Source organism: Tachypleus tridentatus, chromosome 10 (genome assembly GCF_004210375.1).
Source record: "Tachypleus tridentatus isolate NWPU-2018 chromosome 10, ASM421037v1, whole genome shotgun sequence".
Taxonomy (NCBI): Eukaryota; Metazoa; Arthropoda; class Merostomata; order Xiphosura; family Limulidae; genus Tachypleus; species Tachypleus tridentatus.
In genome coordinates, this window is record NC_134834.1 from 144076574 (window position 1) to 144297987 (window position 221414).

Below are 221414 nucleotides of genomic sequence, written 5' to 3' on the forward strand. Positions count from 1 at the left end.
GAGTTGATAAATAAATGTGTCTTCAGTAGAATGTTCTACATTTCTTTGGTCACTTGTTACTAGGCCTGTATTTATAAGAGAGGGCGTTTTAAAAATCGAAAAATCAGAATACGATGACAGCTGTGGATCAACCAACATCTTAATTTGCTTACAAAACGATAAGTCATGAAAAGTAACTGTGTTCAAGAAAAGTGATTGTAAAGTCATGTACGACACTTGATAGGTATGATGAAATGCAAGACCATATGGTGGACTATTTTTTGTCAATAATAATGTTAGATAACTATTTACTACATTAAATTAAAAATATGTAAATTTGGGAGGCTTAATACTTGATTAGTTTGTTTTGAATTTCGCTCAAAGCTACACGAGAACTATTTGTGTTAGCTGTCCCTAATTTAGCAGTATAAAATTGTAGGGAAGGTAGCTAGTCGTCACCGCCAACTCTTGGGCTACTCTTTTATCAACGAATAGTGGGATTGACCGTCACTTATAACGCTCCCACGGTTGAAAGTGTGATCATGTTTGGTGTGATAGGGATTCAAACCTGCGAACCTCCGATTATGAGTCCAGTGCCTTAACCACTTGGCCATGCGAACTTCTCCGTCTTTAGAAAGTAGTCAAAAATATAATCTCATCCAAACGACTAGAAATTATTTTCTAAGCAAATTTTGCAGTTATATAATACAAAAATATTATTTCCACACCGAATAAATTTAATACTATTATGTTTTCAATACACTTTTTACTAGAAATTAACATAATTCCAGCAGAGACACAACAGAAAGTCCTATTTCGAATATATTGATTGGTATGATTTATACTTTTATCTTCCAGGTCATATTTTACCTTGCTATGGCTATATTCTTAACGTTTTTAATCATTACTTGAAGAGTTCAAATGAAAATGAATAAAAGATATTAAAAATAGAACGAAAATAATTCATACTTCTTACGGAAATATACCCCCTCCCCCATTTTTAATCTTCAAACCAAAGTACGTTCAAAACCTTACAAAGCTGTCATAAATTTAGTGTTACTTTAGTTTCTAAAAGTAATTTTATTTTTGGCGTTACACTTTTAGTTTTCATTTCGTTTTGCGTATTTAACACTAGTTTTAGTTTTAGTGTTTACATATTTTTGGTTTCTGTTTCGTTTTGTTTGTTAGTAATAGTTTTATTTTTAGCGTTACACTTTTATTTTTAATTTAGTTTTGCTTATTTAATAATAGTTTCTGTTTTAGTTTTTAGTATTTGAAGTTAATTTCAGCTTTTTTGTTTGAGTTTTAAATCAAAATCACTTGTTTATAGAGTAATTATTGTAAGTGTATAATTACTATTAATTACTCTCACAATTTATATCTTGTGATGTGAACCACATATGAATTAAATTAAAAAGTAAGAGGAATATAATTGTAGTTGTTAGTCGCTTTCTTTCATGAAACAAAAACTTGCACGTGTACCACTTAGCTATATTCCAGAGACCAGACAATAGTCACAACACTGATTACAGTGCCTAGTGACCAGACAACAGAGGAAAATATTTAAACTTACAAAATGATTCTGAAAAACAACTTATTTATAGTAATTAGTGTCCATTGTCATTGTATGTGACTAAAAGCTTTACTCCGTGCTGATAGCTACGACTAATTACCTCAGTAACATTCACAGCCTTACTTACCCATACTGCTCTTTCCAATAACGTAAGAACATTTTAAAGATTTGCCTTTGAGGGAAAATTAGTTGAAAACTGAAACATTTCCAAATGAGCAACTTCTTTCCAGCTACTGTTGCCATTCTGAGATTTTTTTTTTCGTGATCGTTTTGAAGAATCGTTTTGTTAGTTGGTTGGTAAGCACAAATCTACACAATGGGCTATCTGTGCTCTGCCCACCACCGGTATAGAAACCCAGTTTCTAGCGTTATAGGTCCGTAGGCATACCAGTGTGCCACTGAGGGGCCATTTTGAAGAAATATTTAGTTTTCAGTTTTAGTTTTCGTTGACAAAAAATTTCAATATTTTTTGTTTTCATCAACAAATCTATCGCAGCGTGAATAGAGGACATCTCATTATAAAATGAATGTAATAAAACTTGTAAATTTACCCACAAGGTATTTGTGGTTTCCACCTTCCTTTAGTGTACAAGTTCCGCTGAATGAAAGGAGGTTCGACAAGATAAAAAATAAATCACACTTGTACTTAGGGAACACGATGGTCAGCCGCTTTTATTGGAAACCTCTGTAATTTCAAGTCAAGAAGAGATTATATATATATACTGCGAGGCATTAAAAGCACAACAACGTACGTACATACAGTTAAACAATTTTAATACGCTAGGTTAAACATAAGTTTTGAATGTACATATCATGAAATCGTCATGTCTTTGCACTACACAATATTCAAATGGCCAAGCGTGTTAAGGCGTGCGACTCGTAATCTGAGGGTCGCAGGTTCGCATCCCCGTCGCGCCAAACATGCTTGCCCTTTCAGCCGTAGGGGCGTTATAATGTGACGGTAAATCCCACTATTCGTTGGTAAAAGAGTAGCCCAAGAATTGGCGGTGGGTGGCGATGACTAGCTGCCTTCCCTCTAATCTTACACTGCTAAATTAGAGACGGCTAGCACAGATAACCCTCGAGTAGCTTTGTGCGAAATTCAAAAACAAACAAAAAACAATCAACGTCCAGAACACTAATAACTGGTATGTCATCCATTCGTCACGAGAAAAGCCTGGATTCTGCGTGACATAGATGTCACCAGATTGTCAATCTGCCTGTGGGGGATGATGTCTCTCTCGGTCAGAAGTGCTGCACGTAGTTCAGCGAGAGAATGCTGGGGGCAGGATCCCGATGGCGGATGCGCTGATCCAGAATGTCCTAGAGATGCTCAATGGGATTCATATCGGGCGAATATGAAGGCCAGTCTAGAACATTCACATTGTTCTCATTCAAACAATTTGTACACACCCTTGTCGTGCGCGGACGTGCATGAAGGTGCACCCAAAGTGTGCTGCGATCCTAGTGGTGCCATCCCTGTCATTAGCATCCCGACCCCCTGATCTCTGCTTTCTTACGTCAGCCGTGGCATTTTTCTATGTGGTGAAATTAAACTTTTAAAACCCTGCATTTTATAGACTGAAGGAACAGTTTGTACTGCATACAAAAGTTTTTCTATACTCTCACATTATGCACAACAGCAAGGGATGGGTAAGTTTTGACTGGTTTAAATACTGACACGTGATCACGCTGATTAAAATGATCTGAACTACTGAATTCTTTTCAGAGAATACTCATGATTAAAGTCCAGGTGTGTTTGCACCGTTATTGTTCAACCTGTATGAAACAACTCATTTTATTACTTGAAGCGTTTTTAATGCCACTGACTATATATACATATATTCCACTTTAAACAAAATTACCTTCTGTGCTTAAAACCGAACATTACACTTACCAGTTGCGAGTACACTACTCACATAACTGGTCATTCCCATTAGAGATGTTATAATCTTGAGATGTTACATGACTGCCCAATCGAGAAAATTGGTGTCAACTTTTACACGTAATATAAAACTTTACAAGCTGTCTTATCTTTCCTACTTATAGCTAAGTACAAAGATTTGTAAAAAATATTGAAAATATATATGAATGAAAATATATTCATATATTAAGCTATACAGAGATTTTGTATTTCAGAAAACATTAGTTTTCTTTTATACTTTTCATAATGACACGAATTTGTGTTTGTTGAATTTTACACAAACATAATATATAAGGAAGGCAGCTGGTCCATATCACCCACTGCTAACTTTTGGGCTACTCTTTGCTAACGAATAGTAGGGGTGATCATAACATTGGAATGGTCCCATAGTTGATTGTTTATTTGTTTTGAATTTCGCACAAAGCTGCACGAGGGCTATCCTGCACTCGCTGTCTCTAATTTACCAGTGGAAGACTAGAGAGAAGGCAGCTAGTCACCACCATCCACCCCCAACTCTTGGACTACTTTTTACCAACGAATAGTGAGATTGACTATCACATTATAACGCTCCCATAGCTAAAAGAGCGAGGATATTTGGTATGATGAGCTTCGGACCCGCGACCCTCAGATTGCGCCCTAATCATCTGGCTATACTAAGCCCTCCCACAGTTGAAAGAATAACTATATTTTGTAACAGGATTCGATCCTGCTACCCGCCACTTCTGTTCGAGCGCTGAACTACCAGACAATGTCAAGCTCAAGCAAAGAGTTATTTGTGTTATGTTTATCAGATGATATCGAACCCCGGACTCGAGCGCTGTAAGTCTGGAAACTTACTGCTAACCCACCTCGAGAAGTGGCATGGGAAACACTGTTCTCAGAATTCAACTCAGAACATTACTGAAATCGTGTAGAGAGGAAAATTACTCAAGCAACCGTTTGGACGACCAAAACAAACTAATGGTGGACAGGCCGTAAAAGGGCGCGAAAAATGAGAATTATTCTCCGGAGCTTACTGCCCATTAGTAACACCATAAGAGCGGCAAAAAACAAAATTTGTACGGCATATATCAAATTAGTTCAGGACTTTTAATAAAACACTAGAGGCGCTGTAATCACTTATGCTGTACGTGACATTATTTAAAAAAACTATTCGAGGGGTGGAAGGTGGCATATGCTTGCTCTCAGCGCTCCTGGTGATGGAAAATGACGTCATTCTTGATTCATGCAGCATGTCGGCGTACTTATAAAGCTAGAAACTGGGTTTCATTAGCTGTGGTAGGTAGAGCACAGATAGCCCATTGCGTAGCTTTGTGCTTAACTTCAAACAAAGTTAGTTTAACAAAACAAACCCATTCCGAGGTTTAATGTATTGTAGCCAATTGGTTTTCACCAGCCTTGAAGTTATACTCCACAAAGATTTCAAACCTGACTGTTTCAGCCTGAACGTACTCATGTTATACGGATCACAATTTAACAATAAGGTCGATTGTTTGTCACTGAGAAGAAAGTTATGTAATGGGTTATCTGTGTTGTCTCCATTACGAGTATTGAAACCCGACTTTTAGCGTTTTAAGCTTCCAGGCTAACTGCTGACTACAAGTGACTAAAACATAAGATCGCTCCTTCAGTTGTCTTTGTTTTTTTTGTTGTTTTTTTCATTTTTAAGAGGTTTATCTTCTAGGGGTCTAATAGCAGACATGTTATTATATTTACCCTCGAACCGACTTTCGAGTAGACTGACCAATCGCTACCCACTCCTGGTTAATGTGTGTGTGTGTGTGTGTGTGTGCGTGTGTTTTTTGTTTTTTTTTAACAAAGCTACACTGGGCTACCTGCTGCGTCTACCGAGAGGAATCCAACCTCTGATTTTAACGTTGTAAATCCGTAGACTCTCTGCTGCACAAGCGGGGTACACTGGTTAAATTAATGTAATATTACGCATTCGACCAAAACTAGTTGTACAGTAAATGTTTTGGGGAAGTTATTATGATAAATAAAAGCTAAAATTAATAAGAAAAACGAAGAGAACTTTTGTTTTTATTTATTTATGTTTAGTTTGAGTAACACGAGAATATCGCTTGAAAACCGTAACAAATGTGAAAATTTACAGAAGGAACTGTTAATTCGTAGAAGTAACCACAGTGCACACAAATAAAAGTAAAAAATATTCGCTTTAAATATAAGGGAAATACGAGCGCTAGTTGATTACTTTTAGAAAGCTCGGCTCGTGCCAGCAACTTATGCGTGTGGAGCGTTCTTTATAAACACAGTAAGTCACCTAGGAAACGCTTTCTTTTTTTTCAGCTTTCTTCAAGTTTCAAAGCTGTTAACTCTTTGAGTCGTTTCCAGGGCTTTCAGCTGTACGGTAGGTGGTTGCTTTTCTCCACGTGTGCACGTGGAGGTAGATATCGAGATGTTGAATATTGAAAGTACAAAGCAGCACGGAAAAAAGTGTCGAAATGCATGTATGCAGAAACACTGGTACTGTTCAAATTCCGTCTACGTCACAACTCTCCAGGATATCTCCATTTGAGTACTGTGAACACGAAATAAATACACAAACTCTGTTTTTGTTTTATTTTAATCGTATCTCTAAAACTAACTAAGTTATACATTTCGAAGCTACAAATAAATGGTTGAAAGTTGTTATAAGAGGAAAAGCAGTCACCCACTGTCTTCGTTCTAAGTTACAGCTATGTTTAACGATTCTTTTATTTCAAGAATTCATCTACAGTGGTTGTATCTATTCTTACTCGATTAATGTGTGAGTTATATATTTTAAAACGTCAGAGCAGGCGATCTCTACATCACTTAAGCTTCGACATAATTATTAATACATACTAGATGGGTTTGTAGAAAGAGTTAGAGGGTTAGAGTCGTCTTGAGATACATTTTTTACTTTGAGTGGGTTTCTCGTCATCACGAGGGTTAGAATTAGTTAAGAACCAATGAGGAATAAATAGGTCAAGGACGGAAAGAGCGGGAAAAAAAGGAGTGTTCTTATAGTAAAACACAAAAGAACAGGAAGAGAAAAAGAAATTAAGCTGGGATACCCATGGCAGATATCTCTGTTTATTAAGGACGTGGGAAAGTGTATAATGTATGACGAACTTCGCGTCTTGTTGTAAAACAAAGTTTATCAGCTCAAAATGAGGGGCAGCCCGGCATGGCCAGGTGGGTTAAGGCATGCGACTCGTAATCTGAGGGTCGCGGGTTCGCGTCTCCGTCGCACCAAACATGCTCGCCCTTTCAGCCGTGAGAGCGGTATAATGTGACGGTAAATCCCACTATTCGTTGGTAAAAGAGTCGCCCAAGAGTTGGCTGTGGTTGGTGATGATTAGCTGCCTTCCCGGGCCTAAGTACTATATCGTCAACTGGTTTATAAACATGAGTAGTTTGTTTTGAATTTCGCGCACACTCCACGAAAGTTATCGATGCTAGCCGCTCCTAATCAAGCTGTGAATCACTAAATGGAAGGCAGCTAATCATCGCCACCCACCGCCCACTCATGGGCTACTTTATAAAAAAACAAATAGTGGGACTGGCCATCACTTGTAACACCCTTATGGCTGAAAGGGTGAGCACGTTTGTTAGGATTAGGATTCGAACCTGTGACCATCAGATTAGGATTCAAGCGCTCTCTAACCAGCTGGCCGTTGCGGGCCATAGCATATAAATAAATTATATAAGAGCGTTTCTGAAACTTTAGTAGCCAGAAGACTTCCTTTTAATTTAAAATATTTTGTCGACCCATAAACCTCTCAATGCTTTTTGTTTTGAAAAAAAAAAAACTTTTGTGTACATGAAAAGCTGTGTTTTAAAATCAAATGTTTTAATTTATATATTACTTTACACAAATGAAATTTCGGATATGACTTTCAGAAATATGATATTAAATTAATGGGTGTAAATCGCCACTCACCGTAGACAAGAATGGATTTACTGGCTCCCACGGCTGAAAATGTTTAGCCTTCAGACTATGAGGCAACCGATGTAATCTTCAATCTGAAAACACACACACGATCCCCCGCTGGTACAGTGGTAAGTCTACGGATTTACAACGCGAAAATCAGGGGTTCGATTCCCCAGTGGACTCAGCAGATTGTGGTTTTGTTATAATTGTTCTGTTATCATTTTTATTTTAATTGCAGGTTATTAACACAAAAAAACTGACTGGAATATGAAAGGAAGGGGTGTAAAGTAGACAAGAATGAGGGTGGCCTATAGCAACCGAAATCTTCAAATAATTCTTTCATTTCAAATCTCAGGCGCTCAGTAAGGGCAGTGCGGTAGATCTGAAACGAGGCATGAAAGTAGGAGATAATCACAGTAAGATGTCACACGCCAGGTGTCAGCACTATATGCTATGTGAGTTGAAACCTTGCTTGCGCTAACTTTTGATGAACACTCATTTTTTTGTCGTTGTTGTTTAGATAGAGTGAGCAATTTTTCATATATATTTACTATTAATATACTTTATACTGTTTATATCTGTATATAAGATAAAATGTTTATAGACATTTATATTCTTTTTGCACAGAGTATTGCCGACGTATCAGGGTAACGTCTGTGCACAACTACATAGAACGTTGCTAATTTACTACACGATGCTATTACTGTTCTATTGGAAATATATTCCTGCTTCTGTAAATCGGTTGTTGGTTGCGGTTGAAGAAATAAAGTATTTCGGCACCGTCGGCAATATTTATGGAGAGTAGTTTTGTGTACTAGTCAAGAAACGCACTAAAACTGTGGGACTAACCGTTTATAAGAACCCAAAAGCATTATCGACATACGCAGTGTACACAGCTCTCTTGTAACGTCTAGTTATCAATTTAATCTGTGTGTAGATTTTAAGCCTTATAGATTAGAAGAAGAATATTTAAATGTGTTAAGTTGCCACCCATGCTAGGGTTTATATGTGACTACTCACAACTAACTTGGATGACATTCCTTGCCGTGTAGTGAGCTATTTTGAGAAAGATGGCGTTGAGACCCACAGAACATAAAATTTACACCATTATTGATGGCCATACCTTGGTGCAAAGACATTTGAAGTTCTTTCTTGTGCATTCCATAACGCAGCATTGATTCATTTACGTGAGGGATGCTCAAGGGCATATGTTGTCTTTGACAGATACAGGAAGGACTAAACCAAATCAAGAATCCGAGATAAATTGGCAGTTTTTTTTTTTTTTAGTATTAACGGTAGATATGTTCCTTAACCTGTCAATTGGGAACAATTCATCGACCTCTAAGATAACAAATCTAACCTGGCTCAATTCCTAAGTGAACAAATTATGATAAAAGGGAAGGACACTTTGCAAAATGTGAGATAATTACATCTGGAGGATTTTTTGATGGAACTACTGTAGAATTGACCGATGAATCAGATGTTTATTTACTCATGGGTTAATTTGAATGTGTCATCAACTGGTATAGAGACACAGGTTGGTGGAACTTTTGGTTCACTTTGCACCTAAAGTGAGGTAATAAATAAGGATAAGAACAGGAGTGTTATACACTTTGTTGCTCTCCATGAGATCCACTTAACTCCAACTTGAAGAATGAACTTACCAGCACAGTTAGTCGGCCGAGTGGATTGACTAAGAAGTCAATCTGGATGAAATTCCAGAAGCATCCATCTCTGTTGAATAATCTTAAACGTGGAACTCTTTCTGAAGCCATAGAAAAACAAGTAGAAAAGTTTATTTACGGATCGTATTCACCTAATACAACCACCATTGACGTTCATCACAGGCTTTTTCTGTGAGATACCAATGATCGACAAAAGCTTCATCCAGTCAGAGTTGACTTACCTAACTCATCACTCATGCCCACTACCAGAGCGATGTTTGGCGAATAACCTTTTCCTGACCACGTTTCACCTATCGACAATGGATGGCACAAGAATCCAACAAGTGGTAAATTGTACCCGCAGATCTGAACCTATCGACAGTGGCTGGCACAAGGATCCAACAAAAGGTAAATTGCATCCACATCTGATGATAGATGATCCCATACCACAGGAATTCACATTAGTAGTGTGCTGCCAATGTGACAACTTTGCAGCTAGAAGATGCGCCTGCAGAACAATACGATTAATATCAATGACATATATTCTATCCCATTTAGTACAATAAATAATGATAAAAAATCGGACTAATTACCAGTGTGACGTGTCTTTAAGTGTTCATCTATCAATTACACCTCCACCAAGCCGGGATTGCCCCTCCTTGTGGGCTAAATTGTTGTCATGCAGGACTGGAACTGTGTATTTTTTGTGCCAGTAAAAGTAATTCCCGTCCTAATAAAACATGACTAAGTGAAATTTTTGCTATTTTCTGCAATGGAACATTGCATATTCTCCGCCCCTTCCTGGATATCAGGAAGGCGATAACTGATTGGTGCTTAAGATTAAAATATGTTCTAATATCAATTCTCAATGATATGCAATCATGTTTTAACATCAACGTTTAATTGGGGTTTAACTGGTATACAAAAGCAGGCTTTTGTGCCTAATAACAAACAACAATGTATTCTTAACCTTGTAACAACAAATGTTACAGGGGAAAAAAGAAACATAAACCAGACATAGAAACATGTCGATTATACCTCCGTTGTTATTTGTTGTAACTGGTTTAATTTTTTTTTTTTTCATTTTGTTTGTGATTCCACTAAATAATGAAATTGAAATTTTATCATATACTTGCTTGGTTTGCAGGGTGTGCTACACAGTCAAATCCCGTTTATTGACTTTACCCAATGATTTAATGACATCGTATTTGCTATCATAAACACCACTTTTCTTTATCACGTTTGTGATGTCACTAGTTGGCATAATGCCAAAATAACGATTACCATAGCTCTGAAACAGTTATGGTACCTCCCTTAGTGCTTTATTATAATTATTAACAATAGGACCCACTATGAACATACCTTAATTAAAAACTCAGTGAAAAGAAGTAATATAGTTCAGCTTAATAATTAATTTTGAAGTGCATATCAAAAACGTAACCATTTCGTGAAAAGAAGACGACGTGAATATGCAGTTACTTTTTGTAACAGACTTTAGTTACCATAGATAAATAAAACAAAATAAAGAACGAATTTCTAAAAAACAGTGTCTAACTTCATCAAAATTTTCTGGATAACATGTAATGTAACTGGTAGTTTGTTGCTTACAAATATGGTGGTTTTTCAATAGAATTCGAATAAATTTGTATTTTAAACATATTAAGAAATCAATATCATATTTATTTCTACCCCAGAGGAAAGTGATTGACGTTCATTTTTCTACTTTTACTGATATAGTTTCTACTAACCGCTATGCAAAATAAACAACTTACAAGTGATAACATTTAATTGATGATAAAAATTTAACAACAAGAAGATAAAACTAATTTAAAATAATAACATTCGAAACTAAAATCCTTAAAGTTCAACAGGCATCAAACGGTTATTTCTCTTTCACAGACAGGCCTTTCGACACCGTTTTTTCCGATAACCGTTCTCAGAAATGTCCATCCGCTTGAAACTTGCACTCAGTGTAAATTAAGTTCAAATTAATTATTGATTTCTAAAAATAATTTCAATAACTCGAGGCACAAACATCAACAACGAGCGGCCCGTCAAAGCCGAACCTAGCGATTTATTGTACCAGCAAAGCCGTCTTGTCATTCGCCATGATCATAACATAGAAGCCTCAGTGACTCACTACTTAACAGTATTATGAATGGCTACAGGTCACCGTGGCATGCCAACTTTACATCTAGTCTTAGTATGGTAGAAATCAAACAATATAAATCACTATTCTTACATAAACGTTTGACATGATCCATAAACTAGACCACTGTTGGATTTCTGTACAGATTGGACGATAACACAGACCGAAAATTAATGGATTGGTGCATTTCTATAGATTTCTATGCAAATGTATAGAAACACAGTTTAAAAAAAAACTGATGTATAACATGTTGGACAGGACAATACTCACAAAGAAAGGTCGATGCCTCTGCTGCCGTAACCGTCTTTATTTTTTTTCTTACACTCTCACGGGAGTGAATAATGTTTGTTTGTTTTTTGAATTTCGCACAAAACTACTCGAGGGCTGTCCCTAATTCAGCAGTGTTAGAATAGAGGGAAGGCAGCTAGTCATCACCACCCACCGCCAACTCTTGGGCTACTCTTTTACCAACGAATAGTGGGATTGAGAGTAACATTATGACGCCCCCACGGCTGAAAGGGCGAGCATGTTTGGCGCGACGAGGATGCGAACCCGCAACCTTCAGATTACGAGTCGCACGCCTTAACAAGCTTGGCCACGGTGTAAATAAGAAAACCTTTCAGCTGATGTCTAATATTTTAGTTAACTCTGATAATTCCTTAAATTCTGAATGTTTTTATTTAAAAAAATTAATCTTTGGATAATAATAAGTCGCGTCTTCATTTACTCTTTTCTTCTTTTGTTATTGAGACTTCTTGACTGATCGTTACACGTCAAAGCATTTTAAATATTAGGCGTAGAACGCGCTCGGTGAGACTTCTGTTATTCTTATTGATACATGTAAAAAAAACAAGAAAAAAATCAATAACATAGAGACAGACCTTCGTTTTTAAATATATCAATATTTATATATTGAGAAAAAACTGCATCATGTGACTGAGGAGTGTTCATCTTGAAATACAATATATATATAAGTACTGGAATAAAGAAAACTGAACAAAGCAAATAAAAAGCCAATTGCGTTATTTGGAAGTTTCATGTTGTCAAACTAGAAACATAAAAAATAAAAAGTGATAAATGTAAAACAGTATTTAGATATTCTTGTTGTTTAGGTTACAATATTTTGTGAACCATGTGAAATATCTTTAGTATTAATTTAAAGATAACAGTTTAATGTTTTCACTCTCAAGAATAAACCACAACTATTCTTAGAAATAGGAATTATGTCTTCTTTCTTATTAAAATGACTGTGCTAGATGGATGATTTTTGTTTGTTTTGGAATTTCGCATAAAGCTACTCGAAGGCTATCTGTGCTAGCCGTCCCTAATTTAGCAGTGTAAGACTAGAGGGAAGGCAGCTAGTCATCACCACCCACCGCCAACTGTTGGGCTACTCTTTTACCAACGAATAGTGGGATTGACCGTCACATTATACGCCCCCACGACTGGGAGGGCGAGCATGTTTAGCGCGACGCGGGCGCGAACCCGCGCCCCTCGGATTACGAGTCGAACGCCTTACGCGCTTGGCCATGCCAGGCCTTAGATGGATGATCTTTTGTGTGTACTTTCACATTTTTAGGCATGTCTTCCTTATCAGCACAAGACATCATTAACTTTCGTCTGACAATAAGACAAACTGGTCAGAGTTCCAGATATCTCTGGAATTACAGTTACTCCCGTCTTAGTTGTTTCAAGATTGTTTTTCGTTTCGGATATTCGTGTAAGTGGTGTCTGCGCTAACCATTCCTTCCTTTTAACTGATAGACTAGAGGGAAGGCAGCTACTCAAAAACACCAGTCGTCAACTGTGAGACCACTCTAATGAAATAGAAGGAGAGTTAACCATCACTTTTATAACGTGCCTACGTGTGGAGAAGAATATTGAAGTAACGGGACGCTGAATATAAACTATCTGATTGACAGTCTGGGACATTAACCTTTAGGCCAAGCATCGTGAACGACGTGAGACAATTTGAGCTTTAAAAATGGTATTCTAATAATTAAACAGATAAGAATATATTCGAAAACACATTAATATACCGGTCATGAAAATGAGTGTTATTGTTACGTCATTGTTAAAAGTTTCAAACCGGTGAAATAAACATAAAACGTGAGTTGCGTTTCCTTAACATATATACTACATATATTTAAATGTCTTCCATGGATCCCATTTATTTATAACAGGGGTACTCATACTTTCTTTGCTGGATCTCTTTTGAAAATATTTCAGGCTGTGACGACCCCTCTTACACATACATACAAACGTATAGCGAATTACTGTACCTTACTTTAAAATTTATGTTATTGGAAAATATTTTATGACTCACGACCCCCTTTTGAGTCATAACCTTGTCTGGGAAACGGTGGTTTATTTTGTTTGTTTAGAATGAAGCACAAAGCTACACAATAGACTATCTGTGCTTTGCCAACTACGGGTATCTAAGTCCAGTTTTTAGCGGGTTGAGGGGGCTTGCTGGTTTATAGCATCCAAGGTACAGTTCATTTACCGCTACTATTCGATACATCTCATAGATTTTGCAAACATTTGGAGCGTACCTGAAAAATTAAATTTGTTTAAACAAAAAAATTAAGGCGAAATGGTTTGGTTTGTTTTGATTTTCGCGCAAAGCTACACGAGGGCTATCTGCACTAGCCGTCCCTACTTTAGCAGTGTAAGACTAGAGGGAAGGCAGCTAGTCATCACCACCCATCGCCAACTCTTGGGCTACTCTTTTACAAACGAATAGTGGGATTGATCGTAAATTATAACGCCCCCACGGCTGAAAGGGCGAGCACGTTTGGTGTGATGAGGATTCGAACCCGTGACCTTCGGATTACGAGTCGAGTGCCTTAATCACCTGGTCGTGCTGGGCCGAAGCGAAACGAACAGCAACTTACTAGTTTGGAATGACATCTGTAAGAAAGTTTTGGAGAAGTAAGTTATAATTCTAGCAGAAATATAAAGGATGACGTTTCGAAACGTTGTCCTTTATACTTAAGCTACTTTTGTAGCTTAATGCTTCAAATATTTTCTGTTGAAACGTCTCTTTAATAAAGGTATACGTTGCCCATTCATTCATTTATTCATTATGAATTAATACTCTAAACATATATAAAATATAAACTAGTTTTAAATTTTAATCAATTCATTCTACTCTTTGAATAAAGAATGACGTTTCATAGTCGCCAAGAAACGTATCATCTTTCTGTACTGGTTCTTGGATAATAGTTGAGGTTACAAGGAAGACGAAATTGGCCACATGGGGTCATTTTACGATCGGTATGATTGAAGGCTAGGACGCTACGACATTGGTTTTTGTCAGTGTCTGCTAAGCAGCTGCATTCAACATTTAATCTCCATGACACATCCTAGCATTTCTCATGAAATGTTGCCCGATCGTAAAATTTTTACGACTTTCCTACCGAAGAGTAAAGAGCTATATGTTCTGAGAAACTATAGCAGTTCCTGTCTTCCCTTTGCTACTTGCTGGCGTCGCTTAGCTCAGAATTCTGTTTAACAAACTGTATAGTCCCCAATACATTCCTTTCTCTGCAAAATGTTATGTGTGATTGCACTCAACAAAAACTTGTTTTTATATTTACTAAGTATTTTCTTTTATAATCGGACTTTAAACTATTTTGTGTATTTTGAGCGTTAGGCCTATTTATTGTTTGGTTATTTAAATTTCCATACAGACAAAACAATGTCACATTAATCTGATAGACAACTACAGTTATTATTATTATTCTTACTGCATCACTTAATGATAAAATAAAGGTCATTCTATGGTGGCGTTGTTTATTTAATTTAACTTGGCTAGTCGCCCGCCACCCACGTGACTCAGTGTGTACCCAAAACGATAAGTGGCAGGGGTGTGTACAGTCTCAGAACAGCAAACAGACATCTATAAACAGGGCGGAGCGTCTGACTATATTTTGGGGAAATTGGGTTCAATTCAAAAATATGACTGAACAAAAATATATTATTTTTGCAAGTTATTTGAAAATAACTACGACAATATGAATATAACTTAAACAAATAAATTCTTTAATTTTTTATTTTTGCTGAGTAGCTGGGAGCTACAACAACGTTTGGAAGTGCCAAACGTCTGTTCGGGCTTCGCGATTCCGCCTATTAAGAGTAGACATTGTCACACAGCGGTAGGAAGCGGGAAGGACGAGGACAGCAAGCGGTATGATTGAAGTTTGTCCGAACTTTTCGCAAATATATCTTTGTAGTTGAACGTGATGGAACAGTCATCAGTTGAAGTGTATACGCCACACCTGAAGAAGGTTTTAAAGAGTTACCAGGCGGCAGCAGCGGCAAGTTTACACGGACCGAATAATTTTATGGCTGCAACTACAACGCAAGAAGCTACGTCGCCAACGGAGAAGATGGGAATTGTTACGGCAACTGGCAAGGACAAATCGGGGCCTTCGACAACCACGTCCATACCCACGCCAGAGAAAAAAACATCTTCGTCCGATTATAAGTCAGCATCAGATTACGACCCGTTTCTTGCTCCCCCTCCTTTTCCGATTCAGCAACCCCCAATTATTATACCACCAGATCAAAGTCGATGTGAACGTTCGGAAACTCTTTTGGAAGGCGAAACCATTTCATGTTTTGTTGTTGGAGGAGAGAAACGTCTATGTTTCCCACAGGTTCTGAATCCGGTACTTCGTGATTTCAGCTTACCACAGATATACAGCGTTTTTTCTGAACTTAATATCCACTTTTCAAGTTGCAACCAAGAACAGCTCGAAATTCTTAAAGTAACAGGAGTATTGCCACTCACAGCCCCAAGCTGTGGCTTAATTACAAAGTCTGACGCAGAGAGACTGTGTGCTGCACTTTTTCATAATCAGGAAGCTATTCCGAAATCAGAAACGCGGTCCTGCGATAAACTTTTATTTAACTTTAAGGTTTATCACGAATGTTTTGGTAAATGTACTGGGATTTTAACACCAGAATTATATACAACACCGTATTCGAGATGCATTGAATGCGTGGAATGCCATGGAATGTTAAGTACACAAAAGTTTGTAACTCACGTTCATCGATTCAGCGAGAATCGCACGTGCCATTGGGGAGTTGACTCTGAAAACTGGCGGGCGTATCTTATACTCTCTGAAAATCAGGACAATATTGCACAACTGAATGAACTTTTGGAAGATGTCAAAAATAGATTTAACTTCTCTCAAAAACACAAAAGGAAACAGGTATGCCTATTGTTATTAAATTGTAATACTAAGTATTATAGAGTTTTTAGGTCATGTTTTTAGTTTATTGAATTATAGTATTTATCATTATTAAACGTTCGTGCTTGAATTTTTTTAAAATTAAAATAATAAATATTATTTCACTGTGTATTGTGTCATTCGAGGGCAAAGAATTGCGATGAACTTTACCTCATAGTCGTAATTTGGAACTTAAGATTTTTTTTAATATTTAAAAAATCGTGAGTTTAATTTCCAAGTTTCATAAATTAAAGTACAGTCGTTGCAGACGTTAAATTATAGTGAGATGTTTTTTTTTTTTTAAAAGCGCTCCATCTTAAAGTTACACACGTGACTTGTTTGATATCAAAAATTTTATTTTAATAAATATGTAAATGTTAAATATTAAACATTATTGATATAGGGGCGTCGATTTCGTAAGATTGGTCGATTTTATTTGTCATTACGAGTCCGTATTTATTGGTAAAGGTTAGTTTAAAATTTTAATGATAACAAACACAAACCATACAAAAGATAAATTACACATGATAAATCAAACTAATATGTATACGTGAATTTTTTTTTTTTTTCAAGTTAGCGAAGCATGATTGTTATTAATTTACCTGTCATTAGTCATTATTATCATTAGTATTAGGGTTGGCAAAAATGTTGTTTTAATATTAGTATACACACTTCTAATACTTGAACATCCGTAATAGAATGTAGCGTTAAAATAATTGGCCTAATGTTAATTACGAGTAAATTAATAATAATACATATAAAGTAAGACACAAACTGATCAATATAAACCCTGAAACGATCTATATGTAAACCATGTGAATAACTGTGCTTACATTTAAGTTGTATAAAACTTTACAAAGTACAAGTTTAACCAGGATAGATAGATAGAGAAAAAGAATGATAGAATTTGTGGCGGGTTACTTGTTTGAAGGCAACCAACCACTTGAACTTGGATAGTTGCAAAACTTTTAAACAATGGGATGTACCAAAAATCATCTTAATTAAAAAGATAGCAACCTAAACATGGAATCAGGAACATATGATCCAACATTAAAAGTAAAAAAAAAAACAAAAAAAACGCACCATTCTGCTGTCTGGAGAGGTCGAAATGTTTACCTAAAAATCCGATACAGTGCACATCTGCTGTGGAACACTGGCGTTAACTATTATCTCTGGCTCTGGTAGGTTATGGTATCACTAATGTATTTGCATGCATTACGTAACAGAGTCGTTTTTTTATTTATTGTTATCGTACCTGTATTTTTATCGTTTAGTACAAGTTCAGTCTTTCTTAAATAAAAGTTTGTTATAAAGCGCAGAAAAGAAATGTATAAAGATCAAATCGTAACTTTCGTCATTACGTGATATTTGATCTTAACAGTTAAAAAGAATTGAAGATTTTGTTTTATTTATAACTTTAGCCTTTATTAATTACTACAAGAAAGTTCACGCACAATAAGTGTATCTCTCTAAGGTTTATTGAATTTCCGTTTAATTCTTAGAACAGTTTTGCACTGTATAGTTTATTCAAATTATTTCACAGAAATTCATATAGGAGGATTTAACGTTGTTTTCACAAATATTTTAATAATATATATATTTGAATACCTGGATTTTGATAATGAAATATCAACATAGATCTAATGAATTTTTTTCAATAATTAACAAAAGAAATCTGAACTTGCAATGTATGTATATACAGTCGAAGAACCTAAAAAAAGTATTTTATTCTGCTCTCAAATCTAAGCCATACTGTAGAGTTACACGTATAATAGTGATAATAATTACTCTAGAAATGTTTGAGTGGAATGCCACGTAAAAATTGGCTCGGCACGGCCAGGTGGTTAAGACACTCGACTCGTCATCTGAGAGTCGCGAGTTCTAATCCCCGTTACATCAAAATTGGTCCTCCTTTCAGCTGTGGGGTGATTATAATGGGACGATCAATCCCACTATTTGTTGATAAAAGATTAGCCCAAGAGTTGGCGGTGGGTGGTATTGATAAGCTACCTTCCCTCTACTCTCACACTGCAAGATTAGGGACGGGCTAGCGCAGATAGCCCTCGTACAGCTTTGAGCGAAATTCAAGACAAACCAAGCACATAAACATTAACATAATTTTAATATAGAAAATAAGTAATTCATAAGATAGGCAGTATAGTAAGGAATGGTGAGTCAGACATTCAGTTATGGTTTGGTGGTTGCTCTTCAATGTTAAAGCTTTTCTTTAGCATACATAAGCAAATAACGTTCCAGATAAAGTTTTCTCTCATTGTTCATCTCCGTAGAAAACTTTTACACCTACTTCTCAGTGGTCCAGCGGCAGGTCTGAAAGCTTGTAATGGTAAAAATCGGGTTTACATTACTCTTGGTGGGTACAGCGCAGATAGCCCATTGTGTAGCTTTTATGGTTGAAAACAAGCAAACGCTCATCCCACATGAGATTTTAAATCGGTAATACCAAGTGCTGGTAATGTACATATTAATTGGTATGTGAAAAAAACAAAACAAAATTGTATTATAACGTGATTTTTATCATATACATTACTAAAAGGCCTGCTGGTTAATTATTTTGTATTTTTGATATTTGTTCGTTATAAAAATGTATTAGATATTATAAATATGGTCAGTCGATACCGTGAAGGGGAATATCGTATTCGCGTGTGGCTTAGTGGATTGTTTGTTTGTTCTTAGATTTCGCGCGTAGCTGCACAAGAGTTATCTGCGTTAGCCATCCCTAATTTAGCAGTGTAAGGCTAGAGGGAAGGCAGCTAGTCATCACTACCCACCGCCAACTCTTGGACTACTCTTTTACCAACGAATAGTGGAATTGATCGTAACTTATAGCACTTTCACGGCTGAAAGGGCGAGCATGTTTGGTGTGACGGGGATTCGAACCTGCGACCCTCGGATTACGAGTCGAGTGCCTTAACCACTTAGCCATGCCGGGCCGGGCTTCAGTAGCAATGGCCTAAAAGATAGATTAATAACTAAATCACAGTGTAATTAAACCTTTTTAGGCCTTACTTTACACAAATTTTATTTTTAAAGATTCACATGAAAAAAATTGTAAAATTAAATGATGACTGTGCGAAATTCAAATATTTATTTCTTGTTACTACGCAGAACATTAGGTTGAAATTATTTTTCAACACAGTTAATATAAGTTATAATTTTAATGGCGAAATGTTCCTATGAAGTCACTGAGATTCCAGTAAATTACTAGGTAAATAAAGAATAACATTTAAAATGATATTGTTGGTCGATTTTTAGCCACAACCGGTAAATTAATTTATGGCTTATATAAGATTCTATTAGGACTCGGAGCATGATCACTTGGAGTGTTTTAACCAACTGATAATTTTAATAACCTCTCGACTCCTATTTTATTGTTTCCAGTCGGCATGGCCAGGTGATTAGGGCTCTCGACTCGCAATCTGCGGGTTGTGGGTTCGAATCCCCGTTGCACTAAATATGCTCCCTCTTTTGCCCCAAGAATAGCTCAAGAGTTGGCGGTGAGTGGAGATAACTAGCTGCCTTCCCTCTAGTCGTACAGTGCCGAATTAGGGACTACTAGCTCAAATAGCTCTCGTGTAGCTTTGCGTGAAATTTAAAAACAGATTTAGTCGGCGTGATGAACCCTAGTAAAGTCTAAAGGCCTTGTTGCTGGATCTAACAGTGCGGTTGACATATTGTTACAGATGCCTTTGCTTTCACTCATTTTCTTCTTATAGCACATTGTGTAATTTTTTGCTGAAAAACATTTATTTATAAACCAAAATGTAGCTTAAAAATGAGAAAGCACCAAATTATCGGTAAGTGATATTTGTTCAGAAGCCAGTTAAGACAATTAACGTTGGATTTACGACAAGGAAAAGTACAAAACAAATAACTTTTTACGTCCAGTCGACAATAAATGTACCGGTTAAATTCATTACGTGATTTCTAACAGTAGAGCTAGGAGTTGCTGATCAGGTTTATTGATCTTGGTTCATATCCGTGTTATCTTTCGTTATCACATACAACAGCTAATTTTAGTGATCCTCAGAATATAATTGATTAAATATTTGCATAAAACATTTATTTATTAGTGCTATGAAAATGTATTCGATAGCCACTTTTTTGGAAACTTTAGGCAGTGAATGTTATGAAACTTTAGGGTAAAGGTAAGTTGTCTTTGTGAAATTAGTGGTAAATATTTATTTTTATCCTAAACATTATCAACACGATGATTACTAAAGTTTGTCTAACATTGTGATTTTAGCTTTACTTATACATTTCATAACACATTGACACCCAGGCCTATTTTGCCGATACTTTCCATGGTCCCACTAGTATAGGTTGCTATTTTGTCCCAGCCAACAAGTGGCCCTTTAAAAACAAAATAAAGCACGACTCACTGGTGGGTCGTGTGGATCTTACTGGAAGACTGTCGCGACTCACCGGTGGGTCGTGTGAGAGCCAACTTGTAACTTGTTTCTTTGAAGTATTTCAATTAGTCTGTACAAGATTCGTGGTTTGTTATTGTTTCGGAAACTTGAGACGAAATTCCAGAACATACAATGACCAAGAGTAACAACAAAACAGCCTAATTACTTAACCCCGTCAGCCATATTTTTTTCTGTTCTTGGGTTAACTCATAAATGTTTAGATTAGTTAAGTATAAGACATGAACAGTTAGATTTGACGTCAGTTTCTATTTTGTAATTCTGGATATACCAGTTTTTGTCGTGCTTTAACGAAAGACCGTTTTTCCATATCCTGGATATAAGTGCTGTCTCCGTATATATGTTGGGTTTGTGACTGCCTAACATCTGAAGAATTTCCAGTTTATTATTATTATAATAATAGAATCATTACGAAATTTGATAGAATAATTTGTAAGGAGTTTCAATTGACTTTCAGACAATTTTATTTACTAGCCCTGAAGTAGCGGTAAAGGTGAAACGTTGGTTAAAATAAAGTTCTTATATAATTTATCTGGAGTGCAAAGGTCGTTTTTTTTCTGACTTTATTATCAAAATAATGTTCAGTAGAACGTGATACTGAGTGGGCTGTGTTGAGAGACTGAATGTGAAGTGTTTGTGGAGAAAATAGTAACATTAAATAGCGAAGTTATTTATATTTTATCCATCGACTGAAGAATAATGCTCTCACATGGAACGTGGTTTTATTCAATTTAAAGGTACTTTTACTGTCAGCCGTTTTAAATAATTAAAATATTTATGCCGAACATTTCTGATCAGTGTTTCTTCCGCTACGTGTTGTTGTCATTCCAGTTCGATGGAGAACCGTGTGGTTTGACCTATTTCCAAAGTAGGTTGTTGTAATTTTCACCGGTTCCTCACGTATTGTGAGGCCTCAATGGGGTGATATAGCAATTGCTCCTTACGAGGGTTATCGTCTGTGACACTGTTTTCAGCGGGTAAAAGAAGGGGGCTGTGTTTAAAACTTGAAGGTGAACGACTATTTGCGCATATTGATTGACTTCTACAATTCTTAATTGATCAGGATTGACTTGTTGACCATTGAGTTTCGCACGGATTGTCTTTCGATGTAACATAGTTACAGTGACAGAAATCAGTAGCAATGTGTTTTACTGAATAAACTAAACTCTATGACTGTCTTATATCTATTAGAACAAACTAAGGCTGCTAACAAAGTTTGGAGAGTAACATAATTTAAACTTTTAAGCAACACACACACACACACACACACACACACACACACACACACACACACTGAAAAGTAAACATACAGATAACAATGTTTATTTTTAGATGAATCATTGTTACTTAAAATGCGTTTATTATTACTGTGGTTCAAATGTTCGTATCCGAAATCTCAAAATACTGCGATAAGATTTCGAAGTTCACATCATTACGTGTAAATGAAGTTGACAGACATTAAAGCAAAGAGATAATTGTGCCTTTTTGATAAGAAGAGAAACATGGGTGGATTATTTTTAATGTTTCTATATTCATCTTGGGTTGTGTAAAAACAACCCGACCCACGCTTTATTAAGGATTTATAATGTTACGTACATACGTTTTTGTTTTGTTTTTTGTCTGCTCTGTTTAAACTTTTCAAAAGATCGGACCACATGTATTGGAACATCATGAAAGGTATTGGTAACGTTAGCTAGAACGTTTATACAGTAGACAGGTTGTGATGTCTCGAGTAATTCAGTCAGTCATCCATACTGACTCGGAACAAATCACTGATTTTTACGCCATGGGAAAATTTCTGGGTGAGCAACTTGAAACAACAGAAGTCTGTCGAGTTAAGACTTTTTTTCATCTCAGCACTAGGTGTACGAGTGACTTCAGCGTGTCTGTTAGTCGTAATATATCGAGAAGTTGACCCTCTCTTCCAGGGTCGTAACTTTTAAAGAAGTTTTTACCTCATACCATGTGCTAATTGGCGGAAACTCTTTTCATTGAAATTTGATTTTTGTTTGTGAGAATACTGTAATAGTGTTATCACATTTTGAACCAACCGTTAATTGTTTGCAGACTATTATATGAAACGCAGAAAATAGTCGCGCTTAATTTATTGTACATGTACTGAAATTATTAATATTATTGTTATTTTTTATATAGAAATGGCTGTTTTTTTTCACCCTTTCTCCCTCGTCCTTTATGTTTTTAAGTAAGACATGAATTTGAATTATTGAAAATAAAAGTCGTGATAGAGGAAAGAAGTGAAAAATCACTTGTGGGTCACGTTGTGATAGAGGAAGGTGGTGCGAGATCACTTGTGGGTCACGTCAAATATAATTGGTATATTTTATTAGATTCTTAATTGGAAATGCAGAAACAGTGTAAGAAGGTTATCGGTGAGGGCAGTTTGTCTTTATCACGACTACGTATGTAGTTTTCATTCTCGCAAACTTTTAAATCATTTGACTGAACTGCTACAACGAAAGTGGCTTATTCTCCAGACTTCTCTGATTTTTTAAGTTTAGTTTGACCTTGTTGTAGTAACGAAGCTACATCGGTTTCGATCATTTTAGAATTTCACCTAGTTTGTTTGTATGTTTGTCATTTAAACAAAAATAAGTTTCTACTAATTTTGGTTGTATCAATGAGAATAAATTATTGTTTTTATATACAGAATGCTTCTGAGGACTAGCGCATACACGGACATTGCTGTGCAGGTCATTTTATATACCACTTTGTCTCTTGTTTTTTTAGACCAAAACGTAACGAGTCTCCCGCCAACAATTAAATCGTGTCTCCAGGCTTGAAAATAGTAAAAAAAAAACAACCAAAAACCTCGTCTATTACTTCCATGCGGTGATAGCTGTACTAAGTGTAACTGTTATATTCCTTCATCTCCATTTATATATTGAAAAGGGATGGTATTATTACATAACATAGCACAAGATAGTATGGTTGATAAATCTGGCATAGTGCCAACTCTTGGAGTTGTAAACTTTTTTTTTTTTTTATAGTTAATTAAATTGTTATTTTCTCAATGGAAATCTTTTACGTGATTGTCATTACATGCAAGTGATAGAACATTTTTTTATGCAATGTTTCAGATAACTGTTTTCTAGGACCTGGAATGGCCGGGTGGGTTAAGACGTTCGACATTTTGTAGCCTTATGCTTAATTGCAAACAAACAGTTTTTTTATACACGTTATTCGATGTATTTGTGAAATCAAATGAGTTGTTCTCAAACAATATTTTTTTACATCAACCATATCATGAACCATAACATACAACATGGCCAGATAGTTAGTGCGCTCGAGTCGCGATCTGAGGATTGTGGGTTAGAATCTGTCACACCAAATATACTTGCCCTTTCAGTCGTGCAGGCGTTATAATGTCACGGTCAATCCCACTATTCGTTGGTAAAAGAGTAGCCCAAGAGTTTGCGGTGGGTGGTAATGACTAGCTGTCTTCCCTCTAGTCTTACACTGCTAAATTAGGGACGGCTAGCGCAGATAGCTCTCGAGTAGCTTTGCGCGAAATTAAAAAAACACACAACAAACAAACTGTTTCCTATGTTGGTTTCAATATTCAATGTCTACTTGAAAAATTACCAAGAGATTGCAAAATTGAAAAACTCCATTGCATGTTCTAGATATTGTAATTAGTAAATTGTTGAGCTATCCATCACTTATTGATAGAAGTAACAATTTTAAAAATCGAACAATTTATAGGAAGGTTTGTTTACGGGGATTTAACCGAGTAGAGGGCGCAAGTACATAAGTTAATTACTAGACTTATGGTAGCGTATACGTTTTAGAACTTACGAGAATTAATGCTTAATGTCAAACAACAGAGCTGTAAAGTGAAGGTATTTTAGAAATCCTGTAATATGTATATTTAAGGTTAATTTACAGAAACTAAGTAAGTATAGAGTTTTAAGGTTCTGTTAGGAGGGGGGTGTCGTGGAACCCTACGAGTTTGAACTTGCACATTGTATTTGAATATAGAAAAACATTTTGGTTTTTAGACGAATGTAGATGCATAATATATTTTAAGATTAAAAAATGTGTGTTATTTTAAAGGCTCATAATTGTGTTACAATGTGGAATTATACAATGGTGGACAAGATCTGTTTTGAATCCCCCACCCCTAAATATAAATCCTTTTGTTTCCTCTGAATTTGTTACCAACTTACCAGTATGAATAATTTTCGCGTCAAGTTAATTTTTTTGGCGTGTGTGATTATACACAGGCAAAATATGTTTTAACGGATTTATTATGAACTGTAACTGTTGTTTGTATATTAAAATATATTTGTTTTAAGAAAGGAAATTATGTGTATCAACATTTAATTAACTTCTAAATTTGAATTATAATTTAGCTTAGTTTTAAACTACTTTAAATCGTAATATGTAACATAATCAATTGGAGGCTCGTCCGAGATCGATTATAAAACGTAACAAAATTACAAAAAAATAATTCTAAACCATGACAAATATAACATTATTAAAAGTAAAACAATCTTATTTCTAGTAATGTTTGTATAATGTTTTTTCACTTCTTTGTGTGTTCGATATTGATCGCCCCCCGCTAGTACAGCGGTATGCCTACGGATTTACAACGCTAAAATTAGGGGTTCGATTCCCCTCGGTGGGCTCAGCAGATAGCCCCATGTGGCTTTGCTATAAGAAAACACGCGCGCGCACACACACACACACACACACACACACACACACACACACACTAGATATTGATATTTGTTCAAAACGTTATTTTCAAAATGCATTTTATTGCTAACTACGCTATGTAAAAAAAAAAAAAAAAAGCCTGATATATCAGAGAAACTTTGTGGTGAGTCAGAGATTACTTATAATAAACGTTTTTTTTTTTTTTTTTTCTACGAAAGAAACTTATACGTGATAATCCACATGCCGAAATTCGTTTGTGGAAACATTTTTTTCACCACTTTGTCCTGCATGTTTTTCCCGATACGCTTTAGGGCTCGTAACGCTAAAATTCGGAGTTTGAACCACGCCGCAGATGCAAGAAACGCGATCATCCAATCCCGTACCTTTGCACTAAAATAATAAAATTTTCTACATAGGATTAGGAGGTATGTGCATTTTTATTTTTAGCATTTCGATTTAATCTAAATTTAACTTTTTTTTTTTTAAACCTCTACCATTAATAGAGAAAAATAGAACTTAACCATGACATGCTTGTAATAATTTCGAAGCTAAATTAAAGAACGGTATTTAATGCGCTTTACATCGAACAGTCTTTTTTTTTTTATGCTTACGGTTATGAGACTTTGTGAAATTAAAGAAAGATTGGGATTGCTGGTTCATTGTTTTATGTGCACGCTATGAATAAATATTACTACTTCCACTTCAAACGTTTGTGAATCGCTGTCGGTGAACATTGGTTTTATAAATTTTACAATAGCCTTATTTTGAATTCATTGCACGTGCAGTTTGTCGTATTGACAGTGAGTAACTTGGTAAGGCCTAACTGAGAACTAAGCTTCACTTGGCGATCGTACTCGAAAGGGTGGTTTTTCATCTATCTCGCTTGCTGTCCATGACGGTACGGTTTTTGTCTGTCTCGACCTCCGGCATGTATAATACTGTGCCACTCAGGAAGCCGCTGCTCAGACGAATAAATTAGTGTGTTTCTAAGCGTCTCACAGTAAGCCCTTTTGTGTACGGCGTTCGAATCTGGAACTCACGCACAATTCGAGGCGCGGAAATGACCCCTTTTTTTGCCTTGTCTATGCGAATCACTAAAGGCTTGCTCACAGACACCTGGTTCTCGTGCAGCATGCTCGAGTCACGTGAGAACTCCACCTGCGCTTCGATGGACTATAATCTTAAGGTTCTTTGTATGATGTGCATGTAGGCGTGTGAACATTTCCAACATACGGAGATCGTGCACGATTTGTGGACGAGGTTCTAATGACTTTTTGTACGCGTAAAAAAAAATAGGTGGTGATTTTTTCCACAAGTGCTAAGTTGTGTCTTACGATTCCAAAAACATTTCTTAGACACTGTTGTAGACAGGGGAAGGGAAGGTTAATGGCGTCTTATTTTGTTATTGTTTGCGGTTCACCGGGCTATCTGAATAATTGAAGATGCTAGGTTCATGCTTGACTAATCCAGTCTAATGTTCATTCATACCCCTCCCCCCCAGTATTTCATTTTGATCAAACAATACCCCATTGTTCCTACCTCTAGTATTTCAGTTAGAATTAAACATTGCCCCCATTGTTCCTACCTCCAGTATTTGTACTGGAACATCAACACCTGTAACGGTATTTCACTTTGAACTAGCCCGAGACTTCCATTGCCAGCTGCACCATTTACGTTTCTGTATTGTACAAGGTTAAACGGCTAGAAAAGTAAAGCGATTCGCCGAAAGGCAAGTAGAAAACGCGGAATTGTTTCAAAAGCTCGTTTCATAGTAAGGAAATTGAACCACTTTTTCATATGAAACCAGACGTATCCACCGTTTGTGGGTCACACGATGTTTTCTGAACTCCAGTTCGATGAATCTCGGCCTCCGTTTTCGGTTTCTACTTAAGTATAACGTGTTTCTATCTGTATCAGTAATTCGTGCAAGAGAAACAAAACATCGAATCATTGTGAATGTTTCATTAGAATATACCAGTTCACTCAAAAGTTGTAGAAAATGTTTACGGTACAAACAAATTTAAAATTTAATTAACGTATGTTTAGGTGAGAATCGTATAAACGTTTGTTCGAGCTTTAACGTTGATATTCAGACCATTACACATTCTTCGGTCACGTGACACTCAGACAAGGCTTTATGTGCAATATCACGCTTTGTTCGAGCACGTGATGTTCAGACCAGGTTTCTTGTTCAACTGTTGCTTAGTGTTCAGTAACATAATATTCAGACCAGGTTTCTTGCTCGTGCTGTTTCTCTTATTCAGGGTCATTACTAAGTACCAAAGAAATGTCATGGAAGCAACCCCGGATTAAGGCTCGCGGTTGGGGGGGGGGGCTTTTAAGTTGAAAAGCTCCGGGCCAATAAAACCCTTAATCCGGCCTTGCATGTGGTGACGGGTACATGTAAATATTTTTCCATATTTGCTCTGTTTCTTTGTTTTATTTAAACTTAGATTAGAGCTTTTGAAACTTAAATGCGTTCTTTTTATCACGTAAATTTCCTTATCTGAAATAAAACATTTCAGTTTTTACAGAACGAAGATGGTTCTTTAGAGACTTCGACATTAATTCCTTTCTGTTTTTAATCACTCTCGTATTTCAAATTTTATTACGTTTCTTTGGTTTTTAAGTTCGACCTTCTTTTTGCTTGTTTTCTGTTATTTCTTTTAAGAAACCGTAATGTTTGTGTTTTAATATTTTCCCATAAACCATGGCCGTTTGTTACAAGAACGTGTGATTTGTTGAGCTGTCTGAGTAGCCGTTTTTCATGAATGACAATTAGTCACAATGTAAGCTGTAACGACGAGCACATGTCATTGCAGTAAGGTTGAGTTATGGGTCAATTTCAGTCGTCTTTATCAGGAACCACGCCTCCCCTTCCTCTCTCATGGAAGGGATGTGGGATTTTACTGTTGGTATGTACAGAAACTACGCCATCTATGGATCCTTCTAAGAAGTGACTCCCTGCAGCTGGCCACTTCCCGGAACGCTAATCATCCCAACAGTGTGACTATCAGATTGTCGGTCTCCCTTAACTTCCTTGTGAATTGCTGCACACGTATAGTGACATAGTTATATCGTTTCGCATGTGTTTTTATCCATATGGACCACATGAATACAAACAGTGTACTTTTAAAGTTGTTTTGTAATTTCCGTTGTCCATTTTTTTTTTTTTCCTTTTAAGGTTTTATTTTTAAAGAAATGTGTGTGTGATAACAGTTTAATTCGTACGGTTCGTGATGAAACCAGATGTGTTAACAGTCCACTGGCAACTGTATATTGAACAACAATCAGTACATTACCACTGTATACATTTAAACTGGTCGTGGCTTCGTAGTGAGTGTGCCTGAACTGTGAATCTAAGGGTTCAAGGTTTGTATCTCGATGCCGTAAAAACGCGCCCCGCTCTTTGGATCCCTGAGTATGCTATGAGTGTTATGCTCAAGCCATACTGTTCAATCAGACTAGTGTAACGTAAGGATTGACGGTGGGCGAATTGGCTAGCTGCCTCCCCTCTAGTCTTAATTCAAAATTAGCGACGGCCATACCCCATATAACTTTGGACGATATTCTAAAGAAACAAGACCATATACCACTTGTATACTTAAATGAAACAAAAACTTTGTTGTGATTTTAAGCTAAGTTCAGTATGTTTCTTACCATAGGCATGGAGAAGTTCCCTTAAACTCGTAATCCGAGGGTCGCTGGTTCGAATCCCCGTCACACCAAACATGCTCGCCCTTTCAGCCGTGGGGGCGTCATAAAGTTACGATCAATCCCACTATTCGTTGGTAAAAGAATAGCCCAAGAGTTGGCGGTGGGTGGTGATAACTAGCTGCCTTCCCTCTAGTCTTACACTGCTGAATTAAGAACGACTAGCTCAGATAGTTCTCGTGTAGCTTTGTGAGAAATTCAAAACAAACCATAAACCAAGCCTTGAACTCAATGCCCCCTATATATATATATATACACACACTAATAAATTAACTAGATACCAGAACTGCTTTATTGAATGTAATATAATTAAGAGTAAAGTTAGATTTGTTTTTAATTTCTCACAAAGCTACGCGAGGGCTATCTCCGCTAGCCTTCTCTAGTTTAGCAGTGTAAGACTAGAGAGAAGGCAGCTAATCATCACCACCTACTGTCTACTCTTGGACAAATCTCTGTCCAACGAATAGTGAGATTGACTACACATGGTAATGCCCTCACGGCTGAAAGGGTGTGAGGTGGGGATTCTAACCCACGAACCTCAGATTGGAAGTCGAGCGCCCTAACTACTTGACCAAGCCGTGAAGGTAGATTAGTCATAAACTAAACTAAACTAAACTAACGTGGCAGGGGTTCAGTTTAGAGAGAGAGAAATCCGAAGAGTTCTCTCTCCAACTGGGGTGTTCAGGAACTTTGTAGTTCCTTTTCGTCCCCTTTCGTGGATTGTTATTAGGATTAAGTGGTGGGTTTTTTTTTTTTATTATTATTATTTTAATAAATTAATTATTGTTATTATTCTTGACTTTTTGGGTGGGGAATGTCTCACTAAATGGTCTTTTGGGTGGAGGCAAAGGTAGCAGTGGAAAGAAGGAAAGGTCGGGACCTGTCTCGAAAAGAAAAAGTTGGGTAGATGTGAACATGAATGTAATTCATTCAAGTTCAGATCAAATCAAACGGCCCGATTCTGGGTCTGGCAAAAAGGTTGCCTGGGCTGGGATCTAGAAATCCAATGCCTGAAGATTTTGATGTGGGGGGAAACGGGAGTACCCCGAGAAAACCCACTTTCACACGACAGGCGCCGAAAGTTTTGCCTGTCGCGTGCCCTGTACCTGAAAAAAAAGGAATTCATGTTAATAACATAGTTTTTATGTATTTAGACTCTTTGTTGAGTGGATTGTGATTCTTGAAATATGTTGTATGGTGATATGTATTTTGTTGGTGCACTTGATAATTTGTGTAGTGATGCCGTTAGTTTGTTTCTGTTTTCTGCTTTTCGATAATATTTCATAGAAAGTTCTGTTATTCTATCTCTTATAGTTGGTAAATTACTAATTTGGTGTAGATAATTTGTTGGTGTAAAAGATGGTAAACTGAATGCGGATTTTAATATTTTGTTTTGTTGCACTTGGATTTTTTGGAGTGTGTTGTTTGACATGTTGTATGTTACTTGACATCCGTACTCTATTAGTGGACGGATGTAAGCCTTGTATATTTGTATAATGGTGTTCGGTGCGCATTTTGATTGTTTACCAGTTATAGTCTTTAGATATGAAATCCTTTTCTTATTGATGAGTGTATATTGTTTATGTGTTTTTTCCATGTTAGTTTTGTGTCGAAAGTGACGCCAAGGAATGTGATGTTTTTGCTCATGTTGATGGTTGTGTTTCCAAGTGATAGATTTATTTTTTCTAGATTTTTTCTTTGCTTCTTTAGTTTTCTATAGAAGGTGATTGCTTGTGTTTTTGTCGGATTTAACACGACCCTCCACTTGTTGCTCCATGTTGAGACGTTGTTTAGTGATTCTTGTACGCGAGACATGGCCATTACTGGGTTTCTGGAGGTGCTCCAGATTGAGATTAGTCATAAAGAAGTTAACACGTTTTTATAGTTACTTGCTTTCATCATTGTGCGCAATTTTGCTACTTTTTTTCTTTCTTTGTCTTTTGGTGAGAGGTTGATCTGGAACACTAGGTTTAGTTCTTCTTCGGACTTTGGTCTCAACCTTTTATAGGGGGATAGAGATAGATTTGACCTCTTGCACCCGGAACCACCATGATAAAGTTATATCTTTTTGGCATTGAAATCCCGCGCCACAGTCATCAAATAAAATACCCCCACACACACACACACACGTATGTTATTTTAACATTCAAGAAAGATGTCCACTTGTTCGAACCCATGCAATACGAGAAAAGTGGTCAAGTTGAATTGCATAAAGTATATTTAAATTCAATCTGAAAACTCTCAAAGAGGATGGTTTTAGATGTGTCTTTTAGAGACAAGCTTTCGTTTCTTAGTTGATAATGTTTCAAGTGAAATACAGTATCCTTGAGTCTGCATACTAACAGTATCCTTGAGTCTCCATACTAGCCAGTACTAAGGTCTACCTGCTGGGAGTAGATTCAATACATATCAATAAAGCTACATTCTCAGCATCATTAACTAATCAGTTGTCGACCTTTTATACTTCTGCTTTCAATGAGATACGAACATTTGACCTGTCATTCTGTAGGGAACATCAAAGCATCACGATAGTCAGGCGTAGGATGAGCAGACAGCAACACTTTAAAAGTAAGTACAGGCATAATACTGTACAGAGCTTGCTGCACGACACCTACCAAAGTGGTTGGTTCTAAACGGTTCCTAAATACCTCTACGTGTCATTTGGACACTTCTGTACTTATTGTGCTTTGCCGTTAAGCTCGTGATGCGCTGACGTATTTCAGTGACCTTACCCCTTCAAATCACTTCGTAGCCCCGAAATAAAAGCAGTTATCTTTTATTAGATATTCAATTAGCATTTTTTATTTCATTTTTAAATGTCGTATGATTAAAGATAAATGGGTTATTTCACAGGTCATAAATAAAAGTTCGAGACGTACAATGTAGTCAGACCCGTGCGCAGAATGTTTGAGAGGGTGGGTATTCTAATTTGCGAGATCAAAAGTCAACATATTCTATGTGAAGTACAATCAGTATAAAAAGCGTACTAATGCTGTGGGGGAGGATCTGGGCAGTGTCTCTGAGAAAATTTGGAAAGAAATACATGATATGAAATCAAATATGGAAGTAATTTTGCATGAAATAGAGCTTGAATAATTGCATGACTGTATACATAAAATCCATAAACATCCAAAACGTTATAAAACACCATAAGTAGCTGCGCTATTACCATATAAATTGACTATAGGTGGTTACATTTATTACTTATTTTGTGTGGCTCGGCATGGCTAGGTGGTAAAAGCACTCGACTCGTTGTCTGAGAGCCGCGGGTTCGAATCTCCGTCACATCAAACAGGCTCGCCCTTTCAGCCGTGGGGGCGTTATAAAGTAATGGTCAATCCAATTATTCGTTGGTAAAAGAGTAGCCCAAGAGTTGGCGATGGATAGTGATGACCAGTTGCCTTCCCTCTAGTCTTACACTGCTAAATTAAGCACGGCTAGCGCAGATAGCCTTCGTGTAGCATTACACGAAATTCAAAAACAAAGTTTGTGTAAAGCTAAATCAGTTTGATCAATTATATTTTGTTTGCCACGTATCTGTTTATGTTCGTTAGAAACGCGCGTTTCTACTGCCCCAACAACGTAGTTTGAAACATGTCTTGGGACTGTCCCATCAGCGTAGAAGTTACTTGAATGCAAAAAACTAACAGGTGACTTTTTTTTAATTGTGCATGACTGTTGCGTGATGTGTAACCGCTTTCATGCGTGGTGTGTTATTCTTACAATTTTCTCTACGGTCAGCCAACGCGAGTAAGTCGCTGGGTGGCTTTCTAGCGTTGATTAATAGTTGTCTGCAACTCGGGTGAGTTTAAAGTCCATGGGGAGCAATCTACCAAACAACAACAACAAAAACATCACGTGCTCGAAGCCTGTTATACAATAACAACATCTCAATTCTTCAGTGTAAAGTGACTCTTCATGTGTGTAGATTAAATCACGCAACACTGGCGTATGTATACAGTTTGTATAACTTTCAGTAAAAATTCGCACCAACACTTCATTTATCATGTCACAGAACCATACAGTTTCCCAGAAACATTTCATTATTCTCATAGGGATTCATGCTCGCGCAGCTAATTGGAGTGTTACGACGTTCGTAGTCTTCCACGGTGATCGAGCCGAGACAGTTTCTTTTATATATTCTACGTCAAATAACGTCGAGCACAGGAAACTGCTTCATGGTTTTGATTATTTGTATTTTAATGGCACATTCAGTGTTGTAATTGTGAATGTTTTATTCTTTTAATACTAATATTTAATTATATATGTTCTTAACCCTATCGTATACGATGGGTAATTAGTGACGTATTCAACAGTGTATAAAGTAATATATTCTCACCATGGACTGTGACTTGCATTAATGCCAATGTGATTGAATTGAACCTACTATACAAACACCTGTAATCACGCCCTCTTGTGTGCTACTTTTCTTCAAGGAATCTATTCTTTACGTGCATAAATGTTCAGATTTTATAAAAGCCTGAAAGATAACCACACACAAGTATTACACTAAGACGTATCAATAAGTAACCAATTAATCATTACAAGTAGCCAAGGGAAAAAATAGGGAATCGCTTGGCTACAGCTTTAGGATGGTAACCTAGAAACTTATCGGGATGTGGCAAGTAGCCAAGAGACAGATAACAATAATAAATAACTAGCAGGCGACCAAAAGATGAATAATATATACATACATACACACATTGTGTTTTTATTTTAGCGCTTAGACGTCATAACTTTAAATTTGAAAATATATAGGACCAACGACTTAAATGTGATACGTATTAGCGTAATTGCTGTACTCGGTACTTGTAAAACATATTTTAACATGTGGGTAAAGTGCTCTTGTATGTTATCAACTCTTTTGATATTATTGATACACAATCATTCAAGAACAAAAAATAATTGTATAAAATCAATCACGCGTTGAATTATTAGATTGGAAACTTTCGCGGAGTAGTAATGACGTTACGAGAGGCGTGACAGTAGTTTGTGAGCGGTGAAGATTATTGACAACTTTATATCTGCTTTGCAGACGACACGGAGTGGTTAATTTGAGGATGACGCTGCGGGTGAGAACTTTAGAACCTTGTGGTTATAATCATTTTATTCTTTTCTTTTTTCTGGTACCTGTGCATTTGTTTGTTGAATTTTGCAAAGCTACTCGAGAGCTATCTGAGCTAGATTTTATTTTTTCATTTTAAATGCTTTTTAGTTTAGACAGTACCTGATGTAGATATGATATACTTCAGATCTTTGGGTACTGTTTACCAAGGAAAAGCGGGATTGGGAGTTACATCATAACGTCCCACAGCTGGAAGGGTAAGCTGGTTCAGTGAAGGGATTAGATCCCACAGGTTACGAGCACCTACGTCGAAAATTCGTAGTTTCTTAAAAGGTGAAATAAAATTTTAGAGCATTATTAGCATTCTAAAATATCAAAGACGTTAGCAACACTACGCTATGGTTTCTTTTTCTTCTAATCAGTGGTCTAAAGATTAATTTTATTTTAAGCACGGGAATTTGAAGGGTTGTACACCGTCCCATTAAGTTATAATTTCGATAAAAAAGTTAATATTGATGTAGAGTGGGGTTCAAATTCGCGGTGCTACTACTGTAGATTTACCAAAATAATTTTGAACTTTTGTTTTGGTAATTTCGATTATATTTATTCCTGATAATTAAGGCATGGTGTTTTCACTCGTATTTGCTCGGAAGGCAACAAGTAAAGGCGCCATTTGTAAAATAACTGAATTATTTTATTATTTCTCATTGTATTTAAAAGGCCCGGCATGGCCAGGTAGGTTAAGGTGTTCGACTCGTAATCTGAGGGTCGCGGGTTTGAATCCCCGTCGCACCAAACATGCTCTCCCTTTCAGCTGTGGGAGCGTTATAATATGACGGTCAATTCCACTGTTCGTTGGTAAAAGAGTAGCCCAAGAGTTGGCAGTGGGTGGTGGTGACTAGCTGCCTTCTCTCTAGTCTTACGCTGCTAAATTAGGGATGACTAGCGCAGATAGCCCTCGTGTAGCTTTGCGCGAAATGAAAAACAAACAAAAACAAACATTGTATTTAAAAGTATTCACATACATACTTTAAAGCAGAGCTAGGTCCAGCACGATTAATCGAACCCCGTATTTTATTATTGTAAGGTTGTAGACTTACCGCTGTCCAACTGAGGGACATCTAAAGCAATAATTTTTTTAGCGCTTTCATAATGCAGGCCCGTAAGAAGCATTCTGAAAGTGAAACGGATGCACTGTGTGTCCCAGCGTCATTATAATTACACCCATTTTAATGTTAATACGCCGTACTCTTAAACAAAACACTGTACTTCTACTATATTTATACTAAATAAGAAAAAAAAACATATTTAGGTATCTAATTGAACCTTTTAGTACCATTTGGGCCTAGGGAACTTGTGCTCGCTTGTAGCTTTGCCATGAGACCAGCACATTGCAAATTATATACCAATCAAGTTTTTAACTTTGTTTTCTACATTAGAAACATTAATGGGGTAAAAGTGGTACACATATGACTGTACCAGCCTTACCGTTTCCTGTGACCCTGAAATGAACAGACGTTACATCCATATATTTAATTTACGTAATTGTACGATTGTTGCTACCTTTTTCTTATAGACGGAGACATTTTAAATCATAAGTTTGATTGAATAATGTTTATGGTTTAATATCTTTTTGTCGTGATGAGTTTTCTAAGACTCCCGGTCACGATGAACCGACCCCTCTAGGCGTCACACCGAAATATAAAAAATTAACTAACAGAAATAAACTTCTTGACTCTACTACTTAGAACCTGTTTTCAGATTTGAAATCCATGAAGTATGAAAAAAGATATACCTAGATGTAGTAGTAATGGTTTTAGAGGTTTCAGCGTTCTCATCTTCTCCATAATCAATATCATAACCTTGCTTTTCTCTCTAATCTGATTCAGTTTTGACCTGTTAGGGTACTTGTTCTTTTCATTACTTTCCTTTATCTGCTTTTAGCATCATTTCTTAGTTTCCAGTTAGTGTGAATCCAAAGGTGTAAGCATCATATACAAACACCACATGCAAAGCAGTCATCTTTCTTTCTTTCTCTGTTTGTGTTCCTGTCAAGACATTTTACACATTTCACTTATGAATGTATTTTTTCACTCTGGAGAAAAAGATTTTCCAGACTGTATTATTGGATTTTTGGTTACGTAATCGGGCGCCTCCAATCTGTTTTTCGGCTCTGACGTTTTACCCCTAAATTTGGGTCGGTTTTTCACGACCGGGGATTCATTAAAATTGATTTTACCATGTGTTAGTTTTTATTTTGGAATAATTAATTGTATATCTTTAATGGAACAAATTGTGTTTAATGATGATAATCGTAATTTATATATGTCAGCTACTGTAGTACTTAGTATTGATTATTATAGAATAAAATGGCAGTCATAAAAATCGCCTGTTTTAAAGCCACCTTTAAAATATCAGAAAAAAAACAACTATTTCACAGTATTTGCTGAGGAGAACTAATGTTTACTGTATTTATGAAGCCGCCTAAATCGCTATAAATGTGTTTTTATGGATTGAATAAAAAAATTAACTATTTCAACAGATTTTCACTTAAGTGATTTTTCCAGATAAATGTATAGAAAAAATTACGAAACTTGAAGCCAATGTGGTCTTACTAATCATCGCGCAGGACCAACTAGGCCTAATGGGATCGTGTATGAAGTATGTTAATTATGTATTAATTTAAAATAATTACGCATTAGCATTACGAAAACAAAAAGATCGCAAAGAATATCGTTATTGTAAATCAACCTATTTGGACTTCATCTTCCCAAAATGTTTTTATATATATTAGCGCAAAGCTACATAAGGTATACTTGCTTTAGTTATCTTTAATTTTGAGCAGGTAGAGTAGAGGGAGGGTGTAGCTAGGCAGTCAACAGCGCCTATCAACACCACCTCGGTTACTATCTAATCGAATAGTGGTATTTAATTGTTTCTCTTATTACGCACCCACAGCCTCAAAGTGCGAAGCGCGATTTATATTTCCGCTGGTACGGTAAGTGAACTGTGGACAATTAGATCCATAATCTGACACCCAAACCATTAAACCACGCCCATCCCAGTCCTGGGTGCATAGGAAAGTTCATTGGACTAGTTGAGACATGGTAAACTCTGTTCAACTGAATTAAGAATAATTTCATTCAAACATCCTGCTATCGATGATAGTCTGTAAGGTAAAAAGAATGATGTAATTCGTCATCCCAAGAATTTTACTGTACAAGTCAGTGTTGGGCGTATAATCATCTTCAGTAAATACCGCATGTGTACGCAACAATATAACGTATATAGTAGAGTTGTTCAAGACTTTTTTTTACAAGAGATCTTTCCCGCTAGCAACGACTCAGTTGCTATGACAACTTTAGGATTCTGAATAAAATTTAACCGCCCACGAGTGGAACGAATCGAGAGCTCTTGAAGATTGTTTCATCCAAGTAAGGTTTGAAAAGTAGAGTTCATCTGTGCTTGTTGTACGCCCGGAGTTAACAACTGACAATTTATTCAGGCGTAGAACTGCACTGCAGTATTCCACAAAATAGCCTCAAAGCTTGCGTAGCAGGAATAGATCGATAATTAACACCATCGTATACTGTTGTTATCCAGAACCTGGCTACGTATTTTTTGTTGTGTTATGGCCAGTATTTAGAGGCTTTCATTTTTAATATGCAAGTATGAATGACTGATGACTGATCAAATGGCATAAACATCCAAGAAAACTTGATTGTTCAGTCATAAATTAATAATGCAACGAAAGTTAGAAGATTAATTCTTTAAAAAAATCTATTTGATGGAGTAACGTATAGTGATGAAGTTATGAAAACGTTTGGTTTTAACTGACATATTTATTTAAATTTTGGGTGGTTCTAATAAGACTGCAACATAAGATCGTGCCCCACCCCCCCTTCTTCCACCCTAGGGCTCTCTCTGTGGTATCATAACTAAGCCTCTTTGTATAGGTTGCCACTAACCTGCCCATGGGAATGTATGAAAGGATTAACTTCTGCTGTATCTACGTTAACCAGGAGCTATAAATAACAGTGTAATAAAAAAGGAAGATAGGTAAGTGCAATGTAAGCAATCATATGTGCCATACAGTCAGCAGTTTGCTTATTTGTATATCGTTAATAATTCAGGGCTCCGAACCCACATTGATACGATCGAAGAGCCCTCTAATACACTAGCTAAATATACTTAGTATCTCAACTTGTAAAAAAACAAAAAACAAAACAACACTTAAACACTGAAGAACGAATTTTCAAGTATTGAAACTTCAGTTTAGGAATACTCTCTTAATACTGCTTGGATTCTTTACAACGTGCTAGGAACATTCTCTTAATAGATCTAGCTTACTTCGTGACGTTCTAGGAATATCTTCTTATAATTGAGTTTGCTACACACACACACGTCGAAAATTCGGATCTCTGAAACGACTGTACCGATGATCACAAATCATAACTGGGTAATATTTGAGCAATAAATAAAACAATTGAAACTTCTACAAGAATGATATGTTTCAGATTTAACCAATTACAAAAAAGAGCAAGTTCTAAATAAAAAAAAATCAAAAACAAATTTTAAATAATTGTTTTTCTTTACTGAAAATATCATGAGTGTTACAACAGAAAAACAAGACAGTTTCACTGATAAGTGTTTAGAAAGATATACTTCAATAAAATGTATTACATAATGTGATATTAACTTATTTTTAAACTAAAATTTCAGTAAACATTGGATGGCGAACATTATTGAATGTCAAGTACATTGTTGTAGAACAGTCAGACAATTCCAACAAGGCCTCGGGTCTGATAATTTTCCGCACGAACTAATAATTATATCTGTCCGACGTTAGGGTATTTTTATTAGTTTTGTTAATAGTTTTCGTGACATTCTAGGAACATTCGCTTAATTCTGTTAAGATTCTTCGCAATGTTCTATAATAATGATACTCAGTTTTGTTTTGAATGGAAGATTTTATAAATGATGTAAGTGGTTGACACTATAATAGTATATTAATTGACGTATTTAATACGTCATTTTAGGGTTAATAAATAACCAGACGCCAGAAGCTAAGATATTAGTGTTAGGGTTTTAAATTTGAGAATGTCAACGTTAATTGGTATATAGCAGTTCGTACAATTAAGGGACTGCTCATAAAATGTACTCACGACAAAACTTTATTTAATGCGTGAATTGTTTGCTCTCAGTACTATATTGTTTGTGTTACGCGTTTTCTGGATATTGCTTATAGGGTTACGGATCAATCATAGATTATAAAACTAAACATGGCGTATTATATCTAGCCCTGTTTGCGTCACGTAGAGCATTATAAACTTCAGCGCATGCTTGGAACGTTGTACCGGAAGATTCATCGCACAGGCCGCATTATCACGACAAGTACAACCTTATACACACACTATTTGTTTCCTTGAGCTGCCAGTTTGTACCCCGTTTATATGGGGATTCGATATCATTATTTTTTGTTTGAAACTGACGTTAGTATTGATGTCACGCGCGGTAGTAAGAATTCGCACACATATTCTGTACAATACTTCGCGTTGCGACGAGCGCCACAAACCGATATTTTCCTAATTTTAATTCGTTTGTTATACGTTTTTGCTGGTGTTGTGTTACATAAATTTTTACATGTTTCTGTGCCACAGTTATTAATTCCTAGTCTATCTCCTGTAACTAGTAAACAAGTTAGAAAGTTACATTCATAATAATTTTATGTAACTTCTCACCAGTAGATGCCGCTGCTCGAAGTTATTTTGTGGGGGATTTTTAAAAACTAAAATATTAAATATAAATCATTACAGCTATAGCAAGTTTTTCTTCTCAATTAGAAACAAATTTAGTAAAGGTACATTGAGTTTCTTTAATAGAGGTCGTTGATTAGTTCGTGTATATTGTTGTGTGTAGCATACAGGGTCGAGATATTTTAGTTACTGGTAGGTGAAGTGAATCCCAGGACAATGTCTCATCTCCATGGTTACTGACTCTCGCTTGAAAGTTAACTTTTGATGTTGAATTCCTATTCATAAATACAGATTATTTCAAAATTTGGAGCTACTTTGATAAAGTATAAGATGAATACTTCGTGAAAGAAAAATAAGACTTGAATGCGGTAATTAAATAAAGTCGACCACCAAAATTTCTCTAATTTTTATAAATATTCAAAAGTTTTTGAACAATGTTTTTTCAGTTGTTGTGTACAATTGCTCTAAGTTTTTCTTTACATGAGTTGTATCGTCATATATGCTTTGTTTTATATTCAGGCAAAATTGTTTTGTTCGTATGTCTTGGATTTTTTCCAATCATTTTATGAAAATTTTTAGCCTCATATTCGACTGAAAAATGTGTTTGACAATTGTTTTATTTAAATAGAACCACTTCTTTCTAATGAAACGCCAATTTTGTGCAACAAAGTGCCGAATGTTTCGCACCAATGTGTAACTTCTTATCTATAATTACCAAATTACCTATCTAATTGTTTCAACGCAAGAATTTAAAGATGTATTCGAGAAAACCTAATACAAAATTAACTACAGATTATATAAACAATATTTGGGTAAGACATTGTATATCAGGTGTGTACAAGTTGAAAAACGTTCAACGTTTTTGGTTTAACATCTGTACGTGTAGTAGTGTGTGTGGGTTTACTAGAATGGTGAATTTCAATTCATATAAACGCCGTCATTGTTATACATTGTACACTCCTTTATTTTGTTCATTCAAAAGTCCGTTGTTTTCAACGTGTTTGTGTACGTACAAAATTTTAAACCTATTATTGTTTCGTTTTATTATTTTAAGGCCAATTAATACACAATTTATTTTAGTTTACGATATAAAGCATTTATTGTTAAGGGTCAAATGTGATTTAGTGGTCATATCTTATTATTTGATTAGAGTAGCTCAAGAGTCGGCGGTAGATGCTATTGCCTAGCTACTCTAGTTTTTTAGTTCAAAGCTGGGGACAGCTAACGCAGATAGCGTTTTTAAATCTTTACTTGAATATCTGAAAAAAATATCGTTAAACTGTACATCAAAGAAACAAAAACAACAAAACAAAAACAGGTAGATATTTTCCCTGAAAACCATACCCCCTCCCCACAAGGTCAGCAGGAAGTGTACAGACTTAGTGGAAAATCCGAAGTTTAATTTCGCGGTGAACAAACCGCGTGTAGTCCCTTGTGTAGCTTTGCTCTAAAAACAGCCACAGCAATTTAATAAGAAAAACAGGGGAAAGCCAAAGTTACATAAGCAGAAAAATAAATTACTGAGGGAACAAAGTGCGTAAGGAAAGATTGACTCGCAATATCGTAACGCTCCCTCATTCCTACCCTTGTGACGTGTAAGGAATGACAAACTTTACATAATTATAGGCGGCTTATTTATATGTATAATATATTTCATGGTAATATGGCAAAATTATTGTTTTAATGTTTAACATACTCTAATAAAGGTGCTGATAGTATTAAATACATTTCTGTAACCCTTTTTAGAATTATATTAATATGAGTTTATCAAGTTCTAACATCCACAAGTCATTGGAAAGGTTTCCTTGGGACTGTGCGAGTGCATCATCACGTGATCTACCTCGAATTAGAAGAGAGGAAATACATGATGTTTTATAATTGCGAGTATATTTAAATATAAGTACATTTTTTTCGTTTTAATCGTTATTTTTTTCTTCTGCCTTATATGATATTCACTGTCCCCATTTTCTTTTTTTGGCACACATATCGCTTCATTATTCTTTTAAATTATGGAGATATATTTATACTGTCCTTGCAATAGCAAGTTCCTTTGGCTCACTGCTAGAGGTGAACGCCCAAATTGTTGGCGGGATTGCAAAGACCTAAGTGCCGCACGTTAACTGTGACGCTCTTCTGTCTGTATGCTAGTCTCCTTGAAAGGTCACGCCGTGTATAGGTGTTCAATTTATCATGCGAGTTCCAGAATCTCCAGGTTATGAAAATTTAAAAGTTGAACCTCAAGTTATCTATCACACTAGTGGACTTGACTTAACCTTTTTTTTTTGTGTGTGTGTGTGTGCGCGTGTGTAATGTATATGTACGTGCTGTAAGGGTAAAGTTGGCTCAGGGCCCAACAGAATAAGCGTTTACGTAGAATTATCATTATCCCGTTAAGACACTACATTTCTCAAACCGAATGACTCCTACTGTTAATAACACGAATTTCAGTGAAGTTTCTAAATGAAAAAAGATTGCTGGAGAGAACTTTTTGAAACAGTCCTGTGTAATGCAGCAACCTCGCTGAACAATAGAGTAACACTGAGCTGGAAGTAATAATGGTATGGATAAACATGCCCTAAGTACAATTTAAAATAATTTTATGTTTGTGATTTGTGAAAAAATTGTCTAAGTCAGTTATATTAAATTAATTTTGCTCGGTTTACTTTTCTTTAAACAATCTCGTTTTCTTGAAGTAATGATCAACTGTTTAACATCTTGAACGATTTGGTGAAGAAAGTCCACCAAAAAAAACCAAAAAAACTTGCGTCTTGTCATAATCTTCCCATCAGCCCTTGACAACAGTGTACTTTTCGCTATGATCATGACGTCGGATCTACAACTGCTTTGAAGGCTAGTTTCAATGCACGCAATTTTCACACCTTTACAAATGTGCAAGTGAAAAAGTTTAAGACGTTTTAATACGTTCTCCAAGCGCATTCACTTATTTTAAGGATCTGGACTATTTTGGAAACTTTCTTTCAATGTTTTATTTGTATATCAGTGTTTCGAATGCCGCTCAACAAAACAAAGTTGTATAATATTAAATAAAATTGACATTTTTTGTGGCCGTCCCTTTCCATTGCTGGATGTTTAATTTCGGAGTTCGTCTGAGTATTGTATTAACGTATTTTTCAGTGATACGAACGTAATTTTAGTCAAACCTTTTATAACATTTCTTTGCATGAAATTAATTTTTTCTCTCTCGATCTGCATTTTCGTGTTAGTTTATAATTTCAGTGGAGGGACTAAGAATTGGTTATGTTTTACAACGCTAAATCTCGGGATCGATTCGCTGCAGTAGACAAACCGGATACTCCAATGTAGCTGTGCTGTAAGACAATGAAAGAAAAAGAGGAACGGCAAGTAGTTGCCTCCCGGTGAGACAACGGTAAGACTTGTAACGCTAAAATCCGGGGTTCGATTCCATGCGATAGTCCAATGTATCTTTGCTGTAAGACAGAGAGAGAGAAAGGAACAGTTAGTACCACACATTGTCTACTGTTTCCGAACCATTCTCAGTCACATTAACTCTTGAACTATAACTAAATCTATTTCGTGTTGCAGTGAGATAGAACATAGTGTTAATACTTTCAAACACCGCATTATGTACGCGACATTTCTGTTTTAAGGATAATATAACAGGTCAGGTTACACCGAGAGTGTAAACTCGCTATTTTCATCTCTGTAAGGGTTCAACTCCGATGCAGCTAAACTTTATCGGTTACCAACGCTTAGTTTCTGCTTCAGTTTTATTTGCCTGCCCAACGTGTATGATGTCTGACGTTCGTTTATAATTAGTTTTTTAAAAAAACAAGTAAAAGATAACACAATAATGTATTTTTCCGAGTTCCAACAAATAAAAAAATGTAACAGATCTAATCAAAGTAGACAGTATTGTTAGCTTTTTTTTTTAATTCAGTGACTATATATATGTACATATATGGCATGCGTAACCACGTAGAATGTGACTTTGACCTAATTTAAAGATTGGAGTGTACGGTCTATTAAACATTGACACGCTGTTTTTAAAAGTGTTTTTCTCATATATCGTTTATTTGAAAATTGTCATTGAAATTCAGGCACCGTATTTTAATAGCGTGAGTTTATTTTATTACAGAATATACTTCGTCTTGTCTGTAAAATTCCTTTGTGCAGAAAACATCGCTCTAAACAAACACTTACTTGATATATCTGACGTTGGTGGTAGGTGTTTGGTACGTATTCTGCAAAGTAAACAACGGGAACCGTATGTATCTGGATGTATTGAAAATACGCCCTGAGTAGCTTTATCGGTAGATATGAGTAAAGGAAACGACACACGCAGGTAACCATAGCAACTTTGGTAAAGCAGCAATTTAATTTTCCCAGGTGTTTGTTTTCCACATTTGAACTCGTTTCTCTCGGGCATTTGTAAAGCTTTATCTGGTGGTGTCTTCATAAAACTAAAGATGTTGATGGTCGCATCCGTTTCACGGCACCGATTTGATGCTAACGTTCAACGAGATTTAACATCAGTATATATGTGTTTCTGTTTGGAAATCAGATGTACTGGTGTTGTGCTATTTCAGCCATATCTCTGTATCGTAAAGCTGCGTTCAGAAGTCCCTGTTTATGGCAGAAGGGGCTTAAAACAATGTTACAAATCTTTCAACATAGCTGAATTGACTATGACGACATTTGTTAAGAAAACTGAGAAGGAAGGGGTGTGTGTGATATAGTGCTTGTTTTATAGTGATGAGCGCAAGGAACAAACGATTTAACGTGCAGGATATTCTATGAAGCCCATATGCCTGATAAAGTAAATTATGTTTGAGGGAACAAACTACGTTTCGACAGAACACTGGTCTGTCTTTTTTCAGAAGAAAACGGGCCAGTGTTCTGTTTGTTTTGAATTTCGCGCAAAGCTACACGAGGGCTATCTGCACTAGCCGTCCCTAATTTAGCAGTATAAGACAAGAGAGAAGACATCTAGTCTTCACCACCCACCGTCAACTGTTGGGCTACTCTTTACCAACGAATAGTGTGATTGACCATAACATTATAACACCCTTACGGCTGATAGGGCGAGGATGTTTGGTGTAACGGGGATTTGAACCTGCGATCCATGGATTACCAGTCAAAACATCTATGCCCCCTCAAAGAAAAAAAAAACTTCATTATACTTTTAAATCGTTGTTTGCCAACTTACTAATCATAATGTCAGTTATCTGGGCTTTAAGTTTCTCTGATCAAACAATATATTTTTTATTAATTTTACAACAAAGCAACGCTGTGTTTCAAGTAAAATTTATATTTTAGATGCACAGTGTTTGGCAGTGTGATTTCTAGTCTCAAGTGTGTATTGGATGACTTCCTCCTCCAACAGAAAGCAACACAATCATACTTGATACACGTAAACTAACTACCGTAGTCCTAAGCGTTGACATATTAACCATTCTGTCGAAGAGTTACTGGCAAATCTGATGTCTGATTTTTCGCTCTCGTAAATACGTATTTATTGAGAACCTTAAATAATGCTGGATCCTTAATATAATTACATTTTTTTTTTTAGATGCTGCAGTTTAAAGTGCCCTTTTATGTGTTGAAGATTTCAAATTATAACAAGACTTGTTTCAGTAATATTTCTATGAACTTTGATCGTGTGGTTGCTATTTTTTGCAATTACCTAGTTTTGCATAGGTGACATTATCGGCTAAGCCTTTTCACTTTTTTCATCATTTTATTTAGGTAATATTTGGTTAAAGGGAAGGTATTTTTATTTTTTAAGTCAGTATTGTTTCATCTTTTGAGTGTTAGGCATATGCAAGATGGGAAAAAACTTCAATGTCTTTTCCTTCCTTACGTTTTCCTTTTCCGGACATTCCCACCCTGTTGTTTTTCCCCTGAATATCGTCATATACAGAATGAAATATTGAAAGTTCCTTCGACAATAATTATAATTAATTTACATCGTGATAAAACATAATAATCACTTTTCACTGAATAACCATTAATTATGTTTAATTAGAAATTAATTGCTTTTACCAATGCATAAATAAACTGTTGTCATGGTTACTAACGTATATAACCAGAAACTTGCGTCACTTTGGACAACTGGCAACAGAAGGATATTTTCACATTTACTAACAACTTGCCAGAAAATATTACCATGGCCATACCAAATAAGTGAGGCGATCATATTTTAAAGTTGTCAGCACGTGACGCCTTAACAAGTGGTGTTTAGTTGACTCTCACTAACAACATGGTTATAAAAGTGGCTTTGTTATTTCTTGTGTTGTTGCAGGTCGTAGGATTCAACCTGCACTTTTAGGTGTTGTTAAAGTTAATATCACCTCGGACGTCTGTGTACGTGTTGAAAAAAGAAAAGAAATCCTTGTATTAAGGTACGAGAGATTCTCGGAATAGTTTGTAAATTATTTGAATCTAGAAACTTTCGTAACCTCTGAACGAGCATAGATTTTGCGCCAAGATGCAGGGGGCTAGGTGTAATAGTCTTTTTAATTACGAACTGATTGAATGTAGGGGAGGAATCTAGTCAACAGCACTCATCGTCGACTCTTGGGCGACTTTTAATCTCACCAGACACTGGTATTCGACTGTCTTTCTTTTAGCGGATCCACGGCTCCAAAATGAGGAACATGTTTTTGCGGAAACAATACGTGAACCACAAATCCTGTAGATTGGAAGTTTAGTCATAATTAAATTAAGCGCTTCTATTTGAAAAGCGTTGCGTAGAAAAACGATTTTGGTTTGAATTTCGCACAAAGCTACACGAGGGCTATCTGCGCTAGCCGCCTCTAATTTAGCAGTGTACGGCGAGAGGGAAGGCAGCTAGTCATCACCACCCACCGCCAACTCTTGGGTTACTCTTTTAGCAATGAATTGTAGGATTGACTGTCACATTATAACGCCCTCACGGCTTAAAGGGCAAGCATGTTTGGTGCGACAAGGATTCGAACCCGCGACCCTCAGATTACGAGTCGAGCCGAGCGTCTTAACCACCTGGCCATGCCGTACCAGAAAAAAGTGCATATTATGAAATATCTAAGAACAACGCCCAGTGTTGTGTTGTACCTTCATAAATAGGGTAGGTGAATTACTGTGTTATGTCCCGACAGAAAAATTGTTTAGATACCCGCCCTTTTAAAGTGTTTCCTTACAACCTTAGACACAGTGATGTTGAATCAGCTGTTAAAATAATTCGGTTCAGCTTTAAATATAATCTGCTATTGGCCTACTAATTGCTGCGTGCCTTAACAACTATGAATTAAAAATCTAACCGTTCGCGACCCGTTGCCTCGATAACGCTCTTCACCATTTGGGTTGTAAGAGAGCGTGCTAACGAGTATTCATTCCGAAAAGAGAAACCCAAGTGTTAATAATGAGTGCTATTGACTTGTTGGTGTCTTCCCTCTAGTCGTAACACAGGATTTTGGAATAGGGTAAATCTTATTATTATAAAACACCCGGCGTTTTTCACGTATTTTATACTCTTGATTCCAAGCCCACAAAAGTTAAAAAAAAAAAGAAAAGGGCATCGCAGACAAGCTATTCACTGAATGCTAATAGCTAGAAAGTTACAAATGTCTTAAAATATGAAAGTGTAATGTGCTATATTAATTTTTTGGCTCCCCGCTAGTACAGCGGTATGTCTTCGGATTTACACCGCTAAAATCAGGGGTTCGATTCCCCTCGGTGAGCTCAGCAGATAGCCCGATGTGGCTTTGCTATAAGAAAATACACACAATTAATTTTGTGTGTATGTGTATATTTTCATGTTTTATGTGTTATATTAATCCGTCGAATGATTTTTGCTTGCTGGTTATGTTCATTGTTATTCATCCAGAAATTTTTTTTATCCTTATTTTTGAGTAGTGATGATAAAAGTTAGTTTTTTGTCTCCAGCACTCCTTCCCCGAGTCTCGTCACAGAAGGTTAATTCTCCACTTGAGTGATCCATGAAGGTTTGGTGTCATAATTTATGCGTTTTGAGAAATTGTGTAATATGTAAAATCAGTTGTCGATACCATTATCAAATCCCACAAAATACCGGTGGATTTAAATACCAACGATAATACATAAGCATAACGTTCTCTAATGGACAAAAATAGTATATGATAGGAGTCAAATCGTACGCATGATATACAATATATGGCGCTAAATATTGAGTAGCTCGACATCATTGAGCATTTCAAGTTTTTTGTGTTTTTCTTAGAGAACAATTTTGATAACGGTCAATCGAGAGACTACTAGTAGTGTGTTTTTCAGAGAAAATTTGTAGTGTATAAATTCTAAAGTTCTTTAATATACCTTATTTCGGTTGTATAAAGAGATCAAATAAAACTACAACGAAGGACAAATAATGTTGCTGAAATTGAACTTTTTTAACATCAAATGAAATCTTATAAAAAATGTTTCCCAAATTATCTTAGTTTCAGGCTTCTTTGATGTGCATATAAAAGTTTGAGGTCACCCAACTTATAACTTTAGTATAATAATTGAAAAATAGTACCATCCATAGTAAAAACAGGAACATTTGTTTTCGACATACTGTATCATTTAATTAATTCCAACATAATTTATGTCGGTTAATTGTTTATTTGGAATTATAATTAATTGAGCATTTTTGGCGGTTCTCCAGAAAAAGCTTCACAGTCCCTAGGGAAGCCACGGGTCTCACTGTGAAAAACATTACCCTAAAAGATCGCCGTATAAGCTGAAATATCTGTACAGATGGTACGAAGATTTCTCAACCTTTACTGTTCATAAACAGGCATGACTAGTGATTTAACTGAAACTTGACACTTGACGGTTTGTCGTGATGAGGAAAATTGTTCTTTGCGTAAGAGTGGCCTCGTCTGAAAACTGACTTTCCGACCTTGTTTTGTGTGTTAAACATTTATCACAAAATTGTTACTCTTGGTTTTTGTGTGATTATTCAGAAACGTGCCCCCCCCCCCCATTGAGTTAGTCTTTGTTTGAATATTGTTGAGATTTTTAAATGATTGTCAAGGCTTATCTTAAAGCTGCCCCCTCCATAAACAAAACAAACAAAAAAAACAAACCGGTGTTGAACGAGATGGTCTTGTTGAGTTGTCGTTAGCACGTGATAAGTCAGTGGGAGTCGTTTGTAAGACGATGAAGGACCTGCCCAACTGTTATGTGTGGGGAAACCCTGCCCATAACTCTCCGGAAATATCGACCCGACCGTCTGGTGCAGCCTGTCAACCGTCTGGTGCTCTATCAGAACTGTCTCGCCCTCAACTCTGTTAATAGTTACATAAAACAGTTGGGGGAGAAAGTTGGAAGAAATGTTTGACTCGTTGATATATTGGCATTCCCGTAACAGGCTTCACTGTTGTTGTTTTTATATAGTTTGGCCTATTTTTCCTCTCTGATTTTGTGATCGTTTTTTTTTTTCTTTGGTTATTTTATTTACCCTCCTGCCTTTCATGTTTTCCAACACGGTCTTTATGTGGCGATATATCATTTTGGCGACGCCGGGATACATAGAGCTAATCGGTAACTGTAGTAAGGGGAATTCCGGTTTGTTCCGTCATAACAGTAACGGAAGCTGTTTTAAGATTGAGATATGTTTTATACGACTTTTAAAACATAGTTATCTTTATGTTGCTTGTTAGTTCCTCTCTGTGTCTATATACAATTTTTTCTTCCTTTGTTTGCCAACTTTTTATCATTGTTTCATATGGTTAATATTTTTATTCAACTTTTTGATCCTCGATATTTTTTAATGTATATTCCAACGCTAAAGATGTTCCACGCTGATACAGCAGTAAGCCCAAGGATTTACAACGCTAAAATCAGGGATTCGATTTCCCTCGGTGGACTCGGCAGATAGTCGGATGTGGCTTTGCTATACGAAAACATACATACACACTGACGTAATTGCAATGTGTCGGCACTGCAACTGATCAAACGACTGTCTGATAGGATAACAATGGAAACATATAATAGAAGATAGCGTAATATGTTGATTAAGCACTAGAGAAGTGTTGGACTCAAGAATGAATGCAAGTGGACACAGTCCACCCTTTTTTATTTTTTGGTAAACTGTTTTCTGCACTATTGTGGCAACTAATTCATATATCTGTCTGCACTGCTATTTGTCTGGAATAGTATCTGGGGGCTTATGACGCCAAAATTCGCGGTTCGATTTCTTCCATGAACACAGCACAGATAACTCAATGATTTAACCGCCTGAGTCTATAACTGTAATTGGATTTTAAGTCGGTCGGGAGATGACGGAGCTGTGAGATAAAAGTTTGTACTTGTAAAAACAAACAAACTCAGAGCTGTTTTTTAATTCAATACAGACATGATCCTGATAACAGGGAAGACTGAACAAGTTGGCCTACTATAGATGAAGGATGAGTACCATGTGTTTAAGAGGTTGAAACCGACAAAGAAAAACTACTAATTTAGTTAAAAATGTAAATTAGTGAAGTGACAAAGATTTATAAGAAACAGCTGTTGAGGATTATCTCTTTTATTTTAATGCTTTTTCATATACACTGCTGGCCAAAATCTTAAGGCAAATGAATATAAAGAAAAAATATGCATTTTGCATTGTTAGACTCGACCACTTATTTGAGTAGAGCTTCAAAAGATGAAAATAAGAAAGGGAAAATAAAAGTAAAAAACTTTTTTTAGCATTTAATAGGGGAAATGTGAACACTATGAAATTAGCCTAAATACTAAATACTTTGGTACCTGAAAATTTATATATATATGTGTGTGTTTATGTTTTTTTTCGGACCTTGACCTCCCACCACTATATTTGTCGTATCCCGGCTGGCAAAGTTTGGTGTTTACAGAAAGGTTTCGCTTGCATTGGATTCAGAAGATCTGGAGTAGTTGACGTATTGTAACACATTGTATTTTGCTTTCAATCATGGGCGCTTAGAATTGTATGTTGACAATACTTTCAAATCGATATGCTCCTGAGGCCTAAAAAAAATTGTTGTATTAAGATAATTTGGCAAATGTCACATCATATGACTGACCGTTTGGGGGCCCCCCAGTGGCTCAGCGGTATTTATACGGACTTACAACGCTAAAATCCGGGTTTCGATACCCGTGGTGGGCAGAGCACAGATAGCCCCCTGTGTAGCTTTGTGCTTAATTCAAAACAGCAAAGAGCAACAGCTGACCGTTTAGGAGGAGATTCGTCAGTAAATGTGCGTGTGAAAATACTTTGTTTCATATCTCACACTTTATCAAACACTAAGTTTATTGCGAAAGTGAATAAACCTCTAGATATTAGTGCAAACAAAAATGCTCATGCTTAATTAGTATGAATATAACTATAGTAGTTGTTGTGCCATCTAGTGGAATGCAACTGTAGTATTGTGTCATGTACACCACAGCACGAAATTAAACAAAAAATTAAAAATATTTACCATCTAAACTATATATTACCATGTAACACATTCCGTAAAATAAAAATACTTACGATTATTATTAAAAACTGGCAAAAAATGGTAAAATTTCTGTGTTTTCTACTTACATCTGTATATATATATATATATATATATATGTGTGTGTGGATAAAATACAATCTTTTTAAATAATATATGGTTTTAAAAGTTTAATGTGTATCCTATTTTCTGTGAAATAAGTCTAATGTAGAACATATCATTCATACAGCTACAAATTTTAAGACAATAATAGAATGGTATGTGATTTATAGAATATAGTTTTTATTATCAGTATTGGTGTTCACCAAATTATCGTACTATAAAAAGAATAGTTTTACATATTATTTTTACAATATTTTGAAGATACCTGCCTAGATTTGAAAATTTGAACTGGTAAAGTAAAAGGACTAATTTTTTGTGCATATTTGCTGTGTTATGAAAATATTCAACACTCAGTAAGTTTCTTATTATGTCAGTTCTTGTTTATATGCAAATGATATTAAACTGTTGTTTTTGTAAACTTTATTTATACAGGAAAAATTGGTGGTTTGAACTATACCTTTCACCCCATAATGCTAGAACTGAAACAAAGAAAGGAAAGTAGTTAGGTATAGCTTTCATATGTTTTCAACAGAAACGGGTTTTATGAGGGTATAATTCTGTTTTGTTTTATTTTGTAACAGAAAAGGCATCTTTCAATGCCAGGCTTAAAAAGTAATACTACAACTGGTGGGCCATCCCTTTCCACAGTCTGTTTGTTTAATGCAAAGGTGCCCATGTCACATGTGGCATTAAACATCATTTATGTTTGACAATACTTTCATATATTCATTGATAACATTAACATGATGAGATTTTAAGATCTCTGCCAAAATCAAACCATCTGTTGGATGGCTTATCCACTTAAGTTCAATTTTTGTGCATGCAGTTTCCCAGTGGCACAGTGGTATGTCTGCAGACTTGCACTGCTAGAAACTGAGTTTTGGTACCTGTGGTGGGCACTGCACAGACAGCTCTTTGTGTAGCTTTGTGCTTAATATAAAACAAAACAACAAACAACAGATGGTGTGGATGGCCCTCAAGCAGCTTTGCATGAAATTTAATTCTAAACAAACAAACAAGCAAACAAATTCTTCTGAGTTCCTATACCACATCTCATCAAAATTTGTGCAGCCAGTTCTCACAAAAGTTTGATTACTAGACAGATGGCTGTTAAGGGGATCCATCCTTTACTTGTATTTGGTGTAAAAAGCCGTAAGGGATTAATTACTACTACTACTTACAACTCCTTATCCTGGAGTATATCATCTAACTTTATTTGGAAGGAGTGTTTTTCTTTTATGAATTTGGTTACTTTGACATTATTATTTGACTCAAAGAAGAAATATATGTAAAAGGATTGTGAAAATCTCAGGATTGGTAATCTGCAAAATGTATAAAGTGAACAAAGATAATTTTTTGTGTGATCTGTAACTTTTTCATGGATTTGTGATTTATCTGTATTTTTTATCACTTTTCACTGCACAAAAGTAATTAAAAAAATATGCAGCTCTATTTACTTGGATATCATGCCAAAGTTATTTATTCCTTCTTTTATTAGAGTGTAGCTGAAGAAAGTGACGTCTCAAAACGGCTGCACCTGGAAGAGCAACCTTTCTTCTATCCTTACTCTTCAGTAACTTGGGATCCAGCTCTAGCTTACTGGTATCACATTACAGCTTTTCCATGGTCAAGAATGCCTGCATTTAGACCATGGGCAGCTGTGCCCACTGAGAGTGGAAAATCTCATTTTGTTTCCTCTTCTCTGTCTTCTCATTTACCATACCTTAGAGATGGGTAAGTACATTATATCTAGAATTTGATGTACATAGTTAAATATGATGGTGTGAAATAGAATTTATTTCAAACAAATATTAAGAGTTTGTTTGTTTGTTTTTTTGAATTTCGCACAAAGCTACTCGAGGGCTATCTGTGCTAGCCGTCCCTAATTTAGCAGTGTAAGACTAGAGGGAAGGCAGCTAGTCATCACCACTCACTGCCAACTCTTGGGCTACTCTTTTACCAACAAATAGTGGGATTGACCGTGACATTATAACATACCCACGGCTGAAAGTGCGAGCATGTTTGGTGCAACGGGGATGCAAACCCGCGACCCTCAGATTACGAATCGCACGCCTTAACACGCTTGACCATGCTGGGCCTCTCATATTGGTGCGACAGCTGGGAACCGAACCCAGAAATGTTGAGAGATTATTAAAAATTAAACAATATCCAGAGATTTGAGGTTTCTTTTTATCATCATGAAGTAGTCTTCTGAAAAGTATTAACATACAAACTTATCTTCAATTATTCTGGTATCATCAGGGTAGGTCTTGAAACTAAGCTGATGCATCAGTAATTATGAAACTTTTAGGTGTTGATTTGTACAAGAAAGCACCATTTTTACTTTTGTATAATTGCAAAAAGCCATAACTACTTGATTTATATAATATAACCCCAAAAAATACTATCCTAAACCTGCACTTGTTACAGAAGTTAACATTTTCTAACACTGACAATGTATTTTAAAATTTCTAAGAGCACGCCAGTCTCTTGTACTCCTTCATTTTTTGCACCACTGCAGAAATATGTGCTGATCATGACTAACCTCCACCAATCATAATGCACTTCCTATACAAGCATAGCATTGCAGCACAATCTTCACTTTCTCAATTTGCACTTCAGTATTCAGACATGTGTTTACTTTGTTATTCACGTGACTCCAACTACTTGTTTGTGGTTACTTAACAGTTTTATATTAATATTTTGCAGTTAGAATTTGCTTTCTCTTGTTTTTGACAGCTGCTTATTTTTTATGGTGAATTTGAAATTATGAATTTGAATTTTTACCTTTGTGGATGACAGAGCTCCTGCCAATATTGAATACAGTCATGTTACTAGTTCCCAGGAAGTTCAAGCTTCAATTCACTTTTGCTAGTTCTTCAGTTCATTCATAAACATGTTTCTTAGGAAGATTTTAATCAGGGTGAAGACAGTTTAGATTCTGTTTTTCCCACCACATTTTGTTTTGTCAGTCACATAATGCTGACAGTCAGGAGACTTTATCAACCTTACCTTTTCTCCACCTTATCGATTATGTATGTAAAAAGTGCACATGTTTTTTGTTTAGTTTTTGATCTCTTTTTTCCTTTTGGGTAAAGAGCCTTGTTCTGATTATGTTTTTCTCTCTCACCTAATATTCTTGTTCATTTTCATTGTTTTGTTGATAAGTTGTCAGGTGTGGGTATGTTCCCACCCCCTCAGCTGTTAGACCAGTGTTCTGTTGCTTACCAATGTGCATTAAATCCGTGTTTGAATTCCCAACACCTAGAGCTTCTCTTTCCTTTTGTGAGGCTCAAATCCTGAAGCTTTGATGCATTTTAATTAGTCCTAATTTTCTAGGATTCAGCTTGCTTTGACCACCCTTTCAGGTATTAATTCATCCTTACAATTGTTATTTTAAGCCATCTGCCACTTACCTGATCAATTTTATACTGAGCTCAGGATCCTTCTGTGATTTTTTTCCATGGCCCATTTGTTGGCTTTGGCACTGTCTCAACATTTGGTTGTTATGTTGTTGGGATTTGCTGCATCTCCCCCTTTTCTTTTTGAGAAATTTTTATCAAGTCCTGTTTCTTCATGAAACAGTTGTTGTAGGTCGTTTTGAGTCTTTGGAGTCGAGGACTACATTTCTCTTTATCATCCCTGGCTTTTCATTTGTCTCACCCTACTATTACTGCATAATTTTCTTCTGTCCAAGTCCCCATACCCCTTCTTCCTCTGCATGTTCTTTACCTTACTTCAGGCATTCCAATTCTTACCCTCTTTCTTCCCTGGTGACAGGATGTAAAACTTTCAATAGCAGGTGGGAGCCAGGTTTCAATGGCTTTTAACCATTTGTAAACCATTTTTGACAGATCTATAAGTTTTTCATGTTCTTTTGGAAGGTCTTTGTCCTTCCTATGCCCTCTTCCTTATCCTCTTTTTTGGTTTCCTTACCTTCACCTTCAGATTGTGCCTCATTCAGTTGTCTCACAGGGTTGGTTAGAGACCATTTACACAAAGGAGCCATTAACCAGGTAGTGCCTACTTCTCCAGGATTTTGATACCATCTGTTTGTTGTCCCTGAAAAGACTCATAATTGATATGTTATCTTCATCCATTGAGTCTTTGAACTCATCATTACATAGATGACTGGCTCCTGTTTGCTTATTCCCAGGCATGGTCTTTCACTCATACTTTCTTACTTCTTTAGAAGTCTGCTAGGATGGGGTTTCTCATCTAATTGGAGAAATATTTCCTAACCCTCACATAATAATGAATAATCCAGTTTGGAATTTTTCAATTACCATTTCAGTCAGGCCTAGTTTTTCCACTTTGGCTCAAGAATATGGAGTGGGAAGTTGCAATGGACTTTTCTCTTTTTTGCTATTTGGCAAGTTCTATCCATTTTGGAAATGTGACTTGCCTTGATAGCTTTTGTTCCCTTGGGTTGAGCTTGCATGTGTTTCCTATAGTGAACACTTCTTGATTAATGGAATTTCTCCCATGATTCCTTGAATCTTCCTATCACCTTTCTTCAGAGATCAAGGCTAACCTTGTTTTATGGCTTGAAAGGAAATTAACCACAGTGGGAATTCCCATTTGTCTGCCTTGTTCCAAATCTCATCTTTTCAAAGATGCTTTCTTGGTAAGTTGGGGCTTCCCTTGACTTTGAAGATTTAAATCAGTGGTCATTCAAGAAGGCTACTTTCCATATCAACTTCCTTGAAGTTTTGATTGTTATTCAGGCTCTAAATCACTTCCTCTCATTCCTATGGGAGCAGATTGTTATGGTTCATTCTGACAATTTTACTGTAATCAACTATATCATCAAAAAAGGGGGGAACCAGGCCCAGGTCTCCATGTTTTAAAATGCTAGACTTCCTGCACAGGGCCCATGTCTGTGATGTAAATATCTTAGTGTGTAATGTTCCCAGGATTATGAATCTGGTGGCAGACTGCCTGTCTCAACCCATCCAAATTCTTCCTGCAGAGTGGTTCCTTTATCCTCAGTTATTTCAGTGGATGTTTTTTACCTGAGAACATATAGATACATTTGCCTTCCACTGGAATATCAAACTTTCCTTTAGTCTCCTGTACACCACTTCTTCAATCTTCACTGACCAATTCCACCCCAGAGCTGAGTTTCTCTCATTCACACCACTCCTTGTCGTGTTCTGCTGCTTGTTCCATTATTGATCATCAGCTCAGATGTGTTTCTCTCTGCTCTGGCCCTTAGTGGAGCAATAGCCCTTGCTTTTGCCTCTGTCTAAGCCATTCCTTCAACAACCACAATCTGATGTGTTTCATCCCAACATCCATCTTCATGCACGGCTTTTTTCCTGTTCATCACCTCAGCTCAGGGACTCGCCCCTAGTGTAGTGTCTTTACTTACTTATACTCTTTGGTCTTCTTCTTTGTTTATGTACCAGGGGCATTTGTCTTCTTTTTTTCTGATTATTACACTCTTTTTCTATATTGGGATCTCATGCAGTTCTGTATGACCCATGTGGTCCCTCATGCCCTGTGTGTTCTTCCATTTGGATCCATTGCTATGTGTTCTTTGTACTTTCATCTTTCTTTTAAGACCTATTTCCTTCTCCTTCAGGCTTATAGTTATTGTAATTTTGATATTTTTCTGTTAATGTTTCCCTGCACTCTTTGCCATTCCTGTTGTATTCTCCTTTATCCAGATCTTGCCTTCCTTCCTAAGTCATATACAATATCATACTGTTTTCAAGGCACTTCCTCTGGATGTTTTCTGTCCAGATGGACCACACTTGACATGCTCAATAAAATCACAGGGTGTTTCTCACAGATGTTTTTGTTTGGGTGGATCACACTTGCTGATCTTTAAATAACTTGTGTACAAGATATGAAACAATCAGTTTTGTGCAAGATGCTTCCACTGTATTTTTTCTGCCCAGATGGACCTCACTTGTCTACTATATCATATCACAAGGCACTTTTCCATGGGTGTTTTTTTTTCATGGGTAGACCACACTTGTTGGTCTCCTAATTATATTACTGATCAGTCTTGACCAAGGTGCTTCCACTGGATGTTTTCTACCCAAATGCACTGCATTTGACATACCCCATAATATTCCCTGGATTTTAATTGCCCAGACTGACCACACTTGTTGATCACACAATATGTTATATACAAAATATGAAACAAAAAGTGCTATGCAAGGTTCTTCCACCAGGTGTTTTATGCCTGGATGGACCCTGCTTGATATAATCTGATGTATACAAAGGTGCTCCATTGGATGTATTGGGTAGGCTGACCACACTTAGCTATTATATCATATCCAATGTGTTTTAACTTGGAATTTTTTGCCTGGGTAGACCACACTTGTTACTCTTACACACTTGTGCTAGTTTTTTCACTGTTGTATTTTTCCAGATGGGCCACACTTGGCATAATGTGTCGTATTCAAAGGAGCTTCCCTGGATGTGTTTTGCTTGCTTTATTCTTGTATATTTGATGATCCTTTAGCATTTAGATGCTTTTACTTCTCTCTGATTCTCAAGTAGCTTCTTCAGTTCCAGCTATTGTTGTGTTACATGCTCACTCTTGGTATGTAAGGTGGATGACTTTGGGATCCTCTGTTGTTCACAGGTGGAATCTGTTTTACATGACATGATTCCTGGCTATTATGTGCTACCATATATATCTCCCACTATTTATTACTGGATGAAAAGCATACCTGTTCCAGAAGTAGTAGTACATTTCTCAAGTGTGTCTCTTTTTCTAATTATGATGCACCATTTCTTCCATGGTGGTTGTTATCCACCTGCTTGACTACTGTTGAGTCTTTGTTGGTTTCTCCACCTTTGCAATTTGGGGTTCTAGCTTTTGGTGAGAGGAAGTAGTGCCATTTTAGAAGTTAACATTTTCTAACACTGAAAATGTATTTCCATAGGGACTTACCTTCTTTTACCCACTTCCCACCCTTCCTCCCCACTGATATGCTGGTGTTTCTAGTTAGTATCTGCCAATTAACAAAAATGAGGATTGTGCTGCACTAGTGTAGGTGGTGCAGTATGATTGGTGGGCAGGTAGTCACATAATCAGTACATGTTGCTGCAGTGGTGTGAAAATGAAGGAGTATAATAGACTGGTATGTTGTTAGAAATTTTAACAGTGCTTAAAGGGCAAATTAAGGTTGAGATAAAAGCTATCTCAACCCAAAGCAGATTAGGTGAGATAAGTACCTGTTGGAAATACATTGTTAGTGTTAGAAAATGTTAACTTCTGTAACAACTAGCATAATTATGTCACAAACTGATATCTTCATTGTTGATTGGTTAGTCACCCTGTAAGCAAGCATGGTGGGTAGGATTTTGGTTGTTATATTAATTGGACACATTTCACTGAAGAACACACCATTCATTTGTAAATTCAAAAAAGACTGATCATGATAAGTCAGGTCATTGCCCGGTGTTAGTCATGTCATTGTTAATCTGCAAGACAGTGGTGAAAAGCAAGGATATTTTCCCTTTTTAAGGGATATAACCTCTGGACATATCTAGTATTTGAAATAGAACTTACAGATTGGGTTGTTCAGTAGACAACCTTCAGTTCAGTTAGTTATCCATGTTTGAATGAACAAGTTATTTGACTAATTTTGACTAATAAAAAGTTTGAATTTGATGCTACATTCTTGTGAATCAAATGTTACACTAAAAAGTTCGTTAGTTGATAGAAAATTGTGATTTTATCAAAATACTTCATGTGCAGAACACTATCCCCATTCTCTTCACCATACTTCAGTGATAGATGGATACTTTTCTAGGACCTTTAAAATGTCCTTTTATATTCATGTTTAGCATCTGTTTTCAAAGACTTCATGCCTACTTTGTCATGATTCCTTGTCTTTGATACAAAATTAAAGCAAAAAAGGGAAGTTAGCTTTGTTATTTTTAGATTCACAACGTAAGTAGAAAAGTGGTATCTGAGTCTAATGTTCCAAAATACACAAAATATAAGTAGTGAAAATGTACATGATGTCATCAAAATCCAGGGAGTGGTGATCTGTTATTGATCATAGAGTGTGACAGGTTTGCAAGACATTATAATGAATACTTTTATTGGAAAAATAGTGTATAGTCTTTTTTTTTTTTATCATGTCCCTGCAGAAATAGAAACACTGTGCACGTATACCTACTGCTCATAATTTATACAGTAATCTAAATCTGTTAATATGGGTTAAATGCCTAGATTGTCAAGGGATTAGGCTATGTTGTGGTTATCCTAAAGACAACATAGTAATGCATTTAAGTTGTTTGGCAATAAGTTTGGTTGCCTCAGACAAGTTAAAGCCACTTATTTCAAACACTGATGGTAGTGAGTGCCTGTTTAGCCATGTACAAGGTACATTGTTATTAAAAACTATTTTTTTTAACCAACTGTGCAGATATGTTCTATGTTACACTCTAATATTAGTGACAAATGGTAGTGAATACACCTCTTACTATAAAAAATCTGTGGCTGATAGTCACTGTTAATAGATGGAAAAAAAAAAAAAAATTAGACAAGTCTATGAAGTGCAATGATTGTCAATTTCAGCCAAAATGAAATGATAAGTATCTTTGTCAATGGTTGAAATATTGTTATCTCCAATTATATTATGCAACAGACACTACAACATTTTCATACAGCATTATCAGGTCAAGTTTACCCAGTACTTAATGTTTCTAACATTATCAGGTAGAGGTTCACTAGGACCTAATGTTTCAGACATTATCAGGTAGAGCCCAACCAGGACCTAATGTTACTGACATTGTTTCTGATGTTCTCAGGTATAGAGCTTAGTCACATTTTTTTATTATACAAGATTTTATAGGGGGAAAACTTAACTATGTGAAAATGTTACTAATTTATTGGGCAGATTGTTAAGTAGGTCTTAACAATAGGCTTTTTTTTAATGTTATTGAAAAGAAGGAGTCACTGCTGATTGTAAATAGATGTATAATTTTTTTAGCATGGCAGCCAGCTTACCATCATTTCTAGCCCAGAGTCCTGAAAGAATTGTACAGGCTTCAATACCATACAGGTAAAACAAGTTATAAGATCACTTAATTTTGATGCAATACAATTTTTGATTATGGTATTTTGAGGAATATTAACTACACATATTTCAGTGTTTTCAACTTGTATATATAAACACCTTAACAATTAACTGGAATTCAAAACTTGAAACTTTTCTTTTTCATGGCAGCATAGTTCAGAAAAAGAAAAGTGATAAAATTTGAAAGAGAACAGTGCTATTTTTATACAGTTAAACTAATTTCCTTTGTCTTAAAATCTTCACAAGTAATATGAACAAATCACAAAAATTTTAGCAACTTCTTAAATTTTAATTTATGTTAAACTTTTTGAAGCTTATTGTAATAATATTGTAAGTTAACATTAATATTTCATTAAGGAATATTACATATCATCACATTATATTTCACACAAAAATCCTTGATTCCATATCTTCACTTCTGCTATTAACCCTAAGCAAAGATATCAGTTTCTGAAAGTTTTTTCTACACGTATATTAAGTTCAAAGTAATTCCTTATTTCATTATCAGACTTCAAAATCACCATGTGTCCAGTATGATAACAAACTTCTTGTCAAGCCAAGAAGACATTAAAACAGAGTCTAAGGACAAAAAAGTTAAGGAGGAAGATGTAGAGGATGCTTGTGATCTGTCTGTATTCAATTCACCTGAAAGAAAATCTGCAGAGACTCCTCAAGCAATTCAGAAAGAAAAGGAACAGTTAACAGAAACTGAAGAAACAGTGTCACAGAGTAGTTCAAGTACATTATCAGGTAGAATACTGTAACTTTAACAGATGAACTTGATAGTATTGCAGAGTAGTTCATATACAGTACCTGGTAGAAAACTGTAGGCTTTATATGTTAAAGGTGATAGTTGTTTTCATTGTGTGTATGAAAGTTAATTGGTGTTTTTATTTCTTTTGAATCAATTGTAACAGATATTAATTTTAATTTCATTGGTGTTGTTAATTTCACTAGTCATGGTAGAAGTTATTTCTTAGATTAGAAGAACCAGAAACTCAAGATTGATTTAAAAAGGCATATTTATTTATACAGACACTACAATATTTGCAGACTACAAGCTAATAGGCATGAGTTGAGTCAAACCAAACTACCAGAAAATTCCAAATTCTGTGACTTCTTGAAGGGTCCAGGGGATCCTGGCCCTTGGTCTGCAATCTGAATATAGTTTCTATTCTTAGAACTCTAGTGTGAATTTGGACTTGTGTTTAAGTAATGGAGAAATTGCTATGTAATTCAATTATCAGGAAAATAACCGAGTTCAATTTTGTGGCACTTGGCATAGCTAGATCTAGAGCTGCATACACATAATCATTGTGTCTATATGAATAATGGTTATTTCTAAATGGTCTTTACATTTTTAAAATGACCAAGGAAAACATGAAGCGTATAAGTTAATAATCTGATTACAGTAAATCATTATATCAGATATGTCAGAGTGTACTTAAGAAGGTTTGTAGTTGTCGATTTCCTGTAATGTAAAACACAGTAATTGTTAAATTTCCACATAAAGGCACTTACACTGTGTAGGGAAGGTTTTTTAGAGTTTTGAATGACCATGGGAAGCTGTGAAACTGCCTATACAGATGTTTACTGTTATGTATTACATTGAAACTTAGTAAATTTCTTAGAATCAATTTCAACTTTAAATACATGAAGTTTGTCAACAAATGTGACCTGTCACTTCTTTGATATAGAATGTTATGAGCTCCAGGGTGGGCTGTGGATAGGAAGTTCCAAGGTTTGAGACAATATGCTGTTAAACATGTTCCACACATTCAGCTGTGAAGATATTATTAGTGTATCAGTTAATCTGTGTTCACTTCAGAGCAGCTGTATAGGCAATAAATTTTGTTGATTTGGTTTGTTCAGCAGTTCTAAATTAAGAATAGCTATATCTGAACTCTAGGGATATCTGACCAGAATATTTAGTTTGTGTCACTTCAGGTGCCATTCAGCTTAAAATATAACATTACTGATGTTATAAGTGAATTTGAAGAATTTTTTTTTTTTTCTGATGAGTTGAACATTTTGTGATGATTGTATTAGTCCAGTGTTATTTGTTGACTAATTACAAATTAAGATAGAAAGTGTACAAATTGAATATGATGGAAACTACGAATAAACTTGTCACTTGAGGAACTAAATTAGGTATTTGAATGCTTATGGTATGTTTAGGTATACAGTAGAGGATGGAATAATTTTTATATCCTTTAGTGATAGGGTATGTTTTGTTTTTTAGCAGACACTGATATAACGGGAACATCACCAGGGGTTGAACATGAGGCTAAAGAGTGTACTGAAGTTTTGAAAGACTTGGAGAAACTTTCTGCCCTGTTGCAAAGTCACAGAATTACAGAAAGTGTGTCATCAAAAATCATGGAAGAAGTAGAAGCCATGCTTTCTTCATACTGGAGGCAACTGGTGGAGTCTGCCAATCAGTGCAAGGCTCTGCAGAAGGTATGGCTAATCCAAGCTAGAGATCCACTACTAATCAACAGTTGGTTTCTGATATAGTTACTGGAAAACATTTAATGACAATTCTATGCTGTTGTGTGCAAAGTTTGGTAGTGTGAGTACAGAAGTTGTGTCACTGTAAATGAGTTTTTGTTTAAGCAATTTTTCCATTTACAGCAATCTAGAAGGGAAATTTTGAGTAATTTTTAGGAAGGTAAATTAAAAGTGACTACATGGCTTTTTAAAAGCTGATTTTTTTATTTCTTATTATTCTTTTTTGAAATTGCAGTTTACATTTGTAAATTGTTTTTAATTTTACAGGAACTAGACCATACATTCACAAGCAAGAGGCAGAAACTATGTCAAGTTTACAATGACAATAAAGCTCTCGAAAGAGAGCTGAAAGAGTTGAAACTTCATCAAAATGGATGTAAGATGTCAACCTTTGAAGTGACTAAAAATAAGGATGGAACTTACTTAGCACTTCTCACTGAAAACAGAGCATTAAAGCAGCAGATTTATTTGTTGCAAGAGGAAATTGCACAGTTAAAAGATAGTTCTGTGCCAAAACAGCCCCACATTTGAAGAAAACTTTAGAGAAAGATTTGATATCTTTGAAATTTGATTTCCTGTCTGAGAATGCAGCAGGGAAAGAACACCAATTATGGAAAATAAGAAAGTGCAATTGTTTGGAATTTCACCACCACCCCTCTTTCTTTTCACCTAGATTGGGTGTCAGTGAACAGATGCACATGTTGTAGTTCTTGGTTTAAATTCTTGTATTGAAGTTTTCATTGAAATAAAATTTAGCACGATTTGAACAAGCTAGCTGAACTGAAAATATCTGTACAGGGTAAAATGTATGAGGTAATTTCTTCCTGCCTCACAGTAAGTGGTCCTAAGTTCAAATTTTTATTAACTTTATTCAATTTGTTATATAATAACATTTTTTCAGTACTATTATCTAAACATATTTTGTATAATATAATAGTTGTTTTGATGAGGGCTTTTGTAAAAAATTGAATTTTTTGTTGGCAGCTGAAGTTATGTTAAACAAGATGGTGTAAAAACTAAGGATAGTAAAACTTAAAGATTTTAAAGTTATAGGGTGTGTGATGAAAACATCACATTGTGTATTTGATGGCACTTTATTCTTGAGAGACCTGTTATGGGTAACTACAAAATTGTACAATTACTATTACTAGGTCTTTTGTATGCTGCAAAACATTGCTGACAAGGCCTACATTGGACCTGTTATTAGTTGTTTAGTGAAACATCAACAAACTGTGTGATGTTTCTTCACACTGTATTAGACATGTTTGTTTTGTATAATAGCAGACATTTTTCTTATAACCCTGTTGATGATGTGTATCATTTAATTCATCTGTATAAGCCACCAAGTTTTCATACTTTTGTTCTTTTGATTCATGGAACTTGTGATGTGAATAACTCGTTGTGGCTTTTAAAATGTCTGTGCTAGAGTGAGAAACCGAAACTATTAGCATATATGTTTTATTCTCTAATGCGTTATTTATTATTGAGTAATCAGGCTTAATAGTTGTGAATTACTAAATGTTTACAGATTTAATTGCAATAGTTGTGTACATATGAAATTATTTTAGAAAAACATTAATTTAAGTAAAACACTTACTTAAAATAAGCTTTAGAAAAAATTGTTGTTGCTCATTTTCTCTGTGTTAATTAAGAGAGATTCTAGAAGAAACTGTTCATAAAGACAGGTCCTAAGAGATACTTTATGTTAACCAATAACACTTGATTACAGCAGATTAGTTTATAATTATTCATTTATCATCCATTACAATAATAAACATACTTAGAATTTTTTTTTCTTTGTATTTGTTAATAAACATATAGAAGTAAGGCTTTACTGAGACTGCCAATTCTTTATGAATATTAATAGTATATGTAGGAGAGAAGCTTCTTTTGGGTTGCCATTTCTTGTTTTTTTAATAAAGTACTTAAAGATGAGAACCCTCAATTGAGTTGCCCTTTCTGTTTATTAATAAACAGAAAGAAATGGCAGCTCAACTGAAGGTCCTCATCTTTATATACTTTATAAAGTATATCAAAAGGAAGACCTTTGGCTGGACTACCATTTCTGAAAGTATATAAAGGGGAGTACCTTCAGTTGAACTGCAATTTCTTTGTACTCGTTAGAGAAACAATTCTAAGTGAAACTTTTTTTTTTTTTAAATTAATATTTCACTTTCTGTTTACTAAAACCTCATCTCGGTTACCTGTGTTTTTTTTCCCTTCCTTTATTTTGTGTGAGCTTATGGTTTATGTATTTAATTTCATTGTTTTATTATAGTCTTGAGTTTAGAATAATTTTTCAAAGTACTCAGTCCAAATTATTTTATAAGATGGTATTATTAATCAGATAAAATCTGATTGTCTAAAAACTACAAATAAGCACCCATATATTGTTTGTATGCTGTGAAAGCTATGTTATTATAATAATAGTGCAATTGCATTTTCTCTGCAAATGGTTGGTTATGTTATGTATTAACAAAAATGCATTATAATGTATGAACGTTTGGTGCAAGTTATACATTTTGCTTATTTCTAAATATTTATTGGTGAAATATGGAGTTTATTCATGTCAGGTTAACTTTCTTCTAATCCAAGATGGATACTTAAGTTAGTTTTGCTTTCTGTTGTGTTTTCATTGTACAAATTGTAAGCCGAATTAAAGGATTAAACGCACAGACATATTATTCAAGCATAGTAATAGATGTTTTGTTTAAATAGGGTTATTATATTTTTAAAAATATATTTTTGTCTCTGGTTTTCTCAGAGCATCAGGTACTTTTTTAGCTAGTGCCATAAATATATATATTGCTTTGTACTATTGTATCAATTTTAAAATGTAAGGTATTTTGTTGGAGAAGTTATGTTTGATTTTGAAAGCTGAAGTAATAACAATGTTGCCTGAATGACTTTATACAAATACTTGATTGGTTTTAATTCTTATCCAGGAATAGGAAGCTTGAAATTAGTTTGAAGTAATTGTTATTTTTTCTAATTTGAAGGTAGACAGTGCTAATGTCATAGTTGCAGGTGATAATCTCTGCTACTGAGAGAAATACTTTACTTATAGGAGCCTCTACATCTTAATATAGTGTGCTGAACAAAAACACACTGTAATAGTATTTCAACTAACATTATGATAGTGTCAAGGTTTTCAAATGTTGTACCATGCTATTTTGTCATTACAGTTTCTAGTTTGAAATCCATTAATTTACTGAATATTTCACCCACTTTACTATTGCTTGTCCAGTTGAAATCTATAACTATAATAATTCCTTAAACAAAAAATTACTGATGCTTTGTATATTGTTCTATCAATGTTTGATGATGGTTGTAATGTTTATTTGACAAAATAGCATCATTTCTAACAAAAATTTGAAACAAAAATAAACTAGTTATCATCATAAGTTGATTGTATATCTAAATGATAAAACAAGAGTTTTTTTTGTTTTTATAGTATCAGAGACTGCTCAAAAGTAAACATTTTATGTCAGCACGTACAACACCATGTTAGGTTAGTTTTAAACTATTTTAGCACGATTCCTTATGCTTAAAACTTGAATTCGAGAGAAATGGGGAGGGGGTTGAGAGTTGGAGAAATAAAGTACACGTATTTCTATATATGGTCTGCTTCCTATCTAGTGGATCAGCTGGTGTTCAATTCCTCACAGTAGATAGGATGCAGATAGCCTAATGTGTGGCTTTACTGTAAAACAAATAACTTTATCTACTTATTGCTGGTTTATTTATTTATAGCTGTCCCTCTGATATTGTGAATGTTGTTAAGTAACCTTGTGGCATTTCTACTATACTGTAATATTCAGAATAAGTTTAATAGTTGCTCAAGTATTTTTTCGAATATTCAAAAGAATACACACATTGACTGTTTGTACATTCCACTGATTTCTACTGTATGTATGCAGATTTTGTAGATTGTGTTTGTAAATTTGCACAATCAGTATGAATAAATTATATTTCAATTGAACATTTATAACTTTAACCCAATTTACTCATAAAATAGATAAAACTTTTTGCTTCTTGGGCCTTGGGCAGTTGTGAAATTTAGTTTCCTTATTTAACATTTCATTTACTTATTTAAAGTAACATAAAACATTTACATATTACATGAACTGAAGGTATCAAGTGAGAATTGAAAATTTTTCTTTCTTTTTATGGATATCAGTTGTGTATTAGCTGCATATAAACAAGAATGATGGTGGCAATTTTAAAGTTGGTTACTGCATGCAAGACATAAAAGCCTAACTTTTCATTAAGTAGAGTGTCATTTTTAGGTATTGAAGAAAGGTACCTTTACAAGGTCTTGTAAATAGACCACAAGGACTGTATCAGCATCTGTTACCTTCTTTTTTTTTTTTAAAAAAAAAATTAAATAAAAATTGTACTAAGATGTAGATTCCAAATCAACTTTTAAAGTTCAATAATCCTTTAAATATATTAAAATATGGCATTATCATTTATAATTGCTTTTATTAGGAAGCCACTAGTTGAATGATTACTGCTTTTATGTAATTCTAAAAGTGGCTTTCTTCAGTTGATACACAATAATAAGTAAACTACATATGTTGTATGTAATTTTTTTGCCACTTTGCTGTAGCCAGAATAAGGTTAAACTGGCTATAAACAACAAATGTGTGTCATGTTAAAACTTTTAACATTCTTTACTATTATGAGTGGATATGTAACAATGAAAATATACAAGTATTCCAAATGAATCATTTGTAAATCTTTGTATACACCTCTATAATTATACATTAAAATATAACAAACTAACATATGTATAATCTCTCTGGATTGAATTGTTGAGAACATAAGTTTACAGTGGATAGCATGTGATGTCAATCCACATTAAACTAACGTCCCTAGTCCCTGTCAATACCCACTTCACTCTTCCATTTCCAGATTATCAGTGCCTCTTTATATTGTATTTAAAAATAATTTCTTACCTATTTATTGTGTATTATGACTTTCCTCACTGTCATTTCAAAGTTCACCTAAGCTTCTAAATATTTTCTCTTCCATATGTTTTACATTTTAGGAATATCTAGGAAAGTGTAGCATCTACTTTAGCCATTGTTAAGTGACTTAACTGTGTGTTTTTCTCTTGTTAGGGTTACTTAACTGTTGTTTTCAAATGGCTCTCATACTACAAGTGCAAAAACGTGTGTAAGTCGTGTTAAAGAGTGAAATAAAAACTGCCATTTTTATACTAACCAAGAGAGAGATTTGTATCTAATTGATGCAAACCTTAGCTCTAAGAAAAAATAATAGCATTGACTGATATTATTCAGGTTAAGTTTCCAAACTGTTTTTTGCCACTTTTAATACTTTGGGGTGTTGTTGTCTATGTTAGGGGACCTCCATGAAAGCTTTTTCTATTACAGATGACTTTTGTAAGTTAGAGAGAAAACAAAACCCTCAATAAATATATATTTTGTCACACACTATACACAAGTTGTTAGAAATGGTAACTCTAAGAAAGAAACAGCACTTATTAAACATTTTATATAACTGGATCTTTAAGAATATTGATACAAATAGTTTTTTTATTTTTAAGTAATATATCGTATATATGATCAAACATATTTTTCTTCTCCCCCAAATGTTTAATCTGATTTCAAAGGATCATAATATCCTTTTCTGGGGGGGGTCTTGCTCTGTTTTTTTTTATAGACTTCAATCATTTTTACTACTTAAAAGGTTTAGAATCCTTTAATTCTTGTTTTGTTTTACCTGCTTTTGATATCAGTCCACTGCCATTTTTACTTACTATAAGTATGTGTGAGGAAATCCAAGCTCATCTTCTAGTGTTAGGAAACTGTTTCTTTCACTGGATTGTGTGTTCAGGCTTAAATATAAAGTATTATTAGCTGCCATTAATCTAAATATTATTTAAGTTGATACAAACTCAGATTAAATAGGTTACAGTTGTACTCATTGTATTGAAGTCTCCACTTACGGAATGACAACATCACTTATAAACGTTAAAATTATGTTGTGTCACTGTCTGACTGTAAATAGCCGATACAGAAAGTAGCGACTGCTGTCTTGAAATCTGTGTGAACTTGTATATTGTTAGGTTTTGTTTTTAACCTTGTTCTATTTAACTTCATGATATTCTGTACAGTAAGACTAGAAAATCCCCCCCTTTTTTTTTTGCAACAAAATAGTCCTGAACTTTTGGTTGAAATTGATCTGGAAAGTTGGATCACTGTATGTGTGATGGACTTTTTTACTTACAAACCGGTGACTTTTAAAAGAAGCTTTATATATGTATAATATTTTTTTTAGCTTTGGTGTTCTTTCTTTAAATGGCGTCTTTGTATTCCATTGTGGAATTTTTGGGGCCACCTTCTTTTCAGCATATGCCTGAGACTGGTGCTGATATTGCCTTAACACTGTGTACAATAATTTATTGCTTGTTTTTGAGATAATTTTTTCATGAAAATTTGAATTTCTCTTCAGTTAAGCAACATTTAAACTTGCATGAACTTTAAAGTTAAAAGTGATTTCTTATTTGAATGTTGTGAAACTTCTGTATTTTGAATAACTTAGAATTTAAAATTGAAGTACCATCCACTTTTAACTTGAAGTGTCTCAGCTTAACTTTCTAACGTTTATCTTATGTGTTTTGAATATACCTATTTTGAGCTTTGTGATTGTATGTTAAAATCTTGTTTGGAGCTGTTTTAATAATGATAGAGAAATTGAATGTAACATTTATGTGTAAATTCTAGATGAAGAGATAAAGGTACATTCGCTTGAAGACGTGAAAAAAAGTGTAAAAGTTTTGAATTTCATCCGTCACTATGTAGTTTTAGACATGTAATTATTGTATCCCACCTTGACCAGCTTCTAGTTAAGAAGTCTGTTGACTTTTACAAAGAACATTGTTGAACTAACAGTTCTTATAACAATGTTTTTCAATCTCAATTACAAGTGTCGGTGTAGTGTCATGTGTATATAAGCCAAATAAAGGTGACGACATATATATATTACATATTTGTACAGCTATAATTGCCCTCATTTAGACAAAAAATATTTTGTAAAAGTTGTCAATGATTAAGCTGAGTTCAGAAAGTGGTAAGCTCATTTGAATGTATACTTGTTTGTTTTCTGATCTGATGTAACATCTTCACATTAATGTAATAACTGTTTCGCTATCTAAAGTACAAATAAAAACCCTTTTTGGCTTCAGTGTTTCATGGGTTGTTATAGACTGGTTAAAGTTCATTTTAACGAACATGACCTAGAATGCAACACGTGTTGTCCCTTAATTCACCCATGGATATCCACAAATTTTCGTCACCTGTTCTGAACATGCAGAAATAAGGAGACATGAATCACGTTTCTGAAAGGTCTTATTGAGGAATGTTAGGGTAAAGAGATATTTATTAAATTTGGGGAAGTTTATCAGCAGTTACTAAATATTGTATAGTAGGTAAATCAAGCTTGTAAGGCAGTTTGTAAAACTCGCATGGTACTAATTCAGAATTGATCGATTAAGCAATAATTTGTTCATAAACAGCGTCTTTAATTTTGTTAAATGATACCCAACTCGATTGATTTTCGACGACCCACATGAGAACAAAACTTTCAAAAACGTGGCGAATGCCACCTGCTGCCCTCTTCCGTCAGGAGGTTAAAATTCAATTCTTGACGTGTACAGTGCGTACAATATATTTGTTTTGTATTTAAGCCTAAAGCCATAGAAAGAACTCTCTGTGCTCTACCCATCACTGGTATCGAAACCCGATTTTTAACAATATAAGTCCCCAGACATCCCGCTGGGGCACTGGGGGTCGTACAATAAATATATATATATATATATAGGATATGAGTACGTTGTATTAAAACGATTTTGAATATGTAAATCAGCAAGTCGTCAAAATCACAGCTGATAATAATACACACACGTATAAAATTGCGGTGGGTAAACATGTATCACAACTGCATTTTGTCGTTATTTAAAGATAGTGTGATGTCACTGAATATTCCCATCGGTGGGCTCAGCAGATAGCCCGATGTGACTTTGCTGTAAGAAAACACCCACTCACTGAATATTGATGGCTTTTAGAAAAACTATGTAACAGCCTTTCCCTCCACAAAATATTAATATACACTCTGATCATAAAGATGTGTTTTGATCGGGGATTTTGAATTTCTAAGTCGAGGATATTCATTGATCTTAATAGCATTTGAAAACAATAGAATATGGATCAACTTAGGGCTTCATGACTATTTAAAAAAAGGGGCTACAATTGTACCCAAACCGTGGTATGTGACAAATGAGAATTCATAAATACAAAGGTCAATGGCTTAAGGCGAAAGGAAGCAACATAATATAGAAAGATCGCCGTCTGGAAAGCAAAACGAGTTATACACAAGCTGCATCGCCGACATATGTGTTCAACCATGTCATTTATCAAGCAACTGGAAAATTAAACGTGTGTGATGGAGTGTGTACTCCATCATAAAAAGGCATTCTAATCGTATCGCCTATAGATTTCTTTGCAACGAGGTTGTTGAAACTCGCTTTTAGAAGTTTTCGTCCTTGTGTGCAAGATGGTTGATGGAAAGGTGTACTTTGGACGTGACAGTTTAATAACTGTGACGTAACCTTTTGTAATGGGAAGTATGACGAATATCCTTTGTCAGGGAGAGCGTAACCGAACGTAACAATTTGGTGTGGTGAACGAAAATTGTTGAAATACAATATGTACACAAAATGTATATTTCTCATGTTTGGCTTTTATTTTTAAGAAGCCAGTTAGTTATTACAAATAATTTTAGTAATTCAGCCGTCTAACAGATAAGGAATAAAAATAGAACAGTAAGTAAGTAGCTAACACTAATGTGAACATATAATGATGTTAATACGTTACTATTCTTGGAATTTTGCTCAAAATTTCGCAAAGTTTGCCTGTGCTGTCGGTAAACTATGTTTACGTGTTCACATAGAAGCCTAAGATAATTTTAGCTAACAAGGAATACATAGAAACATGAATACAAGAGAAGTTCATTTCGTGCGAGAAAATTAGCGAGTGGCATTCAGTTTGTGTTGTAAATCAAAGCATGTTATGGCTGAATTTGCAAAGACGTGTGATTAATTCGTTAAAATGCTGAATTTTATTTTCTAGATGTTTAATTATAGTGCTATTCTGTGTGTTGTAATTAGAGGGAACATGTCTGTTCACACATCTATGCATGAATTATGCTAAAGATAGGCAGCTTAATGAGTGTGTGTGGTATGAAATTGAGGTTATATTCTTTTGTTTCGAGTTCTGAGAAACAGTTTTCAGGGGTTTCATCAGATTGCTTTAGGTCATTAGTGCTAACAAAGAACAACTAAAACCACTTACTACTCAGAAACCTGAAAATATCACATGCACCACAACCATAAATAACACAAGTGAACTCGTATACTGCATCAGTCAAAAAAACATTATGCAGTCAGGAAAAGCCACCAATAACAAGTGAAGATTTACCCCAAACAACTGAAAACGCACACAAGACTACACCAGCGAACATTGAAAATACACTGATTGATACCATTACATATACTTTTCCTGAAATAATGGCCGAATAAACAAAACCTAATAATGTAAACAATCTAATAGAAATAGTCATTAAAGTATTCATGAAAAACATCGAAAAATACCTAACACAGTTCGTAACACACATCATGAACACAATCCATATTGCTAAATTTACAATATATAAAAAACATGAGATTGAAGATATAACCAACACCATAAAACCAGATGCCTTTGTGATTAGTGAAACAGGCCTCTATAATTACCATAGATTTAAAATAAAATGATATTCTATTATCAGACAAGATAGAAAGGGTAAGTCAGGTTTTAATAGAGGTATTTTATTATTATATAAAACTGAACTTAGAGTTCAGTAAGTAAGAATACCTTCCTCAAATGAATCGGTAGCAAAACATGTAAGAAGCCAAAACAACACCGAAGTTACAATGACTGGCATTTACTGCTCGCCTAGCAAAGTATTAGATGTCAATCAATTAAACAGGATATATAATCACAACCCCAATATCGTAATTACAGGAGATCTAAATATTAAACATATCACCTTCAACTGTATATATACAAACTCTAATGGTAAAATACTGTATATATTTCTAACCAAAACCAATATGATTCTGTTAAATGATGCAACACCCACGTGACACATCACTTACGCACACGACACCCTGGACTTATTTCTGTGCTCGTATTTGTCACAAATTTCTAAACTTCTCAGTTGGTCACAAAATGGATAACGACCACCTTCCAATCTGGTGTATCTTTAATCTCACCCCCCACTTAAACAAACTTAATATGCAGCAGAGGCATCAGATTTAAATGCATGTGGTTATATGATCTCCGAGTGCAGCTAACATGCTAACACGCAGCTGACAGTACAATACCAAAACAAACATACTCCACATCAACACACACATGGCAACTACATCAATATTAATACACCTAATAAAAGAAAAGAAGAAAAATACGCAGACAGTACTTACTAAATTGAAATCCGACACTAAAAACACAAATTAATACAATAAGAAATAAAATCCGACAACAAAAACAAGATAGTTGGGACACCTTCTGCTCACAATTAAATCATAAAAACGATCCAAATAAATTCTAGACACACTTAAAAAGATACACCAACACAGGAAAAACCTCTAGAATTACATGGCAAAACAGCTTACACTAACCTAGGAAAAGCAGATATATTTAAAGAGCACCTGAAAAACACGTTCCAAACATGAACAGATATTACTATAATAAAGTCAAAAACGTCATAGAACACAATAAAATCATGTACATACCAAAATTCCCAGCAAACACAATAAACACATCAACAAAACCAGATAAAACAATAGACTGGAGCACTTATGAACCGATAACAGAAATAACAGTGACGAAAGTATCAATAGCCATCAAAAACACACAAAAAAAAAAACAAAGCAAAGATGGAATACAAGTCATCCTCCTAAAATACGGTACTAAGAAATTGTATGAACACCTAACAGCTGGATATATTCCTGTTTCTTGGAAGCAAGTTGTAATTATTATGTTCCAGAAAGAAGGAAAGCCAGCAAATAAATCACACATCTACCGCCCGATTCGTCTAACCAGCTGCATAGGAAAAATATTAGAAAGAATAATTAGTAACCAACTCTCAAATTATTTAGAAGCAAACACAAAATTAACTGAAATTCTTAATGACTTTAAGAAATTTAAACAAACTACAGACCACCTAATCAGATTAACGGAAACAATTACCGATAGTTTTAACAAGAACGAATGCAATGTCGCTTGCTTTCTCGACATTGAGAAAGCATTCGACACTGTCTGGCATCACGAATTACGATACCGCTTAACGGAAATGGATATACTCCTGGAATTATTCGTTGGCTATCTAACTTTCTAGACAATAGAACATATAAAGTTGATGTTAATGGGGCCTGCTTGAGTCTTTTTTACCTGAGACAGGTGTCCCACAATGAGTAGTAGTTAGCTCTATCTTATTTATCTCATAAACTTGGTTTTGCGTCACCATTTGCTGAAGATGTAACGGTCTGGAAAAGTGTTCCCACTCCTTCAACAGCAGCAACAAACCTCCAACTAGTGCTGCAGAACGAAGAAGAATACTGTCAGAAATGTGAAATAAAAATAATCATACCAAAAAAACTAAGTAATACTATTCACCAGATTAAATAAACTAAAAAAAAACATCAACTAAAGTTATACATGAACGGATCATTTTTATAGACTGCTACCTCCGCAAAATTTTTAGGTTTAACCTACGATACTAAATTAACGTGAATAGAGCGTATTAACAATATATTGACTAGATTAGGAAAAAGAGCAAATTATGCAAGAAGCCTATCGGGTAAAAATCAAGCCACTTCTCCAGATAATATAATAAACATCTACAAAACACACTTTAGACCCATTAGAGAATACACTTGTCCAGCCTGGTTAAGCGTATCACAAAAAAATTACACAAACAACTGATAATACAAAATTAATTCATCGCCCCAACATATACAAGTACCGCGTAGTACTTTATCAACATTCATACACATGTACGCAAACTTCGAAACATTATCCGATAGACTCTTGCATAATACACTAAATTATTTTACTAGAAATTGGCATAAAAATGATTTATTGTGTGAGCTCGATAGACACCACGTACATGATGAAGATAGTTATCAGTACCTCTCTCCTATGAATATATATTTAAGAAATAGAAATTAAGCAGGCCACCAAACACTAGACCTTTATACTTACTTTTATATACATATTTTATAAATATTTTTATATAATTACATTTAAAAAAACAAAAGGATTGTAGACAATATATGGATATTGCCCTGAAAGGGACCGGATTAAGTGTGGGTTACTCTGGCCCTCAAGCACTACAACTTCATCATAGTAGTAACTGTGAATTGAACTTAGAGATGGAGGAAGAGGTCTTGTTTCACCTGACCTTCCTGGTCAACATACACTAATATCCATAAAGAAGAAGCGAAGCGAACTAAAGGCAATACTTGAATACCTAGTATTTTTACTTTCAAGAGACTCATGACAACAGCAATTAGTTTGTTAACAGAAGGATAATGTTGTATAAAAAATACAGCGTTATGCCTGTGGACTTACACTGCTACAAACCGTATTTCAATACCCGTGGTGAGCAGAGTATAGGTAGCCCATTGTGTAGCTTTGTGTTTAATTTCGACACAAACGAACAATAAAAATACCCGTTTGTTCGCAAGTTTCACACGAAAGTTGCATTATTCATGGCATAGTTTGCAAGATTCAGATATGCAGTAAATTCTATCGTGTTTTCATTTACCAATCTGTACGCTTTCTAAATTCCAATTATCCACACGTCATGTTATGTTGTGAAACACCCAATAGTGAGGACAACTTCCAAATTTTCACTTGTTTGTGTATTCTTGCTGTTCACATTAGTCCATCATCTTTAAAAAAATTATCCATTTTTCTTTATCAGGTAGGACTGAAGAATTGCATCTATAAAACTAGTGTCAATCAACATAGTGCAATGTTTTACCACCAACAGACCTCTTGACTTGTGAACTGATTTTTAATAAAACACTTTATAATATCTACTGGACAGATGAAATATTCTCATCTCCTTGGTTCATTATCAATGATGTAATATCTATGTTTTCCCCATTTACAGCAGATTCCTTCTCCATTTATCCTTTGAGACTAATTACTATCTATGTGCTTTCAAGTTACAGTTGAAGCACCTTTTATCCAGTTATTTAATTACTCCAGTAACTTAATGAGGTTAATTATATGTAGCTGGAGTATTCCAGGAAGCTTCTATAGTCAGGGATTACACAACAGGTCCCTCTTTCTGCTTATTTTTCTTTCCTCTGTTTCATTATCTCCAGTGAAATTTTGATCTCATTTCAATATGCGTCATCATCTTACCTTCGAGTTTATTCCAGATTCCACTTTATTTCACGAAAATAATCCCAGTCGTAAAACAAATGTCGCAACATTTTCTGCCATCGGTAAGTTTCTAATTATGTGGGACAAATAATGCAAAGTCCAGTCCACTTATTTGTAGTTTGTTCTTTATATCTTCTACAAAGTTCTACAAGCTACAATTATTGGTAGGCTTAATTCACAAATGAAAGTTAACAGTTTGTTAAATTTCTTATCGTGTCTATGGCACAAACTAAGAAAACTAAACGACAACAACAAAAAACAATACAGCCCTAAACTGACGAATTGAGTGTTTGGATACTTGCTGATTAACTAACCAACACACTCATGTTTTCATATTACTTTTCAATTCTGTCAAAAAGTTGACACATCAAATCAAATTTAGATATTCAAGAAATTTCGAGGCGTCACATAACATCCTTACGTCTTGCAACATTTCCATCCATCAAACAATACAAAACGTCTGAATTAATATATTACAAACGCAGCTTAAGACAGTATTATTCAAAATTACTGTACAGTTCTTCTCCAGCACAAAAAAAAAAGTTATTATCAAACGTGAAATTCTATTATAATATTATTATAAAATGCTTGCTCTAAAAATAAAAATAGTTAGTTGGGAGAAGAAATCTGAGAGAGCATTAAATATGTTTTTATTTAAATGACTATAGAAATATCTCGCCGAACCAACCTGAATAACTTTGGGGCAATATTAATTTAAAAAATGTTTTGATAAACAAATTCAAATGATCTATGATCAGTGATATAGATGAACAATATTTGTGACCTTGAAAATACTAATATAAAATTCTTAACTACAACATCATTCAAGTATAAATGGGTAAAGTTACAAGTAATTTACATGGATATTCACATAAAAGATATAAAATGCTATTATTGTTTACATTGTTACAATATAATATTTTGTTTTGTTGTTACTGTTAAATTTTATGTGAAGGTATACGATGGCTCTACTATCCATCTAGTACAGGAAATTACTATGTGCGTGTTACCAAGCTGTAAGTTTTTCAAATTATATTTTTGGGAGTTTTCATTTTGAGCATCGATATTTGCTCAAATAACTCGTTAAGTTTTCCTGATCAGAGAAGATACCAGGATACTAACTAATTAGCAAGTAGCTACCTTTCTTGCATGAAAGATAACATATTACACCTAGAAAGAGAAATTTATTTCCCTTGTCAACGAAATAGATACCAGTCAGCCATGACCAGTAACTTAACTTTCTGTAGACATAGTTCTTGAACACGAGATGCGAGTTATGTGATAACTTTGCTTTAGTTTTGTATTTTGTTTTGGTATTTAAGGCCAGGTAAGACTGAAAGTTAGAGTTTTTCCAAGTATTCTACTTTGCAATTATAACACAAACCTTTAGCTTTAACTTCCAGTAGCGTTAGTAACTTTTGTGGCTTTTCACTTGCCTTTTGTTTTGAACTGTTGTGGCCTTTAAAAATAATTTTATTTGGAGTTTGATCAATATGGGTAGCATTTAAAATGTGAGTTAACTTTTTTTCAGTTGAGTTTTTGGTTTACACTATTTCTAATTAAGTTAAACTTTAGAAGTTCTTTCATTTGAGTTGCGAAATGAACTAGTTTTGTGTTAAAGTAACATTGAATTGTAAATTCAGTTCTAGTTAATTATTTTTTGGTTTTATTTAGGTTTAACTTACAGTAGTGAGAGGCAAACGACCTGATTAAAACATTATAATCTCACTCTTACCACTTTAACATACATTAGTAACCACTTTCCATTGTCTGACGAGAAAACAAACTTGTAGAGAAAAATATATATGTAAAAACGGTTGATTAGCCACGGCAAAATATGGGATTAGGTTTACCATGTGAATCACCATTAGTCGATGATATTCTGTAGTGTTCCATATATCGTATATAGTGTTCTTAATACTCTGTTATAAAATTTTATTTCCCTTTTAGAATTACTAATGTAGCATTCTTCCATCGACACTGTGGTCGTTTTACCAACTCGTGGAATAATAAAATCAGTTTGCAGGTTTGCCAGTTCTGTTGAATGATAAAGAGTTGTTTAGAGTCAAAATAAGTGATAATAACATTGTTATTAATTTTTTACCCACATTCTGATTTGTAACTGACCCATACAAAAATTAATAGATACTATATTTCATCAACTATAGTTTGTTCCACAAGTTTTTAGTTCTTGTAATTTGATAATATGAATAGAGTTTCAACTATTACGTATTTTTTTGTTCTAGTCAACCTAACGAACCTTGATATTGGGCGAAATATCTTGTTGGCATTGGATACGAAACATGTAGTGTGGTTGACATACTTGTTCTTAAAAGGAACTGTAAAAGGTGAGACAAGATTAAACTATAACTGGCTGTTAATTTTCACCCTTTATATAGGATCTATAAGGATTCTGCTCTAAAGATTACACGACATATATATGTCGTTCAAGTTACTTTTCAACATACTTAGTGATTTAATACATTATTCAAAAGGATAATTGGACTGAATTCTCCGTCATTGTACAGTGTCAAATCAGGATTTGTGTTTGTGATGTCCATTCCTCATTATATACTGACTACTTCTACAGATGCATTTATTTAATCACCAAATATATAACTTATGAAATGTGTAAATCAACCGTTTTTATTCGAGAACTGGATTAGTCTAGGTCATTAAATTAAGCAGTATCACAGTATATAAACATATCGTTTACGTGGCAGGGTTTCAACAGTGTCATCTTGTCGTAACCTACATTTTTTTAGAATAAGTATATTTAATCACAGGGACACTTGTTGCTAGATCCTTTGTAGTTGCCCTGGCATGACCAGGTGGTTAAGGCACTCGACTCGTAATCCGAGGGTCGCAGGTCTGAATCCCCGTCATACCAAACACGCTCGCCCTTTTAGACGTGTGGGCGTTATAATATGACGTTCAATCCCACTACTCATTGGTAAGAGAGTAGCTCAAGAGTTGGCGGTGGGTGGTGATTACTAGGTACCTTCCCTCTAGTCTTACACTGCTAAATTAGGAACGGCTAGCGCAGATAGCCCTCGTGTAGCTTTGCGCGAAATTCACAAGTAATCATTTCAACGGTTGTGCGTGTTCATGCGTTTTGTGGTTAACGTTAGTGCAAAAATCCTTTCATGGAAAACTTGTCACAACACTTTGCGAAGTACAAAATCAGATGAACTGTTTTTAAATCACGGATTAAATCAATGACAAATTGCATTGAAGAATGCATATTTCTCATGAACATTTACAGATCTGTTATCTATATGTGATATGGTTAATGATTCAATGGAAGAATCGGGTAAGAATAGACAAATCCTTGCATTTATAATGGAGTCTGTTCTCCTCTGTGAATGGCAAAGTTATGTCCTTTAGAGACAAAGAAAGAGAATAAATTTTTAGCCGTAAGGGCGTTATAATGTGGCATCAATCCCACTATTTGTTGGTAAAAGAGTAGCCCAAGAGTTGGCAGCGGGTGGTGATGACTAGCTGTCTTCTCTCTAGTCTTATACTGCAAAATTAGGGACGGCTAGCGCAGATAGCCCTCGTGTAGCTTTGCGCAAAATTCAAACCAAACCTTTGTAATTACTTCATGGTTGATGCACGTTAGTGAGGCCAAAAACACATACTTTCCTCACAGTGTAGTGTAAAACCTGTTTCATTCAAGCATAACATCTTGAGTACCATATTAGTAGTTCCCTCTAACATCTGAAATTCAGGAAAAACAAGCTTCTGTGACCACTTTTAACCTTTCTGTACACGTTTTCATACCATCTGGACCATACAGTATTACTAGGTTAATGAAACGATTGTAACAGAAACTGGGAATACATAAATGTCTAGTCTGGTGATCATCGTTAACATTTACAATATATTTTTCCAGGGAATAGCAAGTGTTCATTTAACTGTGAGACCATCAATATGCTGGATATCACAACCAGAGATAACAATGATTCTTCGCATTACAATGGTGGAAAAGGTAGATCACAAAACACTAATCATACATAATACAAAAATGTTTCAAACCTGATATTAAAACTGATGTAAGGCTATTCTCAAAGATATTACCAGGGATTTACCCTGAAGTTTGAGGAGTTTACTGTTCCCCTTTCTCTACAGACTTAAAAATTTAAACCCACCTAAGTGGTGTAGAGAGACACATGTAAGACTGCCTTCACAGTTGAAACAATTATTAATCCCTCCAGTCTTACAGAATGCTGACTTCATCAGGGAATTATTTGTATATACTGATGCTAATGATAGAGGTATATCAACTTCAATTCAAGATAATAAGAATGTGTTAGTCCATCCTGAAATATATCACTGCTGAAACAGTTTTGTAATATTCTTATGTTTTAAATTTCCTTTAATGGTACATACCACTGTGTAGATGCTTTTAATGTTCCAATTTTTACTTTTCATCATGTGGAGAAAACCACTTTATACAGGGTGTTCGGAAAGTCACTGTGCACTTATATATTTATTAACAGACAAAACTGCACAGTGACTTTCCGAACACCCTGTATAAGTTCAATTGTGAATTTATTTCTATTGGTGGATTTTAAAATTGAACATTTCTTTTTTCCTTATATTTATTTTTTTTTTCTGTTGCTTATTTCATGTCTCTGTGTAGAAAAAAAAAAGCATATCATTTCTCCTGCAAGTGTCAAATTTCAACACTCAAAACTAGGAAAAGAAATTTTTCTAGGGGTCAATACCAGTTATAGGTGTTACTAGTGAAAAACTGTTGGGTCAATACCAGTTGTAAGTGTTATTAGTGAAAATACCATTTGTAGATGTTACTGGTGAAAAAACTGTTGGGTCAGTATTAGTTGTAGGTGTTATTGGTGAAGAAATTGTTGGCTCAATACTAGTTGTAGGTATTGTTAGAACCATGACTTCACAAAAGTTCTCTGTTCAGACTGGTGATTGAAGGATATTAGCCATGTTAAGTCAGTATGGGTTGAATCATCTTGTTTTAAACCACAGTGAAAACTTTCATATTCTTTACTGTAACTATGTGGTTATAGGAAAAAGCTTCACCACTATCTGGGCTGCTCTAAACTATATTGCTAGCTATATGGCACCTGATTCACAGTAAAACCATGTAGTAAATCTCCTAGCTGGCTATTGAGAAAGCAAAGTAAAACTCCAATGTTTTCTTTGATGGAGCCTTGCAGTTAAGCCCTATCAAATCAATCACTCAACCAAGACATGGAACTGCTAATGGGAATGCTGATACATCATCATAGATGAATTAAATACAAGTCTATTAATATATTTGGGGTCATTATAATACTTAATGACAATTATTTTCTGGTGTAGTTTATGTTTCACTCAATTACGGAATTTTTCAACACAAAGAGAAGCCATAGAGGGAATCAGAATCTAATTGAATGTCTTTCAGTATCAATATGTTCTCTTCATTTGTCTGCCAATTATTTTCACACTGCCTCAGATATCCTAATACTTGGTGAGCTTTCTTAATTTTGTCACACTGTCTACCTACTTTTCTTTCTTTGGCTAAGTGATATTTTCGTTCTTGCACTGGTCTCCTGCTAGTACAGCAGTAAGTCTATGGGTTTATAACACAAAAATTAGGGGTTCGATTCCCCTCTGTTGACACAACAGATAGCCCAATGTGGCTTTGCTATAAAAAAAATACACACATTCTTGTACTGTTTCTGAACTATCTTAATATTATTCATAATTTTGTTTTATAATTTATTTCATAGATGGTATTAACGGCATTATATTGAAATGAAAAACTTAAGGGGTTTGATGTTGTTAACATACCATCCTTTAATTCAGATGTTAACTAATATTTTACATCCCTGATTTAATGTATGACAATACTGAAAGAGTTGCTATAAATATGATCATTTATAAAATAAACATACAATTTTGCCTTGATTGGAACTTGAATATGAGATTTTTAGATGAATGTCAAACCCTGTGACCAGTGAGGCATTTTGACATCCAGTCTCAGAAATCCATCATTCAAAAATATTAACTTAAAATGTGCTGGTGTTCATGTTTTTACAAATATTGAAAAAGTTTGCCCTAAACTTGAACACTTATCAGTGAAAAAAAATCTTATATTAAAAAAAACCTAATGTATTTGTATCTGAACATGAGATTTCAATTTGAGGTTCAGGCACTCTAACCACTGAGGTGATTTCAGCATTACCAATAGCAACTTTTATTTACAGATTAATTTCTCTCTCTTATGGGAAAAAAACAGTTAACAGATTGATTCAAGATTAATGTAGTCTGTTTTATTTTTCATTTATTATACTGTAGGACTGTATTGTAATTGTTATAGATCCAAGTAATTTAGCTTACCAATACTATGTATTTGATCAATGCATACATTTCACAAGTATAATTTACTTATCAAAATTATGGTATTTGATCCAGTCTTTCTAAAATTAACCACAATGATGCATTTGTATTAGAAACACAGGTTTTAGCCCATGTATCTCAGAATGGCTGGTACAGGTATTAACACTTTTACTAATAAAGCAGAGAACAATGTTATCTTCAGGTTAAGAAGGTTGAAATGTTATCCTCTGCTTTATTAGTAAAAGTGTTAATACCCATACCAGCTGTTCTTAGATACATTTATACTTCAAGTGGGTTTTTCATCATCAAGTTTTAGACCATGCAGCATGAGGGAAACATGTGACAGTGAATATCCAAAACAAGTAGTGAAGCCAATCTGAGATGTTTGCTGTCACAATCACTAATACCCTATAATATATATAACACTCACAATAAATTAGTGTGAAGAAAAATTCACAATTACTACATCATTTTATCTGCAAAGCTGAAGTTACAGGCATGCCAATGACATTTATGAAAAAAAGAGGAAAAGGTATATAGCCTGGCGCCACAGCGTGGAGCAGCCGCGCCTGACTAGGATGGTCCGGGGGCATGCCCCCCGGGAAATTTTAATAAAATGGATGTTATTTGTTGTGATTTGGTGCAATCTGGGACATAATTTCTTTATGTTTTTTGACACTGCAATGTTGGAAAAGTACACAATATATATCATATAAAATAACAAAAGGAAATTAAAAGACTAAATCAAACTAATAAAAACTAACTTTCATTTACAGTTTTTAGCAGATTGATTTATTCTTTTAATTTGCATTCATTTTTTAGAAGATATATCAAAATATCTAAAATTAACAAATAAAATAAAAAGTAAATAAATGAAATTTAAGATTATTTGCTATTTATTCAGTTTAATTTTTTTCTAAATCAAAATATATTAGTAATATGAGTTAATAAAGACAAAATAACTCAGTAAATATTTCAAATACAAATCATTTCGTTATTATCCTTTTTGTCATCAATAACATCATCATCATCAACTACTGGTATGCTGCCAATTAAATGTTTTACAGTCATTGCCAATAACTACTTCTCTGCTGCATATATTCCAAACAATTTTCAAATCACATAAAATTACTCTTTTGACTAATCATGACTACCTACAGTTCAAATTGTTCATCTATGCAATCTTGTCATTATACTACTGGTACCTTAATGTCAGTGAATTTTCCATTCTTTCACAAATTGACAATACAAACTAAAACAGCATATGAAGGAAAGCTATGACATTGCTTAAAAATTCAACTACTGATATGGTTCAATATTAAACTACTGATATCAGTGATATGCCTCAGAAATTAAATTTTGTACAGTCACTGACATCGACAACTACTGCTCTGCTACATGTATTCCATTAAAATTTCAAATTACTTAAAATTACTCTACATGACTACCTACAGTAAAACTTGTTCACCTATACAATCTTGTCAGTAAATTACTGGTACCTCAATATCAGTATATTTTTCATTCTTTCACAATACAAACTGAAACAGCAAATCAAGGAAAGCTTTGACATTGCTTCAAAATAAAATTAATGATATGCTTTAAAATAAACCACTGGCACTGTATGCTGCAGATAATAATAAGATGTTTTTCAGTCACTGATATCAACTACTGCTCTGCTGCATAAATTACAGTCAAATTTCAAATCACTTAATTTCCTTTAATCAATCTTGGCTACTTTCCTCTTTTTCGAGACAAGGGTTTCCAGTGCTCTCTTCCGAGCTTTTTTTCTCTCCTTCTCTGAATGGGCAGCTTTCTGTGCCTCTGCAGCTTTCTGGACTTTTTCTTTAGCCAAGGTGGCTGGGCCAGATTTCACAGAACCATAGGCCTCAAGCCTTTCTGCCCTTTTCTTCTGATTCTCCCTCAGCTTTGAGGTATACTTTGAAGCTGCTGATCTAATGTCCTTACACATTATCTTGTCTACAGGATCAAAATGAACATCTTTCCTTTTAAACATTTCAATCGCTGTTGTTTCTTTGGAGCATAGAGAATATTTTATCGTCTGGTATGCACACGATACCAGACCACGAGACCTGCAACGAGACTGCCTCCAAGATGGCAGTCAGATTTTTTTTTCTGCAATAAACATTGAAAAAATACAATTTCTCCTCAAAAACCACCTACCCGGCCCCCAAATCGCTCATATTTTCTCCTCGAATTTACACGAATCTCGTGGGTGATCGTTGGCCATTTGAAAACCGCGGAAATTCGCGTTTCAGTGGAAAAATGGCACACATGAAGTTAGGTTCATGCCAACCTTATACTGATGCCATTTACAGACAACATTATAGAATATTCAGTTTTTAAGTGCTATTTTGTTCAACTAAAAGGATGTTAGGAACCACCACCAACATTAGAAACAAACAGATTAAGGGAACAGAGCACGAACAATTAAGTTTGTTTATAGTTTGTTCTCAAAAATAAATACACCAAACACTGTATTATAAAAGTCTTAAGTTACAAATAAAAACACACACATTTAGTTGCACAAATAAAAACAAAATTTAATCTTAGCTTTCTGTTAAGGTGTAAGTCTAAAATGAAAACAATAATAATTTTGAGTTTAATACTACATTTAAAAAAGGAAAATCCTGTAGTTTTACAAATAATTGTTGGGTAAACAACATGAGGTAACTAGTTTAACAATCCCACATAAAATTACACAAAGGTGAGACATTACGTCTCACATCCCATACATTTAGGACAGGAAGAGATTATAGTGTTATATATCCTAGTGCTTCATAAAGCTTCTTGCTAACATGTATAGATATAAAGTAACAAATATTATAACAGCTTTACAAATTCATTTTGTTCATTGTTATGTCATATGTTCTGGTTGTAATCCACAACTTTGTTTAACAGAAACTATAATGTTAATATTACACTTTTCTTTTACCAGTAGTTTCCTCCATCCGTGACTATAATTTTTAAGAAAAATCTAACTAATTTGCATTAATTTTACTTCTTATTTGAGAGGTAACACAGAAAAAAATATTTAAATATCAGGCTAGCTTCGAGAGATATAACAAAATGTCAGTGAATTTAGTACACACATGAAAACCATTACAGTCTACCTGAATAGAAAATGCCACTCAAAAGTCATTTTTTCCTACCAGCTGCCAAGTTACCATCACTCCAGTGTCAGATATAAAAGCAGCTGCTGCCATTTCTTGCCTGCGATTATCTCCTCCGATCAAGTCACAGTCTGTCAGGTTGAAACGAGTCACGGTACATGGTGTTTTTTCATCTCCTTGGAGTACACTTCTAATTTCTCCCAAGAGAGAATTTCTCCACCTACCTCTGACATTATCAATGACGGTATCAAGCCAGTGGTGTTCTTCTAAATACTGGGAACATTGCTGCATGATCTCTCTCCAATGTAACTTAATTCGAAGTTGATCCAAGTCCAATTGCCAAGTGTCTAGAGAAGGCCAACCTTCTTCAGCCATGCTTATCACAGCATGTCTAAAAGGCTGAGAGTTCCACTGCTGTCGCTGAAGAGGCAGAAGGACTTCTAGATTGACTCGGAGGCTGTAACATGCCTTCTGAATTGTGTGTGCCATCTGGGGTAAAGTAATTTCACCACTGAGACAAAGAGGGGAAAGGTAATCTGCCAGAACAATAGACACCAAGGTTGCTACTCCAGATGTTCCAGACATTTCAGATGTGTACCCAACCTCTGATGGGCATAAGAGTAAAGGACAAAGACTACCACGAGGTCCAGATGGAAATAAATCTTCATACCAACCATCTTTAGCTGATTCTATTCGCTTGATATAATATTTCAGACTTAAGTTAGAAAATCTTCTTTTTCTAGACCTTAAATCTCGTTCTTTAGCCTGTCCAAGAGCAACCATCTCTTTTATTGTACTATTTTCTAGAACTAGATCTTCCTTGGCAAAGTTTATGGTAGGATTTATGCGACGATACAAACCAATATCAAAAAGCCACCTGCGGTACAACACTGTAGGGTTGTGCCGCTCATCTCTATCAACATAGCTATAGCGAAGCATTCCTAACATACAGCGGAACTGCTTAGACTCTGTGCGAACCCATTCTTCTCCCAAACCCATATCACAATTATGAAGGGTTTTAGGGGATGTTGAGCAACAGATACAAAAAAGTTCAATAAGCCAGTCTCGTGGAACAGTGGTTTGTGGTATATCTATCCACTGCCAGACACCTTTACACCAGGAAAAGATAATTTTCAGCCACAGGCTTGGAGGTGATGAGACTTCACGTAGTCGCTTACACGTAGATCCAAAATTTAAAAGATCAAAGGGTGAAATGAGGAAACAGCAAATACGGTACAAGACAGGTTCTGGGAGATTGACCAGATAGGAGGACTGCTGCATTCTGACAGTGGAAACGAGTCACCAGAAACTAACATAATCAGGTTTATACATCCTAAAAAACAAGAACATGAAATTGTATTAAAATAGCAGAAAACAATACTCACTTTTCTTCAGATGTTAAATCTAAGGTTATCAATTACTTTTTGAAAACATATTCCCATGTAATGTAGACTTCTACTAAGCATTTAAAATAAAAATAATAGGTATGCATGACATAAGCAATGAAATAAAAATTGAAATGGAAAACACTTTTGATAAATATAACGTTAAAAATATTCATTATTTCAAGATGAGGCACATTTCAACAAGAAAGTAACAAGTCAATATAGTACGATCCTGAATCAAAAACAAGTTAATGAAACAATGTTTTATCAAATGTCATAACAGAAGCCAAAGAACCCAATCATTGATTGATTGATTGATTTAGTGTTTTATGGCACAAAGCATAAATAAAGTATTTATTTATGAATATCTGCGCCAGACATTCAGTAAAAATGTAAAAAAAATAAATAATTGTAGTAATAGACATAAATGGAAATGAAGGTAAAACAAAAAAGTATAAAACCAATGTTGACACCTAGTCTACAATGTTAAGACAGAAGGCAGAGTATAAGAAGTTGTAAGGTATTTACTTTAGCAAAAAGGTAATAATCATAACCTGCCAGGAAGACTAACAGGTAAGTTCAAGAACCACCGTCAATCACCTGAAGTTGGCCTTTCCAGTCCTGGTTCCGGGTTATGTGTCATAGCAGCTATTATCAAAATGTAAAAGAATAAAAGTTTTAAAAGACACTCTGCAAAATCATAATAATGAGTAGCCAAATGTCTAGTAAAAAGATAAAGTCAAGTAAATGGAGTAAAATTTGTAAAAGTAAATGAAGGTAAAAACAAAACAGCAATTAAAACAGAAAATGGTGTAAAAACCAATGGTGACATCCAGTCAACAAAGTTGTAAAGAACTACCTGTAGCAGAATGGTAATGATCGTAACCTGCCAGGAAGACTAACAGGTAAGTATAAAAACTACCGTCAGTCACCTGAAGTTGGTCTTTCCAGTCCTGGTTCCGGGTTATGAGTCAATATGGCCAGTACTAAAAAGTTAAGTAGTAAAAGTGTGAAATGATATGCAGCAAAAGTATAATAACAACTCGCCAGGACGACTAACAAGTAGTTCAAACGGATAGTTCAAACAGTAGCGTTAGTCACCTGAAGTTGGCCTTTCCAGTCCTGGTGTCGAGTTATTTAATGTTCTGGCCATTGTCCAATGTCAAATTGAAGGAGAGAGATTAAAACTGTAAAAAAGGAACCACAATTAAAAAGGTGTAATGGATAAATATGCAACACTTAAATGAGATTAAAAAGTTAATGGCCATTAAAAATTAAAAACATTATCAAGGTGGATAGAGTCACCATCACCAATAACTCTGTCCAATGTTACAGATAAACCCTGGGAAAAAACATGTTTAAAATAGTTCCGTCACTGAGAATCGTAACGATGGCAAGAAAGTAAAATGTGGCTGATAGTGATTTGAGTGTTACACAAACTACACATTGGTGCATCAGTTCCAGATAAAAGAAAATGATGAGTTAAAAAACTGTGACCAATGCGTAGCCTAGTGAGAACAACTTCCTCCTTCCAAACTTTACGGAAGCTAGATGGCCAAAGTTCAATTTTGGGTTTGATTTGAAAAAGTTTGTTGTCACGTTGCTCATTCCAAGTGGACTGCCAGCTGGCATGGAGCCGAGCCTTGAAGACAACACCATAGTCCATGTACGGAATAGGCATAGGAGTGATGGTGCTGAAGCAGACATATTTAGCTGCCATGTCTGCAAGCTCGTTCCGCAAATACCAACATGGCCTGGTATCCAGAAAACTGGATTGAAGTAGCTGCTAATGAGAAATGGGCCAGTCGGTTTGAATATCAGCGAGAATAGGATGTGAGCTAATGTAGCGATGTATAGAACTAATCAGTATAAATAGTGCAGTTGGAGTACTGCTCAGCTGCAATATGATCCAGGGCAAGAGATATGGCATACAGTTCAGCAGTGAACACAGAAGCTGTAGAAGGGATTCTGCACGCAACTACTGACCCATAGCAAACCATAGCAGAGCCCACTGAAATACCTGATTTGGAACCATCTGTAGAAATGGGAACTGAATGATTGTTTGAAAGATATTCATTGAATAAAAGATGGTACTTCCAATCTGGAGTATCTGCCTTTTTTAGGTGACTGAAAGAAAGGTCACATTTGGGGGCTGTAATAAGCCATGGTGGGATGGGCCGACCTGTGGAATCTGCAATGTTATCCAAGGACAGACCCCGTTCATCACCAAGGACTTCGACTCTGCACTGGGGCTTTCCGTACCTCTCCAGTTCAAAGTATATACATTGAATCTCATGAACCTTCTCTACACCTTCGCCGAATGAAGCAACTATCTTTACAATATACTTGCAAACTTCATTCCTTACAAATCATCCCACCTGGAAATGTGTTTTCCTTCCTCGGTGGGCAGTACTTTTTCAGAACAGACGACCTGTCATTGCTCCATTTGGCCTTCCCATCCGGGAGCAATTGGATGAATTGGGTTTAAGGCCGAGGGTCTGGCAGAGCCATAGACCATTAATCCATAATCGAGTTTCGATCTAATAAGAGCACGATATACCTTTAACATTAAACAGCGATCTGCCCCCCAACTGGTAGAAGAGAGAACACGGAGGATGTTCAGTGCTCTTGTGCATTTGACCCGAAGCTGCTTTAAGTGTGGTATAAAGGTCAGTTTACGATCAAAGATAAGCCCCAAGAACTTGGTCTCCGGGACCACTGGCAGCAAAACTTCACCGATATGAAGTTCAGGATCAGGGTGAATACCCCGTTGACGGCAAAAGTGCAGGCATACAGTTTTGGAGAGAGAGAAATTAAAGCCGTTCGCCAGAGTCCACTTCCGTACACAATTGAGGGAGGTTTGTAGTTACCGCTCAATATATCTCATGTTTGACGACTGACATGAGATATGAAAGTCGTCGACATATAGCCCATTCGCAACAGTGAGAGGGAGTTGTTCAGTGATGGCATTTATCTTTATACTGAATAGTTAACACTCAATACACAGCCTTGAGGGACTCCAAGTTCCTGCACAAAAGAACGGGAAAGTGTCAAACCCACACGAACTTGGAATCTCCTGTCCATTAAAAATTTTTTAATAAACATGGGTAGATGGCCACGTAACCCATATGTATGGAGGTCTCGCAAAACGCCATACCTCCATGTTGTGTCGTAAGCCTTCTCTTTGTCAAAGAATATTGATACAAGAAAGGCTTCTCTGATAGATGTTTCAAGATGAATTATGTGGTCTGTGGTGAAGTGCTGTCGACGGAACCCACACTGGGTGGGCGAGAGGAGGTTGTTTGATTCAAGGAACCAAACAAGACGAGCATTAACCATCCTTTCTAATGTCTTACAGAGACAGCTCGTCAAAGCAATTGGACAGTAGTTTGAAGGAATCTTGGGATCTTTCCCTGGCTTAGAGAAAGGTAAAATAATAGCCTGGCGCCAGGCATCAGGAAAAACATTCTCCTGCCAGATCCGGTTGAAAACAATCAGAAGGACATCAAGAGAAGCAGGAGATAGATGGTGCAGCATGTCATAATGAATATCATCAGGTCCAACAGACGTACTGGCAGACCGATGAAGGGCCATTTTTAGTTCCACCAGGGTAAAGGGACAATTATAGTCAAAGAAACAGTCAGTTCGAAGGAAAGAGGTGATCGCTCTGCCCGAATCTTGATGGCCAGGAAGGTGGAGGAACAAGCAGAAGTGCTAGATACCCGCAAAAGCTTTCACCTAGAGTGTTAGCGATGTTCGAACATCAGTCACTTCCTGACCATCAGAGAGTAAGATCGAGAGGGGACAGAATTGTAGTGCCCATTAACCTTTCGAATCCTGTCCCATATGATCTTGGAACTGGTGGTAGAAGATATGCTGGTTGTGAACTTGATCCAAGATTCCTTCTGGCTTTGACGCCTTACCCACCTAGCATGTGCACGGCCCGTTGGAAAGCAACCCGGTTTGAAAGTGTGGGATATCTACGAAAAGTATCCCAGGCCCGCTTTTGAGCCTTCCGTGCTAAGTGGAAAGCAGGATTCCACCACGGACGAGGATATCGTGGAAAACGTGTCGAGGTTTTAGGAATACACTGAGCAGCTGCATGTGTAATACAGTCAGTTACCGCTGCTACACAGTCGTCTATTGATGGCTGATTTACGATGGCAGGATCAAGTTCTGCGAGAGCAGTGAAAGTGGACCAGTCTGCCTGATCCAGCTTCCACCGGGCACGCTGGTAGGGTAGCATCGACCACGCCAGTCTCTCTCAAAAGGATCGGAAAATGATCACTGCCTAGTGGATTACTGTCAACCCTCCATGAAAAATGGGAGAATAATGAAGGGGAGCAAACTGAGAGATCAATAGCGGTAAAGGACTGACTAGGTGCATGAAAGTAAGTGGAAGAACCAGTATTGAAAAGAGATTGTGATCAGAGAGCATCCGCTCTATAGATCGGCCACTCCCATCAATAATAGCACTTCCCCAGAGGGGATGATGTCCATTAAAATCCCCTAGGATTAGAAATTGAGATGGCAACTGTTCAACAAGAGCATCAAGATCTGATTGATCATATGTCTCTCCAGGGGACAGGTACAGAGAACAAACAGTGATGGTATGACCCAAGGAAACACGGATGGCTACAGCCTCCAAGGGTGTGTTGAGTGACAAAGACAGGGTGGGCACGTGTTGATCAACCAACAGTGCCACCCCTCCATGTACTCGACCATCACACAACCTGTCATTTCTGTACAGAGAAAACTGCCGAATGGAGACAGTATCAGCAGTTTTGAGAAATGTTTCTTGTAAAGAAAGACAAACAGGATGGTAGGAAGCAATCAGCGTTTTGATATCATCCAGATTAGAACGTAAACCTCGACAGTTCCATTGTATCAAGGTGGCCATTTTTAAAAATGGGTAGGTGAAGTGGCTGGAGAACCCTTCGGTCTACGACCACGTCTTTTTTCTTTACTGTCTTTAGTCGGAGGAGGTTTATCAACCTCCATGGATCCTTCTCTGTGTCGGGTGGGCAGGTTTTTGTTATTGGAAGGGGAATCCAGTGACTGATGACGCAAAACGAATAATTGTTTTGTCTCTTGTGGTGGGAGAAAAAGATGTATCAGAAGAAATGCCTGTATTTGAAACTGAAGAACGTGGATCTTGAGGTTTGTTGGAAGGTATGGGAGGAACAGAGATAGGTGTGGAAGTCGATTCATCAACCTTTTTAACCACTGAGGTCAAAAGGCTTTTCATTTGTTTTGAAAACGATTCTCTTGGAGGCACAGAGAGATCTGTCTGCACTCCCACTGTAGTTGTGGAATGAAGTGCAGCAGCATATGTCCGAGATGGAGTTGTGGATAGCAATTTCCGAGCCTCAGGATAACTAATGTTATGTGTCGTTTTCAAACGCTGCACCTCTTTTTCCTCCAACCATTTTGGGCAAGAATGAAAGTAAGAGGGGTGAGAACCATTGCAGTTTATGCAATGTGGGTTCATGTCACAGTCATAGGCATCGTGGTCCTTGCCTCCACAACGAGCACATGTCAGGGAACCACGACAGGATGTCTTTGAGTGGCCGAATCTCTGACATTGGAAACACCAAAGAGGGTTTGGTATGTATGGCCGAACCTTGCAAATGAGATAACCTGCCTTGATGGTGGCAGGTGCACGTGGTGAGGTAAATGTTAAAACGAGGGTATTTGTTGGCAGTGTAACTCCATCTTTGCGAATGGAGATGTGCCTCACTGCAGAAACTCCTTGAGTGGAGAGACCAGTGAGAATCTCTGACTCGGGAACTTTCTTCAAATCCCTTTCAACAATAACTCCTGTGAAGAATTCAAGGTAGCATGGGGTGTAACCTCAATAGGTATATCCCCAATTGCCTTTGAATTCAAGAGGAGTTCACTGTGTTGGGATGTGGATGTTTCAACCAATATGTCACCAGATCGAAGTTTCTTTACTGATTTTGGAGAGCCAGCAAGTCCCTCTAGTCCCTTTTGAATAAAAAAAGGGGACATTTGCCCTAAAGGTTTTCCAAAGAGAATGTAATATAAGAAAATGAGGTACGTGTGTTACTGATGTTGAAGATTGCTGTTCTGAGTATTCAAGACGTGGTCGCTACCCATTGACTGTTTTTTTACAATTTTATTCAAATTTTTAGAGGATCCATAGGAAAAGAAAAAATTTCGGTACTCACTGACCCCACCCACCATGGAGCCCTATAAGGGGACGCACTACAAAGTCACGCAAGGACAATGCAGGAACGCCAGGGTTTTGTGAGCACTATGTCCACAACACCCATTGAGAACTTCCAACACTGGTACTTGGTTGACTCTAGCCCAAGTGGACCAGCCGATTGACCCAAGGGGCCACCCAAAGGCCGCCGTCTACAGGAATTCAGGCCAAAGTGGTGTGTTAGGGTTGGACCCCTCAACCACCAGGGTCCTCTCCTCCCCTTCACGGGTCGCCACGCACGGCAAACACGTGGGTGGATGTTTAGATCCCAGAGAAGGTAACCAGATAGAACAGAACCTTTCCTGGGAGGTCCCCTCACCACGTACAGGAATCCACACCGAGGGGCCCAATCATTAATTAAAATTTTTTTATGAATGTAATGTTTCCATATTTTTCAGTTTGGATTGTAATTTCAAATACAAGACCTAATATTATGCTACTCATTTAAAAACGAAAAAAAAAAGGACTACACTAAAACTATTAACTACATCGGTGTATTCATCAATGGCTCTAGTTTGAATCTTGGTTTTCTACTGCTGGAAGACTTGAAGTTTTGAAAATGCTATATAAAATAACATTAATATACTACAATATTTTAATTCTTAAAGTATGAACTGTTTAAACATTAACCCAAGCCCATACTTATTGATAAATATAACAATGGAAAACAGTAACCAAATAATCATGATATCAATGTTGAAAAACAAAAAAATCCATAAATGGCATGGCTTGAAAAAAGTATCTTAAGTTACGATTAACTCAATATTTTTAGTCTCTAGATTTTCAGAAAAGTTAACTGATCTGTAACATGTGGCATTCTGTATTTATCAAAGCATTACAGTACAAAGAATATGTGTAATGTTTCTGATAAATTACAAATATCCAGAACTGTTCTAAAATAATAAAAAGTGGGTAAAGCAAACAGTAATTTGCACATTTCACATTTTCCCTTTTTCATCACACAAAATCAGAAAATTGGCAAGAATATACAAGTTGTCTTTTTGGTAATCAAAAACTCAGTTGATAATTAGACTTAATAGTGAACAAGGATCAAAAAAAGGCATCAGATCTGGTCAACTAGTGGGATTGAAGATTTTTTTAAAACAAAATAAACCAACAAATAGGGATGCGATTAAATTCATTATCAGTCTTACTGTAGTGGAAAATTATACCTATTAGCCATAAGCTGAACCATCTTCCAAAGTTCTTGTAAGTTGTAATACCTTTTATGATACAGAAATCAAAATGCTTTTCCACATGTAGCTTACAAAACCTTAGAATCAAATTATCCCAACTCTTCTACATTCTACCAAATAAGTGTTTTTGTTCTTTTAAACAATATGCCACTATTCATACCTATTCTGCACTATTTCCACCATAAAAAAACAACAACAAAAAAACTGAAAGTTGCATTTCAAATTATGGTGAACTGCAGTCTTAGAAATTTATACAAGAGAAAAATAAGAACAGGGCATTTTATCCATCAAAGTTTGCTCTTCCTTTTCATCAAATCCAATCAATTAAAGCTTCCAAAACTGAACTAAATGTCAATTTTTTTTTTCCATCCATTTCACACTACCAGTAATATATGTTCCATAATTCTTTTTTTAAAATGTTAATTGAGGGCCACAGATTAGCATTAAAAGACTTTTGACTTGGAAGGAAATTACAACATTAGTATTAATAAATTTGGAATTGCACATATGCAATGTTATATTATTGGCTTATTTAAAATTAGGATAATGGCAGATTGGCAGAGTTTGCACTTTTCTACGACATGGATTAAAGAGGATTTTAAAACCACAATTTTTTCTCTAGGCTTCAAAATCCAATAAAGATCATATAAGCAATTCTTCATCTTTCATAAGTCAGTATATAGTGGGCAAATGTTTGAGGATTTGAGACTCTTGGAGTTACTTCTATTTTTAAAGAAGGTAATAATAGTTTTATGCTGGAAATTATAAACCATTTATTGTTACTATTGCAATAAGAAAACATTCTAGAGTTTGGTAAAAGAAGTTTTGGAAAAACATTTACTGAAATATAATATAGAAGAAAGTCAATATGGTATTCTCCAAAGGGAAAGTTTGCCTTACTACCTTACTAACTTTTTTTATCCCCCTACAATGTTAGTTGTCATTAGAACAATGAAACAAGTGTACCCTTGACGTACTTAAATTTTCAGAAATTTTTAATAATGTGTCACATGCATCGTTAGCTAATTAGATAATTTTAGACCAACTGAATGAAAGACAGCAAAAGGTTGTGATAAAATCCAATAAGAATGGACCTATATTATCATTGTTTTTTTCTTATCAACATTAATAATAATGATAGTGAATTAGTAATGTTAGCCAATGACATCAAACACTTGGATATTTCTAGCTGTATTGAGGATGTTGAGATATTATAGAATGGGTTGAATCAATTACTAAAAGCTCAACAAATACTTGGCAAATTACCCTTACTTTCATTAAGTGCACAGTAATGTAATTGGTTTGAAATAATTTGGGTCAGACATCTATGTTATATATCAGATATTCCTATGCATAATGTCTTAAAATTTAGTACAGAAAATGCATCATCATTTCTGTCTTTGTAGAAGGCTTTAATGACTAAAATACTTAGTAGGATGTGTATATATATATATAAATGTTCAGACAAATAAAAGAAATTAGCCCAACTCCACTCTTTCAGATCATTAACCAAATAAACCTTTATGAAGATGGATGTGTCTGAGGTGCAAATTAGACATATAGTGCTTTATCAGTTTAGAAAAGGCAATATTACAGCAGAAACTACACGAAACATTCAAGGTGCTTATGATGCAGAGTCTCTCAATGAAAGAAAATGTCGAAGTGGTTTCTGAAGTTCAGATCAAATGACTACAGCTAAAGTGATGTGCTACGTTCAGGTCATCCTGTTGAGTTTAAGGATGATTTGCTGCTGGCTGTACTTGATGAAGATCGTGCTGTAACAGTTGAAGAACTAACATAAAAGCCAGTTGGAATGTTGTGTTGAGTTTTGTTTTCATCTGAAAGAGGATGCAGATTTGTTAGAAAAGGGTAATAAAAATGCTAGTAAGGTGACTCAAAATGGAGGGGTTATCTTGGAGGGATTAGTTAAGAGCTTATTTTTCTCTTGAGAAAAACAAAAAAAACAACAAACAAACAGATTATTGTTGAAGTTTATAAGTTTATCCATAAAAGTGATACCACAAAGGCCTCTGATATGTGTGTTGTATTCTTATGATACCAGGATGAAAAAAAGAAACTTCAGATCTGGAAAATACAAACTAGGATCCAGTAACAACAATTCTATTTTTCTAACCGTAACATCGAGAATAGCTTATGGAATGAGTTGCCATTAATAGTATAAGACAACTTTTACTGCAAAACTTGAGGTGAAAATTCAAATGGAAAACACTTTTATAAATATATAAATGATACATTCATTACCTTAGGGTGAAGCACATTTCAACTAGGGAATAATAAATTAATACAGTAAGAGCCTGAATTCAGAACACCAAGTTAATGAAACAATGCTTTCTATAACGTGGTTCTATTAGCGTTAATAACTAACATAACGGGCTACATGTACGGGTAAGTTATAGTCATAAATAAATGATAAGTAATCTACTACTTATTAGTATCTTGCACCTTTATGTCTAACAATATGTCGCCCCTTTTCACCACCATACTACCACGAAACGAGTCTCCGAAACTATATAAATGTTGCACAAACACTAAAATCTATTCAACTGTATATACGCGGTAATTATGGTGCTATCATAGGTAAAAAAAACAAAGAAACACACAACTCCTTAAGGCAGCCTTTCAGTAAATCTTCTAAGGTAATATAAAAGTAACGCAGCCTGGATTTTTAAACACTGTCTTTTAATTTTATATTTTATGATATAAACATTCGTTTAAATAGAGGTCAAAAATCCCCTTTTTTCATTCCTGTGTAAACATTTAGATATAAATAAAGGTTTATCATTGATAAAGCAGCTAAAATGCGAAATATCTATTTATAGCGAAGTACGATTTTATATGAAAAGAACTCAATAGAAATAGATGAATTTTACTTGTTTTTTTTATATTTTAAGAAAACGTTATATCATAATTCCATAAAGTTTCTAGAACGATAACACATGGCTTTTTTGTTTATTGTTTATCTCTCACCGAGGCAGTTTTTGTGTAAACAGTGATTGTGTTTAACAATGTATTGCAGAAGGAGAAAAAATCAGCAACAGTAGGATCAGCTATGAAACAGCCTTCAGGATCCATGACGGCCACCAAGGCTTTTAAAAATCATGACTTCCAGCTCCTCTAGCTTCTATTCAGCAAATCCTGCAGCTACCATGGTTTTCCACAAGACAATAGGGCGTCCCTTGTATACTTGCCATGACTGTGTCACCAATACAGGCAGTATATGAATAAAATAGTCCCTGTTTTAACTCCACATTATCTGGTTTCTGATTTTTAAATGCTCATATTCTGTTGCTAAAAAAGACCAAAGGATACAAATACCATTCAAATTAGTACTGCAACAGATGCAGGAAAATCACTAACAAGCAATGGCGGTTGCAGACCCTATTGACAGATCTTGAGAAGGATGTAGCTACTAACTTGGGCAAGTGCAACAGTTGGCTTACGCTTAACATTGTGGTGGTTGGTTGAAAAGAATCTAGCCTTTGTACAGTCAGTTACAAGTGCAGGGAGTATTTGCACTACTTTTAATGTGCAAAAGCAGATTTTCTGATCACATTTGTATCACAACATTTGTACATTGTATATTATTTACTGCCAAGAGGAAAAACTGTTTGAATCAATAAAATCTTCACAAGAGACGTTGGAGATTTTCTTTTGAAGAAAGTTACCCTAAATATTCCCTGTCTAAAACTAAAAGAGGTAATTACTATGTGGTTATTATTATTAATTACTTCACTAAATAAACTAAAGCTTATCCATCAGCTGACAAATTAGCAAGTCATTTGTAGATTTGTTCGCTCAACAATGAATTTCATGCATTGGTACACCTGAAAAAAATGTAAATTGATAAATAAACTAATCCAATAACCAGATATTTACAGGATTATGTTGAATGTTGGATGTGGTTGAAAGAAGTGCTTCACAATATTATAACCCATCTGATGATTTGGCTGAAAATGTTGGAACAGACTGTCAAGCATATTTTTGATAAGCACATTAACAATGAATAATTGATGCGGGTGAGCACACACTGCATACCATAAAGACATGATTCTGGTTCTCCAAATCTGTTGTTTGGATAAAATATAGATTATAGTTGATCTGATTTATTACTTTTAATTCAGTGTAAAAGTACAATAATTTTCACAGCAATATGTGAGATGGATGCATTCTACCATAACTAAAGAACATGGTTGTTGTCGTGACGATCCCTCGAGATCGAGGATGATGGTTCTCCTAGTTCATACGTGAGTCCGAAGGTGGCTAATGAAGCCAATCCTTGCCGCACAGATCTTCTGTCAGTGAGGGCTGGTCAGTTCTAAAAAGAACGTGGTAGTAAACGGATAAAGAAAGAGTGTTACAAAAAGATGGTATGTTAAAAATAATCGAATGAAAATTAAAACCAAGAAGCTAGATGTGGTTATGATATGTGTATTCATGAGCAACAGTGAACCATGGCGCACATACATATGTCAACATCAGTAAGCTAAAACTCTACATCACTGATGAACCTCTTGAAACGTAGTTACTTCAGGAGGCAGAGGTGGATAATAACATGGTGTTAACTCGATGAGGAGAAAGATACTGTTAGTTGTTCTCTAGGAGTCAGACTGAGACAAGGTTACGTCAGTGGAGATTGGAAAAGCAAACAGCCTTCTTTTATGATTGGCTGAGATTTTCTAATCATAACAACTAGACTTAACTGTTAGACCAGCAGTTAGGACAGTCAGTTGACTGAAAAATAAATAATTAAAAGAAAGTTTTTGCTGACTTTTTAGCCTATCTTTTTCATAGGATGTATTTGCAATACAGCAAGTGATAGCCGCTTGTATATTTTACAGTTAGAAGAATAGTTTGGCTTGAAAATTGACCATTGAAAGGATAATGCAACCCTTACTTTCCAAACTATTGATCATCACTTGGTAACAAGATGTTGTGCAATAATAGCTTCTTCAGTCTAGGTTGTATACAATTTTGAATATGCATATTAGCAATTCACATGAGAATCACAGTTGATATAAAGAAACAACGGAATAGAATGTATCAGAACTACATTTGGACGTTGTTTGGTATCGCATAGTTAGTATGATGTCACCAAAAATTATCGCTTTTGGATAGGATATGTAACAACTCTTTGTAATTCAAAATAACCATACATTTGGATTATAAAGATGTGTTAAGATCATGAATTTACAAGACGAAAGATTCCTCATATTTAGCCCCCAAGTAGCACAGCAGTATGTCTGTGGACTTATAACGCTAGAGACCGGGTTTCGATATCCGTGGTGTGCAAAGCACAGATAGCCCATTGTGTAATTTTCTGCTTCAATTCAAACAAACAAACCTTATATTTAATAGCAAAGAAATATGAATGATCTTGGAGCAGTAAGATCATCCAGTCATATTCTAGCTGTAATAGGTAAAGTGGGCATTTTAAGGGGTCAGAATACACGAAGCTATTCAAATGTTACAAGCAACATTATATAATTAAGAAGTATTCTCACAATACACCCATTCCATCATTGCACTCCTCAAACATTTGAAAAATTAATTTGGTATCAATATTATATAGCATTAAGACATACTGGTTGTCGGGTTTTATAGGGCTGGACGTTTTACAGTAGGTGCCTGTGACTTGTTGGTGATAAATTTTACTAATAAATGGACAATACTATTTACTTCTTTTAAAATAGTATATTCAAAACAAGTTAAACATTTGTACAAAAATTCGTTACACTATTGATTATCACATTTGTATCCAGATTATTAAATAATTATTTCCTTTTTGTCCAAGTTCACTCTGGCGGTTTCAATTACTTCACAACACCCTTTGACAAATCAAAATGTTCTTCTATATTTTTGCTATTACAATACTAGCTGTGGTGCTTTCACCTTAGAAATCACCATTACATGCTCTTTATGGCTAAACTCTTAACCATACAGTCTAACTTCGCTTTTTTCACTTTTATTATCACTAACTTTCTTATTTTCTTCCTTGCTTGATTGCCTATTTATGTATGTTTCCAGACTGAAGAATAGGAGTTTCTACAAACTGCAGGAGGCTTTGACGTAACAATACTCACTTAAAGCAATGATAAAGTAGAGAAGTTTCGATTATCGAGACCTCAATTCACACCAACTGAACAGTCATATAAGCAAACCTGCGATAAAGTATTGCTTCTAAAAATACTAAATTTAACACTCGTGCTTTATGAGTATCTAAATCATAATTCTCATATTAAATTTAAATGAAACAGTGACGTATGTGTAACAGTGATCAAGTCGCCAGATGCAACCAACACCAATAGATTTCTGTGTAACCAGACTTTTGAAATTGTCACTAGAAATCATAGTTCTTGTATACTAACTGGTTTATTAAAAGAATGCACAGAGCAATGATATATTCTGGACAGAACAGCCTTATACAGGGCCTTTTGCAATGGAAATTTGCGGAAGAGCTATTTTAAAGGTGTACGCTCATCGAATATGGTATACCTTGACGCTATGACATTGACTGTAATGATGTGGTGAAGTCACAGATTTGTTTTAGTATAATGTAACCATACCTCTGTAGTACAGGTTTTTGCAAAGCAGATCATGCAAAAGCTAATAAGTGCATACGTAGCTAGGAGAACTGAAATAAAATTTCAAGTAAGTTAACAACTAATTTGACCATTGACAATGGTTGGAAATTCTGAAAACCAACAAACTGAAAGATTTTGCTATCCTTGCATTACAAGCATTCATGTTAAGTTTTTTGGTAAACGTTGGCAGACATTTCTTGGTATAAATGTTTTGAGTGAACCATTAATCTTGTTTGGGCTTAAGTTAACACGACTTTTCAATGTTTTGCAATATACGATATGCTTGTTATTTCAGTTGGTGTATGCCAATCTTCATGAAGCACAGTAAGGAAGTAGTGTGCTAAAACAGTATGAGAAATTAGCATGAACTATATAAATTACACAAAATACATATCATTTTCGATCATGCAGTTAATCCAAATCTGCTAACATCTCCTAAGAGGTGAGGATAGAGAGAGTAGTGGTGTATGAATATATTGTTATTAGGTATTATAACCTTATCCTATTCTTTGTTGTATTTCACCTACTCGCCCACAGTGGCACAGCAGCATGTCTGCAGACTTACAATACTAAAAAATGAGTTTCGATATCCGTGGTGGGCAGAGAACAGATACCCCATTGTGTAATTTAAACTTAACTTCAAACCTACAAAATTTCTTTTTTAACAAGAATAATTTGTTTAATCTCATTTCAGAAAATACATTCAACATTAAGCTTTGAGTATGTCGAAAAATGTAAGCATCATTTACAGTTTGTTTTTATCATCGAGTTTAAAACAAAGGTATCGGACAGTTATCCACAATAATCCATAATTTTACAGTGATAGACAAAAGGGAAGACAACTAGTTAACAGTACCCAATGCTATGTCTTTCACTTCTTTAATTGAATAGTGGAATTTTACTGTTATTCTTAAGATGTATCTATGAAGGTGAAATGTAGAGATCTGTTTTGACAGTAATAAGATGTAAATCACGGATTCTCAGTCTGGCACGTTAACCAAGGGCCACAACCTGCTCAACATATTTTAAACAATTATGTTTTCAGTATCTAATTTACCATGGCCCGGCATGGCTAGGTGGTAAAGGCGCTCTACTTGCACCAAACATGCTTGCCCTTCAACCGTGGGGCGTTATAATGTGACGGTGATTTCCACTATTCGCTGGAAAAAAAAATAGCACAAGAGTTGGCGGTAGGTGATCATGATTAGCTGCCTTCCTTCTAGTCTTACACTACTAGATTAAGAACGACTAGTGCAGATAGCCTTCATGTTGTTTAGCGCGAAACTAAAAAAATTATATAATTTATCGCCAAATTTCAAAACACAAACAGCTAAACGATAAGAAACCCAACCAAATGCTGTTCAATTTTCCGTAGAAAGGGTTAGATACTAATATAATAATACCTAGAATGTCACATCTGATTTTATATTTATTTATACCACCAGGAAGAAGCATTCTCATTTTGTTGTACTCAGATTGGGTTTTCGGCTTACTAATAACCAGATCTTCTTATTAAAAGAAAGATTTATATCACTATATTATGACCATGAAAACATTTAGATGCATGTAACTAATCGTCCGCCATCTGTTTTCTAAGTTGCAAGAGTATTAGATTTGAGAGTTAGTTTCTTTTATTAACGTTTGTTCTTCAGGTTTATCTTACAAGTTAGCGAAAGGATGTTTTGAAAGGGAAAGATAAGAATGTAATTTTGTTTGAATATTTCACAGTAATATCATAACACATCTTAACTTCCTCATACTCTTTCCTGCCGTTTTGATGGAAAACAAGAACAAAATCTAGTCTTTTATTTTTGCCTTATAAATTTATTTCTTATTATCTTTGCTTTAGATATATTCAACATTTAGACTTTGTTTTCTAATCTTTGGTCCTTTTTCATTAAGCTCTATTTTAGCTGTTTGATATCTTTGAATCTTAGCTACTGTTAGCCCAAAAACCGAAGTTTGGGCATGGCATGTGAAAACACGGCGTCGGATATTCACACCCTTACAGCCAACGTATAATGTATGTGATAAGTCTAAAACTGTTCTTAAACAACAGCCCAAGAGTTGGTGATGATTGTTTTCGAATGATTCCCTTCCCAAAGTTCTGTAATTCAAATTCTACTACAGATGGTCATGAAAACTCAATCAAAAGCTGTACTCTGATCAAGTGATACGAACGAACACGGAATATTTTCTTAGTTATTTTGCAACACAAGATATTTTGAACTTTAAAATTTACTCAGAATTACTAAACTTAATAGAAGTTTTATAAAATATTAAAAACAAATAAATCGAATACCTTGCTATGACTTTTAAATACATATCTCAACTTCTAAACTAATTTCAAGCAAGTGAACAAACAAAAAAAAGTAGCGTTATGAATACGAACCCACAAGAAATAATAATAATATTATATCTAGAAAGAAAACAAAAAATCGGAAGAAGAAAAATATTATTCGTAAATTTATTTACAACAAACTATTAGACACTTCTCAACGAATATCTTAAATCACAAATAAGAATCCAGTAAGCACATACAATAACAGTTTTTAAGGATGTCAGTTTCTGGCCAAACGAGTAATATACATATCACGATTTAATACTTAACATTTGTCGCACAGAACCATTTCCCCTCGGTAGACTCAGTAGATAGCCCTATATAGCTTTGCTATAATAAAACACACACTCACACAGAATCAAACATGAAAGCAGTATTTATATGTCACCGCCAGGGAAGGTTAGTGTTGGTTAATATACAAATCACCCGTTTAATATATTAAACACTCACTAGGAGGGAGATGAACTACCTTCTAAGGCAAATAAAAATAAAGTTCAACAAAACGACAGAAGGAAAAATATAAAAACGATAAATAAAATCTTAACTAAAAACAAATTGTTATCTCTCACTATCATTATCTTAAATTGTCCCCGTCTTCCGAGGCATTTTAAAAACATTTTAAAACGTTTATTATTATATTATTCAGCTCAGTGGCGGGTTTAAGATTGTGTGGGCGCTACACATGGAATTTTACATAAAGCAATAACTAGGCCTAAATCGTCGAATATTGGACATAAGTCTCTCAGGACAATCGTACAGAAGATACAGATTATAAAACATAAAGTAATTTACTTCTTCCTCTTAAACTCTCCTAGCTCCTACTCTACATAGCAACGTTAATAACATGTTCTGTAATGTTGCAGTTTTAATTCTTTGCAGCAGAACAGGAGGAAGCTTTATGATGCCGCCCTCAGAAAATTTTTAGAGGCGTAGAATTACTTTTGATTCTCAAAAGTTTAATATTTCATTTCTAATAGCTCCTGATACGACTTTAGATGCCAAACAATTTTCTATTCACTCAATTTTCACTTCATTTCTGCGTGTGTATTAAGATCTATCCAACGGTTGGAATCACGTGCAGCTGTATGTGTGGAGATTTATGATACAACGTGGTAGGCAGAGCACAGGTAGCCAATCGTGTAGCAATGTCCTTAACTTCAAACAAAGAAAAAGGAATCAGGTCAAACATTCTTCTAAAATGTTGGAGAAACTATAACGATAACTCTTACACCCAATTATGTAAATCGGAAAACGTCCGTTTAGGCTTTTTGTCATTTTGGCCTAAGCATAATGCAATATTCCATGACTTCTTTCTTTATTCCTTCAGTGAATGAAGTCTTCTCTCAAAGTTTGTATTGTTAAAATTAAAATTATAAAAATCAAAACATAGATATAATATATATAAATATGTTATATAAGAAAATTGTGAGTAGACTTGGCCAAACTATTTTTCTGAAATGCAAGCTCTAAAAGTAATTTCAATTTCGTCTTCTTCATATCCATTATGTGTGGGGAAGGTAAAAGAAAAACTGGATGCCTTATAACGCTAATATTCGGGGTTCAGTCTTTGCGATTAGCTCGCTACAGGTTTTTCATTATGCAGCTTAAAAACAAATATTTCTATAGTATTCCAAATATCATATATTTTTATATATAACATACTAATTTTTCTTTTTATATCATGTTATCTTCACATTTGCTTTAGTATTAGAAATGTTGTTTAAATTACCTGTTATTTCTGTTTGTAGTCTTGCCTGTAAATAACTACTGTTAATCGTGAATATTTAGTCTTTACATAACTAGATATGTGTATACGAACTTTGATGCTAAGTAAACATTATTCTGTAATTTTGATGGCGGTTGAAAAAATTATGAAACATAAATAGACTTTAGATATTTTATATTGTAACGGACTTCTAAATTTTCATCATTTTTAAGAAAAATAAGATAAAAATAAAAATCAACATTTTCATATCTATCTTTATACATGTTATATTTACTATTTAGAATACGCAAAAACTCAAATTGAAAAATACGGTTCCAAAATTGAGCACGAGATGGCAGAAAGATCGTGCATTCACAGATAAAATTATAATTTGTGTTTAGCGCAAAGCTACTTTAGGGACGATCTGTGCTATGTTCATACCAGATACTGAAACCAAATTGTAGTTAAATAAGTCTTCATACTTATCGCTAAACCAATAAGTCGAGAGATGAAAAATATTTATATATATTACAATCGCAATGCAACTTTGGAATTATAGTTTTTTAATTATTTTTATTTCACTATTTTATGAAATTTCTTATTTTAATTCTATCAGTTCTTTACCAATTACGCATGCGTTTCAACTGAAAAGGTGATATATGAGTAAATTAATTTTGACGGAAATTATACTTTATAATCTGAAATATTCATTCGTTATTTTAAGAGGTTTATCTTGTCTAAGTTTGTCACCAGTGCAATATCGACTTTTTTTTTCTACAAGATTACCGTTTTCGCTTTAAAATTCACATAAACTTTTCATTAAGAAAATAGTATATTTGAAATTCTTCACATAAACTAGATTTTTATTTTTTATGCTTTATATTTATTAGTTTTTCTCTTGATTTTTTAATATAGACCAATGGTATAACTTTGGTTTGTGAAGTATATGTGTGTGTGGGGGTGGGGTGAAGTTTTGTAATTAGGATATTCTCTCAAGGGTATGCTATCAGAATAATTATCCTATCTTTTAAAAAGTGAATGGATAAATCTCTTGCGCTCCCCATTAAAATTAAGACTGTGACATAAAAGTATTTAAAATAGATACAAAGATATTTGTTAACTTTTTTTTCTACTATAATTTGAAAACACGAGTTGAGAAAAATTTATATTTAGAAAGAAGGTTAATCCATGTTATTAATTATATACTCGCTTGTATATTTTACTTTTGTTTTAGTTGGAAAACAAGCTTTGCTTCTGTTTGTTCTCACTGAAGAATCCAGAATTCGATTGATTGAAAATATTTAGCTATAAGCGCATCATAAGACTAAAAGTTAATTCTGTTATTTTCTTTAAGACCAGAGACGACGCCTCTGTCGCACTAATTTGCTGGCTGGCTTTCTTCCCAGTGGTCAATAGTTCAAAATTAGAGATAGCTAAACTTTAACAATAATGCGAGTAATCCAGTTGTTATGTTACACCTAACCCGAATGGTAGTGAGTCAGAGACGCTAAATTATCTGAGTTACCTAAATCCTGCAGCTTTCCTATTTCAGCAGTTTGCCTATGCGCATAGAGCCCTGTACAGGTTGATTTGTTGTTTTTACGAGAATTATCTGCACTAGCTATCCCTAATTTAGCAGTGGAAGAAGATTAGAGGGAAGGCAGCTAGTCATCACCACCCACCGCCAACTTTTGGGCTACTCTTTTACCAACGAATAGTGGGATTTACCGTTACATTATAATGTTCCAACAACTGAAAGGGCGAGCATGCTTGGCATAACTATGATTCGAACCTGTGACCCTCAGATTACGAGTCGCACGTCTTAACACGCTTGGCCATGCCGGGCCGGTTTCGATAGAAACACAAACACAGCAAGCCCACTGTGTAGCTTTGTGTTTAACTTCAAGAAACAAATAAACAAAAGCAAATAATAGGAAACGAACATATTGTATAGCTAATGGTTTATGTATATTTGAATTAAATCGCGGCATGATTTTACCAACTGTTTAAAATTGTGCCTCTATTTTATGACTCAGGTAGTGTAGTAAGCACGAACTCGCGAAACATCAGAATATCTTTTACCAAAATAGCGAATTATTTTAAACAATTCTCAGCAATACGTTCCTATTAAAACTATTTCTAAGATGTTTCCAGTGAAAGCCTATCAAAATACTAGTTAATCCTTAATATTTTCTGTCACGTTCTTCGATCTCACTATCTTTATACTATTAAATCACCTTGTAGAAAATATCGATTATTTAATCAGACTGTATTTTATTATGGAAATAATTCTTTGATTTTATAAAACAGAATTATATTGTTAATGTAAAAACACCATTATAGCACGACCAGGAGACATCTACTTGCTACATTTGTAGTTTAAAAAAATCATTTTTTAGAATAGTGTGTGTGAATGACAACGAATGCTCTATTGTTTTCTTTGTATTTTTGCTAACGACAACAAATATTAATCGAAGAGTAGGGTGACTTGAAAAATGTGCATTTCAGAAAGGTAAACCCATTTTCCCAGTAGTTAAACAATAAATATTGGGGCTTGTAACGCTAAAATGCAGAGGTTTCATTAGGCACACTATAGGTTGTTTATTCTATAGCTTTGCGCTAAAAACACACACACACACACACACACACACATATATATATATATATCCCAATAAAAAAAATGAACGGAACCGTACTAGAAGTTTAAAACTTGGTGCAACCGTTTTTTGTAAAAAAACAAACAAAAAACTGTTCCATTTAAACACTGTTATGGGGTTTATTTTAAGACTTGACGTTCAGTAACGTTTTCAAGCAGTGATATAATCTTATTTTTCAAGAAAAATTGTAACTCTGTAAGTTCGTTTATTTCTATTATTTAAAAAAAATAAAGCTTAAATAATTTCTTCAAAGGTTATTAAACTTAAGACAAGAAAAAGATCTTGTAATTGTCCAAATCCCATAAAATAATAAAGTTGCAGAATTTATCTATCTTATTTTTAAATTTAAATTTAAAATATCTTTTAATTTATTTTTCAATTTCCAATAGTATAGAAAAAAATATCACATATAAAATATTTTGCATGAACCTCTTACAGATTAGTTGTGGATGAAATAAATTTATTCTTCATAATAACAATTTTATTTTGCTCTTTTGCAGGATGGTACAGAGGGGAAAAGAGAGCCATGAAGTTTTGTTTTTGCATTTCGCACAAAGCTAGCTGCTAGCCGTCCCTAATTTAGCAGTGTAAGACTAGAGAGAAGGCAGCTAGTCATTACCACCCACCGCCAACTCTTGGGCTACTCTTTTAAAAACAAATAGTAGGATTGACTGTGGGATTATAACGCCCCCACGGCTGAAAGGGCAACCATGTTTGGTGTGACCGGGATTCGAACCTACGACCCTCAGATTACGAGTCGCACGCCTTAACCCACCTGGTCATGCCGGGCCACGTCGTCGGTTTTCTCTCTGCTACTTGCTTACATGCTAAGTTAATTTAACTAAATCAGGTATCGAGAATGTCATACGTAATTTTTTTTTCTCTCTTTCTTTTTCAATCCACATTTCAACTTTTAGCATCTCGTTGGCTCCAAATATACAAGTTACCCAAACAATCACCACCATGAAAAGGGGGGGAGATAAACAAAATTTCTGAGCGCCACAAGTTATATCTGATCCAGATCTTCGGCTTGAGATAAAGTTACTTTAAACTGAAACTCCTGTCCCATTCTCTGCTCTACTTTGTGTGTGTCATCTGCTCTGTAAAGACAGTAAGTACCTTTATTACATGCTGGTAGAAGTTCAAATCAGAGGTGTCTAAATGCTGAGAACCAAACAAATACGGAGACAATTAGTGTTTAATGTTATTGCACTAGATAACCTTTAAAATGTCGTAAAAGATAAACTACAAACCAGAATTGATCTTACAATTAATTGGAAGCAGTATGAACAGTGATATCAATAACTGCTCGCATTCTTCACAAATGGGCGAAGTTTTATTATCTCTGCATAAATGTTTGGTGATCCAGAGGCGAACAATATTCTCAGTACAACATCAATTAATGTGGCCATTTGGAGGAGGATAATTTAGTTATTATTAGGAAGTTAGAAGTATGAATGGACTTATAAATCTCCCTTGCCTTCAGTTAGGGAAGCTTTACTACTTAGTAAGATATAATATTGGATCCATTAGCAAGACATGGTATTGGACCATTACACTATGTAACAGCATTTTTACTTTTTCTTGTTCCTGGGCAGAAAGTGTTATTTACCAATTGCTTGTGCCTAAAGTAAATGGAAAAGACATATTTTTCTCTTCAAACTTTGCTTTTGTGAACTGGGTAATGAAATTTTCAAATTTACCCATTTTACAGAACATTCCAGGTAGATTCAGTGCTGAGTAACTGATAGAAAATGTTCTCGAACTTACAAGAATTTTCAAAAACTTTCTAGAATGTTGTAGCACTTACAAGAATTTTCAAGAACCTTTTAGAATTTTCTAGAACTTTTCATAGTAATATATATATACAGGGGCTCGCCAATCACCACTTCAGTTTAGTTCTAGCTGCCTAAGTGAACACATAGACCTATCTGATTTTATCAGAGGTGGCATCAAGAAGCTGAAAGAAATCTCCAGACGCATTCTGCTATGTATGTATCCAATTTAACAATTTAACAAGACAAGAACGAAAAAGTACTCTGTGACAGTATCTGCTAAAATGTATGAAGCCTACAAGACATATTTCGGCATGCCTGTCGGGGATCAAGACAAACCCTGGGCACCTCGTTTTACCTGCGAGTACTGCAAAAAAACTCTAGAAGGTAAGATGGACAATTTTTGCTTGCTTGAATAGAAATATTTTATATTATACAGATTTAGATCTTTTAAAATTTAAATATCTTTTAATTTATTTTTCAATTTCCAATAGTATAGAAAAAAATATCACATATAAAATATTTGCATGAACCTCTTACAGATTAGTTGTGGATGAAGTAAATTTATTCTTCATAATAACAATTTTATTTTGCTCTTTTGCAGGATGGTACAGAGGGGAAAGTGAGCCGTGAAGTTTGCTATTCCAAGAATTTGGCGTGAGCCCACTGAACACAAAAGCAATTGCTACTTCTGCTTTGGGCTGGCAAGAATGCATCTGCTGTTATGTATCTATCGCCCCAGTCCCACACTGCCCTGAGCTTTCTGTACCCACTCTGCTAGGGAGAAAGCAGCCATCATCAGAAGAGAGCAGCAAATCAGAAGAAAAGGTAAACGTTGAAGATTAATATTACAATTTCAGAGGTGCAGTTGGTGAGAGAAACCCATATTATCCTAATAAAAGATACCTCAATGACTTGATTAGAGATCTTGGTCTAACAAAGTCGAATGCCGACCTTTTGATTTCTAGGCTCAAGGAGTGGGATTTGTTAGGTGAAATTGTACAAGTCGCAAGTCAGAGGAAGCGTCACCGACATTTTTCAAGCTTCTTCATTTGTGAAGATGGGCTCTCCTTCTGCCACAATGTATTTGGTCTGTGCGAGGCAATTGGAATTGCCTGTAACCCGAACGAGTGGCGCTTCTTCATTGATCGCTCATCCAGAAGCCTCAAAGATGTGCTGCTCTATAACGGGACCGTCTCTTACCCTGGCTCATTCAGTGCACCTCAAAGAAGAATACAACAGCGTCAAGACCTTGCTAGAAGCCTTGAAGTATGATGAGTATGACTGGGAGGTCTCCAAGGAGACTTTACCAAGTTTCCCTGTTATCTTTGCCTTTGGGACAGCAGGGACACTGCAGCGCACTACAACAGGAAGCACTGGACACAACTGACCAAGTTCTTTGTGAGGAGGCACAATATCAAGTGTGAGCCACTAGTGGACCTCCAGAAGGTGTTTTTCCACCATTGCACATAAAATTGGGTCTTATGAAGCAATTTGTCACAGCTCATTATAAGGAGTCTGCAGCCTTTAAGTACCTTCGAGACCTCTTCCCTAAGCTGTCTGAGGCAAAGGTCGAATCTGGTGTCTTCATTGGACCACAAATAAAGAAGTGCACAGAAGTCATTAAGAAGCTCAGTAGGAAGGGAGAAAAGCTTGAGGCAGCTTTGTTGCAGTGGTTCGGGGCTTCTTGGGTAATCGCAAGGCCAAAATTTATGTGGAAACTGGTTGAAGATCTTGTGAAAAACTACGGCAAAATAGGCTGCAGGATGTCCCTGAAAGTCTATATCCTTGACACACATCTTGATATATTCAAGGAAAACATGGGAGCCATACTTAGAGGAGCAAGGCGAGTGCTTCCACCAAGATTTATTGGACTTTGAATGCCGCTACCAAGGAGCGTATAACGAAAACTTGATGGGAGACTATATTTGAGGGCTGATACGTGAAAGTGATTTACATTACAGTCGGAAATCTCGAAAAACTACTCACTTCTAACTCACCTTGATTCATATGTTGTTTTATTCAGACCTTATGTAAATGAAAATGTGCAAATGTGCCTGTTTTTACATAGAAAATAGGTTAATTTCTAAATTTCATTATTCAGGTCACAAAAGCAAAGTTTGAAGAGAATAATGGCCATTTTCTGTACTTTTACATGAGCAATTAAGAAATAACACATGCTATCCAGGAACAAAATTTGTGTTACATAGTGTTATCAAGAAATGATATTGGACCCATTAGCAAGGCATAATATTGGATCTATTAGCAAGATATAATAGTGGATCCGTTAGCCAGACATGGTATTAAGCCATTACCAAGAAATGATATTCGACCCATTATTAATACATAATATTGGACAGATCAGCAAGACATGATATTTGACCCAGTAACAAGACATGGTATTGGATGCAGAAGTACAACTTTTATAGGTTTCAATCGGAGCATATAGTCTTAGTATCATAATCCCAAGATTATGATAGAATTAAACAAGGAGCTATTAATATCATTGTCTGCCCAATAAAAAGCCATTTTCTAAACTCATAAACGCCTGTGGGACCTTCTCGAATGTCAATCACACAACATGAAAATGCTTAATGTTGCACAGAGGAATAAATATGAATTTCAAATGATTTGTATGTCGACTGATTAGGTGTCCCACAGATACACTGTATCAAAGTTAATATATCCATTCCTTATCTGTTTTTTGGGTAGGTACTACTATTCAGATCCTAACTCTGAAAGAACTGCTTTGAATTTGGGTGTTTTATGGATTGTACTTAACTGTCAACGAAAATGGCTACCCCAAATGTGGTCAGAGAATTATTGACGCTCGTATGCTAAAACGGAATTTCTGGTATTAAATTGCTAACATCTATTCAACAAGAAAAGTTTAATCAGAGATTCAAATTTGGATGAAACTGTCGGGTATGGAGTCCCGCCTTGTGAAGATTCAAGTTATTAGCGTTCCGTGTCTTTAAACTGGAATGTCAAAGTGGGTCGCAAAAGTGTGTTCCATCTATTTCAAAATTCCAATTTAACTCCAGAATCTGATCCTTTAATTGTTTGGAGTAATTTATTTGATCTAAGTGAGAAATGGCAACAGTGTAATACTTCTTATTCTTGTAATTAAAATCATATAAACACACGCAACAAGAGGTGTGTAAATGGCTCATAAGCACAGATAGTTATGAAGTGTGAAACAAGCACTCAGATACAGAGGTCCAAGTACAAAATGAACTTTCTGTGTAACATACTTCTTCTCCACTATCCTTTTCGGGCACAGCATGGCCAGCTGGTCAAGGCGCGCGACTCCCCGGGTTCGGATCCCCGTCAAACCATTTCTGCTGTGGGGGAATTATAATGCTACGGTTAATCCTCGTATTCGTTGGTAAAAGAGTAGCCCAAGAATTGGCGGTGGTGGGTAACGACTAGCTGCCTTCCCTATAGTCTTACATTGCGAAATTAGATACAGCTAGTTCAGATAGCTCTCGTGTCGCTTCTCGCGAAATTAAAAAGACAACAAAATAACCAAACAAAAACAAATATTTACCTATTCTTTTCCATACCAAACTTCACTGAACGCCACTACCTAAAGATCTACAATTTTAGTATATGCATAAAACATAGTACACAAAAATATTCCACATGTTCACTGGCTGTTCAGTTATTTTGAGGACTTTTCATGCTAAAGATCGGGGACTCGATAGATACTTTTGATAGAGCACAATTAACTTGTTGTGTAGTTTTGTGTTTAATAGCAAACAAGCAATCACTGTATCTAGTGGCGCGAATATAAAACAGTTAAAAGTTGGTGCCCACTCTGTATTCTTATATGTTTGTCAGGTCAACAATCTAAAAAGGTCAACCTTTTTAACGACATCTCAAAATAGTTGCACCATTCCTGCGTTACAAGATGTTAATGATCAGTATTTACAAAAAACTTAAGCCTAAAAATACGGCCGAATTTTAAATGTTGTATAATTAAAGAGGGAGTATTTTTGGTATGAAAGAATTTCACAAGAGTAAAAGATACATAGAATGAAACAGAATAATGAAGACATTTATTACATAAAAAAAGATTTGTTTAGGTGTTTGGGTGACATAATAAAAAATGTCTAAGAAATATTTTATACATCATGTATTTTTCCGCCTCAACCCGCTACTTTGAAAAACGCTTATTCTTTTACTGTGATGCTTTTACCTTTTGACGTTTCAACCACAAGTATGCACAAAAAAGTATTTAATTGATAGCTTGCGACTTTGTATGGACGTATTAGGTTAAACTATGTATACAAATTTATTTTTCTATTTCTCCAAGCCTAGAAATCATATGCATTATAAGCATAATTGACTAATGGTCAAACTAACACTGTTCATAAGCTCCAGAAACAGAACGTTATTATCTGTTGAAAGATTGTGAAAATGGAACAGATGTATGTACATAAACGTTGGACGTTTTTAATATATTTAAAACACAAAATCAGCTATATAGAAACCATAGTATTATACTTTTATTTAAAAACAATTATTATTTTTAATTTGTAAATGGTACCGAAAGATGGCAGCAAAATATCATGTTAGCAATTGAGGCAGTGGGTTGTAAATAAATATTGTTGTCAACATAATGACAATCTCATTAGAATGGTGCTATAAATAATCCTTGTATTACAGTCTATTTAAATTAACGAGTAAAATCTTACTTATTGGCGCCACTCTCAAGTGTCAGAAGTGCATTTGTTTTTATCTTATTAACGTCAGTAAATAACAACCCTATAAAAATATCGAACAAAAAGCAAACCAATTATTATTCCAGGTTATTATAAAATGATTATTAGCTTTTCACAGACTTTTGGAATCTATTTAAAAAAATATTCTGAACATTTATACCAGCAACATATAATTCTTGAAATAATTTCTACAATATGTTTAAATCCAATATTTAGGTGTAATACATACACATATCATATTAAAATATTTTAATCCAGTTGTCACGTTGAATATCTAGTTATTACGCTGTCTGAACCATATTCCGTTAATATTATCTAAATACCCAACATATTCTTAACAAGAATAGTGTTGACTTAGTATTTACAATTAATTTTTATCAGGACATATCTTTCCTTTAACATTTACAATTTTTCCTTTTTTATCAGTTTTGTTCTTTTATTTGTTGTTAAGCACAAATTTGCATAAATGGCTACCAGTGCTGTGCTGAACACTGGTATTGAAACTCGATTGTTTTGGTTTTTTTTTAATTTTGCGCAAGGCTACACGAGGGCTATCTGCACTAGCCGTCCCTAATTTAGCAGTGTAAGACTAGAGGGAAGGCATCGAGTCATCACCACCCACCGTCAACCCTTCTTGAGCTACTCGTTTATCAACAAATAATGGGATTGACTGTCACTTGTTAACGCCCCTACGGCTGAAAGGGTGAGCATGTTTGGTGAGCAACCCTCGGATTACGAGTCGAGTGCCTTAACCACCTGGCCATGCCGGGCCTACTTACCTTGGAGTCACTTGTGAGGGTGTATTCTTTTTTTTTTTTGCACGCGAACTTTTTTCAACTCCAGAGCTTACTACATTACGCCATGAGTATTGTGGCACTGAATCACAATGAAGTTCTGGTTACTGGTCTTGCATAAGAACGAAAAATAACGTCTCCATTTTCTGATACTCTGTTTTTCTATTATCTGAACTGTCAACTTTAATACACATTTCACTTTTGTACAGTTTTGTATTCTTCCGAGCAATTTTTGCCTCAAAATCGCTTATTGTTTCCATGGTAAGAACCGCCTATACAAAGCTCATATATTCTCCTGTCTTTTAACATGTTATTTCGTTTTATAGTCCAGTTTTTGTTTGCTGTATAGAGTAAATGCTGATGAAAACAAAACAAGTTCAACCAACTCATCTTCCACATATTTCCTAAAAATAACGTTTCCTTTCTGAACTCCCATTGTTTAATGTAACACAAGTTCAATATTTTATGACTTTACAATCTATCAGTTTTGTTTTAACAGCCTTATCGTATTATACCAGTTTTATTCTATGACCGCTTCCAAATAACGTTTATTGCAAATAAAGTCACGTAATTATCGTTTTCCTCTTGTTGTTTATCCTCATCACCTCTCACTTTTTCGGTTATGCTGCTTCATTGAATTCATGGTTATATTTTCAATTACTGCAGTTGTTTCTAGTTCTTAAAACGTGGTCAATAATATAATAAATAAATAAAGTACATTTAAAAAACTCATACTGAGGACATTAATTCAACTATAACTTACGTCGGTAAAAGTTGGTACAACAACTAAGGAACTATCGACCTCTTCTGTTTATATCCTAGAGGTGTACTCTTACTAAACTATAGTATCTTACACCTACTTGCAACTTCTGCTTGTATACAAGGGGTGTGCATCTACTGACCCATAATAACTTACACTCTCTTGAAGTAACGCCGACTGATGATGATCTTCAATAGAGCAGATTAGGTTATAAAACCTTGAAATAACATTGATTAATTTTGATATATCAAGTAAGTTAAGCGAAAAAGAATCATGAAGTAACTTCACCCAACTCTGATCTTTAGGGGGTTTGGCTAGGTTAATAAACCTTGAAGAAACCCCAACCAACTCTGATTTTCAGTGGGGATGACTAGGTTGAAGGTAGTAAACACAGTGCAGGTTTTGGCATGACAAGTGTTAGTTTTCAGAGGTCATGAGGGAAAGGATGAGAACCTAAACCATCTGTTAAAGTCGAAGTCAAAAGATAACTCAAAACTCTGTATGTAGTTGACACCTAATCAAAATTATACCTGCCTAAAAGTTAAAATGAAATCTCGAGTTTAATAAGCAACTTCACTGTGAGAGATATTGAAAAGCTACTACTGCAATATTCAATGACCATTGATAGAGCACAAGATACATTTGGTACTGAGCAAGAATCAATTTGTCTCCGTTATGAGGATCAGGATCTGATGTAATTAAAGAGTTTGTGTGTTTCTACGAAGTATCTTCAAAATCAGGAGAATGTACATTCACTGATATCTTACTATACCTCAGTATACTCATTTCTGGTGTTTGTAGGCAAATATACGTTGGTGCTGCAAATATGTCAGGCCAGTATTCTGATACACAGTTTGTTTTTTTTAGAAAAATACATTCATTAGTTTTTATGTTCAATGCATTCCTCATTGTGTACATTTCATTATTCAGAAAGATTCTTTGCAATGGGTTCATGAGTTAGACACTTGTTTGGACAAATGGGGAAACTCAAGGCAATATTCGGAGCAATAGCAAAATCTGAGAGTTGATCCCACACTACCATAAAACTACTGTGCCACATAAGGTGGACTGTTCGTGCCCCAGCCACTTGGTCAGTGCTTAGACAGTATGAACCAGTGTGGCTTATTTTGGAAGAGGTGTCTTCATCTAGTGTATTAGATTCAGTAGATGAAGCAAATGAACTTCTGGAAAGATTTTGGAAGGGGAATAGGTCTTAGGACTAATTATAGACACTGAAATGATGGAGGAATTGAAGAACCTGCAGAAATCTTTGCCAAAAAAAACAAAAACACATACCATTTCTGAATGGATTAGTATAGTGGAGTATGTCAAAAAAAAAAAAAGAAACAGAGTAAAGCTTTAGAAAAGCGTATGATAAATTAACAGGATTAATCAATTCCTTAAATATCCAGTCAACTTAAATACTACACATGAGAAGACCGCCAAAGTGCTTTACTAGTGAACCAATTGCACATGCACCAACATTCCCCTTGAAGTACTATAGAGCTAAACAACACAAGCTGCTAGACCTTGTAGATGTACAATTCAGAGAGCTTTTCGACCAGGGATGCCTGCAGACTCTTGAACATTGAAGGAAAGTTTTCCTTAGTGGAAAAACTGTCAATGTTGACCAGGAAACCATTACAAGTGCGGTTAGTCACGTTCATCTCAAAATATACCTATAATTTCAGCACTAAAACTGTAAAAGTTTTAAGATACATGGTGCTTGAGATCTGTCGTCTTTTTGTGTTGAGGCCCTTGTGAGGTTACTTAAAGTTGTTCTTGCTTCCCCTGTTGAGAGGAGGTTCAGTCTTCTTAGAAAGCTGAAGACCTGGTTTTGCAATTGTATGAAACAAAGTCTCTTGAATATTGTAGTCGTTTAACACATTTACCAAGAACAACTTCATAACTTGAAAAGGAAAACACTCTGACAGTATTTTTCTTTAGAAAACAAGGGAGTTCTTGTTATCTACTGGTTGTCACGAACAATGTGAAAGTTAACTATACAGCTACGTTGGAAGAAAGAAAGACGATTTATCATAATTGCATTGTAATATATTTTCTTCTAAGACCAAGTATACTTATGCTTCTAAATGTTTTTTTTTTTATTATGATAATTAAAGTTATTTTATTTGTATACCAAAACAGTCATTTTCATAACAAGGGGACGATTACGACAATATCATGTGGAATATTTTCATAATTCAAACTAGTTACATTTATTGGAAACATATTTTTCCCACTAATAATGAAACAAGTTAAAAATGTGCCAACGAATTAAATGGCAGCAAACTCTTGTTTGTTTATGCCAATATCTAACGAACAAAACAACATGAAAGAGTTTGTGTGTGTGTGTGTTTTCTTGTAGCAAAGCCACAGCGGGCTATCTGCTGAGCCCACCGAGGGGAATCGAACCCCTGATTTTACAACATAAAAGAAGGTTGTGTTACTCCCAAACTGTCATTTAATTAAGATTGTCTCCCGCTGGTATAGCGGTAAATCTACGGATTTATAACGCTAAAATCAGGGGTTCGATTTCCCTCGGTGGACTCCCAGATAGCCCGGTGTGGCTTTGTTATAAGAAAACACACACACATTAAGACCGTAGTAAGTTATGTTCTGATTGATGCGCCCCAAGTGGCCCAACGATAAAGCTGTAAGTTTACGAAGGTAAAATTCGTATTTCGATACCTGTAATTTTTTATCCTTATACACAGTGGGTAGCTCAGCGGTAGGTTTGAAGATCTATAACGCTACAGTTTGGGGTTCGATCCTGCAGATGCCATTGCACAGATAATTCTTTTTTTTCAGCTTTGCGCATAAGCAGATAAGTAGTTACTTAAAATGTTAATAAAAATACCGATTACTCCATTTTGATAATAGAAGCTGATATTTAGAGTTTGACAAGACGTTTTACTGACCCAGAAGCTAAAAGAAAGAAAAAATTGGAATGCTGAAATAAAAAAAATACCTAAAAGTACTCTACAAATCTTTGACGGCAAAGTTCAGTATGGTTAATAAAACTGTTGGGGCATCAAAGTTGATTGTTGATATGAGCTAATTTATGTACATAGTCATGGTTTTACCACAAGAGCGATAACTTGTACATTTTGAAAACTAGGTGGCGCAAACATAGTGAATGACGTGATGACGAGAAATCCACTTGAAGTGAAAATGTAGATGACCTAAGAAGGTCGAAATGTTGTTTTCTACTTTATTTTGGTAAAAGTATTAATACCCATACCAGCTGCCCTAAGATACAGTTTCATACTTTATGTAAAGTTTGTTGAAAAGTGCAGTTACACAATGGGTTATATGTGTGGTGCCTATTGAAGGAATCGAAACCCTATGTTTGGCGTGAAGAGCCCTCAAACTTACGCTGAGTATATGAAAAAAACAAACAAACAAGCTAACCCGGTCGAAACTCCCTAATTCAAAACTTCTAATTTATGTGCTTCTGTTGTTGGATTTGAAAAAACGGAAATAGAATTATATGAATAGTAATTTAATTTCTTTTTTCATTGAACTTTATGTATTTCCATAACACGTGTTTAAAAGTTACTTGAAATTTTACAAAGTAATCAGGCTTGTTGAACTCACGACTACCTACATATGTCACTAAGCTGATGATGCAAGAGGGAGCGGCCGCGAACCACCTGGCACGAGAGTACTTTATGAAATCAGCTGACCAATCTAGTTAAAGGTGGTAGTAATCACGTAGGTATTATAACCTTTGTGTTAACACTCGCAGTTGAGAGAGAAACCATTTATGGCATGAATGACGCACGGTTGCCTGAAAGACATGTCCCGGATGGAACTCGAAAGAACTTGGCAACCTTGTATTATGCGAACGGTTCTATACTTACGGCGCTGTCCTTATATTTTAACTTGCAAATAGCAGCAGAAACGTGCTTACGTAGAACAAACACCATTCGTTAAAAAGATCTCCTCTCAAATAAATGTTATTAATTAAAAATATTAATTATAATTAAAACGTCTTATTATAATATTTATAATAATTAATATTATTAATTAAAAATATTAATTATTATAAATATTATTACCAAATATTTCGAAGTTTTTATAACTAATTATAATGCGACCATGCTTTAAGATGTAATCTAGTAACAAACATGGAACTTTGTATACTGACAAAAAAAACATTCTATCAGTATTTGCTGAGTACCTAAACAGACTTAGGGACCAAGACACTTTCAAAACGATTTTTCGCTGCTGAGGTGACTAATCCAGGAAATGGGATTATTTTAAATGTTGTCAACTACTCGAAAAAAATGGCAGCAACGCAATTACATCTAAACTATAAAAAAACTGAAAAACAAAAAGATGCAGGTTTTAGATGTTATTGTGACAATACGAGGAACCTATTTATACAGTATCGTAAGTTCATTTTTGAAGAAATATAAACTAATATCCATACACATAACGGTTCGAACCCACGATTCCTTGTATCTGTTTCAATTCATAGTTCTGTAATAAACCTTAAAAATTTGAAGAACAGGCACTATTCTTAACGATTTATCCGCTATCTTTTTAAGTGAATTCACATAATTTATTGCTGTATTTTTATATAAGTCGTAAAAGAATAATAGGTGGATAGTCATACGGTTATACTCATATCCTACAAAATTATTCACGTGATTCGTGATGAGGGATCAGCTATGGAGAGTGATGTACAGAATTAACTGTTGGATTACAGTTTAATTGCGACACATGGAAACAGCTGTTGGGTGACATTTTAATCATCACCCACAAAAGTAACTGTTGGATGGTACTTAAATCGTGACATACAGAAACAGTCAGCTGTGAAGTTGTTGGTGGTACTTCAACTATTGCGTAAAGAAACAGCTGTTGGTGATATTTTAATAGTGATAAATAAAAATACCAAAATTATCGAACGATAACAGTCCATTGCGGACTTTTTAAACGAATCGCATATGAGTCCATATTTTAAATTAGATTAAATATAGCTTTGGTATGTTTGGTCGGTTCCTAATTTAAGGAGAAACATCACATCTGGATGTACTTATAGAACTGCTAAATGACAGAATGGTTGTGTCAACGACACGCATACCATACACACACTACATTATGAAACAGACTAAAGTACAAAAAATATGAGTAACCGTTATATCTGAGGTGAAACATTACAGAATTGACAGTGATTCAGTCGTAGGAAAATGTTCCTTAGGCTTGTTGCCGGTCGTCCAGTTACGTACGTAAGCGATTGGTCTCACAGCTCAGAATCTCAAAAGGTGGACAAATCGAAAATAACTAATATTTAATTTACTAAACGGTCACTTTTGTTTGTTTGTAATTAAGAACAAAGCTACACAAGAGGCTACCTGTGCTCTACCAACCACGGGTATCAAAACCTGGTTTCTAACGTTGTAAGTCCAAAGACATACCGCTGTGCCACTTAGGGGCGTCACTTGTGACACTGACTTTAACCTTTTTCTAAATAATATATGTATGTGATGAAACCTTTATTTTCCAGTTGTTTTTGTTATTACTACAATTATCTTTCACATTCTTTCTGGTTAGAAAAAGTTTATGAAACTGAAAAAAAACTGTGTTTCTTGCAAATTAAATAACGTGACTAACATACTGGAATATTCTTTAACACTCCTACAGAGTACACAGCAAGGCAGAGCTAACAGCTCCATCTTTTGGCGGTGGATATTTTACTGGTTTGAAACTCTTTCAATTTAGTTTTCTCTATTACCGTGTATTTCTGGGCAACTTGACTTAACCGTGTAGAATGTCTATTCCACGTCTAATGCTTTATTTCACATTGAAATTGGTAGTGTTTGTGTATATATATATGGGCGTTAAATTCAACCTACAGAAAATAATGGTTTTATTCTTTTAAATCCGAAAACTGAGAAACCTATTTCACCATCAGAATACCGTAACCTTTAGAAATAGACCACCGTGGTGATAGTGGAACAACCCACTAATTATTATAGAAAACCTACTGCACACTCGATATAATGACCCGTAAGTAAAATAGAGAGAAAGCCCACATTACTCTTCATAAACGCAATGTTAATTCTTCATAAATGTTGAATTCAGATATATCATTTATATTCGGTTTAAGTACACACCTACGCATGCGCACTACTTTTTCTTCAGTCGGGACCTCTACTCTGCGTGATAAGCATATTTATTGAATTTTTACTTCCCAAACAATTTCATTGCCTGAAGTAATGTTACGTTTAACTCACTCAACACACACATACACAGATATATATATATATATAATATTTAAACACATTTGGGAAATTGTATTTGTGCTCCAAGTTTAAATAACAAGTTTCAAATGAAAAACATGTTTAATGTTTTTTCTTTTGTTTTTTCTCTTCACTGGTAATAACCAAAAACTTAAATGTCACGAGATCGTAACTTTCAGACACCAGGAATGGTGAGTCTGATATTTTAAACTTACAGTCGCTGAGTCATGGAGACGTATATTGAAGCACAATAGTTTTGTCCTCGATAAAAAAAACAACAACAAAAACTGTTTACGTACATTTGTTTTAATTTTTAACTTTTGCAATGTTTCCTGCGCATAGCTGTCTGCGATTTCTCAACTGACAGACTAAAGAGAAGTCAAAAGTACCGACTTCCAACTCTTTTAACTATCCTTGTCCCACAGAATAGTGTAAGTTTAACGTGGAAAGTGTTGAGCAAGTTGTTACAGAAACATGTTGTGAATAATGAATCACTGGATCCATGGTCTAGGTACACTAAACACTAGGCCACACCTGGCAGACCCACGATAAGTACGACACAGCATGATCGCGTACAAATATATTAATATAGCAAGTGCCCATTGAAACAACTCAACAGTGAATGCCCTAAAAAAGATGATAAACATATAAAATGTGCGTATATTCAATGTGATTATCCAGTGGGCCGTTTATAACTGTATTTTGTATTTTCATGAGTTATTTCAGTAAGGAACATTCCACAGCATTTGTTTTTAACTAGAGATTAATTGCAATTCACTGCCGCAAAACTGTTTTGGTTTCAATGCACTGGGTGAATCAAGTACAAAAGAGAGCTCAGGTTTTCTAAATTGCCACGGGTATTTTTCCATTAGAAGCTAACGTTCTTCGTAATTTTACTGAGCGCAAGAAAAGACCGCTACTGAAGTGAACGCTTCTTGATAGTTGTCATTTCTATAGTAAATATTCAAATCAGTTTATTCGACAAAGTGTAATAAAAACATGTATGCATATAAAACCAACATGACAAAAAGTATCTATATATAAACTCTAACACGGTTCTCTCTGTAGACGTTTATTCTGTCAAAGTTCCTGTCTTCAAAATATTTCTTTCAATCAGTCAAAGGAGGAATTCCCGTTTTTTTCATGAAATTTCCTCAGAAGAAAAACGTTTGTTTTTCTTCCTAATAATTCTTCTCAGATTTATCGTTTACCAGGTTCGAATACCGACGGATCTTTGTTGATAAAGATATTAAATTTTAAAAATTGCAAAAAAATGAATAATTCTCCTGAAATATACACTTAGAAAGGAACGTTTTGATATATTTTTTCTATAGTTAACCATTCAAGAAATTCCAAGCGCTACAGACAGACATTTGGCTACTTTATACGTAGATTCTAAGACCTGCTGTTTCTGACTTTCTGGGGCCTGGCATGGCCTAGCTCGTAAGGCGTGCGACTCGTAATCCGAGGGTCGCGGGTTCGCGCCCGCGTCGCGCCAAACATGCTCGCCCTCCCAGCCGTGGGGGCGTTATAATGTCACGGTCAAACCCACTATTCGTTGGTAAAAGAGTAGCCCAAGAGTTGGCGGTGGGTGGTGGTGACTAGCTGCCTTCCCTCTAGTCTTACACTGCTAAATTAGGGACGGCTAGCACAGATAGCCCTCGAGTAGCTTTGTGCGAAATTCCAAAACAAACAAACAGAAAAAAGAAAATCAGCCCCAACGTCCGGTGCGAGATTTTGCGACCACGGAACGAGAACCAAGGACTCTTAGTTACACAGTGTACAAACAAACTGTGGAATATGGATTTGACGCGGCCTAATATTGTTCCTATTTTTAATTTGTTTTCCGTTAGATTTTACGTCGATAAAAGTTATTAGTCTTCTGCTTTTTATTAGCGTGAATTTATTGCGTTACCCGAAGCGCAAAATATGTTATTACACTACTGTTTCTGAAGTTAATTAAGATAGACTATTAAGTTAGACTCATTATGTTTATCACAGTGACGTACACTTGTAACAACGACAAACATTTTACACTGCATCATTAGTTAAGAAGTTATTCCACGTTCTGAAAGTGACACTTTGAAATACTTGTAGCTCACTTTCTAAGCCAGTTGTGATTGGCTGGCTTACATTCTTATGATGACTCTTCAGGTAAAACAAATCACCCAGATTTATTCCCTGAGATTTGGCCATGTCTAATAAAAATCGATTTAAGTTTAGTGTTTCATTCCACAGGGGCATCTACGACAAAACCGACATTTATATATGTGACTCAGGCTGAATAATCAGTCATTTGCATTTTACATCATATGTCTAATCGAAGTAGTGAACTTGTTAGCTTACAGCTATCGAAACACGGATTACAGAAAAATGGTCTTAAACATTATACTCTTAAAACATAAGATTGCTGTGCTATCACAATAATTCAAAAGAGGCGAAGATAATATTTTTGATAGGTGAGAGGTCGTAATTGATTACAACGTCATATAAAAATACTTATTTAAAATACGCGGTACAAAAATAAAATAAATCGCTTCATTATATTTATTTTTTTAATAATTGTTTAACAGGGAAGGAAAGTGAAACAAAACTGAACATATTGTTGACATATTCTTGTCAGAATATGTGTTGTTATTGTTGTAAAAATCTTTTCTTATACCTGTATTTCCTTTCATTATTACGATATACTTGTCATGGTGTACATCATTGCTCTAGGTTTCTTATATTATAACATAACTAACTATGCCAAATTATCTGGAGCTTCTTTTAAGCCCTACAGGAATTTAATTTCTTACAAAATATACGTTATACTGTTGCTACCTATCATAGCTCAGGGCAACTGAAGTAATTCTTACTTAACTAAACAACATACCTAACCTCGCAATATGACGTCAAGGCCTAGCTCAGAACTATGTAATAGAAACTGACCATAAACCACACCTGAGCAACAAACTGAAAATTGTTTGCAAATATATCTCTACCTACACACCTGGACGTTCAGCAATTTCAGAGAAAGGATGACACAGAATACAACACACCCACGCTAATACATTCAAAACTTTAGTTTTCAACTGCATAGAGTTTCAGTCAATATTGCCATAAGGCGAAGAAAACTCGACTACAACATCTACTAAACTAGATAATTTGAACTACTAAGAAAAACTCAAAGATATGGAGTACAACTAAAATATACATCAAATGAGGCGCAAGTTTTGACATCAGGAAGAAAACTGTAATAAAACCTGGTTATAATACAAACTTCAGTTTAGTTTCTTTGACACCTTAGGTTCCTAAAAGGTGACCTAGTGCTTTACAACAGTTATTTTGTTTTTATGGAACCTAACAAAATACTGTACATAAAACCTGTACTTTTATATGTTTTCCTTTTTTCCAAGGCTCTTCGCGTGGTACTTACAACATATAATGTTTTGCATAAGTAAGTATTACTTTCTAAATTCTATGTAGTTTAACAAAGTTAGTTTCGTGTATTTGTCTCGGAGTTTTTGCAAAAAAGCAACCTAGGACTATTTGCAAATAATCGTCCTTAACTTTGAGCTTATAGCCTAAATTTGTCTTTTTGTTTGAAGTTAAGTACAAAACTACACAATGGGCTGCCTATGCTCTGCTCATCACGGGTATCGAAACCCGGATTCTAGTGTTACCCGTTCGCAGACATATTGCTGTGTCACTGGGGTGCATTAGAGATTACAAGGAGGGCACCCAGCTAGTCAGTAGCACCGAGCACAAATTAATTCTTGGGTTAGTACTATCACACCAAATAGTGGGATGTGACCGACACCACGGCCCAAAGTACGGAGCATGGTGGGACGTGAACCAAAAATCCATGACTTCACTGTCTGACTACGTTAACAAGTAAGTCACGCCTCGCCCAAGCTAGAACAAAATCCCACTTAATATGCCAATGATCTTTACGGCTAAGTTTAGATAAATTAAACAACAATTAGAGATTTGATTATTCTTACCATACAAAGATGAATCTGAATCAGTGGCGGCGCCAGGATATTTTCGTTTGGAGGGGCTTCCCAAAATGCCATCATTATGAAGTACAGATGGTAAATTATAATAATGTAAATACCAAGGTACATTTCAGAAAGGTGTGCTATTTTGAACTGCGTTTTCAATGCAGTTTTCATTGAAAACTCATACTCTGATTAATAATTCATTATTACAAATTAGAAATAACCTGTTTATGAAAATATGCGTATATGTAAAAGAGGAAGCTAACCTAAATTCCACTAAAGATAATACATAATAATAAAGAAAATCAAGATTAGCTTAGATTGAACATTTAATATACCATTAAGAGTAAAGCTACAAATCAAAAGAAATATAACATAAAGACATAGTTTACATAGTAGAAACGAATTATCCCATGTGAAGTTAATACACTCTGAGGAAAAGTAAGGTCAGTATCAGGCTAACTATCTTTCATCATGTTGTGTTTATAGTCAATATTACTTGAAAACAATGCACCTGTTCTGGTGATTGGCAGCAAATTTTGGATGGCTGATACACAATGCAAAATGATCTCACAGAGGACACAACACCGGCTAAATGCTTCATAGTTTTGACCTATACACAATACACTTATACATGCATGCAATGTTTTACTTTTCAATAAAAGATAAATGAAATTAATGGGTAAATACCTGTGAAACCTTTGGTTTATCAAGTAAAATCCATGATGATCTGTTGTAACTTGAAATCAACGTGGTTGTCTAATCTTCGTCAAAGCTCAAGATAGAATGGCATTACACAGGGAGTGGCAACACAGCGCATGAGTTTCAGTGCATTCAGTACGTTGCTATGGAATGCATGACACATACTTCCGTCTTAATGAAGACGTTGAGTTCTACAGATGTCTCTATGATGTTAATTGTTAAGCAACACAACGACGATTGTGTTTTCCATATTTTATGAATATATGTAGGAAACAATATTGGGGGGGCTGAGGGGGGCTTGGCTCATTTGGGGGGGGCTCTAACCACTCCAAGCCCTCCCTTGGCACCGCCACTGATTTGAATTGTCCTAACTTAACCCTCTTGTTGCACAGCAGCAAGTGTAAAAGATTGTTACGCTATTAAATTGAGTTTTGATACTGTGCTGAGAGCACAGCACAGGTATCTCAGTGTGCAGCCGTGTACCTGGTAGCTAACAAGAGAAAAATACTTCGTCGAATAAAGAAAAGAAAATGTTTTACGAAATCTTAGTGGTTTTGTAAGAAGATAGACAATGTTAACAACAGAAGAAATCGGCCTGTCATGTAGGTTGTAGTATTGTTTTGTTTGTTTGTTTCTCTGTTATTTTAAATTTCACGCAAAGCTACACAATGGCTATATGCACTAGCCATCCCTAATTTAGCAGTGTAAGACTAGAGGGAAAGCAGTTAGTCATCACCAGCCACCCGTCAACTCTTGGGCTACTTTTTTACCAACGAATAATGGAATTGACCGTCACATTATAACGCCTCCACGGCTGAAAGGGCAAGTATATTTGGTGTGACGGAGATTTTAACCCACGATCCTCATATTATGAGTCAAGTGCCTTAACTACCTGGCCATGTTGTATGTTATGGTTCATGATATGGTTGATGTAAAAAATATTGTTTGAGAACGACTCATTTGATTTCACAAATACATCGAATAACGTGTATAAAAAAACTGTTTATTTGCAATTAAGCATAAGGCTACAAAATGGGCAATCTCCGTTCTGCCCACCACGGGTATCGAAAACAGGTTTCTAGCGTTGTATGTTTGAAGGCATACCGCTGTGCCACTCGGGGGAACGAGTATAAAAAGAAAGAGGAATCTCTCATAAATATATTGTGGGAGGATATTTATTGTGGATACTTATTATGTTATGAGATCGTGTAAATGCATGAAATACTGTGGATATAATTTCAGTCTAAAGAAATATAACTTCCTAAAGCAGTTACGACGGCGTAAGCAATCAGACGTAATGACATTTTGTAAATAAAGCGCACCAATACGTCTAAACATCTAAACATACTTATATTGGTTCTACTGACATTAGGAAAAATCTTCCCAAGAGTACAGAGCCATTAAAGGTTGTAACGTCAAAGAAAATTGCTACTCAATGCTAATGTACCATACTTAAAAGTGGGCATTGAACAAAATGAAATAGGAAAATATTTGAAAAGTTTTACATATTAGACCAGATTTCTTATTTAAAACGCCTTTCGTAGTTACAGAAGAAGTGATTTTTTTTTCTGCAATACGATAAGTTAGATATTTCATTGGGATCAGTTGAAACATTGTCTACGCTACAGAATGTCTTTATTTCATAATAATATGGAGACCTGCTGATATATCAAACCATTGCATTTTCCTTTTGTTTGTTTGTTTAGAATCGTTTTGCACAGGTTACTTAACTTTGAACTGACAGACTAGATGGAAGACATTTAGTCAACAACATTCACCGTCAGCTCTTGTGATGTCCTAATTTAAAAGTGAAATTTGACTGTTACTCTTATACGGCACTCACTGCCAGCAAATATGGAACATTTCTCTTTTTTCTCTCTCTCACTTTGGCGCTAGGAAGCGCGAACCATGGACCCTAAGATCTTAAATTCGACACGTTAGCTCTTAGGCCTCACTTGGTAAAATTTAAAAAGAAATTTTATCTGTAGTTTTAACTAAACAATTAGGGCTCGGTTTGGAATGGTTTTATAATAGATTTTGATGAATCTGGGTAAGGTTAAAATACAAAGTTAGTGTAAATATTGGTGAAATTATTTTACTCAACCTTAAATAAGTTTATTGGTTTAAAGCGCAAGTTTCTCTGTTATCTATGTAGTTATTACAATAGTAACTTTAAAAAAAAAAAGGTATATATACAAGAAACTTAAATATGTTTCTCTGACAAAAATGCTAAACTTTCATTCATAAAATAAAGCAGAATTGATAATTGAAAATTGTTTAAAACAGTCTAACTTTGACGATACGTAGACTGTAAAGCACTTTGAACTTTGGGACTGGAAACGTTTACGTCTGATAACATACCATTTATGCTGTGACGAAAGAAACCTAGTCCCCCCCCCAAAGCACACTTTCTTTACGATTCACTGTAAAATTTTGCATTCAGTATTTATCAAGAGATGTATTCTGAACTCAAAAGTGAGTGTATTTGTATGCTTAAAGCAACCTGTAGAGAAAGTGGATCTCTTTAAGTCACCCTTTGCGTTTAGTGCACATAAATGTGATTGAGTGATTTGAAAGTCAAATAGAGCTGTTGCTCACTACTACTAACTTGTATTTTTTATGTATATACTTAAACAGTACTCATAACCTACAATTTGCTTTGGTATTTAGATATTACACGATACTGGGCAAACGAATTTACCTGTTCGGGAAGTGAAAACATATTCTATAAAGAATGTCGATAATAAAAAATGAACTAAATTTTACCTTTTTTTATTAAAAAAACTGCAAATAGTTTTATGAATCTTTCTCCACATAGCCAATCACGAACACACAAGTACACATTTTTTCTAAGACAAACAATTTTATAGAAAATATTCGTGAGACAGCGGTAAATTTACGAGATTATAACGTTAAAATCCGGGATTTTATTTTCAGCGGTGGATACAGCACCCAGCCCAATATGGCTTTACCATCTCTAATAGCTGATTTATGAGGGTTGCTCGAAAAGTTCGTGTCCCAAGCTAAAAAAAAAATTAATATGTTGTTTTTCTTTGGAAGATATTAAATTCGAACTTTTTATGAGTAAACATCATGTAACATATAACTAAATGAACGTATTTATATATTGCGGATTTTTGAAGCAGTGTTAAACGTCATGGAGAAGATCGAACTTTGTTCCGTGATCAAATATTTTGTTAAAAAAGAAAATGAGTCTGCCAAGAAATCCACCAAGACATAGAAGCAATATTAGGAGAGGGTATTCCAGCATATTCAACAGTGAAAAAATGGTGTAGTGAGTTTAAGTACAGTGGACAATCATGTGGAGATGATATGAGGTCAGGTCAGCCTTTTACATCAGTTACAACAGAAACTGCAGACGAAGTTCGTAATTTGGTGATATATTGTAAAAGAATTACCATTAGGAAGTTAGACAGTTTGGGTATGAGTAAGACTGGTGTCAGATGGATTCCAAAAATATTGTCACCTCAACAGACCAGGTTTTGGTTTAGTTTGAATTTCGTGCAAAGCTACACGAGGGCTATCTGCACTACAAGCCCCTAATTTAGCAGCGTAAGACTAGAGGTAAAGCAGCTAGCCATCACCATCCACCGCCAACTCTTGGGCTACTCTTTTACCAACGAATAGTGAGATTGACCGTAACATTATAAACATTATAACGCCCCCACGGCTGACAGGACGAACATGTTTGGTGTGACGGGGATTCGAACCCGCAACCGTCAGATTACGAGTTGAGTGCTTTAACCACATGGCCATGCCGGGCCCCAACGAATATGAATAGAGCGAAGCGATTATTTCTATAAGCAAAAAAAAACAAACAAAAAAAAACACGAATACCGCGTGAAATTAAAGGCACATGTTTAAAAAATATGAAAACAAGAATTAATTCTAATTATTTTAAACAACGTATAATACTATTGTTTAAAGTTAAGCACAAAGCTACACAATGGGCTTTCTTTGCCCTGTCTACCACGGGTGTCGAAACCTGGTTTTTAGTATTGTAAGTTCTCAGACATGCCGCTGTGCTACTGGAAGCGAAAGTATAAGTGAAATAGGTTTGATAGTTAGAAGTTCTGAATTTATGAATTCTGTTGTTAATTTACAGCGACATTTTCGGCTGTAATTCCAATAAGTTCTTACGAAGTTCAGCCACTTTAAAAATTTAAGTTAATCTTAAACCCATATCGTAAGTTAACGGTGTAAAATAATCTCCACAATAAAAGTGTATGATATAATAATGTAAAACCTAAACAATTTAATAAGTATTGTTAATCAAATTAACACCGAAACGTGTCTCCAAGTGTAACAATGTAGGTTTGCTGTCTTCTCAGTATGATTCAGGACTGGCAAAAAAATCACTCACCATTGTGACCTTTAGCAGAACGTCTTATGTCTAAGTTTGTTAACAAATAACAGTGCTTTTCCAGGCAAAAATTTCTTGTAGTTCAAAGATCTCTAAACGCATTCAACGTATCATTCGCATGTTTTTCTGTTGAAACAACTCGTACTCTCAGTGTCCGTAGTTGTATGAAATGCTGTAAGTAAGTTGCACATGTTTTATTCAATGAGTGTGCGGTTATAGTGTGTGTTGGTAAATAGCAGGTGTTTTTATTTATTGCTATAATAAATTATACTATATATATATAAAAGTTTATGCCTGTAATCAAAGCAACAGAATAAATAATTGGATTCTCAATAAAGATGTAATTAAGTCTTAATACCTGCTTCCCACAGATTTCAATTTTTAAGTTTTTCAGAAACAAACTATACAGTGGTTTCTGATAAAATGTATTGAAAATATTTCTTTATTTCAGTAAATGCAATATTATCGGCATCGTCTTTGTTTTTTGGAATTAAATGTATTAAAGCTGTAAGGAAAGTTTAATATATAGTAATGATACTAAAGCCCCTAGGGTTTATCAAGCTTACGTCATCATATTTATCTGAAAATAGTCGCCTTCTGTGAAGACTCGCACTCCACATGTAATCCCCCACCTAGCGACACAACGGGAAGTTTGCGGACTTATGGCGTAGAAACCAGGTTTCGATACTCGAGGTAGGCACAACACAACTAGCTCTTTTGTAGCTTTGTGATTAACTAAAGAAACAGATTTTCTGGAAAATATAAAGAATTGTAACCATGTATTATTTTAGGCTCGGCATGTGGCTAGGTGTTTAAGGCGCTCGACTCGCAATTGAGAATCTCGGGTTAGAATCTCCCTTACACCAAACATACTTTAGCCGTGGGGACGTTATAACGTTACAATCATTTCCACTATTCGTTGTAAAAGATTTGCCTTCCCTCTAGTCTTACGCTGCTAAATTATGGACGTCTAGCACAGATAGTTCTCGTGTAGCTTTGCGCAAAATTCAAAACAAGCGGACTAACCATATGTGATCACTGAACTATAACTTGTTCTTCTCGTGTGTATAATAACTCATGTTCAATTTTTATATGGAAAACGTCGTTGATTACACATATCTTTTTATATCAAAATAGTTCAAATCTGGAAAATCAAAGTTATATTTATCTCTCACTGTAACTGAAAGAAAAGACAAAGTTATCTTTGAAAGAAAATCGTTGGTGGTCATGACTTGCTACCTTCCATTTAGTCTTAGACTGCTAAATTAGGGACGGCTAGCGCAGATATCAATCGTGCAGCTTTGCCCGAAAATTCAAAACAAACAAACAGTAAACTGTTAGAAACCAGGTTTCAATACCAGTGGTGGGCAGAGCAGAGATAGCCCATTGTGTAGCTTGGTGATTAATTTCAAAACAAACAATCGTTTGAGTGTTGAGTTACATTATTTATCACGTATTCCTTCTTTACTTTTTATAACGTCAATAATTCCATGTTTGACAACACTTAAATTAATTTAAGGTGAAGTTAAAAGTAATAATGAGCCGAGTGCCACTCAGTGGTTAGCCGTTATGGAGTTTGAGGCCGTGTCTGTGTGTGTTATAAAAGCGACATTCAAATACCGCCATTCCGTCTCACAGGAGAAGTACAAACGATAAAGGTGAATGCCTAAACTGTGGTTCGCTGCCCATTGATGGTCGTAGGGCTCTCGCCAGGTGGTCTACGGAAACGTTGTTTGGTTGTTTTCAGAGCAAAGCTAAAATGGACTACGTTCCGTGTCCATCTCGGGAAGAATCGGACCAAGAATTTTAACTTTATTAATCCGTAAACTTACCGCTGTTCCATCGGTAAACATTATGGAAAGGATGAATTTGTAGAGTACATAGTAAAGCCAACACTTGAAACCTGAATAATTCAGAAAAAACAGACATGTATGAATTTAGTGGTAAAGTCTGTTTTAAAATGAAGGCCAGGAAGTTTGGTTCCAGATGATGACCTATTTTTACAAAGAGATAGTTGCAGTAATGATAAGCACAGCATCTTGATTTTTTTCTCATGGAAACTGTTCTTGATGATTTAGCGACTTTATCTGATACAATAAGACTTTATCTCATTTAATATAACAGATTACTTTGATGAGCTGTTATCACATAAGCTTCTTTCGGTCTTAAGAGTAAGCACTGCATTTTCGTACTGTTTTCATAACGTATTTATTGTCAGTTTCACTAATTCAGATGTAAAGAGAGAGTATTTCCGACCGGTTGATATTCCAAAATTTGAACTATACGTGTAGGCCTAATTTCCATTTACATATACAGTAGTATGTATGTAATGTTATAGTAGCGACATACGAGGGCTGTTCAAAAAATACGCGGACTGTTTGAATTGCGTGGCTCCAGTTGGTTCCAGGGGAATCCGCTTGGTGTCGCTAGGTTCGCACAGATCAGCTGATTACGACGCCATTTCCCGATTGCAGATATCTTCATTTGTGTATTAGCTACGCGGTTTTAAGTGAAGTGCGATTTTTTTCGTTTGGCGGATTTCAGAATGAATGACCTGAAGGAGCAACGACTTGCTGTGAAATTTTGTGTTAAACTTGGAAAATCTGCGACTGAAACTTTTGCTATGCTTAACACGGCTTACGGTGATGTTGCTATAAAGCGTACGGCGTGTTTCAAGTAACATGAACGTTTTAAGGATGGTCGACAGTCCATTGAAGATGATGAGCGTCCTGGACGTCCTTCCACGTCAACTGACGACCCACACGTCGACAAATTCAACACCCTGGTGCGAGCAAATCGACGTCTGACTGTTAGGGAGCTTGCTGAAGAGTGTGGAATATCAGTTGGATCTTGTTACGAGATTTTGACCGAAAAAATTGAAGATGCACCGCGTTGCTGCGAAATTCAGCCCTCAGAACTCGTGAGTTTTTGGCCAAACACTCGATCACTGTTCTTCCCCCCTCCCTACTCACCTGACCTTGCTCCTTACGATTTTTTCTTGTTCCCCAAACTTAAAAGACCCTTGAAAGGAAGAAGATTTGAGACGATTCCCGAGATTAAGGCAAATGCGACGAAGGAGCTGGAGGACATTACAAAAGTAGCGTACCAGGACTGTTTCAACAAGTGGAAACACCGTTGGGATAAGTGTGTGCGTTGGGGAGAAGAGTACTTTGAAGGGGTCCCAGACCTGTAACTTCTAAATAAAGTACATTTTGTTTTTTGACGTCAGTCCGCGTACTTTTTTAACAGCCCTCGTAGGCCGATAACATTTTGAAATACATTTGTAGTCATTACATCTTTCTAATTTCTTTCAAAATTAATGTTAAAACTCTCATAAAACAGGATGAAAATACTGAATAACAATAATAAAAAAAAGGCTCCAGTAGTGCCTCAGGAAAAATTACAAGTAAGGAGAGGTCCACCCCTTAAATATGACCACATTGACGAAATACATATACAGTATTCCCTCGCTATTCGCGGGGGTTACGTTCTTTACCCCCCCCCGCGAATAGCGAAAAACCGCGAATATTGGATGCAGTTTCAAAACTTCTATGTATGAGATTATATACGGTACTAAATGCTTCCCAGACACTTTCTAAAGACACTCTTACTCATTAATACAGTAATAATGTAGTAATATTGCATGCAGTCATGTATTTCACTAATGTAGTAATAATGTAAACACATTTTAATTTTGTACTGCAACAATATTTTAATCAAAAAGAAACGTACATAGTACAGTTACCCATACTGTATTACTGTACCGTAAAGTCATTTTCTATGCGTACAACACATGTATTAGAATTGACAGAAAGTGGAACAAATTTAAAGGCAAACTTAGACGGATAAATACAGTTAGCACAGTTCAGGTAATAATAATACAGTACAGTACAATTCAGTAATAATTGTTCGATAAAGACATCAATCGATAAAACTGCTTGAGAGAGTAAATACAGACATACCCTCGAAAAGCGCTTTTGGTCTCTATGACCCGGTTTACCGAGCATTCGTTTTTATGACGTTATGACGCTAGCCTGGTATACCGGCATACGATGCGATAGGGTTAAGAGCCTAACCCGTGAATATGCGGGGCCGCGAATGGGGAACCGCGAATAGGTGAGGGTATACTGTAAAAGAATATAGTTGTGCTATGTTTTTCTGTGTTATCTAAACACATTATTTACTTGTGCAAAGCATTACGAACTTATTCAACAAATTTTCTGCCTGACTGCCAGTAAACAGAGACAAGTAAATATGAACTTCATTCCCAGTTTGCACCTGAGGAAGAAAAGTCCACTTTTCGAAAGCGTTCGGGTTAAAGGGTTTTGTATTATTAAGTAAAGGCGAGCAATGACTGAAAACACTTCATTCGTGACGTAAAGAACAACTCTGAATCACGTGGTCACGGACTTCTGAAACGAGATAGTGCATCCGAGATTAATGGTGTGAGAATCAATTCTTTGGAATCTGTGGATCAATCCAATGTGTTTCTGACATAGTTTATACTTGCAGTGTATAAAAGCGACTTTCTTTGATCGAATATGGGTACCATCAGTTTCATAAGTCTAGTAAAAATTCAATGCGCAAAATCGTAAACCATAGACTCTGCTATATTCAGTTTTATAGAACATGCAATAAAAATATCACCATATTGTTGTAATAATTTCTATTGTTGGTGTGTGTGAAAACGATAATACAAAGTCCACTCTACTTCACCGTCAAAACGATAATGCAAAGTCAATTCCACTTTACCAGAGAAAGGCTACATTCACCTGTAGGACTGTTTTTGAAGGTATTTTTATTTGCTCAAAGCTATGCAAAAGTTGCACTAAGCCATTTCTAATTTTCAAATCACAGATCTTACGGAAGGTAGGAACACTCATCACCAGCTCTTGGGCTGCTATGTTCAAATAGTGGGATTTGACTCTCATTTTTATAATGCATCCAAAGTGTGTGGAGCAACCTTGAGATAACGCGAACCAAGAACTTTCTGATTTAATGTCCTGAACCTTACTTACTAGGTCATGACCATTTCACACACATCACTAGGCCTAATTTCAAAGGTGGCTAGAAAAGTCATTCCAACCCACAAGCTCAAAATGGGGAGAAAGAAAAGATAGATTATGGGTAATAAATACGATTGTTTTTTATTGTAGTGGATCATTTTGTAACAGTCTTTCTGAGAGAACGATAAGTCTTCGGACTTACAACGCTAAAATCAAGGGTTTGATTCCCCTCGGTTGACAAAGCAGATAGCCTGATGTGACTTTGCTATAAGAAACCACACATAAACACACAGTATTTTTATTAAAATAAATCGGTAGGTAGCAACAAAGGGAAAAATCAATTCCATCCATACCTTCGAAGTCTAAATGGTAGGAAGTAGGCTAAATATATTAAATAAGAAGTCTAAATGGTAGGAAGTAGGCTAAATATATTAACTAAGAAGTATTAATGGTAGGAAGTAGACTAAATATATTAAATAAGAAGTATTAATGGTAGGAAGTAGGCTAAGTATATTAAATAAGAAGTATTAATGGTAGGAAGTAGGCTAAGTATATTAAATAAGAAGTCTAAATGGTAGGAAGTAGGCTAAATATATTAAATAAGAAGTATTAATGGTAGGAAGTAGGCTAAATATATTAAATAAGAAGTATTAATGGTAGGAAGTAGGCTAAGTATATTAAATAAGAAGTCTAAATGGTAGGAAGTAGGCTAAATATATTAAATAAGTAAATGGTAGGAAGTAGGCTAAATATATTAAATAAGAAGGGTAGGAAGTAGACTAAGTATATTAAATAAGAAGTCTAAATGGTAGGAAGTAGGCTAAATATATTAAATAAGAAGTATTAATGGTAGGAAGTAGGCTAAATATATTAAATAAGAAGTATTAATGGTAGGAAGTAGACTAAATATATTAAATAAGAAGTATTAATGGTAGGAAGTAGGCTAAATATATTAAATAAGAAGTCTAAATGGTAGGAAGTAGGCTAAATATATTAAATAAGAAGTATTAATTGCGGCAGATAGTTGTTTTTTTTTCTCGTCTAGACAGTAAATAGGATTTTTGTAAAGTTAAACAACTAGATAATAACGGCTCATCCTACAAAGATTCCATGTTCGAGCTTACACCTGTGTGTAATACTTAGCTGTACTAACAGTTTAACATACTTTCAGATATTCTGACTTTTATCAAGACGTAAAACAGTTATCTTAGATACATCATCTGTCTTCTTATCAAAAGTCAAGTGGTAATACCATATCCACCAAACTTTCTATAGAACGTAGGAAGGAAATGGAACCATTCGTCTTACGTTTGTGACGTTTTCCCAATCGACTTTTAGTTAAGATTATTGAGGACACACACACACAGACATTCACAAAGCTTGGGTAGGAGAAATCAATCAGAGACTCAGACATCCCTGATGTAGAGAAAATAGCGGATAAAATATAAACTTTTACCGGATATCCAGTTAGGAGTTCTAGAGGTTATGCAAGTGAAATTTGAAAATTGTAGAATGAAAAAAGTGATCATTATAAATTTAACAGGAAAATAACTCTAAACTCATATTAATTAATCTGAATTAGAACTTGACTCCATAAATGTACAGACAGATCTTTAGTAAAAATATTTAGTTTAAAAAACAGGATTTTATTTTGACAAACGACTTGTGATATTTACTAAAAGCTCGCCAAACTTCGTGAAGATACATTAAAACATATAACGTTCCGTGGTTACACGGTGGTTAAAAGGGTTAGCGAAATTACCATTAGCCATATATTTGATGTTAAAGTACAAGCCTATTACTAAACAGCTAATAGTGACTACAAAACATTTTGTCTCAGCTAAAGTTGCATTAAGAAATTTTTATGCACAGTTTGAAAATCCATCGTCTTATTATTGCACAGTTGACAAGCTTAAAAATAAACCAACAACAAGTCCGTTTATAAAATATGCTTCTGTTTTATCAGCTACACGATGGGCTATATGCACTGCGCCTGCTGCAGAAATCGAAACCCGATTTATAGCTTTATAACTTACTAATGAACAAGTATTTAAAACTTGGTTTCATCAAGGCTAATCAACATCTTAAGTAAACAAATATTTTTACTACCTTTACAACAGTGTGTACAGTACAAATACTAATAAAATTCTTTTGACACTATACACAAAAGAATATAATATAGCGTGTTGAACAAATTATTTATGTTGGTTATCGTTGCTAATAAAGGCTTAGGATATTTCTAAAATAATGTGTTGTTATGTCTTTTTATCGGCTAGAACGAATCGATTTGACAAAATATTTTCTATAGCATAACGTACAAGTAATGATAATTTTAATGTACTTAATCCCTATTTAAATTGTAGCTGTAACGTCGTTAGTAGGTGGTTGGGTGATTGTTGTTAAAATGTAATATAATTAATCCAGAATATATAAAAATACCAAAATAAACACTGAAATAAACCAAAGCCTTAAAACAACTTGAAATTTACTTATTTGGCCCCAGTAAAATAAAAGAATTGGCTTGTTTCATGGTGTATTATTTGTTTAAGCACAAAGCGGGTAGCGAAACCGGAATTTTAGCGTTTGTAAGTTGTAAAACAGAGGGCCCTCTTGTGGTATGAAATGTTAGCTTTACAACAAAATCATCATAGTGGCCTTTTATAAATGTACGTTAAGTGATGGTCTGGCATGACCAGGTGGTTAAGGCATTCGACTCGTAATCCGAAGGTCGCGGGTTCGAATACCAATCACACCAAACATGCTCGCCCTTTCAGACGTGGGGGGTTATAATGTTACGGTCAATCCTACTATTTATTAGTAAAAAGGTAGCCCAAGAGTTGGCAGTGGGTGGTGATGACTAGCCGCCTTTCCTTTAGTCTGCTAAATTAAGAACGGCTAGCGCAGATAGCCTTCGTGCAACTTTGCGCGAAATCCAAAACAAACCAAGTAAATAAACGTTAAGTTACATCTAGTGCTCTTTGTTGCAAATCTTTTTAACTAAGAACTTGAATGAGGCCTTTTTAAAGTGTGGAATATATGATTTCATAAATGTTATATTCTAGTGTTTTTAACTAAGACTTTTGAGGTATAATACGTTTTTTTAAAAATTATTAACAATTTTGAATACTTTGATTCTGTTATTAAAGCGCTAGGAAATCAAGAGCTCCAAGGTTTCAGCTGTGGGCGTGTCGTAAATGTTACAAAGAAATGGAGCTACTTAATTAAACATAACAGCGCACTTAGAGAAGACTGTTGATTGACTATAATTCCTCTGGTCAGCAGCTCAACATTAGAGATGGCTATGTCTGAACTTGAGCGTCTTTGACCTGGCCACTTTACTCAAGAGTCGCATAAACTATAGGGGGAGAGAGGGGTCAACCCGATCTTGAGTGCCTAATCTTATTTCTGAGTTCGAATTATTAACGTTTTTTTTCCTTTGTTCTATTTTTTAAAAGTCTGATTCAGTTTTTTATGTTAACTGCCTTCAATCCCATATAAAACAAAAAGCACACCAATCAAGTATGAAAACTTAATTTCATGAAATACCAAGACTTTAGATTTATAAAAATTTGTCTTCCGAATGACAGAAAAATATTCTAGCCATAGAGAATTTTTGCATAGATAAAATTCTCTACCATAATCACACACACGTTTGATATATAGAAGTATTTGTTTTAGAGCAAAGTCACATTGGGCTATTTGCTGTGTCCACCGAGGGAAATCGAACGTTGAATTTTAGTATTGTAGGTTCATGTAAATATATACACACGTACGTGTAAGCAGTTCTTCGTAACTTGAGACATTTAAAGCTGTTTGTTAGGAAGGATCTTTCTAAAGACTCAACGACAAATAGTAGTGGATGTTTTTTCCAAATCAGTTAAATGATTGCCTTTTAATATATATATATTTTACTATATTGTATATGTACAACGTCCTCTTTTAGCAACTAGACCTGAATTTAACGGAAGTCTTGTCTGTGATATAGAATTATAACCTGTTCCCTCAAAATGTCTGTTGATTTTTTTATCACTTTTCTCGAGCTTTATCCCCAAACATGTATTTTTATTGATACTACATAATCGAAATATGTCATAGTAGCTACTCATACAGCTCACAAACTATGAACCTCAGATTCACAATCGAGCACATTAACCCTTGATCACGCATGATCCATAACAAGAGAAATATATGTGAGTATCAATGATGGTATTATTCCAGTAGGTTCTCACTTAGTATGTTGTATCAAAGTGAAATTAAAAGTTTTCATAGTTTTAATGGAAATACTTATGACCATTTTGGTAACGGTATCATTTGGTCTACATTATCTCCTACCATTTCTAATATTTTCTTTACGGGTTCTAGATTATCCCCTGACCTAGTTAATCTTTTCTTCACGGTCTTTAGATTACTCCTTGTCCTTGCTGTTCTTTTACCCACAGGTTCTAGATTATCTTCTGTCCTTACTAATCTTGTTTATGTAATCATGAACACAACTGTTCCCAGGAGAGTTTTGTTCCAAATACATAAATAGAGGTTACAGAAAATAAAATTTCTCTTTTTTCATGATATTTTCTTTGAAAACCTGTGGTTATATATTATTCTAAGCTGATGTTTTCTCTGGACTTCATGCGCACTTTGATGGTTTCATTTCGAAAACCTTGTGAATGTCCTATTCAATATACTTTCAAATTTGTTACAGTTTGGGGACTGACGAAAATTACAACAGAATAACCGATTCAATATATCTTGTTATTAACAATCAAGAATCTATCTCTACAGCCTAGTCTTGCTGTCTTGCAGTTATTTTTATATCGTTTGTCTTCCAACTCTGGAATATCCTGAGTTTGATTTGAATATGAAGAGTAAAATAGTTAAACTGAGTGGATATATATGTGGTCAGTACTGTCCGCAAAAAGTGTATGTGTGTGGGAGGGGTTCAGGCACAGACATTTAGTCTGGGTGCAAACTCGAGAAGATGAAGCACAATTTGAAGATTTCAGAGTTTCCCAACAGGTTTCACACTTGAACATTACTCTTGACTCACAGGAAATACAGATGGGTGTGTATGATGATCTTCAACTGGTGTTTCTGAGACTGAATGAGAACTCTATAGGACACCAAGACTGCTGCTGATTATGGGAGGGAAACCATTGTCATTCTCAATTTTAGCAAGCCAAAGGATACTGGAAATGATACTTATGGATTAAATTCATTATTTGGAACTATTCCACTTGCAGAAGAGGAAGTGATCACTCAATGGTGAAGATGGTGTCCCATTGAGACACAGCAGTTTTTATAACATAGAAATCATGCTATAAGAATCATACAGAGTCAGGAACATCCCTGGGATTGTGCAAAAGTGGAAGGCTAGCTCTTTAGGGTAGCTCATCATTCTACCACCCAGAAGTAGAGATCAACCGAATGTTCAAAGTAGGGGTTCCTGAATAAAAAACTAACCCTATACCATATTCTCGACACTTTGGGTGTCTCATCCTGTCAGAACCTGATGAGTAAGGTAAAGCAGATTTCTCTTGTAGCGTTCACGAATACAGCTGAAGAACTGCTTCCTTAAATGTTTCAACCAGATTACCATGTAGAATTGGAGAACTCAAGAACAAGTGGAAAATACACGGTTTAGACTTTTAGAGTACCATTATTTGACTCAGTCAAACATTTGACTAACTAAGATAAAGTGTCTGGGATGGAGTTTTTGAGCTGTAATTATGTTTGATTCTGTGGAAAATCAAGTTATCCATAGGGTAATGTTTAATGCTTAAAAGAGTGGTTCATTTAAGAAGTTTGCTGCTTACGCAGATAAAGATATCCTCATCAATGAGTTTGTGGAAGGACTGAGAGGCAAATGGTGCAATATCATTTGGATTTTAAGAGACATCTACACCATAATAGAGGCAGCTTCTCTGTCCTAGTTTCAAAGCTATAACTTCAAGCAGGTTATAGGAAAGGAAAAAAAAAACACAACAAATCCTGCGAAAGCTTTGGACAGGCCATTCTCTTGAGACGTCTGCATCATGAGCAGACGCTTTTCGGCAACTCTTAACATCCACAATGGGTATCTGTGAATAGGAATAGGTTAACCAAAACCTCTCATGGTGGTTGTGCCACGGAAAATGCCACTGATGCTAAGATGTTTAATGATCAGCCAGGTTCATTCAGGGCTGAAAGGTGCTTGATATCTGTCACTGAAGGTGCACTACTAGTGAAGTCACCACTCTGACAAGTTGTTGTAAATTTAATTCTAGCAAATGGTAATAAGCTAAAGAAGAATGGGAGAGGCAAGCCTCCAAATACATCCGGGTAATATCAGCTACAGTATTATGGCAACTATCCCTGATCTAGGGTCTTGGATTAGAATTTTGAGAATGGGCTTACTGCAGAAACTGTTAGCCAGTTTTGTTTATGCACCTGGTTTAGTTACATATTTGTGGAATACTATCGAATGTTAACAAAAGAAGACCAAAAAAGAATAGCGGATTGCGTGATTACATATTGAGGATGAAATTACAGTTCCTCCAAAGGCACAAGTGGTGTTTCACGGTGCACTGTTTACTAAGTTTAGAGTCTAATGACTCTATGCTATGTTGATGAAACCAATGCATGAAACGTGATGTTTGTTATCCAGAAAGCAGGTTGTACTTGTTTGAATAATTTTATGTCTGAGTGAAGACACTTTCCTTGTGTTTATCTATAATTATAGAAATTGGCTGTTCATTTTCTTACTGGGTTGCTCTTTGGCACAGTAAGTAAAGTAAAAGCAGTCGGAACTAGAGGTATAACTAAGGTTGTTTTTTGTTGCTACCCATTAAAAAATATGGGAGTATCGAAATTATCATTGATTGGTGATTGTGTTAATAAATCAGATTAAATGAAATGAGATAAATTCTGTGAATATTTCGGGAAAATATGGTAGTATTTGTCATGACAGATGCATGGATTGAACATAATTAACTCGCTACTATTAGATATAGGTGTTGCTTCTCTGAGGAACAAGAGATATATCCAGAACTGAGGTCCAGGAGCAGAGTGGTGCTTCTAAGGATTTATACTGCTAGAAACCGGCTTTCGATACCTGTGGTGGGCAGAATAGCTTTGTGCTTAATAACAAACACATACAACAGATGTGAGATACGGTACCAGTTTAGGGATGAAGCAAATGATTGATCATTTCCAGTTGTAGCTATAAGTAAGACGAAAGGTATACCAAAGGTTTGAGATCATCTTATATAGGTCAATGTAGTGACCGAAGTTAATGCCTTTTTACTTCTGTGAACAGACAAATTTCTAGAGGCATTGGAAGATGACCACTGGTTAAATACATTAGTTCTGGCTTAAAATACTGGAAAGTTAATCTGGAGATTGCAGATTAATCCAAAAGTATATTCATCACTCGAAGAAACTTTACATGATGTCGTTGTCAAGACTACATCTATTCATTAATTAAGTATAGATTTGTTAGTTCTATCAGCTTTTAACATAGTATCACCTGAATAGGTAGAAAATTCACAAACCCCTTTCTGTAATTCAGAAGAGGTGTCTGATGTTTCGTACAGTCGTTAGTTTGATTGGCTGTTTTGTTGTAAGTAAAGATTGATTCTAGCTTTGTATAATATTGTATTCAGTCTCTTTTCTCCAGTACAGTCAAATTAAATTTTAGTTGAATTCTGAATTATACTTTCTGCTATTTCTCCACTTAGCTGTGGTTGCTATTCTTATCTGTCAGTTTATCGGTAAGCCTTAAACAATCCCACCCTCAAATTAAAATTTGACAAGTTTTTTTTTGTCATGCTAACTGCCTACGTTTTTTTCAGGCTTAAGAAAGTTACTTCAGTATACAAATATATACTTCTGTTCCATTATGTAATATTGTTACTTTGGTTTAATTGTTACATGTCTATCCAATATTTTTAAAGATTTCTCATCAAATTGTGTGCATAAACGAGTACTAATTGTGGACATGTGTTAGATATAGATAAAAGGATAATGAGGATTGAAAAACATAACTTAGTTATTAAAGAAAGACCGAAATTAAACCAAAAGCCTAATTTGCACCACTCATTTTCGAGCTACAAGTCTGTACAAAAACCACACTAAACTGTGATTAACATTTATATGTGATTACTTATTTGTACTATTGGCATTTCATTCGCTGAAATGACAAACATTGCCAAAATCTTCACATTTGTTACTGAGCACTTTCCCGATGTCATATGTAATATAAATTGGATAAATATAAGCAAGTCAGTGAACCACTTGAGTCGATATAAAATCACGATGAAACGGAACATTGAACATCACAAGTACATTTTGACATTGTTTGGTATTACATAGATAGTGTGACGTCATCGAAAATTGATGGTATTTGAGAAGGGTAGATAACATTCCTCTTCACCGCAAAATGTTCATACACTCAACTCATAGAGATATGTTCAGATCGGAAACTTATACAAAATGAGAATATCTCTTGTACATATTGGCACTGGAAAACATAGGGATATGGATCAGCTTGGTGTACCAGGACCGTCCGAAATGAGAACTGTGACAAATCATATCCCAGCCACAGTAAGAAATATGTGATTGGTGTCTTCTAGTTGTTGATAATCCACTAACACAAAGACCAGTGTCTCAGGCCAAAGTACGCAACATAATCAAGAAGGATCACTTCCGGAAAATCAACAAATGTCGCGCGTACAGAAGCTGCGTCCACAACCTACCCGTTTAACCGTGACATACCTCAACCAGCTGGCGACATCTTTCCTCCCTGACATTTCAAAAATCTATCTAATGTATAAGAAAATGAAGGTTTCCCAGCTCCAGTTTAAACAGTCCAATGGCATAGAAATCCTTATAAGATGAATATTAAACAAATATAGACGTTAACGATAAAAAACACAGACTTGAATTATGAAACATTCAAGTGTTAAATAACGCTATAAAAGCCATGAATTGAGCTGCTTCTGGAACACCATTACAATTGTAATCACTCATCGAATAGACAGACATTCAATGTTCTTATAATATAGCAAACGTAGCGAGTATGTCACAGTCTTATTATTTGGTATAAAAGGATTACAGTTTTCACGGCGTAGTTTAACATACCGAAACCAATCTTTATACAAATTATTGTCACAAACAAAAACGTGCTGGAATTAGAAATATAGATAATGTTGTGAATCGTATATTTAAAGTCTCTGTTTTAAAATAAGATAAAGTATGATAAGAGGCAAAATAACCACGTTTACTGTTTATTAAATAATATTGAATATTGATTAGCCCTGATGAAACACGCTTTCGTCGGTAACTACGACACATAGTGGTATGGAAATTGTGATTCATTAGGCGAAAGTTCAAGGAATAATTTATATATTGAATATATATATATATGTTTGATTTTACTTAAGACTCCTAAAACAATATTTAACTGCTATTGTATTTCTATGTTGTCTAGTTATTTTTGAATTCGTTTTCTAATCTTACCATGAATGCTTCGAGACAAAGTTGTAATCTATCCCCCAAGCCCTCTATACATAACAAATATTATTAAACAGGGTATTAAACAACGCGTGGCCCGGCATGGCCAAGCGCGTAAGGCGCGCGACTCGTAATCCGAGGGTCGCGGGTTTGCGCCCGCGTCGCGCCAAACATGCTCGCCCTCCCAGCCGTGGGGGCGTTATAATGTGACGGTCAATCCCACTTTTCGTTGGTAAAAGAGTAGCCCAAGAGTTGGCGGTGGGTGGTGATGACTAGCAGCCTTCCCTCTAGTCTTACACTGCTAAATTAGGGACGGCTAGCACAGATAGCCCTCGAGTAGCTTTGTGCGAAATTCCAAAACAAACAATTAAACAACGCCCTTCTTTTACATTAAAAAAAATTATTTTGAGTTACAGCACCAACCAAATTTAGACTAGAAAAATTAATTAAATTCTGGCTTTTGTTAAATACTTAAAAGTCAAAATCATCTAACAATCTTACTTAATTCGAAGCCGCGTATTCCGAAAGGAGAAAATAACTATTTCTTATATAACCAACGCCCCTTCTGAGTAGTTTCAAATTTGATTGATGCTATCTGAAATTTGCCTCACTGAGAACTAGCTGACAGAAACTATGCATGATGTTCAAAAATCATTCGTCAAATTGTAACTTGAGGTAAGTCGTTAATCCATAACAGTTCTGTAAAATTACTTGCCAGATGACGAGACTTTTGCACACGTTAAAAGCATTTACAGAGCAAGAAAATGCGATTTGTTTTGCGTCGCAACGTTTAAAGTTTGTGTAGGGTAACGTAAAGGTAACGTGAGACTTACGAATTTACGCACGCCATTTGCAAATTATTCAACACGTTGTATAACATCACAAAGTGGTAATTCAGGGGTAAGAAAATAATAATGTACCTCAGTTGAAGAGGTACCATAACCTCTATATGGGTTATTTGTTTTTGACTTACAGTTGTTCGAACTTTCAAAATCTTTTTTACATGTTAAAATTTACGTAACTGTTTTGTTACCATTTAAAACAAATATACTTATTGCAAATTAATGATGTTATTTCTCTAATATCATGGCCCAGCATGGCCAAGCGTGTTAAGGCGTTCGACCCGTAATCCGAGGGTCATGGGTTCGAATTCCCGTCGCACCAAATATACTCGCTTTCCCAGCCGTGGGGGCGTTATAATGTGACGGTCAATCATACTATTTGTTGGTAAAAGAGTAGACCAAGAGTTGGCGGTGGGTAGTGATGACTAGCTGCCTTCCCTCTAGTCTTACACTACAAAATTAGGAACAACTGGCGCAGATAGTCCTCGAGTAGCTTTGCGCGAAATTTAAAAAATCTCTAATATTTTGTTTGTTTTTAAGCACAAAAATACATAATAGGTTCTCTGCATCGTGAGCAAACGGCCAAGCCACATCGCGGTTATTAATAAATCAAGAAATTTCTTTAACCTTTTTTTTGGTAGAAGCAGCAGGCTTTCACATTTAGAGTAGAACTTGTGTAATATCAGAAATATAAAGATAAACAAATCTACCAGATGGCACTAATTTTTATAAAGTATTATGATTTCATCTAATAATCAACTTTTTATTCTTTCTTTATTTAAAAAAAATTATTATTGACATTGTTGTACACGTGTACATATTTATTTCTATTATCAAAATTCGATAAGTTATCTTATTGTTCAGAACTGTAGTAATCTTTTCAGTGTTTACTTTCGACTGGTCTTTCAAATGACAAACATCTAAGTTGTAACAAAGCATATAAATGAAAAGGATTGGAAACTGAATTCAATCTGGGAAGATTTACTAAAGAGAACACGGAGAATAAAAAATTGTCATATTTAGAAGTGTACATAAATATGTACCGCATGAAACTCTCTTGACTTATGTACCAGCAGAATAGATCATAACAAATATTTGTAAGCAAACAAACACCGACTTGCGTTTTGAAAGTTCAGGAAAAATATAATGTACTGTTAGTTTTAAACGTGGCTAAAATTCAACGAAACGTTAAAAGCAAATTTATTTCCTACTTTCACCGAGAGAGCTCAACATTACCAGGTCACAACTACACGTTACTCAACATTACCAGGTTACAACTACAAGTTACTCAACATTACCAGGTCACAACTACACGTTACTCAACATTACCAGGTCACAACCACAAGTTACTCAACATTACCAGGTCACAACTACACGTTACTCAACATTACCAGATCACAACTACAAGTTACTCAACATTACCAGGTCACAACTACACGTTACTAAAAGATATATATCTGAGTGAACTCAGCATTACCAGGTCACAACTACACGTTACTAAAAGATATACATCTGAGTAAACTCAACATTACCAGGTCACAACTACACGTTACTAAAAGATATACATCTGAGTAAACTCAACATTACCAGGTCACAACTACACGTTACTCAACATTACCAGGTCAGAACAACATGTTAACAAAAGATATACATCTGAGTGACCTCAAAATTAACAAGTCACAATAACAGGTTACTAAAAATTATACATTCGAGGTAAATTTAACATGATCTGTTCATATCAACATATCAAAACGTTACCAAAAGATATAGGCCCTGGTTAACTTTAATGTAATCAGGTCACAACAACATTTTAACAAAATATATACACCAGAGATAACTCACAAGCGAAGCAAATAAATTAATTTTAGTTAATTCTGAATTTTAGCCGTATTTAACTTCAGTTAATTGACAGAGTATTCCTTTTACGTGATACTACCAACCTTGCTTGTTTAGAAGTAACTGAACAGCTTTGAGAGAGAAAGCTAGCTTATATCTCTCAGGTTTTCGAAGTGCAGAATTGATTTTTCCTATGTAAACTCCACATCTCTGCCTTAGCCATTTTCTGATAAGTAATGAACTGCAGAGACTTGAGCACATTATATCAAAACGATTTTAAATAAGCAATCCAGCAATTCATGTAACTACATTCGATACACAGTCGCGATAAAACTAAATGTATCAGAAATACATTCCGACGTTTTAAACGTTTTTTTAGGTAGTTTAATGCCACCAAAAGTTGATCGCTTTTGGAAAGGGTATGCAACAACCTTTTCTGAAACACAGTATTTAAACAATCAGATCACAAAGATGTTTTTGTTCGAGATTTAGAATTCTAAGACGGGAATATCTCTTGTATTTAATTGCATTAGAAAACAAGGGAATGCCAATGACCTTGGATAGACCAGGACCACCCTAAAAGAGACTAAAAGTCGTATCTTATCTGTGGCAAAAAAAATGAGACGCATTGTAACAGGTGAGAATACATGAAAAATGTCAATGGCCAAAGCTGTCCATGTATTTCAGGTATTAATAGGTCAAATAGTTGAGAAATATTTCCATTTACACAGTTGATATCACAACGTATCCGGTCAACCTTTGCATTCTTCACGTAGCTGGAGAATGAAACGGGTATTTATGTTTATTCATACGAAAACATATTAATCAAGTCTTTGGACGAGGTGTTGAAGGATTTCTGTTCTATCAGGTTTTTATAACAGGCACTGAGAAATCTTATTCCCCGTATACCCTTGGGAGTGGTTTTCTTTGGGCACGAAACTTTAAGACGAAGCATTTTACAATGGAAACTACGCTGCAGGGCTGTTGACAAGACTCATGGTCGTCAGATAGAGTATTACCGGAAACGTGGCAACATTGTCTGTAACGATGTTTAAAGGTTCCAAGTTGTTTTACTATAGCGTGCTTAACTACTATATTTATATAATTCAAGCGGCTGACTATTACTGTTATATAATTATACAAATAAAAAGAATATAGACTGTATTTGTAATGTCTTTTTTATGAACTATATGAAAATCACTTTTTTTTAACGAATCGTGTGTTGTGTTACAATAATGATGTTACAATTTTCATTATTTACAAAATTAGTTATCAAACTACTTTTTGACCAATAATAATAATATATATATATACATACACGTTTAATGGTATTAAATTTCAAATGTAGAATCTTTTCATGAATATTGACAGAGTTCTTATAAGGAATAATAATTAAACCTATTTTAAAGTATAAATAACCTCGAGCTTTCTAAACTTTATTAAATTACGTAAAAATGTAATTAGGAGTAGGGAATGCAGACGACGTTACTATATGCGTAAGAGAGAAATTGGTGCACATAGTACCATGCATTTGAAAGGGAAATATATTTGGAGAAAGGATCTGTCATTCCTCAGAGCTCCATCTCTGATAGTGGTGTTTATGTGTCAAGATTTTTGTTATTCGAATTTCTTCATTTGTTTATAAACACTAAGAGCACCGTCACCCTTTTGAGTTTTAATACTTAGTCCCCTATACCCAGGTTTAGGAAGTTGATATCTGTTATTTAAGTCCTTTAGTTTTTCAATTTTTTTATCAAAGTCGTCAAGTCGTCAGCTTGAAGTGTTTTGTGTGCTCAAGGTGTTTGGCGTGTGTCACGTGCTGTGGAAACACATAGATTATTGAGACGGTCCGCAAGGCCATTTGATTTGATGAGGACTCTGCCTACCTAACCTCACACAAGAGCAGTCTAGACAGGTCACTTAACTGTTTTAATTACTTTATATATACAGCCTTTACATTTTATAAATTTTGTGTATTCAAATACAAAGGTCAAGGCTGATGATTAGAATACTGGACTCACAATCTGCGGGTTGCGAGTTCTATATAGGTATTCCAGTATTCTATATATAAATATACATATATGTATGTATTCTATATATAAATATACATATATGTATGTATTCTATGTATAAATATACATATGTATTCTAGTATTCTATATATAAATATACATCTATATATGTATTATGTATTATAGTATTCTATATATAAATATACATCTATATATGTATTGTAGTATTCTATATATAAATATACATCTATATATGTATTGTAGTATTCTATATATAAATATACATCTATATATGTATTGTTGTATTCTATATATAAATATACATCTATATATGTATTGTAGTATTCTATATATAAATATACATCTATATATGTATTGTAGTATTCTATATATAAATATACATCTATATATGTATTGTAGTATTCTATATACATCAGAGTCAGTTTTACGTAGTCCGTGATTCTATTTCTGAAATTATTTTATTAAAATTCAACAACTTGTTTGTGTGTGCGAGTTTTCGTACAGCAAAGCCACGTGTCTGTACACAGTGCCTATTATACAACTGAGTAATGACTCCTGTTAAGTAAGGCTCTCCTGGAGATTGTCCTCCTTTCTGAAATACTTCTACGTAGTGGTTCTTGTATTATGTCTGTACAATCAGTGTCAGTTCTGTATGGGTATTCTGTCTGTACAGAGTGCCTATTATACAACTAAGTAATGACTCATGTTAAGTAAGGCTTTCCTGGAGATTGTTCTCCTTTCTGAAATACTTTATAACCATCCAATACTGTAGTTGTACCCTAATATCTAACAATCAGTTGTTACTGACTTTAAAACCTCCAACACCTTTACACATCAGTGGATTGTGAAATATAAAGGGCCAGATGCTAAATAAACATACTAGGATGCAAAAGCAGTCCGTTGTAAGAATTTCACAAAATAGGAGGTGATGGTTTTAGGTAAATAACTAGCTGATATTACATGCGTTCAATTTCAATATTTTTATTAAAATCAGCATTCTGGGTTTACGCGTTAGTTGAGAAGTTAGGGGTCGTCACGTGTATTATGAGTAGGTCTACAGCTTTATGTTACTGGCTATAGTGTCCAACTGAAGAACCAGCAAAATGGAAAATACAATCTACCTTCTTTCAGTCTACACAAGAATGATACTTGATCGCGTGGGTAAGTTGTTATACTATTTCTGTAATTATTTTATTAAAATGTTCTCATTCAACAACTTGTTTGTGCGTGCGAGCTTTCGTACAGCAAATCCACGTATGGCTGTCTCCTGTGTTCATTGACGGGAGTCGAATCTCTAATGCTACGGGAACAACTGTTCTACTTACGACTCAGAGAATACGTGAAATGTCGTTACTAAACTGTTTTATTCCAGTGGCACTATAAACCACTATACCACTTATAGCAGACTATGAAAGGAACCAAAGCCAAATTATTGCAAAGTAAAGAAAAGTAAATGTAAAACTGTAACGTGGCAAACTTAATTGAATATAGTATAGAGAAACGTCTGAATGCGTGTTCATAAAGTGATAAGCGTATTGCACTATGCCACTAGAAACCGGTTTTCGATACAAACATGGTGGGTAGAGCAGAGTTAGCCCTATATTGACCTTAATATTCCAAAATAAAGATATGTTCTTCTCCAGTTACAGAATATGATGGTATTTATAATCGCCACAAGAAAGGATTACTCAGGATTTATAGGTAAAAAACGTCATTCTCATTGAGATTAAAGCGAACTCTGACATAAAATAAGCAAGAAAAATCGCTTCCAAGGTTAAAAGAAAGATTGTATAAAAACACTTTTTCTGGTTCTTATGAATAAAATCTACATAAATAATATACTTGCATTTGTCTGTGCGGAACTTTTTTCGCAAATTGCTCGACCAAATGCTGCAACTCTCGTATCGTTAGAAAGGCCTTTGTCTGTGGAGTACGAATTTCATACTGAATTTTCAATTCAGAATCATCTTACCTGTTTTTGTCTTATCACACTTTTCAATGCAACGAGAATCGTACACGATAATACAATGTTCTCGTCATCACATGACATTTGACTTTGATTTCGACTTTTTTGCAAAGTATTTCACACAAACAACTTAACCCGCGTGTAACTTTCTAAAAATGAATAACATTAAACAAACTAAGGATTTTCTCGACTTATTTAAGTCTAAAATATGCATGCGCATTCCATGTAAAACCATGTGCACGCACTCAGATGTTTCTGCATGTTCAGCCAAGTTTGTCTACGTTACAGCTTTATATTTACTTTACTTTGTAATAATTTGGCTTTGGTTCACTTCATGGTCTGCTATAAACATCATTTAGCTACCTTTTTTTTAGTACAAGTTTTATTCTTAGTTTCTGTCAGTTTCTTTGTTTCAACTCATAAAACTGTGTCATAAGCTGAACACAAATAACTATTTCATACTCTGTACACTATTATAAGTATCATTACTATACCTTATTGTTTATTCTGTGTGTAGTTTTATGAAATAAAATTACGTCAAATTTTTTCAAGTAGATCAGGGTTTATCGATCTAACACATAATAACTGCAAGAAAGCGTAGCTTAAACGCTGTGGATGAAAATGATATAATAATGAAAATTCAAGCGGAGGGCACGGAAACTGCCACAAATATCTTGCGGCTCGTGACTAATAAATAAATATACAATCCAGTGCTGTATCGTTTCGTTATTATATGAGTGCACTAGAAAATAGATAATGAATTTTAATACCATTTTAAAACAAAATAACAAGAATAAAAATTTTTACAAAAAACACACCCATCACATAAATTGTTGCATTATATTGACTATCAGGGGATTTCAAAAGTTCAGACGAAATTATTAATTTTCTTTTGTAACATCACACGCAAGGTATTTTAAAGAGTCTGGATTCGTTGTGGTTAGGTGATGCATATTAAATACACTTTTGTTGTTTAGTCTGTAAAGAACCACAGTTATCGTGTTAAAAATATAAGAATCACCAGATTGTACAGTGGTAAGTTTATGGACTTACAATGCAAAAATCAAGGTTTTGATTCCCTGCGGTGAATACAGCAGATAACTGAATGGTCTAAAAATTAATAATAAAAACATAAGTAGATAATAGTAACACTCATTTTAAGTTATTTCACTTTGCTAGCTTAAGCCTTTTAATCCCTTCGTAGGGAGTTATCACTATTGCATAGAAATAGCACTGAAAATACACTTTTTGTTATAATAATCAAGCTCAACTGATAAGTTCTGACATTGCATGAAAGACCTCCTGGGTTGTTACTCGTGGTAGACAAAAAAAGTCTGAAATACTGTTGCTACTTAGCTCTCCGTGGTGTGAAACCTATAATGAACATGTTAAAGAGATTAATTTTAAGACATGTTGTAAGTACAAAATCGATGCGATTTGTTAGGTTTATAACAAACTTTTACTTTACTTTATCTTCAAAAATGATCTTAACATCAACTTCCTGTCAGTACCACAGAAAACAATAAGTAGCCAAATAGTTTGAACAATAATAAAAAAAGGTAAAATCAAAATCTGTGTTGGTTTCAACTTAGGCTTGGAAGCCACTCTTGTATATATCTAAGTTCGATGAGTTCTAACAGTTCAAGTATCTACTAGGAGCTCGACCTTTCTTCCACATATACAAACTGATATGCGTCAATCTTCCTTTTGTGAAGCCAGACATCTCATAAGCCTGACCAGTGATCTGTGACGTTAACTACTTCAATGCAAAGCCTGATGGCTAAGGCAGTGAAACAATTATACCTAATCCTTGTATTCTTCCTGTTAAATGGAACTTTTAGAGCTATAACCTACTTTGCTCTAGTTTGATCAGGTATATAGGAGAGCGATCTTATTTTCAATGTCCACGTTCATTGCATTTCAAATAGGCTCCCTGCAACCCATATTATGGATATTGGCCACATGTTTGGAACTTGTAGGTGGTTGTCTGAATACCTTTAAATCAGCTTTCTCTGGTTGTTAGTTCCTTGGTTTGTTGGAGGGTTCTGGCTTGACAGCCATTGTTTTTCCTCTTTTCTGATTGTTAACTGTTATCAATAGCAGCAGTGTATTTCTTTTTCATTTACAATCTCAAATAATTTGCATAAGCAACGAAATTTTCAGCTGCTCTACGATGGCATCATTTGATGTTTCTCGTTTATGTTCTTCCCTAATCTGAAAAGATGGAAAATGTTTCTCAACTTCAAACTTCCCAGCTGCTTTTCGTTCTGTTAGCATCGAAGTTAAACATCAACTGATGCAACATCTGACTTTGCGTACAGGAATTACAAGGGTCATTCATTCTTAAATGTTTGAGAACTTGATCTAGGTATTCTTTAGCTAGACTACAAAAAATAAACGGTCTCTGTGTGGGTTTCTTTAGCATTTGTATCTATTCTCAAGCACTAAAGCATCACTTTGAGAAGCTTTTCTAAACCTTAAGTTGATAATACAGAGAACAATCCACTTGTCTTAAGGCTAATAACTATCCATTTTAGTATGAAAGTCATAACACCTACTAGAACTATGTACATCCTAGTTGGGTAGCAACTTTCAGACATTCAACAAATTAAACAGCCTTTCTTGTGTGAATCAAACATATGGCTGACAACCACAGCTAGCTTATCCATCCAGACAAATGGACTGAACAACGAATTTGTTAATTTGGGGCCAAATGTAGACGTTTTTGCATTAAAACGTGTAGGCCGTTGCATACTGCAATATCGTGTGAGTTGCTGTGTTTCTAATTTCAAATTGTAAGATAGTTTTTTTTTTTATCTTGTTTGTTATACATTAGAAGCTAGGAGTTACAAATTGTAAAGTAGTAGAGCCTTTAAAGCGATCGCTTGTGAATTATAAGTATAGATTCAGAGAGCGAGTCGACCGCCTTAACTAGTAGACAGTGCCAGGCCTAAACTAAAAGTACATAGTCCGGTGCGGCTGTCCACGGGAAGTGTTCAAAGCGTTCGTCTTGTGTTTTGATACTAACCGCAATTAACAATAACTTTGGCTTTGGATACTGCGCTCTTAATGTGACACATTCTTGCAGCCTCACATTTAAACTTTAAAAAAATTCGTTTTTTTATGGGGTGGAAATGAGTTATGCTTGAAAACTGAATGACTACCTGGTTGGTTTATAATAGACTGTTTCGCCTAGAAACTGTAGTAATGGACAAGCGACACAGTTTAGCGCTGATTGATAGTTCTACTCAATGAATCTCATTTACAATAAGAGTTGGACCTGCTCCCTCCCGAAAAGTTTAAACTTAAACAATTTCTCCTAATGAACAAAGAAGACTGGCGTAAGAGAGATGCATTCTGGTTTCCATAGCAATTCAAGAATAAGAACAGCCAATCTCGAGAGTATGTATCATACTTCAGGCTTACTAAAGAGTGTCATAATACATACATACCATTATTATGAGAAATCAGTGTAAAGGGACTGGAAATTCATCATGAAGATGCTATTAATAAGTGAATAGTCTTTAGGAAAATGAAGACATGTCTGATGATTTAAATAAAGAAAGGAAGAGCAGTCACGAAAAGTTTCAGAATTACGTCTGGAAAACTAGAAATTGATTGGGAGTAAACGTTTAAAATAAACAAGTAGGATTACTTGGTTTGTGGCAGTTTCTAGAAGAAGTAAATTCTATGACGTTGATTAAGTCGATATAGATGGGGTAATATAGAGTTAGGATAATATTTCAATTACAAAATAACATCATATTCCAGATAAAAACTATTTCGGCTGTAAGTTTTTATCTGGGAGAAAAACGTATTTGCATGAAGTTCACGAACTGCTCTTCATGGCTGCGCTCGGATCACGAGATTCACGCGATTATGTTTCTAAAACCGTGGGAAACACGTCAACATTTTCAGGCAGCTATTTAATTTACACTGCAGTGAATTTGTTATGATACTATCAGAATGAAGGCTGGTCCTAATATTGGAAGAAATAACTTGCATTAAAGCATTACGAAAGATAACCTTTAAAAAATATCAGACCGTAGTTAAACTTTAGCTGGAATGTAAAACGCAAAAGTTTGATTTTTTTCAAAATTCGCATAAAGCTACCCGATGGTTATCTGCGCTAGCCGTCTTTAATTTGACAGTGACAAACAGGGAGGGCACGTAGTGAACACCACTCACCGCCAACTCTTGAGCTACTCTTTTTACCAACGAACAGACAGATTGATCGTCACGTGTTATAAACGCCCCCGGAATTGAAAGATTGAGTAAGTTAGGGGATTCGAACCCGCGACTCTTATATTGCAAATCGAACGCCCTAATTACCCATTACAAGTTCACACATCATGATGTTTTAAATTCCATTTAGTAAATTGTTTTTAAGTGTTCATGATAACGATAAACCAACTTGAAGTAAAAATGTATTAATCTGAAGAAGGTCGAATCGTTGTTTTGTACTTTATTTTAAATAACGTTTTAATACCCATATCACCCGTCTTATGAATATATTTTAAGTGTTGTGTTTTAACTGCTATGTCTCGTTCTAGGGCGCTGCCACTCGAATTTGGAGTTTTGTAATAATGGGAAGATTTGTTTTTTGGTGTTTTTTTTAATTTCGCGCATAGCTACACGAGGGCTACCTCCTTAGCCTTCTCTAATTTAGCAATATAAGACTAAAGTGAAGGCAGCTAGTCATCATTACCCACCACCAACTCTTTGGCTAGTCTTTTACCAACGAATAGTTGGATTGACCGTCACATTATAACGCCCCACGTCTGAAAGGGCGAGCATGTTTGGTGTGATGATTATTTGAATTCGCGACCCTCGGATTACGAGTCGAACGTCTTAACCAATCTGGCCATATCGGTCCATACTGGCAAGAAGGTTTTCAAGTATTCCAAAGTTTATCAGTGTCAGATAATATTAAAGCATGCGACTTACGTTTTGGTTTTCGTTGTGTGTATCTAAAACAACAAACGAACAAACAAATTGGCATTAGAAAACTTACCTGCCCCCAAGTGGCACCACGGTATATCTCTGGATTTACAACACTATAAACCGGGTTTCGATACCCGTAGTGGCAGCGCACAGATAACCACCAATCGTGCAATTTTGTGCTTAATTTCCAACGAACCCATAAAGTTAACAATAAGCGTGGCACTGAAAGAGCTAAGCTTTGAAGTAGAAAAATGAAATAATTTCCTTTCTGTGATCTTGTCTTGATTTTCACTATAAAATTATAAGCAAATTATTTTATTAAGTTTTTAAGTAAGCTTTACATCTTCTTGTAGTTACTAATTATTTTCTACTTAATACTATATAAGTATCATTTATCACAAGATATGTGAGTGAACTGGTAATGTTTTACATTTATTTAACTGGATTTAATTACTTTTCACAAATGATGTAAAACAGAGTTGAGGAGAAAAAGTTTGTTTGTTATTAGGCACAAAGATACCCAATTGAATGTGTATGTTGTGTCTACTAAGGGTCTCGAAACTCTGTCATTATCGTTATAAGCTGTCAGACTTGCCACTAAATTAGTGGAGGGAGGCGGAGATAAAAAGTGACCTAATGATTAAGAATCATAGGGTACGCGGTTCGAGACGTGACGCAACTGAACTGAACACGCCTTCTATTTTCAGTTGTGGGTGTGCTATAGAAATGATAGTCAACTTTATTATTTAACTCAAAACCTGGACAAAGCCCACGTGGGGGAAAATCCTTCTGGTTAACTGCCTGCCCTCTGCTCACTGGTATAAAATTACGGACAGTTGTTCCAGAATCGCCCAGAAATTGCTAACCTAACCGTTTAACTCATGTTCAGTCTCAAAATCTCAATTCTAAAATAATGTTTCATCCCACTTTGTTCAATACCAAGCCACATTATCCGTACACGTGCTCTTTTGTGATTTACACACTAAAGTTGGTAAAACCAGTTTAAGCCTAACGAATGGAAGTTGCTCGAAATATTGCTTCAAAACATTTTTTTTCTTTTATTTCCGTTTTATATCATTACAACCTTCCTGAGTGTACTAGCTTTCTAACGTGGTGCAGATACTACTAAACAAAAACCAAGCTGAAAACCGTTTTAATTCTATCGTAATTTGAATATATAGGAACATCGTAAACCAAATGTTTGGCACATTTGTTTCGGGAATATAACAAATATATTGATCATCTTAAAACAAATTGTCTCATTTTCAGAGACAGGGAGTTTTGAAATATTAAAAAATAAGGTACTAGATTTATATATATAGCTGATTAGTAACACTAAAAACAGTTACAAACAGAATTTAAAAATATATAATTCCACAGAATGAATAGATATGGAAAATGAAATACGAGGTAACCATTTCATTCTCACATGGCAATAGACATTCAGAATCTTAAAAGTTGAAAATACCTTGGCACGTGAAGGCTCAACGAAACAGCAGCAGACGATATATTTGAACAGAAACCTTCAGCAGTCAACAGACAGAGCAATGCGTGTTGTCACGTGACTATGTTCCATTCTCTCATTTACTTAAAGAACAAGCAACAAATATAGTTAATGGTACTGCCATTTGAAATCACTTTGAGTTTGAAGAGAGAGATTCCTTGTATAATCCCGTAAGAAAACGTGATTGGAAGGATTGCAAAGAGCTATTATGTTACCTCGTTTAATCTCTCTATATTTAGTTAGAATAAAAGCCAAATGTTTTGAGTTTTACTTTTGCTTGTATCTTAAACAAGTTACAGTATATTCAGCCTGCCTAACAATATAAGCCTAACTGTTATTGAGTGGTTCCTTCACATCAAACATAAGTTCTCTCCATGTAAACAGTTTCAAGGGGCATAAGTATTTCAAGTTATATTTTCATGGTTTGATTAGTATTAAAACATGTTAAACATATTACAGTCTCGAAATATTTGATCATCTCCATAATTAATACTTACAAGCAAAGCTTTTATTTCAGTTGAAGTTACTAAATAATTGTATTAATTCTAATTTAAAATAGTCATACAGAAATAGCTAGAAAGGTTTAACCTTAAACGTAATGGACAGAGTTTTTAATTTGTATAAAAGGTTGAACCACTTGCATGAGTCTTGGAATCTTAAGCCTACTGTGGTAACGGAAATTACAGGGTGTGATCAAAAAGTTCTAAGACTTCAATTTTATTCCGAAGAATAATGTACGTACATCAGTATCATATGCTATCCCCTTCAAAGTAATTTCTCCCAGCTGAAACACACTTGTTCCAACGTTCCTGCCATTTTTGGAAGCAATGCTGGAAGTCTTCAACTGTTAAGTGACTAAGTTCTGCTTTCACATTATTATGGATGGTTGGAATGTCATCAGATTTCTTTCATGTTAATTTAATTTTCAATTTTGGGAGAAAAAAAACACAGGGCAAGATCAGGAGAATACAGGGGGCGTATCACAGGAATGTTTTCTTCTGCCAAAATTCTTGAACAGACACAGCAGTGTGTGAAGGCGCGTTGTCATGGTGAAAAAACCACTGACCATTCTTCCACAGCTCGTGGCGGTTTCTTCTAACTTTCTCCCTCAAGCGAATTAAGACCTTTTTTTTTATATAAAATATCTGGTTAACTGTCTTTCACCTTAGCCATCTTGGAAGCGTTTTATCTACTGATAAACGACAGCCTTATTTAAGCAGTCACCATCAAAGGCAGTTCTCAATATTTTAAGGATTACTGTTCCTCCTTTACCATTTTCACAAAAAACTTGATGCAAACACGTTGTCCTTCTTTTCTTTCCATTTTTATTACGACAGGGGCAAGAGATACGTCTGTCTTTGAACACGTTTTTCGCAACACAGGTATAAGATCTGTAGAAATGGCTTGTTCGTGGGGTAGATCACTATTTGTACTTTGTACACACCTCAATGCAGCTCACTGTCTCTGTACTGGCACCTGTAACAGAAGAAGTCTTAAAACTTTTTGATCAGATCTCGTACATGTAGCATATTCTGTCTTCTTTAGTTGGTAAGGTAAATATTTCACGATATTCAAGAATAAAAAGAATAACTCAAATACATGTTTGTGTGTAACTTTAAAAACAACGATGATTAAGGAATGAGTGCAGGAAGAATATAGCTAAATTTCTTTTGCCCAAGATACTTATTGTTCTGGACCATTCTTATGTGATGGTACATAGTTTTTTTGTGGGAACAAATGCTGTAAAGTATAATACAGAGTATAGTTGCTCTTTATTATTAAGCACAAAGCTACACAAAGGGCTACCTGTGCTCTGCCCACAACGGGTATCGAAACCCAGTTTCTAGCAGTAGAAGTTCTCAGACATACCACTGTGCCATAGAGGGGCTAAAGTGTGGAAAGGTGGAAAGTTATCTTTGCCACTGCCAGATCATGTGATACCTGAAGGTTATAGATCCTCCATTATGTTTATGTTGAAATTACAAATACTGACGTAGGTATCGTATGTACACAAAGAAGGATGACATAAGAGATCCTTGTATATAATGCTATGTTCTCACAGTCTGGGACAAGAGTAACGAAATATATAGAAAAATCAATGGTTAGCATATAAGATTCTGGAGTTTACTTTTTACAGTTAACATCCCATTACTAAAAAAAAAATAAAAGTAAACCAATAAAATCACGATCTGCACTTTATTCAAATCTCACGTTTAAGATTAACAAGAATAGCCCAAGGTTTGGCAGTGGATAGTGCTGACCAGCAGATGTCTCTCTAGTCTATTACTTTCGAATTTAGACAAGACTTGTGCAGATACCCTTCGAGTAGCTTTGCGAGTAATCCGATAAAACAAGTTCGACCTGTACATTCGACACTCGAATGTTTTTGAACTTTGTTTTATTCTTTGTCTCACACTTTATCCAGTCCCTCTTTCTTTGTTCAACTCTGTTAAAGTCAGAGTTCGTGATACATTTTCTGTTACTTGCACTTACTATACGAAAGGTTGATCACTTCACATGATAATACCGCAACACCAATATGGTTTGAGCTCTACAGTGTAGTCTTAGCGAATAGGAGCATTCTGGCAAAAAGATAAATTACTGAAGAAAATTAATTTGGGTAATAAAACTAGCTAAAACATGTATAAATCAAACTTTCTAATATTTTAATGCAAATATAATACTTCATACAATATAATAGTTTAATCAGGGATTATGTATGTGTTTCCTTATACCTTTTGAGTATCATTAATGCCCACCGAGGGAATCGAACCACTGATTCCAGTGCTGCCTGCATGTGGAATTACGTTAAGTATTGGATGTTTTTTTTATTATCATTATTTTGTTTCACAAAATATGATCACCTGAATATAATAGTACCAACAGAGACCTCTAGAACACTTGCGTTCAAATTAATATTTTCTTACAGCAGTACTTTTTTTAAATACGAGATTTCTAGAATAATACAGAATAATTCAATCAAAGACACCAAAATCAGTAAGTTCACTTGTATTAGGCCTAACTTTAATTAATCCGTTATAAAGAACGTTCGCTTATTCAATAGAGATGCTTTAGTTTAGTTAGGGCTAATCTTTATTGTATTTAACAATACCAGTAAATAAACTTGCAATGTTATTCTAAGGCTTAACGTTAGAAAGCAGACATGGTATAGTGATAATGTACTCTTTCATTGAGCAGATTCTTTTAATTTTTTAGCAAAAGCGAATAAATTTCTGTTTGAAGTGAAAATGTTTGCACTGGGGCCAACAGGTGAATATAAGTGATAGTAACCTGTAGCAAATGTTCAGAAAGAAATAAATGATTTTTTTTTTATTTTACGTGAATCGAAAATCGACTTGAATGAACAATTAGCTGTGAAATTGTACAAGTAGTTAGATATACACGATAACTAGCAATGACCCGAACGCTACAGAAGCTGAGAAATCAGTGAAATGAAAACTAACTCAATGTACAACGTATCCTTCTATCTGGGTGTTTCTGAAAGTATCTCGATTATTAAAGGGGCGGGTACAAAAGTGTTCTTCATTTGAGACATTATGATACTCCTTTGTAATTCCAGTGTCCTTCGGGGATCGGTATTTTCCACATAAGTAAGTTTCAATTGCGGGATAATAGGGGACGATGAAATATCTTTGAACTGTTCATGTACTTTTCGTAAGCTTCTGTTTGTTTTTGAATTTCGCGCAAGGCTGCATTAAATAACACTTGGGCTACTCTTTTACCAACAAACAGTGGGATTGATCGTCATATTATAACGCCCCCACGGCTGAGAGGGCGAGCAAGTTTGGTGCGACGGGGATTCGAACCTGCGACCCTCAGATTATGAGTCGAACGCCTTAACCCACATGGCCTCGTAAGCTTCTGCCCGTCCCTTTAACATTCTAGGTATTCTATGATCACTTTTATAAGCTTTCTTTTAAATCTAGGGCCATCATTATGCTTACAACTCTCTCTAGCAAACAGCGAAATTAAAAAACAGCTTGCAGCAGTATTTGCACAAAGTAAGCAAATTAATTCAAATTAACTATAATGTAGCAAAACAAACGGAAGCCTAAATTGGTGTTAGTACTTTAATATCAAATTGCACAATGTAAGTAAACTGACCCAAGTTACTGCATTTTCAAAATAACTCGAAATTAATTAGTTTATTTGTAAAACATTCAGAATTATGGTAACTAATCTTTAACTGAAATACAAAATTCCAAAAGCTTAACTATCAATCATCCTTTCCATTGGTGGTCAGTTTTAAGAATTACAATGCTAAAATCTTGGATTTAATTCCCCATTGCGTGTAGTTTTGTACTAAAAAAGAATAAAACAAATAATTCATTTTTACTTCTAGCGCACCTTTTATAAAACCGACTACATCTGACTGTACAGCAAAAATAAAACAATTTTTTTTATTAAATAATATCAAGTCGGTAAGTAATGATTTATCACATTCATTCAGTCCTTCAAACTACATGTTTCTCAACACTATAAGTTGTATACTTAAACATTGCTCACTTTTTGGCGATAAGAAACTGTTAGCGCAATCAAGACCAAAGAAACAGAAACTATTTTAAACTTTACCTGACGTTGCAGATCTTGGAACGTTAGCTAAAACTGAAAATATTAAGGAAACTTAATGCCCATAATGAGAAGGCAACGATCCAACTAAAACGCTACTTATGGACAAAAAGTAATAAGTTAAGTTCAGTTGTTGGATATATTAAGCAATATCACCAAAAATGTCACTGGTGCAGTTCAGAGGTTTTCTGTTTATTCGAGAGGGAAGAGGGACAGAAAGTTTCACAACAGTTTCGCACTTGGCTCCTCTTCACACTTTCATTCTTTTTTAAACCACTCTAATCTGGTATAGTTTTGTAATTTTGTTATTTAACAGAAAAAAATGTAATATTTAAACATGGACAAAGAACAAATGTAGCTTGGTAAACTACACAGACGATTTTGCTTTATTCTTGGTGTAATATCGATTAGGGTTAATTGATGTTAATGAAACACATTTTATAATTCGGGAAGTGGATGTCTTGAATTTAATTCGGTGATGGAAACAACTCAATCTGTTCTAAGGATTAATATTTATAAAATAAAGAATGTCATCATTATTAGCTTAATTTATAGTAATTTTTTGAAATGATTCGGATTTTAACTTTGTTAAACTCGTAATTATGTCATAATTAAGCATCCCACTATTTGCTACATGAGATATTTAGAGTTTTAGACTAAAGCTCACATGACCTTCTTTGAGGAAAAAATATATAATAAAAAACATAACGATTTATTAACTCGTATCTTAAGCGCTTTTATATGTAATTTGTTTATTTTTAACCATGTTATTTTTATTACCCTAAAACAATATTTCAAATAACAATTAAATAACAAATGTCGATTACCAGATTCCATTATAATTTTGTTTGCTAGAGAAAGTTGTCAATCATGATGAGGACGCTGGATCTGGAAAGTTCATAAAAGCAGTCATAGTATGACTAGAAAATCATAATAATGTAATACACTAGAGATTTATTGGAATTTGGTGAAGCAAGAGAGTATTATAGTAACCAGTGTGTGAACGTTCAATGAATGTTACAGTTCAGTGTTAGACAGTGAGTTATTGTACCTTTTATGTGTTGTCGTTTATTTATCAAATAAAGCTAAATAAATAAGGAACAGAACATCAGTAGTGCAGATTCTGCTGAAAGTAAAAACGTTTGTGTGCTCAAGCCTACAACATATTTAAAAGCAGACGTAGCCTGCAGTAAATATTATTAAATAAATTAATTGATTTGTTATCGTTATCTGGACTGACTTTGCATTATTTTAATCACATAATTCCATAGAACTCACTCAATGATAGAATACAATACAACACTTGTGTCAGAAGTGAGATTATTTCAAGAAAATAACAGAGGCACAAAGCGAGATAGGAAAACTTCAGAAGATAAGAGAATAGAAAGGAGAACAAACGGAAGAGACATAGCAATAAAATAAAATAGAAAAAGAACAAAAAGTAAAAGATGAACATTTAAGGGGAAAATTGAAAGAAAGATACATAATATTAAAAAATAAAATGTATAAACTACAAGAGAGACGAAGCTAAAGTAGGCGTACAGAGGGATTGCAACAGTACTGAGAAACATCAGTGAAGTACTGAAAAGCAGTAATGACAAATTCAAAGTACAAAATGAAATTAGTGACAGAATAAAATATTTGAGGAAAAAAAAGTGGATAGATACAAAGATCAAACCTCCACATCATTTTCTGCACCTGTTCAAGAATTCTGAACCAAAATATGAAATAGGAGAGTCTGTTTAGACTACACTCATTGGCACCACTGCTGTGCTGTCTGTTATTGCAGGGTCTTCTTAAGCTGATCTATCCATATTACTACCAAATCTACTAGCCTTAGTTTACCTGACCAGTTCAAGAGCATTCTCTGGTGGATAAACCAACACACTATCAAAATCAGTTCACAATAATTTTCAGATTAAACAGATGATACAGTGAACAACAAACTCTTGACGACGATAAACCCACTTGAAGTAAAAATAAAGCAGAGAACTACATTTCGATCACCTTCAGCTCAACTACCCATTTTAAAGAATCAGCCTAAATGACAATAAGTAACTTACCACCCACCGCCAACTCTTAGGCTACTCTTTTACCAACGAATAGTAGGATTGACCGTCACATTACAACGCCCCCACGGCTGAAAAGGGAAGCATGTTTGGTGCGACGGGGATTCAAACCCGTGATCTACAGAGTACGAGTCGAGTGTCTTAACCACCTGGCCATGCCGGGCAAGGTGGTGAGTGTCACCATCGCCAATAACACTGTCTAACGTTGGGACAGAACAAGTTTAAAATGGTGCTGTCGCTAAGAGTCGTAACGACGGCAAGACAGAAAAATGTGGCCTATTGTGATCTGAGTGTTACAAAGACAACAAACACATTGGTGCATCAGTCCCAGATAAAAGAAAACGATGAGTTAAAAAACTGTGACCAATGCGTAGTCTAGGTAAAACAACTTCCTCTTTACGATCCTTACGGAAGCAAGATGGCCAAAGTCCAATAGAGGGTTTTATTTGGAAAAGCTTGCTTTCACGTTGCTTACTCCAAGTCGACTGCCAACTGGCACAGAGTCGAGCCTTGAATACAGGAATATAGTCCATATATGGAACAGTCACAGCAGTGATAGTACCAAAGCTGACAGATTTAGCTGCGGTGTCGGTGAGCCCGTTCCCGCAGATACCAACGCAGCCTGGTTTCCAGAAAAACTGGATAGAAGTAGAGGTTAAAGAGAAATTGGCCAGTCGGTTTTGAATATCAACGAGAACAGGGTGTGAACTAACGTGAAGCGATTCCAGGGCCAGTAGAGAACTAATCGAGTCAGTATAAATAGTGCAGTTTGAGTACTACTTAGCTTCTATGTGATCCAGGGCAAGTGAACCCAGAAACTGTAGAGGGGATTCTGCACGCAACCACTGAACTACAACAAACCATAGCAGAGCCCACATAAGCACCTGATTTTGAACCATCTGTGTAAATAGGAATGGAAGGATGGTTCGAAAGATGTTCAGGAAATAACAGACAGTATTTCCAAAAGGGAGTGTCTGCTTTTTTTCAGATGACTTAAAGATAGGTCACATTTGGGAACTGTAATAAGCCATGCTGGGACGGACTGACCAGTGGATACAGCAATGTTATCCAAGGACAGACAAAATTCATCCTGGATACAAAGGTGAAAAGGAGCAATGGCAGATCGTCCGTTCTGAAAAAGCATGGCCCACCGAGGAAGGAAAACACAACCTCAGTTGGGATGTTTTGGTAAGGAACAAAGTTTCGAAGCATATAGTAAAGATAGTTGCAAACGGCAGAGGTGCAAAGAAGGTTCATGAGACTCTATGTATAAGCTCTGAAGTGGGGAAGTGTGAAAAGCCCCAGTGCAGAGCCGAAGTCCTCGATGATGAATGGGGTCCAGTATCTTCAAGGCCGAGGTCCTGGCAGAGCCATAGACCAGTGACCCATAGTATAGTTTTGATCGAATAAGAACACGATATATCTTTAGCATGGAACAACAATCCTCTCCCCAAGTTGTGAAAGAGAGGTCACTGAGGATGTTTAGTGCTCTTGTACATTTGACTCGTAACTGTTTGATGTGTGGTATACAGGTCAGCTTATAGTCAAAGAAAGCCCCAAGAACTTTGTCTCGTGGACCACAGGCAGCACAATTTCACCGATACGGAGTTCAGGATCAGAGTGAATACCGCGTCGGCATCAAAAGTGCATGCAAATGGTTTTAAAAGTTAAAACCGTTTGCTGTGATTCACTTCAGTAAACGATTGAGGGCAGTTTGTAGCTGCCGCTCAATATACCTCATGCTCGACGACTGACATGAGGTGTGAAAGTCGTCGACATAGAGCCCGTTTGCAACAGTAAGGAGTTGTTCAGTGATGGCATTAATTTTTATACTGAAAAGTGTAACACTCAAAATACAGCCCTGAGGGGCTCCAAGTTCCTGTAGAAAAGAACGGGAAAGTGTCGAACCCACACGAACTTGGAATCGCCTGTCCATTAAAAGGTTTTTAATAAAAATGGGAGAATGACTATGTAATCAAAGTTAATGAGAGTCTCGCAAAATGCCACACCTTAATGTGGTATCATAAGCCTTCTCAAGGTCAAAGAATATTGATACAAGATGTTGTCGTTTGAGATAGGCTTCTCTGATTGACGTTTTATGTCGAATCAGGTGGAGCATGGTGGAGTGCTGTCGTCGGAATCCACACTGGGTGGGCAAGGAACCAAACAAGACGAGCATTAACCATCCTCTCTGAGGTCTTACAGAAAACAGCTCGTCAAAGCAATTGGACAGACGTTTGAAGGAATTTTGGGATTTTTCCCGGGCTTAGAGAAAGGTAGAACAATAACCTGGCACCAGGCATCAGTACAAACATTCTCTTGCCAGATCTGGTTAAAAACAATCAGAAGAATAGCAAGAGAAGCAGGAGATAGATGGCGTTATATTTCATAGCGTGTATCATCAGGTCCAACCGATGCACTGCCAGACAATGAAGGGGCAATTTGAGTTCCATCAGTGTAAGGAGGCGATTATAGTCATAGAGACAATCAGCTAGAAGGGAAAGAGGTGATCGCTCCGCTCGAGTCTTGGTGGCTAAGAAGGTGGAGGATGAAGCAGAAGTGCTAGATACACGGCGAAAGCTTTCACTTAAGAGTATCGGCGATGCTCCGGGTATCAGCTACTTCCTGGCAATCAGAGAGCAACATCGAGAGAGGGATGGAATTATATTGCCCACTGACCTTTCGAACCTTGTCCCATATGACTTTGAAACTGGTGGTAGAAGATATGCTGGTTGTAAACTTAATCCAAGATTCCTTATGGTTTTGATGTCTTACCCGCCGAGCATATGCATGTGCATGGGCTTAATGGAAAGCGATGCGATTCGAGAGTGTGGGATGCCTACGAAAAGTATCCCAGGCCTGTTTTTGAGCCTTCTGTGCCATGTAGAAGGCAGTATTTCATCACGAACGAGGATATAGTGGAAAACGTGTAGAGGGTTTAGGAATACATTGAGCCCCTGCCTGTACAATACAGTCAGTCATTGCTGACACCAAGTCATCTATTGACAAGATCAAGTTCTGGGAGAACAGTGAAAGAGGGCCAGTTGGCTTGATCCAGCTTCCACGGGGGAACGCAGGTCGGGTGGCATCGACCACGGCCAGTATCTCTCAAAATTATAGGAAAATTATCATTGCTTCGAAGTGGGAGAGTAGTGAAGAGGAGAAATTGAGAAATCAATAGCAGTAAAGAACTGACTAGGTGCATGGAAATAATTGAAAGAACCAGTATTGAAAAGAGAAAGATTGTGATTTGAGAGCATACGCTCGACGGAGTGATCCCTCCCATCAATATCAGTACATCCCCAGAGAGAATAATGTCCATTAAAGTCTCACAGGATTAAAAATGGAGATGGAAATGTTCAACAAGAACATCAAAGTCTGATTGATCATAGGTCTCTTCAGGGGACAGGTAGAGAGAACAAACAGTGATGGTACGACCCACGTAAACACAGATGGCTACGGTCTCCAAGGGTGTGCCGAGTGGCAAAGACAAGGTGGGCACATGCTGATAAACCAACAGTGCCACTCCTCCATACACTCGTCCATCACACAGTCTGTCATTTCTGTACAAAGAAAACCACCGAAAGGTGACTGTATTGGCAGATTTCAGAAATGGTTCCCGTAAGGAAAGATATACAGAATGGTAGGAAGCAATCAGTGCTTTGATGTCATCCAGATTAGAAAGTAAACCTCGACAGTTCCACTGTATCAAGGTGGCCATTGTTAATTAGGTGTAAGCGAATTGGGTGAAGAGCCTTTCCGTTTTTGACCAAGTCTTTTTTCTTTGTTCGAGGGAGATCTGTTGATCTCCATGGATCACGTCCTGGATTTAATGGGCAGGTCTTTGTCGTTGAAAGAGGATTCCAGCGACTGAGGACGTGAACGAATGATTGTTTTGCATCTTGGAGCGGGAGAAGATGTACCCGAGGAAATGCCTGTACCCGGAACCCAAAGAAGTAGATCTTGTGGTTTGCTGGAATGAATGTTAAGGACACAGGTGGGTGTTAACGTTGATTCATCAACTTTTTTAATCATGAAAAGACTTTTCATATGGTTTGAGAACGATTGTTTTGGAGGCACAGAGAAATCTGTCTGGACTCCCACTGTAGTAATGGAACGAAGTGCAGCAGCATACGTCCGAGATGAAGTGGTGGACAGCAAGTCTCAGGGTAAATAATGTTTTGAATCGTCTTCAAATGCTGCACCTCTTTTTCTTCCAACCACTCAGGGCTAGAACGAAAGTAGGATGGGTGAGAGCCATAGCAATTGACACTGTAAGGGCCCGTTTCATTCTCATAAGCATCGTGATCCTTGCAACCAAACGAACACACGTCGAGGAACCACGACATGATGTCTCTGAGTGACTGACACTGAAAACACCTGAGAGGGTTTGGAATGTGTGGCCGTACTTTGCACTTAAGATAACCTGCCTTGATGATGGCAGGTAGACGCGATGATGGAAATGTTAATATGAGGACATTGGTCGACATCATAATTCCATCTTTGCAAGTGTAGATACGCCTCACTGCAGAAACTTCTTGGGTGGAGAAACCAGCGGGAATCTCCGACTCTGGGATGTTCTTCAAACCCTTCACAACAATAACCCATCATGGTATATTCCCAATCGCCTTTGAATGTAAGAGGAGTTCACTGTGTTTAGATATGGATGTTTCCACCAATATGTCACCAGAGCGAAGCTTTTTAACTGACATTGGAGAGCCAGCGAATTTCTCTAGTCCATTCTGAATCAAAAAAGCGAGCTATTTGCTCTAAAGGTTTGTCTTAAAGAGAATGTAATATAAGAAAATTATGTACAACAGGTGGTACGGATGTTGAAGATTGCTGCTCAGAAACTTGAAGACGTGGTCGTTTACCTATGGACTCTTTTTCACTATTTTATTTAAGTTTTTATTTGGAGAACCCATAATAATAAAGAATGTTTCGGCGTCCACTAGCCGTACGAGGGGCGCACTACAATGCCAATACACATGATCCAAGGCATTATTTAAAGAAATTCATTGACATACATCTATTTTATACACATTGACATTGTGTATATATATAATCTCCCCCAAAAATGTTAAAAACCTTCTCTGCAACACATTTTCTTATTCTTATTATGGGTAAATTAACAGAACACCTTATTTAGAACATATTGGATATCTTGTCCTATTATTAAAATAATCGCTTTAATATTGGACAGTCGAACAAGTGTAATTAATTAATTATGAAAAATCTAAAAAAATACCAACTTTGGAAAACTAAGTGCATCTGTTTAAAGACAGTCTAACTAACTATCTTCTGTGTTGCTGTTGATCTTGAATTATATACCACCTTATTTGAAAACATTTGGTGTACCTGATCCTGGATAGGATATTTTCTTAGAAGCATTTGGTAAATTTACTATTGGTAAAATTTTATGAAAACATTATTATCTGTGACCCTGAATAAACTAAAAGCTCTAGTTTTAAACGTAACCTGAGTAATTTATAATATGATTATCAAGCTGATCATCGCTTTAATTGAAATTTGGAATGAAATAAAACATTGTTTTTCAAATTATGTTTCAATAAACTTTATTTAAGGTGAACAACGAGTTATTTTACAAACTGATTTGTTTACTTTATCCTGATTGACCAACATGATATATTGCAAATTCACATAATGAAGTATTCATCAGTCATTTTGTCTCTGTTTGTTTACTGATGCACCAATCATTTTATTTCTGTTGTTTGCTGCTCCACCAATTATTTTGTTTCTGTTGTTTGTTGGTCATCCACAACAAGTTAACAAAACAAAGTATTCATCATTCATTTTATTACATTTTCTTGTTCAGACTATGTCCACCAGGGAACATAGATTCAATACAAGTCTATGAAGATTTACAAGTCGTGCAACTTCCTAGAGAAGGGTTTGGGACATCATTTTGGCTTACTTGTCGAAAACAATTCTTATCATTTCTGAAAAATCAAATACCCACTTTCTTGACGTCATGTACTCCAATTCTCAGTACTACTCAGCTCGCGTAAGGCGTGCGACTCGTAATCCGAGGGTCGCGGGTTCGCGCCCACGTCGCGCTAAACATGCTCGCCCTCCCAGCCGTGGGGGTGTATAATGTGACGGTCAATCCCACTATTCGTTGGTAAAAGAGTAGCCCAAGAGTTGGCGGTGGGTGGTGATGACTAGCTGCCTTCCCTCTAGTCTTACACTGCAAAATTAGGGACGGCTAGCACAGATAGCCCTCGAGTAGCTTTGTGCGAAATTCCAAAAAACAACAAACAAACAAACTACTCAGCTCATTTTCTGTAGCACTGAAGATGTCTTGACGTCACGTCTTGAGCTCCCAGACATCACGTTCTTCGTGTCGCTGTTCGTGAAAGCTCCGTACACATCTTTACCTGACAGTATTAGATGTTGGTATAGAACTCTAATCCTGCCTGGTAAGATGAACTCGGAGTTTTTGTAGTCATCTGAAGTCTCGTTTCAGATTTGGAGAAATTATTGATCCTGGAAGAAAGGATTCTGTTATATTGTTTACTCTTCTTTGTGCAACATTAAGGCCGAACACGAGCTTGACAGAAGCAGCAAGATTTACTCTTCAGTGTTTGATTTCGGCATTTTGAGGATAAATTCTGAAAAATAAATGAAAAACACGCTACTAATATTAATAAAAGCTGCAAACATTGAGGCTTTATGAATTTAAAAATTGAGTATCCATTTGATTACTAACATATTTGGTCTTTCATCACTCTGGTGGACATTCTTTACTATCATAACAGTTATAAGTAAAAACAAAACAAAAACAATCTATATCATCTGGAGTTGTTTCCCGTTAACGTTGTTTCACATTTACGTATAGAAATTATTATTGATGTGTGTGTTTTTTTCTTGTTGCAAAGCAACATCGGGCTATCTGCTGAGCTACCACTGAGGGGAATCGAGCCCCTGATTTTAACGTGGTAAATCCGTAGACTCACCACTGTACTGGCGGGGGACTATTATTAATGTTTCTATAAAAGTACATTTATAGTCGTTTAATTTTTAATTTTAACTTTTACTCACATTTGCATGGGGCAGAGAAAGCAATTCTTTCTTGCTAAACAATGCATCTGGACACAAGAAGAATATTAAGAAAAGGCCGTATAAACTTAAGTGTGGAATTATGGGAAATCTAGGAAATAACACAAAGTATAACTCACCCACGATGACTTATCGGGAAAACTAAGGGCTTATAATCTTAAAAATCGAATTTTGATATTCGTGGTGGACAGGGCACAGATAACCCATAGCGTATCTTTGTTATTAATAATAAATAAAGGATATTAGTTACAAATATATACGACTTCTCGGATACAGTTAAAACACTATTACTTAGTTTGATCAGACGCTTATATTTTTGTTTTAAATTTACATAGAGTACAATATGAAAACTTATATTTGTCCATAACATTTTGTCCACAAAATTAAACATTCCAGTAAATAGGTAATACTAAAAAGTGTTTATGTATAATACGAAAAAAACAACAAATGTTCACTGAATGAAACAAATTACTGATAATAAATAAAAATACACCGACCATTGCTATAGTTGACTGGAAAAGACATCAACTATATAGGAGAAAGTGTTAGGATTATAATTCCATGTTTTTGACCAACTTTAAACTGGATAAAAAATAACATGATCTGACTTGTAAATAGTTTGTTTTGAATTTCGCGCAAAGCTACTCGAGGCTATCTGCGCTAGCCGTCCTTCATTTAGCAATGTAAGGCTAGAGGGAAGGCAGCTAGTCATCACCACCCACCGCCAACTCTTGGGCTACTCTTTTACCAACGAATAGTGCGAGTGACCATCACATTATAACGCCCCCACGGCTGAAAGGCGAGCATGTTTGGTGTAATGAAGATTCGAATTCGCGACCCTCAGATTGCGAGTCGAGTGCCTTAACCACCTTGCCATGCCGAGTCCTGATTGGTAAAAGTATTATTACAATCGCTTTTTGTGGCGGATTTTAACTGAATGCGAGGTTAAAATGGAATGTATAGCGATAAAACTGTATTGTTTATTGTGGAGGGTTTCAAAGTAGTTTAAGACAAAAAATGATTCAGAATGAAATGTTAAAATACTGTAATTTTATGGAGATACTTGAACAGCGTGCAATGAAAAAAGTGATAAAATGCTGTAGTATTGGGAACGCTTTTATTTTCGTAGAGAGGGGAGACTTGAACAGAATCAAACATGGGCTTGGAGAAAGTAAATAATTTTGTTGTGCGAAAACAGAAAATTCCCGACCAAAAGCCTGTGAAGAAAAAGAAGATATATATATTTATTTCTACTCAATGACGTAAACTTCTAAAAACATGTTTACTGTAAAGTTTGACTCATTTTGAAATAACTGAATAATTACGTGGTAGAATACTCAGTCGTTGACTGTCTGGCACGAGCTCGCCACATTCCTCGTTTATCTCGAGACAACTTAAAAGTACCATGGTTCTGAAAACAGCTAGTTAGTTTGTAAAATACATAAAATGGGTGAACATGGAATAATTACTCTGCTACGCCGCTGCCTTCCACTTAAAATGCACGAAGTTTATAAATGTCGATACCTTTTAAAAAATCTTAATATTACGTGTGACACAAATACCACTGAAATATTATGACGCGACCTCAGAAGTGCTGGTTGGTGAATGTGTGTGTTTTTCTACAGTAAAGCCACAGTGGGTTGTCTGCTGGTTGGTATCCCCTTAGTATAGCTCTAGATTTCGGATCTCACGAGCGTGGTTTGAATTCATACGACTATAAAATATGAGAGGGCCAATCTGTTATTTAGCATGGATGGTATAATGTTGTTGAGTAACTGTCTTCTCTCTGGTCAGTAGTTCAGAATCAGGAACATGATTACAAACACACAACCTCAGAGGCGATGACTTTAGATTAATATGCGTGAACTACAAGAACGAACAAGTGTAACAGAACGTTCTACCTAGATGCAACTCATTAACTATTCTCGCGAGGGCTAAAACGTTATTTACATAAATCAGCTGTCATGAATAGACACTATCATTTTAGATCTAAGGACAGTCACTGTTCACCGTCTTATGAAAAATCGGATGTCGTGGTAAAACTAATGCTTGTAAAGACTGAATCTCACGAGACAAACAACACAAGTTATATGAATATACATCATATCGAACGTGACACGTGTTTATGTCGCCTTGAATTTGTACTGATTTTTTAAAAAATATTTTGATAAAAGATGGTTTTGAAATGTTTACATGTTCTACAGTTATTACTGTACGCTGAGTCTGAAACTTATTTCCATTCTTCTCCATGATGTACAGAATTTTCACAAAACATCTCACGTAATTTTACACAAGTGAATCATTTTCATTGAAATCGGATCACATTTTGTTGTACTTAGAATACTGACAACCACTGGCTATAGATTTCTCTAGACCAATCGCGACGTGAGAGCCTTAATGATCGTCCTAGAACCCAAATATAACAAAATTTCCATTGTGATAAATGAAAAAATTTGATCTCAGTAAGATTTTTTTTTCCAGATTTGTGAAAAATTCCTTATGTGATAGTAAAATGTGAATATTATTTTTGAAATCTACGAAGCTGAATTATGGAAAATCTGTTACTGAACCAAAACAAATTTTAAGAAGTTTAAACTCGCAGACCTGTGTTATTAGTTAACCATTTATGGTTAACCAATTTCTACCAAGACAATCCTCATGGTATAAACCGTCAAAATATTTCACTCGAATGTTTGGAGGTTATGTTTTTACCAGATTTTGTTTACTATCATCCTGTTAAGTAATATTATAATTACTTTCAAGGCTGTAAACGAGGAGGGAGATAAAACCTTCGAAATTTCTTCTGTCCCAACAAATAAAAGAGGAATGAGAGAGGAAAGAAAATAAAGCAAATACTTTTTCCTTCTAAAACATGCCGTATTTATAACATATTAATATTTATTGTACATCTAAAGATGCCGTATTTATAACATTTTAATATTTATTGTATATCTAAACATGCCGTATTTATAACATTTTCATATTTATTGTATATCTAAACATGCCGTATTTATAACATTTTAATATTTATTGTATATCTAAACATGCCGTATTTATAACATGTTCATATTTATATCTAAACCTGCCGTATTTTTAACATGTTTATATTTATTGTATATCTAAACATGCCGTATTTATAACATGTTCATATTTATTGTATATCTAAACATGCCGTATTTATAACATGTTCATATTTATTGTATATCTAAACATGCCGTATTTATAACATGTTCATATTTATTGTATATCTAAACATGCCGTATTTATAACATGTTCATATTTATTGTATATCTAAACATGCCGTATTTATAACATGTTCATATTTATTGTATATCTAAACATGCCGTATTTATAACATGTTCATATTTATTGTATATCTAAACATGCCGTATTTATAACATGTTCATATTTATTGTATATCTAAACATGCCGTATTTATAACATGTTCATATTTATTGTATATCTAAACATGCCGTATTTATAACATGTTCATATTTATTGTATATCTAAACATGCCGTATTTATAACATGTTCATATTTATTGTATATCTAAACATGCCGTATTTATAACGTGTTCATATTTATTGTATATCTAAACATGCCGTATTTATAATATATTCATATTTATTGTATGTCTAAACATGCCGTATTTATAATATATTCATATTTATTGTATATCTAAACATGCCGTATTTATAACATGTTCATATTTATTGTATATCTATGTTATATTGCACAAACGTGTTTTTCACAGTTATTACAAATCATAATTCATTTTCCCAAAACATTTAATATAAATCAAAGAAAAGAGCTGGGAGTGGCAACGTTTATTTATCTACTTGGGGGATTCCCCCGTTCAACGGAATTGCTGGTTAAAACATAGAAGATCTAAACCTGGATTTTTACTTGTATTATTAAGCCGAAATTGTTTCCAAAAAAAAATCGATACAAACAAATGCTTTACAATCGCTATTTCTTTATGTTTTGTGCATGTTCAACATGAAAATGCAGTTGTTTGAAATGTGAATATCATGACAAGTTTATTTTGGTTTTTGAATTTCGCACAAAGCTACACGAGAGCTATCAGCGCTAGCCGTCCATAATTTAGCAATGTAAGACTAGAGATAAGGCAGCTAGTCATCACCACCCACCACCTATTTTGGACTACTCTTTTACCAACGAATAGTGGGATTGACAGTTACATATAACGCTCCCACGGCTGAAAGAGCGAGCATATTTGGTGTGAAGGGGATTCGAATCCGCGACCCTCAGATTACGAGTCGAGTGCCTTAACCACCTGGCCATGCTTGGCCATCATGACATGTACAAGCTGTAATAAAAGCGACGGAGCATCAAAGGATTCTTCCTCTAGACCTACCTGTCTATAACGTACTTGTAAAAAGTGTGTATTTCTACATTTTAAGTGCCTTTAAAAGTATATTACTGACTGCTTATAGCCAGCATTTACCCTGGAGAAAATAAGAGTGAATCCTCAATAGCAGCGGCAATTAATTGTTTTGGGGAAGATTAAGGTAAATTATAATAGTTAATGAAAAGGAAAAAATAAAGCATGTGTAGCTTTGCGCGAAATTCAAAACAAATCAAGTATCGTTAACAAATATAGAAGGACTAATATACTTTGCATGACCTTAGAATTGTATTCACTTGTATTGAATCTTCGAGCAATTACCTTTTCTGAAAACAGATTAAAATTAAACTGAATGTAAAAGCCTAACTCTCGAGGTCCTAACGATTAGCTCATAAAAAAGTTCCTTTAGCCTAAGAAATTCTAATTAATACATCATTCTTTGGATTATTCTGTTTCAAAGACAATAATAAAATTAACAATATACAACTTGTACAAGATAAATAATCGCAACACTTGTTCCATTCAGTCTGTAAAACTCAACAAACCACTTTTTTCCGCCTTTTCGCCATAATCTACTTGAAGTATCAAAACGACACAGACAGCAGAAACTTATCGCATGCGCGCACACACACACACACTCAAAATTACAACCCACACCATTAAATGGTCTTTCAAGGCGGGTGTAGGTACTGAAGCCAACATGTGGGCTGTGTGTCCATGATCTCTCCTTCTATTGTTTGGTCATGACATTTCAAATACAAAGGAAGGAAAGGCCAATATAAACAGTCCATATCACACATTATAATACTTAAAACTCCGGGAGCTTACGCCCCAAGAGGAAGAAATAAAGATAACTTACGTAAATCCATACCTTCTTACACCAGGTGTGTTAGATTGGTCGGGAAAAGCACAAAAACAGGTTGAGGTGAAGATAGATGATCGTTACTTAGGAGGTTATGTATTACTCCACCCATGGCCTAACGTCAATACAGCCTACACGTACGAAACTCCTCTATCTAATGCCTAATATGGAGAGAGATAAAAAGTGGCTAAGCTATAACTTACCTTTAGTTTTTATACGACACCATAACACCACCCACACAATTATCGATTTAAGAAAAATATTAGCTCAATGTGTAACACATCTGTTGAGAACTTTTTAACAACAGAAAAGTTTAAAGATTGGTTACAGGCAACAAACAATGTGTATATACATTTCTATTGTATAGACTCGTAACGTGAAAAACATTCGAAACGGTTTTTCCTGCAATATCGGTAAGTTTTATAACTCTGCATTTGCTTGTCTTAGCGTATAGCTACACAAAAGGCTATCTGCGATCTGCCCACCACAGAGAATACAACGTCGAATTTCAGCGCTGCAATTCCATAAACGTACCACCGACCCACTGGGGAACTCGACCCTCGGTAAATTTAATGTCACAAAAAAAGATAAAGAAAAATGCTCTTTGGAAGAAAACTGTTTGGAGTCAATGTTAGAAACCTTCCGGTGGCGTAACGGTAAAAACTGGGTTTCGATACCACCACCATGGACAAAGCATATTTAAAAATCGAATATTGTTTGCATGAGCTCAAACTGTGCTCGTTTGTGAATAACGTAACACTAAACTACGTGTAAAAACTTTGGTGTGGATTTCGCGCGAACTCTACACGAGGACTATACGTGCGCAGGCTTCCCCTAATTTAGCAATGTAAGACTATAGGAAATGAAGCTAGTCATCACGACCCACCAACGGCCAATTCTTAGACTACTCTTTTACCAACAAATAACTGATTGCCCATCTCATTATAACGCTCCAATATCTGAAGGGGCGAGCATGTTTGGACAGACGAGGATTCGAACCCGCAACTACCTGGCCATGCGGGGCCACATGTAAAATGCTAACATAACAGTATTTCTTGTTGTCTTTCTAAATCAATTATACCTATGTGATTAAAAGTGTGATATTACAAAGTTTAGTTCAAAAACACATAACAGAGATAGAGTCAATTTTATATATTTTTCTAAAAAACAACATCTCTTTACCAACAAATCATACACTTCTTATGCCTCCAAAAGGTGTAAAGAATGTCTTCGACACATATTTTAACCAAGCACTGAAAATTAATACCCTACCGAACACAGAAACAGTTGAACGTTTTCAACAGTATATATTATTTCTAGGCCCTGCTTAGGAACCGTAAGTGATGACATTTCAACAGCAAATATTTACTTTGAATTCTAATCCTAATCTGGCTGACTGAATGTTCATTTCTTTATCGGCTTGAGTAAAGATGAGTGCTCAACTCTGTGTGTTTGATCTCACGCTAAAAGATGTTAATCACAAGCTATCATCAGCGAAACGTTGTTTAATTTATGCAGGGAATAAAAATAAAATAATATATAGATCCTGTTCTTAAATTATTTTAGCTCTGGAAACAACTCGATTAACACTTATTTGTTTGTTTATTTCAGATATTCACAGACAGCTATACAAGGGCTATTTACACACACACTCTCTCACAAAAAAAAAAGTCAAATTTTGAATTATTCTAATCAAATAGAGGGATTTGACTGTCGGTCTTATAGCTCACCCTAAGCCCAACGTGCAAAGCACGATTCTGCTATACAATGGAAAACAAACCATAGACAGTTCACAGCCCAGCATGCTAACCATTGGCACTTACATGGTCCCAACTGTATGAAGATTATTATAATAATAAATTATGGCGTCCGTTCAGGCGTAAAAGAGTTAAGTAGTTATTTGAATGCATAAACAAATAAAAACTATTAAACATACTTCAACGAAAGTATTAATGCAGTAGAGTATTATATCAATTGAAAAAAAAGAATGAAGCCTATCTTTTCTTTCCGAGGAATTTTAAAATTTTAACATTACAGTGATGTTAAGCCTAATCCGCTAAGCCTGTCAAGCTTGTAAAGATTAAATAGCATTTGCTGGAAAAAAATATTCATGCACAGCACATAATATCAAGATCGAACACACGGAACTACAGTACATACATAATGCTAAACAGTATGCTTTAAAACATAAGTGATGACGTCAAACACCAGTTGAGCACTGCGCCGACAGAGGGACACAGTTATGTAATATTCGTAAAGGAAATCTGGTTGATAGGTGTTATTTCATATGTTACAAATCTACAACTTAAGTTTCAGCTAGTTATTTTTAAGAGGTAGGGTGAAAAATAATGAAAGGGTGATTTACAAAAATGCCTCAATTCAAAATAATGAGAGTAAAGTCATAATTAAACGTCACATTTGGGACAAAATTAGTTAACTAAACACGTGCTAAGTTAGGCTTCACACTTATGCACAATGGATTTGGATTCTTTAAAGTGCTACGAGTTTGTTTGTTTTTTTAGATTGTGGTTTTGTTAAAATAACGACTCGACGGTGAGTTGATCAGAGATTTGCTCGAGTGAAATGTTACTTACAACCAGTGAAAGAGAGTTTGTCTCCAGTATTCGGGCTACACAAGTGCTGTCTGTGTTAGTCGTTCCTAATTTTGAAGTGATAGACTAAACAGAAGACATTTAATCATAATCCACAGCACCCACAAAACTCTCTTAAACTTCTCTAAACAAATAGTAGGAACTAATTGGTATTCTTATAATACAACGAAAGCCCCAAGATGCAGAGTTTTTCTTTTTTTTTTCAACGTAGCACAATTCACATTTGATACTCTAAGGAATTAGCCACGTACAGCCCAAAAGAAAAATGAAAACGTTTGGAGAATACAGTCAAATAATCTTTGTTACAAATTAAAATTGTATTCAAAACTTAAATAGAGATGGGGTTTGCCTTTGGATAAAGCAGGATGGGTTTTTGCCTTTAGATACTCTAGAAAGCTCTAGTCTAAATCGGTTATGTTACGCTACATAAAATTGGTTACTTATGAGTAGGGATATATTATGCCAGTTTAGTTTTTATTACGACAATTGCTAGACTGGTGACTTCTCAGTCGTAGAGGGCCAGTCAAACACATTGACCGTTAACAGTTAGATTTTTATATTAAATCATAAACCCGTAAAGAACAAAGTACCTAAGAAACTATATGATATATAACGAAATATAGAAATCGTACATATAAGTATATAGTCTTATATCAAAGCAAACTTCAACAGATGGTCTTTATAGCTCAGTCACCCGTAATACTTATGACATAAAATATAGCATGGCTTTTAATATTTAGTTCTTCACAGTATAAATTAAATTTTAAAAACGTTAAAAAATAAAAGCTTTATAAAGTTGGTCTTCTCTGATAATACAAATTCCCATAGTTATGCGAGCGTTATTTGGAATGACGATTTTAACTAAAATAACTGAAGCGATAACTAAACAAAACAGATTTAAAACATAACCTAGCCACGATCACTCTTGAAGCTTTTCCAATATTTGGTGCCAGTCTGGCGGACCTGTACAAGTTTATTTGGCAAAGTTGCTGACGCTATTTATTTCTTGTTTTTCTGAAAAATAAGACATTCTAATGTTATAAAATTATTAACTATAAAAATATCAAAATAATCGTTTGTTATGTTTGATTTTTATAAGGCTTAGTAGTGGGATAGTACGAAAAGGAAGCAAGATGTTTAAAAAGGAAGGGATGAATGTGGGATGTGGCTTAGTAAAGTTAGGAAGACAAGAAAACAACAAGTTAAGAAAGATTGGTATGGTTGTTATAGTTCTAAGAATGTCATCAGCAGGAGGTTTGGTGAAGACATTAAGAATTGGCTCGGACTTCTGTGATGAGAATTTAAGAAGAAAAACATTTTAATGAAGTTGCTCTCGTAAGTTACTGTAGACTTTGATTAGTAATGTAGTAAGATTCTGGTACACTTGTCTTATTTATGTGATTTCATTACAAAGAGTCCTCTGGGGGCCGCCCTTTCCAAAAAAGAGTCGCTTTCCGGTATAAAAGGTTCGCATTAAGTAACCACAATGGGCTGAGTTGATAACATTGTATAACTAAGTTGGTCATGACACCAGTACGCTTATCTAAACAGTGTAAACATACATATTTAATATTATTAATTAATAATACTACACAGCTGAGCTGGTCATGATACTAGTATATTACCTATATACTGTAAACATACATATTTCATATTAAAAATACTACACACCTGAACTGGTCATAATACCGGTGTATTACCTATATAACGTAAATATACACACTTCATATTATGAGTCAATAACGCCATAAAACCAATATATAATATACACTGGGGAACCAGGATTACAAAGTTTAGATACTGCGAATAAAAGTTAAGTTGGAAGAAAATAAGAACCAACAGTATCAAAGTGCGTATCTGAGAGAAGAGCAAACGGAAACTCACTGTGGGGTTACCAACCGTCTGCTCATTTCTACAAATGTTTGTGAACGTGTCGTCCTCACCTGAACAAACCAGCTTTGATGAAATATATGTATATATATATATGGTTATTCAAAAGTGATATCCAATATCGAAGCACGGACTGTAGCACGTACAAGAGACAAGGTACCATATTTGAGTTTGATAATATTAATCCACCTAACTGTTTTAACATCAAATAAAACAGTATGTTAAAATATCGCAAAAACGTCTGTTAATATAATTTTGCCCAGTACATGTAAGCAATAATAAATGACATTACACAAAGTTTAGGTTCAAATTATTTTACTTTTCATTCAAAAATAAATATTTTGTTCGTTCTTTGTCATTTATGTGCATATATCTAAATTATTATGCAAATCCTACACGGTATAGGCTAACAGTGAATTCACAAATTTATTAAGATACGCCAATAAAGAGCATGTTACTTTAAACTGATCACAGTTTTGGAGAAAACCAACAAAAATATAGTTCAGACAAGTCGCCATATTTACCAACTAAAAACTCAGGTCTTTCCTCTTGAAACTTTGCTATTTAAAAGAGGACCCAAAACTTCGTGCTTTTACTTCTAGCAATTCTTTCTTTTCACGGTTATAATCAGATACTTTAATGAGTATTCAGAAGAGATAAATATTTTTCATATAAGATTATTAAGTAGAAAAGAAAAACCAAATTAATGTCTAACTACTTAAAATGCACAAATGCATAAGTTGCGCAATGTAGAAGTGCTCACTTGCCATGGAAACCACTTTGTCACGAGTTCACGTGGTATGTAAAGACTATATCCATGCCACGCACGTGCTTCACAATTGCAGTTAGTGAAAGATGAAACAGAAAAACAAAAATGTTTAGTCGGTATGAGAAATAAAGCGTATAACATACCTGTACTATGTTGCATTTTAATATCGTAAAAGACTTCATGCACTAAAATAAATGACGTACTTTCAAAATACCTCTGTACGGACATTGCTATTAACATTGGACGAGAATATATTTATATATTTGTTTTCGAATTTCACGCAAAGCTACACGAGGACTATGGGCACTAGCCGTCCATAATTTAGCAGTGTAAGACTATAGCAATACATTTTTTTAAACCAATTTACTCTTTTACGAATAGTGGGATTGATTGTCACACTATAACAGCTGAAAGGACGAGCATGTTTGGTGGGTCGGGGATTCGATCCTGGCACCCTAGATTGCAAGTCGAGCACCCTAACCGAGTAGCCATACTGGGCCGCACGACTATACATGTCCTACTTATTTTATACATTACCATGATCAAGTAAGTGTTCACTGAGTTTACATTCAACATTCAAATTAACACTTTGCTTGGAGTTGTGAAATCTCATTTCTCTTGGATAGCTCCTATATTTATTCTTTACAAGGTTTCAGAAGTTTAAACCTTGGTGTTGTAACTTTTTAAAAGCTTTTTCAATCAGCAATTTTCGGTGTCTTGTCAGCCTCGAAAACAATACAAGAAATGTCCGATGGGAACCCATAGATCTGGGTTATAGTCCTGATTCACATTTCTCAAAAAATTACAAACGGTACCTACAAATAATACGGAATCGCGAAACACCAACATCCATGCTTATTACAATTCAACTAGCATTCAAAAATTTGTATTCTGAGAGCAAATGTTAGATTATGGCTGACAAAACACGTTTCAGTACCTAAGTTAATATTCTGTAGGACGAATTTTAACTCGCACTTATTAACACTTTTCTTTCTTTATTTTAAGCTGGAGGATACGCAATCGGATATCTGTGCTGTGACCATGACGGGTATCGAAACCCAATTTAGAGCGTTCTGTGACTTGCCGTGAATCCCCAAGAGCAATTTGTTTATTTCTTGATATGCGAAAGGCTACACAATGGACTATCTTTATTGTACTCACCAAGTGCATCGAGACCTGATGTTTGTCATTAACTTCAGACGTATCACTTGGAAGGGGAGGTACGTTTTTATTTGAAGCAATTATTTTGTTTTCAACTCATTATTTAAAAAAAATTTTTTTATTGACCAAAATTAATTATTTCAATACTGCCTTCAAATAAAAGAACAAATTTATACTGGGATTTCTACAGTTTCTTAACTTACCAGTTTGGTTTGTTGCCAGAAGGGTTACCACTGTAAACTTGGTTAGGATCGTTATCTATATTCCTGGTTCGATATGCGTAAACTTCAAAGACAGACGTATCGATGTGAAACGAATCCAGTACTTTATCTTGAAACATCCGTTTCCTGGTTTTCCATTATCCACAAAGGCACACAATGGGCTATCCTTGCTCCGCCCATCGTGAAAATCGAAACGCGATTTTTTTTGCGGTGCAAGCCTTGAGGTTGACGAAACTGACTGAATATTAACAAATTTCATGGCGATTATAATAATTTTAAAATAAAATATTTTCTCATCTTTACTCGCCTCTAGGATTTTGACAATCATACACGAACGAATGAGTAGAAACAGATGATAATCAATATTAGACTTTATAAATTACAAAAACAAATATCGTGACTTTGACTGAACTTTACCAATTCTCGTACGTAATTTCTCAATCAGTAGCACAATTAGTGAATTATTTCACCATAGTAGCTCTATAATACACTATTCCTTTCCTACTTACCCTTCTCTGGCTCAGTAGCAAACACGAGGGCTTACAACGCTAATATTGCGAATTCAGTCCCGAGCAGAGTAGCAGGTTATTACAAAAAGAAAGCCAAAAACTATTAATTTCGGGTAATTAAAATACACTGGGCGTAGATATTTTCTTTACCTTACTTTTCCTTTCACGTAATAACGATGAACGAATATACTTTGATTTTTCACTTTGGAAAATAGTAAGTACACTTGGTTTGAAAGTAAGATACCACAGTCACTTAACAACTATTTTATAACTGGTCTGGTAAACGAGTTTGATACAGAGGCAGTTCTGACTGTGACCGTGCACGTTACGAAATATGCTTCTCATACTTAGAATAAATATTTAACAAGCCACTGTTCAAGTGATGACCGATATTGGTAATCCGAGAACCTTTGGGTCCATTTAGTACAGGGTAACAGAAACCCGAACGATGCAAATACGTAAAAAATTTTAACGTCGCGGTACTCCAGTGTACGGCAGCTTCATCAAATATGTAAGTACACAACCTTCAATGTACGGCAATTTCACAAAGTATGTAAGTATATGATCTCCAATGTGCAGTAGTTTCACAAAGTATTTAGGTATATGAACACCAATGTACGGCAGTTTCACCAAGCATGCAAGTACATGACCTCCAATGTGCGGCAGTTTCACCAAGCATGTAAGTACATAACCTACAATATACGGCAGTTTCATCAAGTATGTAAGTACATGACATTCAACGTACGGCAGTTTCACGTAATTACAGCAATTACAGTTTTAAAGTAAAATCCTTCTTCTCTTTTAAACGTGTGATTAATTACATTATTTTTAAATAAAAATACACCGAACAACTTTGTAAGAAATGTTTACCACAATGTAATTATAAAGTCTCTTCAAAAACTGAACTTTGAACCAGGAGTTTAGGTTGAAAATTTTTAAACGTACTCCTTTATCATTCGCTGACGTCTTGGATAAGTATAAGCAGTGTGCTGATATCGGCGTATAGAAGGATACATAGTTATCCTGTTGTAAAAAACTGTCTATTTGCCCCATAAAATACTTATGTTTGTTTGAAGTTAAGCACAAAATTACACAATGGGATATATATGCTCTGCCGCCAACAGATATCGAAACCCGGTTTCTAGTGTTGTCAGTACACAGATATTCTGCTTTGCCTCTGGTGGAAGGGGGGCTATTTCTGTCTAGACGTTTTAATCACAATACAAAGTAATATAAATCGGCTATAAGATGTATTCCTTTATAAAGGAATAAGTAAGTTACACGTCATTAGAATATATCTTAAAATTTATAATACGATCATTTATTACCACATATTTTCTCAGTTTTATATTTTTGTCATACCTTCGAAACTCATCAGAACGATTAAAAGAGAACTGTTGAAGCTCGATTTTAGTACGAAAAACTCATTTCTTCAACTAATTAACTGATTATTATTGGCAAACTATATAATGGATATTTGTTTGTGTTTTAAGAGAGTTAGTGCGCCACCTATTAAAGAATAATATATAGATTAATGCGTACTTCTGCAGTTGCGTGTGCAGGATATTGGAAAACTTAGCACACAGTTAATATATTTCGTGTTAAAATGCACCGTCAATATGGAGTTATTACAGTTCAAACCCCTTGATGCTTAGGAATCTTGTGTAAATTTACCGGAAATTTACTGGCAGCCATACTGGGAGTCCCAAAACAACATCTGGGTGAAGAAAGGATGTGACGCAAGGAGATTACAGAAGAATGAGGTAAAATGCCTTTAAATGTACAAATCGTACAGAATTTATTACCGTGGAAAAAGCAATCACATTTCTTAGCTAATTCTAACAATTTGGAGATTACATCTTCTATTTATATCAACCTCATATCCTTAATTTTAAGCCGAACTGAGAGTAGACTGGATTGTTATTCCTTAATAGTAAGTGTAAACCTCTGGTGATGGAAGTTTAGGAATGCAACGATAATAAAGACTAGTTCAGGTCTATATGGTACACTTAAACTTAGGTTAGGCTTAAGCAATAAACTATGATTTTTAATAACCATTATACACTAATATGTAGATTTAGCTAATAATTCAGTAAATGCGAATAATGAATAAATAGATAAACAACAGATAAATAAACACTAGGCCAAAATCTTTTACATTTTAATGCCATTAACTTTCTGCCTTCTTCTAAAATAGTTTTAAACATCCTCCCCTCCTAATTTGGAAAGAGACAAATCTAGCTTTTCTGCGAGTCCCAATATGGCAGCTCCCTAGATTCAAGCTCGCACAGCATTGAGCCATTTCGCTAAACATGGAAACTGTCAACTGAAAGGCGTGGTCGCAGCGCTACCTCTTGTCATGATTTGAGTTTTTAAACATAATATAAAAAGTTGACGCTTTAAAAACCAATTTTATCATAAATTTTTTCTTACGTGAAGTAAAAGTATTAAAAGTAACTGAATAATGTTTAAAAGCATAAGTTAAGTTTACCATTTTTGTGTTTTGGTATTCTTCGCGAGTTCTTAGCAAAAAATTTAGTTCTTGAGTGAATAAAAGAAAAAAAACATTTATTTTCTACATGAGAACTCATAGTTTCACGTTTGGCTTTTAGGCTAGTATGTAATACAATCAACTTTAGTAACTTTACAGCTAATGTATCAAATCTAGATAACATGATATTAGGGTCGTAACCAGGGGCATCGAAATACCACTCCAGTATGTTAAAGGGTCCGAAAGGCTCACTATCATCTGATCAAAATAAATAAATAAACACTTGATTTCTATGTAATTCACTTAATTTTTTTGTAGAAATATGGTACACGTTTTTTGTTATTGTTTTTACAGTATTGCAAGTTAGCATGTATATGATATCGCATTTTCGCGCTGTTTATTAAGAAGTTGTATTTGAGGGCGTAAAATCTAGAGTAGGTTGCGCATGCGTCCCACACAATCAGATGTTTCTCATATGTTATTCATACAGATCAATGCCTGTTTTACACGCTCTATCCTAATAACACAACAGGTATTATAAATGCAACTTTACTTTAAAGCATATCGTAAATTGAAGCACATTAATTCGCATTTTAAAAGTTGTTGTATGAAACTCATTAACAATATGATCACGTTTATAACGTATTAAGTTTTCAAAACGTCAATAGTCAGGTTGATTCGGTTGCTTTCATTAAACTTCATAGACATAACAAATTACTGCGTGGCTACACGATGACAGCGTAAAACATTTTTTTGTTCAGAAAATTCCATTACTTTTCTGGTTAGTTTTTCAGGTGAAAGTTGTACAAACTTTAAAGTATATACTTCACTGGCTTTTCAGTGGTCAGTGGCTTCAACTGTCAGTTGATAAATACATCTTATTTCACAATTTAATAATGTGATTAGTCTTAACGCTGGTGGGAAACGAAGTAACCCTTATAATTTTAGAAATCTCTGTTAACTTGGTAGTCATGTCACTTATGGTTAATATAAAGTATTCTGCCCTCTAATTAAATTACCACAGAGAAGTTAAACTGGTCATTAAGAAGTGATGAACTCTTAACTTCTACATTTATGTTAATATCTTTCTATACTTATTTTAAGCACGTAGTAGTGAAATTTAATGCTGTAAACTTGAAGCCAGAAGTATGGCAAGTTTGTGTGATTGACCAGAAGCTTCGAACTGGAAGATTCAGTGTCCAAACTTCAAGTCGAGATAAATATTGAAAATTTGCATTTTTTTATAGGAGATTTGTGACCAACTGGAAGATTTATTCAAACTTTAAGTATACAGTGCAGGAACACAAACCTTCTATCTACTGAATAACATGGTATTTCAATATGTAGAAATATTCTGGACATTGAAGAAAGTATAATTTACAACATAACCAAGTGTTGATTAAAATAACACGAACGTAGAACTTATAGGTTGAACGTAAAAAAAAAAAGAATAATAGAGAAAGAAACACGTACAGGGTTAGTAAAGTGTTAAAACCGAACTGGCGATAACTTGCAGCAAAATCCAAGGTCTCTCGTTTGCTTCATACCACAACATACAATTCTGACACGAAAGAAATACAGCGTTCCAAACGACAATATGGAAACCAAGATGGAAGAATAAGCTTATGGAAATCTCTGTAATAAAACCATAATCTCAGACATTAATTGAACTTCAGTAATTGGATTTTAAGAAATAAATATTTGAGTTTAGTCTATCTCATCTGTTTGTAACAAAACCCAAACCCTCAGTTAAGGTGAGTATTTGTCTATGGTTGGGTATTCAGTAGGTAACAACTCGGAACACATCTCAAAGTGTACAACTATCTCAACTTCTGACGCAATGCTACAACACGTCCTCACTGGTTCATGTCACAAATGTTACAAGTATCGATATCTAACACAACGCTACAAGTGTAGTACACGTATCTCTGTACGGTTGGATCATACTCCCAATGCTACTACACGTCTTAATGCAACACGTTATCCTCATTAAGTCACGTCCCAAAAGAGATACAACCATCACAACGTCTCACGCAATGCAGTCACTGTCGGATCTATGAAATTTGGTGACTTTAGCTATATTATATGCATATATAAATATGCATTAGTTTCACAAGTTGATACAGTGCACATATGCTACGATACGACAAAAACAGACGTGAGACAGCTACATTGCAAAACTTTCCTTGACTGCAACGTCTGACAAGGGGAAAGACAGTTCGTTCAGCTCCAACACTAAAGAACGAGCCACAAAGCATTTTCCGAGAGGAAGAGGCTTCTCGCGTGCGCTCAGGCTGCGTTAAATTTATTACGGTAGTCAAACACGAAAGTCATTCGTATCGGTCTTATATTCCACGTCTGTTGTTTTTTCTTTTTTCCTGAAACATAATAAAATATTACGGTACATAGACTTACAAACTTCGTAAATGGTTAAAGCCTTCTAGCTCTATCTGTCTAGAAATCGTTTTATAAAACACTATCAAGTACTCGTTTTCCAAGTGAACTCGCATCATAGTGTAACACTTAACGTCAAATTAGCCAACGTGATGCTTACATTCTCCACTGGACTAGAGTAGTTCTCAGTAAAATTATGTTTGCTGTCATTGTTGGTTACCAACAAAATACCAACTAACATTATCAGCCTGTACATCTACGTTATAACAAAGAGTAATTAACATTATCAGCCTGTACACTTACACTGCTGGCCAAAATCTTAAGGCCAATGAGCATAAAGAAAAAATATGCATTTTGCGTTGTTAGACTCAACTACTTACTTGAGTAGAACTTCAAAAGATGAAAATAGGAAAAGGGAAAATAATAAAAAAACGTTTTTAGCATTTAATAGGGAAAATGTGAAAACTATGAAATTAACCTAAATATCAGCTGGTCAAAAGTTTAAGACCATATTAAAACGAAGCGTTAATCGGTAAACACGTAACGAAATTTAGTCCTTTGTGTTCAAGCATTAGTTCGTTCGTTCGTTTGTCTTATAGCAAAGCCACATCGGGCTATCTGCTCAGCCCACCGAGGGGAATCGAACCCCTGATTTTAGCATTGTAAATCCGGAGACATACCGCTGTACTAGCGGGGGGCTCAAGCATTAGCGTTGTCAACATATCCCACTGACATCTCCTGTGTTACATTGGGTGAAAACATGGTAAAGGCTAAAAAGTTGACATAGTTTGAACATAGAGATTGGGCGTAGTAAAACTGCTGTTGTAAATTTCTTAAAAGACCCTGAGAGATAAGGAACGAGAATTTCAAGTGTTCGACCCAAGAAAATTTCGCCGGTGTTGAGCAGGAGGATTCGACGGGTTGTCCGGCAAGACACCAGCCGATCGTCGAACCAGATTAAGGCCCTTACGGACGCAAAATACAGATCAAGAACAATAAGACGGCATCTACGAGAGAAATGCTTTAAAAACTGTAAACATCTTCACAGGCCACACCTCCTTCCACATCACGAAATAGCTCAGTTAAACTTTGCTGAGAAGCACCAAATGGGACGTAGAAAATTGGAAGAAGGTTTTGTTCTCTGATGAGAAAAAATTAAACCTGGATGGTCCAGATGGCTTCCAATGTTACTGGCACGATAAGGATATCCCACCGGAAATATTTTCTACACGACACAGCGAAGAAGATTCCATCATGATCTAGGGTCCTTTCTTCTTCCAAGGAACAATGGAGTTTCAGGTTATACAGGGGCGTCAAACAGCAGCTGGCTACATTGACATGTTGGAGAGAGCATCCTTATTGACTGAAGGCTCTCGCTTGTGTGGAAATGACTAGATCTTTCAGCAGGACAACATTGCAATCCACAATGCCTGCAGGACAAAGGACTTTTTCATGGCGAATAACGTGATTCTTTTGGACCATCCAGCGTGTTCGCCCGAACTGAACCCCATTGAAAATGTTTGAGGGTGGATGGCAAGGGAAGTCTATAGAAATGGACGTCAGTTCCAAACAATGCATGATCTTCGTGAAGCCATCTTCAGCACTTGGAATAACATTCCAGCCAGCCTTCTGCAAACGCTTATATCGACCATGCCAAAGCGAATGTTTGAAGTTATTCGCAATGACGACCATGCAACTCACTACTGAGACCTTTTGTTGGGTATTTCCTACCCTGTTTAGGACTTCTTTTTGGTATGGTCTAAAAATTTGGCCAGCTGGTAATTAGGCTAATTTCATAGTTTTCACATTTTCTCTATTACATGCTTAAAAGTTTTTTTTTTTATTTTCCCTTTCCTTATTTTCATCTTTTGAAGCTCTACTCAAATAAGTGGTTGAGTCTAACAATGCAAAATGCATATTTTTTCTTTATGTTCATTGGCCTTAATATTTCGTCCAGCTGTGTACGCCGTTACAAAGAGTAACTTACATTATCGGCCTTTACACTTACGTCGTTACAAAGAGTAACTAACATTATCGGCCTGTACACTTACGTCGTTACAAAGAGTAACTAACATTATCGGCCTGTACACTTACGTCGTTACAAAGAGTAACTAACATTATCGGCCTGCACACCTATGTTTGTTACAAACAGTAACTAACCTTGCTAGCCTGTACAACTATGTTTGTTACAAAGAGTAAATAACCTTGTCAACTGATACATGTACGTGTGTCACATGTACAAATAACTGGTTTCAAGCAGAGTTTAAGATGAAATCTAGTATCTCGTTTGAAAAATAAAGTAAACATTAACACATATAATTTACGGACAATCACATGTATATACAGAATATTAATAGAGTTAAGTAAATTAAAACAAAATCAAAAGGAAGGACTGCATTAAAAACAGCAAATCTAAACTTTGACTAATTGTATTAGTTTGTTATAACCAAAAACCAGCCAAAACAAGATAAAATAAAAAACGCTACACTAAATGAAAGGATTCCAGAGTACAAGCTGTAATGTGGGATATAAAATGTATCTTATGTTTTGAAGGTGACTAAGTAAGTAGGACCCACATTCCGGTGGGGATACACCGTCCATCAGTCTTAACCTTCATTCACCAGTTTCGTATAAAGAAATAAACTAATGGAAGAGAATAGCAATAGAAAATAAAATAATAGATATAGAAGTAGAAGTTAGGAGAGCGAGATATGGGTGTTCAGAGACCACAATGTCCCACATCTATATCACCCTTTACTGCCTGCAGACAGTTGTGGGTAGATGACTGCTTTTTCAAGTAAAGAAAAAGAACAAAAACAAGGAACTAATATATATATAGGATTAAAAAGGAAAGAATTGCGTTCATAGTAATATATTTATTTTTGATAATATTCTCTAATCTCTTTGAAACTACTTTGTACGTAATAATTAATAGAAGTTAGCTGTTGATTATTATAAAGGGTATTAATTCGATTCGATGCTTACAGTACAGTGACGGAAACCCGTTTTTGATAAACGACTTGTTATGCATTTTAACTCATTTTTACGCGCACGATTGGAATATGCAAAGGTATTTATCCAATCATAATGAATTACATGTCATTTTATCAATGGTACTGTGATTTTTACGTGATTGGTCAGATTACTGACTTAGGTTCTAATTAAAGACCGTATTATATAATCTATTCTGTATATTTTGGAACATCGAATAAAAGACTTGCAACCTACCAAATAATTTTTACTGAAACACAAATATTTTACACAATCTTAAAATCACATTATAGATTATTAACAACGACCTAAGGAGCTGAAATCGTCATTCCATCATATCTCATCTACTTTGAATCGATGTGTATATTCATCTCTGCAGAAGTTAGAAACTGTTTGGTTTGTTTGGAATTTCTCACAAAGCTACACAAAAGCTATCTGAACTAGCAGTTGTTAATTTAGCAACAACAGACTAAAAGAAAAGCAGCTAGTCAACCCCACCAACCTTAAACTCTTGGGCTAATCTTTACCAATAACTAGTGGGAATGGACGTCATCACATTATAACGCCCCCGCGGCTGAAAAGGTGTGCACGTTTGGTGACGCTTATTGAGAGTCGAACGCACCTTAACGATCAGGACAGTTAGAAAGAAACAACGTAGGATAATGAAACAAAAATATTCTCCGGAGTTGTAAGGTCGTAATGATTTATTTCAATCATGCCTTCTACATTCCAGTCAACTGTATGTTGATTACTATCATAACACACTGGAGCCAATTAGAAACGTCACTGAACTCTTGATGAAAACAACAGCTCCAGTATTTACATCACATTGGAAGGGGAAGGTTACCTTCAGAATAATGAACTTCGGCAAAGTGAATTCTCAGATGAATGAACTTTCCGAACAATGAATTTTTGGAACAATGGACTTCTCAAAAAGGAATCTTCATATAGATGAATCTTTAGTACCACGGACCTTGAAAAATAAACCATTGGTGTCGTGCACGTGCGTTACAATAGGTGAAACGAACCTTCGAAACAACCTTTCATGTGTATATAAAAAAGAGCGTTTGAAACAACAAGACTCATAATAATGGTTCTTGACAATCACTATTCTTATGTACAATAGATTTTTGACCGCTTAATACAATGAACTTCATTTAGGACAAGGCTACTGACGTTATCTGCCGCCATCCTTAATCTATTGACCAGGGAGAATTTAGGCAGTCAAAAGCACCACATCTCCACCATTCAAACTAGAAAAGTAGCTGTCACTCTTATAACGCATCCAAGGTCTAAATTGCGGGGAATATTTTGTGATAACCCACAGACTCGTCAGCTCCAACATCCAGAGCTCTACCACAGGGCCGGTATATACCTACAATGTAAATAACATCTTTTCGATGGACTACAGTATCAATAACGTCTTTCTACTGGACTACAGTGCCAAGAACATCTTTCTAATGAACTACAGTTTTAATAATGTCTTTTCGTTGAATTACAATCTTAATAACGTCTTTAAGGTGAACTACAGTATCAAGAATATCTCTCTAATCAACTATAGAGCCAAGAACATATTTCTCGTGAACTACACTCTCAAGAATACCTTTTTGATGAACTACGGTGTTAATAAGTCTTTCTAACGAACTACCAGGAATACGTGATCTTTTTGGTGAACTACAGTTTCAATAACAACTCGTCTTTCTGATCAATAATATAGTACCAAGAATTTTTTTCTGATAAACAGCAGTGTCATAAACACCTCTTAACTCACTGATGAACTGAGAAATAGAAAATTTGTTATCTGTGCTTACAAAAATAAACGGCCCAGCATGACTAGGTGGTTAAGGCACTCGACTCGTAATCCGAGGGTCGCGAGTTCGAAACCCCGTTGCACCAAACATGCTCGCTCTTTCAGCCGTGGCGGCGTTGTAATGTGACGGTCAATCCGAATAGTTGGTAAAAGAGTAGCCCAAGAGTTGGCGGTGGGTGGTGATGACTAGCTGCCTTCCTTCTAGTCTTACACTGCTAAATTAGGAACGGCTAGAACATATAACCCTCGAGTAGCTTTGTGTGAAATTCAAAACAAAACAAACACAAGAGACAGTTTGTTAGACAAACTAAATTTCCACAATTAATTTATAAGACGTTTTTAGTTCTCACCACTCGTCTCTTTGAAATCTTTGAAACTCTTTCAGATACAAACAAATTAACAATATATATATATATCTCGAACATTGTAAGATATTACTTGGATTACGACAGAAAACAGCAAAATCAAACTAACGTTAACAAGAGTATCCAACAAATGAAACATTTAATCACTGTAAGAACGTAACACAGCACATTAAATCGCCTAAATTAATTACTAGTTCTATTTTTAGCTCCGACCGACACTTGCAGCTTTCTTTCATCAAAAGTTAATATTCGTCGTACGTTTATAAAAATTGTATATGCTAATGTATATGTGACGTATAAAAATACCGTAAATATATGTGGTGAGGGAAGAGAATCTTTCACAACTTCAAAGTTGTATACATTTTATCTGCTGACACAGAACTGTTCCTCAGTCTGAAAACTGATGAGTAAAAACACTCTTTTTTGTCTCCTAAAATCTGGAATCCGACCCTATGCATCGTAACCTCTTGGTACATATATGGTATGCAGCATGTGTCTTGTAGCACGCGCTGTACTCGGGGTTGTTGTACTCTACGAACTAAGATTCAACACGGTTCATACAATGATGGTTATTCTTCAAAATCATTTAGAGTTTCAGCCTGCTAGATGGATGATTTCCTTTACAAACGCGCTCGGGTTATCTGGTTTCTTGTTTTGTGGTTTCTCTACGTTTCATCATATCTATTTCCAACGAATCAAATTTCTAACCACTGTCCTTGACCTTTTGGTTATATCTTCACCAGGAAGTATTTGTTAAGGAATGAAAAATTCAAGGCTTCACAAGCAGTTCGTAAAATATAAACAAGAAAAATACGCATACACTAATAACTGCATGTAATGTAGGCTAGAATACAGACACCGAGCAGTTCATACGATACTGGCAAGAATATTAACATCGAGGAGATGATGATGTACAGGCAAGAATATAAGCACTGAGGAGTTTATGAAACACAAGCAAGAATATAGGCACTGAGAAGTTCGTACGATACAGGCAAGAATAAGGCACTTAAGAAGTTCAGCATATAGATACACAATTAAGAAGAGGTCTGGTGGTAGGTAGATAAGTGCGTGAGCATAGGTAAGATAGGTAGTTAATAGTAGTTAAGTCAGATGCATAAATCAAATAAACAGTAAGTATACTGACTTGCAAAGTATATGAGAATGTAACTATAAGTAAGTCAGCTAGGCAAAGAGAAGATGTAAATACATCAGATGATACGGACTTAAACTCCTTTCGGGGAAGTAAGGAAAATACATCAGACGAACTTAGAATGGGACCTAATCGAATAAATAAGAAAATTGTTAATACTTGTATACTGTAAATCTTTTCGAACGAAAAAGAACGACATAGAAATTATTTCAAAAAAATTTAAAGTGTAAAACTGGCGCAAAAAGAAAACCTTTATTTCATTCTTAATTTACTCGAATTCTAAAAATATTTAAAAACTATCAGAAGGAAAAAGAAAAATACACTTACACGCGCATGAGCAGACCTTTCTCACGTATATATTTGATGGTATACGATCTTTCTTTTGTTTGTTATTACTGTTGTTTGAAATTAAGCACAAACTTACACAATGGGCTAACTGTGGTCTGCCCACCACGGGTATCCAAAACCTGGTTTCTAACTTTGGATGTCCGCAGACATACCGCTGTGCCACTGGGAGGCATTTCTTTTGAACGTAACTGCGATGACTCTAAGGTACTATAGTTTAAATGTTGCAGACACCAGATGAAAATTCCAATTATTTCTGCATCACGATGATATGGTTTCTTTTTCTTGGTCCTTGATATAAATGGGTTTCTGTATGTCGTCATAGTTTCTCTGGTTTTTGATATTGTGATGATGTTGCATTTAGCAAAACATCTAATATTTTACCAATTGGGTTTACCTGTCAGGTCCATATTAAGATTCTTACCTTGCACTTGCCTACGACGTTGAACATAACATTAAAAAAAAATGATCACGAACAAATTGTCGAAATATAATGACTTGGTCCCAAGATATTACTTTGAAATTCAAGCTTTGCGCGAAATTAAACCCAAACCCTCCCATGACAATGTTCTCCCCGCTGGTACACCGGTAGGTCTACGGATTTACAACGCTAAAATCAGGTGTTCAATTCCCCTCAATGGACACAGCAAAGAGCCCGATGTGACTTTGCTAAAAGAAAAACACACATAAACAAACACACCCATGACAATACGCACGTGTCCGTAACCTACGAATATTTTACACAACTCACTCACGTGTCTTGATAAGAGAATCAGTTTCAATCCATAAAAGAATAAACCCCCTTCTCACTTTTGAATCTGTCTAGTGAAAATGAATGAAAATTAGGAAAATTAAAATTAGGAAATACAAGAGAATGCATAAGATTTAATGCAGAATCCAACAGCTTCCAGGGCCCTAATGGATTTGCCTGTGGAGCACATTCCGCCACATCAATGAATAAACATTACTCCTCTCACAATCTTAGTTTGTCTCCTACATCTCAATCTTGGTACATACATATATTCTTTAAGAAAATTACGTTAATTTGTTTCAGAGCTTAGCACAAAACTATACCCGTCCCTATTTTTGAACTGGTCCCCGCTGGTACACGGATTTACATCGCTAAAATCAGTGGTTCGATCCCTTTCGTTGAACACAGAAGATAGCCAGATGTGACTTTGCTATAAGAAAACACACACATTTTTTGACATGACAGACTAAAGAAATAACAATAAACGAACAGTACTCACCATAGGATCTTTGGCTACTCCTATTTTACATGGTAATAGGATTTGATCATACTCATGGTACATCCACAGAAAGAAAGGGCGGAGCGCATTTATTTGGCAACCTATCACGATTCAAAATCCGGGTACAGTCACCGCTAGGTCATGGCCGTGCAAAGAAGTTTACGATTTTTATACTAAGGAATATATATCAGTAGTCTACGTTAAGTGAATGAAATAAGTTTCGAATACTTTATATATTTCCTAGTTATGTTCAATTGTACATAACGCTCTAACGACGCAGGATTTGTCCTTTGGTACACAGTAAGCGTGAAATTATATTACAACAGCAATTGGTAATGAGAACGATGCTATTAGAATTATTATTAGTTTAATTCGGTTTGTTTCAGCAGGAATCGTATCTCCAATTTTAGCGGTGTAAGCCTACCGGGGGCAGAATTATTTTGTCATCACATCACACCAGCCACTGATTAATCGATTTTGTATAGCAACTGTGAATGAGTTAAGTTTGTTTTAATTTTTGAAACTGTTTTACCCAGACAAGGTGATACCTCCCAGATGAGTTTTCAATCTGTTCTCTTCCAACCTTGCTTTCAATTGTACAACAAAACTGAAGGGCGACAAATCATAACAACATTTATCTGTTCCTTTTTTTTTGTCATTAACGCGAGAAGACACATCACAGTAACAGTTAAACAGAGACTGTTGTGCCACCTTACAATTTTACAAACAAAAAGATTTCGTTGTCTTGTTGTTACGAAAACGAAATCGCAACTGAAGCCAAATTTCTGTGCCATTTGGTGTTCACTCGTAAATGTTTCCAATCCAATCATTCTTGTTTGGTTTCGTGGTTAGTCTTGTACATTTTAATCATTTTGAATATGGAAAAACAAACAAACTTTCCTCTATAGCAATGATGGTGGAAAATTCAGAAAAATTCTTACAAGTTCAAGATTGAGTCTGAGGCAAGCGTATGGGCTTGGAAACACTAAAATCCGGAATTCTATTCTTCCCCTGGGGCCCGGCATGGCCTAGCGCGTAAGGCGTGCGACTCGCAATCCGAGGGTCGCGAGTTCGCGCCCGCGTCGTGCTAAACATGCTCGCCCTTCCAGCCGTGGGGGTGTATAATGTGACGGTCAATCCCACTATTCGTTGGTAAAAGAGTAGCCCAAGAGTTGGCGGTGGGTGGTGATGACTAGTTGCCTTCCCTCTAGTCTTACACTGCTAAATTAGGGACGGCTAGCACAGATAGCCCTCGAGTAGCTTTGTGCGAAATTCCCAAACAAACAAAAAACTATTCTTCCCGCTGGACAAGAGAGCAGATAATCTACTATGTGGCTTTCCGCTGAAACAAATAACAAGTGCGATAAAGGTGTTGGGCAACAATAATGCTAGCCTGGTCTTGTACAATATTGTAATACAGCAACAATGATGTTAGTCTGGTCTTGTACAATATTGTAATACAGCAACAATAATGTTAGTCTGGTCTTGTACAATATTGTAATACAGCAACAATGATGTTAGTCTGGTCTTGTACAATATTGTAATATAGCAACAGTAATGTTACTCTGGTCTTATACAATATTGTAATACAGCAACAATGATGTTAGTCTGGTCTTGTACAATATTGTAATACAAAACAATGATGTTAGTCTGGTCTTGTACAATATTGTAATACAGCAACAATGATGTTAGTCTGGTCTTGTACAATATTGTAATACAGCAACAATAATGTTAGTATGGTATTGTATGTTATTGTCATACAGCAACTTTAATGTTTGTGTGGTCTTGCACTTTTATTATAATACAGAAACACTGATGTTAGTGAAAAAAAAATCAAAGTTCTGATGTGGATTTGGGATAACTACATCACAACTATGGTACAAGAATTACCCAGACATTCTTCTGTATATCTAGGATAACTTCATCACAACTTCAGTGTAAAAAACTACCTTCGCTTGTCGTAAGCGAGTTTGGTTTTTATGCGAAATCTTTCCAACAATTTCCATTCCTTGTGCAAACACTTGTGGTAAAGATTTTTTTTCCTCTTTTGCAGTTGCGGAATGGCTTGAAGTATGTCTAGGTCATCACCTCGCAGCTGACTGGTGGCGAAGTCTGTGTCGTATATCAAGCCGTAACCACAAAACTAACCACACAATGGAAACTTACCACCTGGAAAGCTTTCTCTTGGGAACGTGTCTTCGCTCCACTGTCTTCCGTGAGTGTTGTATACACCTCGTAGCTGTGGATCGCTCCACTGTCTTCTGTGAGAGAGTTGTACACACCTCCTAGCTGTGGATCGCTCCACTGTCTTCTGTGAGAGAGTTGTATACACCTCCTAGCTGTGAAGAATGCGCATATCATCATTTGTACTTTCTATTCGCATGCCACTCAATATTTCTACATTTAAACGGAGAATATGGTGAAGTAATAATTTCTAATTGCAGATGGAAGAAAAGAAAATAGAACACATATCCATTGCATAAAATTAAAAGAGTCTCATTGCCTCGATGCAACAGGTGATTATATCGAGATAAAATTATTATATTGAGGCAAAGGTACTGTACACGATAGTTATATCGAGATAAAAATACTGTGCAATAGATATTACAAAATATTGGATTAAAGATTCGGATTCACTTTCGAACAGCCAATAACTGCGTTTCTTGTTGGCTTCACTGTCACATATTTGGTCTTTCAAGGTCCTCAGAACGACATCCGCTGTACCACTTGTGCCTTTCAGCTTTAAATCTAAATAAATGCTTTGCAGTTTCACTCGTCAATAGCTGTGACAAATCGAATGGTCATCGTCAAGTTCATGTTTATGGATTTTTGGGATAGTAATTCATCTAAGAATTTCATTCGTTAATAAATTAAACACGGTGAAGTATTCAGGAAATTTCCATTTCTAGGTTTGAAGAATTTCAAGCCTTCCAAATTTGTTTATTTTGAATTTCGTGCAAAGCTACACGAAGGCTATTTGCACTAGTTGTCCCTAATTTAGCAGTTTAAAACTATAGGGAAAACAGCTAGTTATCCCCACCCACCGCCAACTCTTGGGCTATTCTTTTACCAACGAATAGTGGGATTGAGCGTCATGTTATAACATCCCACAACTGAAAGGGCGAGCATGTTTGGTGTGACGGGGATTCGAACCCATGACCCTCAGATTACAAGTCAAGTACCCTAACCACCTGGCCATACCGGACCAAGACTTCCAAGAGAAGTAATATTTGGAGTCCCATGAATTAAACTTTATGAAAGCAATAAGCATTTCAAGAACGACAAGTTAGTGCTCACTTTCTTGTTTAATCACACTTATATTTTCATTATTTAATGTTTTGCTCATCTTCAGTTGGAATTCCAATTCTTTTCACTGTTGAAACGTGTCCAGATAACATTCCGACATTTTATCTCCTTCCAAAGTGCCCACATTGTATTTTCAGTTCTTTATACCGTTTGATTAAAGTTAATTGTGTTGAAACCCTTGTATCAAAGATGAAATACTGAATGACGTGTGAATTTGTTCTTTTTTTCTGGGAACACCAGCCTGGTTCCATTTTAACCTATAACTGTTGTACATTTAAAAATACATATATTTGCTTTTTCTGCGCTTTTCATTTTCAGATTTGTCTTTATCATGATGAAATTTGGTTTCCCTAGTTACTAAAACAGTGCCTCAAGAAGTTGTAAAACTGGTCTTTCTAGTTTCAACAGAAGTAGTTTCACAACTCATTCTAATGATAGTCTCTTCACTTTCTTTAAATATGTCGCATTGCAAACTTGAGAAAAGCGCCCTCTTTTTGTACTTTCCTTTTCATTCCACCGCACAAAGATACAACACATACCAACAGTCATTTTTTTTTCCAAACTCACTTATTAATCAATGTGACTTTTCACTGTTTTTAATTGTGAACTGTTTTAGTTTTTCTTATAATTGTAAATTTAGAAAAAAATACTTTTTTTTTAAGGAAACGTGCAGAAATAAACTTGTTTGTCGAACCCGAATGCTGTTTGTACACAGCTGCTCGATTTTCAGTTTGTTTGGGTTGTTTTTTTTCCGAGGGGGGAGGCAATATTTAATTACACATTTTGGAATATCTTTATTCTGCGAAATTCCCGAAACAAAAATTAAAAATTTCTACTATCGAAAGGTAACCTGAATTTGCTACCCGGCGCCGATAGTGCCAACTAGAGGTAACACTAGAGAAGTAATTGGTTTACTAATGTATCACTGTTATTAAAGAGAGATGACATTAGAAATGGAAAGTAATCTCGAATAGTGTATTAATTGATAAAATTAATTCTTACAGACCTCAGTTTTTCTGCCCTATTTTATCTAATTAATAACGCCAGCCCAGGTTTCTTAAAATTTTTGCAACAACTAAATTAATCAGCTTTTAGTTAATAAACTCGGACACTGGTGAACTGGATTATGAGGCAACTGAAATGTTCCTGATACTCATGCTGTATAAAAAACTCTACTTTGAAGACCTGTTTTCACCACATCCTGGTCTTATCGAGGTGGCTGTAGCAACTAACTGTTGAACATCATCTTGAACATATAACTTCAGTAGGAGTGGGTCCATTCCTAGATAAGGACGTATTTTAATGCATCTGGTCATACAGTACAATCCCCCTTTTCGTTCTCCTATATAACACTTATTTTTTATGTAAAAACAGTTTAATTCGATCAGGGTTCGAAATAAAGCGATCATCTTACACAAGAACTTCCATTTTACTTTTGAGGTGAATCTTCAATTTTATCGTGGTGTTATGGAAGGGTTTGTAATATGATATTAAGTCATCTGTCAGTTTGAAAATAATGGTCGTGAAACGCTAAGCCTAACACTATGTATCAACATAGGTACTGTCACAGCATGGCAAAGGATCTAAAGGCTTTTGTTCCACAGTGTCTCAAAAGATAAAACAGGACCAAACTGGAGAATTTATATTCTAACTGGAAATTTCCGGGATCTCAAAACTATTCCAAAAGCATCGTTCATCAAAAACAGACTTATTTTGTACCCGTTTTGCTCATGGAGACAGTAGAAACAAACAGTGTCTTTAATTTCACAGGTAATATTCTTCCCAACACAGAGCTAAAAGAATGTAGCGGAGAATAATTTGACGGTAGCCAATCAATCAAGTTTTGTTAAAAGAAAAACTTATTCACTGGAGAATCTTATTGGGGTATCATGACAAACGCAACGGAATTTCAATAAACGACACTTCTATCACACCAAAGTCAATCAGTATAAATGGCTTAGGGAACTTAAATTTAAAATTACGATAAAATAAAAATGTTTGATATTTCATTATCTTCGGTTGAAGATCCTTATGTTAACAAGTCGTGCTGTTCTCACAAAAAGCAATGAATCCCTGGTGTCACAAGACATGCATGAACAAATTTAGTCAGATCAATACAATGCGTTTCCCTTTATTATGTTTAACTACGTATAACATTACGTAGTTAGACATACAGAAACACACAAGTTACATACTAGAACGGACAAGTCACGAGATATTCACAAAAAACACACACACAGAACAACAAACTATTTTCAGTGGCTAAGGATAAAATATGGACTATCATATCGTGTTCTCGAGAGATCAGCATTAAGAAATGATCGGGTATCACAAACCTGTTCTTACAAGACCAATAACAACCACATGTCGCAACAGACATTCGTAAAAACATATTCCATTTTTTCTTCTTACCGATATCCCTTAAGTGACATATATAAAACCACCACACATACGATATACACACACTGAAACTTGTTTATTATAGACTGAAATATTAGTTACATTGTAGAAAGAAAAACCCTCGTGATAATTTGTGTTTAAATCTTGGTAAGTATGCATAAGGGAAATACTACTGAAAACAATAATCTCACGCGCGACATCTTAGTTTCTGTCATGTTTTAGAAATTTTTTTCCATAAATAATTTCACACTCACATATATAAAAAAGATGCATTATTTGCTTACCAATTGGGGGTACATGTATCTAATCATTATCAAAACTCACTGAATTCTGAGATGTAATGTAAGTTGCACCCCTAATACTGTTGTATTCTTGCAATGAGGGGTGCGTGGATTTGTTTTAGAATTTCTTTGTTAAAACAAAAAAGTTGAAGCTGCCTCCAGAAATCAGGGATCTATGTCCACCTTACTCAGGACAAGGTCTTTAAGGGCCTTGAAAATCTAGTGAAAACAAAACACGGAAGTTATCCAGTGTTAACTAATGGGAAATGCGGGTTTATATTCCTCTCCTATGTCTGCTAAATTATTCCATTAAATGCGACGTTTAAAATATCTTGAGGGATCCCAAAATACCCCTTCCATCCAACATTAGAATAATATTTTGAGCACAACTACAATTACTTAAAATATGTGGAAGTGGTACTAAGGGCCACAGGCTATTTTCGTGTGCACATTGCTACGCCAATGATAAAGTAAACAAAAGAAAAGAAATAGTTTTGAACTTACTAACAGAAAAGAAATAAATTATTACCGTTCGTAATACTAAGTTTTGTTTGCTAAAAGGTTGCAAAAGCCTAAAATACCGCAAATAAATATGTCGAAATATAAACCTGCGTATTTCACACGACGAAACTAACGTGCTCATATTAGAACTAATATATTTCAACATACGTGACAAAAATCTTCACTGGGCATGCGTATTAAACGTGATTGATATCGGAACTAGCCGCGGAAATAGCGTTCTGTATCTGTTTTCATTTTATTTTGTTGTTTGTTTTTATAGATCTCCACGTCTTTTGAAGCAAAATGGGAAAGTGACTAGCTGCTACAAGAATTTTAATTGCTCCATACAAATCGGTGAACTTGTTAGTTCGTTCTGGAAAAGCCTCCCCATATACACCAGAAAGAAGTGCCAACAAACAGCAGAAAGTGTACAAGGACATAAATGCATCCATGTAGGTAGGTAAACACGAGATGGCTCAGTGCCAGAATCGAACGGATAATCCATGGTCTTCAGAAAGCCTGGTGTAGTATTCTGAGTTGCTGACTCTACTTTCACCGACGGTTACTTCTTAGTTAGGGCTACAGCGATCAATCTCTTAAAGTTCAAAACATTTCTTTCGTTGATTTATTCGCAAAATAAAAACGCAACTTATAATCGTTTTAAGATAAATAAAGAAATAAAAATGTGGCCAAATCAGATTTCGCAACACAATCATACCACCGCCACGAAGCTACGCATATCAAGCTTATCAAGTTCCAAGTTTTACTGTGTCGGTATTTGGGTATTGATGTTGTTAAATACCCAGGAGGGTCAGGTACATTTGACCTCTTCCTCCCTCCCGAACGATTATAGCGTCTGTCTTTAGGGTTTTTTTTGTTGTTTTTTTTAAAGCTTTGGGTCAGAGTAAAAGTATAACATCATACTCAGGTCCATTTCAGGGCTCAGTCCATGCATGTACGAACAAGAAGTTGTTTTTTTTTCTTCATTTAATTTTTTTATATATATATTTTTTTTGTATTTTCATATATATATATATATATATATTTTATATATATTTTGTATTTTTCTCCTTTTTCTCGATTGAGAGAATGCTACTACTACTTGTAGTAACACACACACACACACACACACAAAAGAAAGTAATAATAATTATTATTATTCAATGCTTGAATAATAATTCAAAAAGGAAAAAAAATAATGATTAAAAAAGAAAATAATAATTATAATAATAAAAAGAAACAAGGACTAAGTGTCTAGTGCATAGTGGCCAGCTTGTGTTACATTTCTTAAATATATGTTAAAAGGGGAGAGGTATTTAGGACCATTTACATCATGTACGTGATATCTGTCGAGATCACACATTAAGTCATTTTTATGCCAATTCTTATTGAAATATTTTAGAGAATTATGCAAGAGTCTTTCAGCTATTGTTTGCATACTTGTGCATGAATGTGGTTGAGGTGCTACGTGGTACTTTATATGCTGAAGTTAGTACTGAATTTTGTTTACGTTGAAGTTTCTGTACATGTGTGGGTGCTATGTTAATCCAGGCAGGTGATGCATATTCTATTGTTGGTCTAATGTACGTTTTGTAGATTTTAAGTATGTTGTCTGGTGATGTTCCTTGGATTTTACCTGAAAGACTTCTTGCATAGTTTGCTCTTTTCCAGATTTGTATCAGTACATTTTTAATATGTGGTAGCCACGTTAATTTTGAATCATAGGTTAGACCTAGAAATTTAGCAGAAGTAGCAGTCAGTAAAAGTGATCCATTCATATAGGGTTTTGGTGGATCTTTTTTCAGCTTATTCAGTCTGCTGAATACTATGACTTGGGTTTTTGGAATATTGATTTTGATTCTGTATTTCTGGCAGTATTCTTCGATGTTATTTAGGACTGGTTTTAGGTTCGTTGCTGCTATTGACGGAGTGGGGGCACTTTTCCAGACTGCTACATCGTCAGCGAACTGTGATGCATAACCTAAATTTAGGTCCGACAGAGGCATATTACTCACGTACATGATAAATAATATAGGGCTAACAACCCCTCCCTGCGGGACTCCTGCTTCGGGTGAAAAGGACCCTGAGTGGGCCCCATTTACATTTACTTTACACATTCTGTTGTCCAGGAAGTTGGACAGCCAGCGAATAGTTTCCTGGGGTAATGCCATTTCAAGTAATCTATGTCGTAAGCCGTTATGCCACACTGTCAAGCTTATCACAGCAATTCGTTTGGTTTGCTTTGAATTTCGCGCAAAGCTACACGAGGGCTATCTGCGCTAGCCGTCCCTAATTTAGAAGTGTAAGACTAGAGGGAAGGCAGCTAGTCATCACCACCCACCGTCAACTCTTGGGCTACTCTTTTGCTAACAAATAGTAGGATTGATCGTAACATTATAATGCCCCCACAGCTGAAAGAGCGAGCATGTTTAGTGTGACGGGGATTCGAACCCGCGACCCTCATATTACGTACCACAGCAATGAAAATATTAATAATCTTCAATACATTATAAACTAGTTTTAAAGAGGGCCTTTAAAATTTTAATACTGTAGCTTTGGGAGTAAGATTTTATAATTTTGGTCAACCCAGAGAGATTTTTAGGGTTCTAAAATACTTTTCAATGCCCTATCTTAATGCTTTGTGAAAAAAATCAAATATTTATGTTTTGCAAGTATTTATTTAACATTTTATTCTTAGTCGATTATAAAACTAAAGACAGGAAAAGGATTATTAAATTCAGGTTACCATGGGCTTTCCGGATTCTAAAGTATCCACAGTAAATTTAACTTCAGTTGTTTTTTTCATAACCATCCTTAATTTTGAGCTTATGAGCTAGATGCAAGGCAACTAGTCAACAGCATCCACCGCCAACGTTTGAGCTACTCTCACTCTCACTTTTTTTTGTTTTTGTTTTACGCAAAACTTAAATTTTCGAAATCGCAGTCCGGGCACAATAACCCTTGCCCACACCCGGTACAGTTAGATAACTTATTAAACATAGGAATAGTACACTTGTAATCAACTAGATTTTGAATTAAAATTAGAAGTTAACTAAATATTCTGTAAGCTTTTTCGAATATTTGCGTAAAGCTACACAAGGACTACTTTAACCTCTCTGATTTTGAAGTAACACACTAAAAAGAAGGTTGCAAGTCAATAGCACCCACCACAAACTCTTGGAACACTCTAACTGAATAACCACTAGGGAATAATAATAGAATAATAGAATCATTAGAATCAGAAGCAGAGATTCTGTCAGTAGTAAAAATGAAATTTGCCGTTATAAATTCTGAGTTTGTAAATAGTGAAATTCCTGTCTGTTTATTTCTTTCATGTTAAATGAAATACTGAGTTTATCTGGCTATCTAGTCTATATTATAACTGCTATACCGATCTCATGTTTGGTGTAACTCCCTTCCTTGTTTTTGGATAATGAGATTACTTTATATATATATATTTTTAATTCACGTGGATTCTGTATCAGTATTGATGAAAACACGAGCCATTGATCCTTTATCTATTACCAGAATATAAAGTGGTAGAAAAAAAACGTAACCAAGTTGTATATTGTACTTCAGAATTTTAACCTGTATCACTCCGCTTGAAATAACCTTCACTTGTTTGTGCCTTCAACAGCTAGTATGACGCAAGTGATTTGAATAGTTGACAGAACAAAAACTTGATAACTTATTTATAGTTCCCATAATATTTTTTTAAATATTGATTTCCTTTTTGTGAGAAAATTGTTTGTACATTTATTTTTCCTCTAATTTATATTCTTTTTGCACCTTTAGAAAAAAAAGTTCGTTTTTGAATTTCTCTCAAAGCTACACGAGGAATATCTACACTGGCCATCCTTAATTTAGCAATTTAAGACTAGAGGGAAGGCAGCTGGTCAGCACCACCCACTGCTACTCTCTTATCAACGAATAATGGAATTGATCGTAATATTATAACGTCCCCATGGCTGAAAGGGCGAACACGTTTGGCGCGACCGGGATGCGAACCTGTTTGTTTGTTTTGAATTTCGCGACCCTCAGATTACGCTAGAGTTGGCCAACTCTTGGGCTACTCTTTATCAACAAATAATGGAATTGATCGTATGCTGAAAGGCCATAAGACATACTATGTCAATTATTATAACTTACACTAACAATATTGGTTATACTAATTAGTTTATCGAATATCTTCACTTTTATTTCGATTTATTGTCATTATAATCATTTTAATATAAAGATTGTTTTTCATTATTAGCTCAAAATATGTACTTAGGTCTAACCTAAAACACTTAAATTGCTGAGCATCTTGAGTTATTATTCGAATTACGACCGAAAATACCAGTAACAGTGATGCAATCAACTAACGAAGCAAGCATTATAACCTTAATAAGTGGAAACATAAAAAAAACAAAAAAAAAACATTTTATCAGCCAGGCTGAGTTTGAGTTTCGCTGTACGTATGTAGTTGGAGCTGATCGGTAGACATATTTAGTGACCTTTCCATGAAACTAGTAATTTCTGGCCCGAGAAAAGGCAGCCAATCAGCACAATCCTACTAATAACCGAAAGTTGGAGCACCAGTAGATTAAAATGCAGGTGCTTTTACGCATTGTCATAATATTCGTACAAAAAACGCCTATACAACCAGATAAGCAAGAGCAAGTGGAAATGAGGATTAAGATGACATGCAATTTTTTTTTTTTAAATGCTGATGCATCATGATGCTGAAATTCTTTTAGGATGTTTCACCTCTTACTTCGTGCTACGAACTGTGGCGCTAGCAGAAACCGCATTAAACAATATTTCAATAATTTTTCAATATTATGCCATAAGTTCCACCAGATGGCGTCACACAAATAAAACTCGTTTTTAATTAATGGATAATTTCATACAGGTCCTATAAATTCTCTAGTGTTTCAAAATACATACACTTGAAGTTTGGTTCATGTCACGAAATACGTATAAAATTTACTGGAAATGTTTTGTCGACAACCGTGATAAAGTCCCATGTAACGGTATCAGAAGTTACAACCAGGTTTGTACACGTTTTTAAAACTTAAAACCAGAAGGTCTTAAGTTAGTAATAGTGCATAGAAACAGATACAGATGTTACTTCTTTCGTGGACGTGCAGTGTTATCTAATCTACTACTGGAGAAAGTGCAGTTCGTGGGAATCGATAATGAAATCAATGATCGCTTCGGAACCATTGATCAGAAGTAAAGCCACTACTCACACGCTAATTTTCTTGAATGTTAAGCTGTTGTACCTACGCTTAATTTTCTAGTTAGGCTAATTTCCGTTTTACTGCCGAGCTACTTCCAGTATTAGGACCACAAATGTTTATACACAAGGAACAGACGATAATCACAAATGTCCTTTGTCCAAAACAGATAAGCATTTGTCAGTGTATTAAGACTAACTCGTTTTATGTGCGCAATTGTGCTTTTAAAAGAGATTTATTATAACCAGAAACAAAATACCGAATTAGTACTAAAAATCATAACGTCACTTCCAGTTGATACTTCAAGCTGAGGATTTGTTTAGAATTTCGCCGTACCTAATTTATCAGTGTAAGACTAGATGGAAGGCAACTAGTCGTCACTATCCATCGCCAACTCTTTTACGGACGAATAGTGGGATTAACCTTCACGTTATAACGCCCATACGGCAGAAAGGACGAGCATGTTTGGCGTGACAGGTCAATCTGAGGGACAAACATCCGCATATTATTAAGCAAAACGTTACGATACAGTATTTTAAGATAACCTTTCATAAAACCGGCCGAACAATTTTGAAAAACACGAACACTTTAATCTCAATATGTCTACTTTTATGCAGGCAACATGATAAAATAAAGATATAGAGAAAACGGTATTTACGGTTGTAACTTTCACAACTTACCAGAAATAAAATAAAATCATAAAATACTGTAATTATGTTTGTCATAGTTTTATTCCACACGAAACGTTAACTTATATTGTCAGTGTCCGCTAGTGTGAGGCGAAGTGTCTCAAATTTCATCCAATGTTTGGAAACAATAACGACCATTATTCGTCGATGAACTGAAAACTGCCGTACTTGGAATAAAAGGAATTTCTTATACTTGAGAGGAGTGCAAAGTAAAACGAAAATGGAGAAGGTTAAACGTTTAATGTAGAAATAACAAAGCCGTGGACTACTTTTGTCACACTTGGAGGATGAATTTGTAAGAGTAGTGAAAACCTTGCATTATGCAGACGATCTTTCAGGTCTTAAGCTGTTCTCAAAATTACTTCCTTCATCGTCATTTTGTTCAATCCGATGGCCATGTCTGGGCAATATTGGCATTGCAATGTAATGCAAACTAACAACAAAACACGGAAACGTTTTCATAAATGCTTAATTTCTGTCGGATCGTTCCGTGTCCGAGATGCGGAAACTGTTTTGCATTTTGTTTTAATACATAAAGACGGATACGCTATCATTCTATACCTGGCCCGGTTGTTTGCGAGCCGATATTTGATTAATCTAGGAAACTACATTATTTTAATCCAAAACAGTGGCTTCAATAACACTGAAACTATTATTTTCCAAAACTCACCCTCACACGTCAACAGAAATCTAGTAATGTTTCTTATTTTAAAAAGTAAGCAATCAAAGAGATTCAATCAACATTTTCTTAGTTCAAAATCAGGGATTTCTATAATCCCACCATAATCCATATGTTATTGTTCAACATATTAGAATTATGTTTGTTTTAACATTAAATGTGTGAAGGTTGTATTTAGGTCTTGCTAAAATATAATATAAATGGTGTTATAAAGTTCTCAGATGTGCATACGTTAAGTAAACTAATTCCTATGATAAAATTGTGTACTTTAACGTATGTTGCACTTACATCTCCTAGTTTTTTAGGTAATAAGTCATTGTCCCAGATAGCAATTAGTACATACAGGCGTTTAATTACTTATAAAAATCTGTTTAGTTGTTGTTTTTTATGAAGCCGCACTGAGCTATCTGCTGTCTCAACTAGTGAGGAAACGAACCCTGGATTTTGATGTTGTAAGACTGTGAACTTGCTGTTGTCCTACGAGGGGACAAGCCTACGACAATCAGCCCAAGTCCAATAAAGCTTTTATTCAAAATAGTAGGCGTTTCGAGGTTGAAGTCAATAATTTGTCACAAAATACTAATTTTTTTTAAAAGTTCAAATGCTAAACTGAATCATAACTGGAGTCTCTAACAGATAAGTTAAAATACGAAGAAAAACACGACTGCTTTACCATAGTAACGACTAAGAAGGAAATGTTTTTAAATGTTGAATTTAACCGTTACTGGACGGACTGAAACTTTGTTGTTATTATTATTATTATAATGTTGGGTGCTTTTTTTAAAAAAATGGTAATTGGTAAAAAACAAAACAAAGCCAAGTCCATTGTTGTCCATGACAACAAAAACGCTTTTGTTTTTGATTCGTTCCTGAAATGGGCTCTGTTAGAATCGCCACCACTGAACATGCTCGCCCTCTCAGCCGTAGGGATGTTATAACGTGACGATCAATCCCACTTCACAAATTAGGGACGGCCAGGTCTCGAGTATCTATGCGCGGATTTCAAACTAAATCAAATTTCAATATTTCCTGATAGGCCTAATTTTACGACAGTTTCACTTTCTTGGTAACTCTTGTACGTAAGTCATTTTCTCGTACTTGTAGGCCCGGCATGGCCAAGCGTGTGAATCGTCATTTGAGGGTCGCGGGTTTGCATCCCCGTCGTGCCAAACATGCTCGCCCTTTCAGCCGTGGGGGCGTTATAATGTGACGGTCAATCTCACTATTCGTTGGTAAAAGAGTGGCCCAAGAGTTGGCGGTGGGTGGTGATGACTAGCTGCCTTCCCTCTAGTCTTACACTGCTAAATTAGGGACGGCTAGCACAGATAGCCCTCGAGTAGCTTTGTGCGAAATTCCAAAACAAACAAACAAACAATCTTGTACTTGTAACTTTCTTTATCGAAACACTTACAATCAAACTAACTAAAAACTCATTTAATCAATAACCTCTACTCTAACCTGTACTACTTTAGCTTTAAACAGCTCAAATAATTTCCTACATTCTTGAAAACAAATTCAATGTTATTGAACCACACGCTCATTATACGACGGGAAAACCTCCTTAGGGGAAACAATACAAACCCCTAAGTTAAAAAAAAAGGGAAAAAAAAGACATAACCTGCAATAAATAACGGAATAATTAATTGAGCTACACATAATACAATGTGGGCAAAAAGTCTGGGCACCACCTCCCGCCCTCCTCAAATAAAGATAGTTTACATGGAAGAAAGGATTTATTGTATATTGACACATTTACGTATCTCGCATTGACACAGACTAACAGAAGGTTTGATTAATAATCTAAAATGTCCGTCTGTTGGCCTCCATATTTATGACAGGATGATAGGTCTGCATGTGTGACGTAACATCCTTCTTAGCTTATTAGCAGAGATCTTAGCGAAACCCTCAACGATGTTTTATTTCAAACGCCAGTTGTTTCTTATTGTCCCTTTGCCCTCGTGAATTGTCACATGAACTTTAAATGGGGTGGGGGGCATCCTGTACTTAGCGAATGGTAATAATGCGTGTATGAAAAAGGGTCGTTCTGAACAACTAGGTGGGGTTGGGGGTGAAGTAACATAAAATAAAGAAAAATATTGTATCACGGGACAAACATACTAATTAGTGGTGTAGGAAGGGGTTACTATTCAAGTGAAGTGTATAAACATGGGGGTAATACAGATCCAATGCTTCTATTGATTATCCTTACAGATAGCTTATACAACTAAAAAAAATTGTGATGAAGAGTAAACAACCTGTAATAGTAAATTCCTAGGCTAGTAGGATGCCCAACATGTATTTTTGGAATAGTATAACAAGCCCAGAATAGACCTCAATCGATAAAATACCCAAAGGATCAGTTGGGATGAAAAAAACCCAACAAAACCAACAAAGCAATGTAATGTAGTTTGCTCCATCGTAAGTGGCAATAAAAAACATGACCATTCCATAAGAGGATCCAGTAATGTACACGTTACACAAGATTCCACAACACAATTCATTCAGCTGTTGATTAAACAGAAGGAAACGTGTAGTTTAAGCAGTAACCGTGAGTACTAGCCAGTTAGAGAATCTTCCAGAAAATCAAAGAAGGCTGCGAAATTTGAGTACCGTTATTTGAAAATAAAATGCAATAATTTATTTTAAGGTACATTGTGCTACTATATTATAGGAGTAAAAAACAAAAATACCGTGTTTTTTGGTTTTTTTGCATTGTTTAAACCATCACAGCTTCGGTAATATACGGGCCCAGGACAGTGGATAAGTTCTTCGACATCTAACATCCAAGAATTCTTCACAATGACAACAGAAAATGACCATTTCTCCTCAAAACACTACTAGAACAATTAGCTGATGAAATTCGTTATCAAAATTATATGTCAACAATAAACTTGAGCTTAGTTGTAAAAAAATTGTTAAGATAATAAAATCATTTTTTACAATTAATCCTTTGTTTGCAACTTATGTAAATCTACCTACAACCCCATGCGCAAAGATTCGCGAATTTTTGCGGCGGGCCTTTCAAAATGTTGCGCTCAAAATGCTTGCATTACATGATGTCAATGACAGTTGAAGAGTTAAGTTACTGTAAAACTAAGTTCGGAAAATTCTTTACAATACGTGGTTAGTTACCGATTACAACGTTTTCAAGACCAAGGACGCCATATTCTGAAATACAATGGTCCAAAAGTTCCGAACTGTGGAACCTGCGGGTCTATCGTCCGTGTCCTGTTATCGTCCCTCTAACAAATGAAAATGGCGGTCCACACTTTGGAACCATGGATGAATTACAAAATTCACGTCCCACTATTCACTCAGACAAGAATAGTCTGTAGTAAATAAAGGTCTCGCTGACTAGATAGTTGGCTTTCTTCCAGTGGCATAAAAATATTTCCCTCTACGCCATAAAAACTATTTTAAATGTTTTAGAATATTTTCCCTTCAATTTCATTATCCAAAATTTCAAACATCAATTTCGAGGGGGCACTATAACACTACACTTGAACCATGTGTGGGCAAAAAGTCTGGGCACTACCTTCCGCCCTCCTCAAATAAAGATAGTTTACATGGAACAAGACGCCGAAGAAATCAAAACCAGACTATCATTCCTAAATCTGTGTAATTTTTTACGTTCCTGGTTATGTGGTTAAATCGTTAACTAGTTGTTAATAGTTTTGCCTGCAATAGATACTCTATGCTTGATAACAAACAAATCATTTGCTTTTAAATTTCATGAGAACTAAATCGTCCATATAATATTCTTCTCACACAGTATAATAGTTAATACTCCACACACTTTTCAACGTACCCACATGCTCAGAACAAGAACATATAAATAAAACTTATAAAAGTTTTTAGCATAAAAACAGATATCGTTTAACTCTTTATGTAAGACGAAAGAAAATGTCAACCCTTCTGAAACGATTTGTTTGCCTATCACGAAAGGCAACTTCTTATAACCCACCGTTATTTCACAGATTCTGTAAGTGCTATAAAAGATAAAATATATACATACCTTTACGACTTAGTTGAAATGAACAAAGTTTCTTGAAAACATCGATTAAACATAACTGGATGCGAACAAGTCATGCACGAACATAGACTTACTGTTTCAAAAACTATACGTTAAACACAACTTTTTGAAGTTTAAAATATTAGAAACTTTCACATTTGTTAGATGATGCAAATTTCAAAACAAGCATGGTGAGATAGCTCTTTTTACTAGACTTTTATATGATGGCGATCTTTAAGTTGCTTTATATCACTACATGTTTCGCTGCTAAAATCTGTATCTTCTTCCAATAAATAGGACGTACAGTTCGCTCTTCTTATCTGAACTACAATTCAACGCTAAGTTTCATACGTTGACTAAACCTACAGATCAGTGACGACCACGTGCCAAGTGTTGTACAAAAGTGGGAGCGACCGCCTAGCGAGCCAATTGTAAATCTTCATTGACCGTCACTTCGCGTTGCCATAATTAATAAAGCTTTTGGCACCAGAGGGCGGAGAATTCCAGGGACTTAAAATCTGAGAGTTAATATTTCTCAAGTGCAACTAAGTGGGTAAGTGATAAATTTATTTTATTGTGGGGGAAACAAAAGCCGTGAGATCTAAGACGTTTGTTTCTATTTTGATCCAACCCACAAGTTTTTGTCACGCACACAACGAGCTCCTTTAGTCAAAAATTTATGAAAGTGATTATCTTCTAAAGATTGTGCTAAGCCTCGTTATTTGGCTGACACCCACTGTTGTTTATTTATATATCAACAAATGCAACCAAAGTCAGCACGTTTAATGAATAATACAGAGATAACGGATCTTTTTCAATTATTAAAAGTAATCGAAGTACGAACGTATCCAGTAGCATATATACCAATCAGCTTCATTAAATTAAGCAACAATGCGTCTTCGTTAAGGCTTGGGAGATAACAACATTTGTGACATTACAACGAACAGGACTTGAACTCCTTTATGAATATTACATTGTTTGGTCCTATAATAAACATGCCCACATATTGGCAATAAATTCAAGACGTATCTCCGTTAAGAAAAATAAGAGAAGGAAGCCTTTGGTATTATTAAAATTTATAAAATATATTTGACATTTTACGTGAATTTTCTATTGTTTTATTATTAAAAATTATTTAAGAATATGTTTGACGGTTATGAAATAATTATTTAAAATTTCAAAACAGGTTTAATACTGCAGTATCTAGTGAATATATTCATTAATTAAAACAAAAAAGGTACTATTGTACTCACAAAAACATCGTACTTAATTGTTTCTAACACGTGAAACGTTTATTAGAGAAATACACACGCTTGTCTACATATTTCTTTTGATTTTCTAAAGTTTAATCTTATTTGATCGTCCTCATAAATACTATATGTAAACAGTGAAAAATACCGTTCATTAATTTTATTGCTGTTCTCACTTTACCTAATTAGAACATTATTTTAATATTATAGTATGTATCAATTTATTTTTATTATCGGACGATGACCATTTATATGGTATGTATTTCTGTTTTTGTTTGTTTTTTGAATTTTCGCATAAAGCTACTCGAGGGCTATCTGTGCTAGCCGTCCCTAATTTAGCAGTCTAAGACTAGAGGGAAGGCAGCTAGTCATCACCACCCACCTCCAACTCTTGGGCTACTCTTTTACCAACGAAATGATCGTCACATTATAACGTCCCCACGACTGAAAGGTCGAACATGTTTGGCGCGACGAGGATGCGAACCCGCGATCCTCAGATTACGAGTCGCACGCTTTAACACGCTTGGCCATGCTGGGCCCATATTTCTGTGTAATAAACATTTCACAAGTTAGAAATAAAAGGTGTTCTAACATGTTAAAGTTGTTTTTGTACGTAAGCCTTACAATATATCAATTATTTGTAATGTCTAAAAGAGTAGGAATTAATTTTTTGTTCATTAACCGTAATTATTTTCTTCTAAACTTAACAATATTAGAAGGAATTATTTCAATAAATCAAGTTAATTACTTGTCGAGTGTTGAGTGAACATTCTCATAGGGATTTTATAGTGACGCCACCTATCATCCAGTAATAGGAAAGATACGAATTAAAACTATTAAATTTAAAAGTTTGTTTACGGAAGCTACGAATAGAGATACTGCCAACGCGTGTTCCTAGTCTCAAAATTAATGTCGATAATAGTAAATTTAGAGAATAATATCCATATACTTCATTAAAAAACAGTTAATAATCTGAGCATTGGTTTAGACTAAATTTAATACTTTTTCAGTTGTGCAATAGCTGGCAGCACTTAACGACAAAAATCAAAACGTGTAAACGTTAATCGGCACTGTTTACTTTTTCTTACTTAACCACTTTTTGTCAGTTGAAAGGATGGTGACGCATTTCTAATGATGCATTATGGGATTTAAAGCTTTGAAGTGGATACCAACACGAATCTAAATCTGGATTCGTTGCAAAAGTTTGGGTAGAAGCCAACAAAACCAGTAAAATTTAGAAAAATTCATTGTGTTTTTTTTTTCTCCTACTATGTCCATTGTATTACTTGAGGTTATAGTATTTCTAGTTTTCTACTTTTGGTCAGATCTGTTAAAAATGTGAATGAAATCTGTTTCTTACACTTCAGATTTGAATTTAAAAAACTTTCAGTTGAAATAATATTATCTCGATATATCGATACGGTGAAAAATCTTTACTTTTTATAACCATTTGAAACATAAACGTTTTGTTATTCTAACAGTGCATTTTACTTAAGTATTTTAATTTTTATGTTTTTAGTTTTCAGCAAATTAGGTTCAATAAATAGAATAATTCAATAATTTTTTTTTGTGTGATGAGGATTCTCAACCTTGATGTGACCTTGAAATTTGGTAGAAATGCGATCGCACTTCACAGACTTGTTGAACTTGTCTCTCCATTATTGAAAAAAAAAAAAAAAGCTTAAAGATTATTTGAATCCCAACTTAATTGGCCTGGTATGGCCAGGTGGTAAGAGCGCTCGACTCATAGTCTGAGGATCGTGGGTTTGAATTCCCATAACACTAAACATGCTCGCACTTTCAGCCGTGGGGTAGTTATAATTTATGGTCACTCCCACTATACGTTGGAAAAGAGTAGCCTAAGAGGTGGCAGTGGGTAGCAATGATTAAACTACCTTTCCTTTAGCTTTACACTATTAAATTAGGGATGGCTAGCCCAAATGGCCCACGTGTAGCTTTATGCGAAATTTAAACATAAACAAACACGACCAACTTTGGGTGGACTGCCCCATACTGACTTCCCATCTTGTTTAAGGTTTTCATTTATTCCTGATCCGTATTCAGTCCATATTTCGGACCAGGGAGGGCCAGGTTTTGTTTGTTTGTTTTTGAATTTCGCCCAAAGCTACACGAGGGCTGTCTTCGCTAGCTTTCCTTAATTTAGTAGTATAAGGCTAGAGGTAAGGCAGCTAGTCATCAGCACCCACCGCCTAGTTTTGGACTACTCTTTTACCATCGAATAGTGCGATTGACCGTAACATTATAACGCCCCCACGGCTGAAACGGCGAGTATGTTTGGTGCTACGGGGATTCGAATTCGCGACCCTCAGATTACGAGTCGAGTGCCTTAACTACCTGGCCATGCCGGTAAATTATATTTTGATTGCACTCTAACTGAATCCAAGGTTACGCTGTTGTTGCATCACTCACAGTGTTATATTTTGCCCATTGTCCGCAGATTTAATTAACGTACACTTTTTGTATCATGGGGTAATATCAACTCGTATATTACTGGCGAGCTTTAAGAACGCGCGATTATTCCGTGTTTACAATACAGTTGGCCTAACACTGTTTGCTTTATAAGTTTCTTGCTTACTATGTTTAGAAGGGAGAAATATTTGGGGCTTGATTCATCACGTAGTTCGCTTCTCAGTTCATTTTGTTAATATTTTTCTCATAATACCGAAGCGAATTATCCAAGAATCTGTCTAATAGAGTCAACATGTTTGAATAGAAATACTGAGTTTCTTAATCGTGGGACTCTAAATGCTTTCGTTAAAATATGGTTTTTAAGTTGCTGATGTGTTGATTTAGGATGATACATTTATCCATCATGCAGACATATTTTACGACTGGTATTATGTGATTTTTATAGCAAAGCAACATCGGGCTATCTGCTGAGGTCACCGAGGGGAATCGAACCCCTCATTTTAGCGTTGTAACTGGTATTATGAAATATCCTGTAAATTTTTGATGTTTTCTAGTGAATCTCCTTGTTTGTTGTCAGGAACCTTTAAGGCAACGCGCTCTTTTCCAAATTCTTGTTTTAATGCCATTATGTATAGTATCCAGTTTAATTTTGAATCAATGCAGTCTCTAATTATAACCTGTAAAAAAAAAGAACAAAAAGATGGAGTTCCCCTGGTATTAACTTGCTTATTTTGTACGATTTTGTAAATAATTAATTTTATGCTCTTTTATTTTAACTCTCCACTTATTGCAGTACAGTTCTATTTCGTTTAATACCAATTAAATTTCCATGTACATCAGTCTGTTAAGTTTACGAGATACGCGCGCAGAAAGACAGACATACGCAAAACTGATTACAGTGTCAGAAAGACAGACATACGCAAAACTGATTACAGTGTCCTCACCCCCGCAGTAACGAGAAAAAATAACAAGCTTTGGTACGTCAGTGTTTGATTTTTTTTAAAGCGTATAACTAGACTTAAGTTATCAAAGTAAAAAGTTTGAACAAACCCTAATAAATAGATTGTATTTTATTCGATCTATTTCTACTAGTTTTCTTAGCTTATTATAAATTCGTTATAAGATACAAAATTTGATTGTAACACATACTCTCCATAAACACTTTTCAAAACGCCATGTAAAATGGTATCTTACACATGATATGTTAAGCTTCCTGAATGTAAATCTAATTCAAAATAACTGAGGTGTGAAAAAAAAGATGCAGCCAAGCTGGTAGCTACATTAATTGTGCTCCTAAAAACTTTTACAGTAATATCCATTTGTTAGTCAGTTAGGCTGCGGTTTTTCTTCAACTTAAGGAATGCTTGTGGGAAAAGAAAAAAAAAGCGACTTAATTAATTAATGAATATTTACTGTAAACTTATTATTAAATGTAGAAATCAGTTTGCCGGTCAATTTTGACATGCCTTAAATCGCATGTACAATCCCCCCCCTTTAAATTGTTTTTGATTAGATATCATGACTTTGTCAATACATACCAACAAACCACACTCGATAGTAACCAACACAGACTTTACCCTTGCAACCCCATTACTTGGAATATATCTTTACTTTATACATCCAATCAGATTCTAGTAGTTTTTCCTCTCTAAAACAAAGTTAACTTATTTTAGAGAAAGGCCATGGAATCTAAATCAACAGTTTCTTGTTATCACCCGCATGAAGTTGGTACAGCCGTATCAAGCATCATTATTTAGACTAATTGTTTAATATCATGTGATGCTAAACTCTCTTTAATTAGAATAATTTATTAAAAGTTACTAATTAATAATAACTGCGCACCTGAGTTTCTTTTAGGAAACTTCAGCTAGGAACTGTTAATTTAGTTTGGTTGGTCTAACTAGTACTTATGTATCTCTAGTATAATATACCCTGGAATTTTTCTGCTCCAAGTCAGCAGTCTTGAACCCGAATGACAAAATATTAAAATTGTCAACCTTCACTCAAATGTAAAGTTGTAGTAAAACTGTTAGGTCGATGGATCACGTGAGTGAGTAGGCATACGCAAAATTTTTAGTCAAATTGGCCGGTTTTTGTTAAATACCTTTGCACGTGTGGTTTATATTTAGACCAAATTTTTACACCTAAACAGTAGGTTTTAAAAACTTCTGTGCACCAAATAACAGAATTTGTAAAAGTATGTTTTCCTATCAAAGTTTCCATGCGAATAAGAAAAGAAAGATCTTCAATCAAAATTGGAGATTTTATTTTTCACGCATTTCTTAATGGATTGCTTTTAAATTTGATATGTGAAATACGAGTCCAGTAAAGTATAACCACTCCAAAATATGCGATAGTTTGGATTACCACAGCCCGAGCTAC

General features: G+C 35.3%; 3 protein-coding genes across 30 annotated transcripts; 2 read left to right on the plus strand and 1 right to left on the minus strand.

Moving 5' to 3' along the window:
• The first annotated feature begins 15243 nt into the window (after window positions 1-15243).
• Window positions 15244-70430, plus strand: LOC143230517 (uncharacterized). Of its 2 annotated transcripts, none has more exons than XM_076464223.1 (6): window positions 15244-16427; window positions 53147-53382; window positions 60615-60686; window positions 61210-61451; window positions 62947-63161; window positions 63480-70430. In XM_076464223.1, exons 1-6 carry the CDS (start codon window positions 15453-15455, stop codon window positions 63741-63743), a joined length of 2004 nt encoding a protein of 667 aa, XP_076320338.1. In that variant the 5' UTR covers window positions 15244-15452; the 3' UTR covers window positions 63744-70430. The 2 variants fall into 2 exon arrangements, with proteins under 2 accessions (XP_076320338.1, XP_076320337.1); XM_076464222.1 differs by having other exon boundaries at window positions 15256-16427; window positions 62944-63161.
• Window positions 70431-85635: 15205 nt separating this feature from the next.
• Window positions 85636-217250, minus strand: LOC143230519 (uncharacterized). 23 transcript variants are annotated; one of them, XM_076464236.1, is made up of 4 exons: window positions 215356-215747; window positions 196662-196795; window positions 178302-178465; window positions 85636-87559 (listed from the first exon to the last, which is right to left on the minus strand). In XM_076464236.1, the coding sequence occupies exon 4, from the start codon at window positions 87505-87507 to the stop codon at window positions 86245-86247; it is 1263 nt and encodes a 420-aa protein (XP_076320351.1). In that variant the 5' UTR covers window positions 87508-87559; window positions 178302-178465; window positions 196662-196795; window positions 215356-215747; the 3' UTR covers window positions 85636-86244. The 23 variants fall into 23 exon arrangements, 14 of the variants coding, with proteins under 14 accessions (XP_076320351.1, XP_076320345.1, XP_076320348.1 ...); XM_076464230.1 differs by lacking the exons at window positions 178302-178465; window positions 196662-196795; window positions 215356-215747 and adding exons at window positions 88166-88259; window positions 95013-96874; window positions 97500-97651; XM_076464233.1 differs by lacking the exons at window positions 178302-178465; window positions 196662-196795; window positions 215356-215747 and adding exons at window positions 88166-88259; window positions 95013-96874; window positions 97299-97493.
• LOC143230521 (uncharacterized) lies at window positions 151598-200551 on the plus strand. Of its 5 annotated transcripts, none has more exons than XR_013016486.1 (4): window positions 151598-152081; window positions 184581-184795; window positions 187122-187229; window positions 200316-200443. XR_013016486.1 is itself a non-coding variant. In XM_076464241.1 (2 exons), the coding sequence occupies exons 1-2, from the start codon at window positions 186070-186072 to the stop codon at window positions 200549-200551; spliced, it is 312 nt and encodes a 103-aa protein (XP_076320356.1). In that variant the 5' UTR covers window positions 185995-186069. The 5 variants fall into 5 exon arrangements, 1 of the variants encoding a protein (XP_076320356.1); XR_013016487.1 differs by lacking the exon at window positions 151598-152081 and adding an exon at window positions 183882-184121; XR_013016485.1 differs by lacking the exons at window positions 151598-152081; window positions 184581-184795; window positions 187122-187229 and adding an exon at window positions 185640-185977 and having other exon boundaries at window positions 200316-200435.
• Window positions 217251-221414: the final 4164 nt, after the last annotated feature.

What these genes read in the sequence shown, in the direction of transcription:
- LOC143230517 (XM_076464222.1), top strand. Translation starts at nt 15,453, where the DNA reads ATGGAACAGTCATCAGTTGAAGTGTATACGCCACACCTGAAGAAGGTT. An exon ending in CAGGCTTCAATACCATACAG is followed by an intron (nt 60,687 to 61,209) that starts GTAAAACAAGTT and finishes TTTCATTATCAG; the next exon opens with ACTTCAAAATCACCATGTGT. An exon ending in TAGTTCAAGTACATTATCAG is followed by an intron (nt 61,452 to 62,943) that starts GTAGAATACTGT and finishes TTTGTTTTTTAG; the next exon opens with CAGACACTGATATAACGGGA.
- LOC143230519 (XM_076464232.1), bottom strand. Translation starts at nt 87,507, where the DNA reads ATGCAGCAGTCCTCCTATCTGGTCAATCTCCCAGAACCTGTCTTGTAC.
- LOC143230521 (XM_076464241.1), top strand. Translation starts at nt 186,070, where the DNA reads ATGAACACCAATGTACGGCAGTTTCACCAAGCATGCAAGTACATGACC. An exon ending in GCGGCAGTTTCACCAAGCAT is followed by an intron (nt 186,146 to 200,315) that starts GTAAGTACATAA and finishes CCTCTTTTGCAG; the next exon opens with TTGCGGAATGGCTTGAAGTA.